We start from the raw sequence: 288358 nt of genomic DNA, 5'->3' as shown, positions 1-288358 counted from the left end.
TTGCCCACAGCCATATTTGGTTTCACTGGAACTCAGACTTGAGGTCAGGCCTCTCTGACTCTAAAGCCCAGACTTCACAGGCTTTAGCATCTTGAGGCAATTATTCCAGCTTCGTTCAGCCCAAACCACCTGCCTGAAGCCACGTCTACGCCTTCCCCATGTTCTCTGGCTTCCTAGTGATTTTCTCAGAAGGTGAAGCCAGTACCGTGATGGGTGTATATAGGTGTGAGTGACTGAGTAGGAACTTATGAAACTTGGAGTGACTGCCATAAGATCTACTTGGGTACCATGCCAAGGCTTTATTTTAAAAACCAACAACAACTCTTTCGAAGGATTTTAACTTTTTATTTTTAATGGTGTGTATGCATGGTGGGGTGAGGTGGGTGCACAAGAGAATGAGTGAGTGCCGGTGGAGACCAGAACAGGGTGTTGGATCCCCTGGGGCTAAAGTTACAGGCCATGGTGAGCTGCCCAACATGGGTTCTGGAAGTTGAACTCGGGTCTTCTGCTGAGCCATCTCTCCAGCAGGAAAGATTTAAGAAGAAATAGAAGGAAAGCTAAAGAGAGCCATGAGACACCATGCCTCACGGAAAGGTACATAGGAAATATCCAGGAAGTAACCCAGTCAGGCTGGCTAGCAAGCAGTTCTTGGGCACATGCTGGCCATGAGAGAACTTCTGCTCACAGTGGTCATGGGAAACTCGGGGCCAGCTCTTAAACTCCAGGCCTTTGATCAACTCCAGCACAGCCAGCTCTTCTAACCACAACCATCTGATGGGAAAATGCCCTCTTTTCTCTGAAGAAGGCTATGAGCACCACCCCCCACCCAGTAGGATTTAGAGCCCCTGTTCTTTTTTCCTGCTATTGTTCTCCAGGGCATGGGCCAGTGTCTGGCAGAGCATCAGGAATACACCTAATGAGTTCCTCAGAGCCTAATGGGGAAACTGGATGACTAAGGTTGTCCAGGTATTGGGATGTTCAAAGAACAAGTGTACACATAATAAACCACTACACAGCTGGGCAAGTAGGGAATGACCTAACAGACTTGAAGTGCTTCTAACCCTTCAAAATAGGACCCAAATTCTTGTCTCTTATCCTCTCCCTTCCTTTCTAGTCTTCCCCTTTCGGGTCCCACAAGATGAAGGACATATGCCACTTTGGTGCAACTAGTTACCACTGGGTAGTAATGGGGAGCCCCTGGTCTGGCAGGAAATGTGCCATTTTAGTGAGGGTATTGGTGGTGGGGAGAAGACTCAACATGGTAACAGGTAGATGGACTAGTGGATGTGTTGGCATTTAAGTGGCAGGAGTCATGTGGGATCTATCACAAGACAGGTGGGGGAGCCCCAGAACTGGTTTGGCCTCTGCACAGTCTACGGGTACCCAGTGTGCATGGAGCTACTTCCTTCCAGCCTTTCTTTCCAGACAAAATTACTTGGTACAAAACGTATAGGGTGAAGGTAAGTGGTGATTTCTAATTTAAAGGCCCCTATAGGGATAGAGTTCTTTCACTTCCCGTTTTTCTTCTTGTCTGACAATGGGCTGAGGGTGGAGCTAGGGATGTAGTTCAGTCAGGACAGACTTGCCTAGGACACCCAAGGCCCTTGGTTTGATTTCTAGCACTACATAAACTTGGTGTGCTGGCATACACCTGTCATCTCAGCACTCAGGAAGCAGGGAGATCAGAAGTTCAAATACCAAGTTCAAGGCTAGCCTCAGCTACATGAGTCTCTGACTAGGAATAGAAAAAAAACAAATACTGAGGGTTAAGATTACCACCTATCAGGGACATAGAAAGGCTAATACCCTTTGCCCCCACCTGACTCCCCCACACACACACATACACACACTCATGAGGTCAGCTTCAATGAAGACTATTTAAGTTTTTGGTGGGTTTTTGTTTGTTTGTTTGTTTTTGGTTTTGTTTTTTGTTTTGTTTTGTTTTGTGATGTATTTTTCCTGGGCCACCCTTTCTGATGAATAATGGAACCTGGACTTGGGATCCCAAAGTTTCCAGTCAGCAGCTCCTTTGAAGTCTATGCTGGGGGCTCTATACCGAGAGGTACAAGCTCAGCTCTCAGCCTCTAGCAAATGTAGAAGGTGCCTCTGTATCACATTCCCCACAGACAGCCTTTTTCTGTGCCGGGGACACGGTCTCCAGTCTGAGGGCTGTTGACTTCATCTAACATGTGCTCATGTCATCTGTCAATACACCCAAGGAAACCATGAATTCTAACTACTGTAAGGTCGGGGCTGTGGCACACATGTAATCCCAGTACTGGAGAAGCTCACACAGATGAAATGTGATTTCAAGGCCCACCTGGGCTACCTAGCTGTCTCAAATAAGCAAACAAAAACTTGCACTCTCCTGGATGAATAGCATGTATTTTCAACACTTCTATATGTTACTAGTATGGTCAGAGCAATTGAGTTCTGGCCAAGAAGAGACATTTTCCAGTAGAAATCACTCTTGTTGTTGTTGTTGTTGATGATGATTATTTTTGGTGTGGATGTGTGAGGACAGAGGTGCAGAGTTCAGAGGATGACTTTTGGAAATCCATTCTCTCTTTCCATCATGGGTTAAAGAATCAAACCTATGCTGTCAGGCTTGAGAAGCAAGGGCTGTAACCCACTGAGTCATCTCTCCTGGCCTTTATTTTTATAGTAGACACTCCCTGTGTAGCCCAGGCTAGTCTCAAGCTTAAGTTCCTCCTTCAGCCTCCTGAGCGCTATGATTACAGATGTGCACAAACACCTGGCTTAGAAAGAGCTCTTTCTACATAATAAACACACTTTAACCTGAAACTCTAGAGATGATGATGATTCGGAAAGTACCAGAGCATCTGTACATGCTCAGGTGTAGCCATGTGCGAAGGTCCCCTTAACTTTCTTTTCAAGTTAATGAATTTTTTTCTAATATTCAGAAAATTTTCAAACTAAGCATTCAATCTTTTCATTGTTGTTGTTTCTTTGTTTGTTTTTTGAGACAGGGTCTCACTATGTTGTCTTGGCTGTCCTGGAACTCCCTATATAGACCAGGTTGTCTTCAAACTCACGCAGATCAACCAGCCTGTGCCTCCCCAGTGCTGGGATTAAAAGTGTGAGCCACTCACTATGCCTAGCAGCATGCAATCCTAAAAGGCATAGTTTTCTTTTTTTTTCCCTTGATTTCTTTGAGACAGGGTCTCATGTATGTAGTTCAAGCTAGCCTTGAGCTTACTATATAGTCAAGAATGACTCCTGATCCTTTTAGTGCACCTCCTGCATGCTGGGATTGCAGGTGCACATCACTATGCCCAGCAATTAAAAGGACATTTTTTTTTTTGGTAACTATAATTTTAGTTTTTGACATCTTGAAATTATTGGGGGGCTTTGTGGCAAATGATAGTCAAGTAAGACATTCATCTTACTTTAGTGAGAGGATGGCATCTGAGTCTTTGGGGTATTTAGAAGAAAGAATGAGTAGGGATGGCATTCCTAGGGAAGGCAGAGGGCCCTCTATGCACAGCCAAGTGCAATGGCAACTTCAGCCCAGCCATGCAGGATGACATTTCTCATAATGTCCAGAAGAGGCAGACAGGAAAGTCTGTACTTATGTCAAAAGGAAGGGGAGAGAAGAATAAAAATAAAAAGGGAAGAAAGAAAAGAAGGGAAGGAATGGATAAGAGAAAGAAGATGACCGTGAACTTCACAATGCTGAGGGTCCTAGCCACTTCCTGGATGAACAACCCTTCAGCAAGGTACCACAAACTGGGAACAGTAAGAGTCTTTTGTGAGAATTGAATAATTCCTCATATTATTACCTTGGCCCAGTACATGGCACACAGTAAGTGCTCAATAAATGTGAGCTAGCACAGAAAGATGTAGAGGGCAAAGCACAGCTCCCAGAGATGACAGATCAGGAGCTGATTCCACTGTCATGAGGAACCTGAGCCAAGCACGGTGAGCAGTAGTCTAATGATTTAAAATTATGATGAGTGCCAAAGATTAGCTAGATCTATTCATTAGTATATTGTTATCAATGTGCTTTGGTCCAAATTCTCAATGACCTAGAACCATAACTAGCTCATTTTGGCTTTTAAAAGTTAACATTGTTTTCATTTTGTTGGGTTGTTTTTGAGGCAGAGTCTCACTCTGCAGCCCAGGCTGGCCTTGAACATGAAGTGATCCTCCTACCTCAGCTTCCTGAGTTCTTTATACTGTGTCTCAAATTCTCATTCACATCTTTGAGTGTTTTACACAATCATCAAGTACAAAGTTTCCAACTAAGCTTTGGACTCCTGTCTAGCCTCAGCCTGCCTCCCCTCTGCAGGCACCTCTCTTTGAGCCAGCAGAATCCAGCTCAGTCTTATACCTCAGCAGTCTTGCGCTATGGCCTCATGCCAATGTTGACCAATAGTAAAGACATCAGTGCCTTTTCCAGAGATAGGTGACATGACCAGACTCTGGGCTCACCAATCATAACAGGAAGAACACGCAGAGTTTGCAGTAAGTCCATTCTCTGTACATTCACAGAGCAGATATCACAAGTCTACATCTTATGCACTGCCTGTACTTACCAGAGGCACAGTATGTAATGTTTTGGATTCAGTGTTCCATTTAACCCTTGGATCAACGTAATCAATCCCAATCATCATCCCCATATAAAAAAATTAGTAGGCTGGCAGAGGGGTGCTAAAAAATAAAAAAAAAATTAAGAAAAAAAGATCCCAGGTCCCACATGCAAAAATTGGCAGCCAAAGACCCGAGTCACAAAAACACTGTGAGCTTATTTGTTCACATGGGATTGTGAACTCAGAAGCCTTCCGTAGATAATGATGAAAATGGATGCTGCACTTGCAGCCTAAGGTGATAGATAGCTCCTTATTTCTTTCCTGTTCATGCTCCTGATGAGAGTCAATAATGAGTTCAGTACTGACTCCTCTCCTTAGCAATTGTTCAATTGTAAAAAACGTAATAAACTTCCCCAAGATGGCTATTGCATTCTCTGTAGAAACACACAGCATAGCAATTCTTTTAAGGGCTGCTTTGTGATAGTTAAATGAAGTAGTCTGGGAATTGCTTGGCACTTGAAGGGAGCCATTAAGGTCATTATGGTTTCTTACACTGAATGGTCAGGATTCTTTCTACATACACAGGCTCATATCCCAGACAGGCTGCCACCACCACTTAAGCCACTAAGAATGTGGTGAGGAGATAGTTCATTTGGTAAAGTGATAGGCTTGCAAGCTTGAGGACCTGAGTTCAATCCCAGAACACATGTTAAAAAACAAACAAAAAACAGACAAGCTTGTCAGCACTGGGGAGACAGACACAGGAAGACCCCTGGGAGCTCTCTGGCCAGATGGCATAGCCTACTTGAAAAAGTGAGGCCTAGGGAAATGGCTCAGAGGGTACCTGTCACCAATCCTGATGAGCTGAGTTCAATACCTGGGGTTCACATGGTAGAAAGAGAAAACCAACTCCCAAATGTTGTCCTCTGACCTCAATATACATGCATATCATGTGTATCCCTCCTCCACCACACACACATACAATGAGTAAAGTGTAACTAAAGTTACAAAACATAAGATGGACAGCTCCTGAGGAATAACACCCAAGTTTGACACACAGACTTAGAGTCCTCCAATTATATACCTGGTCAAATCATTGTTTTTTACCATAGGCCCTGTCCACACACTGGTCCCACTGACTCCATCATCACTCTACCATCAAAGTGTAGTGTCCCACTCTAAGAGAAACCCTTCCTATCCATGCTCACTCTTCCAGTACACAAAGAGGCAGGCTGGCCTGTAGTTGAAGAGCCTATAACCAAAACACAGAACAAAGGACATAAGAACTGAAAGATAAGCCAGGCGGTGGTGGCACACACCTTTAAACCCAGCACTCGGGAGGCAGAGACAGGCAGATCTCTGTGAGTTCGAGGCCAGCCTTTTCTACAGAGCAAGATCCAGGACAGGCACCAAAACTACACAGAGAAACCTTGTCTTGCAAAACCAAAACAAAACCCAGAATTTGAAGATATATCAGGCTGATTTAATTCTGGCCTTGTCTCAGACAAGAGCAAACAATACAGCCATTCACTTCAAAAAATCAAGTCTGCTCTTCAGATGGGTTTAGGTGTTCTCAGGATACATGGGCTCACAAAATAATAAATATAACCTAACTTCTAGAGCATTAATTTTACCTATGGATATAGGAATATATTGAATGAATGAACTACTAATATAAAATTTATCCACAAACCCATATATTTACATATATTAAAATAAATAAGTTATGGGATAAAATGAAGAATCCACACTAAAATATAAAACTTCAAAAAAAGTCATGTTATGGAAGGCTAATTTTGGCCAGTCCTAGACCAAAGAATCTAGAATTGCTGTACCTTTAAGAAAAGCCATGGAAGGGGATTGAGAGATGGCTCCAAGGTTAAGACTCCACAGAGTACCCAAGCTCAGTTCCCAGCACCCACATAAGACAGCTCTGTGTGTGTGTGTGTGTGTGTGTGTGTGTGTGTGTGTACACATATATATAAAGAAAAGCCAATAGAAATGTTAACGTCCTTAATGATCTTCTAAAGAAATCAAACCTATTTCTACAAAGTCCTATACAAGACCTTAAAATCACATAGACTCAAATCTCTGAAAACCATAATTATACCCCTGAAGGTCCCTGTCCATCAAAGAGAAAGTGTTTAAAAGGTATCCACTCTTAGATGGGCAACTGACCTGTTTGAATATTTGGAAATTACATTCTCATTTACAGTTGACCAATTTCAACTCTGCATTGCAGGATCTTATCAACAGCATCATTTCAACTGTGTTCCTTGGAGTAGTTGCCATACTAACATTGCAAGAAAAAGAAAGAAGGCACTGGTCCTATGTTGGAGGGGTAAGTAGAGGCCTCTATGAATCTATTTAAGAACAGTGGTCTGGGGTCAGTGAGATAGACGGCTCAGAGGTTAAAGACATCTACCACCCAGTCTAACAATCTACAATATATCCCCAAGTCCCACACAAGTGCATATACATACACAGACAAATACAGTCATACAAACATTTTAAATTGAAAATAATATACCCAGTAGTGGTGGCGAACACCTTTAATTTTAGCACCAAGGAGGCAGAGGTAGGAGGATCTCTGTGAGTTTGAGGCCAGTATGGTCTACAGAGTGAGTTCCAGGAGAGCAAATGTTGCAAAGAGAAACCCTGTCTTGAAAAATAAAACAAATATAAATAGACTGTATCAGGACCCTGGAAAAGGAAGGCCATCATGGTGTTATTAACAGGATAGAGAAGACTTATTATTAATTTCATGGGGGGGGGCTGTATGTAGGTATGTGTACACACATTCAAGTAAGAGTGGAGATCAAGAAAGGACTTTGGATCTGAAACTAGAGTTAAAGACAGCTGTGAGCCTCCAAATGGGGCCTGGGAACCAAACCTGGGTCCTCTACAAGGGTAGCAAGAGCTCTTAACCACTGAGCCATCTCTCCAGACCCCCTTCTCTTTCTTGTAATGACATCTTCAAATGATGTCAAGTTGCTAAAACCTAAATCTCACAAAACATATTCTCCAAATAAGTTTTTGAGTCTACAGAATAACTTTTGCAAATCATATACACTACATATAAAATACTGAAAGAAAAAAATCTTATAATTAGGAGTCTTGGTTATCATTCTATTGCTGTGAAGAGAGACTCCATGACCAAGGAAACTTATAAAAGAAAGCATTTAATTGGGGTCTGGCTTACAGTTTCAGAGGATGAGTCCATGACTATCATGGTTTGGAGCATGGCGGTAGATAGAACCATTGTGCTGGAGCAGTAGCTGAGAGATCACATCTGATCCACAGGCAGCAGGAAAAGAATAAGATTAGGCCTGACTTGGACTCTTGAAACCTCAAAGCCCACCCATAAGGACACACCTCTTCAAGCAAGGAAATGCCTCCTAATCCTTTTTAAACAGTTCACCAACTGGGAACCAAACATTCAAATACATGACCCTGTAGAGGCCCTTCTTATGCAAACCACCACACTATCAGGTTGTTTTTTCTTGGCTACAGAATTATATTAAACACAGATATAAAGTGGGGGCCTTTAGAATTGGGTAACTCTGCTTGTCCAAGGAGGAAGGGATCCTGCCTATGGTAAAGTACCTAGTGTGTGCCCAGCACAGTCTAGGCACTTCCTTAGTCTTAGACCTTTGTAAATAAGGTCTCCAATCCAGGTCAGTCTCTAACTTGCTCTGTGGTTGAGGATAAACTTGAACTTCTGATTATCCTGCTTCTACACAGACCCTATTCCCCTGAAGGATTATAGGTGTGCACCACCATGCTTGGTTTATGCAGTGCTGGGGATCAAACCCAGGGCCTTGTGCATGCCAGGCCAACACTATGCCAACAGCGCCACTTCCCTGACCCCTGACTTCTTTAAATTTTCAGGTTTACAGACACCTGGGTATGTCCTTAGACTGAGGTTAAATACTTTGTCCTGGGACACAAAGCTTAGATAAACTGAGCCTAAATCCATATCAAATGGAAGAATGCAAGAAATAGCTAATCAAATGTTTAAAAAACAGGAAGAGTAAGGAAATGGAACTGGGACTAGGTTCAATAATGTGGACAGAAATTAACCAAGAAAAGAAAACAGTTTAGGACAGAGTGGTGTCTCAGTGGTACGTGCCACTAAGCATGATGAACCCAGTTGAAGTCCTGGAATCCACACAATGGAAGGAGAAAGCTGACTCCTACCTGTTATCTCTAACCTCCAAACACATGCTGTGACATGTACAGGCCTACACACACACACACACACACACACACACACACACACACACACACACACACCAAAGAAAGAAAGGTAGAAACTTTTAAAAAGGATTTAAATTCTTTAAGTTCATTTCATAAATTGGAGAACATTTGTTAAAGCCACTGCATTGTGCCAAGCTAGAATTGGGCACTGGAAACAAAGCCCTCACCCTGAGAAACTCACACAGGGCTGCAACAAGGCCTAATAAGAATCTGTCATCAGGTAGCCCACAAAGAGAAACATCCAGGGCTGGAATACCTGGTGCTACCATCCCTGGTACCAATCTGGCAACTCATCAATTGAGCTGTGTACTGCCATAGTCCCCCACACCCCCTCCTTCATTTCTTCTTGCCTGTACTGGCATCAGCCCACCTCCATGTCTTCCTGCCTTATCCAGGTTCACTCTCCCTTCATCTCATAGTAACTGCAGGTGCATTTTCTGAATCTCAAACCTGTCCCCTCCTCAGAGAGCTCCAGACCGTTTACCACTCAGGCTCAACTCTGCCACGCACTCAACTCAGAACCTCGAAGGTCATTATCTAATGCACTGGCTTTCAACCTACTTAGTGCTGCAACTCTTTAACACAGTTCCTCATGTTGTGCTGACACCAACCCTACAATCATTTCCAATGCTACCTTATAACTGTAATTTAGCTATTGCTAGGATCATATGTAAATATCTGTGTTTTCCACTCATCTTAGGCGACCCCTGTGAAAGGGTCACTAAGTCCAAGGGGTCACAACCCACATGTTGGGAACCACTGTCATAGTAGCAAGTCATAGGATCAGGCCACTGTGGGCAGCAAACTCCAATGTTTCCCGGACCTACAGTAGCCAGGAGGGACTGTTGCAGCTCTTGACCTCCTCAGATAGGAACAGGAATGAGAGATGGACGCTGTGCTAGTTGTAAAGTAATCTGACCATTACTTCCCACCTGTCTTATATCTGACAGATCCTGTGCCTCTCAGCAGCAATCTTGTGTTTCATCGATGCGTTATTGGTCATCAAGAACATGAATAACATGGAAAAAAGTCCTGGGAATGTAAACTAAGCCTCCACCGCCCCACTGAGGCAGAAGCTATGCTGAAGTCACCCAGCCCTTCCCAGCATTTAGCAGGGACTCCACATATAATCACTCCCTCCAGGCCATCATGAGCTCCCAAGCCCACGTGTGTGTGAGATCATAAAGACAGGGCTGTTAAGTCGGCAACACTTCTGCTTCCTCGTGTGGCCTTGTCTAAAAGTCGCGTTACCCCTCCCACTCCTCCACAAGGTTGTCCCAGGAGGTCAGGAGGGCCAGGACCCCAGGGAGCAACAGCCACACACCTGGGACTTCTTTTCACGGAAGGCCTCACTAAAGCCAGTGGGGCTTAGCGCAAGTTGCTGCATGGAGGGTGGGAATTTCTGGCCTCTGCCAGGGTCGAGGCAATCCTGCTGGTCCGCGAGATGAGGTGCTCGCGCTGACCAACCATAAGCGTTAGAATTCTGCAGTCCCAGCGGTCAGTTGAGCGCCGCCCTTGAACAGGTCTGAAGACACCAGGCTCTCTCTTGAGCTGGGCCTGTTCAAGGACTGCAGGCAAGTCAGAGCCCCGAGAAATTGAGAACTACTGCTAACCATGGCAACACCTACGCCCAAGGATGATGTGGGCACAAAAAAGGGGTTTGATCGCTACAAGTGGGAATTCAAAGACAGCAATAAAGACTTCTGGCTGGGGGGACACGCCGTGGTCAAGACCCTGAGTATCGTAAGCTGGATTGGAATTCTAGGGGTGTCTGTGGAGGGGAGGGCATCAGAAGTTTTGGAGAGACCTTGCAGCAGCTCAGGTGTATGTATTTTTCTACCCAGGTCTTCATGATCGCTGGACTCAACCGCTTTGAATCAATTGCCGCACATCCCCTCCTGATCCTGATCCTCTCTATGGAACTGTCCTTTTTTGCTTTCTTCATGTTCCTTTACACCTTCGCCATCAGCAGATATACTACTTTCATCTACTGGCCTATGACTGTAAGTAAAGACTGTAGGAGAGGGGGTGCCAATCACATTCTAGCACCTGGAAAAAGACAACCTTGCCTCCTCTACTGGTGCTCAGGCTACGAAGCTGGGTTGTAGAGGAGAAGCCAGGCTGAAAATCATCCCCAAACCTGCCTGTGTTGGGTCAAAGAAATAGGCCCGAGGCTTTGCTAGCCTCACAAATGGGGAAGGCTGTAACAACCAGCCATTTCTGCTAATGCTTTTGCTGGCATACATCTCATTGGAATATCATTCCAGGATTCAAAAGAGAAAATCAAACTCTGCATAAACCAGTAAGGTAAAGCGAAGCAAATTTCAAGCATGACTAAAACAATATCAGGTCTCTGATGAAAATAAAGAATGTTTCAGAAGCATGGTCAACCTGAAATAGTCATCCAATGGGGTGAGGCTGAGCTTAGTAAGTCACTCAAGCATCCATTCCTCTAGTCCCTGATCTGTACCTCAGCATCTGTAACAATCTGTAGGGAGATTGAACTCATGTAAACTTCTTGCCATTGTGTCTTAGGGCTCATGACTCAAATTCCCTCACCTCACTCAATGGAATCACCAAGTGTACCCACCTAACTTCCTCATAGCCAATTAACACCTCAGCTTCCAGCTCCCTTTGTTCATTACCCACCTCTAGAGACCTCTGTTTCCCCATTTCATTACCCTTACAAACCAGCAAGTGAATTGCCAAAAGTCAAATAACCTGCCCTTCAACTCAACTCAACTAGTAAATTGCAAGAAAGAAAAAAAAAAAGATCAAAACTTAATGCTTCTGATAGCTGTGATCACCTACCTATCTGCCCTTTTGTTAAAAGCTGTTAGTGTCCAGGGATCCATCAGTCCTCATGAAGACCTCCAGTACAGGAGAGAAGGAGATGGAACCTAAATGAAAACAGAATGCACAGAAGACAAAAAGATGGAGACTATGTGTCCAGTGAAGGGACTGAAAAGATCCAGTAAAATAACGTCCACCAAACCATGAAAGTCAATCCTCCTCTACTTAACCTAAACATAGTGATGGAAATGTAACCAATGTTGCTTTTACTAAATAGCCTAGCTAGAAAGAAGGAAGGAAGAGAAATGAGGGAAGAAAGTAGGGAGTGAGGGAGAGAGGAAGGAATGGAGGGAGGAGAAGGAGGAAGAAGAGGGAAGGAATAGAGATAGGATCCAAAGGTTCTCGAGATGGAAAACAGGAGTAATGACAATACAAGCTGTAGATTATTGGGAGTGACTCATGAGGTACCATTTTAGGAACTTGAGATATGGATTTTCAAATAATCTCAAGACAAGAGATAAGGCCTGTCTTAGTTTAAGTTTTTATTGCTGAGACAAAACATCATGACCAAAGCTACTTGGGGAGGAAAGAGTTTATTCAGTTTATACTTTTACATCACAGTTCATCATCAAGGGAAGTCAGGATAAGAACTTAAGCAGGACAGGGACCTGCATGTAGGACATGATGCAGATGCCATGGAGGAATGCTGCTTCTGTCTTGCTCCTCATGCTTTGCTCAGCCTGCTTTCTTATAGAACCCAGGACCACCAGCCCAGGGATGGCATCACCCATAATGGGCTGGACCCTCTCCCATCAATCACTAATTAAGAAAATGCCCCCCAGCTGGATCTTTGGAGACATTTTCTCAATTGAGGCTCTCTCCTCTCTGTTGAATCTAGTTCATGTCAAGTGAATGTAAAACTAGCCAGCACAAGGCCTTAAGCCAAAGCCAAGCAGAGGACTAAGAAATCAAGCCAGCATTATTTCTGGGATTACCATTTCATAATTGCTTACTACAGCTAGCACAGTGGAAACCCTGGCAACAAAAGTAGCTACCACAGTTAGTTAATCTTTCATTGTATTGGGAATGATAAATTTAATTCAGTAGTTATATACATCTCGATTGGCTTTGAAAATTATAAATTTATAAACTCAAGTTCCAGTTGCTTTTGGGATACTATCTTACAAGAACTCCAATGTACAGTATGGCTCGATAAGGAAGGGAATGGCTCAGTTGCCTTTAGCCTACTGGCTATGGGTGAGATAGGACCTCTGTTGGTCTTTTCTGTATCGAACACACAGATAGCAAGCCCAGTGCCACTTTGAGATCTTTGGCAGCAATTAACCATGCAGCTCACACATGATTGAGCCGGAATGATAATGAGTATTCAGAGACAGGTAATGCCTGGGGGCACTTACCAACCTAAGACCGAGCACCTGTGAGGCCTGGGCAGGCATCTCCATGACAGGTAAGGTGACCTGCTGATGTCCCACGCAACCCAAGTCAGAAGCTCATTTTTTTAATAAAAGGGGGACCTGCAGGGCCCTGGCCCCCGTTTTGGGTAAATGTTGCCTTGCTTGCGGACCTTGACCTTGTTGTCCTCCCAATGCTAATTCCCTGCCAGGTTCCACCCTCCTGAATGCTTAAGGGAAGTTCCTTGTCTGTGTATCCTGAATAATGGACATTTACAGCTGAGATGCAAGATTGTAAAACATCCGTAGCAAACTTCTGCCCTCCGGGGTCCTCCCATTGTGCTGTAAGCCTGTATTTAAGACCACCTACCCCCTTCAAGAAATGATATTCGACATTAAAATTATATATATATTTGAATGAAACTTTGAATGTAATCTATGAATACCACAAATGTGATTAATATCATGAGTGTAATTTAAAAAAAAAAAACAAGCTGGCTTTGGTGATGGAATTGGCTCACTTCTTCTCTAAACCCAAGCATATTGCTAAAAGAAAATGTTGAGAGATTCTTCAGTCCCATATCAGAACAGCCCTCTGGTGTGGGACAGAAGGAAACCAATAACAAAGAACCATTGTCTTCAAGATTCTAATTCTCTCCATGCTTACTCTTCATCTCTCGGAATCCTTTCTAACATGTTATGTCCTCTTTAAATCCAAACTTTGCATTTTGATAAAAAAAATAAGTTTTTCAGCCGGGCAGTGGTGGCCCATGCCTTTAATCCCAGCACCCAGGAGGCAGAGGCAGGCGGATCTCTGTGAGTTCGAGGCCAGCCTGGTCTAGAGAGCGAGATCCAGGAAAGGTGCAAAGCTACACAGAGAAACCCTGTCTGGGGAAAAAAAAAAGGTTTTTCCAATAGCAACCTCTGAAGTCTCCAGAAGGAAGATGGGGCCCCAACAACAACAACTCTACCCAATCCAGAATGATGCCATGGTAATCATCATCATACTACACTTCTTGCCAGAATTTCAGACAATCTCACCCATTACTCTAAAACTTGCTGTGGAACCTACAGTTAGTCTAACTGAGATTTAACTATCTGAGCTTTCTCACAGTACCCAACAGAGATACCATCACCCCCCAAACAGCAGGAAGCAATTCTAAGAAAATGACACCCCTTCTCCCTAAGGTTTCATATTTCTCAGGGTTATAGATGATGGTTATAGGGTTGGGGGTGGAAGAAAATATTAAACTCAGTATTCTTCTTAAGAAAAGAAAATGTCTCAAAAAAAGAGAAAAGAAGAAATGGAATGGATAGGAATAAGATATTATGGTAGATTACTGTATATACTAGTAAACAAATTTAGTAAAATAGCAGCCTTAGATAATTTGCACTGTTATGGATTCTTATATGTTGATACAAATGTAAACTATCTTTATATTCCTGTTTAAGATAATTTGTATATTGATAAAAATACAGAACTATATTTGTTATAATGTACATATATTTCTACTCTTATTTGAAATATTTGTATATTGATGCAAATGTAAATTTAAATCTGTCATACTTTATGTATGTTCTACTTCTATGTAGGATATTCTGTATATTGATATATATTTAAGACTATTGTCATATTGCAATTGCACTATATATTCCTACCTCTGTTATAAATATCTTGTGTATTGTCACAAAAAAAAAAAAATCAAGCCAGCATCTGGAGAATACTGCATCCATAGAGGAAAGAAAAGATGGAAGAATATACACATGTTGCCAACACAAAGAAGCAGGAAATATTGATCTGTACTTGACTTGTGGGAATGGGGATAAGAGGCCTGGGTTTTCTTTGAGAATGGGAAAGCTAAGAGCTTTCCCTTGCATAGATTTGGAATCTGAATTTTTTGCTGCCCAGAGTCTAGAAAACACATGCCTTGGGCTGATGATGTTCTAATTACATCCTATGAACTCATAACAGAAATAAATGCAGAACCACAGCCAAAGCATGTGAATTGTGTGTGATACACTTGGTCTTTTAAAAATTCTCCAAACTTGGCCGGGCGGTGGTGGCGCACGCCTTTAATCCCAGCACTTGGGAGGCAGAGCCAGGTGGATCTCTGTGAGTTCAAGGCCAGCCTGGGCTACCAAGTGAGCTCCAGGAAAGGCGCAAAGCTACGCAGAGAAACCCTGTCTCGAAAAACAAAAACAAAAAAAAAAAATCTCCAAACTAAGAATCAAAAATTGGCACACATGGTCCGTGTTTCCATAGGATATGTCAATAATCTTAACACTCAAAAGCCAAAACAGGAAAACTGATTTCAAGGCCATCCTGAACTCATAGCAAAAATTTGGTATCAAAAGTTAAATATATGAAACAAGTTGGAAGAATGGAATCCTGAGACTCAGAGACCATAGATGAGCTATGATGTGAGAACATAATCAATGCTGTTTAAATGATTGCAGATAAAAATAAGACTATAACACTGGGCAGTGGTGGCACAGACCTTTGATCCCAGCACTTGGGAGGCAGAGGCAGGCAGATGTCTGAGTTAGAGGCCAGCATAGACTACAGAGCCAGTTCCAGGACAGCCAAGGCTGCATAGAGAAACTTTGTATTGAAAAACAAACAGCAACAAAAAGACTATAGGGACAGAATAAACAATTTTTAAAGTGCATAGTTTAATGTCTATAATAGAAAATATAATTCTTGAAGTAAAAATGTGAACAGATGAGTTAAAAACAGATCAGGGTCCAGTGTGGTAGCAAAATCTGTCATCCCAGCACTCAGGAGGCTGAAGAAGGAGGCTCAAGAGTTCAAGGCCAGCCTGGTCTACAGAGCGAGTTTGAGGCCAGCCTGAGACAAAGCAAGACCTTGTCTAAACGAAAAGTTGTTGAGAGAGTTGGAATGTCTCTAGAGAATTTGTTCAGTAGTTAAGAATACTTGTTGCTCTTACAGAAGACCTGGGTTCAGTTCCCAGCAGCCATATCATTTGGCTTTTGGCCTCCTGTGACTTGACTTTCAGAGGATCTGACCCTCCTCTGGCCTCCACTCACCTACACACATGTGATACACATATACACATGCAGGCAAAACACTCATGCATATAAAATAAATACAAAGGAATACATATACAGAACGAGTGAGCAGATCTGACACAACTAAAGAGAAAATGAAGGAGTTCACAGGTACAGGAGAATTAGCTAGAACGAGCCCTGAAAGATAAACAGAAGGAATATGAAGGAGAAGATGAGGCACAAAATCAGAGTTCCATACAAGAGACTGGAGAAGAAACATTTAAAGTGATCAAAACCAAGAACTTTCTACATTTAATGAAACTGACATCATCTAAATATGGCATGATATAGAACCCCAAAACTTTGTCCCTCCACAGTAGCACTGGTTAAACTGGGGAAAAACTGGCAACAAACTTTTCAGATATTACTTGTAACCTAGAGCAACCAAGAGAATGTTTGGTTGTTGTTTTGTTTGTCTTTTTGTTGGGTTTTTATTTTTGGTTTTCAAGACAGGGTTTCATGGTGTAGTCTTGGCTGTCCTGGAACTCACTCTGTAGACCAGGCTGGCCTTGAACTCAAGAAATCTGCCTGCCTCTGCCTTCTGAGTGCTGAGATTAAAGATATGAGCCACCATCACTGGCCATGAGAATGTTTAATAAAGAAACTGCTGAATAATAGTAAGAGGGCATTGGACATTTTAACTTATCAGACAGCTAAAGAATTCAGGTTCAAATCCATATGCTAAGATATGACTGAAAATAAATGAAGCATCTACCACCAGATGTGGTCACATACACCTCTGTTCTAACACTTGGAAGGTTGAGGCAAGAGATCAGAAGTTCAAAACCAGCCTCAGCTACATAGCAAGTTTGAGGCCAGGTTAGGCTATACTGGTACTGGGGGTGGAGTTCTGGCAAGGTGTTTTTGGCTTCTTAGCCTCCTATTCAAGCCCACAGAGACTGCAAAGTAAGCAGTAATCTCTGTTCAAAGTGCAGCCATTGAACAGGCAGATACACAGTCAAAACTGACAGCAGCTACCCAAGTGAAGGTAATCAAGGGCCCCAGTTACTGCTTGGGGCCTCCTTTAGTTGTTGTTTGCTGACTTCCTTTATGGGGTTCAAGTGGGGGAGGAGTTTGTTTACAAAGGGTGTAATTTGGGTGGTTCTCTCTTAAGACTAATGGGCTTGGACTATATAAGCCCTTGCTCATATCCTTCCCATAATGCATCTGATTTTAATCATATGCAACTCCAAATATGCATAGTCATAAGATGGTAAATAGGGGATTCTTCCTAAAAGTTTTCCTGAAAACACAGTTTTAGCTTATTGCACATGCACCCAAAAACAGTTTAGGCCAGATCAGCACTCCTACCTTCCACATCCCCCTCCCTCCACAGTACTGAATAAATTGGGGTAGAAATTGTCCAAGTCATTAAGGGAAGGAGAAACTTACTCCACTAGGAGTTTGATGCAGGTGGGGGTCCCAGGTTGCTTACAGGTTGTTAGGTGCATTGTTCAGAGAGGAATATGTATACATAGTACATGCAACGGAGTGTCCTAGGATGCCAAATGCATTGTAACAAGAGGAAGGAGGTGGGGTTAGTTGGAAAGAAGTTGAGTAGCCAAAGTGGGAGGACAGACAAAGAGAAGGTGACAGGGAGAGGGAGGTAATGTGGTTGATTACTTTATATACATGTATAAAAATATAATGGGGAAGCTGGAGAGATGGCTCAGTGGTTGAGAGCACTGACTGTTCTTCCAGAGGACCTAGGTTCAACTCCCAACACCTACGTGGCAGTTATCAACTGTCTGTAACTCCAAGATCTGAAAACCTCACACAGACATACATGTAGGAAAAACACCAATACAAATAAATTATAAATAAATAGATTACTAAATAAAATATAATGAGTCCATCATTGTGTATAACTAATATGAGCTGGTAAAAAACATAAATAATATCTTTGGAAAAATGAAAAGAACTACAAGAATGGATTTTCCCAACCAGATGCCAGATTTACCCTAAGATGTGGTCTCTAGATCGTGGATTAACTATTGGAATTGTTACAAATGGAATGTTTGTGTCCTCCCTGGATTTATATTCTGATATGGGGCCTTTGAGGAAGCAACTAAAAATAAACAGAAAACTTAAGGTTGGGACCCTGATCCAAAACGATGAGTATCATTCCAGGAAGAGACAGGTCATATGAAAGGTCATATGAAGGTAGAGAGGGAAGGGCCGTTGTCTCCAGCCAGGGAGAGTGCTCTAGGACCTTGCTCTTGGTCCTTCCAGACCCAGAACTTGAGAGGATAAACATCTGTTGTTTAAGCCACCCAGCCTATTGTATTTTATAATAGTGTACTAACATGGGAATAGATCAGAGAATTCAGACTTATACACATACTGCAACTTGTGTATGACAGAGGTAGCATTAAAACAGCAGCTGGTGAGTTGGCTAAGCAGTTAAGAGCACTGGCTGCTCCCGCAGAGGATCCAGGTTGGGTTCCCAGCACCCAAGCAGCTCACAAGCTGCTGTAACTCCAGGGAATTCAATGCCCTCTCTGGCTTCTCAGGCACTATGCTCATTTGGTATGACTACATGCATGCAGACAACACACTCATACACATAAAATAAAAATAAGCAAACCTTTTTGTAAAAGAAAGTTGGACAGAACATTCAATGAGAGTACCTAGGAATATTGGCAGGAAAGATTGTACATCCCACTAAAATTAAAAACAGTTTAAAATTTGGACACTCTAAGATAAAACACAACTAATAGAAAATGGGACAGGGGGCACAAATACATAGAATTTTGGTTGGTTTTATTCTGTGTTGGGAGAAGAAAGCTTGTATATGGTAAAGGAAGACCAAATCCCCGAGGAATGAAAAGAAAAAAAATGATGAAGGAGGAAGCAATCAAGGAAGGTGGTCCAGGGGGTAGGGCAGGGCTGGGTGTAGAGGGAGCAGCAAGGCTCCCAGAGTTAAGTCAGAGAGCAAGGACCTCCTGGCAGCAGCAATACTGCTCACGGAAGCTCCGGAGAGGAGAGTACAGAAATGATGAGGGGAAGTACCGAACAGAGATACCATCAAGTAGCCTATGCATGTATTTACATGACTACTGATAGGTGTTTTAGGCAAGATGGTATCTGTGGCTCACCTGGGCAGACAGCAGTTAAGTTTGGACTGTGTGCTCCACTCACAGAGGCCAGCAGGGAGCCACTGGTTGATCTGCTTGGCCAGAAACATATTTGCCTTTGTATATTTTAAATTATCGGGGTGGGGGGACATTTGAACATGGTTACATGGAGGATACTGTGCTGTTTCTGGGGTGCATGGGTCACAGCTATCTAAGACGAGCTTATCTCTCTCACTTTCAGGACCTCTTGAACGACCTCTGCACCTGTGTGTTCCTCATTGGCGGCGTAGTCTTTGCTGTGAAGTCTAAAAGTGAATATACAATGACCTACATTTACGCTGTGGTGAGGTGTTTCTTCTAAGCTATGGGTTTCCTAAATCACTGTCACAAAAATCCTGGGATCGTGGGCTAGGTTGCTGCTGAGTCTATAGAGTGCTGGTCTAGCCTGATCTATGACACTGCAAAAACTTACTGTAGTACCTCATGCCTAACTACAATGTTGGCACTCAGGAAGTAGAGGCAGAGGATCCAAAGTCCAAAGCCATCCTTGGCACAGTAGTAAGTTCAAGGCCAGCCTGGGTTTCATGAGACCCTGTCTCAAACAAACAAAGCTTAGGTCAATGCAGATTTAAGAAGTTGGTAAATGTTTCTAATGCGGAAGACACCTTTTTAAACGTGTTGTCTAAGAAGGCAGCCAAGTCACTTTGTGACTTGACTCTCGTGTATGTGAAAAGAAAGGGAAAAGAAAGATGATGGGGACACTGGGCATGAAACCAGGGAGGGCTACTGAAGGAGGGTCTAGGATTGAGATGTTTTGGGGTACACTGTGCATCATCTCTGATGAGAGACCAAGATGGAATCTGTGCCTGCCTTCTAGGTGGATAGTTAAAATAATGAAGATCCACTTGTTTCCCTAGGTTCTTATGGGAATTGCTGCATTTTTTGCTCTCGTCGACCTCTGTCTTCAAAGGAAACACTTCAAAGCCAAGAAGCTCCGAAAGCTCCATCTGCTTGCTCCGGACAAGTTCGGCAAGATGCCAGACCCGAACCTCAAATTACTGCTGGAGCAGAAAGAAGAAGAGGAGCAAAAGCAGAAGGAGAAGGAGGAGAAGGAGAGGAAGGAGCGGGAGGCAAAGCTCAAAGCAAAGCAGAAGAAGAAGCAGGCGAAGGCAAAAAAGGGCAAGAAAAAGAAGTGACTGGAGGGATACACCCGCGGTCAGAAATGGCAGCCAGCTTTGCGGCCAGGCCTTTCTACACCCTCCCCTTCTCGGCTTTCTAGCCTACTTTTCTTTTCCATCAATAAACACCTCTTGGAAAGAAATTTTCTCTTTAAATGGACTTTGTACTAAAAGTTGGACAACATTTGTCCAGTGCTCTTCATCCCACAGAAACTCCTGGAAATTTCGGTGCTAAGGGAAAGGCCTCAGAGGGGTCACGACCCACAGGTTGAGAACCACTGCACTAGAGGTTCTACCCACCCTGAAAGGGTTTCATCCTCCTGAGGGAAGAGGGAAGACTCCAGCAGACATCCAAGGAAGGAGATGTGTAAGTAGAAGCCTGGAGTCCTAAGAGTGAAACAGAGAAAGGAGCTAATGGTGTTCTTGGGAGTGCACAGCAGACTTCCTCACACTTCCTCATCTCAGGCGTGCACAACACAGGAGTTAGTTCCAGGTCCTTGTCTCAGGAACTCAAAAATGGAAATCCACAGGCCAAGGCTGAGTTTTGAAGAGGCGTTTTCTTTGTAGAAAGAAAGCTCGGGGACGGGAGAGATGGCTCTTGATTAAAGCATCCTTTACTTAGAAAAGACCCCAAGAAAGTTGGCTGACAACTGTAACAACCTGTAACCCCAGCTCCACAATCCAACTGCCTCTTCAGGCCTCCACAAGCAACTATTCTCACATGCACATACCCCACACAGGAATATTTTCACACACACCGTAAGCCTTTAACAAAACAGTAGCAGCTTTTTATAGGACTTACAGCAGAAAGTAGCCAAAGACAGAAGTTTCTATTGTGATTGGTAGCATATTCAGCACATCACAAGAGGGCCCTCACTATGCAAGTAGCCATGGATCAACCATGCAGGTAATCACATGCCATATATGCACTGCTTGCCAGCTAGGAAAGTCATATCACATGAAGCTTGTGCGTTATGTGATATTTTGATGGCATTCTGACAATAAAGCTTGCTTTGAGTCAGAGGGCAGAGCTAGCTAACCAAAATAAACCATAGAGGCTTGGAGGACAGATAGGAAACAGGAAGTAGTAAGGAAGGGCTGAGAGAGGATCTCAGCCCTTTTGGATGGAAGAATGGAAAAGATAGGTGGTCACTGGTGGCTTCTCTGAAGCTTCTCTGATCATTCAGGTTCTTACCCCAATATATGACTCCCAATTTTTTATTGTTAAAATAATTAGATAAACACATCACCTGGCATCCAACTTGGGGCACAAAATCAGGAGATAGCTGCTGGCCCCTGGCTTTGCGGCCAACAGGAGCTGCATCAGCTAGAACCACAACTGTGCCTCCGACTGGCTCCTTTTTCCTTGTCCCAAGCCCTCTGAATGAGCCTGGGATTTTCCTGTTGCAGTCTCTCTACAACAGCCTCCAGCTGCTGCCCAAACTCCACAGCACCCAAACTCCAGAGGTGCCTGGGCTCCAGAGTTAGCTTCCCACATGTGCTTCTTCCACAAGTCATCCTATGTCTGCTTTTCAGACAGCTGGCTCCTTCTCCCTGTGGGTTGCAGACGTCCCCTGTTGCCCTCCTCGGGTTGCTGCCACAACAGGATAGTGTCCTTAACACGAGCTCAGGCTTCTATTGTTGCAACCGGGACACACACTCAGCTCACAGCTACAGGTGAGCAGTTGCAGCAGCCCTCAGCAAGGCTCTGCAACATCCGTGTTCTCAGCTCAACTGTGCTATGCAGTGACAGTCAGCCTCAAACTTCACTATCGTCGTCAGCAGATCTGGTGAGACAACTGGGAATTCTTAAAGAGGGGAATTAGATTTAAAAGAAAAAAAAGAGAATAAAAAAAAAAAAAGGCCAGGCAGTGGTGGTGCATGCCTTTAATCCCAGCACTTGGGAGGCAGAGGCAGGCAGATCTCTGTGAGTTTGAGGCCAGCCTGGGCTACAGAGTGAGTTCCAGGAAAGGTACCAAAGCTACAGAGAAACTCTGTCTTGAAAAACCAAAAACCAAAACAAACAAAAAAAAAGGGGGGGGGTTCTCATATGAAAAAAAAAATGGGAAATAATTTTATGATGCATGGAGTTAGGTCTCTGTATAGTTCCACAATAGATGTTTTGAAATAAAACAATTAAATGTAGGGATAATCAACTTAGCTGGGATTGAGGTAATGTCAATTATAATCATTATCATTTTGGTAACTCTTGTTTTATCCCTTAAAAACTTGTTTGATATGGGTGCCAAATATGAAAAATGAACTGATAAGATAAAATCCTTAGAAAAGCAGACTGATGAAACTAAGAAAAATATTCACAGACAGAGAAGTTTAAAGCAGAAGTTACCACACCATTGCATTATGAAACTGAAGAGGAGAGGCCCAATGTCATTAGAAAACCAACCTTATTTTATCCAATTACCACTCAAGAATGACCACCAGATGACAGACATCTCCAAGGCTATTCAGAAGATAACTAGGATCCTATAGAAATGTTAGATTTGAAGAGATTTAGGGAAGCAACAGTTTAATATGGTATGCATTCACTTTTTGTGAAGCAGATGTTAAATTCATGGGCTACTCTGAACAGAATTATTCCACAAGACTGGAAAGATTTAGTTAGAGCCATATTAGAAGCTAGTCCTCAGTTACAGTGGAGAACCTGTTGGAAAGATGAAGCTAGAGTCATCAAACGAGGTAGGGATAGAGATTATGAGATTTCCCAAAATCAAATCTTCAGTGAGGACCATCATGATGATGTGTAAAGACAGATTACATTTGATGATCACACCTTGGCCCTATGCCATACAGCAGCTTTAAATGCTTGAGACAAGACTGAAGAATCAAGAAAGAGGACTTAGCCATTTACTAATGTTACACAAGGCCCAAAGAAGCCTTCACTGACTTTTTACAAAGATTGACTTCAGCTGTAAATAGAATAATATCAGATTATTAGACAAATATTAATTGAATCTTTGGTTTTTGAAAATGCTAATGTAAAAGGGTGACTAGGCCTTTAAAGGCAACATCTGCACCCATAGACAAATGGATTAAAAATACAGCTGATATTAGATCTCATCCTTATGATGATACTTGGATAGGAGTAGTGACTTCTAAAAATTTTAAGAAAAGTCAAAAGGTTGGATGTTTTAATTGTGGTAAACCAGGTCAACTGAAAAGCAATTGTAGACAAGGCATTCCTAGGAACTTTTTTTTTTTTTTAAGAGAGAATCCAAACAGAAGGCCCCAGCTTTCTGGAATATGCAGAAGGTATGGCAAAGGCCAACACTGGCCTAATGAATACAGATCAACATGGAATAGGCAAGGTAACCCTTTGCTGTTGGGAAACACCATGGGCGGGGGGCCTCTTGCAGGCCCCCATGTCAAATTTGGTTCAATCATTCCCTGTCAGCATCAGGGAAACTCCTCCACAGTGTAATTAAAAGACTTAATACCTGTTATGAAAAACCATACTGCTCTGAATGAAAGAACAGCTTTAGAAGATAAAACAAAAATTTCAGGAGAAACCATAAAGCAAATATTTTGGCAAACTTCCATAAATGGTCAAAGACCAAAGTTAAAAATACAAATGTAATTGAGAGAATGGTAGACATGGGGGCAGATATAACAATAATTGCACCAAAATCTTGCCATCAATATTGGCCTTTTCAGGAGGTAAATGTTTAGCTTTTAGGGATTGGAACTTTATTTCAGGCAAAACAAACTGCAAGATGGGGCAAATGTATAAGGCTAGAAGGACAGAGAGGAAAATGAAAGCCATGTGTGACTAACATAGAAATGAATTTATGGGAACATGATTTGTTACAACAATGGAATACCCAGATTCCAATGTTCCAATTATATTCCTCCAATCTCAAAAACAAACCATAAGCTAATTTATGCTTCTGAGAAAAATATTAAAAGGTATCATAAAGAATAGTCACTGACCATTCAAGTTGTACATAAAGAGGGCACAAGAGTTGCTGATCCTTCAAAGGTACCAACAACCCTACCTTTAAAATGGTTAACTGACAAAACTGTCTGGATGAAACAATGGTCTTTGATATCAGAAAAATTACAGGGATTAGAGCAGCTGGTACAGGAGCAGCTAAATGCTCAACATATTAAAGAATCAACCAGTCCTTGGAATTCTCCTACTGAAGTCAAGCTCTGACCTGCTGAAGGTTTCTTGGGGAAGGAGAGAAGAATGAGGAAGTATTAAATAGAAATATAGGTAGAGACAACAAGAAAGACAGAGACACAAAATAGCTTCCAGAGAGCCCTGGGTCAATACTCAACCACCCAGAGTTTTATTTTAATGGGCTTTTTATACACTACCAAGGGGAGAGGCAAAAGACCTCCCCCTTTCAAGGTCAAAGCACAATGTACAGCCAAGTATAGACTCTTCAAAACACCTGGTAATCACTTCCCTGGCCAAATTATCCCATTATGCAGCCATGCTGGGTAAAGCAAGTTTAGATCCTCTGACCTTGAGTAAGGCCTTACTAGGGAGCCTCTGTGGGCCCCCATATTCTTCAGTATTTGTCATCAAAAATAAATCCTTTTAATGGAAATGGAGAATGGTAAAATACCTAAGAGATATTAATATGGTGATTCAGCCAATGAGCTCTTTACAGTCTGGAATTCCCTTGTCTTCTCTATTACCTAAAGGATAGTCTATTATACTGATTGATTTAGAAGACTGCTTTATTACTATACCTTTGGGAAAACAGAATAGAGAAAATTTTGCCTTCACAGTGCCTACTTGTAATCAATCCCAGCCTCTTCAAATGTATCAGTGGAAAGTTCATCCACAAGGGATGTTAAATAGCAATACCTTGTGTTACTATTTTGTATAACAGTCATTGGAAATAATTTGTAATCAGTTCCCTCTATCTAAAATTTACCATTACATGGATGATATCTTACTAGCTGATTCAGATGCAGATACCTTAGAGAAAATGTTTAAAGAAATAAAGAAAATTTTGCCTTGTTGGGGATTACAAATTATTCCTGAAAAAATATAAAGAGGAGAGTCTATTAATTACCTAGGATATAAGATAGGTTTACAAAAAAATTCAACCACAGAAAGTACAAATCAGGAGAGATCAATTACAAATGCTTAATGATTTTCAAAAATTGCTGAGAGATAGTAACTGGCTATGACCCACTATTGGATTAACAACTCAATAAGTCATTTATTTCAAACATTACAAGATAATAATGACTTAAATAGTGTAAGAAAATTATCAGCTGAGGCTGAGAGAGAATTGGCTTTGGTAGAAAAGAAATCATAGGATGCACATGTGGATTGTCTGAAACCCTAGCTTGTATTCTGATTATTTTACCTTCAACACATTCTCCTACTGGAATTCTAATGCAGAGAGAAGATAATATCATGTAATGGATATTTTTTACCACAGAGAGTGAAAAGGTAAAGACCTATGTAGAAAAGGTGTCTGAACTGATTCTGAAGGGAAAATGAAGACCTCATCAATTAGCAAGCATAGACCCAGCAGAAATTGTGGTTCCTTTTTACTAATGCTGAAATTTCCTCCAAAAATGAACATTGGCAAAGAGTTTTCAGTAATTTGGGGGGAGATATTAGCAACAAATATCCCAAAAGCAAAAGACTTCAGTTTATAAAGAGAACTGATTGGATCCTTTCTCACACTGTATGAGGAACACCAATGTTTGGAGCTCCTACATTCTATGCTGATGCAAACAAATCAGGAAAGGCAGGTTATCAGTCAGGAAATTTAAAACGACTCAAAGCCCTTATAATTCTGTTCAAAAGTCAAAATTATATGCTATTCTCATGTATTATTAGATTTTACAGAAACTCTTAACATAGTTTCTGACTCTCAGTATGCAAAAAGAGTTTTTTTACACATTGATACTGCTGAACTTATTCCAGATGATTCAGAATTAACTTTGGTATTTATTCAATTACAAGAAATAATCAAAAATAGAAATCATCACTTGTATATAACACCTATCTGATCCCATAGGGTTCCACCAGGCCCTCAACCACAAGGAAATGATTAAATAGATCAACTATTGGTTAGAAATGTGCTAGAAGCCTCAGAATTTCATAAGAAACTCCATGATAATAACCAAGGTTTGAAGAACGATTCTTCTATCACTTGGCAACAAGCCAAGCAAATTATAAGGAAATGTCCTACTTGTTCTCTGTATAACCAAACTCTATTACCTGCAAGAAGTAACCCAAAAGGTACTCAAAGAAATGAAATTTGGCAAATGGATGTGTTTCATTTTGCAGAGTTTGGAAAATTAAAATATGTACTCCATACCATAGATACATATTCATGATTTTCAATGGACAACTGCTTTGAGTTCTGAGAAGGTTTATTCTGTAATTACACATTTATTAGAAGTTAAGGTCATCATGGGGATACCTGTACAGATTAAGACTGACAATGTTCCAGCATGTGTCTCTAGCATATTGCAACATAAAGCACATTGCAGGTATACCACAAAATCCTACAGGGCAAGCAGATATAGAAAGAAATATAATCTAATTTACACTCTAAAAGATCTAATCACACTCTAAAAGATATCCTTAAAAGAGAGCCCACCAGCACCAGCTGGACTAAGAGGTGTCTTTGTCCTCATAGCTAAATACCCCAGCCTCTAGGCTTTGGGCCCAGGGACACAACCCTGACCCCCACACCACCACCCATTGCAGTCCCAGTTTCAGGCCCATAGACAGGCCTCCTGAAGACAGGTCTGACTACCACTATCTCTCACCAGACCGTGTAACTCACAAGCCCCACCCCTCCCAAATTCACACACCCTCCAAGATTGCAGCAACTCTCTGAGACAGAGCCCACCAGCACTGATTGGACTGAGAGCTGCTTCCTGAGACAAAGAGCCCATCAGCACCAATTAGACCAAGAGCCCTGATTAGACCAAGAGCTCCCATTGGAACAAGAGTATCGATTGGACCAAGAAAGGCTCCCTCAGACACAGAAACCACTTGCACCGAGTGGAGAAAGAGATGAGTAGATGCCAGTGCAAAAATGCAGTCAACAACATAAAGACTAATATTGTTCCATCAGAATCTAGTGGTTCTACATCAGCAAGACCTGAACATCCCAATGCAGAAGAAACAAAAGAAATAGACCTTAAAATTACTTTAAGAAGATGATAGAGGCCTTTAAGGAGGAAATGAAAAATTCCCTTGAAGAAATTGAGAAAAAGACAAACAAAAAATTGGAAGAAATCAATAAATCCCTTAAAGAAAGCCAAGCAAAAGCAATTAAACAGGTGAAGGAAACAGTTCAAGATTTGAAAACTGAAATTGAGACAATAAGAAAGACACAAACTGAGGGAATGCTGGAAGTAAAAAATCTGAGTAAAGAAACAGCAACTACAGATGCAACCATAACCAACAGAATGCAAGAGATGGACGAGAGAATCTCTGACATTGAAGATATGATAGAGGAAATAGATTCATCAGTCAAAGAAAATAGTAAAGCCAACAAAACATCCAGGAAATTTGGAACACCATGAAAAGACCAAATCTAAGAATAATAGGAATAGAAGAAGGAGAAGAATACGAACTCAAAGGCACAGAAAATATATTCAACAAAATCATAGAAGAAAACTTTCCCAACCTAAAGAAGGAAATGCCTATGAAGGTACAAGAAACTTACAGAACACCAAATAGACTGGATAAAAAAAAAATCCCCTTACCACATAATAATTAAATTACTAAACATACAGAATAAAAAAAATATTTAGAGCTGCAAAGGAAAAAGGCCAAGTAACATATAAAGGCAGACCCATAAGAATAACATCTGACTTCTCAATGGAGACTTTAAAAGCCAGAAGGTCTTGGACAGACATTATGCAGACACTAAGAGACCATGGATGCCAACCCAGACTATTATACCCAGCAAAACTCTCAGTCACCATAATTGGAGTAAACAAAATATTCCATGATAAAACCAGATTTAAACAATATCTTTCCACAAACCCAGCCCTACAGAAAGCACTAGAAGGAAAAATCCAACCTAAGGAAGTTAGATACACTCATGCAAACACAGGCAAAAGAGAATCCCACACCAACAAATACCAAAGAAGGGAAACACACAACACTACCACCAAAAAAATAACAGGAATTAACAATCACTGGTCTATTAATGTTAATGGTCTCAATTTACCTATAAAAAGACACAGGCTAACAGAATGGATACAAAAACTAGATCTATCCTGCTGCATACAAGAAATTTCAACTTCAAAGACAGACACTATCTCAGAATAAAAGGCTGGGAAAAAACTTTTCAATCAAATGGACTTAAGAAGCAAACTGGAAGCCGGGCGGTGGTGGCGCACGCCTTTAATCCCAGCACTCGGGAGGCAGAGACAGGCGGATCTCTGTGAGTTCGAGGCCAGCCTGGGCTACCAAGTGAACTCCAGGAAAGGCGCAAAGCTACACAGAGAAACCCTGTCTCGAAAAACCAAAAAAAAAAAAAAAAAAAAAGAAGCAAACTGGAGTAGCTATCCTAATATCTAATAAAATAGACTTCAAACTAAAATCAATTGAAAGAAATCAGAAAGAACATTGCATGCTTATGACAGGGGAAATCCATCAAGATGAAGTCTCAATTCTGAACATTTATGCCCCAAATACAGGAGCACCCACATATGTAAAAGAAACATTACTAAAGCTTAAATTACACATCAAACCTGATACACTAGTAGTGGGAGACTTCAATACTCCATTCTCACCAATGGACAGGTCTGCCTGACAGAAACTTAACAGAAAAATAAGGGAAATAAGAGACATTATGACTCAAATGGACTTAATAGACATCTACAGAATATTCCACCCTAACACAAAAGAATATACCTTCTCTTCAACACCCCATGGAACCTTCTCTAAAATCGACCACATGCTCAGTCACAAAGCAAATCTCAACAGACACAAAAAAATTGGAATAATCTCCTGTATCTTATCGGACCACCGTGGCTTAACATTAGATTTCAACAACAACAAAAATTACAGAAAGCCTACAATATCATGGAAACTGAATAATGCCCAACTGAATCACCAATAAGTCAAAGAAGCAAAAAAGAATTTAAAGATTTCCTAGAATTCAATGAAAATGAATGTACAACATACTCAAACTTATGAGACACTAAGAAAGCCATGCTAGAGGAAAATTCATAGCACTAAATGTCCACATAAAGATGGAGAAATCTCACACTAGTGGCTTAACATCACAACTGAAAGCTCCAGAACAAAAAGAAGTAAACTCATCCAGGAGGAATATATGACAAGAAATAATAAAATTGAGGGCTGAAATCAATAAAATCGAAACAAAGAGAACAATACAAAGAATCAATAAAACAAAGAATTGGTTCTTTGGGAAAATCAACAAGATAGACAAGCCCTTATCCAAACTAACCAAAAGACAGAGAGAGAGAGAGAGAGAGAGAGAGAGAGAGAGAGAGAGAGAGAGAGAGAGAGAGAGAGAATCCAAATTAACAAAATCAGAAATGAAAAGGGAGACATAACAACAGACAATGAGGAAATCCAGAGAATCATCAGGTCACTGTAGTGGGTAGCTGTTCCAGCTTTGACCAGGAAGTACTACCCCAGTGAGGTTTCTGGTAACTGTCACACCTACCTATGGCCTGCCCCTGTGGCGGGGCCAAGATGGGAGCCCTTAAGACCTGAGGTTTGGAAGTGCCAGCTCTCTTGGTTCCTGGTAATCCTGGATGTTGGATGGCAGACTGAATAGAGTTCTCCAGAGAACACCACTGGACTGTACTTCACCTCTCCTGGACCCTATAACCTATCCCTTTACTTGTTGTAAGTAAAACCCCCAAATAAACCTCCCTTTTAACTGCATGGAGTTGCCTTAATATTTCCACCAATATCTGGTGCTCATGTGAGGCAAACTTCAAAGGCCTGGGTAGCTTCCACCCTCAGCCTCCTCTGTAGCTGCTGTGGCATACTTTCCACACTTACCACACTTCCCTGTCTCTTCTTCCCTATCTCTTTTAAAATTCCTGCTCTTCTTCAAGAGGTAGCTATCCAATTTCTGGGGATTGGAACCCTGTCTCAGATAAAATAGAGTTTGAAATGAGTTGGATGCATAGGGCCAGAAGGACAGAGAGGAAGGTTAAAGCCAAATGTAGCAAATATAGCAGTAAATCTTTGGGGCCAAGATCTGTTACAACAGTGGAAAACCCATATTAAAATTCCCACACTCACAAAAAAGGAATACAGGCCAATGCATATATCTAGGAACAATATAACACTCTATAAAAAACAGTCACCAACCATTCAGGCTGTACATAAACAGAGTACAACTGCTGTTGTACTCAGAAGTACCAACTGCCTTACCTTTAAAATGGCTAACTAATAAACAATGGCCTTTGACAAAAGAGAAGCTATAAGCTTTAGAACAGCTGGTTCAAGAGCAGTTAAATGCTCAACACATCTACCAGCCCTTAGGATTCTCCTGTATTTGTTATTTTTAAAAAGTCTGGTAATTGTAGAATGCTGTCAGATCTGAGAGCTATTAATAAAGTAATTCAGCTGATGGGATCCCTACAAACTGTGATGCCCTTGCCCTCTCTGCTACCCAAAGAATGGCCTATAATAGTTATTGACTTAAAAGACTGTTTCTTTACCATACCCCTGCAAGAAAATGATAGAGAAAAATTTGCCTTCACAGTACTTAATTATAACAATTCCCAGCCAGTCAAGAGATCAATGGAAAGTCCTCCTACAGGAAATGTTAAACAGCCCTACATTGTGCCAATACTTTGTACAAATACCATTGGAGAATTGTTCAATTCATGTGAAGTTTCCACAATCCATAATTTATCCTATTAGATGATCCAAAGTTAGACACATTAGAAAGCATTTTTAAAGAAGTAAAAAAGTTTTGCCTCATTGGGGACAGCAAATTGCTCCTGAAAAAAAAAATACAAAGAGGAGATTCTATTAATTACTTAGGATATAAGTTAGAGCTACAAAAAATTGGACCCCAAAAGGTACAACTAAGGAGAGATCAATTGAAGACTCTTAATGATTTTCAAAAGTTGTTAGAAGCATTTCCATCTTATTGCATATCGTGGGAATACCCAAAGATGCACTACAAAAATTGGCTAATATTCTAAAAGAGGGCAAAGAATTAAATAGTCCAAGAAAGTTATCAGCTGAAGCTGAGAAGGAATTGGCTCTAGTAGAAAAGACAATTCGAGAAGCACATGTGGATCATGAGTTTCCAAATGTTTGGAGAATAGGAAGAGTAAGGAAATGGGACTTGGTTAAATAATGTGGACAGAAATTAACCAAGAAAAGAAAACAGTTTAGAATGGGGTGATGTCTCAGGGGTACTTACTGCTAAGCATGATGACCCCAGTTCAAGGATTGGAATCCACACAATGGAAAAACAGAGCTGACTCCTACCTGTTTGTTATCTCTAACCTCCAAACACATGCTGTGGCATTGTACAGCTTACACACACACATACACACACACACACACACACACACACACACACACACACACACACACAGAGACAAAATAGAAAGGAATATAGAAACTTTTTTAAAAAATTTGTTTATTTATAATATATATGGTGTTGTGTCTGTATGTATAAATGCACACCAAAAAAGGACACCAGATCTCATTACGGTGGGTTTTCAGCCACCATGTGGATGTTGGGATTTGAACTTGAAACCTCTGGAAGAACAGCCAGTGCTCTCAATCCCTGAGCCACCTATCCAGTCCCTGAAGAAACTTTTAAAAAGAATTTAAATTCTTTAAATTCATGCATAATTGGAGAACATTTGTTAAAGCCACTGCATTGTGCCAAGCTAGAATTGGGCACTGGAAACAAAGCCCTCACCCTGAGAAACTCACACAGGGCTGCAACAAGGCCTACTAAGAATCTGTCATCAGGTAGCCCACAAAGAGAAACATCCAGGGCTGGAATACCTGGTGCTACCATCCCTGGAATCAATCTGGCAACTCATCAATTGAGCTGTGTACTGCCATGGTCCCCCACACCCCCTCCTTCATTTCTTCTTGCCTGTACTGGCATCAGCCCACCTCCATGTCTTCCTGCCTTATCCAGCTTCACTCTCCCTTCATCTCATAGTAACTGCAGGTGCATTTTCTGAATCTCAAACCTGTCCCCTCCTCAGAGAGATCCAGACCATTCACCACTCAGGCTCAACTCTGCCACGCACTCAACTCAGAACGGCGAAGGTCATTATCTAATGCACTGGCTTTCAACCTACTTAGTGCTGCAACTCTTTAACACAGTTCCTCATGTTGTGCTGACACCAACCCTACAATCATTTCCAATGCTACCTTATAACTGTAATTTAGCTATTGCTAGGATCATATGTAAATATCTGTGTTTTCCACTTGTCTTAGGCGACCCCTGTGAAAGGGTCACTAAGTCCAAGGGGTCACAACCCACATGTTGGGAACCACTGTCATAGTAGCAAGTCATAGGATCAGGCCACTGTGGGCAGCAAACTCCAATGTTTCCCTTTCTCTTGGAAAGACAAACCGGACCTACAGTAGCCAGGAGGGACTGTTGCAGCTCTTGACCTCCTCAGATAGGAACAGGAATGAGAGATGGACGCTGTGCTAGTTGTAAAGTAATCTGACCATTACTTCCCACCTGTCTTATATCTGACAGATCCTGTGCCTCTCAGCAGCAATCTTGTGTTTCATCGATGCGTTATTGGTCATCAAGAACATGAGGAATATCATGACAAAAAAAGCTCTGGGAATGTAAACTAAGCCTCCACCGCCCCACTGAGGCAGAAGCTATGCTGAAGTCACCCAGCCCTTCCCAACATTTAGCAGGGACTCCACGTATAATCACTCCCTCCAGGCCATCATGAGCTCCCAAGCCCACGTGTGTGTGAGATCATAAAGACAGGGCTGTTAAGTCGGCAACACTTCTGCTTCCTCGTGTGGCCTTGTCTAAAAGTCGCGTTACCCCTCCCACTCCTCCACAAGGTTGTCCCAGGAGGTCAGGAGGGCCAGGACCCCAGGGAGCAACAGCCACACACCTGGGACTTCTTTTCACGGAAGGCCTCACTAGAGCCAGTGGGGCTTAGCGCAAGTTGCTGCATGGAGGGTGGGAATTTCTGGCCTCTGCCAGGGTCGAGGCAATCCTGCTGGTCCGCGAGAGGAGGTGCTCGCGCTGACCAACCATAAGCGTTAGAATTCTGCAGTCCCAGCGGTCAGTTGAGCGCCGCCCTTGAACAGGTCTGAAGACACCAGGCTCTCTCTTGAGCTGGGCCTGTTCAAGGACTGCAGGCAAGTCAGAGCCCCGAGAAATTGAGAACTACTGCTTATCATGGCAGTGCCTGGCCAGCCCAAAGCACAGTCCAAGGATGAGAAGGGCACAAGAAAGGGGTTTAAACGCTACAAGTGGGAATTCAAAGACAGCAATAAAGAGTTCTGGCTGGGGGGACACGCCGTGGTCAAGATCGTGAGTGTGGTAAGCTAGATTGGAATTCTAGGGGTGTCTGTGGAGGAGAGGGCATCAGAAGTCGGGGAGAGTCCTTGCAGCAGCTCAGATGTATGTATTTTTCCACCTAGGCCTGCCTGATTGCTGGGCTACAGTTCTTTGAAAAAGTGGCCACAAACCCCATCCTGATCCTGGTCCTAACTATGGAAATATCCATCTTCGCTTTCTTCATGTTCCTTTACACCTTCGCCATCAACAGATACATGCCCTTCATCTTCTGGCCTGTCGCTGTACGTAAAGACTGTAGGAAAGTTGGTGCCAGTCACATTCTAGCACCTGGAAAAAGACAAACTTGCCTCCTCTACCGGTGCTCAGGCTGGGAAGCTGGGTTGTAGAGGGGAAGCCAGGCAGAAAAATGTTCCCCAAACCTGTGTTGGGTGCTAGCCTCACAAATAGTGAAGGCTGTAACAACCAGCCATTTCTGCTAATGCTTTTGCTGGCATACATCTCATTGGAATATCATTCCAGGATTCAAAAGAGAAAATCAAACTCTGCATAAACCAGTAAGGTAAAGTGAAGCAAATTTCAAGCATGACTAAAACAATATCAGGTCTCTGATGAAAATAAAGAATGTTTCAGAAGCATGGTCAACCTGAAATAGTCATCCAATGGGGTGAGGCTGAGCTTGGTAAGTCACTCAAGCATCCATTCCTCTAGTCCCTGATCTGTACCTCAGCATCTGTAACAATCTGTAGGGAGATTGAACTCATGTAAACTTCTTGCCATTGTGTCTTAGGGCTCATGACTCAAATTCCCTCACCTCACTCAATGGAATCACCAAGTGTACCCACCTAACTTCCTCATAGCCAATTAACACCTCAGCTTCCAGCTCCCTTTGTTCATTACCCACCTCTAGAGACCTCTGTTTCCCCATTTCATTACCCTTACAAACCAGCAAGTGAATTGCCAAAAGTCAAATAACCTGCCCTTCAACTCAACTCAACTAGTAAATTGCAAGAAAGAAAAAAAAAAAAGATCAAAACTTAATGAAATATGCTTCTGATAGCTGTGATCACCTACCTATCTGCCCTTTTGTTAAAAGCTGTTAGTGTCCAGGGATCCATCAGTCCTCATGAAGACCTCCAGTACAGGAGAGAAGGAGATGGAACCTAAATGAAAACAGAATGCACAGAAGACAAAAAGATGGAGACTATGTGTCCAGTGAAGGGACTGAAAAGATCCAGTAAAATAACATTCACCAAACCATGAAAGTCAATCCTCCTCAGTGGTTGTGAGCACTGACTGTTCTTCCAGAGGACCCAGGTTCAACTCCCAACACCTACGTGGCAGTTATCAACTGTCTGTAACTCCAAGATCTGAAAACCTCACACAGACATACATGTAGGAAAAACACCAATACAAATAAATTATAAATAAATAGATTACTAAATAAAATATAATGAGTCCATCATTGTGTATAACTAATATGAGCTAGTAAAAAACATAAATAATATCTTTGGAAAAATGAAAAGAACTACAAGAATGGATTTTCCCAACCAGATGCCAGATTTACCCTAAGATGTGATCTCTAGATCGTGGATTAACTATTGGAATTGTTACAAATGGAATGTTTGTGTCCTCCCTGGATTTATATTCTGAGATGGGGCCTTTGAGGAAGCAACTAAAAATAAACAGAAAACTTAAGGTTGGGACCCTGATCCAAAACGATGAGTATCATTCCAGGAAGAGACAGGTCATATGAAAGGTCATATGAAGGTAGAGAGGGAAGGGCCGTTGTCTCCAGCCAGGGAGAGTGCTCTAGGACCTTGCTCTTGGTCCTTCCAGACCCAGAACTTGAGAGGATAAACATCTGTTGTTTAAGCCACCCAGCCTATTGTATTTTATAATAGTGTACTAACGTGGGAATAAATCAGAGGATTCAGACTTATACACATACTGCAACTTGTGTATGACAGAGGTAGCATTAAAACAGCAGCTGGTGAGTTGGCTAAGCAGTTAAGAGCACTGGCTGCTCCCGCAGAGGATCCAGGTTGGGTTCCCAGCACCCAAGCAGCTCACAAGCTGCTGTAACTCCAGGGAATTCAATGCCCTCTCTGGCTTCTCAGGCACTACGCTCATTTGGTATGACTACATGCATGCAGACAACACACTCATACACATAAAATAAAAATAAGCAAACCTTTTTTGTAAAAGAAAGTTGGACAGAACATTCAATGAGAGTACCTAGGAATATTGGCAGGAGAGATTGTACATCCCACTAAAATTAAAAACAGTTTAAAATTTGGACACTCTAAGATAAAACACAACTAATAGAAAATGGGACAGGGGGCACAAATACATAGAATTTTGGTTGGTTTTATTCTGTGTTGGGAGAAGAAAGCTTGTATATGGTAAAGGAAGACCAAATCCCCGAGGAATGAAAAGAAAAAAATGATGAAGGAGGAAGCAATCAAGGAAGGTGGTCCAGGGGGTAGGGCAGGGCTGGGTGTAGAGGGAGCAGCAAGGCTCCCAGAGTTAAGTCAGAGAGCAAGGACCTCCTGGCAGCAGCAATACTGCTCACGGAAGCTCCGGAGAGGAGAGTACAGAAATGATGAGGGGAAGTACCGAACAGAGATACCATCAAGTAGCCTATGCATGTATTTACATGACTACTGATAGGTGTTTTAGGCAAGATGGTATCTGTGGCTCACCTGGGCAGACAGCAGTTAAGTTTGGACTGTGTGCTCCACTCACAGAGGCCAGCAGGGAGCCACTGGTTGATCTGCTTGGCCAGAAACATATTTGCCTTTGTATATTTTAAATTATCGGGGTGGGGGGACATTTGAACATGGTTACATGGAGGATAGTCTGTTGTTTCTGGGGTGCATGGGGCACAGCTGTCTAAGACCAGCTTATCTCTCCCACTTTCAGGAAATCTTCAACAACCTCTTCTCCTGCGTGTTCCTCGGAGGTGGCATTGCTTTTTCTTTGAAGACTAAACGAGTGTTCCAAGAGCCCTATATAACTGCTATGGTAAGGTGTTTCTGCTGAGCTTGGGTTTCCTAAATCACTGTCACAAAAATCCTGGGATCATGGGCTAGGTTGCTGCTGAGTCTATAGAGTACTGGTCTAGCCTGGTCTATGGCATTGCAAAAACCTACTGTAGTACCTCATGCCTACCTACAATGTTGGCACTCAGGAGGTAGAGGCAGAGGATCCAAGTCCAAAGCTATCCTTGGCACAATAGTAAGTTCAAGGCCAGCCTGGGGTACATGAGACCCTTTCTCAAACAAAGAAAGCTTGGGGTCAAAGCAAATTTAAGAAGTTGGTAAATGTTTCTAATGCAGAAGACACATTTTTAAACATGGTGTCTAAGAAGGCAGCCAAGTCACTTTGTGACTTGACTCTCGTGTATGTGAAAAGAAAGGGAAAAGAAAGATGATGGGGACACTGGGCATGAAACCAGGGAGGGCTACTGAAGGAGGGTCTAGGATCGAGGTGTTTAGGGGTACCCTGTGCATCATCTCTGATGAGAGACCAAGATGGAATCTGTGCCTGCCTTCTAGGTGGATAGTCAAAATAATGAAGATCCACTTGTTTCCCTAGGCTCTTATGGGAATTGCCGCATTTTTTGCTTTTATCGACATATGTCTTCAATTTAAATACTTCAGAAGCAGTAAGTGACCAACTGACCTCTGGAGACGACTATCATAGAGGAGAGTAGGCAAAGCAAAGAGAGAGGGAGAAGAAGGAGAGGGATGAAATGGAGGACAACAGGACCAGAAGATGTGACTGGAGGGAGACACCCGCGGTCAGGAATGGCAGCCAGCTTTGCGGCCAGGCCTTTCCACACCCTCCCCTTCTCGGCTTTCTAGCCTACTTCTCTTTTCCATCAATAAACACCTCTTGGAAAGAAAATTTCTCTTTAAATGGATTTTGTACTAAAAATTGGACAACATTTGTCCAGTGCTCTTCATCCCACAGAAACTCCTGGAAATTTCGGTGCTAAGGGAAAGGCCCCAGAGGGGTCACGACCCACAGGTTGAGAACCACTGCACTAGAGGTTCTACCCACCCTGAAAGGGTTTCATCCTCCTGAGGGAAGAGGGAAGACTCCAGCAGACATCCAAGGAAGGAGATGTGTAAGTAGAAGCCTGGAGTCCTAAGAGTGAAACAGAGAAAGGAGCTAATGGTGTTCTTGGGAGTGCACAGCAGACTTCCTCACACTTCCTCATCTCAGGCGTGCACAACACAGGAGTTAGTTCCAGGTCCTTGTCTCAGAAACTCAAAAAGGAAAATCCACAGGCCAAGGCTGAGTTTTGAAGAGGCGTTTTCTTTATAGAAAGAAAGCTTGGGGACAAGAGAGATGGCTCTTGGTTAAAGCCATCAACAGTTGCCCATACTGTTTTTCTGGGCAACCATGAATGCTTCTCCTGAGTATCCAGCCAAGAGTAATAGTATCCTAGAATATTCCAAACAGACAAAAACCTAGAAAGATGCCAATGTTCCAAAAGACTATGCTTCCTTCACAAAAGTGGGGTATAAAGAAGTACCAGCTGAGAGAATAACGTGAGTGACCCTCACAGATTAAGCAAAAGAAGCCAGGTATAAAAGAAGGACATACCCTGATGTAGGAACTCTCAGGGGAAAGGCCCATGGTGAAAACTGCAAGTTGTTCACATATGTTACAGTGAAAACCAAAGCCTGGGGTCAATGGAAAGTCAGGGCTAAAATAGCAGAGCCTGGGACACAGGGGAGGATGAATAAGAGAGCTTAAGACTAGATGTGAGATCACCAAACTAGCCAGATATGAGGGAGTGCCATCGGGCCAACTGCCCTTGAGGACCACGCCTAAGGTCCTATTGTCTTTTCACACATGCTCATTTATATTTCATTGTAGCTGACTAAGTGGAGGTTGCTTCAATGGAAGCCTCCACCTATTTCAGAAAGAGAACAAAAGTTAACTAGGGGCAATTGCACTGCAGTGACCATGAGGAACAAAGAGAACTCAGTATAGAGTTAACAGGGAGTCAGACACCAAGATCAAAGGGATGTAGCAGATGCAAGGTGAAGGGACACTAGGCCACACGAGCCTGTGGCTCTGGCCAGCCTTGCCCTTCTCTCCCATTCCCTCTGCCTGGCTAAAAACTGTTAGATAACATTCTTAAAGCTAGCCACCAAGGTCTATTCCCTCATTTGGCCACTTCCTCCTCCTAAGGCTGGCTGCCAAGGTCTAGCTATCAAAATACTGAAGTTCAGAAATCAAAAGCTTCCTTTGGTTCTTGTAATTAACATGCCCAATCAGAATACACTACCGCATCCTAGCCCATTCTAACATAGACCTCCCCTTATTCTCCTCTGAAAAATTACACCTGCAAGTTCATTTGCTGCTGTTTTTCTGCCTGAGTCAGAAAGCAGGCACTTTAACTTCTCTCTTCCCTGCCTAATAAAGGAGCTCTTTGTGAAAACAAGTGTCTCCGTGTGGAAGGGGTCTCCTTCACAGGAGACAGCCAGACTTCCAGGTAGTTTGAATGAGAATGGACCCCATGGGCTCACACATTTGAATACTTAGTCCCCTGTTAGTGGAACTGTTTGGGAAGGATGAGGAGGTGTGCCACCAAGGTGGGTTTTGAGGTTTCCAAAGACTCATTCCATCTCCAGGGCACTCTCTGCCTCCTCCTTGTGGTTCCAGATGTGAGCTCTCACCTGCTGCCCTTGCTGCCTGTCACTGGCTACCTCCACTCCACCATCACAAATTCTAACCCTCTGTGGAGGTTTGAATGAAAATAGCCCTCCATAGGCTCCTGTGTCTGAACACTAAGTCCCTAGTGAGTGGAATTCTTTGGGAAGGATGAAGTGTCACTGGGGGTGAGCTTTTTTGAGGTCTCAAAAGTCCACAGCAGAGACAGTCTCCCACCCAACCACCCCTCACCTCTCTCTGCTTGCCTGTAGATCAAGGATGTAAATTCTCAGCCCCATGTCTGCCTGCCTGCTGCCATACTGATCATGGGCTCACCCTCTGAACTCTAAGCAAGCCCCCAATTAAATAAGAGTTACCTTGGTCGCCTTGTCTCTTCACAGCAATAGAACACTGACTAGGACACTGTCTGAAACCACAAGCCCCAAATCAACTCTTCTATAAGGTGCCTTGGTCACAGTGTCTTATCACAGTAGTAGAAAAGAACTCCTACCGAGTTCAAGTAAGAGACCCTGCCTCAGTGGATAAGGTGAATAACTAAGGAAAGCTCTTGATGTCGTGAGATGAATGTACACACATGTACCCACATCCATGCATGCATATCACATATACATACACATACAAATTTTTAAAAAGAAAAAAAAAGAAAGAAAAAGAAACTCTGATGGATGTCTCTCTCCTCTTTGGTACAATTCCAGTTGCTCCCCATGTTCTTCTGTACTTGGTAGTGTCGCCCCCCACACCCCCCTTTAGGCCATTTCAGCAAGCAGTTTTAGTGTCTCGTTGCATACCTTTATGCTTAATCACATTTTTACATCCCTGCAACCAAAATACTTGACAAAACCAACTTAAAGGAGGGAAAGTTTGTTTGGTTCAGGTTTCAGAGAGGTTTCATTCCATCACAGCGAAGCCATGGCAGCAGGAGCTCACGGCATTTAAAATCAGAGGGTTATGCACAACTTTCAAAGAACTGCCCCTAGTGATCTACTTCCAACCATGCCCCAGGCTCTTAAAGGCTTCACAGTCTTCAAAATAGTGTCACAAGCTAGGGACTCATTGCTCAAAATATGAGCCCATGGGAGACATTTTTGATTCAGATGTTGAGTTTGAGCTGCTTATTTTCTATTTTTCTGTATCCATACCTATATGTATGTGTGAGTGTGGCACACGTATTGAAGGGGTTAAGCTCTCCAAGTCTCACAGCTGAGTTTAGGTTTCAGTTCTCTGAAAAGGAAAAAATAGGTGTCTCTCCAACAAAGGGCCATTTATCCACAAGGCCCTTACATTCAAAGACAAGGCCTGAGCCAGCCTTACAGTGTCTCAAGGACAAATCCAGCAGCCCCCTTGTAAATCATGTCTGAACTTGCCCAAGCTTATACAAATATGTCCAAAAATGATAAGACTAAATCTCAGCCAATTAAAAATATACTAACGTAATGGTGCTTGCTTAACCAATTATGTATGAGATGACCTAACTGTCCCTAAAACTCCCCTTAGCTGTGCTTCAAAAGAGCTTACACGCTCCTCTCGGGGTCATCGCCATTTTGTACAAGTGAACAACCCCATATGTTTGCTAGAATACTAATAAAACACTTTTTGCTTTTATATACTATTTGAGTCTGGGGTCTTCCTTCAGCATTTCCTTGGACCTTCGCAGTATGTGTGCAGGTGTGTGTGCCTCTGCATGGAGGCCAGAAGGGGGCCTCAAGTGTTCTCCTATATCACTCCCTGCCTATTCTTTGAGATAGAGTCTCTCCCTGAATGTAGGGATATCAGTTTCTTCCCTAGGCTGGAACCCAATAAGGCCTAGTGACCTCCCTGTTTCTATCCACCTCAGATGTGGAGTTAAAAATACCAGGAGAGCCGGGCGTTGGTGGCGCACGCCTTTAATCCCAGCACTCGGGAGGCAGAGCCAGGCGGATCTCTGTGAGTTCGAGGCCAGCCTGGGCTACCAAGTGAGCTCCAGGAAAGGCGCAAAGCTACACTGAGAAACCCTGTCTCGAAAAACCAAAAAAAAAAAAAAAAAAAAAAAAAAAAAAAAAATACCAGGAGAAATGCCTGGCTTGTCCCATGGCTACTGGAATTGGAATTCTAGTTATCAATATTGAGCAGCAATCACTCCTAACAGCTGAACTAACTCTCCAGCCCCCACCCATTCCCTTTCCAATATGCTAATTTATTCAACATTCTCCTCTGGTAAGTTACCTGTCGAATCTCTGGTCCATTTCCTTATTACTGAGTTTCAATTTACAGCCAGCCATGTTTTTCCCAATACAGATCAGAAGTGGGTCTCTTAGAACCCTGCCATGTCCTCCTTGGGTACTGTGAGTGAAAACTGGGTACCAGGGTCTCATCCTCCCAAGTCCTGCGCCAGTCTCTGATCAATGTCCTCTTTTCTTTTTAATGCCACTTGGCTAATCTCTAAACCGGCCAGCAAGTCCCAGGACTCCTTTTTTATTTTTAGCTATTTAATTTTTGGGTTATGAGTCTAGCCTTTAACTACTGAGCCCTATTTTTATTTTCATGTATGTTTTGTCTGCATGGTTATGAGGGTACCATGTTATGAGGCATCCAAAGAGGCCAGAAGGAGGTACTGTGCCACTTCTTGACCTGGAGCTGATACAGATAGTTGTGAGCTACCATGTGGGTGCTGGGAACTGAGCCTTTGAAGAGCCGCAAGTCCTCTTAACAGCTGAGCCATCTCTCCAGCGCTGCCAGGATTCATCCTGTTCAGGGCTACCTGGTGCAGCCTGCCCCCTACCCTAGGCACTGGGGCTTCCTCACATCCTGCCTTTCTTGCACTGCTTCTGAATGGACAAGGGAATGTAGAAATGTCTTCCTGAAGAAATCACACTGCCTTACCATCGGTGTGGAGAAAACCTTCACCAGGTAAGACGGTAGAAGTGGAAGCCGGAAAGACGATCATACAATAATGAGCTTCCTGCATGAGGACCTCAGCTGCATCTGAGTTGGCTCCCACATAAAGTGGTAATACAAGTTCTGGGAGGGCAGAAACAGAACATCTGGGGCTCATTGGCCAGGTAAGGTAAGTCTTGTGGAAATCCCATGCGCTCCAAGTTCAGTGAGAGATTGTCTCAAAAAATAAGAGACTACCCCTGGTCTCTACCAGCACCTAAGCACAAGAGTATGAAGGTGCACACACACCCCCATCGTCAGAAGGGACAGATGTACAAAGGGCCCTGTGGAAGAGGGAGCATCAGTTTGCTTGAGGGGGCCTTGGAAGGGAGCGTGATTAGCGATTTAAGCATGTCCGGCTGACAAGGAAGAAAGCAGAGACCTCTTAAAGAGCCCCACAACAATTCAGGGATCTGGAGTGTGGGACTTAGTGGTGGCAAGATAGCCTTGGTGGTGGGCTAACATTGAGGGAGGACCAGGACAATTCCCAGATCTCCGGTTAGTCCAGCGCAGGAAGAACCCAAGCCCGGAAGGAGGAGAGGCTGAGAACCTGAGTGTGGCCAAGGAAACGGCTGGGGCGGGGAAACTCCGAGCCCTCAGAGAAGAAGGAAGATGGGCTAGCCAAGGACCAGCGGGAGGGTGGCTGGGGAATTACCGGAGAAACTCCGAGAGGAGCTGAGAGTGGGGTAGGACTCTGCAAGAGCTGACAGCTTGGTTAAAGCCGAGCCAGGAGAGGACCAGGTAGAGGGTCCCTACCCTAGAGATGTCTAGGCTCCTGGAAGGTGTAGGGCAGAAAGCTTAGGACAGAGAGCAGAGGCGCCCAGGTAGTCGCGCTCCAGAGCGCTCAAGGGAGGTAATGAGTGGGTCTGTGTCCGCCGGATGGGGTGAGGAGACAAACAATACTAGAAGACTCCAGGCCAGCAGGCAGCACAAAGCAGACCCAGCTGTTGGGGTCCGAGAGAACTGGCAGGACCTGGGTACAGACTCCAAGGGGGCAGGGCGGAGTGGGGGAGATGGGGAGGTAGGCCCTAGAAGGCAGCGTAGAAAGGGGTGGGAGAATGGAGCAGGAGATAGGTGGGGCCGGGTAAAGGAGGATGTGGGAGACAGGGAGAAGGACGGGAATGGGGTGGGGGAGTAGGGAGGAGGAGAATGTGGGGGTGATTGGAGGATAAAGGGCCATGGATGGTAGGAGAGGCAGTGTGGTGCGGGGGTAGGGAGTGTCAACGGATGGGGAAGTGGGCGCGGCAGAGTCCGAGGGAGAACTGAGAATGGAAGGACCGGACGGGGGGAGGATCCTAGGGGTAGTGAGGGGCAGAGGGTGGAAGTGAAAGGATGGAAGGCGGGGAGAAACAGACTGGACTAGGTCTAAAGGGGGAGGATTGGGGGCGGGTTATGGGCCGGGTAGAGTCAGAGGGGCAGTGGGGGAGGCAGGGATGGGAATGGGGAGATGGGGGAGGAGGGATGGGTAGGACAGCGTCCCAGCGACTTTGTAGGGGTGGTTGGAGAATGGAGGGCGGGGGGACGGGCGGGGCAGGGTCCGAGGGGCAGTTGTGGGTGGAGATGAGTTGGGGGAGGATTGAAAGTGGTGGAGGCGGGGCAGCGGAGGATGAATCCCAGCCTAGTTTAACTCCACTTTTTCTCCTTCCGCACAGCGGGTTTCCGCTTCCCTCCAGGACATTGGGTGAGGCAGTGAGGCCGGAGCTCGACAAAGAGCGCCGCTATGTGGCCCCCCGACGCAGATCCGGAGCCCGATCCGGAGTCCGCGGACCGCCCCCGAAGTGGCAGGACAGTGCCCGGGCTCCGCGCCCTGCTGCCCGCGCGCGCCTTCCTCTGCTCGCTCAAAGGCCGCCTCCTGCTGGCCGAGTCGGTGAGTGCGCGGGCTCCCCGGGTGCCCGAAGCCGGGTCTCCGCACCCCCAGCCCAGAAGAGGCGCGCAAAGTTGGGCCACCGCCCCCAAACTTGCGACGGCTTCTCTCTAGCTGAGTGCAAATCAAAGTCAGGCCGGAGCCGCGGTCTTCCCGGCTTCTCCAGCCTGAGAGGCCCTCGAAAGGGACCAGAGGACGCGGGTTTGGACCTGGTCGCTGCTGCCGCCGTGGCCTGGCCGCTGTGTGACCTCGAGCGCTTCCGCCCTGCGCTCCCATGGCTCCTTCAAGCCTTGACCTCCCGTTCTGCACACCCTCCCACCTCCCTGGGTGAGACCCGGCCACCCGTGGGGTGCGGATCCTGCCGAGTGGGACGAGCCCCCTGGGAGTGGGTGAGGCCGGGGATTCGTAGTGAAGGTGCAGGCAGATTGCTGTCCCAGGGTGGAGAGCCAGCGGGGTGACTTCATCCCCTTCTTCCTCCCTCTCCAACCACGCTCCTTCCTCCTTCCCCCTCGTCCCCACCCGACTAGGAAAGTCTCCTTTGTCCTCCCAGCACTCCTGCATCATCGCGTGTGGGGCGGGAACTGGCATGGGGCCTATGGAGATGGTGAGAGGGGCGGGAGGAAGGACAATGGAAGGAGGAAACAACCCATGGCGACAGCCACTTGTTGCTTAGATCCCTAGCAACTTGATATCTGATCTTCCCTAGCAACTTGATATCTGATCTGTCCCACTTAAGGGGGGGTGGGGGGATGAGAGAGACCGAAAGTGCCTTTAACTGCATCTAGGAAATTTGACAGATGACTCAATTGAGGGGTCCTGAGAATAAATGGGAGGGTTTCCGCCGTAGGACTTTTCCCTTGTACCCCAGGACACATGGAGGAGGCATCAACCTGAGGTCACTAGTAGAATCCAATACTTTGTTTCTAAGTGAGGTATCAAGCAGTCCTAGAGCCCACTCTTAGACTGACCATCTCTGGAAGCCGCGAGGGGTGGGGGTGTCTTTGAATCACAGGGCATTGAGGAGGCTTCAGTCCTATTCTACCCAGTACCCCTTCATGGAGAAGGGGTGAGTGCCAGCCAGAATTCACAAGATGTCCTTGGCCTAGCTACGTGCCAGAAATCCAGGCCTAGGGAAATAAGAAGGGTAAGGAGTGAGCTCACAGGGTACAGAGGCCACTCCCAGTCCTTCCTCCCTCGGTCCCATTCAAGTAGGAAGTCTGACATGGATAAGAACCTAGGGGAAGTGGCCACCAAGAATGGGGGAATGAGAAACCAGGACTCGAGGTGTGTTATGTGTGTGGGGTGGGAGTGTCACCAGTCAGACTTAATTGAAGGGAGGAATGAAAACAGAAAGAGGAGAGACATAAGAGCAACCTTTGGGAAGGAAATACAGTGGGGGTTGATGACCTGACAATCTCAAAAAGCCTTTCTCTAAGCCTTGTTTCCTGTTTGCCCAAGGGAAGCTCAGCTTCCCCCATGGCATGTTCAGGGAAAGGGGTAGGAGTGGGGTCCCTGAGATCAGTTTGTTTGTCTGAAGCAGCCATAGTACTTCCTATGGGACATCCGAGTTTTCCCTCTCGGCCCCTTAAAACTACTGAGCCATGGACAGGCTCAAACCCAGCCGTAGTGGTAGATATACACCAAGGAAGATGAAGACCTTTACTGCCCTAAGTACGGATTGTGATACCCTCCTATTAGCTGGGTGACACCAAGTCTGCTCCTTTTAAAGACAGGCTGAGTGGCACATGAGCGGTGTTGAGGAGCAGAGAAGTCTAGAAGTCTTAGGAAGAATGAGCAAGAATCGAGCTTCAAAAGCCTCTGATCTAGATCTAGCACCTTTATCTTGTTCCCCTGCCGTGCACAAAGACTGCAGGACTAGCCAGCGACCTTAGCATCTTCCACACTACAGCTTCGTGGGCCAGGCTTCTGTAGACAGAGTACAGCTAGCCCCGCCTTTCATACACACTAGCTGAATGGTACAGCAGGGACCCAGTGTCAATGCTGTCTCCCAGGGAGTTAGAATTTTGTTGAGATGGGGTTTTATGGACCCCAGGCTGCTTAAAACTTTATATATATAAAGCTGAGGATGACTTTGAACCTCTGATCTTCCTGCCTACACCCCCCAAGTTCAAGGATCTTAGGCAGGTACCAAGCCTGGTTTATGCAGTGCTTGGGATCGAACCCAGAGCTTTGTGTGTACTAGGCAAGAAATTTTCCAGCAGAGCTACATTGTATCTCTAGCCTCATACATAGTTTTTTTTTTTTAATGAAGATTTGCAGATGCACAAGAGTGTCAAAAGATCTACATTAACACCCCTGCACCCACCACCTGAATGTACAGTGGCTAACACTGCTCTGCCTGCTTTATCACCTGCCTCCATCAACCTCCCTTGTGTTTTTACACATTCACACTCAATTGCAGATATCAGTACATTTCAACTTCAACCACTTCAGCATGCGTGTCCTCATTAAAGGAAGTTAGGGTTCTCGTGAAAAGTACACGTCTTCGGTTTTAGGTGTGACTTTCTGAAAGCAGTAGCTTTTAGCTCCAGCCTGCCCCCTTGTGGACACAGCCTTGTTGGGTGTGTTGGATTGTAGAGCCTGGAAAGGAGTTGAGAAGCTCCACAAGGTGGCCTGTGTGGTGAGTCGGGGGAGGTGGAGGGTTTCAAGATGAGGTACTAGCAGGGGTCTGTCCTGGACTGGAGGGTGGCAAGAGGGTTCGACTCTCTTTGCTCTTCCACAGGGTCTTTCATTCATTACCTTCGTCTGCTATGTGGTGGCCTCGGCATCTGCCTTCCTTACGGTACCTCTGCTGGAGTTTCTGTTGGCTGTTTACTTCCTCTTTGCTGATGCCATGCAGCTGAATGACAAATGGCAGGGCCTGTGCTGGCCCATGATGGTAAGGATCGGGGATCACCTGAAGAATCTGGGTTCTACAATTCAGCCCTGCTGTCTTCAACAGTAGTGGGCAGTTTTAAATCAGGACCCTCACACTTCCACCCCTGCCCACCCAGCAGCACTGGGATGGTGGGACTTGATGCAAGTGGTTAAGACCTCCTGAGCTGGTTGGTCTGTGAAGCTGGGCAACCAAAGAAGGCTTCTGACCACCAGGTGGAGCTGTTGTTCTGATCTTGGAGGAGGAATGTGCCTCAGCCACAGGCATTCAAGCCATTTGCGCCAGGGTGGGGTAACTGAGGACTTGTGGGACTTCCTAGATTCTAGTCATCTGGCACCTGGACTTGTTTGATCACCAGAGGGTCTAACAGTCCCCTTGTTTGATCACCTGAGGCCTGACAGTCCCGAGAGAGTGCCCTTTAATGGATAAAATGCATCATAGAAAATAGGCAGCAGAGGCTAGGCTTGAACTCTGCTCTCGAGAATTTATCTCCAGCATCCAACTACCTGGTGATAGTTGCCCTCATTGCAGCCCCACCTTGAGGACTAAGCAGAGACTATGATCATAAATGGATCTCACTGTGGCAAAGCCAAGCCTCTTGGAAAGCTAGACTTTCTCCACTTCCCATTTTTGCCAAGCTGCAGAGCCAGCTGTAACATAGTATACACCCTATTTGCTACCCACAGGGCAGAGAAAATCCAGCGGGACCAGGAAGGGGGCAGTATAAGCTACTGGAGGCCTGCAGAACAAGACACACGAGGAATAGATCAGGGCCAGAGCATGCAGGTGGAGCCAGGACAGGGACTCCACGGGTGCTAGGGCTGAGTGTGTTGGGTCCCCATGCTCTGCCACATTGTGGGAGGTCAGAACAGTGTGGACATGTCCCTCTCTCCTCAGGACTTCCTGCGCTGTGTCACTGCTGCCCTCATCTACTTCGTCATCTCCATCACTGCTGTCGCCAAATACTCAGACGGGGCTTACAAAGCAGCTGGAGTGAGTGGCTGCCCTACCCCTATGTCCTGGGGGACATACCCAGCAGTGCCCCTTCCCTGATGCTCCAGGTCATCCCTCTTGGCACCCACTTCTACAGTGGGGCCTGGGCATGTCCTGCCCCTGCTTAGGCTCTGGGTCCCTATGTGGGTCTCTGCCATTTCCAGTCTAATTCAAAATTTAGTCTGTCCCGAGTTGAGAGGCTGTGTCTACCAGGCTCACAGCCCATCTCCTCGATCTGCCATAACTGAGAAAGGCTGTGCCGGCCCATCAGTCCTGGTGGGGCCATTTTGTCAGTGTTGCTTGCATATGCGCAGTCTCCTGGTCCATGAACCCAGAGTCCTCATGTTTCCATCCATCCTGTCCATGGTCCCTGCCATATGCCATGTATGTATCCCACAGGTTTTTGGCTTTTTTGCCACCATTGTGTTTGCAATTGACTTCTACCTGATCTTTAATGAAGTGGCCAAATTCCTCAAGCAAGGAGACTCTGTGAACGAGCCCACAGCCCACAGGACAGAAGGAGGTGAGTGGCATGGTTTCTGAAGAACCTCGATGATCACTTTTAGGATAGATCTGTCCTTCCTTGGGGATACTTGGTTAGTCTGAGGCTGAAGGAAGTAGGAAATGTTTTACAAACTAGCAGGAAGGTAAAGTGAGTGTATGTCTGGACCTCTGGCCCTGTAGGACACCCTAATGTCCCCAGGGCAGCTAGTCAGGATGTCAATCCATCTGGGACCAACCCACTAGACCCTCCTTCCCCTTTCTTCTTTCCTGTTTGGAAGCCCACAGTACCTAGGCAAACACAGACACAGTGTGGCTTGGTTTTTGTTTGGATGTTTTGTTTTTGAAACAGGACCTGTGTAACTCAAACTGGCATAGAACTAACTCACTTCATAGCCCAGGCAGGTCTCAAACTCATGGCAACCCTTACCTGGCTTGTTTGGATCTTTTTTCCAAAGAAAGTGCCAGGTACTTCTCTGGGGCTGGCCAGCAGTGCTGTGACTAGCCAGACAGTTGCTCTCAGGGCTGGTCTTGGCTGTAGGATCCTCCCCATTGAGTACCAAATGTATGAAGTAGAACCTCATTGGTTAGGTTTAGGGGCCACCAGCTTCCCATTGGGATTCCCAGACACTGTCCCTCTGCTAAAAATGTATGCCACTCCAAACTCATCCCTGGTCTGTGGCAAACAGGTTAAAATGCTCCTGGATGTTGTCTTCTAGTCTTTGGGACCTACAGCAAATGCTGGTCAGCCAGCTCAGGGATCAGAGCATAAATGTCCATGGAGACATGCATTTTGAATATTTTGTGTTGTTCTAATATAAAACAATTGTTTTTGCAGCAAAAGTATTCTTGGCCTTTATGTTAGATATGACTACAGCAAACTTGTCCTACTTATACAACCCTGGCTAATGGATGAGGGGGAAGAACCAGGGCTTGGAGAGGGAGGTGACGAGCATCAAAACACAGCCACCAGTGCTAGGGTCAGTCACTAGTGAATTGCCTTATGAGGCATGAGGTTCTAGGAGGTTCTACAGAATAATCTTTAACAGTAAGATTCCAGGAGCCTTTAAAATTACATCACTAATTGACTTTACACGATAAAATGCTTTATATTCATTTCACAATATAGAATAATATATAAAGAACTAAACCCATAAAATAGCTTTATAAACAAACAAAAAGATTGCCCATTTTCTGATGTATTTTAGTTCAGGGACAAATTAGTTGCTGAATGAGGGTAGAGAAAGAGGTGCAGGTATACAATTCTAGCATCCTCAGGTGAGAGTGGACAGCTTGGGCATGCCTGGACCCCCTGGGGAGGAAGCATCTGAGCTTTGGGCTGAGCAGAAGTGCCTGCTCTGTATGCCCTTGTGCTCCAGGGCCCAGCCTGCCGCTAAGATGGGAGAGGTTGGGCCCAGAGCTCCTGCTGGCAGTCTGCTGGCGCCGCCTCCTATCCCATGCTCCAGGCACCATTGCCAGCATCCTCTACTTTCCTTCCAGAAGATGATTCCAACTCGGACTCGGACTCTGACTGAAGGCCTGTCTGCGCCTGGCAACTGGAGCACTTAGGCCTCCCACCCATACCGTCCTGATGCGGCTACAGAAGCATGGCAGTGGATGCCCATGGGAGAGCAGACCAGGGAGCCAGTCTCTCGAGATGGCGCTCCTGAGCCTCACACTCCAAACTGGCTGTGCTGGCTTCGTCTGCTGAGCTAGCACATGAGGGCACTTTGAATAGCCTACGTTCTCCTGTTTCGGTCCTAAAGACCTTGAGCCTTTTCACCTCAGTGCCCCACAGAAGCAGATGTGTCACATGGAGCCAGTCACTGCAGTTCATGTGGCAGCACAGGGTGGGGCAGGGCTGTCCTTCACTTACAGGGACAGACAGAAACCACAGCAGGCTGACCCACCCAGCCCCAGTGGGCTCTGCATGGAGTGCTCCTGTTCACACCTGCACTTTGTTGAGATGACTTTCAGGAATCTTTGTTCAAGGAGTCTCCCTCCTCACTGTGAAGCAGGGAGAAGTCTTGCATGGTGGGTCTGAGACCTTTCCAGAAAAGAGCCCAAAGACCTGCTTTCCAGGGCCAGCGGACAGGGAGCCAACTGCAGAGGCAGTGACAAAGTCACAGTGGCTGGGCGGGCCCAGTCAAGCCCTCTCCTCCTGGGGTTGCTAAGACAACGTGCTTCCTTTGGACACCTGGGCAGGTCCACTGGTGACATGGGCCTTCTCTGTGTTCACTTGGGGGCTGATCCTGTGTATGTCTTTGATGTTTTCTAACTTTTTTGTAATTCTTTTTTATTCAAAAGTGAAGTAACAAATGGCATTTTCTGTGACCCAAGAGGCCCCATGAATGAGCCAGAGTTCTGGGCCCATGTCTTGGGCATTTGTAACCTTCCTACCTTGCATGTGAATCCCCTCCCTAAAAGAATGCCACAATGGATTAAAACAAACTGACTACCTGTTCAGAGTGTGCCTGACTGAGAAACCCACGCGCTGCCCACAGTAACTGCCCATTTCAACACAAGCAGGCACTGTGAGTCCTGAGGGCTGACGTCAGTGGCCAGGCAGTACTTCTCTCTGCTGGACATCGGGCTAGCATCTTTTACCCAATCCTACAGTCAAGGCAGTAAAGGGTAAGCAGACACCCTGGTTAGGATGGTGTCCTGACAGTCAAAACCTGGGGCTTCATGAGCAAGGGACCTCAGAGCAGCTGCTACGAGGACCCGGGTCAGTGCTCAGGCCCAAGCACATGGAAAGCAGCAAAGCATTCTGCTCACTGTCACTGAACACACACTGAAACGCGTGGGTAGTCAGAGGCAGAGAGGCTGTGCAATGCCCTGAAGCCTGGCAAACTGGTACTTGTTGTACAGTCTGGTTACAGCCTGTTGACTGTGGCACCGTGGCACCTCCACAGAGCAAGCTTGTTGCAGAAGTGGGGTCTAAAGCCTTTGGGGAGAAAGAAGAGACTAAAACATTTTTTATATGTCCATTTATTAAACAAGAACTCCTTCATGACAATACAGTATTCATTAGTGATTAGTGTTGAGAAAATTATTTCCCTCTACATACAAAAATACAGATTTGAACACTATGAAAACAATCACGACAAGTACCATGAAAAGTTGGTCCTTCAAAGGAGAAAGTGGGGAGGCTGAGGACAGTGTGAGGCTTTGTCTGCCATCTGGGGCAAATCAATGGGAGCAAATGCCACAGGGCCCCCGCACCCCTCATTTCAAGCACAGGAGTCAGACCTGGAGTGAGGGAGGCCTACCCATGGTAGCCATGTCAGATGAGCCAGGAGGCAAAGCTCACTACTGCAAACCACACAAATCAGTCTACTCAACAGCCTTCACCTTGGAATGCCCACAGCCATGTCTATAAACCGCCAAAAGGAAAAACTTTAGCTGGGCATGGCAGCACACTCCTGTGTCCCAGCATTGAGGAGAAAGGGGCAGGGCGATTGCTACAAGTTCAAGGCCAGCCAAGACTACCAGACTACAGAAACAAAACGTGGTAACTATTAACATTGTGCCATTAGTTAAATGAAGTGTCAGTGGCCCATCCTGGCAGAAAGCTGTCATTCGGCCACCTGATGACTTTTTTTTTTTTCACAGAATTACATGTTTTGACTTTTGACAAGAGGACAAAGACAAAGAGCTACAAGTTAATGTCTCAGAGAATCCATACCAGACAACTCCAAAGTGCAGGGCCAGGAAAGCAGAATGAGTGGCTGGGTCACCGTGCCCTGGCTTTATCCAGCCCCGCCACAGCAGGGAATCTACTGCATTCCAGCTACCCATAATGCAGGCTACCCACCAGGGGCATCTACAACCCTACCTGGAATCCAAATGGGGTGAGTCCCAGAGCAAGTCTGAGGTGCTGCTGGGAAGCAGTGGCACTTTGCCTATCCTAGGAGACAGCCAGAGAACAGTTGGAGACTGGCTAGGGTAGGAGGGCAAGGAGCCAAATGCAAGCTCTTCCTGTCAGACTCAGTGAGCAGGAAGGCAGGGGCACAGACAGAACTTGAAGAAATGAGACCACTTTCTTCTTCCTGTTGGTGAGCAGCAGCTCCCCCAGTCCTAACCAACAGTTGAGTGATGTCAAATAGAATTACAGGGACATAACTTTTTCTAGAAATGTCCTCTGCCTCTCAGACCCAACAAGCAGAACACAGTGCAATGGGTGGGAGTTTGACTTTGAAAAATACATAGGAAGTTTAAGAGGAAAATAGCCCAAATTTCAAGACCAATATTGTGGAAAGCAATATTGAGAGGACATAATCATGCTACAAAAATAGTGTATCTGTTTTAACTAAATGTATCCCCCCCCCCGATTCCATGATTGACAAGAGTGCTTATGTGACACATGGAAGGCACCAAAGGTGAAGTGATTATTTATCATAAAATATACAAAGACAGAATTGCCTACTTTAAAAAAAACCACACAGACTGTAATAAATAGCTTAGTGTTTCTGCCATGGGTTCCTAAACTCCTATAAACTTCAACATACACAGACAGCTTCACTCCCTTGTGGTGGTATTGTGTTCCCCAAAATATTGTGCACCCTAATAAACTTATCTGGGGTTAGAGAACAAGACAGCCACTAGATACAGAGGCTAGGAAATGGTGGCACTCACACCTTTAATCCTAGCACTCCAGAGGCAGAAATCCCGTCTGATCTCTGTGAGTTCAAGGTCACATTGGAAAGTGCCAGGCATGGTGACTCAAGCCTTTAATCCCAGGGAGTGATGGCAGAAACAGAAAGGTATACAAGGTATGAGGACCAGAAACTAGAAGCATTTGGCTGGTTAAGCTTTTAGGCTTTGAGCAGTACAGTTCAACTGAGAGGCATCCAGTCTGAGGAACCAGGATCACCTGAGGAATTGGCAAGGTGAGGTGGCTGTTTTAATTTTTTTATCTTTATTTATTTATTTATTTATTTATTTATTTTGGTTTTTCGAGGCAGGGTTTCCCTGTGTAGCTTTGCGCCTTTTCTGGAACTCACTTGGTAGCCCAGGCTGGCCCTCAAACTCAGAGATACACTTGCCTCTGCCTCCTGAATGTTGGGTTAAAGGTGTGTACCACGACCACCTAGCATTGTTATTGTTTTGTTTTTGAGCAGACTGTACAGATTTATTAAGGAAAAACAAGAAGAGCTGAGTGAGGAGCTTCAAAGAGAAATACCCCTGCTGCCCTTTGTTTTGGGACATGTCATGAAGCCTAGCTAGCCTAAACTCTTCATCCTTCTCTCCAGCTCTCTAGTGCTGTGGTCCAGCAAGCCTTACTCATGAATTATATTTCTGAATTACTGAAGTCTTACCAAACTGGGCAATAGTGGCACACACCTTTAATCCTAGAATTTGGGAGGCAGAGGCAGGCGGATCTCTCTGAGTTCCAGGCCAGCCTGGGCTATAGAATGAGTTCCAAGATAGATTCCAAAGCTACACAGAGGTGGCTGTTTTTAAACAATATCCTATTTGCTTGTTACCAAAAGGTGTAATCTGCAAATATATAAAAAAAAAGTCTGTAGGCATCCCATCAGAAACACCGGCTCATCCTGTTACTTAAGGAATGCTTTGTAGAGCAACAGTGAATGGCTTGTCTCACACTCCTTTTCTAAACAAAATATGAGGTCCCTGAGGTTGACCCGCATGATTCTTTTCCGTGTGAACTGTCTGGGGGTTCCCACGCCGGAGCCTCCTGGGACCGCTGCGCCTGGGCCTGAGCCTTCTGCTCCCGATCCTGGCCCAGCACAGTCCACTTTCCTCTTTTTCCTGGGCCTGATGACTGCCAATGCTGTGAGGTTGGCATCTTGCTGTCCTGCATCTATGCCAGCTCCTGCTGCTGCATCTCTTTTGCCTTCTGCTTCGACCTTAATAGCTCTGGGTCTTCATGTCTGGACCCAGACTTTGCTGCCTGCATCAAGATCTCCCTCTCCTGCTCATCTTTCCTCTGCTTTTCAATCTGATTAAGCTGTTCAAAGAATTTGAAGTGAGCCCGGACATCACTCGCTTGCTTGTATCTGTCCTCATCCTTATAAGAGAAGTTTTTCTGCTGAGCTGTTTCAGATATTTTTTTCTACAAGATTCTGCATGTAGCCTTTGCTGTGTGGCATGAGACACGTAACTTACTACATCTAAATGCAGTTCCGTGATGCCATGCTTTTTACCTATTTCCAGTAATATAATTATTAGATAGCTTTTCTTGTATTAGTTATAAGCTTTTTTTAATTTTAGACAAAAAAGGGGAAATGTGGTGGTATTGTGTTCCCCAAAAACTTGTCTGGGGTCAGAGAACAGAAAAGCCACTAGATACTTAGGCTAGAAAATGGTGGCACTCACATCTTTAATACTAGCATTCCAGAGGCAGAAATTCCTCTAGTTCTCTGTGAGTTCAAGGCCACATGGAAACAGCCAGGCATGGTGACTCACACCTTTAATCCCAGGGAGTGATGGCAGAAGCAGAAAGATATATAAGGCGTGAAGACCAGAAACTAAAAGCATTTGCATTTGGCTGGTTAAGCTTTTAGGCTTTGAGCAGCACAGTTCAGCTGAGATTCATTCTGGATGAGGACTCAGAGGCTTCCAGTCTAAGGAAACAGGATCAGCTGAGGAACTGGAGAGGCGAGGTAGCTGTGGCTTGTTCTGCTTCTCTGATCTTCCAAGCATTCACCCCAATAACATGGTGGGGGGGCCGCTGCCAGTGGTCTGCGCCCGGGACCCCCGCGGGGCTGGCAAAGGGCGAGGCCGCGGCAACCCCCAGTCTGCCTCTGACGGCACCACCGGTGCCATCCAGACCACGCTGACACACCTTACTGGCCCTGTGTGCCTGCCGCAGCCGCCGCAGAACCCAACAAGCCATTCACTGTTGCTCTACAAAGCATTTCTTAAGTAACAGGATGAGCCGTATTTCTGATGGGATGCCTGCAGACTTTTTTATATATTTGCAGATTACGCCTTTTTGTAACAAGCAAACGGGATACTGTTTAAAAACAGCCACCTCGCCTTGCCAATTCCTCAGGTAATCCTGTTTTCTCAGACTGGATACCTCTCAGCTAAACTGTGCTGCTCAAAGCCTAAAAGCTTAAGCAGCCAAATGCTTCTAGTTTCTGGTCCTCCTGCCTTATATACCTTTCTGTTTCTGACATCACTTCTTGGGATTAAAGGCGTGAGTGCCACCATTTTCTAGCCTAAGTATCTAGTAGCTTTTCTGTTCTCTCACCCCAGATAAGTTTATTAGGGTACATGATATTTTGGGGAACACAATAACACCAACACTCCCTAACATTCTTCCAGACGGAACCATGTCAAACAAAATCAAGTTATTAAAAAGCAATGATTTTAGGCAAATGGGTTAATTTCATCATGATTTGAATTAATTTTTAAATGGGTTAGGAATGAGAGTTGGGAACAAGTAGGCCAGGACCACAGCATGTCCCTGCTCTTGCTCTCTAGCCCTTGACCTGGCCAATTTAAGCCCTGGATGGTTGTCCTCTTCACTGCCACGAAAAAGGGAACAGAGTTGTGAAACTTGCTAAATCGGTTCTGAAAAAACAGGGAAGCAGAGCAGGTTAGTGGAAGGAAGTGGCGTCAGTCAGGCCTGGCCCTGCCTTGGGTTGGAGTGGGCACAAATCTTCCTCCACTGTCTTCTCTCTTAGCCATTCCTTGGGTAGCTTTTCTGATCAAAAGGGAGGGGGGCGAGGTAATTCCTGCGGGGGTATTAGCATCTATCTCTCTTTTCAGAAACAATTATGAAAGACAAACAAACCTCTCGGCCCTGCCCTACACCCCATTAACAAAGCTGACTGAAGGGCTCCATACACGTTCTTACCATAACTATAACCAAACAAGTTCCACTAACTCGCCACAATCCAAGTGGCATTAACCCTTAACCAAAGCTCACCTGAATTAAAAGTATCAGAATAAAAAGGGCAACAAGGTACATAAATGGCACAAATACACTGTTCAAGGACCTATAATCTAAATTTGATTCTAGGCAAAAGGCTAGTATTTTGAGCTCAATGGACTTGGGCCCCCTCAACCCACATATCCCTTTCCTCTTAGGTTTTGTTTTGTTTTGTTTTGAATAGGAGAAACTAGAAAGGGAAAAAAATTCCCAAAGCCTGAGAACTTACATCCAATGCTATATTGACTATTATGAAATCCAAGAGAACATTCCCTTTTAGAAGAAAATTCTAGATCTAACATTGATGGTATTTTCTTTCAGAGATAATGGCTAAATAAACATAGACAGGTCAAATATTTCAAATTACTTTCTCAACCAGACAGGTCTGATTTCTTTTAAAGATGTCTGCTAAGAAGAGAGAAACAATAGACTAAGGAGTTGGGACTAACAAAGCCAAGAAAACAGACCTGTTAGGTCTGCATCCTGCCTGGAATGCAGCTTAGGCAGATGTCACCTGCTCAGACCCAGACTAGATGTCAGCACTGAGGGATGCTGGTCTCCAACAACATCCAGCTCTTGACCTCAAGTCCATTCAGGGTGCACAAGACCTCACTCTTCTGAAGAGGAGGAAGTTAAGGGAATGCTTCCAGGGCAGCAGGGGTTCTGAACACATCAAGTACCATCTATATTGTCACGCTGCTCCCGCTGCAGCCTCCTCCTGCTGCCACCAAACTCCCTGCCTAGCTGGCCCCTATGGGGGCAAGTGCTGATAAAACCAGACTCTGAGAGAAACCCTAGACTGTGCAACTTTACGAGGAACAAGAAGGTACCTGGAGACTTCACACACTAGAAGCAGCTTTTTTTTCCTGCTTGAGAACAGTCAACAATTCTCTAACCAGGAAGTGCATACCCCATCCCTTCTGCTACATGCTTAATGTCACTATTGCTATGTAGATGACATCTTGACAAGAAGGCAGTCAGGCAGGAGCACACTAACCATGTGTGTTCTGAACACAGATGGCCGAGTAGGAACCGCCTACATGGTCATTAGATACAAAGTCTCCATGCTCCTAAGACTGACCCACAGGGAATGTGACATGGGCAGGGATGAATCTCAGGCCACCTCATAGATAGGCAAAGGGTTTCCTCCAAATAGTACAATTTGTGTCATGCACAGAGCTAGCCAAGACTCCTTCCAGGCAAGCAAGAATTCACATACATGCAGGGACAAGAGTTAGACCTTCATTTCATCGAAGAATGCCCGAACCACTAGAAAAACTTCAAAGAAAATAGAAGAAATTTGAAAAGAGAAGAAATGTTTTCAGCTGAGCTATAAAACTCCCCTCAAGTATCCAGCACAGGGTGGAAGCCAGGTGTACCAGGCCCATGAGTGTGAGCCTTCCAGCCAAGGGCTATAAAAAGACCCCAAGGCCAAGTGCTCACTGCACAAAGACCATGGCTGTTCTTGCTGGTTCCCTGTACCCAGGTCTGCCCACTCTGGTATTTTAGCATACTGCTAAGAGAGATGTGGGCACTGGGTGTGGGCAGCTTATTGAATTCTTGCTTTCTTTTGTAGACAAAAGCAATCTGCCCTGCATGGCTATCTACTTTAAATGGAACTTCTCTGAAGAGAATTCATCCCATCACCTTGTTCACCCTTTCTAGGAGCCAATAAGTATCTTTATGTTTCCTTGTCTCTCCATTCAAAGGAAAAAGGGCTTACCCTCTGTGCCTTTGGCAGGGAGGGTAGAGGAGAGTAGTGGTGGATGACACTCAGTCAACAGACAGCACCCAAATACACCTTCTCTGAGGATGTCAGTGTTTACATCCATCAAAACTACCAACGAGGGAGGGCTTCAACCCCCTGGCTCCATGACCACCCCAGGTGTTCCCAACAACTGCATTTCCCTTCAAGTTTTGCTCAAACTGGGAAAGCCAGATCATTCCCTAGGGAAATGGAAAAAGCTAAGGTTGACTTAAAATGCCCAAAACCTACGTGACACTGGTCTGTAGTAGACTTAAAACACAAAAATATGTTTTTTTCAATTTGCAAGGGTTATTTAAAAACCCCAAATCTATATTATCTTCTGTTTGCACAGAGGCACAAGAAAAATACAAGTGTCTTTGCATTCACTGTAGGCAACCATATTCCCTTCATGGCTTTTCCTCATCACACTGGTTTATAGACTGGGACTGTGCATCATGCTGTTAGAACGTGTACAAGCCACTTCTGGCTCTGTGGGAGCTAGTTAAATAGTACAAGGAAATACATATACAAAAGCCACAGGGATGCTTCATAGCACAAAGGATATTAAATAGTTACTGGGATATAAATAATCACAAAGATGATAATTCTGACACCAAGATGCAACTAGCTCTCAAGTCTTTCAGGCCCTAAGACACCACCACTTTCATCTTATCTCAGTATTCACGGTCTCAATGGGCCTCAGGATTATTTCTTTCAGCTGATGACACTCTCAGAAGGCCTCCTTTCAGCACATGATAAAATGGTTTTATTGAGTGACTTGGGAAATGAGCAGCAATCCAGTCTGAATGCTTCTTTCTTCTGGCTCACTTCAAAGGTGTCCTTTTCCCGAGGCCCAGTAACATGATAAAGCTCAGGGTGGTCCTTCCAAGTAGGCCCCATCTGATGCAGGCCAAGTCTTTGTGACTCTATTTTAAAGAGAATTCTTGGAGGGAAAGAAGCCCGATTTTGATTGTGTAGACACTCAACAAATGCAAAATAACCATGTCAAACTAACAGATAAAAATCCAGATGCCATCCGCTCTCCCATATCATCACATGCAACAGGTTCAAAGCTGGTAAAACACAAAGTGTACTGACTGACTCATGACATCCAAGGACAGAAATCTCTATCAGGAGCTGGGCAAGGGCCAGACCCAGGCTGCCCTCTGAAGAAGAAGAGAAGCAGGGAGGGGAGTTAGACCAGATTAGCTTAGCTCTCCTTTGAACATGTGACCTGGACTACTGCCAATAGAAAACGACAGCAGAACTGGATTACAATGGATGTTGGGTTTAGGGAGCCAGTCCCTAGTACTCCCTCAATCAGATAGCCTGATCCTATTTCCTATGGATGCCTGAGCCCTGCAGTGGTATCTGACAGTAGCCCCTTTTGCTATTCAACCATATAACACTGCTCTTCCCTGAATGATGCAGAGCCATGGCACACAGGGGCACCTCCTCAGACTTTCCTCTCCCCAGCCTTGCCACCCGCTTCTGGGTTATAAACTACAAAGGACACTGCTCAGGTTGTGAACAGTCTCAGTAGGAGATAGTGGGGGCTCTCTACTATTGCAATATCTTCCCGCCAGCCATGTCTTCTCCTTGGTGAGGCTACACACAAAATATCAGAGCTACAACAAGGTCTGTAAACATCAACAGTTCAGAGTGAGAACCTGACATGTTAAAACAATTTTCCAAAAAGTCATAATTAGTCTCTAATAACAACAACAACAACAAAAAATTACAGCATCATAGGGGCCAGCTCAACTCATTCACCACAAAAATAATCTTCAGTTTATCAAGAACCAACCCAAAAGCCGGATGTAACTAGGATTCCTAACATGTTCCAGGACTGGTGTTCATAGTGAGGACACTCAGGTACCCAAAATGACAACAGTGCCTCGTGTATCTGTGGAAAGATGTGTCCTGGTGCAGATTCAAGTATTTTCAAATCCTAGATAAACTGACTCTGAATCACTTTAGAGCTTGTCTTGGATATTCAGAGAATTAGACATGTCCATACAACAGAAGTGTGAGTTGGCGTGTGCCACTTTGTAACACACACACACATACACATACTCTGCCAGCCTCCACATACACACATGTGATCCATGGGGCCAGCAAGTGGGCAAGTGCCTCAGCTGGTGGAAGGACTGTATCTTCTGCAGCTCTCACATGAGAAGGTAAAAGTGCTGAAACTGCAATCCAGCCTCAAGGTATGGAAGGTAGGCAGGGGACAGGCAAAGAGGATGGTCCCCTGTCCCGGGAAGTGAATACGGACCACAGGAAGGGGACTCATGTGAGGCAGGATCAAGTGCTTTCTCAGCAGGGTAGGACACAACTGGTCACTGTTCTGAGTCAGTGGTCCCACAGGACACTAGATTTTCCTGTCCCTGTATTCTAAAGACCTGGCAAGGAGGATACAGGAGCACATCCATTCGCCAAGCCCCTCAAAGTCATGGAAGACAAGGAGGGTGGATCTAACCAGCCAGACTCAACACCCACCCACGGCTCACTAGGGGGCTGTCCAAGAACCTCACTGGCTGTTCCAGCCCTGTGCCTCTATCTTGTGACATGTAGTGCCCTTCTCAATGCCATTTCATAAAGTTTTGACTCATCACAAATACACATGACAGGGTGGCTCAGAGTCAGATGAGACCGTGTGTTCTGAGACAGTTAAGAGCTAGAGCAGTCAAATGAAGTTGGCTGCTCCCACAGGCACCCGATGCTGGAGAACCTGGGCTCTTCAGGCCACCACAGATCAGTCACTGGGCCCTTCTAGGCACCCTTTCCCAAAGTGAATTTTTACCAAACAGGACAAAATTCAACTGGATCACACAAAAATCTGACGTGCTGAGAGAAAGAAAACTTGATTAGAAGAATAGGTGTGAGGGCAGTGGGAAAATGACTCCAGAAGGTTTTCATGTGTCCAGGCGCTGGATCTCAGGGCGACTGTCCACATCTCGGGATTCAGTGCGAGCTCGGATGTAGTCGTTAGTGCTCTGCTGGCGGAGGCTGACTCTCCATTTCTGCACGGCCAGGAATGTGCTCACTGCATAGGCTGCTGTTGCCAAGAAGCCAAATATCTAAAATACACAGTCACAGTTTACCCTTGCGCATGTGCCCTGAAGCTGAGGCTGGGTGTTGTCATAGGGACCTAGGCTGTGTGCAGCCCCTACCAGCAATACCAGATCCCCAGCCCTACCCAGTGTGTAGTGTTATCTGGCTGAAGCCACATGACCTACAGAAAATCGAGGCTGGCATGAAGACAACTACGAGGTCTTTTGAATCTTTTAAATCTATTTATTTTTCTTTCTTTCTTTTTCTTTTTCTTTTCTTTTTTTTTTTTTTTTGAGACAGGGTTTTTCTGTGTAGCCCTGGCTGTCCTGGATCTTACTCTGTAGACCAGGCTGGCCTCAAACCCAGAGATCCATCTGCCTCTGCCTCCCGAGTGCTGGGATTAAAGGCGTGCGCCACCACCTCATGGTTTATTTAATCTTCCCCCCTCCCTTTCTGTGGGGGGAGGGGTGTCATGCATTTGGAGGTCAGAAAGCCACTTTGGGTGTCAATCTTTTCTTGTTAAGACAAGGTTTCTTGCCTTGGGCCATGCTGGCTGTCTAGATGCCCTGGGCATGGAAGACTCAACACCTACCCTCGGCTCACTAGGGGGCTGTCCAAGAACCTCACTGGCTGTTCCAGCCCTGTGCCTCTGTCATGTGACATTTAGTGCCCTCTCAATGCTAGCTGACCCCATGAGCTTCTGGGGATTTCCTTCTCCCCGTCTTGCTCAGGACTGTTGGGATTATGAATGTACCTGTTACATATCCAGCTTTACATGGGTTCTGGTAACTGAAACAAACTCAGGTTCTCATGCCTACATGGCAAGCACTTTACCCAGTAAGCCAGCCCTCCAGCCCATTATCTTTTTAAAGTATTAATTAATAGTATTGTTATTACTATATTATTTTGAGGACCTCACTACGTAGCCCTGGCTGACCTGGAACTTTCTATGTCAAATTTAGGGCAATCCTGAGTATTGGGATTACAAGTGTGCACCATCAAATTTGGCTTTGAACTTTTTTTATTTTTAAATCACAAAAGTACCTCTTTTACCGCATACAATTCATGGTCACTGGTCCCACAAGTAAAAAGATAGTGTAGACCAAGTGTGATATAGAAAGGTTAGAATGTCACATGAGAACCCCACAGTAAGCCACCAGTCCCTTGTTCTCTACCACCACACCCCACTACTGCCTCTGACCTGGGCAGCACCAGGCAAAATGAAGTAGAGTTTTAACTATTTAGTCAAGCTTGATGGATCTCCTGATCATGTTGGAAGAGCAGTCAGTTTCATAGTTTTCAAATAATTGCTTATTATATTTATTTATTCATAATTTGTGTGTTGGGGGTGTGTGTACCATGGTACATAGGTAGATATAAAAGGATGGTTTGTAGGAGTCAGTCCTCTCTGCCCATGTGGGACCTGGGGATAGGACTTAGGTCATCAGGCTTGGCAGCAAATGCCTTTTACCTGTTGAACCATCTTGCTGGCCCATTTCAGTGGTTCTTAAAGCCCCTTACCCACCCTCACCCATCCCAAAAGTGATATGTGCTTTTTATAAATCAACAGCAAGGCAGAAACAGAGCGTGGAGAGTGGACCCTTTCTATTACCTGACCACCACCCCTTATCTCTTGGTCCTCCCAAGGCCAGGACAAGGAAACACTTGGAGGTGCAAACTCAGCCTATTTAAACCGATCCAGTCTGCTTACCACGGCAGCAATTTCCGCTCCGGTTTTGTGGTTTAAAGCAGCCAGTACAATTGAGGCAATAAAGAAAAAGAAAGTGCTGAGTCCAGTGTTGACCAAATCCTAAAGAAAAAGGAAAAAGGAGAATCATTTGCAAAGCACCTGAGAAACTCTCCAGTGAAGCTCATTTCTCTTGCGCCTCCAGACCTGCGTCAGTCTCAGTGTCGCAGGGATATGACTCACTAGAAGAGAGCAGTAATGGTCCACAAAACACATTTACTAACTCGTGTGTTACCAAGTCTTGACTTAAAGAGCAACAAAAACTGGGAACACTGCTTACCATTCAGAGTATGGGTTAATTTATCTGTTTGCAGTGCCGGGCATCAAACCCAGGTCTTTTACATATACAAGCCAACAGCCTACCACTGAGCGACCCACAGTCTTCTAGTGTCATCTTTTTATTTTATTTTTTTGACACAGGGTCTCTTTGTGTATCCTTGGCTGCCTTGGAGCTTGCTCTGTAGACCAGGCTGGCCTTGAACTAGGAGATCCACCTGCCTCTGCCTACCAAGTGCTGGGATTAAAAGTGTGCATGGCTTAGTGTCACCTTTTTAAAAAGGTTCTCATACCATTTAGATTAGACCAAGCTTCCCAGGAATACAAATGTACTGAAACTGGGGCATCTCCCAGTATTCTCTTTCCCAGATGACATCTAAAACACAGCATTCATACATTGAAAACATACTTTCTCAACAGACTTTCAAGCTTCCATGTCACCAAAGTCTGGAGGATTTCCAACAAGGTTTTTACAAAGTGAGCGAGGTTACTAACCTGGTGCTACACAGATGGAGTTGCTGCCTTCCTTGTGGAAAGGATGGTGGCACAGTGACTAAGAGTCACAGTCCCACGGGACCTAACCAATGGAGAACTTCAGACAAACCGTTTTGTCTCTCTGTGTTTTAGAATGGTAACAGCAATCCCTTCCTCCTGGAGCTGTTCTGGAGTAAATGGATGAGCCAAGCAGTGTCTGGCCGACAGCAAGGGTCCTCCTTGACGCATTCACCAGCACTTCTGTTATTCCTGTTCTAACCTCAGGTCCTTAGTATCCTGGGTTATACCTCATAGCCTCTGTGAGCTTCACTGGAGGAGAAACTTCAGGGAAAACCTAGTCTCTTTAAGTGGCTGCTTGGCTACATCATCAACACTGGCAAGTCTAGCCTGACTCCCAGAGGTTGATTTTTTTCCTTTTCTTTTATTCTATTTTTCTTTCTTTTCACTTTTTAGTATCGTATTTTTGAGACACAGTCTCATTATGTAGCCTTGGCTTGCCTAGAATTCATTACGTAGACCAGGCTCAAACTCATTGAGACCCGCCTGTCTCTGCCTCCCAAGTGCTAGGATTAAAAGTGTGTGCCACCACCCCTAGCCAACTCTCTGTCTTGATAGTACCACTCCTGTGCGACAGAAACCCAGAAGCCGGGGCTCCTCCTGAGCCTCTGCACGGCTCGGTCCGGAGCTGACTGCCCGCTATCGTGTTATTTAGCACAGCGGCAACTGTGGCCCAGGCACAGTCCGCCTGGATCCACCAAATCAACGCATGACCAGGAGCACGTGCCTCAACGGGGACCTCAAGAAGCTGATGCTCGCCTATAATCTCAGCACCTGAGAGGTAGCGGCGGGAAAACCAGGAGTTCGAGAGCATCCTTGGCCACACAGTGAATAAGAGGCCAACCTGGAATACATAAGATCCTGTCTCAAAAATAAAATAAAACCTAGCACATAATTTTCCTCCAAGTCCAAGGCTACAACAAAACCAGCTGAGTCTAAAACTGACATTAACTTTTCTAATCAGTAGCTCCTTTAGAAAATCCCTACCCTCAGCCAGGCGGTGGTGACACACGCCTTTAATCCCAGCACTTGGGAGGCAGAGCCAGGCGGATCTCTGTGAGTTCGAGGCCAGCCTGGGCTACCAAGTGAGTTCCAGGAAAAGCACAAAGCTACACAGAGAAACCCTGTCTCAGAAAAAAAAAAAGAAAGAAAGAAAGAAAGGAAGGAAGGAAGGAAGGAAGGAAGGAAGGAAGGAAGGAAGGAAGGAAGGAAGGAAGGAAGGAAGGAAGGAAGAAAGAAAAAAGGAAAGAAAGAAGGAAAGAAGGAAAGAAAGAAAGAAAGAAAGAAAGAGAGAGAGAGAGAGAGAGAGAGAGAGAAAGAAAGAAAGAAAGAAAGAAAGAAAGAAAGAAAGAAAGAAAGAAAGAAAGAAAGAAAGAAAGAAAGAAAGAAAGAAAAGAAAATCCCTACCCTCACCCCACCCCTTCTGTGTTTTGTCCACTGGGACAACACAGGGGCAATTTGATAAAGAAGACCTTCCCTGCTTTGTGTCCCAGGACATACCACAACAAGAGTGCCACTACACCCACAGACAGCTCCCATTTCTTCCCACATGGTCACCTTTTCCCAAGGCGCCTGTAAGAACCATGCACCAGCAATAGAGTCAGAGCCAAGCTGGGCTTTTCCCATGGCCCTAGACACTAGAGTGAGGGTGTATGGGCTGCATCCCTGAGTGAGGGCAGGGGACCTACAGCTAGGCCTCTTCACTCTCCCAAAGCCGTGATGCCTATGTGTTCCCTCACAAGTAGAGAGAGCAAGGCACTCTTATGCTATGGAGGACCTCCCTCAATGACTCCCTCTGACCTTGTACATGCTCATCTACAAAGCAAGGGCAAGAAACCATGATATAAAAATTGTTTTTCATTCAAGGACAAATAAAAACAACAAAGTTCAGGCCAATTGGCAAGAGGATCCTAAGGAAGCTTAGAACCCAAAGCACTGAGAGAGGACCTACTCCCTCTGCAGACCTTCCAGTCAGACTCACAGCCCTCGGTGGCTCCGCATGACAGCACTCTGGGGTTTGCAAGTTACTGGCATCTTTATTCATATTGTTAATTCTTTCAGAATCAACATTTTGCTGTTTTTTTGAGACAAGGTCTTGTTATAGAACCCAGGGAATCTAGATCCTTATGTATACCATGAAGGCCTTGAACTTGCAGTGATCCTCCCGTCTCTGCCTCCAAAGTGCTAGGACTACAGGTATGAACCATTACACCCACCAGAATTAATATTTTTATAAATGGCTCTTGGGTCTAGTCTGAAAAATATGCAAATGTATTGTTTTCTTTCCTACATTCTACAAATAGCAACATAACCAATCCTCCAGATAAGTGTAAATACAAATAACATCTTTGAAAGGATCAATACAGTTTTGTTATGATGTTTTCCCATTAAGTTAGGATTCACTTTACTTGTGTGATTTTACTCAACCCAGTAAGGAAACTTAAAATGTCACAGCTGAGTTATGAGGGAATGTTTAAGTACCAAAATGAGCTAGAGTTAACATGTCAGCAGATTCCCCTATCCAGGAGAGCCAAGCAGCATACTCACTGTCAGATTCCAGTTGATCTGGGGGATCCTCATATGAAGGTTGAGACTGAAGAGAATCAGCAAGACCCCAGTCACCACAAATGCACTGCAGCTTACGAACTCAAAAAAGTAGAGGCCTTCGCACGGGGAACACTCCATGATGGTCTCGATGCAAATGAATGCAATCAGGGCCAAAATCTAACAAGAAAATAAATGTACGTATATATTTATTACCTACCTATGGACATATATGCCTGCTGTGTTTAAATACAATTGAACAGTATACAGCAGCAGGGTTCTCCTCTGCAGAGAGCAGTGTGACTGATAGAAACACAACCAGCTTCAACTTGTAGGCAGAACAGGTAAAGGAATTGGAAAGGGAGGTCAAGTTCATAAGGAAAACAGTGAAGGCCCTTCCACTGCTATACCGAAACCAGCCAGGCATGGTGTGGCCCTTCCAGGTCCTTTGGTCCTCTGGAAAAAGGAAGAAAGGAAGTATCTCTGCAATGTGTTAGCTACCCCTTTAAAGTCCCTAAAAAAAAGCTGTCTAGCTTCTCTTCACCCTTCACATGCTAAAGACAAAGAGCTCATCTTCATTAACTCACATACTTTTGGAAAGTGGGCCACTGGATTTCATCAACAGGTAGGCTGGTAGTTTACTTAAAAATAAATAAATAAATATTTTAAATCTTTGAATAGAATCAATTTCTTCTGAAAAGCCCAAGTAACATCCTAGCATTATATCCCAAAAATTCAGCAATCATAAAACTAAAGAGATACCAGGAGACACAACCATATGAACATCTAGAGTCCAGGAGAAGAAGTGGGTCCCAGGCTATGTTAATGGCCCTCCTAGCAAGGGTGCTCTTAATACCTAGTGTCTGATCAGTCTTTGGTTCCGAGCCTCTACTCACATAGTTACCCATGTCAATCCTTTACCAGATCCAGCCCCACTCCACTGAGATACAGGCCAATGAAGCAGACACAAGCTGTTCCAAGGCCCTCCAGAGCCAGCAATGCAGCATTCCCTTGGGATGGTTCAAAATGGTGCAAGTTGTGCTGGGAATTGAATCCGCATCCTCTGGAAGAGTGGCTAGTACTCCTTACCACTGAGCCATCCCTCCAGTCCAACACATAAATCTTTGAATGTTAAAATCTATACACAAATAATTTCTGACTCAGAAAATGTATTATAAATCTTATTTTTTAGCCTACTTTTTCTTCTTAATAGTATCCACAGGTATTTCTAAATAAAGGGAAACATAATTTTTAATTATTACATAGTATTTGCATGTAACAATAAATCTATACATAGCGTAATTTAAACTATCCCTAAAATAGCTACTCAGATGTTTTTTAAAACTGTCATTATCAGAGTACATTTTGGGAGTAGGGAGAAGATGGGAATAGGCACAGAAAACTCCAAAATGTCTTCCAGCACAGTGAAATCTAAGAATCCCCTGTGAAGTAAAGTCACCTATTAACCAACAAGAAGAAAGAAAAGATTCCGCCAGTTGTGTTGGGAGCCTCCAATGTCAAGGCAACCAACGAATTAAACCACTGGACTGGCAGCAACCTTACAAGACACATATGTAAGAACCTTGACAGGTCTGAAGAGTAAATGCGGAAAGCTACAGCTTTTACTCATCAGGAGGATCTGGCTGCCCTTCCCATGTAGGATCTACCTGATGACAGATTATGAATTTTCCAAGTTGATTGTAAGTTGATGTCGACAAGATTGTCAGGTTTCCACTACCTGCAGCTGTGACTGTCAACATCAAAATAGAGGAAAGGAAAGGAAGGAGAGGCCTGCCTGCCTGGTCAAGTTATTATATTAATAATACTTTAAATTGTTAAATTTTATTACATTCATTGTGTGTCTGTGTGTGTGCGCGCGCGCGCATGCACACACACACACACACACACACACATGGAACATGTGGGGGAAGTCAGAGGACAACTTGTGGGAGTAGGTCATCTTCCTCCACTATGTGAGGCCTGGGAACCGAACTCAGGTCATCAGGTTAGCAGCAAGCACCTTTACCCACAGAGCAATATATTGCTAGCTCTACCCATGCTTTTTAAATAATGAGAAAGGCCTATATTACCAGGAATCTGAATGTAAACTGTTAAGGCCTTCCTAGATTAGTACTCTTCCCAGGACTACCGCTCTCTTCTGTGCCAGCCCATGGTGGAGCTGAAGATCCATGCTGTGTGACTTTCTAAAGGCAGGCTTATTCTAGAAGATGAAGCTAATGCTTCAGGGCTCCTCTATTGCTTCTGCCCTTGCAAAGTCCTGGAAGGGATACCTGTAATATGTGCACATGGCTGTGCTTTCACAAAGCCTATGAAATCGAGCTATTTTAACTGCAATCTGCTCAAACTGCTACCTCCTTCCACTCCAAATTCTGCTCCTTGTGGCAAATGATAAGAGAACAGCAACAAGGGGTTCAACTAACTGGAAGCTGAGTGAAGGATGAATTAAATTTAGGGCTAGCTGTCTTTTCCACAAATGGTTAAGTTCCTGTAGCCTTACCAGTGTAGGAACAGCTTCTGACACACCTCCCATTCACTACACTGACTGAACTGACTCTGTGACAGAGGGACAGGCTCTCAAATTTGCAAGATAAATGTGTCCTACATGCCAACTAGAAGCATATGAGTAGTGGAGGAGAAATGGGGTGTGAGCCCCATGGAGCCATCAAGTTGTCTTGGAAAGTCTTCCTCCGGTCATCCCACACATTAGGCTGTGATCGGAACCTGAAAACTGGCGTCTCTTGTCTTGGGGATGGACTCAACATTGCACTTTACGTAGCCATGAGCCTGCTCTACAGCTGCTCTCACTTTAGGTAGAAATCACTTTAGAGAACTTACTCCAGGGTTTGAGGGACATAACCCTATAGCAGTATCACAAACTGTAAGCATGCATGTGGGAGCATACAGACCTGTGTCTCTACCTGTCAGATAGCACCTTGAGATTTCCACAATTTTTGTTTGTTTTTCGAGACAAGGTTTCATTGTTTAGCTCTGTCTATCCTGGAACTCTCTCTGTAGAGCTGGCCAGCCTCAAACTCAGAGGATCTGCCTGCCTCTGCCTCCTGAGTGCTGGGATTAAAAGCATGTTCAGTTTCCACAAATTCTGAACTGGCAGTCTGACATCCCCAATAAGATGGTACATAAGGCTACCTCCAACTCTCAAACATCCTGAAGAAATCAATGTCCTGGTGACGCCTCATCTATTCATCAGGAGTCAATACCCTCTACTCAAAGCACACAGTGCAGCCTCGAAGCAGTAAGGAATCGAGGCAAAGTGGATGTGATGCACGTGTTGATGGTAGAAGACATCCAGAGATACCTATCAAAGCAACAGAGCTGAGTGAGGTGGTGCATTTAGGAGGGATGAGGCAGGAGGATTAGGAGTTCAAGGTCATCCTCAGAAACACAGTTAGTCTGAGACCAGCCTAGGTTACAAACCAAAAAAGCTAGGTGTAGTGGCACACCAGGAAGATATGAGAAATAGGTAGAGGCAAGAGGATCTCAAAGTAGAAGCCAGCCTGGGCTATACCTGATTTTAAAGGTCAGTAAGGCAAAAATGCTTGCCTTGCAATCCTAATGACCTGAATTTGATTCCAGGATCTCATGGGGGAAGGACAGAACAGACTCCTCAAAGCTGTCCTCTGACCTCCACATCCACACCCTGTTACTTATGTGACCACACTCATACACATAACACATATTCATATACACAACAGTAAATACAATTTAACATATAACATTGAGCAAATAAGACACACACAAAAATGATGGTGTTTGTATTCACAAACATTCTTACATATACTGAAGCATTTATATTAAACAGTGAAAAATACACTTCTGTGGAGTAGGACTGACAGAGGGAGAGGGGAATCAAAGATTTTTCTCTTTTTGTATTTTAAACATTTCTGTGGTATATGAATCTATGGGAAAGATACACACTTAGAATTCACTTCTATATTTATAATATATGCGTGTCAGAGACCTAATTATATCTAACTATACACCTATACAATAAGCAGATCACATGTACCTAAGTTTAAGAAAGACCCACAGTAAAATAATAAAATATTGATTCTTAAAGGTCAATAACATTTAACCCATAAGTCAATGGCTATTTTTCAAAACTATGTGCGGAGTTGAGAATGTAGTTCAGTTGATGGACTGCTTGCTTAGCATGCATGAAGGGCTGGGTTCGGTCTCCCATACCCCACAAAACAGAGCATGGTGGCACATGCCTCTAAGGCCAGTGATCAGGAGGTGTGATGAATAAACAATTCATTTACATGGTAGAAGGTGGAGGTGAATGATTGCTATTGCTTTTGTTGTTAGGGTGTTAGGTCATTTGGAGACAGTCATTCCAGGCTGGCCTCTGAACTCAAGATCTTCCAGATTTGGCTTTTCAAATGTTGGGATTACAGGAATGTGACACCTTCCCCTGCTTTCCATTGCTTTAGACTTTTATTTTCCAAACAGTGTTTTGTTGTTGTTGTTTGGGGTTTTTGCTGTTTGGGTTTTTTTGTTTTGTTTTGTTTTTGTTTGTTTTGTTTTGTCAAGACAGGGTTTCTCTGTGTACTAGTCCTGGCTGTCCTGGAATTTGCTTTGCAGATCAGGCTGGCCTCAAACTCACAGAGATCCACCTGCCTGTGCCTCCCAAGTGCTGGGATTAAAGGTGTACACCACCACCACCTGGCCAAACAGTGCATTTTTAATGGGAAAGAAATGTTCATACATAGATCATTCATAGAGACAGGGTCTCATGTAGCCCCGGCTAGCCTTGAACTCACCACACAGCCAAAGATGGCCTTGAATTTCGAATCCTCCTGCTTCTACCACCTAAGCGCTGGGATTATAAGCATGTGCCAGCATGCTACTGGGGATGAAACTAGGCAAGCACTCTACCAACTAAGCGCCATTCTCAGCCCTAGTACTTTTTAAAAATAGCCAGTTTTATTTATGAGTTAAATGTTAATGGCCTCTAAAAACCAATCCTTATTTACTTTGAAACCATTCTTGAATATGTTTAAATGAAACAAAAAGCTTTAATGGAAAATGAAAGCCACTCTGTACACATCTATGTTGATTCCATTTATCAGAAGAGTTCATCCTCTCCAGAGCCTGCTTGGTGACCACACAAATGCTAATGTACCTCAAGCTAACCAAGTGGGTCCACAGCAAGAGGCTAACCCCATTTCCTCTCAAGCCCAAAAGCAAAGAACCCCAGGGAAGACATTGGCCCTGACACCTTCAGAGGTACCTGAGAATCAATCTAAATCCTAATGTCAGATAAGCTTTTCAAAGGATCTGAGAGATCACAGTGTGAAAGATACAAGCCCACAAAAATCGTACACTTACAACATTTTTAAACATTTCCTGCTCTATGCAAGAAGCCCAGATTCTAAAATGACCCCCGTAAGAAGCTGGTTTGTATGCTGCGAACACTGCTGCTGGGCTCATTGGGCAGTACAGCCAGACTCTAGCTGTGAAGGAGCAGCCAAATCTCACACTGTGGCCACACAGCTCTGGGGTTTTTCAGGCTAAGCACCCATGGCCATGTCCACTTTAACTACAACCCTGGTCCTGAGGTGTTTTCCTCTATTTGATACAGAGGTTGTGATTCCCCTTCCAAGCATCTTAAGACAACATAGAGGTGTACATGCATACTTTACCGAGTGAAGCACAGAAACTTACTGATCCAGCAGGGTGGCGATGACGAAGGCTGTCGGGAACTGAGAGAACACATATCCACAGCAGCCTCTGCATGACTTCAGAAGCAGGTGGAACTAACTCTAGCGTGCTCCAAATTTAATGTCACCAGTCAAGGCAGCACGCACCTATAATCTCAACACCCAGGAGGTAAAGGATCAGGAGTTCAAGGCTGCAGTAGAATTCTCCTAAAGAGAGCCCTCTGAGAGTGAAACATGGCCTGTATTCAACAACACAGGCAATTATCAGCTCACAGTCTTCGCTTTTCTCTTTGCTATGACAAAATTCTCATAAAAGCAACTTAAGGGTTTGTTTTGGCTTACAGTCCATCAAGGCAGGAACTCGAGGCAGCTGGTCACACTGCATCCAGTCAGGAAGCAGAGAGAGATGGCTGCTCCTGCCCACATTTAGGGTGACCCACTTCAATTAACCTTATCTAGAAACTCCCCAAAGACACAGTCAGGTTTGTCTCTCAAGACCCTGTCAAGTCGGCAATTGCTATGGGCCATCCTAGCTTCTGTCAGAGGACCCAGGGTCAGTCCCTGCCGAAGAGGAAAGGTAGGGAAGGCAGTGCAGAAGCCAGGCTCTGTTTGCAGGTCATAGAGGTGGGAGCCTGGAAACAGAAGAGGCACCAGGCCTTCCCACCTTCTTCTGAGTCAAGAGCAGAGACATGAAGTTGCTCTGTATGTGCACATGCTTTTAAATGGCAGATCTTAAAACCTCAACTACGGGTTAGAGAGATGGCTCAGAGGTTAAGAACACTGGCTGCTCTTCCAGAGGTCCTGAGTTCAATTCCCAGCAACCACATGGTGGCTCACAACCATTTGCAATGAGATCTGGTGCCCTCTTCCGGCATTCAGGCATATATGTAGGCAGAACACCGCATATTGAATGAATGAATGAATGAATGAATGAATGAATGAGAAATCTCAACCACACCATACGGTCTACAGAGGGATTCAAAACTGTGCCTTAGGAAGTACCCCAGAATGTCAATAGCTCACACTGAGTGTACATCTACATGTAAGGAAACTATCCAGCTCTGAGACATATACCTTCTAGCATCCTTTTACCTACTCAGGAAGCAGGTAGCAGCTCCACTATATGGTCCAGGCCTGTCCATAGTCTCCTACATGAGATGCCTAACAGAACTTATCTGGGGTCTTTCTACATCTTGGGCATGGGAAGCCCCATCAGTACATAGTTTTTCTTCAAGGACACAGCATGAAAGCTCGGTGGCTAGCACCACGAGAGTATCTGACACAGTGCATGCATGATGGCCGTTTCCAAAGGAGCTTGCTATAGGAACACCTTAATTTTCCTAAGAAAGAAAATCTCTCTTACAGGACCATCTCCTGAAGAAGGCAGGTCTCTAAGAACAGTACCCTTTCCACCACAGACAACAGCATGGCCAGAGAGTATTTGTCTGGTTCCAAAACAAAGGAGCTCATAGCAAGTGTAAATTATTTAACCAAAATCAAAATTTCAAGTTAACTTTGGGTTCTCCATTTTTCTCCAGATAAATAAACAGTGCCAAATTTATGGATTTAAGAGTTAGAAAGGAGGTGTGGTGTTGCACACCTTTAATCCTAGTACTCGGAAGACAGAGGCAGGCGGATCTCTGCGTTCCAGGCCAGCCTGGTCTACAGATCGAGTTCCAGGACAGCCAGGGCTACACAAAGAAAGCCTGTCTCAAAAAACAAACAAACAAAAAAGATGTGCAAAGGATGCTGGTCATTGTGGTACACATCTGTACTAACAGCACTTGGTAGGCTGAGCCAGGAGAATTTCAAGTTCCGGGTTAGCCTAACCTACATAGTGAGTTTCAAGCCGGTTTGAGATACTATGAGACCCCATCTCAAAAAGGAACAAACAACAACAACAGAAAGAAAGAGAAGAAGGAGCAAGAGAAAAAGAAAAAGAGAAAGAGAAGAAAGCAGGCAGGCAGGCGGCATGACAAGCCAAGCACCTGCTCTTTAAGGGTGGAGATGGAGACGGCTGGCCCCAGAGGCCTTAGTCCCTCCTCCCCCCAACACACACACACTGAGAGAAGCAATTAATCAGTAGCAAAAGAGCCGATCGGCAGAGACAACTAAGTTGAGTATTAAGATGGGGATGAGGACAAAAGAGAAGCTGCCAAGGGCTCAGTGCAGCCAAGTGCATTAGAAGAGGGTGCAGGCTGCTGCTGGTGCCCTAGGAAGCTGTTGCTTGTCACTAAAGCCTACTCAACCAAGGCAGGTTCCACTGTATAAACAATTTTGTTGTTGATCTCCTAAAGCCATAAAAGTGGAGCTTTAAAATATGCATCACTTTTTTAATGTAGCTGTTTATACTTACAGCATGAGCAAGCACTGGTGTACACATTCAACCTGTGAACTGCTTGTCAATGAAGGCCGGCCACAGAGGACCGCAGCCTCAGCAAATTACAATACGCTTATTTTGGGATATCTAACTCCTTGGAGAACACAAAGTGTGTTATGCAAAATATTCTCTTTCTTGTTTTTTAAAGGAAACCTGGAAGATTGTCTGTGGTATGATGATATACTTACACATGACTTCAGAGAGCCACAGGGTGGTCAGTATCTTTCTTGCCAAGAGAATACCCACAAAGTTTTACAGCAAATGCCACTCTGCCCCAAAAGCTCCATTTCCAGACTGTTTAGATTAGTAATGGAGCAAAACAACAATGCACTTGCAGAGGACACAGGAAGCAAAAGACCTTCAAACCAGTCCCAGCTGAGGATGTTCAAAGATATTGCTGGCCCTGGAGTCCTTCCCACCTCCTTCTCATGGTCCCAGCTTCATGGGTGAGGCTGAAAACCCAGAGGGTGGTATCCATCCCCATAATATCCAAAAAAAAAGTCTCCCCTCTTTCTTTCTTTTCTTTTTTGGTTTTTTGAGACAGGGTTTCTCTGTTTAGTTTTTTGATGCCTGTCCTGGATCTTGCTTTGTAAACCAAGCTGGCCTCGAACTCACAGAGATCCGCCTGGTTCTGCCTCCCAAGTGCTGGGAGTAAAGGTGTGCGCTACCACCGCCCAGCCCCCTCTTTCTTTTTGCTTTAATCTCAAGTAACCAGTACCTCCCCAACGGCTCTGGCATCCCCCGTAACCAGGTGAGAACAGGGAACTGCTCTGCTTGTTGACCAAGAAGTCAGCAGGCTGTGGCTCATTCTGAAGACTGTGTGTTGGGGAGAAACTCAGTTTACTGTGCCCCATTGTCTTGAGGCCCCAGAATCTCTGCCCAATCCATTGAGGAAGGGAGCTAGCAGCCCACTGAGCATGAAGTCTATGTCCAAAACTTCAACTCCTTGCCTACTATAAAGCGCAGTGTTTACAAATGGGGACATTGCAGCCTTAGTAAATGAAGTCCAGCTTCTGCAGGGGCCATCCACAGAGCTAAAATGGATTCAGAAGTATTCTCTCTCTAATTTACTCTTTATCCAGCCTCTGAAAAATCAGGATCAGTCTACTGGTTTTTAACTGAGGTCTAATTCACAGTCCATAAAATTCCTAGTTGAGTGTGCAACCATTTGCCTCTTCCAAAGAGAAGTTCAGTGTTGTTGGTGTTTTGTGTGTTATTGTTTTCTTTTTTTTTCTTTTTTTCTTTCTTTTTTTTTTTTTTTTTTTCAATACTGGGGTCTAACCTCAGGGCCTCACACATGCTGAGCTTGCATTTTGCCATTGAGTTACACTCCCAAAATCATGACTTTTTGTTGTGTGTGTTTGTGCACATGTGGGTTGTACACGTGTTCAATGCCTTGAAGAATGTCAGGTGCTCTCCGTCAACTGCCACCTTATTCCCTAGAGACAGGGTCTCTCACTAACTTGGAGCTCATGTTTTATTTAGCTAAGCTAGTGACCAGCAAGTCTCAGTGAGGATTATAGTGGTTTTAATTTTTTTAAACCCTTTTATTTAGTGTGTGTGTGTGTGTGTGTGGTGGCGGCGGCAGCGGCGGCAATGCAGGGGTGGGGGTATCAATGGGCAAGCCATAGCAGTCAGGTCATTAGGATTGGTGGCAACTGTCTTTACCCACTAAGCCATCTTGCCAGCCAATCAGTTTTTAAGTTCCATCTTATTATAAGGAAAATGAGGCCAAGATGTCTAGCAACCTGCCCTAGACCTCCCTGTCTCATTAACAGCAGAGCTGAAGTCAAACCCAGGCGCCAGAACCCTTTACAGCAAGAATGAGCACCCAGACTGACATCCTACCAGAGAGAACAAAGGTTTCTTAGTGAAACTGATCTGAAGCAGAAAGAAGGAGGGAGGCTGGCAGGGAGGAAGAACTAAGGGAGGGGAGCGAGCCAGGCATAGTGTTGTGTGGGGCGTATCCAAACCTTCCTTTCTAAATACTATCTTTTTTATTTAAAGGAACCAGGGCTTCTTGACCAGTTCAGGGCTGTGGTGGGAGAGTCAAATGTCCTGCACATCTTGTGCTCAGAGAAGGAAGGGCATATGTTCCATGCACATGGGAACTCACACTGGCCAAATCTGAGACAATTTGGGCTTCAAAATACATACTGGGGGCTGGGAGTTCAGCTCAGTGGTACAGTCCCCAGCACCAGACAAACAGAGTGTTAAGTTTTATGAGTTTATGTGGATATAAGAAAAGGCACAGGGAAACTGGCATCGTAGCACATGCCTGTAAGCCCAACATTTGAGAAACTGGTGTGGAGGATCCATGTTCCAAGTTCTTCCTTATAGTCAAAATTCAATTCATATAGAAGAAAGGGCAGATTAAAATCACCTTTTGGCAGCCATCATAAAAATACTTGATTGGAGTAAGAATGATCATGCACCATTAAAAGTAATGCATGAAAATGTGAGAAAGACTTACACTGTCTAAGAGTATCCTGCATAAAAAATAGCATTAAGAACATAAGAAAAGGGCAACTTGGTAGTGGAGAGGCCTGGCACCAGTTACTTTCAGTAGGCTGGGATCACTAAAAGGAATGCGTCATCATTTCTGTGGTCTTCCTGACAGTACCACAAAGTGACCAGAATCCAAACAGCAGAAAACGTCAACAAACCCAAATTGAGGGCCATTCTACAAAATAACTGGCCTGTATCCTTCCAAAATGTCAACGGCATGAAACACAAGAGCTGACAAACTATTCCAGAAGCAAGGGGATTAAAGAGACATGACGCTAAACTTGACGTCCAAGTCAAGATTCCCTTTTAAGAAGGAGCTTTGAGACACTAAGGGAAACAGGAACAAAGTCTACAGAATCACTAATACTAACACATCAGTGTCAGCTTCCTGATTTGGGCAATTATACCATGATTATGTCAGAAAATGTTCTTGTCTTTAGGACACTAAAGTATGTATGTTTTGTTTGTTTGAAGACAGGGTCTCAGTATATAGCCCTGGCTAGCCACCAACTCAGAAATCCACCTGCCTCTGCCTTCTGGCTTCATTTCCCATAGCCCTTGCTCTATGCTCAGAGTTCATGTACTTGGTCACTAGGAATCCTTCCAAATTCCTGAGATAGCATATGCTATACTCCAGAACAAGGTTTCCCAAATCTGGTCCTACTGACACTTTGGACTGGATCATTTTCTGTTGGGAGGGGCATCCTGATTACAGTATGGTGCTTACCAGCAACCCTGGCCTGCCCCTGCAGCAGGTGCCAGCATCCATGTCCTTCCCAGTAATAACAAACATATCTCCAGATAATGTCAAAACCTCCTCATGCCAGGTGTGGTGGTGAAAGCCTTTAATCCCAGCACTTGGGAGGCAGAGGTAGGAGATCTCTTTGCGTTAAGTCCTGTGTAAATGGCGGGGGCACAGGGTTGGGGGAGCAGATTCTAAACAAATGTATCAGTTATCCAACAGTCAACATTATTCTCACTAAACATCAGTTACTGCTGCCTGTTCACATGGCTGCAGTGGGACACACACACAGTTCATGGACACAGCTTTCTGTGTCCTAGCATTTACCAGTTCAGAGACGATGAGTCAAGAACAGGGTAAAATCATGCAGGAAGGGGACTCCAACTAACAGTGACATGCAGGACATACACCTGAGGAATGGCCTCATTTCTTTAATGAAGAAATAGCACAAAAGTGGCTGGGGATATGGTTCAGTGGGCACAGTACTTGCTGTGCAAGAGTGGAGACCCGAGTTTGAAGCCACAGAAGTCATGTGCAGTGGGACATCTGTAATTAAAGTGCTCCTACAACAAGATGAGAGGTGGAGAATCCCCAGAAACTCAAGCCCCTTAGCTTGGTGTACACAGCAGCGAACAGGCCACCCTGTCTCAGGAACACAGAAGTCAGAATCAGCCCAAGGCTGTCTTCTAACTGCCCATAGGCTGCCCCTCCCCCCATGCAATGCCAAAGAAGATGGGAGCTGCTACAGACTGAGACTGAGAAATGGGGGCTGGAGAGGTGGCTAAGTAGTCAAGAGCACTCACTGCTCTTACACAGGACTCAAGTTCAATCTCTAGTACCACACCAGGTAGCTCAAAACCACCTCTAAATCCAGATCCAGGGAATCCGTTGCCTCTGGCCTCTGTGGGCACTTGCACTCACAGATACATACCTATATATAGATACACAGAGTACACATTTATTTTTTAAAACAAGATTTTTTTGGGTTTTGGATGTTCTGGGTTTTTTTTGTAGCAGGGACTCACTATGTAGACCAGGCTGGCCTCAAACTCACAGAGATCTATCTGCCTGCCTCTGCCTCCCCAAATGCTGGTGTTAAGGGCAAGTGCCACCACACCCAGTCAAAATAAATCTTTTGTTTGTTTGTTTTGTTTTGTTTTTCATGATAGGGTTTCTTCAAGTAACAGCCCTGGCTGTCTGTCCTAGAACTCACTTTGTAGACCAAGCTGGCCTCGAACTCAGAGATCTGCCTGTGTCTGCCTCCCGAGTGCTGGGATTAAAGGCATGTGCCACCACATGAAGCCAAATAAATCTTTTTTAAAAACAGAAATCTATTAGGCAAATACAATGAGTGGGTCTTGTTTAGTTCCTACTTCAAACAAAGCAAAACGGTACTTGTGAGGTTATCGGCACAAAGTGAGCACATGTCAGTTATAGATGACATCAAGGAATTCTTAAATGTGCTACAGATCTTGCAGCTGTTGAAAAAGTTATCGACCTGTACAGATGTTCACTTAGTATTTATAGCTGAGTGTTACAATATCTGAGATCTGCTTTAAAATATGACAAGATGGCTCAGTGGTTAAGGGCACCCAGGATAAGAGCACCCAGCTTCAGTTCCCAGCACACACATGTGGTTTAGAACCATTCCATCGGTAACTCCAGTTCCAGCCCTCTTCTGACTTCTGCAGGCATCAGGAGCACATGTAGTGCACATGCATGCATGCAGATCAAACACTTATAAAATACATTTTAAAAAGCCAAAATACATTTTTTAATAAAATATTAAAATTTTTAAAAAAAGGAGAGAAGGGCTAGGACAGAGTGTGGAGTAAAGCTAACTGTGAAAGCAAGGTGAAGACGTCTAGGGATTTGTTTCACTATTCTCTCTATTAGTGTGTGTTAGAAGGCTCTGTTTCAAAAAGCTAAATTTAAAAAAAATTGTTGAGGGTTGGCAAGGCGACTCAAGTACGGGTGATTGCCACCAAGCCTGATGACTTAAGTTTGATTCCTGGGACCCACACAGTAGAAGACGACTCTCACAAGCTATCTTCTGACCTCCACTCATACGCAGAGGTACATGTCCCTACTCCAAATGTATGAACAGACACTTCATGAAAGATGCAGATGACAAACAGGCACATCATTATCATCACTAGCCACGAGGGGAATGCAAGTTCAAACCACTGACACACCTCTCCACACCTCCTAACTACAATGACTCCAACTTTGAAAATGCCAAGTGATGGCCAGGATTCCACGTAACTGTGACTTCACATAATACCACTGGTAAGGAGGCAAAAGGTGCAGCCTCCGAGAATGGTTTGTTAGTTTCTTATAAAGTTAAACATATTCACACCATACAGCCTGGCAATCTCACTCCTTGATATTACCCTCAGAGAAACAAAAATTACAGTCACATAAATACCTGTTATTCAAGTACTCATGCTGACTCAATTCATAACCCAAATCTATAAACAACTCAAATGTACTTCAGTAAATAGATAAGCAAGCAACGGTAAATCCATCAAATGTATACTCAACAGAAAGAGGAATAGATTACCAACACTTGTAACAAGGATTAATCTCAAGAGATCCATGCTAAGTCGATAAGGCCAGATTCAAAAGGCTCCATGGGATGTGATTATATTCAGCTGATGCTCTGGGGAAAGCAAAGCTCTGTGGAAGCAGAGTTAATGATTGAAAGGGATCAGTTGAAACTGAGAGAGATGGGTGGGAACAGACAGCTCGGTGGTAAAGTGCACATTTAGCACAGACTGAGGCTCAGGGTTCCATGCCCAGCACACCCAAACACATAAGCAGACAAAAGATCAGGCACATGGTAAACAACTGCTCATCTCAGATTAGTAATACTCCAGGGAATCTTCTTTTCTTTTCTTTTTCTTTTTTGGCTTACTGGGAAGATTTCCTTAACAAGTAATGATAAAACAAAGAGATACAAAGTTGAGGGCTCCTTTGAGGGCTGTCCCCAATTCCCTTCTATTGCTCCAGGCTTCTCTGAGACTCCTCAAAACACATCGCCCTGGGACTTGGCTCCTCTCCAGTCACCTGCTACCTACCGACGGGAGCCTCCACCTGTGCCCTGTTCCTGGAATTATGTCCAGCTGCTTCCCTGCTCCACCCCTGAATATTCAGGAAGACGGCTGAGCAATGACTGACCCAGCAACTCGAACAGCATCTATGAGCCAACCACTAGACCATGTCCACAGGTAACTGGACATCTCTAATGAGTTATAATTAATGCCTCGTGTCAGCCCAAAGCACAGGCTCAGGTGAGGCCACATACATTTCTAAAAACCATTAGAGAAAACCTGTAGACTGACCCTTCCCCTTTATGAATTAGAGATTTGAAACAGCACCAACCACGAGAGCTGCAATCACCCCAAGGGTAGCTTCCTGAGAGCAAGTGAACTCTAACCTGCATGGGCTGAAGGTTCAAAGATTCAGTAGCAAGAATGTGTGACAGGGAAGAGCAGAGCAGCCAGGTGAAAACAGGTCTGATGGTTATAGGGACGTGTGTCCCAGGGAACTTAAAGCAGAAGCAAGCTTTTTTTTGGTGGGGAGACTAAGAGGTCACCAAGCTTTTCTAGAAAGCTTGATTTTCACATCCACCTTGGAAACCCACTCATTAATATGTAGATACTAACATTAAGCTCAAGCCTTATTAAGATGGATTCTTTTCCACGATTCTAACATAAGCCACACCCATCCAAGAATGATTTGTAAAACATTTGCTTACTATAAAAACAAAACAAAAAAATCATAACACTACAGAGTAAAGCAAGCCAACAGCATGTCAGCTACACACAATAAAAACAAATTAGACAGCATCCAAATATCACAACGTTGACATTCCATTTCAGTCATGAAACAGGTCCAACTTCAGTTGCTCCACACTGACTGCTGCCTGGTCAGCACTGCCTGGGACAGGTTTTCAGAGCAGGACTCTGAAAGCAAGAAAGAGTGTGGAGAAGACCTAGCCCAAGCCAGCAGTCAGGGACAGACAGAATAGAAGGAGACCATGGAGTGCTGGCCACGCAGAGCACCTAGAACTGTCACACACTGCTAGGAAGAATACAAATGATATTCTGGACAGTAGGGTTCAGGCCTTTAATGCCAGCATTTGGGAGGCAGAAGCAGGTGGATCTCTGTGAGTTCGGGGCCAGCCTGGTCTACAAAGCAAATGCCAGGACAGCCAGGATTGTTATACAGGGAAACCCTGTTGTGAAAAAAAACACCATTTATATGTATATATATACACACATACACACACACACACACACACACACACACACACACACACACACACACAAAAATGATATAGCCACTCTAGAAAACTGTTTACCCAATTCTTAAATGACTAAAACAGGGAGCTGAAAAGGCAACTCAGTGGTTTAAGAGCACAGATTCCTCTTCCAGAGGACCCAGGTTCAATTCCCAGGATCCACATGGTAGCTTGCAACCATCTGCTACTACAATTCCAGGGATCAAACACCTTCTGGCCTCCTTGGGCACCATGCATGGACATACATGCAGGCAATACACCCATACATATAAAATAAAACATTTAAAGACAATAATAACTAAAACATACATTTACCCTATGGTCCAGAAATCACAGTCTTAGGAAACTGTGTGTGTGTGTGTGTGTGTGTGTGTGTGTGTGTGTGTGTACACACGCGCGTGCGCATGCGTGTTTGTGTGTGTGTGTGTGTGTGTGTGTGTGCGCGTGCGCGTGTGTGTGAAGTGAACCAGGGACTAAGTAGTCTATTATTCAGCCATCCCCCTAAGTCCTTTTAAATTTTCTGTGTCTGTGTGTATACACACACACACACACACACACACACACACACACACACACACATATGTATACATGTATATACATGCACTTGAGCACACCTGGGATGGAACCCAGGGCTTCGCACACGCTAGGCAAGTGCTCTACACTGAGCTGCATCTCTAGCTCAACCTCACTCCTAGTTATTAACCCAATAACACAAACAGAAAAGTATATATCCATTTATAGAAGCTTTATCCATAACTGTCACAATTACATACAGCCCAAATGGCTTCCAAAAATTGAAAGAATAATGGAACTTAAGCCAGGCTGGGTACTTACGGTCCTAGGTACATACGGCTGAGGCACTGAGACCTTATCTCTTAATGGAAGGAAAGGAAGAGATGGGGGAAGGAGGGAGGGACGGAGAGAGGAAGAATTATAGTTTCCATAATGGAGCACTATGTAACAACAAAAAGAAATTAACTACTGACAAAAGACACAAATGGAATGAGTCTCAATACATTATACCAGTGAAAGATGATCTCAAAATCCATCCCTACAATCCCATTTTGTCTTCTGGAAAAGTCAAAGGTATAGTCATGAGGGATAAGTGAGAGGTAGGAAAGGCTGGGTTAGACTACACAGGGAGGAGGTGCTGTAGGGCACTGGCTGCTCTGAGTCCTAACTGTGGAGCTAAACGAGCAGTGTACGCACAGTCAGAACTACACACAAGTCTGCGTGCCAACACAGCACAGTGCAGACCACCAGCGTCCCTGGCATGTGTCCAACCCCCAGCGTCAATGCTGCTCGAGTTATGTTTTCAGGAAGAAAATGGTGGGCATCTCCTAAATTAACATTTTAATGCAAATTAGCTCTGGTTATGTATCTAGGTTAATAGAGGAAAAAATTCTTCAATATTGACACTCAATCATGAAACGAAAGTTCCATTTCCAAAATGGTACCTACAGCCAAACAAAGAGTTCATTAGCGTGGGCTACCAGAGGCTGCAGACACACAGCTGGGTCATTTCTGTATATACTCTGAATTTCAATAGAAAATCGTGTGTGTGTGTGTGTGTGTGTGTGTGTGTGTGTGTGTGTGTGTGTATGTGTGTGTGTGTGTGTGTGTGTGTGTGTGTGTGTGTGTGTGTGTTGTTTTTGTTGTTGCTGTATAGATGTGTTTGTGTGGGTGCATGCATGAGTGCATGTATGAGTACATGTGTGGTAAGTCCATGTGGAGGTCAGGGATCTGCATCTGGTGTCTTTCCTCGATCATCCTTCACCTGTAGTTTTTGCGAAAGGGTCTCTCATCAATTCAGCTCGACTGGATGGCCAATGAGCTCTAGTAATTCACCTGCCTCTGCCCCACTCCCCTAGGACCAGAGTTCCAGAGTGTGCTGCTGCCCCTGGCAGCTGAAGAGCTTCACTTGGGTCTCACTCTTTCACCGCAGGCACAGTACCCACAGAGCCATCTCCCCAGCCATCTTCATGGAAAGTTCTTAAGAGAAATAATGTGGATCTATGTTCAGACTGTGTCATATCCAAGGATAAGTTATGAAACAGCATCCATAGTCTCCCATCCCAGTAAGCTGCACTCTGGAATAAGGCTAACACAACATACACCCAATTATCTGAGGAGGACATCCTTGAGAGCTGAGAAAGCTGGCAATTTTTTTAAATTTATTTTCCTACAATAGCCCGATTTTTTTCAGGTATAAATATTATAAGAGGTTGTTTTCTTATTCTGTAGTTTATAGACGAGTTACAAGTGTGCTACTCCTAATACAGACATGTTTGATTCTGAGGTCCCTGACATAAAGGAGCTTTGTAAGGCCTGTGCAGCCCCAGATTCCCCAAAACACTCCACCAGATGTGAAGCTGGAGCAACAGGAGGAACTGGATCGGCTTCAAACATAGCCCGGGGAGTCTCGAACACAGAGACAAGCAATCAGGAAAGCAGCAAAGGTGGCCAGAGGGGAGGCAGGTGGCCAGCAAGAACCAGGAAGCAGGAAACCAGAGCTGTGTGGGAAGACAGCAGCAGCAAGGCAGTGATGGAGAGAGCAATGCAGCTTCAGCAGACACCCCCCACACACACTCACCCCCTCTGGAGCTGGTCATTTATCCCATCACCCCCAAAAGAAGTGACTACAGAGTGCTCTTCACATACTGAGTCATGCTCGGGACCCTGAGCCCCAAGGACTTACACACAACGGGGTAGGCCCACACCCCAGGCACCTCTAACTTGACCCAGCCAAGTCTAAAACAGAGACAGTCTCATGCTTGTTGGGATTTAACCACCAAGAGCAGGTTAGCATGGGGTCTGGCAGACAGCCAGAGACAAACATTTAAAATGCATCACCTACCACAATACATTACTGATACAGGTCAAAAAATGGAATGCTTAAACTCTTCTTAACCATTCCTTTATGACTCCTCTGACCCTTCAGAGTTGTTTGAGTTGTGCTACTATAAAATGGGAAACACACATGAGAGCAGGACACATTCTGAACACTGCCCTGAACTGAGTACCAAAACCTCATGCGGCAAATGTGCTTGGCTCCATGGGCCTCTTAATACAGCATTCAAGCAAGACTGGGCTCCTTCTGCAAATAAGCCAAGGCAGCAAGGTTTCCCAGACTCCCCCGCTGCAGTTCATTCCGCTCACTGAAAATATAGCATGGGCTGAAGAGATGGTTCAGTGGTTAAGAGCACTGACTGCTCTTCCAGGGGACCTGGGTTTAATTCCAGCACCCACATGGCAGCTCATAACTGTCTGTAATTCCAGGATCCAACACTCTCACACAGTCATACATACAAGCAAAACACCAATAAAATAAAATAAAATACCAACCCTAGTATTCTCCCCTGCTGGGTTTCTTGGCTTGAGAGAATGCACAGGAACTGGCACCTTCCTGAGAATAGTACCTTCCTTCCTCTGCAGTGGTCTGCACCTTCCCTCAATCCTGTCACTCTCTCATGAGATGCTTTCAGGCTGATGGTAGCCAGCCCCGAGCTATCTTCAGTAGTCAGTACCACCACAGTGGCACAAGCCCTTATCCCCACATCAGTATTGCCCCTAAATTCTCAGTCCAAGCCTCTACCAGACAAGCCTGACGGACGAATGCCTTCCATAAACTGGCCAGATTGGCAGAGAATGAAGTCTCTGGCCGGCCTCAGGCAAAAGTGGAGCCAGAACGAAGTTGGGCAGAGCTGAGACTTCCATCAAACGTACTGTTTGATGTGCTGAATAGAGATAGGGGCCACTGGGGCTCAGGGGTCACATGCTGCTCTTGACCAGGCAGTCAGAGAGAAAAACAGTCCTATAGAAAGAATGAAGCAGATTCAAGAGACCCTTCAAATGTATCCTCCAGAGCCTATTTATCAGTGAAGCCTGCAGCCAACAAGCATGTACCTGGACAACACAGGTCAGCTCCACACAGTGTAACCTCAAAGCCTCCTGGCAACCCACAAAGGTATGAGCAGTGGTGAAACAGTGACCCTAGCTAAGTGGGAGACTGAAAGGGAAGGAGTGCTTGAGTCCAGGTGTTTGAGGCCAGCCTAGGAAACAGCAATAGAAGAGTACAGGGCAGGAAGGGAGGGAGGAAGGGGCCCCTCAGACACACTCCAGAGGAAATTCTATCATTTGTCTATACCCATCTCTACTTCCTATCACACATCATTGACTGTTCAATGGATGTTCTGATAACTTAAGAGATTTTTTTGAGAACAGCAGGCACTGAACCCAGTGCATGCTAGTCAAGAGCTCTACCACTGAGCTACACCTCACCTCACAACTTCGGTTTTAAGAGGAACTGAGAGCATACCTTAATCCCAGCACCTGAGAGAAAGAGGCAGAGAGAGGCAGAAAGACAGGGAGGCAGAGGCAGAAGGATCTCTATGAGTTCAAGGCCAGCCTGGTCTACATAGCAAGTTCCAGGATTATATAGAGCAGTGCTTCTCAACATGGGGGTCCAATGACCCTTTTCACAGGGATCACCTAAGACCATCAGAAAATACAGATACTTGCCTTACAATTCATAGCAAAATTACAGTCATGAAGTTAACAACAAAAATAATTTTATGGTTAGAGGTCACCACAACATGAGGAGCTAATAAGGGTAGTAGCATTAGGGAGATAGAGAACCACTAATATAGAGAGAGACCCTGCCTCAAAAGGGGGTGGGTGTTACTGAAAGTTTTTCATTTCAACAAACAGGAGCACTTGTTAAAATAAGTCAGCAAGTCAGTTACTTGTTTGCTTGTATGCATTTAGTCAATCATGTGGTACCGAACACACTATTCCCTGCATACAGCAAAGACAATGCTGCACGGTGCTACATGTTTATTAATTCAAAATAAATCTGTCTTAAATAGTTGTCTGGAAGATACACACAGTTTAGATCTTTGCTTAGTTGAGAACTTACTTTCCAATCTGACTTAACGTCATGCCCGAGCTGTGTCAGTAAAATTAATTTCCCTATTAGATAAGTAAAACAGAGCTACTGAAAGAAAAAGAAACAAGCTGTTGGTAGAATGCTTGATGAGTCAATCCCCAGCTCTAAAGACAGGAGGGGGGAGGGCAGACATCAGTGCTCCCCACAGAAGCCCTAAGCCAATGGCAAACAGATGGGGAAGGCAGGATGGTGGGGCACGACTGTAATCCCAACACTCAAGATGCTGAGGCAGGGAGTACTGAGAATTTGGGGCCAGCCTGAGCTATACAGGGAAACTGTTTCAGAAGAAATAAACAAATAAAAACATATCCCTTCTGGACAACACGCTGCCTTTCCTCCCAGCAGATGCTGCTAGTGCCAGGCCTGTGGCTGGGCAACCAGAGCACGCCAACTGTACTTCAGCCTCCCTTCATCCTCAGGCAAACCAACCATGTAGTACACAACCTGCCCATCGTAAGCAATAGCTGATGTTGAGAACAAGACAACTGAACCAGTCTGGCTAAGTTCTGTCTTTGTCAGGTCTAGATGCTCTACTAAGACAGTAACTGTAAACAGCTAGCTTTTCTTTTCTTTCTTTTTTAAAAAACTCTTCAGCTATGATGATCTGGTCATTTTAAAACAAAACAAACACCCGGCAAGCTACCTACAGAACTCAGAATGGAACACAGATGTTTTGACAAACCCCTGGTCCTGTGGACTCCCCAGGGACTTCCTGGCAATCAGTCGTCCTTCCCACCACCCCATGGGCGGGGGGTGGGGAGGGCGCTCCTAGCTTGGCAGCTCTTGGGCCTCCAAAGTCCAGACCAACAGCGGAGGCTTTCTCAGACATGCAGTGAAGGTGGTGAGAGCAACACATGGGACACGTGTAGGACCTGCCTAGCTATGTGTTCCCAAAACCTCCTCACCAGCCCACCATGCCACACTTCAGGACTCACACACTGCCAGGGGCAACAATTCATCCATTTCCCTAGCTTCAATTCCACAGCCATGTTCTATGAAGACTATAGGTGTTTTGTGCCTCACTAGTATGTTTTTGCTTTACTAGCATAGAAGTAAAACTAAAAGGCAAAATTCTACCTACCAACCCCAAGGAGTTACTATAGGCCTCCCAGCTGCCTGTTCTAAGACATTCATTCAGGCAGTCAGCCTGGGATGGTTCAACACCAGCCCTTTAAACAACATCACACGTAAAACTTGACTTCTCATATACGGTGCTTCCTAAGCTACTACGTTAAAAATGCCCAAGGCTCTTCATAATCCATCAGTCTTCCCCGAGCATTTAATGGATAATAAAGACAAGAAGGAGGCTGGGAGGTATAGCACATGGTGGTCCAGCACAGGTCTTGCACATGCAAGGCCCCTACCAAAATTCACCCAGCTTTCTCATATCTGGGAAGAGGAAAGAATGTGGTTTTTCCAAAAGCCAGATTCCTCACCTGTAAACACACACAGGAAGGCACACACACACAAGCTGCTCCTGTGACTGAGATTCTAACTGTAGAGTCACCTGGAACCTATATTACCAGTGCTCTCATGGTCAACATGGATCAGATAAATCTTTTCTTTCTGGAATTGGGACTTTTCCAAACTTCAGCAACCCAGAAGACTGAACTTGGTTGAGCTGGTGACACTTGCCTAGCAGTCAGGAGTTCTCCAATATGGACAACGAACAGGAAAAAAAAAAAGTACCTCTGCCATGGAGATGTGTGTAACTTATCAACAAACTATAGGTACACATAATTATCCAAGCACATTCAGAAAGCCCAGACCAGCGAGAAAGAGAAACACAGTTCAGGCAGTGCTTTATCACAGGACGTCACAAGACACAGGTAGGTCATCAGTCAAGCAAAGAAAAACCAGGGAGGGAGGGCTAGGCCAGGACAGCTGCCAGAAATGAGGACACAGGTCCCTGCCTCGCCCCAGTCCGTTCAGTTGCAGGCTGGGGCTGGGGGCCATGCAGCAGCAGTGTGTTACTGAAGCTTCTGAAGTGGAACGAGGGCCTTCCAGCCAGGCTGAGGTGGAGTTCTATGGAGGAACTTGAAAGGAAAAGAAGCTGGGTCAGAACTGGGTCAGATGAGGCAGGACCCATGGTGTTCACAATAATGGCTAATATTTACCAAGTACTGCCCACAGCTAAGTGCCAGGCTCCTCATCTTCTGTTCGGCCTTTGGTGGCAGGTAACCCTCTCACCTGGACTGTTCAGATCTCACTCAGGTCACTCAGGCCCAACAAGGCCAGGCTCTAAGGGCATAGTCCTGAGTACAGGCAGTAAGAATCTAACGTTTCTGAACTAAAGGGACCAGGGATAAACAGGAAATCTACAGTGGGGAGCTTGAGACCATGAAGGATGCTTGTCCAGCACTCAGGCTATGTAGGGACAATGCTTCAGGCTGGAGGAAAGGGGCAAGGGATAGATGGAGTCAGGAGGGCCTATGGGTAACAATCTAGCCCCCTTCGGAGTAGTCATCCCAGGATAAACTGAACAATTCTGAAATGGAGTGAAAAGGTTACTAAGTAGTTTCAATGGGAAACTTGTCAGAATTGAGTTTCTAAACTCAATTACCTGATTCTATGGAACTTGCATATTTCATGTCTCTGAGCTACTTTACAACTGGTTAAATTGTCCATAACTAATCTGTTTAGCTGAAAAGAATTTCTGTCTGGGGGACAAAAAGCCAGAGTGGTTATCTGCTGTTGTGGAATAATCCTTTTGTACACTGTGAAGACGTGTTGCTCTCACTGTTAAAGAGCTGACCATTTGAAATTCAGGAAGGAGGAACGGGAAGTAATGATCTTTGAATTCTCCCTTGAACAATTTCTAACATTTTATTGGTTTCATCACTCATAAAACTGCTTATACTTTGTAATAATCATCTTTTTAAAAAAATCCTTTAAAACTAACAATCTTTAATTCCAGAACTCAGGAGGCCGAGCCAGGCACAGGCACCAAAACTACACACACAACCCTATCTCAACACACACACCCCCAAAAAAAGAAGGCACAGATACTGGGAGATGGACCTCAACAGTAAAGCATTTACCCAGCATGCATGAGGCCCGAGTTTGGCCCCAGTACCCACAAGAGCAGATGTGTCATAATTCTTTTAAGTTATTTTCTTTATTGTTACTTTCTCTGTGTGTATATATGTGTATGTGTTATATGTAAGGGATGCTTGCATCTGCCACGGCTCTCATGCTGGAAGACATAGGATGGCTTTCAGAATTTGAGCCTCTCCTTTCACAGTGGGGCCCTAAGACTGAACTCAGGCCACCAAGCTTGTGTGACAAGCACATTTACTGAGCTGCCCCTGCCAGCACACACAGCTACTTACTGATTTTGACCTGCTCTGAAGTTAGGCAGACAGGTCTGAATCTCAAGTTATCCATACTCACAAACCCCTGGGCGTGCACAGCTGAAGGAGTTTCTGTAAGAAGAGCTCAGGTTTGGCTTCCCTTCTTCCTTTCCCACTGGCACTGAAATCTTTGAGCCTTACACTGTTTTTCATAGCTACACTGCAATCAATGGGAAACCACAAAAATGAAGGCTTCCATTGCGCTCCATCATCAAACTGCAGTGGCAGCAAAGAAATCGCCCAGAACTAGTGGGTCTGATGAAACTCTGACAACCTTAGGTGTTTGTTAACTCCCAAACTCAGCAATTCTTTCCAATCTGTGAAGGACACGTGCCTGCCTGTGTTTGTGCCTCTTTATGTGTTGTCGAGGATGGATGGAGCCAGGGTCCTGCTCAGGGTAGGCAAGCACTCTACCACCGAGCCACACCTCCAGCCCCCAGAGACAAATTCTGGACTACATCACTGCCTGTGGCCCTCCCCAGGCTCCTGGAGCTGCTCTTCTTTGCTTTTAATCAAGTTTTCTAAGAGCCACCATGACTTTAGCCTAACTCTTGGCTGCAGGCATCCACTCGACCCTGAGGGGTACCAGAGGACCCCAGCTCGGCAGATAGGAGCAACTCCCTTTCTAAACACAGTTATCAGAAAGCAAAGAAGCCCAATAATAATTACAGGATCCCTGGTTTTCATTTTACACTTCTCTAAGCGAACAGCTTGGCAAAGTTTCCTATGGTTTCCCCAACTTTTACAAAAATCTGTCTTCTAAGCAAAAGCTTCTGTTTCTCAGGAGCAGTAGACGCTCTTTATAAAAAAGTTTAAGAAAGAAAAAATCATCACAATGCCATTTTATTTCCATACTTTCTCCCCAACATTTTCCACTCAAAGCAGAGCCTGGCAGTTTATTTATAAATACACATTAATTTCCCCTTATAAGTTCCTTGTTTTTAAATACCTTGACCTTATAAACTATGCTGAGTAATAATCCATATTTTTTCTCTTCCATCACACAGATATGTATATTCATCTGCTTATTCAGTGTCTCATGATGTGCCAGGCACCAGGGATACAGCAAAAAAAAATTAAAAAATTACTCTCTTGAGGCTGACAAAGATTTAAGCAGGGTGAGGGGGCAAAGTGGGGCTGTTCTCCAGGGACTGGGAGGTCAGAGAAGGCTCTCAAGCAATAACCTGAAGAACAGAGCCAAGAGGGCATTTTCCCAAAGGGAGTAAGGGCAGAGTAATAGACCCAAGTGCCAAGGCTACGGCAGGAGAAAGCTCTTCAACATGGTGGTGAAGGACAGGAATATAGCCCAGTGGTACAGTGCCTGTCCAGCTCACTTGAGGCTCTCTACTCCACCCCCAGCACCTCCACGTCAACAACAAAAAGGTAACCAAGGCTCCAGATCAACACAAAATAATCAGTTGTAGAAAACTCCAGTCAAAGGAAAGAATTGTACCTTATTATGCTTTGGTTTATATTATACTAGACTTGAAATATAATTACTGATCATTCCCCTCCCACTTCTGACTTCAATCCCTCATTGGTGAGAACCTTATGCTACAGTCCTAGTAGGAAGAAGAGGGGTAAGCAGGCTTGTGTAGGAGAGAGAACATGCCGGAGGGGGCGGGTGGCAACCTGTCTTTGTAACAACCCATTCTTACAGAAACTAATCCAGTCCTTGAGCAGAGTACAGGAAAGAAGCAATCATCCATTCATGGTGTTCTACATCCAGGATCCAAACCCTTCCCACCAGACTCCACCTCCCCACACTCTGGCACTGAATGAAAGCCACAACATGAACCTGGGGGACACACTCCAACCATATAACAGCAGTCGTCTGAGAAGGGAGAAGCACCTGGGATTCAGGAAGGTACACACAAACCCCACCCTTGTTTCTCCTCCTGGGACTCTGAGAATTGTCAATGAGTCCCAATTTCTATTTAGAAAAACAGTTCCCACAACCATTAATAAATGGGACCTCTCAAAACTGAGAAGCTTTTGCAGGGCAAAAGACACAGTCAATAAGACAAAAAGACAGCCAACAGATTGGGAAAAGATCTTCACCAACCCCACATCTGACAGAGGATTGATCTCCACAATATATAAAGAACTCAAGAAACTAGACATCAAAGCACTGAACAGTCCAATTAAAAAATGGGCTAAAGAGCTAAACAGAGAATTCACAAAACAAGAACTACAAATGGCTGAAAGACATTTAAAGAAATGCTCAACATCCTTAATCATCAGAGAAATGCAAATCAAAACGACTCTGAGATACCACCTTACAGCTGTTAGAATGGCTAAGATCAAAAACACCAATGACAACCAATGTTGGAGAGGATGTGGAGCAAAGGGAACACTCCTCCACTGTTGGTGGGAATGTAAACTTGTACAACCACTATGGAAATCAGTATGGCGGTTTCTCAGAAAATTAGGAATCAAACTACCTCAAGACCCAGCCATCCCACTCTTGGGCATATACCCAAAGAATGCTGATACATACCATAAAGATACATGCTCAGCTATGTTCATAGCAGCACTATTTGTAATAGCCAGAACCTGGAAACAACCTAGATGCCCATCAACGGAAGAATGGATGAAAAAAATGTGGTACATATACACAATGGAGTACTACTCAGCAGAGAAAAACAATGAAAGCATGAAATTTGCAGGCAAATGGATGGAACTAGAAAATATCATCCTGAGTGAGGTAACCCAAACCCAGAAAGACAGTTATGGTATGTACTCACTCATTGGTGGATTCTAGATATAAAATGAACAATCAGACCACAACCCATAGAACCATAGAGGCTATATATATATAGCATGGAGGTCCGTAGGACGACTGTGGCATATAATAAATTTCAGTTTTACTCAATTATTGAAAAAAAAATAGCCAAATGAATGGAAACACATGAACTATGAACCAAAGACTGAGGGGCTCCCAGCTGGATCAGGCCCTCTGAATAGGTGAGACAGTTGATTGGCTTGATCAGTTTGGGAGGCATTTAGGCAGTGGGACCAAGTCCTGTGCTCATTCCATGAGTTGGCTGTTTGAAACCAGGAACTTATGCAGGGACACTTGGCTCAGTCTGGGAGGAAGGGACTGGACCTCCCTGGACTGAGTCTACCAAGTCGATCACAGTCCTCGGGGGAGGACTTGTCCTGGAGGAGATGGGAATGGAGGGTGGGCTGGGGGTAAGGGGAGGGCGTGGGAGGGGGGAGAATAGGGGAACCCATGGCTGATATGTAGAACTGAATGGTATTGTAAAATAAAAAATATATATCACAAAAAAAAAAAAAAAAACATAAAAAAAAAAAAAAAGAAAAAGAAAAACAGTTCCTCCAGGGCTGTCAGAAAGAATTGACTGGGCCTGATAACCCAAGGAATGGGTGCCCTAAGGACTTAGAGAGCTCACAGCTGCCAGTCTCTGTAGTGTGGATAAGCACAGTGGAGAGAGACCAGGGGCACACAGAGACCTCGAATATGGGGCAAGTTAAACAAGTCTGTTTTCTGTGATGTTTCCAGTGAGAGGGCGGCGAGGGAAGGCCAGAGCTTGACAGGGAGAGGATCAAGGATTGGGGATAGAGGCTCACTCAGTCCCAGCTTGCTGGTGTGAAGGGCTCATTTGCTACAGGAAGTAAGCAGGCATGGACCCTGGAAGCCAGCACTGTGCCAAGCTGGGAAACCTGCGCTAGAGGTAGGAGCAGGGCAGCCCAGCCTTGAGGATCCCAGCCAATTCAGAATGAACACCAAGGTAAGGCCACAGAGAGAGGCTCAGAGCTGGCCACCCTGGCCTGAGCCTCCTGCTCAGAGGGAAACCATGGACTATGGACCAGGGCAGGGTTAACAGTTAAAGCCTTCCAGAGCTGTGAGCTAGGCTTATCACCCCTCGGGAAGTAGAGGCAGGAGGCTCAGCAGCTCAAGGCTAGCCTTAGCCACATAGTAAATTCAAGGACAGCTAGAGTTAGATGGGATTAAAAAAATAATAAAATAAAAATAAAAGGCCCTATGGGGGAAAAAAAGGAAATGTGAGAAGACTGCCCTTCGAAGTACTAACTGAACCCCTGGAAATTTAACAATAACAAAAACCAGTAACGACTCAAAAGAAGCACCCAAGCTACTCATGAGGACATTTACTGATGTGGCCATACTAACAAGCAAACAACAACAACAAAAAACTAGACCCCAGTACTATGGCCTTTGTACAGAAGTATTTACACAACCTTTCAAAAACATAAATTCCAGAACGGGGAAGTTGGTTCAGTGGGTAAAACACTGGCCACACAAGTGTGAGGACTAGATTTTGGCTCCTGAACATGTAAATGCCAGTTAGAGCAGTGGTGTGGCTCCAGGATAGAGTTCTTACCTACCATGTAATGCCAGGTGGGCAGGGCAATCCCCTGTAATCCCTGCATTAAGAAAGGAAAAAGAGGGGATCGCAGAGCAAACTCTCTAACTAGACTAGTCATACTGGCGAGTCTAGGTTCAATGAGAGACCTTGCCTCAATATATATAAAATGGTTAGTGATCGAATAAGTCACAACCTCTAGCCTCTACATGCATGCACACACGCGCGCACACACACACACACACACACACACACACACACACACACCCTCTCACGAACTCAAAATTTTCAAGATTCTGTCCATTTGAGTCTGTCACACTAAGATGATTTTTTTCCCCTAATTTCCCTTAAAGTTACAGCATTTGCTGGGCATGGTAGTGAATACCTTTAGTCCCAGCACCAAAAAAGAACAAATCACTAAAATAAAATAAAGTTACAAAGTTAACAGAGTTTAATAAATAAAATTTATTGAAGATAAGATTCCTTTCAAATAAAAGTTTTCCATTAGCTTGAGTTGTATCAGCTATAAAAATAAGATGCTTGTTTTTTGTTTTTTTTTTTAATAGGAAAATGTATTTTGTTGTGGTAGCCCTGGCCAGCCTAGAACTCAATATGTAGACCAGGCTGGCCTCAAACTCAGAGATCTGACTGCCTCTGCCTCCTGAGTGCTAGGAGTAAAGGCATGCTACACCATGCCTTGCAAGAAAATGAATTAAATATATATATATATGCTTCAAGTTTGTTCAAATGTTCACTGAAGTCATTTTCGGCAAGGGCCTCCAAATTGCAAAGGACAGTAAAGGGAGAATTACAGATTATGTGGCTGATATGTTAGCTTTAAAATTAATCTGCACTAAGGTAGAGCTGTTATTTTAAGATATTTTAAAAATATTTATGTGCAGGTATATGCAGACAGTTGCATGTATATGTGCAGAAGTGCGTACACATGTGTGCATTTGTGTGTGGTGGCCAGAAGTCAACTTGAGGTGTCATTCCTCCACGGATTTTCTGAGACAGGGTCTCTCTCACTGGCCTGAAACTTGCAGATTAGGCTGGCTAGTCAGGGAGCCCCACGAATGAGACACCTAAGTACCTAAGTGCTGGGATTATCAGTGTGTACCACCACACCCAGGTTTCTGTTTTGCTTTTTTAAGTGGTTTCTGAGGAACCTCTCCCAGCCACTAAAGGACTCAGCCACCCATTTCTCTAACTCAGAGAAAGAAAGGTCAGAGATATAGCTGTCTTGGTCTAACCATACTACTATAACAAAGTACCCCAGACTGGCTAAGATATAAATAATAAAATGTATTGCTTACTGCTCTGGAAGCAGCAAAATCCAAGATCAATGTATTAGCAGATTTTGTTTCCAGAGAGAGCCTTTTTCTTACAGTTGGCACCTTCTGTGTACACATATATAATGGAGGAAGCAACCTTGATCTTTCTTACAATGGTATAACACTAAGGACTAAGCTCTCAGGATTTCCCAAACCATAATTTTTTGTTTGTTTGTTTGTTTTTTAAGCCCAGGCTATCCTCAAGTTCCTTACCCTCTTGCCTCAGCCTCTCCAGTGCTGAGATTGAGTGAGTACCACCTCACCCTGCTAAGGCTCTGTCTCTTATCAATCTCGTTGGGTACTGGATTCCAGTATGAACTAGAGCTGGGGGAGCAGCGTTCAGTGGTTTGGAACAGGAGTGACAATGAGCCCAGGGCTTCGCAGATCTAAAGTGGTCAGACATGAAAAGCAACTTTTAAGATTCTCATGCATGATAAGGGACACAAAGTCCATTCCCTAAGGAAACTTCCTCCCACCCTACCCAGCAAACACCTCTCCCATCACCATCCTGGAGCCACCTTGACTTTCCACACTAATTTTAGATTCAGCTTTTCCCCAAACAAAAATCTTGCTGAGCTGGGAGGTGGTGGTGGTGGTGCACTCCTTTAATCTCAGCGCTCAGGAGGCAGAGGCAGAGACAAGCAGATCTTTGATTTCCAGGCCAGCCTGGTCTACAGAGTAAGTTCTAGGATAGCCAGGGCTATACAGGGAAATTCTGTCTCAAAAAAAAAAAAAAAAACAAAACCTCTTGCTGGCTTTTTGGGATGCATGACGACAACAGCTTTGCAGTCCACGATACAGCATGTCTGTCTGTTTATTTAGGTCACCTGTGATTTCTTTTTCTAGTGATTTGTAGTTGTAAGAGTGGAGATCTACGTATTTTGGTAGCTTTCCTTCTTATCAGAGCTAGCAGCTGTTTGGTTATTTTTCTTTTCTCTTTTGAGACAGCTTCACTCTTCAGCACAGGCTAGCATCAAACTCATGGTAACCTTCCCGCCTCAGCCTCCAAATCCTGGGATTACTTACAGGTATGAGCCACCACACCAGGCTTCTTAAAATTTCAATTTCTAACAAATTATTGCTAAAATACAGAAATATGGTTTATTTTTACATGTTGATCTTACATCTGATAACCCTGCTAATTTACTTATTAATTCTAGCTTTTCTACATAGTGCAAGATAATTATCCATCCATCCATCCATCTACCCAGTCATCCATCCACATCCTCTCACCTATCCATCCACCGACTCACCTACCCCATCAACCATCCATCTACCATCCATCTACCATCCATCCACCCATCCACCTTTGTACCAGTTAGAGCTTTCAATGTGATGCTGGATAGGAATGAAGCACAGGTATCACTGCCCAGCCCCCGTCTTGGGAAAAGCATTTGTTCCTTCCCATTAAGTGGGAAGTTGGCTACAGAGTTTTCATAGTTCATCTTTTCCAGGTTGAAGTTCCCTTTTCGTTTACGTTTGTTGACAACATTTATCAGAAAGGGTGAATTCCGGAGTCGGTGAGATGGGTCAGTGGGTAAAAGTGCTTGTCACCTGAATATGTAAGCCTGATGATCTTCATTCCATCCCTGGAGCCCACAGTCATCCTCTTACCTCTGACCTCCTCATGAATGTTCACTGAGAGCCGGGGCTTGCCAATTAAACTAAGCTGACTGACCAGCAGGCTCCAGAGATTTGCCTGTCTCTGCCTTCCCAGTGCTCAGTTTACAAGCACAAGCCACCATACTCAGCTTTTTTCATGGGCTTGAAGGATTAAACACAGGTCCTCCGGCCTGTGAGGCCAGCACTTTACTGACAGGTATCTCCCGACCCTGCAGCCTGGTCTTTAGACCAGCTCTCCAAAAGAGAGGGCACCCAAGTCTGTCCCAGTTAAACCTCAATTGGCCCAGACTTTCTACATATGGTAACTGTGGGATCTGGGACTGATAAGCTTGCACAGTAGCTACAGCCAGTGTTGATGGGAGTTGAAGCTACGTCAATGTAGCTGCTCTATGCTACATACAGTTTCTTTATGTTCCCACTGGGCTTCAGTGAAAATCCAGGTTTGGTTTTGTCTGTTTTACCATCACATCCCACACATCTCAAGAGTACAATAAAACAATCACTGACTGTGTTGACTGGCTTGGGGTTACATACTGACAAGGCTGCCCGTCAAGTAAAAGATTTTACAATACCCAACCCTGAAATGCAAATACTCAGATTTGCCTCTGAGTCAGCTAAGAAAGCACCTTAGGTTACTTTAACTCCTTAATTCTTACAATTCCTAAAATGCTCAATTAGTCATTTTCCCCTCACATTCTCTTACTGAAGAAAGGGGTGGAGCAGGGCTTAGAGATTTAAGGGAAGTTCTCTTCTGGTCACGACAGAGACACAACGGCTAGCACCCGTCTAAAGGTTTTCTACATTTTTTGAAAGTATTTGAAAATTTGTATTTATGTGTATGACTGTCTGTCTGAGTATACGCCACCTATGTGGCACTGAGGCCAGATGGCATCAGATCCCCCAGAGCTAGAGTTACAAGCAGCTGTGAGCCACCAGACCTGAGTGCTGGGAACTGAACCCAAGTCCTCTAGAAGAATGGCAATGGCTCTTAATTAACAAGCCACCTCTCCAGCTTCCTGGGTGAGGTTTCTAACACTGCAATACAGATCATCACCTGGGGAATCCTGTTAAAAATTAAGTTTCAGAAGGTCTGAATTGGCTGATTCTGCAGAGGCCTACGGTGGTAGTAATGCTGGATCCAGTGTGGGAAAAGCAAGGATCCACAGGTTTCCTCAGGCCTCACATCACAATGTTTATAAATACTAAGACTTTTTTTTTTTTTTTTTTTTTTTTTGGTTTTTCAAGACAATGTTTCTCTTAGTAACAGCCCTGGCTTTTCTGGAATTCACTTTGTAGACCAGGCTGGCCTCTAACTCACAGAGATCTGCCTGCAGCTGCCTCTGCTGGGATCTGCTGGGATTAAGGGGTGTGCCACCATACCCGGCAATATACTAAGACTTTTAAAAACCAAATTTTACTGAATTAAAGGAATTAGTATTTTCTTGTTTATTTTCCCAGTTTAAATTTAAAGTCTAATTTCTTGGAGTTTTTTGTTTTGGTTTGGTTTGTTTTTTGTTTTGTTTTCATTTATTTTGAGGGAAGGTGGATCACCCAGGAAGCCCTAACATTTAGCAAGGCTCAGAAGCCAAGGGCACAAGACCATCAAACTGCCACATCATTCAAGTGGTCTTTCTTTCACTTGCCAGGGCAGAATCTTCCGAGTAGACACACGGCAGTTAAGAGAGATGTTAATCCTTCCACGTGAAAAGCAAATTCTACCGTGCAACCACACCTTTCCAGAGGGGTAAACACCACTGGCTCCAGCTCCTGCTCCAGCTCAGGGAGGCGGCAAAGTCCAGCAGTGGACGGATAACCACCGTTCAGTACAACCACTCCATCTCAGTTCTGAGGGGCAAGATAAGAGTTCACCAGAGGCAATTTCTATTTACTTTCAAAGGCCTAGTGAGTAAACTAAGCAAGGTCCTTAACTAGGCCTTGCAGTCCACCTGGCTCCAAGTTCAGCCCTGCCCTTTTTTTTTTTAATCACTTCTGATTATGTGTACTGTATTCCACCATTAGCTAGTTAGCGGCCTCTTTTAAAACAGGATTACATACACCCTCACACCTATATTCTCTTTGCCAACAGCAATATCCAACACAGAAGCAAAACATCCTTGAGAACATTCCAGATTACTGGATTAAGACTGATTTAAAATTTAAAGATAGATAACTTTCTCCACTTATTTCTCATTAAAGCCCTTCAAAACTATGAATCAGAAGACCAAGCCGGGCTGGAGAGATGACTCAGAGGTTAAGAGCACTGGCTGCTCTTCCAGAGGTCCTGAGTTCAGTTCTTCCCAACTACATGGTGGCTCACAACCATCTATAATGAGATCTGGTATGCAGACATACATGCAGGCAGAAAACTGTATATATAATAAGTAAACAAATCTTTAAAAAAAAATAGAAGACCAAGCCTTCCACACAGAAGAGAGAAAACCCTCTATGATTCTGCAACCTACAAACACTGGGACCTTTATTTAAAGGGTGTCCACATACACGATATTTCTCCCCAAAAAGGCTAATGCATGCACTCAGCTACGAACAGGGCCAATCCTCCCTAAAAGAAAATGCACGTATTTTATAGTTCTGTGCAAATGGCTTCTCTGTCTGGCTGAGAAGTCTATAAAGTTTTGAGGCCTCAGTGGAAGGCTACCAGTGACAGTGAGTAGGAGGGATACAGAGGTTTTTCTAAACTGGACCATACCTTGGTCACAACAGAGATAAACCAAAACCCAGACAGTCCTGCTACAAAACCACAAAACAGAAACAGAACCCACAAGCCCCTGAACCAAACACTCTGGAGGCTAAAAAAAAACTAAATTAAATAAAAATAAGAGGACTCTAAGAAATGTGGTCTAGTATGCCTGAGTCCAACAGAAAGTTCCTCGTACTTGTCACCTCCCATACTGGCCGCCCTACCAGAGTGACTTAACTCTGGGTACCAATTGGGCAGTCCCAACCAGTGCTGAGTGGAGGACTATGGGATGCTAAGGAGGGATCAAACGTCCGCTGTAAAGACTGGAGGCTTTATGGGAAGATCTGGACTCCCCCACTGACGGTAGGTTACATGCCTCCATTCAACAAATATTTATTGAGCGTCCACCATCTGCTGGGCACCCTGCTAGGCGCCAGGGAGGTAACCGTGCCACAGCCCCCGGCCCCTCTGTTAGCACAGAGCCGTCTGGGGTTACACGAACCGGAAAACCTGCCACAAGTTGCTAAGCACAGTAGTAGCCAGGCGGTGGCACGGCCCTCACAAGCAGCTCGGCGCACCAAGCTCGTCGATGAAGCAGGGAGGGCACAGGTAGGCCCCGGTGCAGGTGTGCAGATACCAGGAACCCCCGAAGCTTCGGAGCTGCAGAAGACAGGCTCCTGCCGAGGGCGCGGTCCCCAGAGGGGCAGGGACCGCAGCCCGAAGACCTTGGAGTATGGGGTGCGCGGGGCCGGGGCCGCGCAGCCCGGACCTGGCTCTGGCCCACCGGGCCTGCCCCCCGCGGCGGGGTGCGGGGGGGGGGGAAGTGGGGGGGAAAGGAAGGCGCGGGCTAGGCCGCCGACCCTCCCGCCCGTACCTGGAGCCTCGCCCGACACCTACCACTTGGGCGACCTTGAGGCGGCCGAGCGCGCCGCGCAGGTAGTCGGGGTCGCAGCGCAGGCCGGCCAGCCCGCGGCGCTGGCTCACCGGTTCGGTGGTGGGCTGGTACGGGCTGCTGGCGCCCGAGATCATGGAGGTGCTCGAGGCCTCGCCCTCGAAGCCGTCCAGCTCCTCGCCGCCCCGCATGCTGCCGTCCGCGCGGCCGGTTCCCCCAGCGCCAGGAGCGGGCGGGCTCAGCGCGGCCGCCGCATCGCCGTCGCCTGACCACCCCGCCGCCGCCGCCGCCTCTGCGCCCGCCGCCCGCTGCGGTCGCGGCTCGGTCCGCTGGGGCTCGGCTCCCGCCGCCTCGGCAGCGGAAAGGGAGGGAGGCGGGAGCGGGCGCCGAGGGAAGGAGGCGGGAGCCGCGCGCCGGCCCGGAGTGGGCGGAGACTGCGGCCGGCGCGGGGAGGGGCGGGGCACTGAGGGCTGGGGGCGGGGGTCGTCCAGGAGAGGAGGGGCGTTGCAGGCTGGGGCGGGGCCGGTGGGCCTTGGTCACGCCCCCACCACGCCCTCACCTGCTGGGCATCCGGCCTGGACTCCCCTGGTCGTCCGCTGCTGGGAAGGGATCGGTCGAGCAAAAGAGGGAAAAATGGTGGAGAGGATGGAGTTTGACCAAGGAATTGCGGAGCTGCTTTCTCCGTCCGGAGCCTCAGAGTCTGCTTTAAAGAAAGTAGGGTCTTATGCAGGTGTTCTGGGGGACTTCCCGGTGAAAACTATGCTTGGGACTGGAAAGGTGGCTAGGTTAAGAGTGTTCCTGTGGCTCACAGAGTGTCTGACACCCTCTTCTGGCCTCGACAGGCACCTGCATTCACATATCCATACACACACACACACACACCCCTTAAAAAGAGAGAGAGGCTATGCTGGATGGTGAGATGGGTAAAAGAACTGGCCGCCAAGCTTAATGACCTAAGTCTGATCCTGGGGACCCACATGGTGAGAGCAAAGAACCTAGTCTCTCAAGTTGGCCCCTGACCTCCATATGCACACCCCCTACACACACTGAATAAGTAAATATAGTAAAGATCAGCTATGTCTCCACCCAGTACCAGTGCCTGGTCCAAGCTGGACTTGACTGCATCTGTGTAACACACAGCAAAGTGTAAGTGCATGAGTACCCACAGAGGGCACCCTGAAACAAGTTAATTCTATGCCAGAGGTACAGCATGCAGGAGTAAGAAGCCAGAGCTAATGGAACCTGCAAAATACACACAACCTGTGTCAATTTAGGATCTGGTAGCTTGGCATTGAAGGGGTATGAGCACACAGTAGGCCCTTAGCAACTAATATTAGTTTCCTTTCTTGGCTGAGAAAGGTTTTACTACTTCTAAGCATCAAGCTAGGTGAACTCGAATTTTGCCCTGGAGGCATTAATTATAGACCAATTTGTCATTCAGGTGTGAAGACTAATTTTAAGCTTAAGTAAAACACTGACTTTCTAAGAATTGTCACTTTGACATTGAACCTTTCAGCACTCTGAACACAGAGCTTCCTCTGCTCTGGGCCCTGGGGAAGGCACTTGGGTGAGGTGTTATAATCATTACTATTTTACACGAGCAGAGACAGAAGCACCAGGGTGGAGGTGGCTTGTCCAAGAGCACACAAATAACCAGGATAGAACACGGGTTCTAACTTTTTCCAAAGATGAAAGGATAACAGCTTCAATACTTCAATTACTTGACTTGCCAAATATTTTTTGGGGGAAGGGAATATGCTAAGAATTGAGGACAGGGATATTGAGGAGAATCAGTGAGTGAAGGTGCTTGCTACCAAACCTGACCACTTTTGTTTAGTTCCTGTGACCCACATGGTGAAGGATAGAACCAATTCTTGCAAGTTGTCCTCTGACCTCCAAAAGCATGCACCAGAGTCCTGCCACCCTAAGAATACATGTAATAGCTTTTTTTAAATTGAAGACAAACTCTAATCCCTCTTAAAAATCCTACTGAAATGACTGTTCTAGGGTCTCCTTTTCAAAGGGCATAAAACCACAGAGATATTGACAACAAAATACTGGAAGGTAGAAGAATGTGCATGCAGTAACTGATCCAGCACATCTAAGAGAACAACGCTCCAAGCTGGCAGTGGGAAATGCTGAAATGCAACCCAGATTAGATACCAGAACAAAAGGCTCAGGAGCACCAAAAAATGTCTAGAAGTAGGGGTGACCACAAGAAAAAACAAGAGGATCTATTGAAAGCTTTGAAGAAGTACAAAAGGATCCCTGGGTCCCCTCCCATACCCCAGGCCTCAAGATGAGTTGTAGTGTGTGTGTGTGTGTGTGTGTGTGTGTGTGTGTGTGTGTGTGTGTGTGCACATGCCTGCTCATATACATGTTCGAGCATACCTGTGCTATCCTTAGGTTTATTGAAGATATTACAACACAACAGAAAAAGACTCAGATGCTCCATATGGTATTTTCAAATTCATCCCCATTGCAAGATGAATGGACTGCAGGTTGGAGGGACTGCCAAGGTCTTCCCCTTCCCCTAGTGTCAGGGTCTACCTCCATGATGTGGGGCTGAGGCCTCAGGAACAGAATTCTCTCCATTCTCTCCTGCTCCTGCAGCTCGATGGAGGAACCTCTACAGGGCCTCCCTGAATCTGCTTATGAGTGGCACAGCTGCTAGCCTCTTGTGCAGCTTCTTTCAGGGAATGGTGGTGATCTGTGCACACACACTTGGTGTGGAAATCCCTGCTGGCATGTGGAGCACTTCTCAATAAGCACTACAACTTTCATCACAGTTTTGGTAGGAATGTGGCCATGATGGTGGGTCCAGGTAAAAGAGGTCCAAGAGGGTCTCTTTAAAAAAAAAAAAAGCCGGGCGGTGGTGGCGCACGCCTTTAATCCCAGCACTCGGGAGGCAGAGCCAGGTGGATCTCTGTGAGTTCGAGGCCAGCCTGGGCTACCAAGTGAGTTCCAGGAAAGGTGCAAAGCTACACAGAGAAACCCTGTCTCGGAAAAAAAAAAAAAAAAAAAAGCTGGCCAGTACCTTTAATCCCCTGTACTTTGAGGCAGAGGCAGGCAGATCTCTGAGTTCAAGACTAGCCTGGTCTACAGAGTGAGGGCTGCACAGAGAAACCCTGTCTCAAAAAACAACAACAACAAAAAATCCGTTTAGAAGGTGTGTGAGAGTGCAGGCACACAGTCCACAACACATGCGCTGGTCAGCCTCGGGGGTTGGGCCTCACTTTCCACCTTGCTTGAAACAGAATTTCTCTCATTGCTCACTGAAGTGAATACTAGGCTAGCTGGTCCAACAGCTCCCGGCAGTTCTCTCTGCACCTCACATTTCCCAGGACAAGGTATTAGTGGCATGCTAGAATTACAGGCATTTCAGCCACTATCATGTCTGGATTTGTTTGTGGATTCTGGGGATCCAGACTCAAACTTGGCTCATCAGACTAGCACAGCAAGCACTGCCCACTGCACTGTCTCTGGGGTTGGGGGTAGGAATCTCTTAAACCAAGTTAACTAGGCACAGCAAAGGGCGAGGCAGGGCACCTTACTGAAAACTGGAATGAATTAAGTGAAAGTTTGCTTATTAAATGTAGAGACTCCTGGGTTTCTTTTCCAAAAGATCGTGAAAGCCAAGACCTCAGCTCATCTCTAGACAGCTTAGGTAGCTAGGAAGAAAGGCCTAAAGAGACTGATAAGGTTCCTTCAGGTCCAGCTGGCCAGTTCTCCCCATCACTGAGTCAACAGCTGAGAAATACTACCTAAGCCACAGACCTTCAAATGAGCTCGGTAGGGCCAATCAGCTTTGAAATATGATGCGTTAAGGCCATTGAACATTTAAGGAACACCAATCATGTAATATAAGTCAAAGCAAGGAAAATCCCCTGGAAAGTAATAAGCTAGAAGACATGTAAGGCATGTCATTACCTGCTTACATGTGTTTGGATTAAGCAATGAACTGATGTCTGCAAAAAAAAGTTATTAAAGTGTATATCATTTTATGAATATATCATTATATTTGTATATATGCAAATATATGTATTATAAGTATTTTCAAAAAACGTATATAATCATAAAAGATTTAGGCACTGATGTGGTGGTGCATGTCTATAATTCCTCATTAGGATGCATAGGCAGGATGATTGCTTCAGTTTAAGCCTTAAACCAATGGTTCTCAACCTTTCTGATACTGTAACCCTTTAATACAGTTCCTCATGCTGTGGTGACCCCCAACCATAAGATTATTCTGTTGCTACACCACAACTGTAATTTGCTACTATGATGAACTGTAATGCAAATATTTAATATGCAGGATATCTGATATGCAACCTCCAAGAGGGTCACTACCCACAGGTTGAGAATTCTTGGTTTAAGTCCAGCCTGGTCTTGATAGCTAGATTTAGGGCTGTCAGGTCTACAGACTAGGGCCTATCACAAAAACAAAAACAAAAGAATTTGGGTGTGGTAGTGGCTTACACCTGTTATCCCTACACTCAGGAGGTCACTTCTTTGCAGCCAGTCTGGATACTTAGTGAGCTCTGGGCCAGAGGAGACTACAGTAAAATTTAAATGAAGACAGTGGTAAGCAGGGAATGATGACAAATGTTTATAGTCCCAAGCACTAAGGAGGCTGGGGAAGGAGAAAGGTGAAAGGAAGGAAGGAAGATAGACTATAAAAGAGAATTTTAAGAGAAAAAACCCTCTTGGACAAACACATGGAAAGATGTTCAGTGTCATTACTTATGAAGAAAATACAAATCAAAACCATTTCACACTTGCTAGGATAGCAATACAAGAAGAAAATAAGCAGCGCTGGGCAAAGCTCATATCCATATATAATCCAAGCCTCCAGGCTGGATCGTGGCCATGAGGTCCTAAGCTAGCCTCAGCTAGTCAGTTCTACAGAAAAAGACCCTGTCCAAAAAAAAAAAAAAAACACCTTCAAAATGTTAGTGAGCTTATGGAAAAACTGGAATCCCACATACTACTGGCAGGAATATAAAACGGTACAGCTACTGTACTGAACTGATAAGCAACTCTCAAAAAAATTACATGGAATTTCCATATGGGATCCAGGGACATGCTGATAGGCCAAGCTATTTGGGAAGCTGAGACATGAGGATCTCTTGAGACCATGAATTCAAGACAAGCCTAGGGAAATAGTGAGATCTTGTTTCAAAAACACACAAAATGGTGCTGGAGAGATGGCTCAGCAGCCAAGAATAGATACTGTTCCTGAAGAGGACCCAAGTTCAATTCCTACCACCCAGTAGGGGGGGGTGCTCACAAATACCTATCACCCCAGTCCCAGGGGATCTGGTGCCCTCTTCTGGCCTCCATGGGGCAATGCACTTATGTGCACAAACCCACATATATTCATAACCTCCCCCCAAAAAATACAGGGGCTGGAGAGATAGTTCCACAATTAAGAACACTTACTGTTCTTCCAGAGGACCCAAGTTCGATTCCCAGCACCCACAGAGTAGCTTCCAACCATCTATAACTCCAGTTCCAAGAAATCTGATAACCTCTCCAATCATTGCAGTCACCAGAGATGTGCGTGGTGAACCTACATACATGCAGGAAAAACACTAGCACGTATAAAAAAAAAAAGTAAAATAACAAATCTAAAGGTTTAAAAAAGCAAATTCCAGGACAGCCAGGCCTATGGAGAGAGACACTATCTCAAAAAACAAAAACAAATAAACACAAACAACCCCCCCAAAAACAAAAACAGGGTCAATATGATGGCTCAGCCCATAAAAGCACCTGCTGCCAAGCCTGAGTTTGATCTCAGAGTTCCACAAAGTAAAAGTAGAGAAACAACCCCTGAAAGCTCCATACATGTGTCATGGCATGTGCATATATATACATCATCACCATCAACAACAACAACAACAACAACAACACACACACACACACACACACACACACACACACACACACACACACACACACACTGTGTAGCAAGTCCTCTCTTGAGTATACACTTCAACAGTAGGTGCTGAAGCAAAACTTAAGAGCATCCATGGCAGTACTATCTATAGGAGCTAGCAGGTAAACACAACCCAAATGTCCATTAGCAGATCAACTGATGAACAAAATATGACACAGCTACATGATGGAGAACTACCCATAAAAAAAGGAAGGCATGGTGGTATACATCTTTAATCCCACTTGGGAGGCAGAGGCAGGCAGATCTCTGTGAATTCAAGACTAGCCTGGTCTACAAAGCAAGTTCCAGGGCAGCTAGGACTGTTACACAGAGAAACCTTGGGGGGGGGCATGCTAAGTGAAAGAAGGCGACCCAAAAGACCACATACTGCATTATTTTATTTATATAAAATATTCAGAATAGCCAAGTCCATAAGAAGAAAGAGCAGATTAATATTTTCAAGGGACTGAAGTAAGGACAACAGGGAATAATTATTTATTAAGCATGGAGTTTCCAGTTGAGTGATGAGAAAGTTCTAGAACTAGATAATGGTGATGGTCATACGTGGTCAAACATGTCAAAGTCCTTAGTGTCACTGAGTGACACACTTCAAAGGGACAAGAAGATAAATTATATTTGTGTGTGTTATATTTGTTTTAATATGGATCACATACATATATACATACTCTTGAATATTAAGTAATATGACATAGAGACATAGTCCAAGAGAAAACCTTCTATGAATTTAGAACAGAGGAAATGGAGACGAAAAAACAAAACAAAACATATAATGGTCATTCAGTTACTTTTTCTTTTTCTTTTTCTTTTTTTTAAGATTGTAATGATCTGACTTCATTTTACACTAGGTAGAGGGCACAATGCAGGTGTTTTATCTGAAGGACCCTCCTTCCCCCAACGCCCAGAAGAGTGAATGGACCACTCCCAGCCCTTTGGACAAAGAAACATAAAGATAAATCAGTTACAATTTAATGAGTGGTGTCTCCAGGGAGCAGGAAATGTCACTGGTTGACAGGTCTTGTATTAATAGAGCTATTTCATACTCTCTACCATGTGCACATATAACTTTGAATTAAAAGCAATTGTTTAAAAGGATCTCAGGGGCTAGGCGGTAGTGGTGCATGCCTCAAATCTCAGCACTCAGGAGGCAGAGCCAGGCGGATCTCTGTGAGTTCAAGGCTAGCCTGATCTACAAAGCGAGTTCCAGGACAGGCTCCAAATCTACCCTGTCTCGGGGTGGGGGTGGGGGTGGGGGACTCAGGGGCTGGGGTACAGCTCCGTGGTATAGTGTTCACCTAGCATGTCCAAGGCCCCAGGTTCCATTCACAGCACTGCAGAAGAGTAAAATAAAATCTTGGGGATTGGTGGTAAACAAAGCAATGTCTTTGCCAACAGGGACAGGGAGAGCATCGATTGTGGCTAATGAGTACTTTGCTGAATGCATGTGGGTAGAAGATGATGCTCACAAGGCTATGTGCATCCTCACAAAAGGATTTCATGTCCTGGTCCTAATTTCACCTGAGATCTGAAATATGAACACCAAGGTGGTGAGAGTTGGTGGAAAGGCATTTGGCAGAGAGAACAATGCATACAAAGGCTGAGAAATGAGCGGAAACGAAGTACTCTGAAGATGGTCTGGAGTGTGGCTGGGTGTTGGGGAGCACACCTGTAATTCCAATACTTGGGAGGCAGAACCAGTTCAAGACCTTGTCGCAAAAAGGGGTGGGGGGTGCATGGTGATACACACCTTTAACCCTAGAACTTATGAGCAAGAAAGTTCATGTGAACCTGTGAGTTCACGGCCAGAATGGTCTACATAGCAAGTTCCAGTCCAGCCAGGGCTACATAGTGAGATCCTGTCTAAAAAACAAGCACACAAAAACCAGAGAGGGCTGGCAAGATGGGTGCTTGCTGCCAAACATGACGACCCTGGGACTCACATGGTGGAAGGAGAACCAACTCCTGCAAGTTGTCCTTTGACCAACACACATAAGCAAACAAACCAACCAACAAATAAATAAGCGAGAGAGAAAAGCTCAGCTGTTAAGAGAGCATTGTCTGCTCTTGCAGAGAAACCCAGAGTGATTCCCAGCATCCACATGGTGGCTCACAACCATCTGTACCTCTAATTCTAAGGGATCCAAGATCCTCTTTAAGCACCAGCCATGCGCATGATACACATGCACACATGCAGATAAAACACTCATACATACAAAACAAATCTCTAAAAAATAAAATTAAATGTAATTTAGAGAGAAAAAGGAGGAGCAAGTGCAGAATTCAAGTGGAGGACGGTCAGATGAGGGCAGAAGCTGAACCTTGTGGACCTTGAGAAGCATTTCAGAGGGTGGGCTCCAAGCGGAAGACTGTTTGGCACTAGAGCAGCCCAGTGGCCTGCCTCTTGGGACGCTCTCTGGCTTCTATGCAGGAGATGGATGGAGCAGAAGCAAGATTGGAGGCTTCTTTCCAGTACTTATTAACTGTTCTCTGCTCCTGGACACTCGCCTAAGTTTATTTTTAGTTCCAGAGAGACTCAAATTTTTCTCTTCTGATTTTTAACAGAAGTTCACAGACTTCCAAGGGTTGTTGTTGGGAATCCCACACAGATCCTTAAATAGTTGACAAAACCTGGTATTATGATGCTGTCTTCAGTGGTGGATTGTAATATATCAGGAGTCCCTAGCAATAGCTGTGCCTGTTAGTGCTCGAGGCAAAACAACTGAAAAGTAACTGAACTGGCAGCACTTGGATAGGACCCTGTTGCAGGGACCAATCCACAAATCCGGGGCTGACTCAGTGCAAACAGATTCAGACAAGGCTGATGAAGAAGCCAGATGCTACTTTATTCCAGGCTGCAGGAGGGAGGGGAGAGCCTACCAGAAGGCAGGCTCTTATCTTAGTCTATCAGTGGATCCAGAATGAACTGCTCGGAATAGCCAGGATGGAAGAGTGAGTTCACACCTGCAGACATGCTTGGGCCTCACAAGTGCCAGGGGCCAAGTCTTCCTCCATCTAGGCAGTGAGAGCCCAAACAAGCTCTTAGTCACTCACCTTTTCTTCTTCACTCAGCTGACTGCAGACCTTACTCACCCTGTAGCATCCTTATAATACAGCAGTACTTAAGTTCTCCTGGATCAAGTCTGGCATCTTCTCAAGTCCCTTGGCTTCTTGTTTAGATCTGGACTTGGTTCCTTTCAAAGGCAGCTACCTCCAAATTAGGAAGTTCTTCGCTGTACCCTACACACACACACACACACACACACACACACACACAGAGACACACACACAAACACACACACACACACACACACACACACACACACACACACAAGCACACACACACACTTTCCTGATCATCAGAATTCATAGTCTCCTCTGCCTCAGATGACCAAACCTACAAGTTTAGATTCCAAATTCCATGACACAAAATACTTGCCCAGATTCTGTCCCCGGTGTATCCTGTCAATGTGGGGAGTGAGGTGAGAGAAGCTCCCACTTTATTTCTTACCCAGGCCATGCCCAATTGCATCCTGTGAGTGTTGGCGGTAGGAAAGGTTTTTCTATGGATTCAATGAGCTAGCTAGTGTCACCTTCCATGTTTAACATACATACTCCACAACCAGCAGGAGCCCCGGAGAGACCTCAGTCTCTGAAGAAAAACACAGACTAGTGGCAAGTAGGTTTCAAGCATAAAGTATAAGATGAGAAGACTAAGATTACCATTAAAGGCCTGGAGAAACAGCTCAGCAGTTAAGAGCACTGGCTGCTCCTGCAGAGGACTCAGGTTCAGTTCCCACCACCCACATGGCAGCTCACAACTGTCTGTAATTCCAGTTCCAGGGGATCCGATGCCTCTTCTAACCTTCGAGGACACCAGGCACAAATATGGTTCACAGGCACACATGCAGGCAGGCAAAACATAAAATAAAAATAAATCTTTTTTTTTTTCCCTTAAAGGTTATCATTAAAGCTGGCATGGTGAGGCACAGCTATAATCCTAGTTCTTGTGAGGCTAAGGCCAGAGGATTACTGTGGGTTTGAAACCAGCCTGGAACATATAATAAGATTCTGTCTCATTAAAAAAAAAAAAAAAGTTTGGGCTGGAGAGATGGCTCATCAGTTAAGAGTACATACCGCTCTTGCAGAAGACCCAGGTTTGATTCTTACTACCCTTATCAGGTGGCTCACAACTATCTGTACCTCCAGCTCTAAAGGGCTCCAAAAGCATATACTCCCACATAGGCACACACACACATATAATTTAAAAAATAAATCTTAAAAAAAAAAAATCATCGGGGCTGGAGAGATGGCTCAGAGGTTAAGAGCACTGACTGCTCTTCCAGAGGTCCTGAGTTCAATTCCCAGCAACTACATGGTGGCTCACAACCATCTGTAATGAGATGTGGTGCCCTCTTCTGGCCTACAGTCATACATGCTGTATACATAATAAACAAATAAATATTTAAAAAAAAAAAAAAAAAATCATCATTAAGCCGGGTGGTGGTGGTGTACACTTTTAATCCCAGCACTCAGGACAGAGGCAGGCAGATCTCTGTGAGTTTGAGGCCAGCCTGGTCTACAGAGCGAGCTCCAGAACAACCAGAGATACACAGAGAAGCCCTGTCTCCTGTGGGTGGGGTGGGGACTACCTAAGTAAATCATTACACTGTCAGTGGCATAGGTCTGTAATCTTAGAAGGCCAAGACAGTAAGATGACATGCTTGGGGCATGCCTAGGCTACAGAGTGAGTTCAAAGCCAGCCTGGGTAACTAAGACCTTGTCTCAAAATGAAAAATAAAGGGAGCTGAAGATATATTTTTCTTTCGTTTTTCTTTTTCTTTCTTTCTTTTTTTTTAATGTGCATTGGTGTTTTGCCATGAGTGTCAGGTCCCCTAGAAACTGGAATTACAGACAGTTGTGAGCTGCAATGTGGGTGCTAGGAATTGAACCTGGGTCCTCTGGAAGAACAGTCAGTGCTCTCAACCACTGAGCCATCTCTCCAACCTCTGAAGATATATTTCAATGGTAGAATGCTTACCTAGCATGCATAAAGCTATGGGTTAGATTACACCAGAAGAAAAAATAATAACCCCAAAGCACAATTTCCAGCATTAAACATGAACCAAACAGATGAGAAAAAATTCTATTTGATGTTTCAAGATTAATTACTTTATTTGAAATGATTCTGCTTTCCAAAGGCCTTTGAAAGGAGGGTACCAGAATAACATCCTTGCATCTGAAAGATTAGAGTCTCCTTCCTCTGTGGCAGCACCACATTCCTCCAGCAACATTCCCACATGACAGGGGAGGGGCCAGGGTCTGGAGAATTCCAGGGTCTGGAGTGGTTGGTTTAAGGGTTAGAGTTAACTGCTGTTTCTGTAAAAAACTTGTCCCTTTGGCCAAAAAAAAAAAAAAAAGCTTTCTGAGTCTTCTCTAAAAATAGTGCCTGCTGGGATTTTCCAGTTTGACATTTCTTCTGTGACCAAAGACAACATAAAACAAACCATTGTGCACCCCTCATTAGTCTCCAGTAGCATCCTACCTTTGGGAGACCCCACTCTGTGTTGCCAGGCACCTCCATACCCTGCGGGCATGTAGTGCTGGCAGGGGATTCACCTGGTTGTCTTCCCCCTTCTCCTCCTTCTGGGCAAAGGCCAGAAGTGTGGCCACAAGGAAAAGTGTAAACTGACTTCACTTATCCCCAAGACTTGAGTCCTGCTGGGCCAAATGATAACTAATCTAGCCATGTGAACCTCAGGAAGCCATTGAGGCAACCAGCAGGCGACACCCACAACCCAGTATCTACTGATGGCTCACTCCATGTGCCAGGCATTGGGCTATGTGCTGGGACCACTAGGCTCTTGCATGAGAACCAGGTTTGGGGAATACACGTGCAATCATAGTGATTTTGCTTAGCATCCAACCCTGTTGCTAATGGTAGTGCTCACCATGTTCCTGAACAAGGAGGCTGTGGTGGTTCGAAAGAAATTAACCCCCAAAGAGTGTGACACTACTAGGTATGGCCTTGTTGGAAGAAGTGTGTCACTGTGGGGGCAGGCTTTGAGGTCTCTTTTGCTCAAGCTTCCCTCTGTGTGACTGCCAGTCAACGTCCTGTTGCCTGCAAGATGTAGGACACTGGCTATTTCTCCAGCACCATGCCTGTCTGCATGCTGCCATACTCCCCGTCATAATGGACTGAACCTCTGAAACTGTAACGAGCCACCACAATTAAATGTTTCCTTTTTAAGAGTGGTCATGGTGTCTCTTCATAGCAACAGTAACCCTAAGACAGAGGCCCACCCAGGAAGAGTGCAACAAAAAGACCCTTCCACCCCAATGACTGGCTTGGGTTGAGTACAGGACTTGAGATGAGCTGATGAGAATCCTACCGGAGTTCTCTCTCTAGAATGCAGGGGTTTGCAAACTGTCATGTACATGGGACTCATTGTAGGGGCAGATTCTGAGCCCCTCCCCCAGAGCATATGATGCTGGAGGCAAAGGTGGCAAAAGAAGTCAGTTGCCTCAAAACTCTGTAGAAACCCAAGGCCACTACAACTGCCCCCTTTGAGTGGGGGAAAAGTTAGACTTTCCTTCCTTCCTCTTTTGTCCTCCCACTTCCTCCATGTGTTGGGATTGAACCCAGGGCCTTGTGTATGGTGAGACTGCTGCCTTGCTGGGTATATACAGGCTCTGATGCTCCTTTTAGGCCTTTCAGTGCAGGATACTAAGGTAGATCCACATATTTACTTATTATTATTTAATATTAATTGCCTTTCCGCTTGACTCTTCAAAACTGAGCTCACACTGGCTCTTCCTATTCCCATCCAACAGCACAGGGTTCATTATAGTTTGCCTTCTTTTGACTATCCATCCCACCCACTGTCCCTTCTCTGGCACTGAGAGAAATGGCTACTCATTCTTCATGAATTTACAGGCTCGACGTCCCTTTATACCATGCTCTCCCATCCTCACTGCCACCCTCATCTCACTTACATTAGTATCTATAGGTATCCTGTCACATGGCTGGGTCACCCCTCTCTGGTTCACACACCCATACCTGGGTGCAATACATCCATAAGGATACCCTGACAAAAACAACTTAAGGGGAGAGGGTTTATTTCAACTCACATTTAAGGGTAGATAGTCCATCATGTATCATCTATCATGGTGAGGAATGTCTAGCAGTAGGAGCTTGAGGCAGCTCATCATGTTTCCACAGTCAAGATGCAAAGAAAGATGATTGGGAGTGGTCAGCTTTCGTCCGTGTTTTTTTTTTTTTAATTTTTATCATCATGTGTATGGGTGTTTTGGCTTCATGTACGCAAGCAAGCAAACCACATGCATGCCTTGTGCCCATAGAAGCCAGAAGAGGGTGTTGGATATCCTGAAACTAGAGTTGCAGATGGTTGTAAGCTGCCACGTGGGTGCTGGGAATCAAACCAGGCCCTCTAGAAATGCAGCTAGTAGTCTTAACTGCTGAGCCATCTCTCCACCCACACTCCATGCCCTGTTTTAAGAGTCCTGGCTGGCCTGGAACTTGTTTTGCAGACCAGATTGACCTCAAATTTAAGAGATTTCCTTGCCTCTGCCTCCTGAGTGCTATAATTAAAGGCGTGTGCCAGCAAGCCTGACAGCTTTCTCTTTCCTATGCAATCCAGAACTTCAGCTCAGGGAACAGGGCTGCACACATTTCAGATGGGACATCCCATCTCAACTAACCTAATTAAGATAATTCCTTACAAGCATGCCCAGAGGCTTGTCTCCTTAGTGATACTAGATCAAATCCTGAGTCAGGTCAAACCTCTATGGCTTTGCACTTCTCACCCCATTTCAGCTCTGATGCCTGCAGGAGTGCTTTCTTCCTATGGCAGTGGCTAGCCCTCCATGCCAGGCTCCTCCACTCCCATACATAAGAAATATCTCTTCACCTGCTGTCCAAATGCCTGCTCCAGGCCTCCGCAGCTCCCCTTTATATCCACAAGTAGATATCTCCCATGCTTAGCATCAAACTGTTGTGGGGAAAGAGGCCTATAAAGAAAAGAGTCTGGCATTTGAATGTGGAGTTAAAGGGAAATCACGGAGTTTACCTGTAGCCCCAGTTACACTAGCCCTGTCTGGACTGGGTGGGCTCCATATTCAACTCTCCATTACTAGCATCTTAAGCATCAGCAACTCATGTCCATGGGTCCTTGGAAGGTGACAATAGCTACCCAGAGAGACAGAGAGGAGGCCCAGCGCTACATATATATCTACACATCCAAATGCCCACGCATGCAGATGGCAGAGAGTTGCCTTGCCCATGAGAGCAGGCAGTTGCCCAGGTGATGGAATTTATGATTTGCTGAGAGCCTGTCTGCCCTAAAATAGCTATCTTGCTCAGTATGAACTAGCAATTTATTTCTTGAGTTTTAAGACCTGGTGTTTGACACTGTCTAGCCTGGGGAAGAAAGCATGCAGCCTGAGAAGGCCACACCAAGAAAACTGGAATTCATTCACACCCCCAGCCTGCTCCTTTCAGTGTGACCTTGTCAGCAACTTCCTTCCTGGCTCTTTGTCCCTATCTCTAAGCCCTTTCAAAGTTCTAAGCTCTGCCCTTGCCACACAATTCAGGGCTGGTTGTTTCAGGACACTGCATTGCTAGGCACAGGCCTCTGAGTTCTTGGGTCTCCCTGAGAGGCAGGTGAGATTCTCTTTTCTTTGGAGAACGACACTGAGATGTGTGTGGGGAGGCTGAAGGACTTCCCCACACCCCACTCAACTGTCGAGTTCTGGGGCCAGGACTCACACTCAAGTCTGGGTCCCCAGCTAAGGCAGTCCAGGTGTCAAGGCTGCAGCTGTGGGCTAGTTTCCCAGTCTGGCTGAATACCATGAGGGCTCTGAGTGCAGTGGGAACCATCTGGCAAAGCAGCTGAATGGACACTGTGTTGGGTGGTGTTTCCCACGAGGCCTGCCGCCACCTGCAGGGGAACTTTTACTTGACTTTTCTCTGTGCTTAGGACAGAGCTACTGGTGGGCACCACAGTGAAGAAAATGAGAAAGAAGAAAGCAGGGCAGGAAAGAATAGAGACAGAGAAGGTGCTATTCCCAGTCCAAATTCCAAACATCACAGGGACACAGGCCTAGCTGGAGCCTTAGCACTCTGCACACAAATGTTCTAGGAGCACATTTAGCTCATTCTGTGGAAACTGGGGGATGGGAGGGAACACAGCACTTAGGCTGTTCTGAACAGTCATGCTACTTAGTCACCCACAAACCAAATCTAAATAAAAACCTGTTCAATGAAGTTAAACCTGCTCGATGCCCTCCAGAACACACTTCCGGAAGAGTAGGCTTCAGTCTTTGAAATAGGGAAAGTGATTGTCCAGGCAAAGTCAGTACTTAGGGGTAGAGCCTGCACCAGAACTGAAGGCTTTTTTTCCTGGGCTTGTCCTAAGCTCAGGGTTTGTTAATCCCCTTTGGGTCTGTTGGGAGAGAGATGTTCTCTCAGGACACCTTTAAAATACCTAAACAACACGCACACATTTTCTGCGTCCAGGATTTAAAGTATTACAGTTATTTGTTGCTATTTCTAATTTCCTATAAATGCCCAATAATTAAAATGTCAGGTTAGTGTTTGTCACATGAGTCTGAATAGGTCAGGAATGGGCTCACATTGGAACTGTGACAAGTGTTTAAAATATCAAGGACATGGTAACGTCACACGGGAGCCCTCAGATACACCGAGGCACCCCCAATCTTTAACATAGATTACGGCCTTAAAAAGGAATGAAGTTTTATTTTATTATTATTATTATTATTATTATTATTATTATTATTTGGTTTTTCAAGACAGGGTTTCTCTGTGTAGCTTTGCACCTTTCCTGGAACTCACTTGGTAGCCCAGGCTGGCCTCGAACTCACAGAGATCCACCTGCCTCAGCCTCCCGAGTGCTGGGATTAAGGCATGCACCACCACCAACACCCGGCAGGAATGAAGTTTTAAACTGTTGAATTCTTCACAAAAGTTTCAACATGTTTGCCTTTCTACAACTCTGGTCTTTTAAGAATGGGAATTCCGCCAGGCGGTGGTGGCACACGCCTTTAATCCCAGCACTCGGGAGGCAGAGCCAGGCGGATCTCTGTGAGTTCGAGGCCAGCCTGGGCTACCAAGTGAGTTCCAGGAAAAGCGCAAAACTACACAGAGAAACCCTGTCTTGAAAAACCAAAAAAAAAAAAAAAAAAAAAAAAAAAAAAAAAAAAGAATGGGAATTCCATTCTATACAAGAAATGGGTTCTATTAGATGTTACAGGAAAAAAGCTAGACAAACTCTCACCACTGTATTATACCCCCATGACTAATGTATTTATTTTTTATGTGCACTAGTGTTGTACCTGCATGTATGTGTGTGTGAGGGTGCCAGGTCCCATGGAACAGGAGTTACAGACAGGTGTGAGCTGCTATGTGGGGGCTGGGAATTGAACTTGGATCCTATGGATAAGTAGCCAGTGCTCTTAATCACTGGACCATCTCTCCAGCCCCCTGATTAACACATTTTTAAGATTTATTTTATGTGAATGTTCTGCATACATGTATATGTACTGTGTATACCTGGTGTCCCTGGAGATTAAAGATAGTGTCCAATCCCATCAAACGAGTTACAGAGGACTGTATCATATGGATGTTGGAACTGAACTCAAGTCCTTTGCAAGAGCAACAAGTATGTTTAACCATTTAGCTCTGCCCCCCCCCCACACCTCCTTTTAATTTTTGAGACAGGGTCTTAGTAAATTGCCCATGTTGGCCTTGAACTCCCTCTATACCTCAGGCAAGATTTGAACTTATAGCTCTCCTGTTTCAGTCTCAGAGCTGGCCACAAAGGAACTACTAAGTTAGTTTTGTTGTTTTGTTTTCAGATAAGGTCTCACATAGCCATGGGTGGTCTCAAATGTACTGTATAGCTGAGTAAGCCCTCCTGATCTGCCTGCCTATACCTCCCAAGTACCAGGATTATAGGCATCTACATCTTGATAGGACATAACATTTTAGTTTTTAAAATTTTTATTTTAAAGGTTTGTGTGCAAATGCACATGCAGATGTGCAGTCATGTGCAAGGGGAGGTCAGTAGAGGGCATGAGACTCTCAGAACTGGAGCTATAGGCATTTGTGGGCATTTAGCTTGTTAATAGTGCTAGAATCCAAACACGAGGCCTCATGGTTGTACAGTCTTAACCACTGAACCATTTTTCCAGCTCACTTAGGTTTCTTTTATTTTTGCAATTATAATTACATCATTTCCCCCTTCCCTTTCCTCCCTACAAGCCCTTCCACACATTATTTTTTGTTGTTATTTTGTTTTTTGAGACAAGAATTCTCTGTGTAGACCCGGCTGTCATAGAACTCACTTAGTAGACCAGGCTGGCTTTGAACACAGAGATGCACTTGCCTCTGCCTCCCAAGTGCTGGGATTAAAGGCATGTGCCACTACCACAGGCCACATACTAATTCTTGCTCTTTCAAATGTATGGCCTCCTTTTCATTGTTATTGTATGTATATATGTATAAACATATATATTCTTAAATATAACCTGATCAGTCTGTACGTAACTTGTGTGTATGTTTCCAAGGCTGACCATTTGGTGTTGGATAATAAATTGTTCTCTTCCCTGGAGAAGACTGTTTCTCCTGTTCTCAGCATTCCTTAGTTGTCTGTAGTTCTTTATGTAGGGTTGACGACTCATGGTGTCATGTCATTCTCTCTCCCCAAGCACTCTGGCTTGTCTATCATTATTGTCCTTGTTCAGTTTATGATTGGACAGTCATGTTGGTAAGACTTTCAAGGTAGTAGCTTCTGACATTAACAGGAGACACAATTTCACAGCAAACTGCCAGATCTCCTGGCTCTTAAAATCTTTTTGCTTCCTCTTCTGAAAAGGTTCCCTGAGCCTTAAGTACAGGATTTGTTCTGTAGATGTGTCCATTGGGATTAGGATCCATTAACAATGCATTTTGATTGGTTGTAGTTTTCTTTCATGATCTGTGTCTGCCGCAAAGACAAGTTTCCTTGATGAGGATGCTATTTAGTTTTTTGCTTTTTTTTTTTTTTTTTTTTAAATACAGGGTCTCAAATAGCTTAGGCTGGGGCTGGAAAGTTGGCTGAGCAGTTAAGAGCACCTGTTGCTCTTATGGAAGAGCCCAGGTTTGATTCCCAGCATCCACATGGAGGCTCACAACTATCTGTAACTCTAGTCCGAGTGGGCCCAAGTCCTCTTCTGACTTTTGTGGGCACAAGATACACACATGGTGCACATACACACAAGCAGACAAAGTACTCATACACAAAAAATAGGCAGGGGCCACTAGTGAGAACACAAAAGAATTTAACAAGGTTAAAAACATTTAGTAGGTCAGGCTACTATCTAAAATATGACTAAGTGGTTAAAAGACTTCTTGTCCCACATAGCATGTAATCCCTTCAGCTCTGGGGTCCCATCCCCACAGAACTGGGGCTTTGCAAACCTTTGCTACTTTGCAAAGCTTGTTTTCCCTTCTGACCTTGAGATTCTCTCACTGGTCCAGGCCAAGCTAACTACAAACCACCTGGGTGCAGCCTTCTTTCCTGGGGTCTAAACTGTACCTTCCACTGTTACTGTCTGTCACTCATCTCCCAGCTACCATCCCTGACTCACTAAAAGAGACAGACCATCAGAAGAGAGACTTTGTGTCCTGCTGTCTGTCTATAGGCCTTGTAGGGAAGGGGAAGGAGACAAGGAACAGGGAGGGATACAATGTGACTCATGGGGAAAGGCTGAGGCATATCCCTCCCTCTAACCTCTACTTCCTTAAACTATAAACCAAAATGCCATAAATGGAAGGAGTGGGGTTAAGGAAGAGGTTGCTACAACCATGTTAATGAGGAGTTGCTTTCAGGATCATCACAGTGAAACCCTATCATAAGGCAGACATACATGAACCTCCTCTACTGTTCATGACTGGAAAGACATTTTACCCCTTTATGAAGACAAGAAAATGGACTGAAGTGTGAAGTTCTCCAATTTTGGTTAAAAAAAAAAAAAAAGCACATTATCTCAGTAATATGCAAATTGCCTTTACATGTAATAAATGAGAAATTATAAAGACACCATGTTTTTGTTTGAGAAGGGGTTCTTATAACCTGGCTTATGAACTTGCTGTGTAGCCAAGGATGACCATAAACTACTGATCTCTGTATCACAAGTGATAGAACTACAGGCACATATCACAACTTGGACCAAAGAATTTTTTTAAAAATTCAAGCACAAAGTGGTCAAGAGTGGAAAGTTTAAACCACCTTGGTCTGGAACTAGCCTGGATCAATCTATTCAAGGGTGAAATACTCTGAATTTTGTCTCTGTGCAGTATGGAGGCTGAGCCAAGGGCTTGTATATGGTGGCAAGCCCTCTACAAGTAAACTACACCACTAGCCTTAAAACCTATGTGACCAGATGTAAAAAAGTAGATCAAGAGGAGAGCTGGAGGAAGGAGGATGAAGCGAGTGGATTTATGACAGTTAAATAAATACAGGTAAAGCAAGGGCATCATGACTCATGCCAATAATCCCAGAATTTGGGAAGCAGAGCAAGAGTCAGCCTAGGCTACAGAATGAGATCGTATCTTGTAAGAAGAGCAGAAGTGTGAATCTCTAGAAAAGAGTATGTGATCCAGGTGGTGGTGCGTGCCTTTAATCCCAGCACTCGAGGCAGAGGCAGGCAGATCCGAGTTTGAGGCCAGCCTGGGCTACAGATTGAGTTCCATGACAGCCAAAGATACACAGAGAAATTTTGTCTCGAAAACAAAACAAACAAACAAAAGTGTATTTCCATATATTTCTTTTCAATATTTTCTTTTCTTTGGTTTGTAATGTTTTTCTTTTTCAAGACAAGGTTTCTCTGTGTAGCCCAGACTGGTCTCAAACTCACAGAGATCCGCCTGCCTCTGCCTCCTGAGTGCTGGGATCAAAAGCGTTTGCCGCTGCCGCCACCACCATACTTGGCAGGTTTGTAATTTTTAAAATAAAACTTGAGGAGCAAAGATGGTAAGACTTCTTTTTCTTTCTTTTTTTCTTTTCTTCGAGACAGGATTTCTCTGTGTAGCTTTGGAATCTGTCTTGGAACTCATTCTATAGCCCAGGCTGGCCTGGAACTCAGAGAGATCCGCCTGCCTCTGCCTCCCAAGTGCTGGGATTAAAGGCACGTGCAACCACCGCTCAGCTTGGTAAGACTTCAATAATCAGAAATATAATTCATGAGTAAGGCTTGCTGGACCACAGCACTAGAGAGCTGGAGAGAAGGATGAAGAGTTTAGGTTAGCTAGGCTTCATGACATGTCCCAAAACAAAGGGCAGCAGGGGTATTTCTCTTTGAAGCTCCTCACTCAGCTCTTCTTGTTTTTCCTAAATAAATCTGTACAGTCTGCTCAAAATCAAAACAATAACAATGCCAGATGGTGGTGGTGCATGCCTTTAACCCAGTATTCTGGACACAGAGGCAGGTGGATCTATGAGTTCAAGGCCAATCTAGTCTACAGAACTAGTTTCAGGACAGTCAGGGCTACAAAAAAAAAAAAAAAAAAAAAAAAAAGTCTTGAAAAACCAAAACCAAAATCCAACAAATAACAAAAACATTCCACAATTCATGCATTTCAATATAAAGAACCCAACTTTCTCTTTTATTGTTTGTTTGTTTATTTATTTATTTATTGACAGGTGGTGAGTGCATGAGACAGGATTTCTCTGTGTAACTGCCCTGGCTGTCCCAGAACTCAAGAGATCTGCCTGCCTCTGACTCCCGAATACTGGGATTAAAAGTGCTCACCACCACTGCCAACAGGTCTAATGTTTATTTCTCATTATGTGAATGTGTGTGCATATGTGAATGTGAGTACAGGTATCCATGGGGGCGAGAGGTGTTAGATTCCCCTGGAGCTAAAGTCACAGGCGGTTATAAGCCCTTGAGATGGATATTGGGAGTCAAACTCCAATCCTCTCCAAGTCAGTGTGTGTTCTTAACAGGTGAGCTACTGCTCCAGCCCAAACCCAACTTCCTTCGACACATATTACTGTGTTCTGCTGAAAAAACTGAAAGGAACCAGGGGTGGTGGTGCACACCTATGATCCCAGCATTCAGGGAGGCTAAGACAGAGTTTCTGAGTTTCAGACTACACAGGGCTGTTTTAAAAAGGTAAATAGAGGCTGGAGACTGCTCAACAGTGAGTACTTGCTGCTCTTGCAGAGAACCAGGATTTGGTTCACACTAACATGGTAACTCACAACTAGCTGTAACTCCAATCCTAGGGGATCCAATACCCTTTTTCTGGCCTCTGTTGGCACCAAGACACAGGTGGTTCAGAAATACACATGCAAGCAATACGCAAAAACAAAACAAAACTAAATCTTTTCTTAAAATGTGGTGGGTCCAGGCACAGTGGGGCACGCCTTTAATCCCAACACTCAGGAGGCAGGGGCAAGCAATCTCTGTGAGCTCCAGGGCAGCCAGGGATATAGTCTGAGGCCATCTCAAAGGAGAAGTAACAGGGACCAGAGACACAGCGCAGCAGTTAAGAGCACTTGCTGCTCTTCCAGAAAACCTAGGCTTGATTCCCAGAACTGGCATGGCAGCACACAACTGTAACTCCAGTCCTGGGGTCTCACACTTTCTTCTGGCCTCTTCAGGAACCATGAACACACATGGACACAGATATACACATAGGCAAAACACCCATACACATAAAAGGAAATCTTTTTTTTTTTCTTTCTTTCTTTTTTCTTTCCTTTTTGGTTTTTTGAGACAGGGTTTCTCTGTGTAGCCCTGGCTGTCCTGGAACTACCTCTGTAGACCAGGTTGGCCTTGAACTCAGAGATTGGCTTACCTCTGCCTCCCGAGTATGAGTGCTGGGATTAAACGTGTGTGCCACAAGTGCCTGGCAAAAAGAAATAAATCTTTAAAAGCCTGAAAAAATAAACCAAAGAAAAGCTTATAACATTGCTTTAAAGTTTCTCTATGAATTCTCAACACTCCTAAATCAACCACATGAAAAATCATTCACTGCACTTCAGAACAGGAAAGCAACACATGGCAACCCACAAAGCCTCTGCATGGGCAACCATTGAAGTATAGCTTTAAATATTCTATCAGAATTTCTGATTATTGGCTAGGCATTCTATAAACTCAATACTTAGGAAGCAGAGGTAGGAGGACTGCCATAAATTTGAGGTCAGCCTGGTGGATATAAAACTCCAGGCCAGCCAGAGCTAGATGGCAGACTCCATATCAAAAAAAAAAAAAAAAAAAAAAAATCTGGTTCTGTGTATGTGTATGGGATACCTGTCAGATCCCCCACAGCTGGAGTTACAAGCAGTTGTGAGCTGCCTGATGAAGTTCTAGGAACTGAACTCAGATCTCTGGAGGCTGGACAAGCAGTAAGTGTGCTTAACCACTGAGCCATTTCTTCAGCTCCCATTTCTGATTATTTTAAGCAAGAGAGGTACATTTATCTTACTGTGTATGTTCTTGTGTTGGTCAATCCTCTCCTTCCACCAAGTAGGTCCTGGGGATTGAACTCAGGTTGTCAAGCTTCATGGCAGCTTCATGGCACTGAGCCATCTTACCAGCCCAAGGTACATATTTTTAGCTACATTGCCACATACCCATATACCCCCATATGATCAGTGGTTAACAGATACCTAGTGAAATGATTTATCAAAAACAAAGTCACCAAAACCTGTAAGCAGTCTGGATTCATGTTTATTGAAGCCAGTAATTAGACATCTTCCCCAGCACTAGAAAGCAAGGTTCCACATGACTGCATACTGCACCCAGATAGAGCCACGCCCTGGACTAAGGCCAGTGGGAGATCATCTGCACTCCGGATTTAAGTTAAAAACACCAATGAACTTAGCAGAGAGACAACAGTGAACTTTCACTTACAGCATCAGCATTGTTAAGGTCATGATGTACAGAGCAGTCACTTTTAACTTCATCAAGTTAAAAAAACAGTTTCTTCAGTTTAAATACTGTTTTTTAAATGCCAATTTAAAAAAACAAAACAAAACAAAACAAAACAAAGGTACAGCTGGGCATTGTAGCACACACTTCTAATCCCAGCATTAGGGAGGCAAAGTCAGGTGCATTTCTGAGCTGGAGGCCAGCCTGGTCTACAGAGCAAGTTCCAGGACAGCCAGGACTATATAGAGAAACCCTGTCTTTAAAAAAAAGAAAGAAAGAAAAAAAAAGTGCAAATTAAATAATCTAGCAGCATATCTGTTGGATTTTTAGGAAAGACCAATTCATAGCCCTCATCTGGGCTGTAACTTTTAGGTTGGGCTTATTTAAAATTATCCATTTAAAGACAAACAGAGGTAATCACTATAATGTGTATAAATAGTCATAAAATTGTCTTTTACAGTCTACCATACAAGTGTATTCTGCAAATAAAATTAATTTTACTTTAAAAAGTGAAGGCTGTTTATTATCTGGCCTTTGGTTCCAATGCTTGAGAATGCTAAAATAATAAAAATTACCTCATTTCCCCAAACCCCATAAGAACCCTGAAGCTCCCCAAAGCTGGTAGACTTTGGCAACCACTGAGCATGTGGTAACATACGTCAGTTTCTTCTGAAACTAGAAGCATCCAAGTGTCAAAGGAGTAACAGTGCTTTCCCAGAAACCTTCACAAGACCAGGCCTCAGCATTTCATTGGTTGGTTTTAGCACGTTTTACATCAACACAAAAAGTGCTTAACTATTCAAATGATACATTTTAAATTTTGCATCAAAATTAAAAACAAAAACAAAAACAAAAACACACAATTAGGCATGTTGTCTTTCCTTCCTTGTTTCTGAGGTCACTCGTTTTTCCCTGGCTGCTGTAGAGATTAAGCAACCCTACCTTTATGTGCCCATATGGCATCTGTAGGTCACTACATCACAACTTTCACTCTATCAGTTTACTGTCATCACTTAAGACAACCTGGTCATTTGAAGCAACAATGCATGTTTTCAGAAACAAAAACAAAATAAAAACCCCAAAATAACAACAACAAAAAAACAGAATTAAAAATGAAAAAAATAATATATTTCAACAGTAAAACCGGCACAAAAAACATCTTTTTGTTGTTAGAGGCAAGTAAGCACTCAGCTTTCTCCTTAACAGTGTTCAGACCTTTACAAAATGACTCCAGACAGTCGAGGAGCCTTGTCATAAAACTAGATGTTAACTTCCGCCCAGCACTACATTAGTGGTTAGTCAAGTCTGGTATGCATATAAAGTAATGACATTAGGGACATTATGCCAAGACACACTATAACAAACATTCAAATAAAAAAGTAAACTCCACGGAAGTGAACTGTGGTTTTCCCCTTGGTTTGGACAACAAATGTCTTATACATTAAAGTCATGGTAGTGTTTGCATTTACATGTGCTGTGTCACACAGAAAACTCAAAGTGCTATTTCATATCCACAGAAGTCATTCTCAGAATGGTGGTGTGACATGATGATGTGCATGAATATGCCCCTAAATGGAAGACACATAAAACTCTCACTTCCATAAGAAAAGAAGTGCTACATTTATGACAAACACAAACCTGTCACTTCCATTTTCAATGTAAAGCACTCACTTGTTGGTCTGGTAACAGTGATCAGACCAGGGAGCTACAGAAAGAACCTTTTGTATCAGTGAAGGTTACCACAGACTCTAAGGCAGGAATTGGTACAAGCTAATTAACCAGAATGCAATGATGTTAAATACTTCCCCCAAACTTTATATAGCACACTGCCATTATGGTAAAATGAGAGATCAATCACCCATTTTCTGTTAGTTGGCCAGCCTGTGGTAGTTAAAAATAATAATTAAAAAAACAAAGCAGGAGCTATTTAAAATATATAAATCAAAGTAAACTAATTTTGTATCTGCTGACTTCGAACACAACCCACAGCAACTGCCTGTCCCAGGTTATAGACGCAGAGTCAGCATTTCTCCAAGGACAAAAGGACAAGGCCTGGGCCAAGCATGTGGGTTCTGGGCAGGTGCCATCTCCACCACCCGTGTCAGATCCACCTTTCTCAGGTATCCCCACACAAAACACATTTCTCATAAATTAAAGATGCACTCAGAACAGCCCAATTCCCATCTGTTTCGTGTTTAGTTTGGAAATGCTTCTAATTGGTTAAGTCTTAAACGATGCTATCTGCCTTCTACTGTGCATGACTTCATGCCGCTCACTTCCTTCTTCCACCTCCCGAACGTTCAGCTTCCCCCCAGCACTTCTCTCATCCCTCCTGAACTCTTCTCTTTCCTGGACTTTCTGCTCCTTAATCTGCTTCCCAAGAACAAGGGACTTTGCTAACACGCAACTGGTCAAACTAACGACCATCTGATCAATGACTTCCTAGTCTCATTTGCTCCACCCTGATAGCAAGTGGGCTTCCTTTCTCCACTCTAAAAGAAGCCCAGCTGTGCTTGCTTCCCACAAGAGAACCGTAGCCCAAGAGTCCACGGGACATCCCTAACAAGGAGCCTGACGTGTAACCTTCCTAAATGTGCATTTCACACTCGGACAAGCCAATGAAGTATATATTTTTTTAAAAGTTCATCTCCCCTACCCCAAAAAACTGATAGCATGTGCCATATCAGAAAAATCCTGGTCTTATCAGATAAATATACATAGTTATTTGGTCATTTGACATATGCACTTTTAAAGGAGGATCAGGCTTCATTTTCTGTTGTAGAGTTTGTTACCATGGAGTCTGGCTTTCGAGTCATTCTATCCAGTTCTTCTTGAACGTTTGACAACACAGTCTTTTGTCCTTAAAAAAAAAAAAAAAAAAAAAAAAAGGAAATGGAACGAGAGAGAGAAAGGAAAAGAAAGAGAAAGAAATAGCAGTGTGAGAAAAAATTTTTCCCCCACAAGGCAGTTTCTCTGTGTAGCCCTGGCTGTCTTGAAACTCATTCTGTAGACCAGGCTAACCTTACTTTTGCCTCCCAAGTGCTGGAATTAAAGGTGTGTACCGCCACTGCCTGGCTCTGATGGAGAAAAAAAAATTTTAAAAGAAGCATTTAAAATCATACAGATAGCCTTTAACTCCAGTACTTGGGAGGCTGAGTCTGGTGGATCTCTGAGTTCAAGGCCAGCCTGATCTATAGAGCTAGTTCCAGGACAGCCAGAGAGACAGAGAAACTCTGTCTTGAAAAACTAAAAACAAATAAAACCACACAGACTTCTGCCATCATTTGTAGTGACAATATCCTCAAACATGAGAAAAGCCTTTTTGCCAAGGACAATGAGACAGATCCTAACTTTGTTAATGCCAGTGTCACAGGTCTGTGTTCCTCCAATTATGCAGCTGCCTTCTTAGCAGGGGGTAGGGAAGCCTCTGTGCCAAACTCAAGGGGCCTTTCTAAAAACCCTTACCCCATCCCTATGCCCTGTGTACTTTCTCCACCATCTCCCTGGAGGTCATCACTGAATTTGAGGCATGCAGTAAACTACTTTCTTTCCCAGACAGGCACTCACTCAGCTTTTATTTCTAACTGCAACACTTCAGACTGACTAATGGTAGCTTTGGCAAAGTATTTGCATTAACACACAGGGTTCAATTCCTGAAAAATAAAATAAAATGAACCCATAAAGTAATTTAGCTTAAACTGACTCACATGGAAAGACCATGTTTTATGATGAGATTGAGGCTGAGCAGTTCAATCCTGCACAAAACTGGTACTCCTATTTTCTGTTGTCAAAACAATGTCTGGGGCCTGGACAATGACCTCTATTTCTGGTAAGGGACAAATACCAGGTCAAGGCTGAGGCACAGATCAGATTCTTTTTTTTTTTTTTTTTTTGGTTTTTCGAGACAGGGTTTCTCTTGTGTAGCTTTGCGCTTTTCCTGGAACTCACTTGGTAGCCCAGGCTGGCCTCGAACTCACAGAGATCCGCCTGGCTCTGCCTCCCGAGTGCTGGGATTAAAGGCGTGTGCCACCACCGCCCTGCCAGATCAGATTCTTGAGTCTCTAAGAAGTCCTAAGTTGCTGGAGGCCCAGACTGCCCCAAGGACAAAATTATCTTTTAATGTTCTATTTTGGAAAAATAGATTAGAGAAAATACCACATTAACATATGCTTAACATGCCCTTTATATGTGGGGTACTTTGGTGCACACTTACAGTCCTAGTAAGAGGATCAATGGTTCGAGGCCAGCATAGGTTCATCTCTAAATATACAAAGGCAAGCCTAAAATATACTCTATGGCTTGTCTTAGTATTCACCAACTCCTGGGTTTGATCCCTGGCCTCACAAAAAGGAAATAAGCCGGGCGGTGGTGGCGCACGCCTTTAATCCCAGCACTCGGGAGGCAGAGCCAGGCGGATCTCTGTGAGTTCGAGGCCAGCCTGGGCTACCAAGTGAGCTCCAGGAAAGGCGCAAAGCTACGCAGAGAAACCCTGTCTCGAAAAACCAAAAAAAAAAAAAAAAAAAAAAAAAAAAAAAAAAAAAAACAAAAAGGAAATAAATGTTCTCTAGACTAAGAAAGTATGTGATTCCCAAGGACTTCACCATTTTGTTTCAGAAACCCCTTATCTTACCAACCTAAACGGAAGGCTAGATGGCTGGGTCACCACAGAGAGATCCTGCAGCCAGAGTGCAGGTTCACAGGCTCTAACTCCCTGGAAGATTAGGGGCAGCAAAGCAAATGAAACTTTTTCTTTTCTTTCTTTTTCTCCTTTTTTTTTTCCCACCACTTGCATGCCTGATGCCCAAGGAGGTCAGAAGAGGGTATCAGATCCTCCGGAACCCGAGTTAAGGATGGTCGTGAACCACTGTGTGAATTCTGAGAAACCCAGGTCCTGTGCAAGAATATCAAGTGATCTTAATCGCTGAGCCATCTCTTCAGCTCAAGCAAATAAAAACTCTTGAAGTATCATATAAAATGAAATAAATATCAATAGCATATTTCACGATGACCTCCAGTGGAGTTTCCAGATCAAGGGCACAGTCACAACTTAAACCTTATGCTGCTTTACTCCACAGCCTGAATGTACATCAAATCACACTTTAAATGTGATGTGCCAAGTAGGCCAGCACAAGGCTTAGTTCTGTTCCCAGCTAGTCAGAACACTGGAGGTCTGCAGGCTGGTGAAGGCAATCACTGTGTCTAAATCACCATCCTGCCAGCACTGTTCAGACAGGGGATCTAAAGCTCTGAGGCCCTACCTGACTTCTTGGCTGTGTTCTGCACTCCACCAGCACTAGGACTTCCAGGAGAGCCTGTTTTTTTACTCAACAGACTATTGAAGAAGCTGGCCAATACCCCTTCACTTGCTGCATTATCTAAGGAAACACAAAAGAAAAACATAACAAAACATCACACTGATGACTTGACAGAAAAGTGGTTCTTAGACTGGAATTAAGCAGCAGTGGCTGTCACTTTCTTAGCTCACTGACCACATTCACTGTGGTCACTGTTAGCTGAGGCTAACTGGGCAGTGATGAGATTACCAGTGGAAACATGTTTACATTTTCCACCTTTGAAGGTCACAGAAAAATCTTTGTTTTTGTCATCTCTGTGTCCTTAGTGCAGTGCTTTTCAGTTTTATAAGCCCATAAAACTCAGCCTATTGTGAAACACTCATATCCTATATAAAAGATGCTAGCTGAACATGAAAGAATTTATAGAATTTTGTTCTAATGGTTTACTGTAGCCAGTACTTTTGGGTATCAGTAAGTACTGGGATAACACCTTGGTCTAGCTTGGTAAGAACAAAAGGAAAATAAAATAGCCAATTCATAAATAGTATTAATACAAGCCCAAGAAATAAAACTACAGATTCAAGATACATATTGAACAGTGACTTCCTAAGTTGTATTCTTTTCTGACGGCACCTGCAGGGTCTGAGGTTTTGCACAATGCCAGGTACACATGGTTCATCCTTGCTGGGAAGTAACTTTTGTTGGAAAGACAAGAGCCCAGCTTTACTAGATTTCCACCTGAGAGCCTCAGCTACTGTTATGGCATGTCCTGTGGGTCCAGGACTACAATCTTTCCCCAAAGACAGCATACATACTTTTGATGTTTGGATCTGGTTTCTTTACTGATGTTCCTGGGGAGGCGCTTGGCACACTAGCTGGTCCACCCCGACCCTGGGTCCTTGGAGAGCCAGAAGGTCCTCTAGCAGGAGATTCCTAAGTCCAAAACCAGCCCACATCACACATAGGTATAAAAATAACAAAAAATACAAATTTCAAATCAACACATTTTTGCATGTCTAAAGTATAACAGTGGTGGTTTGCTCCCAGCTCGGTCCCTTTCTATGCTTCAGCCTCCTGAGAAAAGAGCTAAAAGCTACCAATTCTCAGTTGTAGTACTTCATCAAACATTTCTAAGACTCTACTGTATTTCTGGCTGTGGGCCTTTAGGGAGACCAATTCACTTTAGAATATAAAAGCCCACATAAACATAAACTGTTACAAATAATGGTGGAAAGTTAGAAGGCACCCACGACACTGGGCCATGACCCCCTGTTTGGTTTAAGGTACTCACGGAGGTTCTTGTGGGCGTGGCAGGCTGCTTGGCAAGAAGTGACTGCAAAGAGAGGGACAAACTGGCCATTAAACAAGGCCTGCAGCATGAAGTGAGGACTGGAGAAAGGGTTGACTCCTATGACTCTACTACAGGGCGCCAGTAACCAGTGTTCAAGCTAAGGGAATATCAGGCTATAGAAAAGGGAAAGAGTTGGGAAAAAACTGCCAAAAACTAACAGGACCTGGACAGACTGTTAGGAGAGGGTGACAGGTCTAACAATTTGTGTCAAAGAGAAATGTTAAGATTGGGTTTGTGGGGACTGGAGAGATGGCTCAGCAGTTAAGAGTAGTGGTTCCTCTTCCACTGGACTTGAGTTCAATTCCCAGCACCCACATGGCAGCTCACAACTGACTGTAACTCCAGTTCCAGGGGATCCAACACCCTCACATAGATATACACGCAGGCAAAACACCAATGTACATAAAATTAAAATAAATAAATAAATAAACTGGTAAGATTTAAAAAAAATACTGGGTTTGTGTTCAAAATTGTCATCTTAGGTAGAATCAGAGTGACTGGAAGAAGTTGAGGGTGAATGTCATAAAATCACACTGTATATATGCTTAAAGTCCTTTTTTTAAAAAAAATATTATTTATTTATTTATTATGTATACAGTGCTCTGCCTGAATGTATCCCTAAAGGCCAGAAGAGGGCACCAGATCTCATTACAGATGGTTGTGAGCCACCATGTGGTTGCTGGGAATTGAACCCAGGACTTCTGGAAGAACAGCCAGTGCTACTGAGCCATCTTTCTAGCCCACATAAAGTTCTTTTAAAAATAAAATACTATGGGAAGAGAGATGGCTCAGCAGTTAAGAGCACTGACTGATGTTCCAGAAGACCCCGGGTTCAATTCCCAGGCCGTCAGGTGTCTGACCACGCCAGGACTTATAAATAAATAAATAAATAAATAAAATATTATATTAAAACCGTCAGTTTGGGGCCGACAGGTGTCTGACCACGCCAGGACTTAATAAATAAATAAATAAAATAAATAAATAAATAAATAAAATATTATATTAAAACCGTCAGTTTGGGGCCGAGGATGTAACTCAGTTGGTGGAATACGTGCCTAGCACGCACAAAGCTGAGTTAGATTCCCAGCACTGCATAAAACCAAGTGTTGGGCCACATTCCTGTAATCCCAGCAGGGTTCAGTGCCATCCTTAGCTACATATTGGCTCAAGGCCAACCTGGAAAATATGAGAACTTGCCTTTAAAAAAAAAAAAAAATTAGAACAAAAAAGCTAACAGCTTGGGGAAATTACTCTTCTTACCTACAAAATGTGTATTATCTGCTTTTATATACTGTAAGAAAAACGGAAGTGAAGCCAGGCCACTTGATAAATTGTCAATTCAAGAAGCCAGCCAGCCAGTTTTCCCAGGGCACATAGGGCACATAAGCACACTAAGCCCATCCCTGCAGGATAATGTCCAATGCAGGCAGGCATCATGAGGCAAGCGCTCCAATCCCCATCCCGTAGAGAAAGGAGGAAACAAGGAAACCTCATCTTAACCTCCATGCCTCTGTAAACTCTCCAACACATACAGCCCCCATTCCCCTCCGGAAAGGGAACTCCCTGGAAGAGAGGGCCTCTTACCTGTTGTTTCATTAGGAACACTTGCTCATCCTCTGCTGCCAACTCTTTGTCATGGACCAGCTGTGAAACAATACATGTTTGTGGCCACAAGCAATGAAAATTCTCAAATGACTCTCAAAATTTATGCTACAAAAATCTTGATCCAGGCCTCCACATAGATTTGGGGGATCTTACTTCAAAGTGTAGTTACATTTTTCTAACCGGGTACAGACTCTCTCCCAGAACTAGCCATGGCATATAGCCAATTTTTAAGTCTGGCAGGTCCTAAACAGTACCTCCCAGATCATAGTCTTCAGAAGACTCCAAAGGGAGGGGATTTAGCAAAAATAATCCAGAAGTGATAGGAGCACCATTGGAACTTGACAGAAAATGAGACCACAATTGACACGGACATATCATCACTCACACTTCATATCGAAAGCCATTCCTGTAATATCAGCTCTCATTTTCATGACTTACAACCACCTAAAAAAGGCCTTCAAGGGACTAAGGTACCTTTCTCACAGGAGGCTTTACAATAAAATCTTCATATGCATCTTCTGGCTTCACGGTTGTAAAATTTTCATGTAAAATAGCTATTTTCTTTTCATTATCCCAGCCTGCAGGTCTAAAGACAAGGAGGCACAGATTAGCTTGCTTTGCCTGGAATTGCCTTCCCACATGTATCTGAAAGACATTTCAGGCTGTAAGAAACTCCTGGGTAAAGTCCTTTTCCACATCTCTAAGTCTGGAGGTGTTGTCAGTGTCTAGTAGCTTTGGGTACATAAGCCAAAATATACAACAGGCCTATCTCATCAAATTGATGTGACACATCCTGCTCCAGGGATTCCTGCTTCAGGGACTCAAGGACACTAGGCCTAAGGAGCCCGTGTGAGACACTGCCCCAGTGGAAGGCTTCAGGAATCCTGTTTAGACCAACAATGCACAAGGGTTAGAGGTCCAGAGAGGACTGTTATTCCTGGGTGTTGGCTCTCCTCTTGCATTCCGTCCCTCTGAGGACACTTCTTTATAACAATCATCTTACGGACAGTTCATTAATTTTGCTGGCATGGAAGATATGCCTTGAAGCCAAAGAGGGAAGGCCTGTATCTATCCTGAGCCCCACAAAAGAGACACAAGGAGACCTTAGATTCCTATGTGGGTGTTGTAATAGCTTAACATCACAAGCAAGAAAGAACAAGGTTTGATCAGGGTTCTCACTTTACTCTCTTAAAGGTAGCAATGCCCTATATGACACATTTCTGAGCTCAAGAAGCTCTAGATTTAAAAAAAAAAAAAAAAAGACAACTGACTGTTCTCACAACCCTCTCACTGGCCTAACTCCTAGTCCATAGCTATACCAAGAGGATGCCCATCCAGGATGCTTCTCCCAAATGGCCTTGCTGACTTACTAATTCCTACATAGGCAACTACCCACAGACACAACAGTAAAAAGGGGCTGGACACTGGACACAGCTGAGATACATCATGACCCATGCAGCCTCTAGAACCACAAGATGCTTCTCCATTATACACTAGCCCTAAATCCAACCAGAATCCCTGCTACTCAGGATCATGTAATTAGAAATGAAGTAATTACAAAAGCACACCATTCAGTAAGTTTCTGCTTTAGTGCCTGTCTGACTGTTCTGGGTGATTCTTCAGAGTTAGGGTATGAACAGTCTGAGCGAGACTCTCTTCAAACACACAGGAGATAACCTGTTCAGTTTCCCTGAAGCACCTGGCTCTTGTACTTTCGGCCTTTCATGGATCCCTTGGCCCCTTCCTTCTGGTCTGCCTGAGATAGTCCACTCATCTACCAACACACCCTTCTGGCCCTCTACACTAGCCCACCACTACCCTCCTCTTCAGTATATGTCTGTCTCGATGTGATAACAGGAACGTATCTCATTCATTTCTGTGTCCTCAGCAGAGAACCTGGGTACCTAGGAGGTACTGTGTAAAGCTTGCTGAATAGACAAATGTACTTGTCAATCAAGTCCAGAAGGTATCAAATTGTAACATCAATCTGCTAATCTAAGACCACAGCACTGTCACGGACAAACATGGCAACTTGATTCTCTAATTAGAAAAGACGCCAACTCCAGCAAACAGGCTAGCTAAGTCTCTGGCACAATGGCCCATCCTAGAGGCTTGCAAAAATACAAATGCCAGAAAGTACTAACAGCAGAGTTTAACCCACACCGACAGGGATACGGAGAAGAGGCTTGCAATCACCCTGTAAACAGCAGTCACCAGGTGCTTTTACACAGCCCAGTTTGGAACCCCAAACTGAAATCTTGAAATCTCTATCCTTTTGAATCTCTCCACAGCCAGTGCTTTACCAGAACTGACAGTAAGTATACAAAATGGCTGGCTTACATTCTGACTACCTTCTTTCACTGATGGAATGCAGCACCTCTGACCACACCACCCACTCCCCTTAAACCAAATGAGTCAATCCAGAAGGAGCAGGGAGGAAAGGCCGCATCTATCTGTCACCTGTCAGGTTCAGCCCAAGTACTTTCTTAGACAGAAGTGCTGAAAAGCACAACATAAGCAGCAAATGTACTATAAAGAGAAGAGCTTAGACGCCATCACCTCCAAAGAACTCACATAAAAACTGCGTCCTTTTCCACAACTAAGGCGGGTATGGTAAAGTGGAAGCCATATGTCTTATGAACAATGTACTTATACAGCAAGTCAAGGTTTTTCTCTTCCTTCACTGAGGTGTAAATCAAGGCAGCTCCATCTATTCAATCTGCTTAAGGAAAACCAATTCATTGTGAGACAAAAACCAATCACACATAAATATATCACACCTTACAGAGCTAGGTGATCTGTTGTTATCCACATGCGAACAACAAAGCATGCAAAATTTAAAACTAAAAAGGAACAGGAGCAGAGGAACCATGAGAAATAGTCCACACAGGTGGAGGCTGTATAGGAAGCAGCTGCTTTTCTTTTTCAACATTTAGACTGCTGTCAATTCTCAAGGCTGCTTCCTAAGCAGCAAAATCAGTGGACAACACCTCAGCATACAGAGGCACACAGATTACTCACAAAGGTGCTCACAAAGGAACGAGTTTACCATCAAGTACTCCGTCAGAGATAGGTGTCAACCAAGGGCTCAAAGGAAGCACTTGTCACCCCTACTCCAGGGTGTGGAACTAAGATACCAACTGCTGTTGGCTTTATACAAAAGACTCAAAAAGCTGCTGACATGGTATCTTTCTCCTGGGTAGCACAAACACGGAAAAAACCTGCAGCATCTAACCTAGTCCACATTAGTGACTGTATCTCTCTGAGTAAAAGCAAAGTCTAACAAGATGGCTAAGTACAATCAATGTAATTTGTCATAAAATGGTCATGCATCAGTTTCTTCATAGGAAAGCCAATCAAAAGTACAGCCTCAGAAACAAAGCAACTAAACTGGGCATGGCAGCACGTGTCTAATTCCAGCATTCAGTAAGCTTGGGCAGAAGAGCATAAGCTTCAGGCCAGCCTGGGTGACACTGTAAGACTCCGTCCAAAAGTAAAAATAATAATACTTAACAAAGTGACCGAAGACATGCCTAAGTTAGTATACATAAAATGCCAACATAGCAAAAATATAAAACTAACCAAAAGATGACAATTTTTTCCCCCATGGCAAAAAAGTACCCTGTGAGACAGGTGAGATGGCTCAGTGACTGAAAGCCTGATAACCTAAATTTGACCTGGAACCTGCATGATGGAAGGAGATAACTGACTCCCCAAGTTTTCCTCTAACCTCCACACTCATGTGCCCCACCCCCAATAATTAAGTATAATAAAAAAGAAAAAAAGGACTACTCTCTGTTCAGGGGGAGCTTTGAAGACACCCCCTTTGGAGGAAAGCCTGTGTTCTGGGGCCCGCTACAGCATCCCAAGGATACACTGGAGGCAGAATCTCCGTAGGTGTGACTGGATGAAGTCCAAGTGCTCATCCCTGTAATCATGTTCCTTCTCCAATATGCTCACTGCATCACACTGCAGGAGAGACAAAACCAAGAGGAATATTAGCATTCTGCTTGTCTGGCTGCTGAAGATAGGAACAGGGATTTCTTCAGAAATAAAGAATTTCTAAAGAAATAACTCCACAGGGGTCCAGGTACTAATTAGAGAAGAATAAAAAGAACAAGAGAGTTCTTGTTCATCCTGGCCTCAGTTTACACACAAAGTACAGATGTAATAGGCCTGATCATCTCCTAATTGTTTTCAACATCCAATGAGGTCATATTGGGAGGGGACCTTTCACACCGCTGTGCACTGCACTTCACACCACTGTGCACCGCACAAGGTAGCTTTTACTAGGAATAAAGCACTTTTGAAATCCAAAATGTTTTTAAAGCTACTTTCCCCCTCTTATATGAGACATACCTTCTATTTCTACTTTATCATTCTATTTTCACTGTCAGTCTGGACCAGATGAACCGGCTTACAGACCCTTAAGAAAACTGCTTTTGTTTAAGTTTGCCCATGAAGTCAACAGGGCTTTCTGAACTAAGTGATGTCAAGGTTGCCACAGCATTAAATGACAGTATGTTCTACCCTGACAGTCAATGTACCTTACTTAATGAATCCTGAATAAGCCCAATTCTCCCTTGAGAAAAAACTTCATCAAAGGTTCTGAAACTCTCTTTCAGATGGTGATTGTTCACTGGCCAAACCCAGCCAAGCTTACAATTCCCTGGACGCACCTTTGTGCACACCACCAACACTGGGATCCCCAGGTTATGAGTCAGCACATTGTCACCCAGAGGGAGGGCAACACTGTCTTCATCTGAGCCTGAGGTCAGAGGCCCTCTTCTCTGTGGGGAACCCTGACAACCTTCTTCAGGCTCGATATAATCTTGAAAATCTTTCATAACTACAGAGGAAAAAGAGAAAAATTACATAGACACAAATAAAAATACACCGCAGGTTTAGAAAATTAAGGAAAAAAAAGTAGTAGCAAATACAAAAACAAAAGCATTTATGCATGGCAGAGGCCTCAGCTCTAGAGTTTAGGGACGGTGATGCAAAGTACCAGATCTGCATCTGGTACCTCACATCTACTGAGCTCTGAGCGACAACAGCAGCAGACGTTCCTAACAGCTTCAATTTCATGCGATTCCTAAACAGGCTTTAAAATTTTGTTTTTAAGAATAGTACTGTGGCTCAAACTTGGAGATTTTCCATGTACTAGTTCTTAAGCTTGTACTAGTTACTATGATTAAAAACCACCAAAAATAAAACAAAACAAAGAACACCAATAATTCCCTCACATACACTTCTCTCATATAGCCTACATTTTTCAAAGTATGGACAGCCCAACTATTACTTCATCATAGGTGACCATTAGAAATCACAGTAACACAACTAGTCAGGATCCTCATTAGGAAAGCTTATAAACGCCTACATGCTGAACTACAGAAGAGCATGCCATTTCCATGTAGCAGAGGCAAGCACAGACCATGTGACTGCCCAGCACCAGCCACATTTCCTCCTGTCTCTACTCTTATGAACTTAGTCTTCAGGGGATCTTGAGTTACACATGTAATGTGCATGGCATATCTGTACCTAACACAACTGTGCAGTGGTATCTGCTCCGACCACGACCTTGGGCTATATGGCCTGAAAGAGGCAGTGCTTCTTGCCTTCACATGTAACCTCTTAAAAAGAGAGGAGAGAGGGATCATGTGGCGACTTTTTTTTTTTTTTGGTGGGTGGGTGGGGCGTGATCGGACACCGGACCGCCAGGTACATTCATGTGGGTGCTTGTTCAGCTATTAAGAGCACTGACTAATGTTCCAGAGGACCCGGGTTCAATTCCCAGCATCCACACAAACTGGTCATCCCATATCCTATCACGTCCCCCTCCAAAGCCACCACGTGACCCCTCTCTCTTAAGAGGCAATTCACGTAGGAAGGCAAGAAGCACCGCCTCTTTCAGGTGGTACAGCCCAAGGTCATGGGCAGAGCAAACACCGCTGCACAACTTCACCAACATGTCTGCTTCTTGGCACCACATTTGTTGTCTTGGTTAAAGGGGCCCTGAGGGAGCTGAGCTCAGAGGACTGACTGAGCAGAGGACTCAGCTTCAGTTCCCAGCACCCATGTGGAAGCTCACAACCATCTGTAGCTCCAGTTTCAGGGTACCCTCTTCTGGCCTCCATGAACACTAGGCATGGAGTACACATACATATGTATAAGTTGAGCACTCATAAGACAAATAAGTCTTTGCAAAAAGAAAAAGGAGCTGGGCAGTGGTGGTGCAGGCCTTTAATCCCAGCACTCGGGAGGCAGAGCCAGGCGGGTCTCTGTGAGTTTGAGGCCAGCCTGGTCTACAGAGCAAGATCCAGGACAGGCACCAAAACTACAGAGAAACCCTGTCTCTGGGGAAAAAAAGGGATTCTTAGATGGAGTAGCCAATGGCTATAGTTAAGCCAACTTAACACAAAGACTGAAAACCTGAACCTATATGTGAGCACTTCAAAGTTCAAATGATGGGTTTTATCTTGTTTTGTTTTGTATTTGAACAAAGTCTCACTATGTATCCCTGGCTGGCCTGGAACTCACCATGTAGACCATACTGGCCTTGAACTTGCAACGATTGCCCTGTCCCTCCCTCTGACTCCTGAGTGTTAGGATTATAACTGTGAGTCACCAAATCTAAATCTTCATATAATAGTAAAAACCCCTCGAGGCTTAGGATCCAATAGGCAGCTCTATTTTTCTAATATACCACAGGACTGAAAAAGGCCTTTTATATTTTCACCAAAACCATATAAAGGAAATGTAACTAAAAGCATTGGAAGAGGAGGGTGGGGGACTGGAGATAATGGGTTATTGGTAAAGAGCACTTACTACTCTTCTAGAGTACCCAGGTTTAATTCCCAGCCTCCACAAAACAACTAACAACCACCTATAACTCCAGTTCCAAAGGATCTGACGCCCTCTTCTGGTTTCCATGAGCACTGCACACACATGATGCACAGATACCCATACACACAAAAAATAGAGAAATAAAGCACTATGGAAGACCAAGAAATTATTTTTGTTGCTACTTGCTAACTGTAATTTTGTTACTATTATGAACTATAACATAAATACCTGATATGCAGCACACCTGCTATTTGATCCCTGTGAAAGAGTTGTTCAAAGGGGTTGCAACCCACAGGTCGAGAACTGCTATTCTAAATGATCGAAAAACTGGGCTATTTGTCGGGCATGGTTGCACATATCTTTAATCCCAGCACTCCCGGGGCAGAGGCAGGCAGATCTCTGTAAGTTCCAGGCCAGCCTGGTCTACACACCAAATCCCAGGCCAGCTGGAGCTACAAAGTGAGATCCATATCTCAAAACAAAACAAAACAAAAAAACAAAGCCTGGCTGTTTAACAAGAGTAGGACATTCACATATTTTTAAAAGAACATTGTAGAAAACAGATCAGAAGACAAAAAATAATGCATAACACATGGGAAAATAAAAAAAAAAAAGGTAGTTTACAAAAAATGAGAACTATAATCCTGAAAGTAAAATGTAGCTCACTGTCACACTTTCTAGGTGGTGAAGTGCCAACATGTCACAGGAGAAACATCAAGCTCCAGGGCTGAAGGAGGTCCCCACTACTCCAGCTTCACTGCTACTGTGGCTCCTCCTTCTTCCTACCTCACCAACACTGGACGCAGTTTTGAGAGACTCCTTCTATGAAAAAGCCTGACATGCAGCAGGGAGTACACCAACTGTTAGGGTTTAAAGCAGGGGGTTCGGATAGTGACTCGACAAGGAGTAGTCCTGTGATAGCTCATTTGTCATCATGACAAGGTTTAAAATCATTTAGGAAAAAGCATAGTGGTGCACACCTTCAATCTAGTGCTTGAGAGGCAGAGGAAGATGTCTCAGTTTGAGGCCACCCTGGTCAACAGAGAGTTCCAGGACACCTAGAACTACACAGAGAGACCCTACATTTAATAAATAAATAGGAGACACACCTCTGGGTGTGCCTGTAAGAGTGTTTCCAGACTTATCTATGGTTTATTCACGGTTTATGGATACAGAGACTCAGAGCATCTATGCCTATCTGCCCTTTCACAAAGGTAGTAAAGTTTTCACCATGTCTCCACACCATAGTCCCTGCTCTTAGACTAGATTTAAAAAATGAAAAAACAAGCTGAGCACTAGTACTCATTTCTGCTCACTGACTGCAGATGTATTATTGGGACCAACAATAACCTTATATTCCTGACACCATGCTTTCCCTTCTCGTCATGATGGACTGTATTCCCTCAAACAGCCAAAAAAAGAAAGGAAGGAAGAGAGGAACAACAAAAATCCTTCTTTACATTGTCTTGTCCTGTTGTTGCAGCAACAAGAATTAGCACAGCATGCTACAAACAAGCGCCACCTTCTGGCAGCTCTAGGAGTTGCTTTCATTTTGCCAGCTCTGGATCACAGTGGCTGATCACAAAGCAGTTCCAAATCAGACAGGCTAGAATGGAAACTTGATTGTAAAGTAGTGTTCACTTATTGAAAATAATACTACAGGGAGCTGGAGAGATGCTCAGGAGTTAAGAGCATGTCTTACTCTCGAAAAGGACTGCCTAGCAACCTCCTCTAACTCCAGCTGCAGGAGGATCCAACACAACACCTGCATTCACATGCATAAATACTGTGTCCCCCATAATTGAAAATACAATAAATCTTAATAAGAAAACTAATCAATCTGGAAGGTAGTAATCCTCTGAGCAAGAATACAAACAACTAACTACCGTCCTAAAAGGTAAGCTAAAACCATCATGAACAAAAACACTCCTTCAACATGCAGCACATAGACATGGCTACCATTCCAAACATCACAGACCAGGGACAGTAAAAGCAGAGACCCTCAGCACAGACATGTTCAGCAATTGCTAGAAACCCTCCAGTATTCTCTCCTCTCCTCTCCAACCCGACAGAGCCCTGGTACTCAAAACACACAGCCACACAGAATTAAGATTTTTTTCTGTACTGGCAACAAGGTCAGCAGACAAAGTGCTCACTGTGAAACACTGAGCTCAACCCCTGGTACCTGTAGTGGAAGGAGAGAACCTTCTGAAAGTCAACCTGCACGTGCACGTGCACACACCCTTTAGAAAAACAAAAAGACTCCATTCTCAGCCTCTTTAAAAGATAGCAGGCACGTGCACCTCAGCATTGCCTTCCTGGAACACAGGCACACTGCTCAAGTTCTAGCTGTCAAGAGGAAAAGAACCACACCCTCAAAATGACGATCGGAAAGCACAAACTGAGCCAGGGCTCTGGAGCTCTCTTCCCAGGCTGCTCCTTAGTTGCAAACTGCCTTCCTCTAGACCTCATTTTCAGGAGAAATAAATCTCTTTCTTGTTTAAGGCATCCTCCTCTCCAGTTTCCTGTCATATGTCGCTAAATCTAATCTTCTGTGACACAGACACCAATGACTAAGATCATTAAATAAATTCAGTGTCTCACTTCACAAGCTCCCCAAGAATAGGTATCCTGTCTGCTGTATCCCCAGCACCTAGAACAACACCTGGTACCTCACACTTTCCTTATCTGAGAAAGAGTGGTACATTGGCCAATGTGGATCTTTTTCTATTTTAGTAAATCTTCATAAGGTTATCAATCTAAGAAAATGCATTCACAGAACTGAAGTCTGTAGCACATTAGTTTACTAGTCTGGGTATGAAGCTGTGTGCAATGGTCTAGAAACAGCTTCTCTGCCCTAGAGCTACTCTGCTGAGATGTTTTTAGCATCTCTGTTCTGCAAGAAAAAGAGGCATTATCTAAAGAGGTCAGTGGTTGGAGACAGATGAGATGAACTGCATGACAATCACTATACCCACATGTGGATGAGCCGGGAAGCACACACGAACAAAGGAAAGATAAGGTGTTAAGTGCCTGTTTTAGTTAATGACAGACGGGCGAGATGATGGGAGGGACAGGAAGACATACAGTAGGAAATTGAAAAGCACCATCAACTGCTTCTCTAGTAGTAGATTAAGGCGCAGCCACTGTCTCGAAGATAAAACAACAGTTAATGACTTCCATAATGAAGTATACTACTTAAAAAGGGAACAGACATGCTATTTGTGGGAAAGAAAATGAAAGATTAAAAAAAGAACAAAAAAAGAAAAAAAGAAAAGCACCATCAAAACTTTAGAACTCTCTTGCCAATGTGCAGATACTATGTGCCATGCTCCAGAGCCCTCATCCATCCACCAAGGGGAGTGATGTCACCCTGTGGCACTAAGCCAGAGGCAGCCAAGCTTGCACTGGCCAAGACGCAGCGGCTGCCGGTTCCACTGCCTGCCCCTCCCGTTTCCCTGGCAGAGGGACAGAAGCTGATGTAACTATACAGAAGCAAAGGAAGGAAAAACAAGCTTCTGAACCACATTTGAAAACCCACTAAACTTCCTTTAATTTGAAAGTTCTTTGTTCTCAGAAGGATTCATCTGTCTTTAACCCTAAAATAGCTTTTTTTTTTTTTTTTTTTTGGTTTGGTTTTTCAAGGCAGGGTTTCTCTGTGTCACAGCCCTGGCTGTCCTGGAACTCACTCTATAGACCAGGCTGGCCTCAAACTCACAGAGATCCACTTGCCTCTGCCTCCCGAGTGCTAGGATTAAAGGCGTGTATCACCACCTCCTGGCTAACTTTTATTGTATTTTAATGACCCCTCCCACAAACAAACTAACAAACAAAAAAAAAAAAACAACCTTCCTATTCCTGAATGTAATCATATTTGCTAGATTTCAAAATGAAGTAGTTGGAAATGAAAGATTTCTCTTCTTTAGGATTTTTATTAAACCTGCCAACAAGGAGACATGGGATCTCCACAGGATTCCAGAAACATGGGCTTAGGGTTTGGAAGAAAAATGTTCCCAAAGACTGTCCCTAGCTGGTGGCATTACTAAGTTATGGGATGGAATGGGCACTAAGCTCTCAGTAGATTTCCACTCATGTGCACTCAGCTGAATGGCTACTAGAAGGGGGGCCAAGCTGAAGGAAGGAGGCATGGTGGTATGCCTTTGATACCTTTCCCCTTCTCCCTACCCTTCTTTGCCTCCTTTCTGCAAGGACAGACAGACTCATCTCAGGTCCAGAGGAAACTGGACTGGAACCTCTGAAGCCATAAGCCAAAACAAAGCAAACCTTCCTAAGTTTTTTTTTGTTTTTTTGTTTTTTTTTGTTTTTTTTTAAATACTGGGTTTCTTTATGTAGTTGTGGCTGGCCTGGAACTTGCTATGTAGATCAGGCTGGTCTTGAACTCAGAGATCTGCCTGCCTCTGCCTCTCAAGTACTGGGATTAAAGGCATGCACCACCAAATCAGGCCAAAGTATTCTTTTTCATCTGTCTGTCTGTCTGTGTTTGCATGCACTTGAGTGCCTGACTGTATGTACACTATATGCATGATAGTGACCACATGCCCTGAAAATGGGACTTACAGGAGGTTGTGAGCTGCCTAATAAAGATGCTGGGAACTGAACTTGGGTCCTCTGCAAGAGCAGCAAGTACTATTAATCACTGAATCGCCTCTCCAGCCCTTCAAATTATTTTTTGAAAACTGAATTCAATAACTAAAAGAAGTATTTCAAAACAAAAGCAGATTCTATGTGAAGTAAACCTACTTAGCTGAAAAAGAAGGTGGCCATAGTAATTCAGAGACCAGTAAATTTTACTCACATTTCCGTTCCAGATCCCTCATTTCCTCTGGTGGAATTTTCATCTTGTCAATGTGCTCACGTAAAACACTAGCCCACTTCTGTAGAGATTCCATTACAGTCCAAGGTCTAGACATGTCTGCAACAAAAATGACCAGGGTCTCCGGCAAAGATTCAGCTGAAACTGCAAATTTCAGCAGGCCTTTGTGGTAGAGGTCTCCATCTAAAATCCACACATTGCAGCGTGTGTGGTCTGGGAAGAGAAATGAAACGTCATTATCACCTAACAGTGACTGTCTGCACAGATAATGAGAACAGCAGCATTAGGAGGGAATGAATCCACACAGAAATCCCAGCCTTGTGCCAAATACCTATTATCCAACAAATCAGCCTAGTACAGAATGAACTGCCCAGGCTACTAAAAGTTTAGATTATCACATATAGGTCACCCTAAGATTTCAACAAACTCTAAGGAGTGGAGTGAAAGTAATTAGCTTTCAATAACAACTGAAGAACACTAACGTTTAGTGATGAACCGTCCCTCGGTCTAAATAATCTACTGTCTTAAAACACTAGCAATCTGTGACGTGGTGAACCAGCTGACTAAACAAATCCTTCTGTGTGTCACACTAAGCAACTATAGTCATTCTGTTAGAATAGTAAGTTACATACTCCAAGCACCTTTATCTTTTAGATACACATAAGGAAGTATTTACAGATGAAATGGGAGTAATGTCTGAAACTGGATAGAGAATAATCCAATGTGGACTACAGGGAGATCTTAAGATACAGCTGAAATAAAATGTATCAAGAACTAGTAACTAGTATAGTTGTGATAATTCAACTATAGAAAAAAATTCTCTAAATTAATAGGGTATTTTTAGAAAATTTCAAGCATATTCCTTAAGGGTATTTTTTTTTTCTATAACAGTACCTTGAGAGAGGGAACTCCTAACATCAAAATGTCATTTCATTAACTTCTTTTCCAACATATACTTGTAAAATCTACCTTTCTTTAGCTTCCTTGTTGGTATAAACAAGTTATTAATATCTATAAAAATGCATTTTGATGAGTTTGAACATTAAAGTATCTACATCTAGCTGCATTTCTAACCTCTAAATTATGTTAAATTTTTTTTTTTTTTTTTTTTTTGGTTTTCCGAGACAGGGTTTCTCTTGTGTAGCTTTGCGCCTTTCCTGGATCTCACTTGGTAGCCCAGGCTGGCCTCGAACTCACAGAGATCCGCCTGGCTCTGCCTCCCGAGTGCTGGGATTAAAGGCGTGCGCCACCACCGCCCGGCAATTTATGTTAAATTTTTTATATTTATTTTTATTATTTTTAATTATACATAGGTGTGTGTGTGCCTACATGTGGTTATGTGCGTAATAGAGTGCAGGTGCTCTCAGGCCAGAGGCCTTGGATCCCCTGAAGCTGGAGTTATAAACCACTGTAAGCCACCTGACATGGTGCTGAAGAGCAGCAAGTGACCCATCTCTCCAGCTCTTATTTAAACAACTTTATAACATGTATTTAGAGTAAGGTATGCTCTTTAGAGAATAGGTGAGGATATGTATAGGTGCACGAATTCCACAGTGAAGTCAGAGGACAACCTGTGGAGAGTCAGTTCTTTCCATCATGTGGGTCTCAGGGATCAAACTCAGGCTCTCTTGGCAGCAAGTGATTTTATCTGCTGAGCTACCTCACTGGTCCTGAAACTCCAGTTTATTTTAGTTTGGGTCTATGAATCAACTCCAAACATACTTTGTACTCAAAATCTGAGGTTTATATGCCTACCCATCAGAAGCATGGTTCCTTTTTTTCAGCTTTTCTTGCCAGTGTCAACTATACATAACTCACCCATGCATGGGAATCACATATCCCATGCAGCATTAGACAGATATCTGAGAGGCAGTGGTCCTTTGACATGTAATGTCCTACCACAACCCAGATACAACCAGAGACTATTTTCTTTAGCGGGTGATTATCTGTGAAATGTGTACTTACAACCCAGTCATACCACACAATTAAAAAGACTAGGGCTGAAAGGTATATAATTAACCTACGGTAAGGGCAACTCTTCCATCAGACAAGGACTCCCAAGTAAGTAGCCAAAAGAAAAAGTCCTATAAACAAATGCAGCAAGGAAAAAGGTCTCACAATAAGCTGAAAGGAATCTGACATAATGTTAGCATAAACTCCAACTCAAAGACAAGCAAATGCAGTTCCTGGGACACTCTGTCCCGAGATGTGCCTCAGTCTTGGAAACGGAAGATGCAGCAATTCTGAGCATCTCTGCCAGTCTGCCCTTTCCCCGTGTCTCCAGTGCTCCTCTCACACTCCCACACTCTGTCCATGTGCACATGTACCCTCCTCCTCCTCCTCCTCCAAGGAAACGGAAGTGAAGGGTGGTTAAGTCAGTGATCAGAGGCCACATAACCGCTGAACACACGAGTGGCATTCTGAACCAGTTCTGTCTGGCCCAGGGCTTCCCACAAAAACCATGGTGCCCTACAAAGGCAGGAGGCAAACGACACAAACATTCAAGGTCCCCTCAGCTTGGTTTAGTGGCCTCAGTCATCTAAGCACAGACTGCAGTTGAGTCTAGACAGACACTCAATGTCTGTTTTTCGGACAGAAGACAGAGGCCCTGACACCAGGTCTACTTTCTGCATTCCTTTCAAGACCATTAAGGAATGTTCAAAAAAACAAAGTCAAGGGACTAGGGCTAATATCCCTGAAGGTGTCAATCAGCACATAAAGGTGCCCAAGCTCTAGGAAGAGCCCTGATCCATGTCCTCTACTAAACAGCTTAGAGAGAGCAGGACTGTAGTGCGGAGAGGCTTGTGGTCTATCTTCTTCAATTTAACAATAAGAAAGTAGGGGAGCTTCATAAAAACCACCCTAACATCATGATCACTAGTATTTAAACAGATAAAGGCAAATATAAAGAATGAAATTAATCACTACACTTCATCTTTAGACATAGGGAAAAAAGACCGGCTGGGGGGGTGGGGGAGCGGCGGCGGCGGCGGCGGCAGCGCATGCCTTTAATCCCAGCACTTGGGAGGCAGAGCCAGGTGGATCTCTGTGAGTTCGAGGCCAGCCTGGGCTACCAAGTGAGTTCCAGAAAAAGGCGCAAAGCTACACAGAGAAACCCTGTCTCAACCACCACCACCACCACCACCCCCCCCCACACCCCACCCCCGCCGCAAAAAAAAAAAAAAAAAAAAAAAAGACCTAGGCATTGGTAACTATTCCACAATCACTAAAAAAGCTGAACATGAAATCTGAAAAATTATAAAGGAGTCATTACAGAATAGCATCTCTGAGAGTTCCAGGCTAGCCTGGTCTATATAGTGAGTTCCAGGCCAGCCAGAGCCACAAAGTAAGACCTTGTCTCAAAAAACCAAAACCAAACAAAAAGCAAATGACATACATTTCACTTATTCTCTTCAGTTCTAACAGAAAGCTGGGAATGCCTGGACATGGAAGAGTCAAGAATCCTGCATGTTACCTTTACAATAGAGTCACTCACCATCTCGATCCTCATCATGAACGCTGAGGTAAAGATACTCCAAGCCTCTTCCTTTTTTGCCATGCTCTGCTCCTTGTAGTTTGGTCATGAGAGTTGTTTTACCAGAACCATCTTCTCCTACAAACGACATTCGCAAGAAGACAAAGTGTACTTACTATGTGTCATGCTAGTCAAAAATGGCAAGCCCTAACAGCAACACAATAAGGAACAGCTAAGACTCTCAAGCAAGCCTGCTGCTAAGGTCTCAGCTCTCATGAACAAAGTAAACCTGCTCTGGGTAGAGGCAAAGACAGCCAACCCCAAGAGCCCAAATAACCCTCTACTGTAGTTCTCTTTACTTCACAAGGGAAGGAATAAGGCAAATGCACTAACTCTACCTACAATTTCTAAGACAGACATCCAGAGAAGGGAACGTTAAAGGAGAGGGCTAGTTTCTCACAAAATAAATCTTGACCACAGTAAAAGAAAGAACTCTTCAAAACACAACTAACCTCAAAAGTCTAGGAACACTGAACTAAAATTCTGTTTCTGAGCTGGGTGTGGTGGTGCACTTGGGAGACAGGCAGGCAAATCTCTTAAGTTCGAGGCCATCCTGGTCTACAGAGTGAATTCCAAAACAACCAGAGCCACATAGAGAAACTGTCTTGAAAAACAAACAAATCTGATTCTGCCTCATAATCATGAAGTTTATAAATATTATTTACATGCATTTGATTTTAAAAACATCTTCACAAGTACCCTAAAGGCTTGGAAACTGGAAAGAAAGTAATTACTGACCTATGCAAAACTCCTTAGTCTCAGTACCAAGTGCTTTCTCATCTCCCTCTGACTACCCATATCCAATACCATCCCCCACATAATGCCCCCTTAAACATAAACTAGAACCACTGTTACCAAACATCCTCAGATTCAACAATATGGAATTAGAGAACATGAGAAATGAAAAGCAGTCCACAATGATCCTCCCTCCTCAGTGCCTCACCGTTTTCATGCGGGTCACAATCCACCTAGACCACGGTGAATGCTTGTCAGCCTGACTTCAGCACCTGCTCATTCTGATCTACCTGGTACTCTGCAGCCTGAGTTATTTCCCTAAAGCACGTATCTGGCTATAACCTACCACAGTGGCCATTACCTGGATGAGAGAAACATGGGGAAACCACCAGGCAGTTATTTCCATAAGGCTCAGAGGAAGATAAAATCTGTGAAAATCAGGAGCCTCAGGAAAAAGGATTAATCCTTCAGTCTTTCATGATCTGACCTCAACTCATCTTACCATTTACTGCAAGAAACTTCTAACAGTGCTCAAACTCTTCACCCTCTTGTTATCTCTATGCGCGTGCACCTAAACAATAACCCTTCAAAACACTTGACTCCACAAGCTCTGTTTCAACACATCAAGCAGTGTGATGCGCCCACAACGGTCTGCTCTTGACAGGAAAGATACAGTGCAACCACGCACACATCTGCCTCGGCTAGACTGGGATTCTTGCAGAGTGTCTAAGATGGTCTGTGCTCTGTCCCATTGCTCACACCAACAGCTCCACAAACAGCTCTGCATGTGAATGCGCCTGATCCCTTTCATTTGTATGAGATAACTGAAGACAGGGAGATTAAACGACTGACTTGGCAACCTAGCAGTGAGAGCAGGAATAGTGCAAGAAAGTTCCTGGGGCTGACTCGCAGCGTGTGCCGCCTTTGGGGAGTACCTTATGCCTCTGCTCACGAGGACTGAAGAAAGGCTTCTAGACATCTCCTCAGTTCCCAGCCCAGGTCACCTAGTTCCCTCATTTTCTCCATCTAGCCTGCACATCCTCTTTTCCCTTTCTTCACACCCTCAACTTGGTGAGCACCAGACCGAGCGATGAAGAGAGTCAAGGCTGAAGGCTCAGCCAGTGATTGAAGGAATGTGCCCCAAGCCCACGCCACACATCACTGGACTCCAAACCGAGCTGCATTCTGGGGTCAGGAGAGGTGTGGGCTTGGAGACTCTCCGGCTGCCCTGCTAGAATCCAGTCTACCGGCCGGCGGCAAGCAGGCAGTAAGGGTGGAGAAGGCTGGAACCTGTGGGAGGGACACCGCCTGGCCCACCCCGCCGCCCCAGGGCAGTACCCAGTTGCTCACCGAACACCAGAATGTTCTTGCCGGAGGGCAGCTTAGACCTGGCGCGGGTGGACACTTCGCTCAAGATCGAAGACCTGTGGCGACAATGTCAAGAGCGGTCAGCGCGGGACCGCCCAGGACCGCTCGCCCCGCCACTGCCGGTCAATGTCTGCCCACGGTACCGCCCGTCCCGGCCCACTCTCTGCCCGGCCACGCCACCCGTGGCTCTGTACGTCCCTCACCAAAGACTCTGGCCTTCCTCCTCTTCACTGGTTAGGTCGCCGGCGGCCGCCACCGCTGGCCCATTGGGGCCCAGCAGCAGCTTCTTCTCCACCCCCACCGGCGCCATCTTGCCAACTGCAGCCACAAAGAGGGCCCTCCCCCGGGCCGGCCGAGGACCCGCAAGGACCCCGGCCGGGCCGCGCCGCCCGCCCGCCCAGTCGCAGAAGCTTCGCTAGCCAGCGCGGCCCGACGGACTGGCGATGTCCGCGTGCGTCAGCGGTCGCGGGATCGCCGCAGCGAGGGAGGGTTGCCCGGTCAGGCAGCGAGCCGGACAGCCTTACGTGGAGGTGGAGCCGCGGGCGCTGCCATACCGAGGGCGCGCTGGCGACTCCTGCAGGCCTAGACGCTGCAAGCCCAAGCTTAGGAAGAGAGCCCCATTTATGCCTCACCTTGTGTGTCACAAGCTATCTCGTTGACTCTTGCTTAACTCTTAATAAGTGAGGAAACTATAGCTCAGAAATGTAAAAGAAACCGGGCTGAGTCGTGGCCTACCATGAAGACTCTACAAAAACTGACTGAGCATAAGTTTGCATGCCTGTCATCCTAGCGACGGGAAGCTGGCAGAACGGGAACCAGAAGTTCAAGGTCTTAGATTACATAGCAAGTTTAAGCTGAGAATGAGCTACATGAGACCCTGCTTCAAAAATAAAATAAAAAATAAAAAGAGCTTGGCATGGTGGCATACGTCTTTAATCCCAGCACTTGGGAGACAGAGGCAGGTGGATCTCTGTAAATTTGAAGCCAGCCTGGTTTACATACTAAGTTCCAAACTAGACAAGGCTAGATAGTAAGACCTCATCTCAAAACACAGCCTTAAATCCCAGTGATAGAGGTAACATCCCAGTCATGATCATTATTCTTAAATTCTTATTTAGCAAACTTGGCATAATTCTCAAGATGTCTATTGAAAGATTATCGCCGGGCGGTGGTGGCGCATGCCTTTAATCCCAGCTCTCGGGAGGCAGAGCCAGGCGGATCTCTGTGAGTTCGAGGCCAGCCTGGGCTACCAAGCGAGCTCCAGGAAAGGCGCAAAGCTACACAGAGAAACCCTGTCTCGAAAAACCAAAAATAAATAAATAAATAAATAAATAAATAAATAAATAAATAAATAAATAAATAAATAAATAAATAAATAAATAAATAGGAAAAGAAAGATTATCACAAATCTTCAATGTTATCTTTCATCTCCTCTGTAGACTCTATTAACTGTGAATAATTTTTTACCACAGATAACAATATTCTTGGCTTTTCTTTACCAAGTTTTTTAAAAATGCTGTTTTTAGGAAGCCAACATTTTACAGCAAAACAAGAGGCTGTAAATGCTTTTCTTCAGTGGAGAATGTAATGGGGAAGAGACTGGATGCAAAAGGGTAAAGAACACAAAAGGAGAAGTAATGGAGAAGAGAGAAATGTTTGTGCTTATCAGAGGTAACTGTAGGTATGGTCTCTACCTGAGGGCTCTTGCTGTTCTCTATCGAAGCAGGCTAATGTTACAAGACACTGATACATATCATAAGGAAATGTGATATGGCAGGAAAAGCAATCACCTAACTGGGTTTCAGGTGAAAAGGAGAGTGATTCTGGCTCTGCCAAAAAAAATTAGCATCATAAATTACAGGATCCAACAATAGGCATATAATCTGTCAATTTGAATGTAAATTAGCAAAAGGAAAATGGGAGGAAAGAGCAGGCAATATTGGAAGTCATACAAGGACAAGCAGTATATGAGTTTTCACAGGACAGTAGAGTTGAAAACTGGGTCTGCGAGCTTTAATCCCCACTACATTAATTAATTAATTCTAATATGACCACTTGCAAAAGGAGAAGATAGCACCAGATGCAAATGCATATAATAGCTTTCTCTTCTTGCACGAATATCAGGTGGGAGGATGCTGGAAAGATAGGGGATGCAAATTTCAACAGAACTGGACAATTCACAACAAAAGAGAATAAAAAATTAGGCTGGATGATAACATTGAAGCTTGTTAAAGACCAGGGCAGCCTCTTGTGGTGGCATATGTCTATAACCCTAGCACCGAGGAGGCTAAGAGAGGAAGAGCTTGAATTCAGGGCCAATCTGGTCTGCACAAGACTGTCTGAAAAATAAAAAGGAGGCTGGTCTGGTGTGTAGAAAAGGGGCTACCAGAGATGCTAGGGCCTGCCAATAGCCAATTCGGGGTACCATCTGAGACTTAGAGGAGAATGCAGCAGCACACTCACATAAGCAGAAACAGAAGTGTTTCCAAAAATACTGGATGACAAACAGCACAGACTAAATCTAACAAAATGAGAAATTTAATAGGAGCTCTTACAGTCTTATAGTAAGGTTTAACAAAAACATAACCATGAGCTGGAGATACCACTCAGTTAACAGTGCTGGTGTAGGGATGCATTCCTAGCATCCCACAAACTGGGCTTGGTGGCAGAAACCTATGATCCCAATACTTGGGAAGCTAAGGCAGGGGGATAATGAGTTCAAAACCAGCCTGGGCTGCATAGTGAGATACTGTCTCAAAAACAAAACTAGGGCTGGGGCTGTAACTCAGTGGGAGAACACTTGACCAGCAAACACAATGTTCTAGGTTCAAGCCCCAGATCTCTGAAACAAAAACAAAGGCAGCCATTCTAGGATATATAGTGAGTATAAAGCCAGTCTGGGTTACAAAAAAATCATATCACAAACAAACCCAACAGGATAGAGTTATTTGAAAATAACGTAAAAGGTATAACTATATTAGCTATTATTGGAAAACTGGTCACACAGAACGTAAAAAGACATCAAAATCAGGTTCATAAAACTGGGTATATGAGAGAAGTTGAGCCCCTTCTAAGGCCATACATTACAAATAGATAATAATATGTCCAGCAGCGATTAAGCTCTTGAGAGCTACAGCATGAAGTAACTGAGGCTCATTAACATGAGGGAAAAAAGATGTGGAAGGACAGGAAGAGGAAATGAAAGACACTGTAAAACAACTAAAGCAACCAGTAAGATAGGTTGGTGGGTAAAGGCACTTGCTGCCTTGCCTGACAAACTGAGTTTGACCCCTATGATGCACATGGTGGAAGGAAAAAACTAACTTCTGCAAGTGGTTTTCTCTGGCCTTCACATGTGCCCTGTGGCACTCATGCACATAGACACAATACATCAATACAATGTAATGAATAAACAAAGCAAATAAACATATAGCAAAACAAGAATTTGATCACAGAATATGAGAGTGCTAATACAACTTCGTAATTAATCTTTAGAAGAATCATTTCAATTAACAAATGTCAAATATTTGTTGAGTGAGAGCCTTAGCTGAACAGCTTGAGAAATTTTCTGAGTTCTAGAGTGGACATTGGCACTAGGCAAAAATAGTGAAATGCAAATGTCTCATACACTATTTGTGGCAATATAATGTTAATTGATGTTTAAAGGTTGCTAATTTTTTTCTTCTGATTTGTGTTCTTTGACTATAAGGAAAAGTAAAGGCACAACATATTTGGCCTCATGGAGAAATTCTATCTAATTTTCACATTGAAAATGAATTTGCTTATAAATTATTGTAATGTTTTAAAGAGTTTGTAACACAAAAATCATTTAAACTCTCATCATTTCTTGTCTCTTAAGAGTTTAGAATATTTAGCATTTTGTATCTCCTAAAAATTCTAAATTAAGAGTCAAAACAAAAAACTGAATCTCCTCTAGTCATATGGCTGCACAGTTGGGGCTTCTGATCAGCTTGTGGTATTTGTGAGCAAGATCTACAGCCTTTCGTCCTTGTTGAAAGGGGAAAGACCACAAAATTGAATTCCAATGATTTCCCATTTTTTTAACTCCATGGAAAAGATAATTTACTTCTTCTTTGGTAAAGTTTTTACGAATTCTTCTTTTTTCTGTAATGAATGGAAATTGTAGAAGATATTAATACTTGATGAAATAAGAAATCTTCTTAAGACTCAAATAAATGGGTAACTTATTCCATAGAGATAAACTACAGAATGAGAGTTTGATGCCAGAGAAACTTTTCAAATAGAAATTTACTTCAGTTTAAAAGATCATTTAGTGAGGTGCAATCACTGTGACTTCTTTAATGTTACAACTTAATCCATTGAAATAATATCCACATCTATCAATCAAAAAGCAAGTTTATAAACATTAGATTTTAATGCAGCATTGCTGTGAGGGTGGTTAACAAACAGCTTCCTAGCTTACAGATACAGTCTTCTCAAAGGCTCCATAACTTTACAGGATAGAGAATATTCACATTTGTTATTTTGAATACCAGTTTTGAATAATAAGAGTCTTTTGAAGTTCACTTAAAAATAAAGCACATGTACTATCTATAGGGGTGCTCAGCTTATCAAAATGTAAAAGCAGAATAGGTCACATAATAGAAAAAGAAGTTTGTAGGTTATCTTTTCTTTTCTCTCTTTTTCTTTTTTTTGAGACAGGCTTTTCCTATGTAGCATGGGCTTGCCTCAAACTCACTATGTAGTCCATGCTGGCCTGGAACTTGGAATCTTCTTGCCTTAGCCTCTGGAATGTTGGTATTACAGGCATGTTCCTCCAAATCTGGAAGTTTTTGACTGTCTGGTTTTTGATGAGTAGGTTCTATAACAGAAAGAATACACAGCTGGTAAACCGTTATTTCAGTTATCTCTTGGTGACTATTATGAGGAAATAGTTTTACTATTACTGTGTGTGTGTGATATGTATGGACACACTCATGCCACGGCATGCATGTGGAGATCAGAGAACAACTTTGTGGAGTCAGTTCTTTTCTTCCACTTTGATATGGGTTCTGAGGATCAAACTCATGTCATCAGGCTTAGTTGTAAGCACTTCTACTGCTGGTCTCTCTCTCAAGCCCGAGGAAATAGGTTTCCTCCAACTTTGGAGTTCATTGATAACTTGTGTGGCACTGTAGCCAGATGCCAGAGAGACATGCTTTAGCATTTCTACCTGAGGCTGCTACTTACTGTAGAAGGAATGGATGTATAAAATTTGACCCTTACAAGCCAACACTGCTGGCCATTTGTGTACCTTCCTAAGTTAAATGTGATGGTTTAAAACAAAAGAGAGCATCTTCCTAGCAGATGCTGAGAAGTCGGTTATTACTTAGTATTTAAAATGCAAGCTCCACGAAGGGCAAGACTTCTGAATAGCTTAGTTACCACTGTATTCTCCAGGCTCAGAACAGTATCTCAGACATAATAGACAATCATTTATGAAGAGAAATTTCTATTTATTTATTTATTTTTTTATGAGAAAAAATGTTATTGATAAAACTTCCTCAAAACTTGTACATGAAGTTGCTCCTTAGCTTGGGGAATGCTGGAAAACTGTTGTTACCCAAGTTTCTTTGAAGCTTCACTTGATAAATGACTTATCTCCTTGTATTCAGGACTGGGTAGGTCATAACTTTTAGGATAGAGGCCTTAAAGTTGTTCACATAAAGCCCCCCATTTCCACTGAGGCTGCCATTTCCCTGACTTACAAATTCTATAGACTCTGTACTTCAAGGTTTCACTCCATGGCCTTTTGAGTGAAATTTTAAAACATTATTATTTCTTTAATTGGGCTTCTAGAAAAATCTTGCTATATAGCTCACACTTGCCTCAAACTTGTGAGCCTTCTGCCTTAGTTGTGGGATCAGGGACAAGAGTCACACACCCAGCCTCAGTGCTATTCTTAATATCCACTGTGTGTTAGAGAAGAAAAGGAGCAAGAGGGCTTAATTCCAGAAAATCTTACTTGTCAAATTCTCTCAACATAGCAAGCTATCCTAAAAAGAGCTTTGGAGGAGTCTTCAATACTTACATGGTACATTGCCCTTCCTCAAAATGATAAGCTCAAATCTGAGTATAAACTACAGTTAAATGAATGGTAGTGAGACACCTAATATGAAAGGCAAATTAATCAAGAGGAAAGAAAATGGTCACATACTAAACATTCTAGGCTTGATCTCTTAATTTAGGATCACTCTGTATAATTAGTGTATAATCATAATTATGTCCATTTGCATGGGGCTTGCTGATTATTTTTCAATGTAAATTAATTATAGACTAATTTTTAGTTGTTATTTATTTACTTTTAAGACATTACTGAAAAAAATCTATTAATAATTTGATCTCAAGTTCTTGCCAAGAACAATTTTTTTTTTGTTTTTGTTTTTGTTTTCTGGGACATAGTTTCCCTGTGTAACAGCCCTAGCTGTCCTGAAACTCACAGAGGTCCTGCCTCTGCCTCCCAAGTGCTGAGATAAAAGGCATGTACCACCATGCCAGAATAAGAACAAAATTTCTAAGGGCAACATGTCTCTATGGGACAAAATTCCCATTTTGTAATAGCTACTAATGAAACTATTACTTGGAAAACATAGGCATTTCATGCCAAGAACAGTACTTCGTACCTGTTATCCCAGCACTTGGAAGATTGATCTATGCAGTATCTAATAGAGTGGCACTATATTTAATTTTAACTTACATAAATAACCTTTTTGTTGATTTTATATTTTTTGCGACAGGCTCTTGGTGTGTGTACTCTGGCTGGCCTAGAATTTGCTATGTAGACCACGCTGGCCTTGAATTCCAGCAATTCTCAAGCCTTTGCCTCCTGGGGGCTTGGATTATGGGAACACACTACCACACCTGGTTCTATATGAAAATATTCTTTCGGTTTTTTGAGAAAGGGTTTCCCTGTTTAACCACCCTGGCTGTCCTGGAACTCTCTGTAGACCAGGCTGCCCTCAAACTCACAAAAAATCTGCCTGCCTCTGCCTCCTGAGTGTTGGGATTAAAGGTGTGCACAATCACTGCCTAGCTATGAAGAATTTTTTTAAAAAAAGTTATTTATTTTATGTATATGTATGAGCCTAATAAGTTCATGTGAATCACAGGAATGCAGGCATGCTTGGAGGGTAGAGGGCATCAGATCCCCTGGAAATTGAGTTACAGGTGGTTATGAACCACCTGATATGAGTACTGGAAATAAAACCCATGTCCTGTACAAGAACAGTAAGCACTCTCAACTGCTGAGCTACTTCTCCAGCTCCATGAATAACTTTTAATGTAGAAAAAGACTCAAGATGCATGAAGTAAATTTTAAGTAGCTTTCAAGGTTTGGCTGTGAAAATAACCAAATAAATGTTAAGTGAGACAAAAGACTTGTTGGATATACCAAGTCCAAAAGTCTGTAATAAACAACAGGGTAGCTCTACTAATATTACTAATCTCCAGATAACACTAACAAGTAATGGACCCCACTTCATGTTCTTAACCTGAAAGTATTATCTTCCTAGGATTAGAAGAAAATGATAATGCTCTTGAAATCTCTTTGATAAATTTGGAATGATGAAAAGCCAGAGACATTAACCTTATGGTTAATTTAAAATTGCGTAATCAATCAGTGTGTATGGGAGCCAGAGAGGTCAGTTTTGGGTTTCTTCCTCTTACTGCTTGCCACCTTAATTATTTAGACACGGGCTCTAGCTAAACCTGGAACTCACCCACTGGCAGGACTGGGTGGCCTGCCGGTTCAGGGTCTGCCTGTCTCTGCCCGCCCAGCATGAGGATTACGGATGTGCCACCAGGTCCAGCAGTTATGTGGGAGCTAGAGACCCAAAGTCAGGTCCTCGTGCTCGGACAGCAAGCATTCCAGGTGACTCCTCACTCCCTAAAGTTTCTATAAGCTAACTTAACAAGGATTTTTTTAAAAAGAGAAACTTAATTTATCCCATTTGTCGCTTCAATTTTTAGTGTTTAAAATACTATAGTTATGAACAGAAGTCTTCTGAAAAGTCTCTCTGAAGTACTTGACCAGAGTTTCTAGATGTCCAGGAGATCTGATGACTTCTTTGGCCTCCATGGGCACTGCATGCACATGGTACACATATATACATGCAGGCAAGTATTCATACACATAAAAGAAAAATTTATAAAATCTACAAAACTAGTTAAAAATAAATAAATAAAAAGGAATGTCTGTTTCCTAGAGCTCCTTCCTCAGGTGGCAGGCAGCAAGCAAACAAACACCATAAAGGAGGAAGAGGGTGTCTCTTTTCAGTAGGTATAATCTCATACAAGCCAAGGGTTATCATTTTACGTAATTAATGAGAACAGTCATTCAGCTGTTCTCTTCTTTTTAGGAATATGTAGAATTTAAGCTTATTTAAAAATTAAATATATTCACTTAGTCCTTCAGGGGCAGTAGATTCTTTACTAAGTTGTCTTCTTCTACGGGGGGTCAGCAAAATTTCTGAAAAATATAGAAAACATTTAGTATACTTAGAATATCAATCTCAATAGTTACATATCAATTCTATTATACTATGATACTGCTTACCCTCTTCTAGTGGAAATCCTTAAGTGAACTAGAAATAATTGTTTATTTATTATATTTCTTACTGTGTATGAGTGTTTTGCTTGCATGTGTGCATGTATACTACATTTGTGCCTAAAAAGGGTGCTGGATTCCCTGGAACTGGAATTACAGATGGTTGTGAGCCACATGTGAGTGCTGGAACTGAATGAACCTGGGTCATCTGTCAGAGCAGCCAAGTGCTCTTAACTGCTGAGCCATCCCCCCAGACCCACCTTTTTTTTGTTCTTGGTTTTGAAATAGGCTTCTCAGTGTTGCCCTGGCTATCCTAGAACTAGCTATGTAAACCAGGCTGGCCTTGAACTCAGGGATCTGCCTAACTCTGCTTCCAAAGTACTGAAATAAAAGACATGTGCCACCATACCTGGATCTTTTTGTTTGTTTTTTGAGACAGGGCATCAGATAGATCAGGCTGACCCCAAACTCTGTATAGCCTTGAGTTCCTGATTCTCTTGCTTCTACTTCCCAAAGGTTGAGAATATCAGTGTGTGCCCAATTTAAGGAGAATTTTTAGGCCATTATAGACTAAATCTACTCTAGTTTATCTTAAGCTACTGGTAACCTAGAGATAGGGTTTTTCTTCCAGCAGTATTTTACACTCTAATCAGTATACTTAATACTTTAGCTGATAGTTCAGAATGTATAGCCGTAATTACAGTTAAAGTTGCTGAATTAATTACCTTTGTCACAGATAAGTCCTTTCCTTAGTTCACTTTTATATTTATCTTCAGCTTCCATAATGACTTTATGATGATCACATTGGTATGCACAAGAGTGCAAAAGCTTGCTAAAATTTCGGCTGTTGAGTTTTCTTACCACTATGCAACCTGAAAGAAAACAAATTAAGTTGATGTACAGATGTTACAAAATTATATACTAATAACTCTGTGAAAGCAGATAACCTCTAAGATGATACTAAAGTGAATTAAGAATTTATAAGTATTTCAAGAAACCTCAACTCATCTCAGAGAGTAAAGAAAATAAATACAAAGAAATAAGGGTTGGGGTAGAGGTGTGAACAGTTACAGCCACACAAAAAAGAAGCATCCAACCCACCGTGGCAACACATGCCTACAATCCTAAGTACTTAGGAGGCCAGGGCAGGAGAGCAGGAGGTTTCCAAGTTCAAGGCTAGCCTGGGCAATTTTGTGAAACCTGATCTCAAACAAAATAAAACAAAAAAGTAAAGGGCTACTACAGGTCAATGTACAGTGCTTGTCTAGCATGTGCAAAACCCTAGGTTCAGTTCTCAGTACTGAAAAAGAAAAAGGGCTAAGGATTAGTTCAGTTGGTACAGCATTTGCCTAACACTCACAAAGCTCTGGATTAAATTCCTAGCACAGCATAAAATTGGGCACACACTTGTAATTCCAGCATTTAGGAGGCAGAGGCAGGAAAATCAGAAGTTCCTGGCTATCCTTGCTTACATAGTGAACTGGAGGCCAGTCTGGGATATATGAGACCATCTCCAATAGACAAACAGAAAAAAAAAAGAAACAAGAAGTATCTACGTTGGTTTGGTTTTGAGCTATTAAAGGAAGGTACCTAAAGAAGTTGTGATGGTTTGAAGTGTCGCCCATAGTCTCAGGCATTTGAATACTTGGTCCTTAGCTGGTGGTGCTGTTTAAGAAGGTTCAGGAAGTGTGTCACTACAATGGGCTTTGAGAGTTTAAAGATTGGTGCCATTCCAGTTCACTCTCCTTGCTTCATTGTTGTGATTCAAGATGTAAGCTCTTAGCTCACATGGTGGTCACGGTGATGGACTCCTATCTCTCTGGAACCTTCCTTCTCTAAGTTGCTTTGGTTAAGGTATTTTATCATAGCAACAGAAAAGTAGTACAGAAGTGTTCTTTATGTGCAGTCAATTTTCTTTTTGCTTTAAACATTAATATTATGGAACATTTTAAACACCTAAGAGTAAAGTGCAGAGCATAACAAACATTTGTGTTTACTTCACCTAGTTTCATAATTATTAAATCATAGAAAGTCATTTTTTTTTTAAGGTAGGGTTTCTCTGTGTAGCCCTGGCTGTCCTGATACTCACTCTGTAGACCAGGCTGTTCTCAAACTCAGAGATCTGCCTGCCTCTGCCTCCTGAGTGCTGGGATTAAAAGCGTGTGCTGCCACCACCTGTAGAAAGTCAAATTGTATTGTCCTCTCTCCCATTACAATATACCCATGAGGGCAATGAAATCTGCATTAAATATCATGCATCTATGAATACTTATGTATCTCTAACATAAGAATTCTGCTTTTCAAATATACACAACTATTACCTAAGAAAATAATGATTACTATAATCTAATATACAGTACTTGTCTTAGTTAGGGTTTCTATTGCTGTGAAGAGACATCGTGACCACAGTAACTCTTATAATGGGAAGGAAGGAAGAAAAGAAGGGAGGGAGGGACGGAGGGATAGAAGAAAGGAAGGAAGAAAGGAAGGGAGGGAGGGAAGGAGGGAGAGAGAGAGAAAGAGAGAAAAAAAGAAGAAAGAAAGGAAGGAAGAGAGAGAGAGGGAGAGAGGGAGGGAGGGAGGAAGGAAGGAAGGAAGGAAGGAAGGAAGGAAGGAAGGAAGGAAGGAAGGAAGGAAGGAAGGAAGGAAGGAAGGAAGGAAGGAAGGAAGGAAGGAAGGAATTGTTACCAGGCAAGACACAGTTTTACACACTTATAGTCCCAACATCTTGGGAAGCTGAGCTGAACCAGGAGGATCACTTAAGTCCATGAATTCCAAGCCAGTCTAGGTATTATATAAATAACTCACTCATCTTTCCAAAAATTTTATCAAGTGGCATTAATATTTTGAATGTGGTATACAGCCGGGCGGCGGTGGTGGCGGTGGTGGCGGCGGCGGCGGCGGCGGCGGCGGCGGCGGCGCACACCTTTAATCCCAGCACTTGGGAGGCAGAGGCAGGCAGATCTCTGTGAGTTCAAGGCCAGACTGGACTACAGAGCTAGTTCTAAGACAGGTTCTAATGCTACTCAGAGAAACCCGGTCTTGGGGGAAAAAAAAGAATAACAAGTGCTCTTGACCACTCAGCAATATTTCCAGCCCCTGGCTGTCCTGGGACTTGCTTTGTAGACCAGGCTGGCCTCAAACTCACTGAGATCCACCTGCCTCTGCTTCCCAAGTGCTGGGATTAAAGGTATGCACCACTACTACCTGGCTGCACTTGCTATTCTTGCAGAGGAGATTGGTTTGATTCCCAACACCCATATAGTGGCTAACAACTTCCTGCAACTCCACTTCCAGGGGATCCAGTGCCCTCTGGACTCCCAAAGACTGCTGTACACATGATGTACGTGAACTCACATAACAACACACATATACATGAAAATAACTTTTTTTTACAAAGAATTTTGTTTGTTTGTTTGTTTTCAGACAGTATTTCTCTATGTAGTCCTGAACATACTGGAAATCTCTCTGTAGACCAGACTGACTTCGAACTCAGAGATCTGCCTGCCTCTGCCTCCTGAGTGTTAGGATTAAAGGCATGTACTGCCACCACCTGGCTGCAAAGAATTTTCTTAAGCTACTGGTTTTAGCTGGGTGTGGTAATGCACATCTGCAATTCCAGTACTCTAAAGGCAGAGGAAAGAGGATCACAAGTTTGAGGCCAGTTTGGGCTATATGGAAAGATTCAAAATAAATAAAAGACTCAAAAAATTAACAAGCCTGGGCATGGTGATGCATGCCTGTAATCTTAGCACTCTGGAGGCAGAAACAAGAGGATCATCACATGTTTGAGGCCCAACAGACCTGAGGCAGGCAATCACAGAGACAAGTTTAGTAATCTGAGACTTACGTAGTTGGGTTATGAACAATCTTTTCTTCTAATAATGCACTTGGCAGCTGTGGTGGTTTGAATGAGAAATGTCGCCATAGGCTCAGGTATTTGAATAATTGTTTCCTAGTTGATGGTGCCGTTTGGAGAGGTGGAAGTGGTGCAGCATTGCTGGAGAAATACCTTGATAGGAGTGAGCCTTATCCTACTTTCAATCCATTTGTTTTGTTTCATGTTTGTGGTTGACGATATGATCTCTTAGCTTTCTGCTTCTGCTACCATGCCTGCTGCCATAATGGACTCTTCTCCCTCTGGAACCATAAGCCAAACTAAACTCTCCCTTCTATAAGTTGTCTTGGTTATGGTGCTTAATCACAGCAACAGAAAAGCAATACAGCAGACTAGTTCCATTGCCTAGATATATTATGTACAAACAACCCTTTCTGAACAATGCACTAAATAATCTTGGACATTATACTCCCATGTACATATCTGCATCAGACTATACATATACCTTTCTCTGAACAATGAAATAAGTTTCTTCTTCCTTGACAACAATCAAACTTACAGGTTATATTATTATCATTATTATTATAGTATTTTTAATATGTATATAGGTGCTTTGCCTACATGTATATCTGTGTACCAAATACATGCAGTGCCCAAGGAGGTCAGAAGAGGGTGTTGGATCCTCTGGAATTGTAGTTATAGATGGTTTGGAGCAGCTATGTGGGTACTAGGAATTGAACATGGGTCCTATGAAAAAGTAGCCAGTGATCTTAACTGCTGAGCCATCTCTCCAGCCCCTTATTTTTTTATTTTTAATTGTGTGTGTGTGTGTGTGTGTGTGCGCGCGCGCGCGCATGCATGTGTGACTACACGACTCCCATAGGCTTATATATTTAAATGTTTTCCAATTGTTGGACTATTTAGGAAGAATTAGGAGGTTCAGCCTTGTTGGAGGTGTGTCAACGCAGGGTTGGCTTTGGAGGTTTCAAAAGCCCATGCCAGGCCCAGTCTTGCTCTCTTTCTACCTGTCTTCATCTTGCAGATAAGATGTAAGCTCTTAGCTATTGCTCTAGCACCAGGCCTGCCTGCTCCCATGATGATCACAGACTAACCCTTTGAAACTTTAAGCAAAGCCCTAATTAAATGCTTTCTTTTCTAGTTGCTTTGGTTATGTTGTCTCATCACAGCAATAGGACAGTAACTAATATAGTCACAGAAGACAGACTAGAGTGCCAGATCCCCGGGAGCTAGATTTAGAGGTGGTTGTGAGCAGTGGATGTCGGAACCTTAATTCAGGTCCCCTCCAAAAGCAGTATGGCTCTTAACCACTGCCCTAAGTGTAGACAATTTCTATTCAAATATATATTCCCAGTGTATTTGTATATGAGGAATAGAAAGGCCAATCCAGCCTGAACTTGTTTTGGGGTTCATATACAATAAGACAGTGTTCTCAAGTAAACGCTTGGGAAGATATCCCTATTTACCATCCTACGCCTATGTATAACTGAATGGGCGCATGATTAAAATCAGATGCATTATGGGGAGGGACATGCACAGTAGGATGATTATATAACCTAATTTATCAATCAAACCAGAGAATGCTCATGCTATACCTTTTAACAACTAAACTTCTTTTCTTAAGGCCCAAACAATAATTGGAGTCCTGAAGTACTCTAACTAATAGAGCCCACTGTCAATCTTGACAGTATATCCCTCTCTAATCTGTATTACTGATTGACTCTTAATAAAGTTACCTTGTTACTTTTGTACATCCACATGAGCCCTTATTTCCAATGCTTTGGATTGCTGTGGAATAATCCTTCTGTACACTGTGAAAATGTGTTCCTCGCATTGTTAATAAAAAGCTGATTGGCCAAAATAGGCAGGATTTTCAGGGCAGAGAGAACACTGGGAAGGAGGGCAGAGTCAGAGGACTCACAAGTCAGACATGGAAGAAGCAACATGAGAAGTTCATAGATGAGGTAAATGAGCCTTGGGGCAGCACATAGATTAATAGAAATGGGTTAATTTAAGTTGTAAAAGGTGGCCAGAGACAAGTCTAAGCTATGGGCCAAGAATTTAAAAGTAATAAGTCTCTGTGTGGTTATTTGGAAGCTGGCTGGCAAGACAGAAAAACTCCACCTACAAATGGGGCCCAAATGTCTGGCACCTACATCCACATAATAACTAAGTAAGCTTTAAAAAGTTACTAAATACATAAAAACAGATCTGAATGTGGCTTCCTCGTCTCATGTCTCTCATGCTGGCCACAATACAGAGACACATCTCCCAGCAGCTGCCTGTGGGATGAAGCCAGCTGTCAACTACCATGGGATAGCACCATTCACTAAGCTGAGCAGTGCTGGGGCCAACACAGCAATTTAAGATTCATCTCATGCAATCAAAGACTACTACAGATGCTCAGTAAAGACAGATCCAGACGGAAAAAACCCTCTAAACGAGTTTCAGTGTGTTTAAAAATATACACAGGCTTGGGAGAGAGAAGAGAAAAAGGTATATATAGTCATAGATTTTTTTTTTTAAAGTTTAAAAATTAAGTCCTTAAAAAATAAGAAAAGTAAAAAAAAAAAAAAGCCACATAAAAATGGGAAATACAGAGTCTGGATTCTGTATGGTATTGTGCTGTCTTTAGATTTTCTTATTGCTAATGAAGGAATGACAGCTGCTAAGACACATTGGATTATGAAAATTGCTGGATTAGCCGGGCGGTGGTGGCGCACGCCTTTAATCCCAGCACTTGGGAGGCAGAGCCAGGCGGATCTCTGTGAGTTCGAGGCCAGCCTGGGCTACCAAGTGAGTTCCAGGAAAGGCGCAAAGCTACACAGAGAAACCCTGTCTCGAAAAAAACCAAAAAAAAAAAAAAATTGCTGGATTAAATCAACCTATATTATTTTTTAAAAATGTCTTGACTTCAAAATGGTTGTCAAAAGATATTACTTTGGGGAAGAAGTTATGCTTTTATTTCCACAGGAAATGAGAGGATGTGGATTCATTCCAGATTGATATGGGTCAGGTTTGATCGGGAAAGACCCCCTGAAAATCTTGGCTATAGACATAAAGAAATAAACCTAAAAAGACTACAAAACACATGTATATTTTACCTGCTCAAACATAAAACAAAAAATCATCTTTGGCTAACTTGTGTACAACATACAGTCCATACTTGTATTAATACAGACATGTATGTTACCTTTAAAAGTTTATGTATTTTCAGAACAAGGGGACCAGACACCAATGAAAACAGATGGCCCAGGTGATCTAGCATCTCAAAATGCCTCTGTTACAGTCTCCTCAGAGTCTTGCATCCAAAATAGTTTCAAAGCTGCTGGATGAGATGTTCCAACCTTACAAACTACTCCAGTCAAGACTTAACAATTATTCTAATTTTCTCAATGTTCCCCTAAAGATATCAGCACCACAAACAACAGGAAGTAGTCTAGAGAACAACGCCAACATTCCCAAACGATAGGTTATGGATGTTTGTTATCATTTAAGGGGGGGTTGATTACAAGATTTTATTGGTCATAGGAAAAAAGCTAAACAAAAGAGTTAAACTCAAAGATTTCGTTCTAAAAGAAAAAAAGGGGATTATGATATAGAAATGATAGGAAAAAAGGGCAGATTATTGAATCTACTTTAATCCTAAAAATAACTATTAATCATAAAATATTTTACATTGGTATAGATTTTGGTTTATTGGTATAGACTTAAAATTAACTTTGTTATACTGTATGTATGTTTCTACTCTTGTTTGGGGTATTGTGCTTATGCAGCTCATTTAAAAATATCATGTATAGGGGTTAGGTCCTGCCTCAACTTGGTATGGCAGACTTTGTTGACTACCCAAGGGAGGCCTTACCCACTCTGAGGAGTAGATGGGGGGTGGAATGGGAGGGGGCAGGAGAAGAGGAGAGATGGGGAACTGTGGTCGGTATGTAAAAATGAAAAAAATTTTAAATAAAAAATTATAATGTATAATTATAAAATACAGGTTAGTAGTTAGTCATCTATAGTAATCAAACTTGTAGTTCTATTAAGTATATTTTCAAGGTTAAACAGATATATTTAGATTGTCTTCAAACACTTCAAAGACCTATAGAATTTGGCATTTAATATGTTTAATAACCTAAGGCTTTTCATGACAGTGAGACACATCTGCACCTGGCAATGCCAATCTACGTTAGATAAAATGATGGGTACCAAAGAACCTCCATATGGAGTTTGCTTTCTTTGTGGCAAAAGTTAGCCATTGGGCAAGAAACTGCCTTTGTGTCAATTGCTGACAGTATGTTGTCCAAACAGGACCAGCAGGACACGAAAGTACTGCTAAATATTTGCCAGTACAAGGTAGGACAGTCCCTCAAAATTCCCTGCTCAAAAATGTCTGTCAAATATACTAGGCCTGTAGGCCAAAGTTGGATGCTCCAATGTTACAAAAGAACTTTGGGTGACTGTCCAGGCAGCCAGATGTCCCTGTTGTTAAGCAACATTATAGCCTTCTGAAGTCTTTGATGGAATTAAAGGCTAAATAATTAGATTTAATTAGTTATGACTAAAGGTAAACTAGATGTAAAACTTTGGACTCAGAAAGATAAGATAAATAGCAGAGTATTTTCTCTAAATTTGCCAAATACAAATGGACTGGCTATTGTAACTATAATTCTTACATGATAACTGTTTTGGTTGTATATAACTTTACTATGGTAAAGTTAAAAACCTTCCTTTTTATTTAGACAAAAAGGGGGAAATGCTGTGGAATAATTCTCTTGTACACTGTGAAAATGTGTTGCTTGCATTGTTAATAAAAACCTGACTGGCCAATAGACAGGCAGGATTTGGGGGCAGAGAGAATGCTGGGAAACAAAAGGGTGGAGTCAGATGTGGAAGAAGCAACATGGAAAGTTCAGAGATGAGGTAAACAAGCCTCAGAGCAGCATATAGATGAATAGAAATGGATTAATTTAGGTTGTTAAGAGATGGCTGGAGGGCTGGAGAGATGGCTCAGTGGTTAAGAGCACTGGCTGCTCTTCCAGAGGACCCAGGTTCAATTCCCAGCACCCACATGGCAGCTCACAACTGTCTGTTACTTCAGTTCTAGGAGATGTGACACCTTCACACCAATGTACATAAAATAAAGTTAAATAAAATTATTTTTTAAAAAAGAAAGAAAGAAATGGCTGGAGACAAACCTAACCTATTGGCTGAGTATTTATAATTAAGAATAAGTCTCTGTGTGGTTATTTGGGATTAGTCTGGTGGGACAAAAAACTCCACCTACATCGGATATGAGGTCAAAAACCTGAAAACACATGATCCTAACCATGGCCATTAGTAACAAAGCTATAAAATAAAACCCAATGTCAATAACATAAAAAAAAATCAATAATGAATAAGTCACTAGTTTTAGTGGGAAAATGCTCCAGGTAAACATTTAAAGTTCAATAAAATAACTAAATTAATCAATTAACTGGTTTTAGAGGGAAAGTGAGGCTTTAGGTAGCTTTAACATATAAAATTAAGAATGGTAAGAAAGAGAGGAGGGACATGACAAAGTAGTAGTAGAGCGCATGTCTAATATGTGTGAGGCCCCTAGGTTCATTCCTCAGTGATGGAAAAAGTATGTGTGATAGTGGACAAGAGAGCAAGTGCATGTTTGAGGGAATTAAGGGAATGAGTGTATAGAGAGAAGGAATCAAGAAGAATCAGCAATAAAAGTAGAATAATATACTGGCACAGTCATATGTGCTGATAATCCCAGCACTTGGAGGGCAAAGGCATGAGGATCACTGAAAGTTCAGGACAAGTCTAGTCTACACAGCAAATTTAAGGCCAGCTAGGGCTACACAATCAAACTTCATCTCAAAAGATCCCTCTCAGGGCTGGGGAGATGGCTTAGTGGTTGAGAACACTGACTGCTCTTTCAGAGGACCAGGGTTCAATTCCCAGTACCCACATGACAGCTCACAACAGTCTGTAACTTAAATTCTGGGGTGCCTGACACTCTGTTCTGGCCTGCTTGGGCATCATGCACAACTGATACATAGGCATAGATGTAAGCAAAACACCCCCCCATACATAATTCCTCTTCTCTCTTTAAAAAAAAAGAGAGAGACTGTAGAGTAGATGAACATTTAAAGGGAAAGAAAACTGTACCAAATACTTGGATTTTTAATATAAGGAAAAATAAGCCTGGTTCAGGTAGGACAAATGGATGTATGTAATAACCCAACCTATCTGCCTAGGTATTCTGTAATCAGAGGGTACTATAAATGCTGTGAAATTCATAAGGAAAGTACAACAATAATCAGCATCTATTAGTCATGAACTACCTAGATCAATGAGCCCAGAGTTTCAGCACTGAAACATTAGGTTAATCTGGGAGTGATGGCTCACAGCTCAAAATCAGGCTAGCCTAGGCTACACAGTTGGTTCCAAGTCAGCCTGGATTACAGTGTGATACCTTGTCTCAAAAGCAGTATAAAGAAACTTGAGATTAAACCACATTTCTCATATTAATGTTGTCTGTGGTGGTTTGAATAAAAATGGTCCCACTGGCTCACATATTTGAAAGATTCATCATCAGGGAGTGGCACTACTTGAGAAGAATTAGGAAGTGTGGCCTTGTTGGAGGAAGTGTGTTACTAGAGGTGGGCTCTGAGGATTCAAAAACCCAGAATCTCCCTCTCTTTGCCTACAAGTCATAATGCAGCTCTCAGCGATTGCTCCAGCACCTGCCTGCCTGCCATCATGCTCCCCACCATGATGATAAATGGACTAAATCTCTAAAACAGTAAGCAAGTCCCCAATTAAATTTTCTTTCATAAGAGTTGCCTTGGTCATGGTGTCTCTTCATAGCAATATAAATGTGACTTTGTTTGCATGTGTGTTTGAGAGATGAAGTGGTATTACACTGCTTAAGCTAGCCTAGAATTCCTAGGTGCTAATGATCCTTCCTACCTCAATCTCCTCAAAATCAATCAATCAATCAATCTCTCTCTCTCTCTCTCTCTCTCTCTCTCTCTCTCTCTCTCTCTCTCTCTCTCCCTCCCTCCCTCCCTCCCTCCCTCTCTCTCTTTCTCTCTCTCTCTCTCTCTCTATCTCTCTATCTCTCTCTCTCCCTCCCTCCCTCCCTCCCTCCCTCCCTCCCTCCCTCCCCCCCCCCCCCGCCATCCCTCTCTTTTCCTGGTTTTTCAAGATAAGTTTCTCTGTGCAGCCCTGGCTGTCCTGGAACTCACTCTGTAGACCAGGCTGGCCTTGAACTCACTGAGATCTGCCTGCCTCTGCCTCTTGAGTGCTGGGATTAAAGGCATGTGCCACCACTGCCCAGAGTGCCTCAATTTCTTAAGTAGCTGAAATACAGGTGTGCTAATTTAAGGGAAGGGACTGCAGAAAAGATTTTACAATTATATTAGACAGAAGAGAGAATATGGGATTCATATTATGGTTATACATCAACTTCAGAGTAACAGAGATGAAAGTCTTTATTCAAAATAGAATAGTGATGTGCTGAACTGAACATGGAGCTACCTCAGTTTTCTCTATAGAACAGTGAGTATGAAAAAACAAGAAATGGTAGGGTATGAAGAAGAGAAAGGTTTGGATAAGTGCAATGAGATCTTATAGAAAAAAATTAGGAGTGGGCCATGGGACACTAGGAACTTTAATAAACTTATGAGAAATATAAAACTATATATATAGAATACTTAATACCTGTTTAGAGTGTAATATAGAATAAATATCTATTTCTCTGCTCTCTGAAAACATATTTATCTTGCTCATTTAAAGTTACACAGAGTTGTGACAAAAACAAAAATAGACATATTAATTGCATTTACTCATGTGGGCATGGCCTAATGCAAAACAGACAATATTGACTTGAATGCTTTCAAAATTCAAAGGAGATTAAATTAAATTATAAGGCATAAGTATTATAAATTCTAGTTAACCAATAGCAGATATAGATTCAATTATGAATTTATTATAATTAAAAAATACTCACCTGAGCACCTATAATTCAACATTTTGTCAGTTGCTTGAAAACCAACTTCTTTATCTATTATGTCTAAACACAATGTAAATGGATCTGAAAGAAAATGCAAAACATAAGCTTTTTTGTTTAATAAAATGTTCTGAAATTTATAATATTTATTAAGCCTCAATTTTTCATACATTTTCTCTTACTACTATATATCCAGTCTCTTAGTGGATAAAGAGAAAGATTCTGGATATGAGTAAATAGTAATAAAGGCAGGTGTGCCAGAGTCAAAAGTATGGCTTACATAGGGCAAATAACCAATTTACATTTGAATTTCAGCCATCCAAATACCTATTTTTTTGTAAAAACAAAGAAGAAACATTTTAAATCATACCTGTTACTGGTACCTGCTGCTTTCTATTTTTGACAGTGTGAGTCGGATGTTTGAAAACATCGTCACTTAAAAAAAAAAAAAAAGGATACTACATTACTAGAGGTAAAGAGTCTATGGTATGGGGTAAATTTTGAACAGTATGGTGGTTCTGAATGTCCATCAAACAGATAGAGCTGTTTCCAAAATCTAGTACTATAATCTGAATGTTAAATGTGCCCCAAAGTCCATTATTCAAGCCCTGGCCCTTAGTTCGGCACTATTGGGAGATTTTGAGATGTTCAGGAGGTGGGGCCTTGTACAAGGTCTTAAGGTCACCAGGTATACACCCTTGAAGGGGACTTGTGCAACTCTGGCTTGTCCTAGTTTGTTTCTTGGCTCATGAGGTGAGTGGTTTGCTCCAAAAGATTGACACCCCATGCAGCCCTTGCTAGAGACCTCAAAGCAAAGGGCACTCAGCTTACCATAAGTTACTCAGACTGTAACTTCCCAAACCATAAGTCAAACCTTTTCTCTATAAAGGTTAATTGCCTCAGGTATTATGTTATAATGACAGAAAGCTGACTATCACATCAACAAATTTGGTCAAAGTAGGATCTGCAATAGTCATAGCCTTGTTTGTAGATGTAAACAAGACTCCAGAGAGTAATAACATTGATAAAAATGACAAAAGCAAATATTATTAAAACAAAACAACAAACAAACAAACCACTAACACAGGGCTGAGGATGTAACTCCCTTTTTAAAAACAAAAACAAAAATCTCCTTTATCCTAGACTGGCCTTATACTCACTCTGTATTAGAGGGTGACTTTGAATTTTTTATCCTGCTGCCTCTACCTCCTGAGTGCTGGGATTAAGGTATGTGTTACCATACCCAGTTTATGTGGTACTGGAGCCTTGAGTTTGATTCCTAGCATATGACAAAGTGTGTGTGTGTGGGGGGGGGAATAGATGAATGGATTATAGTCTGAGTTATTTAAAAAAATACAGGAGAAAACATTTAAAAGAAGAAAAGATGGGCTAGGGATGTAGATGGTAAAGGGTCTGCCTAGCATTTGTGAAGCCCTGGTTCAATCCCCAGTACTACACAAACTGGGTATGGTAATTCATAACTTAATCTCAGCACTCAGGAGGTAGAAGCAGAAGGATTAAAAAAATTCAAAGTCACCCTCTAATACAGAGTAAGTTTAAGGCCAGTCTGGGACACAGGAGACTTGGTTTCAAGAAGAAAAAAAGAAGACGAGGAAGAGAAGAAAAAAGGAAGAAATGAAGGCCAAAAGAGAAAGAATAAAATCAGTGAGAGAACATGGAGGACAGTATAGCAAACAATAATCTAACAATAATCATTGTTAATATCTGTGATAGTTTGAATGTAATTGGCCCCCAAAAACTCATAGGGAGTGGTACTATTAGGAGGCATGGCTTTGTTGGAGTAGGTGTGGCCTTATTGGAGGAAGTGTGTCATTGTGGGGTGGACTTTGAGGTCTCCTTCTCTCAGCTCTTTCTCCAGCACCATATCTGCCTGCATGCTGCCATGTCCCACCATAATGATAATGGACTAAACCTCTGAACTGTAAGCCAGCCCCAGTTAAATGTTTTCCTTCATAAGAGTTGCCGTGGTCATGGTGTCTCTTCACAGCAATAGAAACCCTAACTAAGACAATAGCATTTTGTAAACTTGGCATAGGACATACAACAGTAATCCCAGGATTTGGAAGACTGAAATAGGAATATCATGAGTTGTAGGCCAATCTGACCCAATCTCAGAAAAAAAAAATTCCATATATGGAACCACACTTTTGTGTCTGGTAAATAAATGACTGATGAGGGTTGGAAAGATAGCTCAGTGATTAAGTGGTCTGCTTCCAGAGGACCCAGGTTGAATTCCCAGCACCCACAGGGTAGCTCACAGTCATCTGTAACTCAAATCTTAGGGGATGTGACACATTTTTCTGGCCTCTCTGCAGGCCCCAGGCATGCACATAGTATACAGACACACATGCAGGCAAATACCCATACAGAAAAAATAAAATGAAAAGAAATAAATATAATATTTAAAAGAGAAAAAAGATATGGCAAGATATATGTTTATTTTGTATTTTGAGACAGAGTCTCACACAGCCCAGGCTGACCCTCAACTTGCTTTGTAGTTGAAGGTGACTCTGAGCTCCTGATCTTCCTGCCTTTACTTTCTGAGTGCTGGTATTATGGGCATGTGACACTATGCCCACTTGATGCAGTACTGGGAATCAAACCCAGAGCCTTGTGCATACTAGGCATGCATCCTACCAACTGAACTAACTCTTTCATCGTAACTAACCCTTTTATGGGGGCCAATTTCAAACTACCACAGACACTAACAATGATTATTGTTCATTTCTAGCCCTGTGTAAATCTATTTGTAGGAGGTACAACACAGAAGAGAAAAATATATAAAATGCAAGTATGAGTAACTCAAACTGACACTAAAATAACATTAATAATAGCTAAGAGAGAAACATGGCCAATCTTAGAGTCAGAGAGCTGGCTCTGCAGTTAAGAGCAGTGGCTAGTTAAGAGCTCTTCTGGAGGACAGAGATTTGATTCCCAGCACCCACATGTAGGCTCACAACTGTGTATAACCAGTCCCCAGGGATCCAGTGCCCTCTCTTCTGGCCTGTGTAGACACCAGGCATACACAGTGCATAGACACACATGTGAAAACCATTCATAACATAAGAAATAAAAACAGGATCAATTGGAAAAGAGAAAAAAAGAGTATGGGTGAAAGCCTTGGAATAGAAGGCAAGAAGGCTGGCCCAAAACCATATCTCAGCATTCTGCAATTTCCTATCCCTGAGAAGTGAGGTTAAAATTACCACTGAGAATGGACTTTACAGAACTTCCATGCAGCACTACTAACCTGCTCAATTTTCTCAGTTCGGACAAAAGTGTAAATTTTCCTTTGGCTTGTTTCTACTTTTCTTTTGGACACTGGTCAAAAGCCTAAGCATGTTTTCCTTGACACTCTGGACTATTTCTCTTTCTTTGAAACCCTCTTCCTCTTCCACCAAAAAGCTCCTAATTGACCCACATTGCTCAGCATGCCAGCTTTTGCAACTCCTAACTTAAAAACTCACAGCTTTCTCTCTTCCTCTTCTCTATTTCTTTCATGCTAGCAGATGCTGAGATTAACAGCTTGCTTGCCTTGTTTTTCTTTCAAACTCTAATAAAATTGTCCTTGAGCTAAATAATTTTTTTTTAAAAAAAGACCTTGCAGAGGAAGGAGTAATAATATAATCCACCTTCCTGATACTTCGTTTGCCCTGCAATCTGACCAGAGCATAGTCTCCTCTTCATTTTCCTTAAGTACAACAGCCATCAGACAAACACAAGAAAGGGTTTAAGAAAAGCTACATGCCTACATCCAATCTTACATGCTACCTGTGAGGGGAAAAGAGCAGTACTGAAAAAATTTTTTGGATTTTCATCAAACTCAACTCTCTTTACCACAGTAAACTTGAAAACTGATTTTTGTCACATTGCTCACAGGTTCAATGCTTTCATTATTGCTTCAAATATAGGAACTTAGTTTAAGTTTTTCTTTTGTGAGCATAGCTTCTAAAATTCAAATTTGATTGTCTTAGGGTTCCTACTGATGTGATGAAACACCATAATCAAAAAGCAAGTTGAGGAGAAAAGAGATTGTTTGGCTTACACTTCCATGTCATAGCCCATCATTGAAGGAAGTCTGGACAGGAATTCAAACAGGGCAGGTACCTAGAAGCAGGAGCTGAGGCAGAGGCCATGAACGAGTACTGCTTACTAGCCTGCTCTCTACATGGCTTGCACAGTCTTATAGAAGCCTGGACCACCAGCCCAGGAATAGCAACACTCACAATGGGTTGGGCTCCGTCCCATAAACCACTAATTAAAAAAAAAAATGCCCTACAGGCTTCCCTACAGCCCCAGTCTTATGGAGCTATTTCCTTAATCGACGTTCCCTCCTCTTAGATGACTTTAGCTTGTATCAAGTTGACATAAAACTATCTAACACAAGTATTTCACTCAATTTAAAGTCTTCAGGAGCTTAGGACATACTTCAGTTGGTAGAATGCTTGCCTAACATGCATGAAGCCCTGGCTTTGATCACTAGCATCAAATAATCTGGGGATAGTAGTACACATAAGGGTAACTTCAAGGTCATCACTGGCTACAGAGGTAGTTGAAGGCTTTCTTGTTATTCGTGAGACCCTGTTTCAAAACAGAAAATAAAGCAAAAATGTCTTCAATGGCTCCCCACATCCTGAGAACAACATGCAAAGCCTTTGATAAACTACAATCCATACCTCCTCATCTACATTCATTGGTCAATTAAAAAAAAAAAAACCTTTAGAGCTGGGGCTGTAGTTCAGTTGGTAGAGTACTTATTTAGCATCAGTAGGCCAATCCCCAGTAGGTTCAATCCCCAGCACTGTAAAACCTGGGTGTGGTTATACATGCCTGTAATATCAGCTCTTGGGAGGTAGAGGTAGGAAGATCAGGATTTCAAGGTCATCTTCAGCTACATACAACCTTGGAATATAAGAGATCCTGTCTCAATTTTTTTCCCTCTCCCATTCATGCTCATGGCAAGCAACCTTAATGAAGGGCAGTGAGGCACACAAGCACATATACTAAAAGGCATGGGAATAGGAAGGAGACATACTAGGAAGAAAAAAGGGATTGGCAGGAGGAGGAGGGAATAAGAGTATTCTGAAAGGGAAATAAGATAAAGTACGTTTTATATGTATGGAATTGTAAAAGGATAAATACACTTGGGGAAAAAAAGGAAACAAAAAGAATTCTTACTTTAGGCTCCTCCCAAGACCAGGTTTAATCATTCCTATATCCACAGTGCTTAACAACATGGCACACAATAAGTACTTATTGAGTAAGCAAGCGCTATAGTCATTAAACTATACCTTGATTGAGAAACAGAATCCTTTTGGTTAAAGGTCATTTTTTCATTTAAGATTTGAGTGCAGCTTGAAGTGGCTTTATGTAAACTCTTACTCTGCCCTCTCTCCCTATAGCAAGGATTAAGGGGATTTGTGTTCTTTTTCAGAGTCTTCAGTTGGTTTTCATTTGCACAAGCTTTAGATATGATTCCACTGGACTTATAAGTAGGATGCTGTCTAGACTGGTTTGTATCCTTATTTTCTGCTTTGGTACCTCCAATACTATCTGCACAGAGATGTTTCAAAGTGTTCTGTATTTTTATTTTCATAGATGAGGTATTATCCTTATATTGTCCACTTTGTAATTTCTCCTACAATATAAAAAATAGCAAGTAAATAATTTTAATACAATCATTTCTTTATAATATGCCTCAAATTTCCTTTATTATATAAAAACTGTATACGTTTTAACATAACATTTATAATAAAATGTAATGGGTAGCTGTTCCAGTTTTGACCTGGAAGTACTACCCCCCTGAGGCTTCTAGTAACTGTCAGGCCTACCTATGGCCTGCCCCTGAGGTTGGGCCAAAACGGGAGCCCTTAAGACCCAAGATCTGGATGTGCCAGCTCTCTTGCTTCCTGGTGATCCTGGATGCTGGATGGCAGACCAAGCAGAGTTCTCTGGAGAACACCACTAGACTGCACTTCACCTTTCCCAGACCCTGTCACCTATCCCTTTATTTGTTGTAAGTAAAACCCCCTAATAAACCTCCCTTTTAACTATGTGGAGTTGCCTTAATAAATCCCCCAATAATAAAAGGAATAAATTACATTAGGAAGAGAAAAAGAATTTACTTAATAAATGATATTAGGTTACTTGAGAAGCTATGGGGGGGGGAATATAGCTATATGAATATAAATGTAGCTATTTCACAACAATAAGGTAAAAGTGAACCAAATATTTTTAAAATGTTAAATGAAATTACACAGGCCCAGGGAGATGGCTAGGTAGGTAAAGGTGCTTGCTGCCAAGCTTGACGACCTAAGTGTGATCCCCAGGACCCACATGGTAGAAGGAGAAGACTAGCTTCAACAAGTTGTCTTCAGGCTTGAGCACACACACACACACACACACACACACACACACACACACACACATAAATAAATAAACAAACAAACAAACATTTAAAAAAAAGTACAGAGTGGGAGGGAAGAATGGGGGAGAAGAACTGAGAGGGGAGGATGTGAGGGGAGGCTGTGGCTGGGATGTAGAATAAATCAATGAATTAAAAAGTATAGCCATTGTAATAGAAACTGTTCTCAAGGGGTAGAAGACCTTTCTAAATAGTATGCAATAGCTACATCATAAAAAAAAAACCAATATGCTTGATCATATAAAATATCTTTGAAAACTCCCCTAAAGACTAAGGACAATGAAAGGAGAATGGACTTAGAGGAGGAAAAGGGCAAGAAGCAAAACCAATGGGAACCAAGACATAGAAAAATCATACATAAAGCATGTACTAGACCACGGGATAATTCTTTTTTCCCCCCAAGATAGGGTTTCTTTGTGTAGCTTTGGCTGTCCTGGAACATGTTCTGTAGACTAGTCTGGCCTCAAACTCACAGAGATCTGCCTGTGATCTCTGGAGTCAAAGGTGTGTGCCACCACATCTGGCTAACTCTTAAATAACACCAATAAAAAGATCAACAACCATATGGTAGGGTAAGCAAAGGAGATAAACAGTTCACTGGACAGGAAACAAGTAGTTCTTTTTTTTTTTTTTTTTTTTTTTTTTTTTTTTTTTTTTTGGTTTTTCGAGACAGGGTTTCTCTGTGTAGCTTTGCGCCTTTCCTGGAGCTCACTTGGTAGCCCAGGCTGGCCTCGAACTCACAGAGATCCGCCTGGCTCTGCCTCCCGAGTGCTGGGATTAAAGGCGTGCGCCACCAACGCCCGGCTTTTTTTTTTTTTTTTTTTTGGTGTAGTTCTTAAACATATGAAAAATCCCTCCATCTCACTGTAATAAAAGAAATAGCTACTGAAACTACACTGCAACAGCTTCCTTCTCTACCAAGACAAATTCAAAGCATGTGGAGAAACAGACAGTGTGAACATTACTGGCTAGAGTGTATACATGTATCCATGACTAAATAACTTGACAGTTAACTTTTTTCTTTCAGACAGGATGTCATTATGTAGCCCTGGCTGGTCTAGAACTTGCTATATCGACCAAGTTGGCCTCAAACTCTGCCTCCAGAGAGGGACTAAAGGCAAAAACTCTATGCCCAGTCTTTAAATTTTTGTTTTACTTCTGTTTTGACAACTTTTATAATAAAACCAGTATGTATAAGAAAAACCCTATGGATAACTTCTATGTTGTGCAATATTAGTTGAAGATGTGTTACATTTGTTTATGCTGTGGAACATTTGTTTAACGATGTGAAGATGTGTTGTATTTTTTAATACTGTGTTTGTTTAACTCTGTGAAGCTGTGTTACTTTGCTTGTCTAAAACACCTGATTGGTCTAATAAAGAGCTGAATGGCCAATAGCTAGCAGGAGAAAGGATAGGCAGGTCTGGTAGGCAAAGAGAATTAATTGGTGGAGAAATCTGGGAAGAGAAGGTCTAAGAATGAGAAAAAAAAAAAGGAGAGAAGACACTAGGTGCCAGCCACCCAGCTACACAACAAGCCATAAAGTAAGAAGTAAAGAAAGGTATATAGAATAAAGATAAAAGCTCAGAGGCAAAAGGTAGACAGGATAATTTAAGTTCTGAAAAGCTGGCTAGAAACAAGCCAAGCTAAGGTCAAGCAGGTGGTGGTCTCCAGAGAACCAAACAAAGCAGCAGTTTCACATTGGCTTGGACTTCACCACATACACCAGGATAGCTGGCTTGAAAGCTTCCAGGGATCTGTTTGTCTGCTACCTGGATTACAGGTGTGCACCACTAATCCCTAGATTTTTATATGGTTTCTGGGAATCTGAATTCCAATCCTCATGCTTTCAAAGGCAAGTACTTTACTGAGCCATCGACAGCTTGAGATGTAATTTTCATTCTATTCACTTCCTACCTAATTCAGTGGTTTTTAGTTAATCACACTATTTGTTCTTTTAAATTGTGATAAAATATATAACAATATTTCATTTAAACCTTCCTTACTTTTTTTGAGACTAGGTCTTATTTTGTAGCCCTTGCTGGCCTAGAACTTGAGTGGCAGTTCCTCAAAAAACTAAACATAGAATTACACTAGACTATAACTCAGCAATTCTACTTCATAAGAAGTGCAAGCAAGGCTCAAACAAATATATGAGGTATGTGTGTGCGTGCGTGTGTGTGTGTGTGTGTGTGTGTGTGTGTGTGTGTGTGTGTTTTGAAAGCTGGGAATGTAGCTCAGCTGTAGAATAGCATTGGCATGCAAAGCCCTGGATTTGATCATCAAAATTTCAAAAAGAAAAATACATAATATACACATATATATTATATACATGAAATCACTGTAGAAACAGAAAGTTTCAGCAATGTGAAAAGCACCTAAGGACTAACACCTAAGGGTGTCCTCTGACATCTACAGGCTTACCATATACATGTGCACCCTCCCCCAACAATGTGTGTGGAGAGAGGTCAGGAAGTCCAGAGTGAATATGTATTGTTGACATGGACACAGCTGTCAAGGATCCTAATGCCTTAGACTCATGGGAGTGGCAAAGCCATCCCTGGTTGAGGCTCAGAGGAATTGGCAAAACCCAAATAATGACACAGAGACTTACATTATGAAAGCTCAGCCTTTAGCTTAGGCTTGTCTCAACTAGCTCTTACAACCCATTTATATTAGTTTACGTTCTATCACATGGTGTGACTTCTCTTCCATCTTGAACCTCTTGTTTCCTCTCTCTGTCTCCTGGCTTCTCCTGCATGCCTAGATTCCTCTTCCTTTCTTTCCCCACAAATCCCACTATACCTCCTACATCACTATTGGTCATTCAGCTTTTATTATACCAATCACAACAATATACCTTCACACAGTGTACAAATATCCCAACAATTTACTATGTTATATTTTTATCATTATTTTAGTGTATTCTGTTTACTATAAAACACTATACTGTTTTAGTCAACAGCAGTCTCATATGCACCCCCCATTTCATAAAGATTGATTTATTTTTAATTTAGGTGTATGAGTGTTTTGCCTGCATGTGTGTATGTTCACTACGTGCATATCTGGCACCCACATAGGCCAGAAGAGAGTGTAGGATTCCCTGGAACTGTGGTTACAGATAGTTGTGAACCACTGCATGTGTGCTAAGAACTGAACCCAGGTCTTCTCCATGAGCTGCTGCTCTTAACCACTAAGCCATTGTCCAGGTCCTCATACTTCTTAAATTTATTGCATCTCTTGACGTTTACCATCTTAGTTTGTGTAATTACTCTGTGATGCTTGTACAATGATGGAATTATCTACTGATGCATTTATCAGACCATACTCCTGCAGTTTAGACACAAGACCATGTATATGTCTGTGGGGAAGAGGGATCAAAATTAGATTGTTTCTTCTGCAAGTTTGTTGAACTATTATTCAGATGTTAGACTTATTTTTATCTTTTATGTAACTACTCTTTGTTACCATTTCTACTTTCTAAAAAATTATTTAGGGGCTAGAAAGATGACTCGGTGCATAAGAAAGCTTGTTGCTCTTCCAGAGAACCTGAGTTCAGTTGCCAGCACCCACATTGGGAAGTTCACAATCATCTGTAATTCTAGTTCCAGGGGATCTGACACCCAATTCTGGCCTCTACAGGCATCCATGTGTGCAGATACTCATACACACATACACACACACACCTTTAAAAATCATTTGGGAGAGCTGGAGAAATGGCTCAAGAGTTAAGAGCAGTAACTGCTCTATCAGATGACCCAGGTTTGATTCCCAGATGGCTCACAACTGTAACTCCAGTTCTAGGAGATCTGATGCCCTCTTCTGGCCTTCTGGGCACCAGGTATGCATATGGTGCACAGATATAAATGCAGGTAAAACACCCATGCACATTAAATTAAAACTAAAAAAAATATTTAGGAGCTGAAGAGATAGCTCAGGGGTTAAGAGAACATACTACTCTTGCAGAGGACCTGGGTTCAGTTCCTATTACCCATATCAAGTGACTCATAACTACCTGTAAGCCTAACTCAAGGGGATCTGATGCCCTCTTCTGTTTTCTTAGGGCTCCCTAAAATACATGGTGTGCATATACATATAAATAAAAGTAAAAAATAAATAAATAGGACATAAAGAGATGGCTTAATAGTTAGGAATTATTGCTGCTCTTCCAGAGGCTATGAGTTAAAAATACCAGCAGCCAGCCCAGCAGTGGTGGTGCACGCCTTTAATCCCAGCACTCGGGAGGCAGGGGCAGGCAAATCTCTGTGAGTTCGAGGCCAGCCTGGTCTCCAAAGCGAGTCCCAGGAAAGGTGCAAAGCTACACAGAGAAACCCTGTCTCGGAAAAAAAAAAAAACCAACAGCCATGTAAGGCAGCTCACAACCACCTATAACTCCAGCTCCAGGGGATCCTGTGTCCTCTTCTGGCCACTGGCCACTTTCCTTCAGGCATTTAGAGACAGACAGAGACAGACAGACACACACACACACACACACACACACACAAATAGAATCTTTTTTAAAAAAGATTTATTTATTTATTATGTATACAGGAGAGGGCATCAGATCTCATTACAGATGGTTGTGAGCCACCATGTGGGTGCTGGGAATTGAACTCAGGACCTCTGGAAGAGCAGTAGAATAGAATCTTTTTTTAATGATAAAGAAAAAATAAATGTAAAAAATTTGTTCTATACCTATGTCCTTTAAATATTACTATTAAAATTTACATTAAACATTTTAAAAAATAACTGGAGAAAAACATTTTTACTGCCAACCTCTATTGTTTTAAATTTGCACATATTCTAGTATTTGCATGGAGTTCTGTATTCTGTGAAATGAAAAAAAAAAACAAACCAACCTCTTTTCCTTCTCTTTCAAATTGTTTTATTCTGCATATAATTTCTTTTGCTGCTTTCCAGTGCTCTTCAAGATTCTCTTTTTCATTTATGTCCTTTAGTTGGTCCGCTTCATTTTCATCAAAAGAATTCTCTCCTAGACTTAGAGATAATTTCTCAGCTTTGTAATATAGGATGCATGGGGGGGTGGGAGGAGAGACAGGGGAAGGGGATAGTAAGTTTATCATTACTAGAAATGTTATTATTACACTTTAAGGACAACTACATATTCCACCCCATCCCATCTTTAAACTGTATGTTCTTATACAATAACTGGTACTGAAAATAAGTGGAAAGAAGGCAAAGCATGGGCCTGGGACTTAGTCAAATAGTAGATTCTACTTTTCATAGTTTTGGAAAATAACACATGAAAATGTTATTTCAGATACAAGGTTACTAGCTTTAAAGTAGTTTGTTTAGAATGCAAAAATTAAAGACAAGGTCAGTCATATGCTAAGTATATACTCTATCACTGAGCTACCTCTCTAGTCCAAAAGTAGATTGTTTTGGTTTGGTCAAGTTCATTTACTTGATATAAGTTAGAGTCACCTGGGAAGAGGGAACCTCAACTGAGAAAATGCCTCTATCAGATTGCCTGTAGACAAGTCTATGGAGGCATTTTCTTGGTTAATGATTGATATAGAAAGGCCTAGATCACTGGAGGAGGTTCTATTCCTGGGCAGGTGGTCGTGGGTTATATACAAAAGCAAGCGGATCAAGCGATGTAAGCAGTATTCCTCCATGGTCTCTGATTCAGTTCCTGTCTCCAGGGTTCCTGACTTGAGTTCCTGTCCTTACTTCCCTTAACAAGGGGAAGGTACTGTAAGGTGTAAGCTGAAATAAACCCTTTCTTCCTCAAGTTGCTTTTGGTCATAATGCTTATTACAACAATAGGAAGTAAACTAGGGGACATAGATATGCTTAAAACACAGTCTTTTTAAAAATTTATTATGTCCATAGTTTTTCATTCACAAAGAATTCTCATAGCTACCACCAGCTCTCTGGGCTCCAGCTAGACTGCCCATCAATTCTTTGAATACACCAGTCCCCTTCCTAAGCTAGGATCTGTTGCTTAGGCCTGAGCCATTTATAGCCCATTTCCTCTTTTCACACAATTAACTCTAGACATTTAGATTTCTGTTCAAGAATTACTTTCTTCCTATAATTTTGGGTCCTTTCTCCCAAAACCTTTACTGCTTTAAATCTGGGTCAGATCACTGTAGCTGAAGTTTTCCTGCATCCCGGCCTGCTGGCAGTCGGGACAAATCTCTCCCACTTGTGTCCCCCAAGTAAACATAAAAGACTCATATTACTTATAAACTCTATGGCTGTGGCAGGATGCTTGCTATCTGTTCTTATATCTTAAATTAACCCATTTCTATAAATCTATACCTTGCCATGTAGCTTGTAGCTTACCAGTATCTTACATCATGCTTCTCCTCATGATGGCTAGCAGTGTCTCTCTGCCTCAGCCTTCCACCTCCCAGAATTCTCCTCTCCTTGTCCCGCCTACACTATCCTTCCTGTCTGGCTACTGGCAAATCAGCGTTTTATTTATCAATCAATTATAGCAACAGATCACTTTGCTATAGTGTATTGCTAAGTATTCAGAATATTCTCCCTCACAATCTTTATATCAATTTATAATAATATCTAATTTTAGTTTTTAGAATTATTATTTCTTTACTCAGACTAAACTTACAGACCCACAGTTTACTTATAACTCTACCCTCAATCTCAATGCCTTTCATGGTACTTAGCATATAACAGAAATTCTAATATTTAGACTAATGAACAAATGTACTTTATATTATGATTTAGAAACAAAACACGAGGCATAAAATAAGTGAATTTCCTCAGCTTCTGCTATTTGGATGTTCTCTTTTACATAGGCTTGAGCACATTGAAAATACTCTAATTGTCATTTCCAAATTATATATGCTCCTTTCAAGCCCAAAAAAAATAATTTGGAATCTAAATCATTAGAGTACATACAAATTCCTCTTTAGCAACTTCCTTTCCTTCCTTTCTTTTCCTTTGGAACAGAGTCTTACTATGTAACTCAGGTTGGCTTTGAATACACAAAAACCTGCCTGCTTCTGGTCCTGAAATTAAAAGTTGTTTGTCACTATACCTGGCCGTTGATATTTCAATTTTTGTTTGTTTGAGATAAGAGTCTTACTATGTATCCTTGGCTGGCCTGGAACATCCAGTATAGATACTGGCCTTGATCCCTAAGGAATCTGCCTGTTTCTGCTTCCCAGGGCTAGGATAAAGGTGTGCATTACCATGCCCAGCTAGTTGATATTTTCCTAAAGTAACAGTAAACTTACTAATTGTTTTGCAGTTTTGAAGCACATAAGTGGCAGCTTTGTTTAGTTCTTCATTATTAAATTCAGTTAAGGCTTGTATCATTAGTGGCAGCCCATTGCTTTTTAAAAGTTCATATTGATTTTCCTCTGTAAAAATATCAAAAATTAAAATGGTAATTATTTTTCATAAAGTTTATAAAGCTTTGTATGAGGCCATGATTTATCACTGTGATAATTATGAACAAAATTCAAACTTTAAAATAAAGAATATAATTTCAAAGCTATTTTCCATTTATTAATCTGTTTACAAAAGGTACCAAATTCTCATAAATGATGATTTCTAAAATGTTGCCACAGTGTACCACACCTCATAAGAGATAACACATAGCTCTCATTTGGTTTTAAAAAAAATGAAGTGTAGGGACTGAAAGATGACTCAGTGGTTAAGAGCACTTGCTGCTCTTGCAGAGGACCCAAATTTGGTTTCCAATACCCACATCAAGTGGTTCATAACCACCTGTAACTCTAGCCCTCCTCTTCTGGCCTCTGTGGGTACCCAGAGACACACATATACATATGCATAAACAAAAACATTCTTAAAAGGTTAAGAGAAAGAATAGAGAAATTGATAAAGGAAACAAAAACTAAGGAAAGATTAGATGAAACAAGAGAGAGAAAAGAGAGGAGAAAAAAGTGGGAAAGTGCGAGGAAGGAGGGAAATGGTTAGAAGAGAGGAAAGTGAAGATTGTTGGAAAGATGGATTAGAGCAAGACTGGGATGGAAATAGAGTAAACACAACCTTTGAGAGTTTTCACTGAAGGTTAGAAGAACTGGCCTTTCAAGGTTTTCAGTGAGGGAAAACAGGATCAGATTTGTATACTGACTCAGCAAGAAGACTGAAAATCGAGAGAGTCAAGGAGGAGCAGATGAGGTAGCTGTTACAGTCGTACTGGTGAAAGGCAATAATGGGCTGGGGGCAATGGGAAGAAACATGGAGTGAGAAAGAAGTACAACCAGAGGCCTTCGTGATTAATTGAACATAGTATGAAAAAGAAAATAAGGAGCTTTAATGACTGGGACAAAAGCTGGATTTTAAGCCTTTCATACAATAAGAGGAGAAAGAAGCAAAAGCATGTTTCCACCCCACTGTTTTAGTACACACACTGAATTAAATGAATACTTACCACAATCCTCTGTGCAGTGACCAATGGCAAGTATGATGCTAAATTTTTCTCCTGAATCAAGACTTTCATGAAGCAGTAATGCCAGAAGTTTTGAAACAATGTGGTATTTGGATAACACCACTGAAAAGGTAGCTACTAGTTTAATACAGGGGAAAAAAAGGTACAAATTTAAGATTTCTAAGTATACAAGTACTATATGTTTTAGAGCTTACTCAGGGAGAATATCATATGCCTATATATTACCTAATATATACATGTCATGTAGTATCCAATATATGTGTATACATGTCAATTTAAACAAACACATTATAATAAGAAAATGGTTTATGGTCCTCATTATTTACTCTCTGTTTTTGTTTTGAGACAGCATTTCTCTATGTATTCCTGACTAACCTGGAACTCTCTATGTAAACCAGTCTGGCCTCAAACTCACAGAAATCCACCTGCCTCTGTCTCCCTAGATTAAAGGTATGCATCATGACTAGTCTTTTAGTTTTGTTTTGGTTTGGGGTTTTGGGTTCGTTCTTTTCTTTCTTTCTTTCTTTCTTTCTTTCTTTCTTTCTTTCTTTCTTTCTTTCTTTCTTTCTTTCTTTCTTTCTTTCCTTCCTCTCTCTCTCTCTCTCTCTCTCTCTCTCTCTCTCTCTCTCTCTCTCTCTTTCTTTCTTTCTTTTTTTAAAGGGATTTTCTTTGTAGCCCTGGCTGTCCTGGAACTACTTCTGTAGACCAAATTGGCCTCAAATTCACCTGCCTCTGCCTCCTGAGTGCTGGGATTAAAGGTATGCACCACCAGTGCCCAGCTTATGTTCTTCTTCTTTAATAGTTTCTTCTTAGTTTCTTTCCATGATGCTGTAAATATGAACTAATAATATATTCCTAAAAGCTGAATATACCTACTCTTATCTTACATATCTCCTTACAGCTACACTAGACAGTAATGACATTACTAGATAAATCCTGCTTGATATTGAAATATGACTCTATGACACTATTAATGTTAATGATGCAATGAAGGTTATATAAATCTATGACGAAGTGTGATGAGATTGAAGAAGTCTACTATTAAGCTATACTTCTCCTTATGAGGTATTTATTTTATTTTTGATTGTTTGAGACAGGGTCTTACACAGCCCAGGATGACTTTAAACTTATTATTAACCAGAGGCTAACCCTGAACTGATCCTTTTGCCTCTATTTCCTAAATGCTGGGATTATAGGTATGCACTACCCTGCATGGCCTCCATAGGGTTTTTAACAGAGTTCATCCAGAGTCTAATAATACTGGTATGAACAATAAAGTTGTGAATTCCTGAAGGAACTGTATCATTTAAATTTTTTTTTACATTTACTTTTTGTGTTTATGTGCATGGTGCACACACAGAGGTCAAATGACAACTTTATTCAGGAGTCAGTTTTCTCCTTCTACCACGTGGGTCCCAGGATTGAACACAGGTTATCAGGCTTGGCACCATGAACCTCTACCTGCCGATACATCTCATGGTTCAAGGGACTATATCTCAATTACTTTTATGTCTTTGGGACTTAGCACACAGCAGATATTCATTAACTGCTTATTAAATAGCCATCTAAGGGCTCAGTAGTTAAGAGAACTTGCTGGTCTTACAGAAGAAGATTCAGATTCGGTTCCTAGTACTGACATGGTGGCTCACAACCAGTTCCAGGGGATCCAATGTCCTCTTCTGGTCTCTATGAGCACTAGGAACACACATGGTATATATATATATAAACATTAAGGCAAAACACTCATACACATAAATCTTTAAAAACTCAGCCACCTACTTTTTGGGTTGTTTGTGAATGTAAAGGGGTCCTCACTACAAGAATTTACACACTATCATTCTAAGTGTTTGTACAATGAGAAACGTATGTCCTTAGTTCTGACTCTGCTGCTCACTCATGCACTAGGTGTATCAGATATTACCCTCATCACAAAGGCATGTTTTAATTTTAATGTATATGTATTTGTCTCTATATAAGTATATGCCACATGTGTGCAGGTGCCTGCAGAGGCCAGAAGGTGTTGGATCCCCTGAAGCTCTAGTTACAAGTGGTTGTGAGCTGCCCAACTTGGGTGCTGGGAACTAAATTAAGGTCCTCTGGAAAAGTAGCAAGAGCTCTTAACTGCTGAACCACCTCTCCAGCCCAAGTTTAATTATTTACATAATTCCTAAAATTTTGTACATTGGGTTTTCCAATATCTCAATGTCTTTTGATTTGTCATTTAAATTTTTTTAATTAAAGTTGTTTTTCTTTTTAGACAAGGTCTCACTGTGTTACCATGACTGGCCTAGAATTCAAGAGATCTATCTGCCTCTGCCTCTGCCTCCCAAAAGCACCACATCTAGCTAAAACAGTTTTTTAAGTGAAATAATGACTTAAAGAATTATAGGACCTTACTTTGATTCTCTTATTAGACCTAAAGTCAAAAGACTTAGATGTGCATCCCAAGGGAAGTTATAACTTCTGATGGGAAAATAAGGAACTAGAATAGATAATTTCTAAGATTCCTCTCCATTTGTAAGAAGGTGGAAATTTTGCCATTTTAATACAATTTTGCCATATTAAATATAATAGTATTTAATGTATTTATAAATGTATTAACATATTTGTTCACCAAAATTCAATTAGGAAAATTGATTAAGCATTTTCACTCACAATTATTAGTAATACATGCATCCACGGTCTTTGTCACTACCACTGCAAGCTTAGCACTGGAAAAAGTATTGTGTGAATCAGACTCCAGTTGCACAAGAACTTGAGACAAAACATCCAGTCCACCCGAAGATACAAAGCAGTTCTGAACATGTGCTTAAGGAATAAAGTAGCAAAACTATTAATATCTCAAAAAAGGCAGGTATATGAGTTCATTCAATTATTTTATAATAAATACTTTTAATTTGGTTTTTCAAATACTGTAACTCCCCAAAATTACAGAATTAAAAGTTCAGCTTTCATCCATTTATGTGCACACACACACACACACATTCATACATATAAACTTAGTAACACTTCCCCTTGACACAGTACAATTATATGTATAGTAGGATAGTGCTTCATTTTGTGTAGGAGATCTTTTATTTCATTTCTGAGAACTGGTGTTTCTGTGATATTATTAAACAATACTTCATAATTATTAAACAAGTATTTCAATAGCACTATATAGAATAGATTCAGTAAGGGCAAGGAATGGAAAAGTGGTCTAGGCCTATCATCTTAGCACTATGGAAGCAGAGGCAAAAGGTAATGAGTTGTAGTCTGGGCTTACAGCAGGACCCTAACAACATGATAACAATGAAAGAACAGATTCATTTGTTTATCTTGGTATTATAACCAGCAATTACTTCCTAAATTCCAATGTAACTGATATCTCAGATCACTTTACTCTAGAAATGACAATGTGTTCCATTGTTTCAAAAACACATGTAAATTTTTTTTTTTTTGAGAAACATGGTTTCCCTATATAGTCTTAGCTGTCCTGGAACTCACTATATAGACTGGACCTTGAACTCACAAACATCCTCCTGCCTCTACCTCTGAAGTGCTAGAATTAAAGGTGTATACCACTACACCTGGCCACATACGCCTTTTATTTATACCTAATTCTTTTTTCTTCTTGGAGCACATAATTCTAATATATTGTTGAGCAAAGACTGAGTGACAGATACATACATATATGCACAAAATGTGTCTTTATACATATTATGCATATATAAGTATATTTTTGAGACAAGGTCTCACTATTTACCCCAGGCTGGCTTAACTCTTAAGATTCTCTTGCTGCTTATTCCCAAGTGATATTATAGTCATGTGCAACCACACCCTCATTTGAAAGTAATGTTGATGAAAAAGTATCCCCTGCGGCTCCAAGTCAGTATCTCTATAGCTCCTATCCTAGAAACAGGCTTATGACCAATGGTGATGAGGCTAGTAGTTAAGATCCTGTCACAATTTTTTTCCTAGTTTAGCCTCATTCCAAGGATGATGATTTAAAAGCCAAGATGATTAAAAACAAAAATTGACTTTTGTATTGTGAATAAAAGGGATATTAACATAAAATAATATCACATCCAGAATTTAACACTATTCACTTATTTGGTACTAGTGACTGAAATCAGAAACATCTACACAGAACATAAGCACTCTACCACTGAGCTACATCTCCTACCACCCCTTTCCAAAAACATATTTTGTATTTATTTGACTAATTAACTTCTTTTTGGAGATAGTAGTAGTAGTTTCTCAATTAGTCCAGGGTGGCACTGAACTCCTAATGTTGCCAAGACTGACCTTTAACTCCTGATTTCCCTGCTTCCACCACTGCTGGGATTACAAAGTTTATGCTGCTGTCTTAGAAAGAAAAATGAAACATTTTACAATGTAAAAAAAAAATTCTAGTTTTTATTTATATGGAATGTATTTTTATTTAAATTTATTTATATGGGAAGTGTGGAAACTGCATATGTCATGGAGGGCATAAGGAAGTCAGAGAACAACTTGTGAAGTTGGTTCTCACTTTCTACCATGTGGGACCTTGGGAATGAACTCAGTGTCAGGTTTGGCAGCAAGCACCTTTCCCCACTAATTTCATTGGCCTTAAAACAAACAAAAAAACCTTCACTTAAAAAATTTTATGTTATTTTTACATTTATTTATTCATGTGCATATGTACACATGTACCACAACACACACGTGGAGGTCAGATGACAACTTTCAGAACATGGTTTTCAACTTACATGATATGAATCCTGGGAATCAAACTCAGATAGTCAGACTTAATGAATGGTAAGAGTCTTTACCCAGTGAGCCATCTTGTCATCTTGGTTTTTTTCTTTAGAGTCGGGGCTGGTGGCATGGTTTTTTTGAGACAAGGCTTCTCTGTGTAGCCCTGGCTGTCCTGGAACTCACCCTGTAGAACAGGATCTCACAGAGATCCACCTACCTCTGCTTCTCGAGTACTGGGATTAAAAGCATGTACCACCTGGCTTGCTATCGTGGTTTTAAGGACAAGCACATGTTTTCAATATTATAATGACTACAAGACAGCTTCTTTACTACACAGTATTTTTAATTAATTTTTTTCAAAAAGTGAGGTTTTTTTTCCTTGTTTGTGGTTTTCAAAGTCTAGCTTTTATTTTTCCTTTTTGAGATGAGGTCTCATGTAGCCTAACACATTCTGGACTCTGCAGGTGCCTGCATAGATGTAGTGCATATAGACAAGCAAGCACCCTACACATGAACATTATAAATCTCCTCACAATTTATATATTTCTCCAACATTTTGCTGTGTTAGTCAACTTTATTGCAGTGACAACATACTTAAATTAACTTATAAGGAAAACATTTTACTTTGGGCCATCATTTTAGAGATTACAGTCTATGATTTGTGGCTCTGGAGCCTATGGCAAGGCAGTACACATCATAGTAAGACATAAATAGGTTATAAAGGAAACTGATCACCTGTTGGAGCCAGGGAGGCAAAAACAGAGAGGAGCAAGGGTTTTTACATTCTCTTCAATGGTGCATCTCAATGACTTATTTCCATTAGGACCTACATCCTAAAGATTCCATGAATTTCCCATGAGCTATTTCCAAATAGCACTATAAACTGAGGACAAAACCTTCTATACATGGGTCTTTGGGAGACACTTATTAAAATAATTGCACAGGCATTGCATATATTTCATTAAATTTACAGTTAAGTATTTAGTCAAGTATTTTCATTTTTTGAGATGTAGTATCTATCTTTAGCTCAGGCTAGTCTCTAATTCACTATTCATTATGGTCTCAAAATCCTCCTGCCTCAGCCTCTCAAGTGCTGGGATGACTGTGTGTCATACTGTCTTGTTTTTTACTCCCAGATTTATTGCTGGGATGATTGTGTGTCATACTATCTGTCTTGTTTTTTACCCCCAGATTTATCTACTTTTATTTCATGTATATGCATGCCTGTCTGTCTGTATGTGTACCATGTGCATTTCTGGTGCCCATGGAGGCCAAAAAAGAGGGCATTGAATCCTCTAGATCTAGAGTTACAGTTGTGAACTGCCATGTGGGTTATGAGAATTGAATCTGGGTCTTCTGTAAGAGTAGCCAGTACTCTTAACTTTTGATCCATTTCTTTAGTCCCAGGCTAGATTTTTTTTTAAAGCATACTATTATAAATGATGGGGGTTGGGGAAATGGCACAATGGGTAAAGCACTTGCCAGCAAGCATGAGGATCTAAGTTCGGATCACCAATAACTACATCAAAGCTGCTCAAGGCACTGTGTACCTAGAGCCCCATTGTAGATGTAACCAATCGTCTTATTAAAATAAGAAACACAGAGCCAATGTAAAAGAGAAAGCCGAGATGTCAGAGCTCAGAGCTAAAATCTTACCTCCTGCAGTGCTCCTAGCTTCCCTGAGAGAGCTTCTTCCTGTTTGTCTGTCTTTAAATAGTCTTTCTGTTCTGCCTTCTCATTGGTTGTAAACCCAACCACATGAATGCCTCGTCACTGCCTGTAAGTACCGCCCTCCAGGTCTTAAAGGCATATGTCTCCAATACTGGCTGTATCCCTGAACACACAGAAATCTACCTAGCTCTTCTAACCACCACGCTCTTGCTATGGCTCTAATAGCTCTGACCCCAGGGCAACTTTATTTATTAATATACAATTAAAATCACATTTCAGTACAAATAAAATATCACCATACCCCAGTGCTGGGGAAGCAAAGATAGGCAGGTTCCAGGGGCTTGCTGGTCAGTAGTAAGTCTAGCTGAAACAAAAAGCTCCAATTTCACTGAAAGACCTTGTCTCAAAAAGTATGGTAAAGAGTGACAGAGGAAGATACCCAAAGTTATTCCTTGACCTCCTTGAAATACACAAAGAAGTGTACCTGTAGCCACATAATTAATATAAGCATACCCCCTCAACAGACACAAATGACAGTTTGAGGTTCCAATAATTTGTTGGGACATATAGAAATACAATTGATTTTGTATGTCCTTATATCCTGCAATCTACCTAAAATCACAATTAGCTATAGTTGTGTGTCTGGATATGATACTATCACATCATTTATGGGAAAATTCCTTCATTTTAATCTCTATGAATTTTATTTCACTTTCTTGCCTTATTTCAATGGCTAGGAATATCCAATAAAATATTAAATAAAAATAATGAGAATAGCAGTTACATGTAGCATTATATATAGCCCTTTATCACATTAAGTATGTTCCCTTCCATTCCTAGTTTACCAAGAGTTCTTATTATGAAGACATATATTATGTATAATACTTTTCTTCTAATTATTAAGATTATCATATAGTTTTTTTCTAACCTGTGATTTATGGTTTTATAATGTTAAACCAATCTTGCATTTCTTTGAGATAGACCACTTAGTCATAATGTATTATCTTTTTTCCATATAGTTAGATTTTTAGAAAATACTTTTTGAATTCATACTAGCCTGGAACTCCTTATGTAGATCAGGATAGACTCAACTGATGGCAATCATCCTGACTTGATTTTTAAATATTATTAATATTAATATTTATTATTAGATATTTTTATATCTAAGGCTGGGAATGTAACTCGGAATTGGTTAGAATGCTTGTCAAGCATCCACAGATCAGTGGGTTAAACTTCTAGCAGCACATAAACCAAGAATGATGGTGCACATTTGTAATTCCAGTATTTGGGTGGTAGAGGCAGAAGTTCAGGAGTTCAACATTATCCTTGACTACATAGAGAATTTGAAGCCAAGAAGATTATATGAGGCTTTATCTCATATAAGTAAACAGTATTTTTATTTCTATGTGCATAATAGATGTTGACCTATAAATTTGTTGTAATGGCTTCTTTCAGCTTGGGTGTAATGCTAGCCTTATAGAATGTATTTGGAAGTGTTTCTTCCACTTCTTATTCTAGGAATAATTTATGTAGAATTTTTTTGGGGGTGGGGGTGGGTTCCAAAAAGTAGAATTCACCATAAAATTATCAGGCTTTGAAATTCTCCTATATTTACTACAACTTTAATTTATGAATTCTGTCTCTTTGATATAAAACTATGGAGTCAGGTGTGATAGCACACACCTGTAATCTTAGCACTTAAGAGGTGGAAGGGGAAAACCAGTTCAAGGCCAGTCTCAGCTACACAGCAAGTTCAAAGCTAGTCTGAGCTACATAAAACCCTGTCTTGAAAAAAATAACAAACATGGGGCTGGAGAGATGGCTCATTGGTTACGAGAACTCTCTTCTCTTGAAGGGAGGAGATGTTGATTCAGTTCCCAGCACCCACATGGCAGCTCACAACTGAACTCCAATTGCAGGGGCATTTACACCCTCTACTGGTCTCCAAAGGCGTAGCACATATGAGCATACAAGCAAAGACTCATACTCATCAAAATTAAGAAAGAAAAAAAAACTTCAGAAACAAAAAATAAAAAAAGAACAAACAAAACCAATAGAGGAATATTCAAGTTATCTATTTCTTTGGAGTAAGTTCTAGTAATTTCTATATTTTTAAAGAATTTGCCCAATTCATTAGAATTGTCTAATTGCAAGGTGTAAAACTGTTTCTATATTATTTTGTTAAATTCTGATAGTTCTTGAGGGAGGGATGGAGAGCTGGCTCAGCAGTTAAGAGAACTGTCTGCCCTTCTAGCAGACACAGGTTTGATTCCTAGCACTTAAGAGGTAGCTCTGTATAACTGTATCTCCAATCCCATGGAATCTAACTACCTCTGCTGGCCTCCAATGGCACCAGGCATACATGTAGAACACAGGCATACATGCAGACACACACTCATACACATCAAATAAAAACAAGGAAACATAATATAGAGAGAGTGATGTCACTTTTCATGGTAATTTAGATTGATAATTTAGATCTTTTGTAGGGGGGTAGGTTGGGGAGGTTGAATATAGTGCATCATACTGTAGCCTAGTCTGGCCAGAAACTCACTATATATGTAACCCAGACGAGCATGAACTTTCAGCCATCCTTATCCCTCAGCTTTCCACAACCTCCAGAAATCCAAGTCTTTAATAACCACATATTTGGCTATCAGTCATCTTTTCTAGGTTTTTTTCTTTTGTTCATTTATTTTTAAAAATTATATTTATGCTCTGACCAGGGAAGCAGATCAGTATCTTGCTTAGCTATCAGTAGAAAAGCTTCCTCCTGCAGAGACCCATAGCCAGACATTATGCAGAGAGAGAGAGAGAGAGAGAGAGAGAGAGAGAGACACACACACACACACACACACACACACACACACACACACACACACACACACACACACACTTTGGAATACTCAGCCCTAAACAGGATCTCTCTACCAAATCCCTCCCCCTCAGGGCTCTAGAAACCCCTAGGAAGAAGAAGTAGAAAAAGTATAAGATCCAAAGGATAGAGGACACCAAGAAAACAAGGCCCTCTGAATTAACATGAACAAAGCTCATATGTACTCACAGAAACTGAGGCAGCATGCACAGGTCTGAACTAGGTCCTCTGAATATATACTATGGCTTTAGCATTTTTATGGGATTCCTGAGTAAGAAACCAAGTGGGTCTCTGATTCTTGTGTCTTATCTTGGATTCATTTCTTCTTGTTTCTTTGTCTTGCCCAACTCTGATGTTATAGTTTTTAACCTTATATATTTTTATTTTGGTATATTTTAAATTTTTTTAAAAGGATAAGTATTAAATATAAAAATTTGTATTTATTATAATGGAGTTGTGTGTGTATAAACACACACATACATGCACATGCACTATAGGGGTCATAGAACAATTTTGTGGAGTCATTTCTCTCTTTGCACCTTAATGTAGGTTCTGAGGATCATCAGACTTGCATCATATTGAAGGAGAAGAGCCTTTACAGACTGAGCCATCTCAATAACCCCATAATTTTTTTTCATTTCTAATTTAATTCCATTTTGGTTAAATTGTACATCCTGTGGGGTTTTAGTTTCATTATTTCATTGCACTGTTTTATGAGGGTATTTAGAAAGGTTAAAACAAAAACAAACTATATTGCAGGATAGGGATAGTGGTTCATATTTATATTTCCAGAACTTAGGAAGTATGGAAGAAGGATCATGAACTCAAGGTCATCTTTCGTTATACAGAGAGATCTATAAGCCAGTCTGGGCTACAGGAGACCATCTCAAACCCCACCTCCCAAGAAACAAAAATGCTGCTGTAAGCATCTTTCCAATGTCCTCCCAGTAATATCTACTTCCAAGATTGTCTTATCTTCAAAAGTCTAGCCAAGAACTCAAGGCAGAGGAAGATCAGAATCTGTTTGAAGCCAGCCTAGTCTATATAGTGAGTTCCAGGCCAGCCAGGGCTATACAGTAAGACCTTTTCTCAAACAAAACAAGTCTAAATACATCCAAAATGGTACAATTAGAAGCATCAAACTCATTAATTGAGTTTAATAGTTTTTGTTATGCTTTGAAATACAGTTCTTAATGTACAACCTGGAAAATAATAAATACTTACTATTATTTGCAAGAGTAAGTCCAATAAATGAGCATATAGGGCGAATTATCTCAGGTTTCATACAATTCATTAGCCATTCATTAGCATATGGGAAAAGTGAACAACAAAGTATTTGATTCTCATCTGAAAGGAGGAAAGCCAACCATGTTTTAATTAGACTTTTGCAGAATATCAGTCACCATTTGTTTTCATATTTGTATGTAAGTAGTTGAAATAATTACCATTTTGAGGATTGTTGACACAGACACACAGAGTACTACACACTGAAGACCACAACAGATAACTCTGGAAAACATTATTATCTGACAAATTCAACTCATAATTTGAAAGAACTGTCCTATTGAATTAAAAAGAAAAGGTAGTAAATTATTATAAATGCACTAATGTCCTAAACAATGAATAATAAGATATTTTTTTACTTACCTGAACAACTGTGACAGAACTTCAATACAACCTGTTTCTCTTACAAGCGTTTGTCCATTCCCTTTAAAAATAGCCATATATTACATGAGTATAACTTTTATTTAAAAATAATTTTGTAAAAATTAAGACATTTAAAATATTTTAATTAGCTTGTAAGCTACTTTAAAGTATTACAAAGTATACAGAATTACAGTAGGAAAAAAAGAAAACCTACAATCAAGGGGCTGGAGAGATGGCTCAGCACTTAAGAGAACTTTCTATTCTTCCAGAGTACCTGGGATCAATTCCCAGCACCCACATGGTGACTTACAACTCCAATTCCAAGGGATCTGATGTCCTCTTATGGTCTTTGTGGGTACCAGGCATGCACATAGTTAGTATACAGATATACACATAGGCAAAACATCCATACACATAAAATTTTGATTTTTTAAAAAAACTCTACAACCAGTTTTATTATGGAAAATATACTATGCTTAGCAATTTATAGCTTTGTTTTTCCTCTAAAAATTATAAAATGCTTTAGTTATAGTTCTGTTACTATATGAAAAGAATCTCCAAAGTAGAAAAAAATACAAATCTTTTTCAGGTTTTCCAAAGTAGAAAAAACAACCTCGAAGCAATTCAAGTACTTAACAATTTCAAGAATTATATGAAGGAAGTTTTTAAAAAATGAAGAGGTTGGGTAGATTGATCAGTCAGTAAAGTGGCAGCATAAGGAACTGAGTTTGATCCTCAGCACTCATGTAAAAAAAAAAATAAAAAGCCAGGCACAGTACATTGTGTTTGATCCCTGGGGCTTGCTGGGCAGTCAGTCTAGTCAGATTCAGTGAGAGACCCTGTCTCAAAAACAAGAGGTGGAAACTGATTGAGGGAGATATCCCATATCAATCTCCAGCTTCTGCACCAAGCACACTCTACATGCATATGTACAAACATACACACGCAAAGTCCTAACAGGTACACATGGACACTTATACTACATTTTCAGCTTTTCAATAAATCTAAAGTTATCTCAAGATAAATGCCATTGGGGTATAGTACAGTAAATCTTATAACAAAATGATCAGTTCAGTGAAAAGTCAAACAATTAATTAAATATATGTTTTCTTTTTAAAGATTAAGTAGTACAAATCACTTTACTATTTCTTAAAACTAATAAATATCAAGTGATTACCATATACTATTAATTCCTTCCTTAGTATCTCTTGCATATTAATGAGATTAGAAAGTCACTAATACATTTGGGAAGCAGAGGCAGGTGGATCTCCATAGTCTACATAGTGAAACTGTCTAAAAAAAATAAAGGCACCTATATAACAATGGCTAGAATAAAAGTATTAGTGACTATTCCATAAAATTTAATAAAATATTTTAAACATTCATTAGAGAACATACTTACTATTATTTGAAACCAGAACCAAAAGAACATAGATGGACATTCTTTTCAAATTTGTGTTTGAATCATCATTAGATAAGAGCAAAATTAAATCTTGAAATAATTCTGAAGTACACAAAGTTTGCTGACAGTAAACTGAAACATAAAATACAATTTTCATTTTAATATATTAGCACCAAAATACAAAGTTGTTGAAATAGGGATGCTTCTTAACTAGATGTAATTTAACTGTCATATATTAGAAACAATAAAATTTATGAAAACATGATATGTGCTTAACAAACCAAATGAGCAATTTTAAAAAATTTTTTATTTATTCTATATGCATTGGTGTTTTGCCGTGGGTGTTGGGTCCTCTGCAACTGTAGTCACAGACAGTTGCTGCCATACGGTTGCTGGGAGTAGAACACCGGTCCTCTGAAAGAGTAGTCAGTGCTCTTAACCACTGAGCCATCTCTCCAGCACCCCTTAAAAATTTTTTTAAATTACATTTATTTATTTACTTGTGTGCATGCACACATGCATGAGCGTATGTGCCCACCCACAGGTGCAGACATGCCACAATGCTCTTATGGGTCAAAGCACAACTAACTTATGGGAGTTAGTTCTCTCTTTCCTTCATATGAGTTCCATACATCAAACTTAGACAAGCACCTTTAACTACTGAGCCAGGCAGCCAGTCGCAAATCAACACTATCTTAATCAAAATGACTTGGTCTAAGCTCCAAAGCAAACATTAAAATACTCTAGAATTGCCAATAAAATCCTAACCAAATAAAAAAAAATGCAAATCAGACCAAGTAAAGTAAAAAATGAGACCAAGTGAGAAAACTAGCAAAAAACAAAGCAAGAAAAAAACTTTAAAAAATTCAGATATCTACTTTGGAAAACAGAGGGTCAGGCAATATCTATGATATTTATGAAGACTTTTAGAGGTGCAAAATCTTCCGAGCTCAAAAGTAACAATAAGCATGTTGCAATCCCAATACTTAGGAAGCAAAACAGGAGAACTTTGCATTCAAGGCCAGCCTGTGCTTTATAGTAACCCTGACTCAAAAAAGAAAAAAGAACTCCACTGGAAACAAACAAAATAACCCTAAAAAATAAGAGTCAAGCCAGGTGTGGTGGCATTCACCTTTAAGTAAAGAGAAAACATTTTAAATATTTTAAATTAAGGACATAAAAATAAAATTTTATATTTTACCATTTTCTTCTGCAATAGATCCTAATGTGTATAAGGCTGCTTCTTTTACCAAGCTATGCTCACTTGATTTTGCAAGATTTTTTATAAACATCAAACCACCAATTTCCCGGAAATAAACACCTGCATCACCTGTAGGATTTGCAGATAAAACAAGATAGACATTAAAATTACTTTGATTATTCTGTTAAGGATAAGAAAATCAAATGGATAAAGTAATATAACATACATTAAGTAGAGAGACACAGCCATGCATATTAGTATATTACAGTAGTACAAAACTGGAATCAGAGTAGGCCATGGGTTGTGGTGGTACATTCGTGCAGTCCCAATGCTGGGGAGACTGACAGGAGGATCAAGAATTAGAGACCAGCCTGTGTAGTTACTTCAGGAAATGAGATGAAAGAAAGAGAGGAAGAAGAGAGGGAGAGGGAGGCATAGACAGAAAGAGAGAGATGGAGAGAGGGAAGGAGAAAAAGAGAAAGGAAAAGAAAAAAGAAAAATAATAGAATTATGAATAAAGTTCATTATTATGTCTTACTGTTTTGTTGACAAACTGAATGAATAGTGATCAAAACTTCCTTTTGTGACAAAGGGTTGCCCATGTGATACTTCAGACATTCTAACAGTAAATTCAGGTCAGTCTTCATTTCTACCGGAGAAAAATTATTTTAAAACCAGTTTTCTTTCAAAGATCAATAATTCAAATTCTATTTTATAATTACACACCTTTGAAATGTTTTTAAAATAAGCATATATTTGCTTTATAATCTAAGAAATATACTTAAGATATTTTAAGTGAACTGATTTTTTTTTTTTTTTTTTTTTGGTTTTTCGAGACAGGGTTTCTCTGTGTAGCTTTGCACCTTTCCTGGAACTCGCTTTGGAGACCAGGCTGGACTCGAACTCACAGAGATCCGCCTGCCTCTGCCTCACGAGTGCTGGGATTAAAGGCATGCGCCACCACCGCCCGGCGTGAACTGATATTTTAAATGAAAATACAACATATTAGAATTTATAGGATGCTAATGAAGCATATTTATGAGGAAATGTCTAGTACTAAATGCCTATGTTAGAAAAGAAAATGGTTGCTAATCAATGACCTTAGCCTCCATCTTAAGAAACTAGAAAAAGAGCAAACTCAGCCCAAAGTAAGCAAGGAAAAAAAAAAAAACCTATACAGACAAAAGCTGAAGTCAGTGAAACAGAAAAATGAAAGAGAGTGAGACCAAAGAGATGGCTCAGTGGTTAAGAGCACTGGTTGCCCTCCAGAGGATCAGGGTTCAATTCCCAAGATCCACATGACAGATCACAATTGTCTGTAATCTAGTCTCAGGGGATCCAATGCTGTCTTCTGACTTCACTCAGGCATCAGGCATGGACAAATATACATGCAAGCAAAACATCTATACACATAAAAATAAATTTAAAAATAAAAAAGAGAAGGTTCTTTAAAAAAATGATAAAACTGATAATTCTCTAGCCAGACTAATTTGATAACGGAATACAGACACAAATTACCAATATTAAATGAGAGAAGAGCCAGGTATGTTGGCTCACACCTATAATCCCAGCATTTAGGAGACCGAGGCAGAAGGATTTCCACAAATTCAAGGGCTATATAGTGAGTTCCAGTCGAGCCTAAGCTACAGAGAGAGATATTATAAATAAATAACCATTACGGAGTCTGAAGATATTCAAAAGGAAATATGCACAATTTCATAGAGATTCAATGACTTAGATGAAATAGAAAAAAAATTGCTTTCAAAGATGTAAATCATGCACACACATCCAAGAACAGATTATCTGAATAATATTATATTTAAGAAAGAAGCTGAAATCATAGTTACAAAGCTTCCCACAATGAAAATTCCAGTTTCAGATGATTTCATTTGAAAACCCCACCAAACATTTAAAGAAGAAATAGTATCTAAAAGGTTAAATAGTGCCGGGCGGTGGTAGCACACGCCTTTAATCCCAGCACTTGGGAGGCAGAGCCAGGCGGATCTCTGTGAGTTAGGATCTCTGTGAGTTCGAGGCCAGCCTGGGCTACCAAGTGAGTTCCAGGAAAAGGCACAAAGCTACACAGAGAAACCCTGTCTCAAAAAAAAAAAAAAAAAAAAAAAAGGTTAAATAGTACCTAAAATGTTACTTCCTAATTAAAAAGTAGGTTTTACTATACTCTACACTGATCTCAAACTTAAGATCCTCATGCTTTAGCCTCTTCAGTAACCAGGGGCACACCACTATGCCTGGCTTCCCAACTTATTTTGAGGTTGGCATTACCTTTGTATCAAAACCAAAACCATTAGAGAGAGAAAACTATAAACCAATATCCCTCATGAACATACATGTAAAAAAAATCTATTTTAGTAAGTTGACAATATATTAATAATGGTATATTAACAATATTTCATTGCACAAGTTGGTTTATCCAAGGAATACAGCATGGATTTCTTATTTGAAAGACATGTTATATTGAAAATCAGTCAATATAACATATCAAACTAAACTCAAATCTTTTTACTAGGTAAATTAAATGATTTATAGGTGTTGTTTTGTTTTTTTAAGTTTTTATTTCTTTTATTTTGGCTTTAAAAATATTTTATTACATTAAATTATTCATTCATTTATTTATTTGTAAGGAGGTACATGCAGAAGTCAGACGATAATGTAGGAATCTGTTCCCTTCCTCTACCATGTGGGTCCCAGGGATCAAACTCAGGTTGTCAGACGTGGCAAGTGCCTTTACCAGCTGAGCCATCTTGCCTTCTTTGACATAAGTCTTGAACTAACATTTACAAGGGGTAGACTTAAAAATAGAAAGGCACATATTACAAAAATCTATGATATATAATACAAAGGTTATTACTGATTTGACTATGGACAAAAGCCAACATTTATTCATGATTATTGTATACATTAACAAATCAACAAGATAATAAGTTTGTATGGATATTAATGTCACATTAACAACACGCCAAAAAACTTGCAAATAGGGTATGGTGCTTTTCAGTTCTGGGCATTATGTAGGACTTCATTCCCTTCAGCACTTCTTCCTCAGACTTTAAGATTTCCTATCATGGGGCTGGAGAGATGGCTCAGAGGTTAAGAGCACTGGCTGCTCTTCCAGAGGACCCAGGTTCAATTCCCAGCACCCACATGGCAGCTCACACTGTCTATAGTTCTGGTTACAGAGGATCCAGTACCCTCATACAGATATACTTGTAGGCAAAACACCAATGCACATAAAATACAAATAAATTATTTTTAAAAAAAGATTTCCTATCATATGCTCTTTCCCTTTTTAGCCAAAGTACCTTCTTTCATATACAATTATCACATTTCATCTTGATTTAACCTTTTTTGGGGCTGAGCAACCTAGTTTCTTCAATTCTCAAAGAAAAAAACAAAAACTGAAGTGCACACAATACCAAAAGCAACAAGCAATAAAAGAAAACATGACAGAATAGACCTAAAATTTTAAATTTTTATTTTTTTGTTTTGTTTTGTTTTGTTTCCAAGACAGGGTTTCTGTGTAGCCCTGGTTGTCCTGGAATTTGCTCTGTAAACCAGGCTGGCCTCGAACTCATAGAGATCCACCTGCCTCTGTCTCCTTGCCTCCTGAGTGCTGGTATTAAGGGTATGCACTACCACCATCTGGCTGTTTTGTTGTTGTTGTTTGTTTGTTTGTTTTAGACAGGGTCTCACTATATAGACCAGGCTGGACTTGAACATGCAGAGATCTGCCTGCCTCTACCTCTCCAGGGCTGGGATTAAAGGCATATTCATCATCATACCTGGCTTAAAATTTAAAACTGCTATGTAGATTTATGTAGAATGCAAAAGCAGCTCAATGTAGAAGGAAATATTTTCAAACCAGATATTCAATAGGAGTTTGTGTTCATCCTCTGAGATTGATCCCAGGATTTGCATGGCTGCTCACAGCTGTCTGTAACTCTAGTTTCAGGGGATCTAATACAGCCTTCTAACTTCTGTGGGCACGAGGTATACAAGTGGTGGGAATATACATGTAAACAAAATACCCATATACATAAAATTGTTAAAATTAGTATATATGGGATGGGTAGAGGTCAGAAGATAACTGTGGGAGTTGGTTCTTTCCTTCTACTATGTGGATCCTGGAGAACAAACTCATGTTGTCAGGTTTAATGATCTTTACCCACTGAGCCATCTCACCACTTCTGAATACCTTTAGCCTGCTACCTATCTACCTACCTACCTACCTACCTATCTAGCTACCTACCTTGTCTTAATATGGCCCAGGCTGCTTTAATCTTGCTATGTAGCTAAAGATGAAATCTTGTGGGGGCTGGAGAGATAGCTCAGCAGTTAAGAGCACTAGCTGCTCTTCCAGAGGTCCTTAGTTCAATTCCCAGCAACCACATGGTGGCTCACAACCATCTGTAATGAGATCTGGTGCCCTCTTCTGGACTGCAGGGACACATGTAGACAGAACACTATATACATAATAAATAAAGATGAACTCTTGCACCTTCTGCCTCCACCTCTTCACTTCTATAGTTCCTCTCAAACCTGTACTTGGGAGAGACCTGACTCTACAGCAGCAAGGTCTACAGCAGACCTCGAGCCACATTCATTATCTTTGCATCCCTATATAGCTTCCCAGCTTCTACTCCTCAGCCCTCTTTAAAACTTCTTGAAGCCTGGTGTAGTGGTGCATGACTTTAATCCCAGCACTAGGAGGAGGCAGATCTCTGAGTTTAGGGTCAGCCTGCTCTACAAAGTAGGTTCCAGGACAGCCAGGGCTACACAGAGAAACCCTGCCTTGAAAAATAAAGAATTAAAAATAAAAACAAACAAAAGCCCCAAAACAGAACTTCCTGAACTCTGCTGAGGCCTCTTTAACCTTTTGTAGTCAGATAGATAAACAGGTTCACTATGTGATGTGCAATGTGTGACCTGAGAGTTAATATTAGTAGTTGAAACTGGAACAATACAACCTGGTTTTACCTGGGCAGGCTATTAATTAAGGTGGCACTATGTGGCAAATCAATGCCAATGAAGCCATTATACCTTGTGAACTTGCTGATAGTCAATAAATTCTGGGTTGGAGATATAGTTTAGTTGGTAAAACGCGTGCCTAATTTCAATTTCAAAAGCTCCAGTTTCAATCTCCAATACTACACAAAACAGTCATTACAGCAAATACCTATAATCCCAGCACTTGAGGCTTGGGAGCAGGTAGATCAGAAGTTTAAGGTCATCCTATGCCACATAATGAGCTTGAGGCCAGCTTGGACCACATGAAAGCCTGACTCAAAAAGCCAATTATGACATTGTGGACAGTCACAAACATATCCATCTATATTGCTGACAGCACCCTCACAACAATGAGCTACCATGTCTAGGGACCATTGTTCTTTCATATTCTGCCAAATAAATCAACTATCTATGTCCCCCTCCCCCAACAGTCTCACTATATAGTCCTGGCTGGCCTAAAACTATGTAAACCAAGTGGCCTTGAACTCAGAGATCTGCCTATCTCTGCTCCTGAGTGCTGGGATTAAAAGCAATGATCCACCATGCCTGGCTCATATGGCACTCTAAGTATCAGCATGATATTTCCCATGTCTGCTTCCTTATGCCAGGAATTATATGACAGGCACAAAGTAGGTGTCAATATGTATGCTATGACATAGTAATTTCCTTCATGTTAATATATCATCTTGCAAGAAAGCTCATTAAGATACAGGGTGGAAGCAGGGCAGTGGTGGTGCACACCTTTAATCTCAGCACTTGGGATGCAGAGGCAGGCCTCTGTGAGTTCAAGGCCAGCCTGGTCTACATTGTGAGTTGCTAGACAGTGAGAACTACAGAGAAATCCTATCTCAAAAAAGTGGGGGGAGGGGCAGGCATGGTGGTGCACCTTTAATCAGTCTCAGCACGTGAGAGGCAGAGACAGGTGGATCTCTGAGTTCGAGGCCAGTCTGGTCTACAGATCTAGGTCTACAGTTGCAGGTCAGCTAGGACTATTACACGGAGAAACCTGTTTCCAAAAAAAAAAAAACCAGACTCAGGTTGAGGCTCCTTAGAAGTTAGGAAATAAACAACTTAGAAGATTCAGGAAGCCCCTGATATTAACCTCATATGCTAGGCCCCTCTTTTCCCAAGGTTATATAAAGGATAAGGACTTCTGAGAAACATCAGACCAAGAGTTGCTTCAAAGAAGCTTAGACCAACTAAACAACTTGGAAGAGAGAGATCAACTGAGCTGCCTGAAAGAGATACTTTACAACCTGTCAAGCTGCCTGCAGTTTTCACGAGCTGTCACTCATGCTGGGGTGGACTTTTGATGATGTAACTCCCTTTGAGTCATTTCTGCTTCTGTAAATAACTCCACACAATATGCCTATAAGTAACTCCAGTAAACTCACTGGCAAGTTGGATCTGGTGATATCCTTACTTTGGTCTATTGGCAATTCCCTATCTGGGGTAAGGAGATGTTTGTTCATGTCTCCCAGAGAGAGTGTCATATATGTAAATTGATGAATGATTCTTTCATTTTCTAGAGGCTGTTAGATATGATACACACACACACACACACAAATACTCACAATTACACAACTATAAAATATATAAAACTAATCCAATTGCATGATTCACGGATTCCTCACCTTGTATTTTCTTTGTGTTCTCACTTTCCATGCTTGTCTTTTCTTATATTTCATCTAGAAGATAGGGTATTTTTAGTAAGATCAGCTTCTAAGAAATATTCTAGGCAGTATGCTTGCTTAAGTAGCACATATACTAAAACTGGAAAGATACAGAGAAGATTAGCACAGCTCCTTCACAAGGATGAGACACAAATTCATGAAGTCCATGTTAAAAAAATTTGCAAGCGTTACTTTTCAGCTTTTTTGCTCTGCCTACTCAGCAAGGACCTTCTGTTCAGCTCCCCCCTTGCTCAATCCACTTGAGCCATCTCAACAAGGTTCTTTTGTTCAGCTCCTCCTTGCTCAATCCACTATGGGATATCTCAGCAAGGATCTTCTATTCAGCTCCACCTTGTTCAATCCAACTTGGGACATCCCAATAAAGTTCTTCTGTGCACCAGTGAATGCAGGTCTTCACACCCAAAACACTTTTAGATTGATTGGGAAGGAGGAGTCCACGAGAGTAGCTGCTTCTACCAGGGTGGAGACGACAACTTTCAATTGACGAGGTAGGGCAGTTTATACAAGATGTTTTGGAGATGGAATAACACTTTTCTCCTGAGCCAGAGGAAATTGCTACATTTTTGTAATTTCTTTGGCCAGAAAATCAGGGCTCTATTAGAAAGCCCCCTTAAATGGGTGCTGAGCAAAGCTTAGCTGTAGTGGCTCTCTGGGAGAGGAGCAGGATTGCTATATCCTACAGGGAGACCATGTCCCATCACACCAGGTATAGCCTGAAGAGTCAGGATATTTTCGGAAGAGTCAGGATACCCTCCCCTGCTGAAGCATTCCCAGGCCTGTCTTCGCTAAGAAGTCAGAAAATATTCCCTCCAGGGTTGGACTAAACAGCTCCAGGTGTCCAAGACACCTTCAGGGCAGAGTTGTTGTTTTGAGCAGCTTGAGGTGTCTGGGATACCTTGCCCTCTAGGACTGAACTGTCTTATTGCAGTTGCAGCTATCAGAGCTGTGCTAAGCAGCTCAAGGTGTTTTCTGACTCTCAGGTAGTCAGCACGCCTTTCCTCAGATTTGCAAAACTCATATTTTGGTGCCAAAATCCGGGACCAAACTCAGAGTTGTTGCAACCTATTTACTTACAAAAACATTTTAATGATGTTAATTTTAAAATACTTAATAGAGAATATGCAAATCATTAAATACTTCATGTATGTATCCAAAGAAACACTTTCATCTATGTGGAAGAGATGTAATAATTTAAGTGAATCAGTAATCAACTGTATATTTCACAATAAAATTAATGTGCTATGAATATGTATACATTAAAAAAAATTTGCAAGCATGAAATATTCTAGGAATGATGGTGCATGTCTGTAATCTTCAGGCAGGAAAGCGGGTGGCAGAAGGATCATGAGTTTGAAGCCACACTGTGTTGTAGAATATTATTTTAAGATGTGTTACATTTGTTTACACTGTGGGACATTTGTTTAATGATGCAAAGATGTGTTCCACTCTTTTATGTTGCATTTGTTTAACTCTGTGAAGCTGTTTTACTGTCTAAAACACCTGATGGTCTAATAAAGAGCTGAATGGCCAATAATGAGGCAGGAGAAAGGATAGGCAGGGCTGGCACGCAGAGAGAATAAATAGGAGAAATCTTGGAGGAAAAGAAGAGCAAGAAAACAAGAAAAGGAGATTGCTAGGGACCAGCCACCACAGAGTAAGAGTGAAAGTAAGATATACAGAAGTAAGAAAAGGAGCCAGCGGTGGTGGCACATGCCTATAATCCCAGCACTCAGGAGGCAGAGGCAGGTGGATCTCTGTGAGTTTGAGGCCAGCCTGGTCTACAGAGCGAGAGCCAGGACAGGCTCCAAAGCTACGGAGAAACCCTGTCTTGAAAAACCAAAAAAAAAAAAAAGCCCAGAGGCAAAAGGTAGACAATTTAAGAAAAGCTGGCAAGAAACAAGCCAAGCTAAGGGCCCATCATTTATAAGAAAATAAGCCTCCATGTGTGATTTATTTGGGAGCTAAGTGGCGGCTCCCCGCCCCCAAAAGAGTAAAAGAGCCAAAAGAGTAAAAACAACCGACAACATTTTGGTGTCCCAACATGGAGACAGAGTAAAAGAAAATCCAACAACAACTGTGAGCTACATATATAAGGTTCCAGGCCAGCCAGGAACTTCAGAAAGGGAGGGTGGTGTGCAGAATAAAAGATTGTCTCCAAACAAAAAACAAAATATCCTCACAAAGGATGGGTGATCCCTGGGACTTACAAAGCAGGAAAAAAAAAGACTCTCACTGGTTACCTTCTAACCATTACACATGTGCTAACTCATACATATGGAAACAGATATAATTAAAAATAAATATTTACAGTAAAAAAGATGATTTTAAAATTATAAATAGCTCATTTTCCAAGCCAAAAGTATGTGCCAAATAAAGTAATTATAAAATGCTTTTAGCAATTTTGTGAATAGATATAAATTATCACCAATGATGAGTGATAATTTGTGTTCTCATAGGGGAAAAAAAAACAAAAACGTTTTCACATAACAGAAAGCACAAACCTTACCGGTTTTATTCAATTTACTCTCCAAAACAGTGTTTTTCAACCTTGCTAATGCTGCAGCCCTTTAATACAGTTCCTCATGTTGTGGTAACCCCAACCACAAAATTATCTCGTTGCTACTTCATAACTAATTTTTGCTACTGTTATGAATCCTAATATAAGTAATTATCTGATATGCAATCCAAGAGGGTCACGACCCACATGTTGAGAACCACTGCTCCAAACCCCTAATGGTCAAGTGCAAACTTTACTAGGAAAACTAGTAGAGAAAATAAAAAAAAAAAAAAAAAAAAAAAAAAAAAACTGGCTGAGTATCGTTCTCCACCCTCTTCGATCCTAGGGATAGAACTCAAGGTAAAAATCTATCATTAAGCAAAATACCTAACTCCTGAAATTAGCTACTCTAGAAAATATTCATATCAAAAGCTTTGTGTAAAAAAAAAAAAAAAAAAGAAAGAAAAGCAGAACAAAAAACAAAAACCTATGTATCTGTCCTTCCCTATGAGAGACTGAACATCTTTCTGGGAGGGGCTGGCAGAGCTGAAAATCCTAGCATGAACTGTTTGGTTTGCAAGCTGTTCAAGGTGGACGTCTGCCTCGGAACCATAGATTGTGGAAAGCATCTCTAATGGGAGCAAAAAGGCAAATGTGTACCTTGCACTGTCAATTTTCTGCTCCAAAAGTTTTAAGGGATCCGTCATTCCATTCGGGTCCCAGTAAATACCCTGAGGGTAACAGGAACCAGTTCAGGACGGATAGGAGGTGGGGACCCAAACCTGCACCCTCGCCCAGGTTCTCCTGCCCGTCCATCATCTTTCCAAGCGTTAAGGCTGCCTCGCCGCCAGCTCCCTGCCTCTCGCTCGAGGCTGCGGCGGCCTGGCTCACCTAAGAGCAGCCTTCCAACACGGCCGGCCGGTCCCACGGGCGTTTCTGCACAGTTCTCCGCGGGGCACCGGGCACTGCCCCAAGCCCGGCTCTGGCAGGCCTCACGGGAGCAACCCCCCGGTTCCCAAGGCTGGCGCCCCGGTGGAGGTTCCCGGGACACGTGGTGCTATCGTGGTTCTCACAGACGAAATCCCCCGCGGACCGCCGCAGTCACCTGGGGCGGCCCCGGCGGACCCAGACGAATCAGGGCGTGGCGCTCTTGCCTCCCACAGGTTGGGGCAACTGCGGCCTGGCCGGGCCCGGCGCCAGCTCAGGAAAGCACCGGCCCTTGGCTCACTCCGTCCCCTGAGCTGAGCCCGTTAGGCAGGGCCACGCCAGCACCGTAGCTCTGAGGGCAGGAGCCCCCCTCCCTGCCCCAGAAGGCAACAGGCAAGCTTGGGCTGAGCTGAGGCAACCCCCGAAACCGGGAAGCAGAGGCTGTGGCCCTCAGCCTGGCGCCGCGAAGCTGGTCGGCCCCGCAGCAGCTCTTCCCCGAGGAAACCCGCACTACCACGCCGGACTGGGTTTCCCACCCAACGCGAGCCAGGTTGACGTCCGCTGGGCGGGACTTCCGGCCGGGCCCCTGCGGGCACCCAGAGCCTGGGCTCATTCATAGCAGCAGCTGGCCGCTCATGTGCTGAGGATGGAAGGGGGCCAGTGTGTGGTGCCGGGTTTTAGAGTGGAGGAAGTTACACTTTGAGGGTAGTGTAGCCTTACCACATTAGGACTTAGGACTCCCTTCTCAGAAAGGAACCTTTGCTCCCCTCCGACCTTGCCTGACGCCAGGCGTTCCTCAATTACACTGGGCATTCATTCCATGGACAGACACTCGCACTACACTAAAGCAGTCACTGGGTGAATTCCTAAACCACAATTTTTGGTTCTGGCCAAGCTAACTTCTCACTGTGTAGACCCAAGAACCACAGCCCCTGAGTCTTAAATGTGGTCTAGGTGTTATGTTTCCTAACAGAATCCATCCAATAGGACTGTGTTGGGAGATGAAGTGAAGTACTGTCAGAGCAGTCCATCCTGTGAGCAAGTCACTTAACAGGCAGCCAAGCAAAAACGACACACCAGTATCCAAGAAAATAAAAGCCTATCAGCTGTCCCCACTCTTGTCAAATATAACAGGTTCTCACACCGGAGACTGCCTTTGATGATTATTATACAGCAGGCAGTTTAAGGGCCTTAAGATACTGACAGTCACATTAATACGGTCAGCCAGCTACACATAAGTCAGAAACTGAGCCCTGCTTGCATTTCTGTATTTCTAGTTTGCTGCTAATCCTCATTTTATGGAATTTTCTTTCCCATCTAACATGATGGTAAATGCTATTATTCCAATCTGATTAATTAAAATGGAATTTATGAATGGGACAACCCTATGCAATTTCAAAAAGTATAGTGGTAAAATATTTAGTTATATATAATGAATGACACTATGAGGAAATGGTTTTGTTCTCTGATAAAATTACACATCCTGAAATGCTTCTTTTAAAATTCTATTTTAACAAATAATGATCTTAAAATGTCCACAGCTAAAATTCATATCTTCAATTGGTTAAGATGGTTAAATTTTTTTTACTCTAATGAAACAGATATGTCTATGATATGTAACTACAAAATAGCAAGCCAGTATTAATGAACTAAGTTATAAAGAGATAGCTTTTATTCTTCGAGAAAATGACTGCTTTCTCCCCACCACCCCAAATGACAAGAATATATTACAAATGAGAAAAATGTTTATTAAGGAAACAATTACTGCTCTCCTTTAACAGATTTTTACAACTAAAGCACAATATAAAGACAATTACAGTTTCAACCATTAACATATTACAGGTGGGACTTATTCAATTATTAACATATTACACGTGGGGCTTATTCTACAACTGGAAAGTTGCAGAAGTTTGTGACATGCCACTATAGATGTAAGTATTATTAAAAATTACAAATTGTTTGGTGATTATTTTGATAACTTCTTGAGCAGCAGCTCCTGTAGGAAAAAGGAGAAAAGTAAATCTTTGAAAATAGTAAAATTTAAGAGTTAGATAATATAAGCCAGGATGGGCCTGGTGGTGCATGCTTTTAATCCTAGCACTCAGGAAGCAGAGACAGGTGGATCTCTGAGTTCAAAGCCAGCCTGCTAAATATAATGTGTTCTAAGCCTGCCAAGGCTATACAGTGAGACCCTGTCTCAAAAAAACAAACAAAAGAACCAGGTGTGGTTAGTGCATGACTATATTCATCACACTTGGGAAGTAGAGGCAGAATGATCATGAGTTCATGGCTAGTTTCAGTTACAAAACGAGCTGGAGGCCAGTCTGGGGTACATGAGACCTATGGTATACAGAATACACCATAGATACAGCAGAACACAAAAGAGAAAAAACAAAAGTAAGTCCAAAAAGAAAGCAAAGCTGTTTAAAAGTAATCCAAAACAAACATAGCTTACTGAGTCATAACAAAATAAAAGACTATAATTATTTTTGTTTGTTTTTTTTGAGACAGGGTCTCTCTATACAGCTCTGACAGTCCTAGAACTCACAATATAGATCAAGCTGGCATCAAACTCAAGAGATCCTCCTGCTTCTGGCTCCTAAGTGCTGGGATTAAAGGTCTACACCATCATGCCCTGCAAAATACTATAATTCTTTATAACTATGTTATTAAAGGAAATAGAAGGCTCATTTTAGGAATTACCCAATGAAATAATGAGCAACAAATTTTAAAAATAAGGTATTTTTAATTATGGTGATTTAGAAAGCTGGCAGGATACAGTGAATGGACAAAGTTTAGATAGTAGTTTGATTGAAGGAACTTTTTGAAAGGATATAAAGAGGCATAAAGATCCTCTTCAGCCAGGAGATAATGGTGCACACCTTTAATCCCTGCACTTGGGAAGCAGAGGCAGGCAGATCTCAAGAGTTCAAGGCCAGCTTGGTCTAAAGAGAGTGAGTTCTAAGACAGCCAGGGCTACACAGAGAAACCCTGTTTCAAAAAAACCAAAAACACACAAAAAAAGATCCTCTTCAAAGAAAGCCCTTCTGTTGCATCCAAGGGTTGTGTGTGTGTGCTTTATTAATATTTCTATTAACATACAAAGAAATGGGTTTCATTGGGATGTATTCATACATACCTATTAATATATTTTGTTCTTGTATGTCCCCACCCTGCCCTTCCCCATCTCCCTATTTCCTCCTCTGGTTGGTCTTCCTCTCACCACTGCATTGGAATTCTACCTTTATCTATTCTACCTTTATAGCAAAAAAAGATAAAAGCATATTTGCTCTAAGTCAATCAATCAATCAATCAATCAATCAATCGCTCTGTCTCTCTCACATTCTGTCTCTCTTTGTCTCTCTGTCTCTCTCTGCGTGTGCACGCAGCATGTGTGTGTGTGTGTGTGTGTGTGTGTGTGTGTGTGTGTATTGAGGAGCAAACCCAGGGACTTAATGCTAGGTAAGCACTCTGCCATTGAGCTATATCCACAGCTTTGAAATTCATTTGTAATTTAAAAAGTCTCTACACTAAATACCACAGAGCTCCTATAAAGCACTCAAAACACAAAATAAACAGCAAAATCCCACCAAGAAAAAAACCCCTCTTAACTGAAGCAGCTTCTTTCTAAAATGCTGAGGCTGTGAGACTTAAGACTCTACTACACACCAAATCCTCTTTAGGCACCACAGACAAAGCAGAGCACAATAGACAAAAGTATCTGCTGTTTACTCACTTGGGTCTTTCTCTTTAACAGAAGAGAAAAGATAGCTTAAAAATGAACAAAGTGGCCGGGCGGTGGTGACGCACGCCTTTAATCCCAGCACTCGGGAGGCAGAGCCAGGCAGATCTCTGTGAGTTCGAGGCCATCCTGGTCTCCAAAGCGAGTTCCAGGAAAGGCGCAAAGCTACACAGAGAAACCCTGTCTTGAAAAATCAAAAAAAAAAAAAAAAATGAACAAAGTGTGCAGTATGTAAAACGACTAAGTGCTAAGGTGAAAAAGAAAAGAGGACGAGCACAGGAGAAGTGGCTCAAGTTTATGTGGGGAAAGCCTCGGAGACGAAGGTTCAAAATCATTACAGAACATAAAATAAAGTCCTGCCTCTATTTACACTTGTTAGACCTCTCTGACTGTGTCTCCCAGAATCTGGCCTAGATCTGAATAAATAATAATTTGCACTTTTCTATGAATTTTCAGATTACTTTACTATTTAGACATAAAAGAATGATTTTATTTAAATAAATTATCAGGAATCAGGCTTTAATTTATGTTTGCTTAAAATATCGTTTTCTTAGATCTGCATTATTAGCATTCTGAACACTATTAATCAAACTGGATCTGCCTTCAAAACAATCATCTAGAAAGGAAAATGTCATAAGCAAATAGCTCAAGCTATTGGAAGTAACAGGCAGGAGAAGAATTTTTTAAGGTATTACTCACTTACTGTGTGTGCTCCCCCTCTCTGTCGCCACCCCCCCCCCCCCACACACACCATTAATATGTTGAAAACTCTCAATGCAATGGTATTAGAAGGTAGGGCTTCTGGAAAGTGATTAGGCCACGAGGGCGGAGCTCTCATACATGGGTTTATGCCCTTATAAAAGAGATCCTGCAGATTTCCTTTGACATTTTTAAAAGAATAATGTGTGAGAACACAGTAAGAAAAAAACACCACATATGATTCTGGCAGTGAGACCTCAACAGACCCTAATATGTTGGCATCCTCATTTGAATCTTTGAAAACTGTAAGAAATAAATTTCGGATGTTTATAAGGTACCCATATAGTAACTCACTTAACCGACTCAAAGAAGAAATGGTGGGAACAAACAAATAAAGGAGCTTTTATGACAGAAATGTCAATTTTGAACTGGGCCCTTAGGTACAAAGGTCTAGGGCACGTCTCAGGGAAGTTAGTCTCTGTTTCTGAGAACTGTTGGGGCAGGAAGACAAGACAAGACAGAAGAGGAAGGAAGGTCTCTGTGTGTACTTGTGCTCAGAAGGTTAAGTGAGGTTCATGATCAAAAGCATCCTTCCATTAGACTCTTCAGGAGTTTAATATGGATGGTCATGGGAAAGCCAGAGAGTAAGAAGAACAGTGTGGAGGGCTAATGATTAACCTAAATTTAACAACCTGTTTCATTGACCTCTTAATTAAAAAAGCTAAGAAAACAAAAAGCTAATACAAATAGTAACTGTATTCTATAACAACAAATAAGTCATCTCATCTATAAAACTCACCTCCCAGGAATGCAGCAATGGTGTGCGGCTCAGCAGCTCCATATCGGCAACTACAGGAAAAGAGGTAGGTATGAATTTTTAATAGTCTAACCACAAACAGGGAGAGTATTATTCCTATATGATCTAAAGAATACTCACAATTCATGGACATAATCATCTTTCACCATAACAGATAACCCATATTCCTGAAGAAAGCCAGTAAGACAGGACTTCAACTTCCCTATATCTTCTTCAACTTGATAGTTAGATACTCCTAAAAAATTACATAGATTATATATACATATATACATTTTCATTAAAATAAATATGTGGGCTGGGTATAATAGCACATGCCTTTAATCCCAGCACTCGGGAGGCAGAGGCAGAGAGATCTCTCTGAGTTTGTGAATACCCTGGTTTACATAGTGAGTGACAGGAAAGCCAAGGCTGCATAGAAACCCTGTCTCTGGGGAAAAAAAAAAGTGATTCAAATTAACAGCTATCTCCTTTACTTAATCCAATTCCAGGTGGTCTAACAAACACAGTAAGGTATGAACCTAAAGAACAAAGTAATAAAACATGAAACCAACATCTGAAAATATCAGAAATCTATAGGCAAATCCATCACAAATTGAAGCTCAGTTAGTCTTTGTCAGGTCCCGGGGTACGGCTTAGTTGGTAAAGTGTGGACTCAGCACACACAAAGCTTTGGGTTTGATCCCGACACCACCTGAACCCGGCATGATGACACAGCATTCCAGTGTGTTTTTTGTTTGTTTTTAAGTCTTTGTTAATTATTGTTCTATAATTATTTGTTAATTTTGTACTATCAGAGTAACACATAATACTCAATAATTATTTGATCAAAGAACTAAAGAAAAAATACCTAACTTATATCCTTCAATTAAAATTTTTATTTTCTTTCTTTCTGGAAACAAAGAGTCTTATGTATCCCTGCTGGTCTTAAACTTGCTCTGTAGCCAGGGGTGACAGAACTTCTGATTCTTCTGCCTCTAGCTCCTGGGTGAGAGGGATAACAGGCATGTGCTTTTTCAGTGAGCACTGTGGATCTTTAAGATGTGGATCTTTAAGTTTTCCAATTACTGCCTTTCAAGGCAACAACAACAGAAAATACTGACCAAGGAAATCCTTGTATCTTTACAGAGTTCAAAATTCAGAAGTCACTGATTCACCACTAGTGGGTTTCCTATTCCTTCAGGTCAAACTCAGTGTGAGTTACAGGAGTAAACTATGAGCTGGGAATGGTGGTTAATATATACTCCTCTGAAGGATAAAGCAAGATCAAGAGTTCAAGGCTAGCCTATGATATGCAGCACCTTCCAGGCCAGACTTTAAAAACTAAAAGATTTAATAACTAAAGGAGCTGATTGTGATTGCTCATGTCTGTAATCCTAACACTGGGAGATGGAGGTAGGAAGACTGCTACAAGGCTGAAGCTAGTGTAGGCTATATAATAAATTCAAGGGCAACCTTAGAATGAAACCCTCTCAAACACACACACTTTAAAAAGACGAGAGAGAGAGAGAGAGAGAGAGAGAGAGAGAGAGAGAGAGAGAGAGACAGAGAGACAGAGAGACAGAGAGACAGAGAGACAGAGAGAGACAGGAGACTTTTTAGTGACTTAAAAGACTATTACAGAAAACAGAAGCCAACTATGACAACTAGCAGAAAAAATTTTTTCTTCCATACGCATTCAACCAATATTCCTCTAATTGTTTTGAGTCATGGCCTTAAAAATCAAATAGTAGTTCCTCTAAATACCTACAGAATACTAAAATTCAGGTCAAGTGTGAGTTGTTTTGTTTTGTCTTGAGACAGGGTTTCTCTGTATAGTCCTGGCTGTGCTGGAATTTACTCTATACAGCAGGCTGGCCTCGAACTTAGAGATCCTCCAGCCTCAGCCTCCCAAGTACTGGAATTATAGGTGAGTGCCGCCACCACCACCAATTTGCTTTTTGTTTTTGTTTTTGTTTTGTTTTGTTTTAAGACAGGTTCTCTCCACATGATCCTGGCAATCCTGAAACTCATATGTAGACCAGGCTGGCCTCAAATATTCAAGATCCACCTGCCTCTGACTCCCTCCCTTGTGCTGGAATTAAAGGTGAGGGCACAATACCTGGCATCAGGTCAAGTATTTATTCAAGATTTTATTGAGCCAGCTATGATGGTTTATGCCTATAAATCCAGTACTTAAGAGTCTGATAAAGGAAGATCACAAGTTCAAGACCCGCCTGAGCTAAGTAAGATCCTGTCTCAAAACAACAAACAAACAAACAAACAAACAAAAAACCCCAAACAAACGAAAAACAACAACAAAAAGCCAAAAGATTTTCTTTTCTTTCTTTTTGTTTTTCTTGAGACAGGGTTTCTCTGTGTAGCCCAGGCTGTATTGGAACTTGCTCTGTAGACCAGGGTGGCCTCGAACTCAAGAGATATGCCTGTTTCTGCCTCCCAAGTACTGGGATTAAAGATGTGAGCCACTACCACCTGTTGGGGAATATTATTTTAAGGTGTGTTACTTTTGCTTATGTTGCATTGTTTAACTCTGTGAAGCTGTGTTACTGTGCCTGTGTAAAACACCTGATGGTCTAATAATGAACTGGCCAATAGCAAGGCAGGAGAAGAGATAGGCGGGGTTGGCAGGCAGAGAGAATATAGAGAGAGAAATCTGGGAAGAGAGATGGAAGAACTAGCCAGAGAAGGAAGAGGACTCCAGGGGCCAGCCACCCAGCTACACAGCAAGCTATGGAGTAAGAGTAAGATTTACAGAAGTAAGAGAACAGGAAAAGCCCAGAGGCAAAAGGTATCTGGGATAATTTAAGTTAAGAAAAGCTGGCAAGGAACTAGCCAAGCTAAGGCCAAGCATTCATAAGTAAGAATAAGCCTCAGAGTGTGTGTGTGTATGATTATTTCAGAGCTGGGTGGCAGGCCCCCCTGAAAAAGAAGCAAAAAACAAACAACACCCAGCTATTTTCTTTGTATCTGATAAGTCAATTGCTGTTCTTACCTGGGTATCTGCCATGCTGTTTATGAAATCGATCAACAGCTCGCAACATTAGGTATAGGACTATCTCATTATCTGGATTGTCCATGCTAGAAACTGAAAGAAAAAAAGAAAAAAAAATCAGTAGAACTGGGCAACTTACAGCATACAAACAACAAAGGCTGAATTCATGCTTAAGTTTCAGGATATGAGACAATATTAGCAAAAAATTTAAATATTTTATGAAAAGAAAAGAATAACATTATAAATAAGAAATACATTTAAGATGTAACCCAGGAGTCTTATGGACTACTAGCTAGAGTCTCTACCAAAGTAGAAGCACAGCCGAGCAGCAGTGGTGCATGCCTTTAATCTGAGTACTCAGGAGGCAGAGGCAGGAGGATCTCTGTGAGTTTGAGGCCAACCTGGTCTACAAAGGGAGTTCCAAAACAATCAGTACTGCTACTCAGAGAACCCTATCTGGAAAAAACAAATCAAAACCAAAAAAAACACCAAAAAAAGTAGGAACATGATGGTGTTAGTTCTTATATATAGCACACAATGCACTTAGTAATCTAAATACAGTGTTATGTATTTATTTTTGTATAGCATATGTAAATTAAAATTATTCAGATAAATCTATAAAATAGAATATAAAATATATGCTTTATAACACCATTTATTCAACACTATTATACACATTTTATTACTAACTTTTAACGTAGCATCTAGTTGTTATACTCACTAATCTCATCTTTGTTGACTGTATCCAAACCATACTCTTCAGCTAAGGATCGACATCTCACCACTCGAAGGAATGCAGAATTGCTGCCTGCAAACAGTAAAGACTTCAGGATGGTTATAACAGGTGAATATACTGAATTATGGGTCACTCTAAGAACAAGAAATTGGGGCTACAGGATAGCTCAGCAGTTAAGAGTGCCTGCTATTGATGGAGAGGAACTGAGTCAGTTCCCAGCATCCACATCAGGTATCTCGTGACTACCTGTAACTCCAGTGCCAAGGGGATTTGACACCTCTGACCTTTGCAGGTGCACATATCCATATACAGACATACACATGATTTAAAAATAATAAAAAATTTAAATATTCATTAAAAATTGTATTACGTGGCCACAGTACAGCAGATTATGTTAAATATTGAATTTCAATGGTATGAACTAGTTCCTAACTTGGTTATATTCTCAGTTTTGTGTGTAAGAAAGGCTTAAAACATGTACATGTCCCTGTGTATGTTCTTTGGGGCTTCCTTTGTTTAACTGATAAGTCATCTTTCTAGCCCTACAAGTAACTTTTTGAAGGTTTTACTTGTGTGTGTCTGTTATATGCATGGATGTGGTTACCCACATGTGTACATGTGGTGGATAGAGACTGATTCTGAGTATCTTTTTTTTTTAAAGGGGAATTTTTTTTTAAAGATTTATTTATTTATTATGTATACAGCATTCTGTCTGCATGTATGCCTGCAGGACAGAAGAAGGCGCCAGATCTCATTACAGGTGGTTGTGAGATACCATGTGGTTGCTGGGAATTAAACTCAGGACCTCTGGAAGAACAGCCAGTGCTCTTTAACTACTGAGCCATCTCTCCAGCCCAATTCTGAGTATCTTCTATTAATCTCCACCCTATCGTTTTTTCTTTTTGTTTTCCACCTATTTTTTGAGACAGGGGCTTGTACAAATGCAGAACTCACCATTTCAGATCAAGTGGGCTCAGCTCCTCATGTGTGCATGGCCAGCACTTAACTTACTGAGCTATCCCTCAACCTGCAACTGACTCAAAGAAAATGCCTTTATCCACTGAGGAGTTAGGAGAAAACTCCAGAAGTACAGCCATGAACTATGTAGCAAATTCTTAATTCCATTACAGTAATTTAACACAGATAAAATGAGTACCTATGGCCCGGTCTAACAATTTCCTTTTTATTACAAGTTAATAAAATAAAATTTACCTAAGGACACATAGACACCTCACTTAGAGAATTTCAACCATTTAAAATTCCCAAGAACATTCTCTGTAGCATATTTTTACCAAGCAAAATAAGGAAATTAAAAGGACTTACAAAGCAATTTTAATTCTTTCTCTGAAATGGACTCTGGTGCCTATAAAGAGATAAATGCAGATTTTTCTCCAGCACATACACACACACACACACAACAGTGGGCACAGCACAAAGTCAATGGCTGTGAAATGAGAAGCTCTCTCCAAGAGCTGGGAGAACATTTCGCACACACCTGTTTTCTTGCAACAGGGGTTCTCATTAGAGAGGCAAATAGGCCCTGCTGCTGACAAAACAAGAAGCCAGGTCTCTAACCCCTCCCTGGCTGAGTTCCACACTTCTCCGTGGGGAGAAGTACTTATTGTCACTGTGCAATGTACCCAGCAACTTACCTGACCAACAGACTGAAGCAATTTGGCAACATGATTACCCACAGCAGCAGCATCTTTCTTTGCTTTCTCACGGTAACTAAAAAAGAACAACAACAAAAACCCCACAATTAACAGCGTCTAAAATTAGCAATACTTAAATCATCTTTAAGTGAACAAATTTATTTTTAATAACAAAATACTGATTTAGGAACATATGAAATGTGAAAAATGCTACAGAAATGCCACCAGCAGTACCTCTTACTAGTTAGGGGTCTTTTAAGAGCTGGCAGTAAGACTTCTGAAGTCCTCTAAAACCAAGGCTCCCATTATATTCTACAGCATCAACTTAAATCCACGAAGGCAACATCCATGGAGTCTTTATTATTCATTCATTCATTCATTCATTCATTCATTCATTCATTCATTCATTTATTTATTTATTTATTTAATGTATGAGTGCTCTATACATATGAGTGCTCTATCTGCATGTACAACTTTATGCCAGAAGAGAGGATCAGATCCCACTAGAGATGATTGTGAGCCACCATGTGGTTGCTGGGAATTGAACTCAGGACCTCTGGAAGAGCTGCCACTGCTCTTAACAGCTAAGCCTTCTCTCCAGCCCTGAGTCTTTATTTTTAATCATTTTCTTTTAGTCATTAACCTTTCATAATTTAAGGAGTCAATGACTGAAAATAAATACCTATTATCCTGGTAACCCTACCCTGACACACACAGACTTGTAAGGTTGGGTCTCCATGGATGTTACCTTTTTCTAACTGGGGTATGGTTCTGACGAATCCAAGGGTACTGACTTGGCTTCTTCCAGGGCCAAATATTACCATACAGACAAGATCTTGGCCAGTGTCTAGCAAATCTTAATTTGTTGTCCTAGTCTAAGAGTTGAAATAATGAAAATTTGGGAAAGGACAATTGAAGATAGAAACTAGTATGACTTTAGGGACATTGCTCAGTAGTAGACTTCTTGCTTAGCATGTATATGAGGACCTAGGTTCAATAACCAATAGTACTACCTTCACCCGAAAGAGAAGTATGACCTTACCTGGGAGAGACCCAGTTTTAATACTGATTATTTTTACAGAGTAAAATATAACATTTAAAGTGTGTGTGTGTGTGTGTGTGTGTGTGTGTGTGTGTGTGTGTGTGTATGTGTGGTTTTAAAAATATCACTTTAAAAAGTTTTGCATGACTTATAGTATTGGGCAGGTTTAAAGTATGTGATTTTCCTTGGACTTGACTTCCAGGAGATAAGTTGTTAGTAAAGTATTCTCTTGGGTCAGAAACCAGGGTCCTGAGTCCCTCTAGCAGGGAAGATTTAAGCAGTCTCTTATATAGTTTAAAAACAGTCAGCAGAGTATGGTGGTACACTCCCTTACTCAGGAGGCAGAGGCAGGTGGATCTCTGTGAGTTCAAGGCCAGCTCGGTCTACAAATCTAATTCCAGGACATTCAGGGCTACAGAGAAACCCTGTCTTGAAAAATAAACCAAACAACAACAAAAACAGTCACTTACACATTCTGCAGTTTTATGTACTTGCTTGAATCTGCAATCATATCAGGAATTGTGCCTCGAACAGGTAAATTTCCTTGGCCCTCTTTGGCTACAAATTCCTTTAAGGCACGGGCTAGTATCCAAAAAGGTGGGGTCTAAACAAGAAAAAATACAAGTGAAAGGTGTTTATTTTGAGCTGGTATAAGGCAGCAGCATCTTTACTTCTTGTTGTTACCTGTTTGGTGATATTTATGCAGCGATCATCATTAAATATATCTTCAATACTGCTTGGGACCTAACAAAGGAACATAAAACATTTCTTACATTATGAATTCTGTCCACCTTTACTTTCAATGTTATTTCTTCAAATAAGTTCTTTGTATTTTCAAAGTGCAGTAAAATATTAACTTCTGATGTATTTAGTTTTATTTAGAATCAGAATTTGATGGAGATCTGATGGGGAAAGAGAATGGAAGTACATCCTCTCCTGCCCACTAATAGCATTCCAGACAAGCCTATTCTCCTCCATCACACATGGAGGAAAGAACAATCCAAATAAGTCATTTATGTAGTTACATCTCAAGACAACAAAGATTTGGTTATTACTACAAGTTAGATTTAAAGTTGTTCATGAAAATTTAGCTTATGAAAATCCTGAAATCCATGCACCCTAATTCAAGGCTGTTGAAAGAGACAACCACTCTAACAAAAACAAGAAATAATGCAATTTTATTGCTAGCAAGATCACCAGACTAATAAAAATTTTACAAACTGTAGGCTTTGATTCTACTATTGTGGAGATAAAAGAGAGTTCTTCGTGGTTCCAGTCCTTGACTGGTCTCTCGGCTTCCAACCCCACACCCTCTATTATACTCACAAGAGTCCAAACAGTCTTTTGGATGGCCCAGTGTAGTGGCATACACCTTTAATCCCTGCACAAGCAGGCAGAAGTAGGTCAATCTCTGTGAGCTCAGGGCCAACCTGGTCTACAGAGTTCCAGTCAGTCAGGGCTACATATAAGAGCCTGTCTCAACAGCAAGCAGATCTTTCTCCTTCCCTACTCAAAACGCTTCAGTGGTCTGCAGGATTCTGTTAGGATACGGCCCTTTCCACCTCTCCAAACTCAAATCCTTCCAACCACGTTCTTTCTTCTTTAATCACACTTACTTTCCTACTGATCCTTTAACAAATGTGAAACTTCATCTCATTTCATGACCTTTGTATGTGTCCTCTGCTTGAAAAGCTCTCCATCAGACCTCTGGATGTCACTTCACGAGGCATTTTCCTGGCCCTCTATCGAGTACTGCCCCGAAACCCAGACCTCCTTCTGCCTTCTCATATTCTAATTGATTAATATCTGGTTTATTGTTCCTCAACTCCTAGAACCATTTTTATGTTTTATTTTTGAGACAAGGTCTCTTGTGGCACAGGCTAGAATTGAACTCACTATGCAGCCAATGTGATCTTGACCTGCTTCCTCCACCTCCCCAGTGCTGGGATTACAGGCATTTGCTACCATGCCTGGCTTTAGAATAATTAGTTTGTCAATTTTTAAAACTGATTTTTTTTTTAGTAAAAATGCACAAATCTAACCTGTACAATCTGATGTTATACATATACATTTTCAACATTCTCTCCAATTAAGATAAAAGGTGTTCCTCAGCTACACTGACTTACAAGGCATACACTCAGCAATACTGTTTCACTGTCTTCAAAATGTCCACAGTGACTTAAGTGCTTTCCTAATATGAAAGGCAGTACTCTGGCTATAAATTGTAAAAAAAAAAAAAAAAATTCTGAAAATCTTCCAGAATTATTCCACAGCTCCCCAAATTAAAAACAAAACTGACCAAGCAGCAAAATAGTAATATGATAGTAAGTTGTTTTTTTACTATGTAGCTCAAGCTGGGCTTAAACTCACTATGTAGCCCAAGCTGGCATCGGGCCTCAGATTCATAATTCACCTGCCTCAACCTCCAAAGTGCCAAGATTACATATAGGGATAAGCCACCATACCCGGCCTGTAACTTCTGAAGTGTACAAGTCATGCAGAACATCCCCAATCTAAGCAGCAGCTGTCAGACGAAAATGCAGGATAACAAAATTCAAGTTTTTGAGTACGCTTTTTTTTAGATTTTTCGAGACAGGATTTCTCTGTGAAGACCCAGCTGTCCTGGAACTCACTCTTTAAACCAAGCAGGTCTCCAACTCACAGAGATCTGCCTGCCTCTGCCTCCCAAATGCTGGGATTAAAAGTCTGAGCCAGTACTGCCTGGCTGAGTAACACTTCTTTTGACTAGCAAAATATTATTTATAATTCTTATCTCCAAATTCTCAACTATTCATAAACCATATACTTAAAATAATTTATATATTTCTCTAAATGAAAAAGAACAAAAATAATTTACTTTATTGCTATTATATGCTGAAGCACTAACATCATTTTAATGAGAATAATAGAAAACTTTTTAAAAATTTTTTTGAGAAACCCAGCTGGTTTTGAACTTGCTATGTGGCCAAGGATGACTACTGCTCTCCTTGCCCCCCTACCCAAATGGAGTTATAGGCATTCACCACCATGCACAGCTCGAGACCATACTAAAAGAAAACTCAAGTTTTGGGCTAGGCATGGCACACACCTATAATCTCAACACTTGAGAGGCAGAGAGGCAGGAGAAGTATCACAACAAGGTCAAGACTAGCCTGGTCTATACAACAAATCTGAATGTAGCCTAGGCTACATAGAAAGACTTTATCTTTAAAAAAAAAAAAAAAGAATTAAAAAAAAAATCAAGCTAAGTTATAGGTACTTATTTTTAACTTACTATACATTTAGGCAATATTAGGATAAATTATTACATTAACTTTCATATCAGAAAACATATTGGTTATGGCTTCAGCAATTCCTTTAATACCTTAGTTATATTTAGTGCTGTGTTCACATTTTTAATAGCTTCTTCAAAATTTTCTTCATCTTCTGGAGCTCCATTCTCATTCCTTAAAATCCCTATTAAAGTAAGAAACAGTAAACAAACACGGCTCTTTCCACTGTGTCTTCCCAACATAGGAAACCCTGTGAGGCTCGGAACAGAGGATCAGAACGCTGAGCCTCAACAGGTCATACAACTATGATTGTTCTTCTTAAACTATTAAGAAAACGGCTCCTTTATTCCCAAGGGAAGAGTAATTTTAAAAATCATGATGGCATCATCTGATAAAGTAAAATCCAATAAATAATGGCTTCAAGTAATTCTTTTTTCAAAATCTATATAATACTTAGTTATAATGCAGAAAATTACCTTGTCTAATCAAATCTCTGAAGTCCTCTTTTTCTTTATAGCTTTTAGGAATTCGTCCATTTGTCTAAATTGATTAAAAATTTTAAAGATCTAGTTATCAAAACTCAAAATATGAAAATTGAGTGTCTAAAGTTTTCCTCATTCTCCACAATAAGATTTTATCAAAAAATATATTTCAGTGACATCAGAGGCTCTCTTAATTTGGAAAGAGTAACTATAGGCCATTTCTTTCCATTCATTCCTCACAGTAGTTTCAGGATGAAATTTACTGAAATTCCAATTTGTTAATTAAAGATCAGTATTGAAAGAGTGGTAGTTAGATTAACCTTAAAAGCTCCCACTTGCAATACACCTTCACACAGGAAAACGTTAACCTCCCACAACCCTCAAAAAAGCTTGAAAATACAGTCACATATAATTTAATTTTTAAAAAAGGACGTACTTCACTATACCACTGTGCTAAATATTTAGCTATGATCACAATCCATGGAGTATGGCTATGGTCCTAAAAATAAAGACACAAATTGAAGAAAGTATCAGTATTAGTTAATATTAATTCTACACTTACATCATCTTGTTTTCAATATTTACAATTATCTTCTACTACAAATAAAGTAATAAACAGAGACAAATGAGCTGGTTTAATAAAAACGGTTTTAGAAATGACTTCTGAGTGGCTATGGAATAGCTCAGTGAGTAAAATGCTTGGAGGCATGGCTATAAGCTGAAATGTCAGTCATGGCAGGCAGATCCTGGAGCTCTCACTGCCCTCAACCTAAATGAATAGCTAGCTCCAGGCTCAGTGACGAGACACTGTCTCAAAACACAAAGTGAAAGCAACTGAGAGAACCCAAGGTTGACCTCTAGCCTCTACAGGTACATGCATAGCTTTCTGTAAACACACACACACACACACACACACACACACACACACACACAGAGTGAGACAGACAGACAGACAGAGACAGACTGAGGTTGATTTTAGCGGCAGCGTCTACTTTAATCCTGATATGTCAGGTATACAATCGTCCCTTTTGTTTTTTGAGCAACAAAATAGTCTCAGACACAACACCCAAAGGTAGCTCAAATCTCTTCATTTCAGGTATCAATACTAGGCTGAAAAATGAGAACTTGTTTTCTGATAACCAAATGAATACTTGCTTTTAATTAGCTGTAGGTTGAAAAGGAATATATGCTCATTATAGAATCTGCTACAAATATGACTACTTCTGTAATGAAATATAGTTGGCACGGTAATTTTCAAACTCTAGAAATTAAGTTTTTTAAGATATTTTCAATAAACATACACTTCAAATTTAAACTACTCGTGTATGTGTGCTTTGTTTTGAAAGAAAGATTGGCTTCCAACTTTCAATTCTCTTGTCTCATCCTCTTGAGTGCTAGGATCACAGATGTGTGCCACCATTCCTGGCATATTAAAACCATCTTTTAAAGTATGTGTACCTATGTAGAAACAGGGTCATGGAGAGAACTTTTAGGATAAGTTTATGCCCAGTTTCTTGTCTTGGATAGTGACTATACAACAAACTTCAGGTTTTCTCCTTTTTTCAATTAAAAAGTATTTTAACCAGATGTGGTGGAGCATGCTGTTTTTCTCAGTACCTAGAATCTCTGTGAGTTCGATCCTACTCTGGTCTACTGGTAAATTCTAATCCAGCCAGGGCTACACGAGACCCTGTCTCAAATTTTTCTTTTTTTTAACTTTAAGGGAAATAAATTTATTGAAACAAAATAAAATACTACTGTGTGATCTGGTGATGGGAATATGGAAGTTTACAATACTTTTTCGCATTGATTATATATATATTTACCCACGAAAAACTTTAGGTTAAAAAAAAAATTAAAGCCAGGCACAGTAGCACATACTCTTAATTCAGCACTCTGGAGGAGGCAGAGACAGGAGGATTGTCACAAACTGAGGGTCAGACTGATCTATATAGCATGTTCCAGGCCAACCAGGGTTATTCCTTGAGACTCTTTCAAAATAGCCAAAATAAAGAAATAAGTTTAACTCCAAACTTAAGGTCTCACACACATACACATACACACGCACGCACACACATTCTACCAACCTTTTTCTCCATATGCTCCAAATCATAAGACTGAAAGTGTTCTCTCAGTTCAGGAAACGGCTTATCTAGTCGTAGATCCTCCAAAGCACTATCTGGATGAGATTCTATTACTGTCAAATAATCCCAAAAGATATATTTAATTCTTTAGTAATATACTACATTATAGGAACTTAACATACACACACTTTGTTTGTGTGATTGGTTGGTTGGAAATGGGGGGGGGGGGTCTTATTCTATAGCCCAGGCTAGCCTTGAACTCATGGCAATCCTCCTACCTCATCATCCTGGTTGTTATTATAGGTAGGTATAAGCCACCAACAACTAACTAGAAACCTGTAATTTTTTTTTTTTTTTTTTTTGAGACAGAGTCTCATTTTAGCCTTGATTAACCTGGAACTCAGTATGTAGACCAGGCTGATCTCAAATTCACAGAGATCTGCCTCCTAAGTACTGGAATTAAAGATGTGCTACCATGGCTGGTTGGAAATCTATAATCTTGATGGTCATAGTGCCTACAGAGCTTTTCACTGTGTTACTGAAGTACAACTTTTGTATAGTAAATACACAAATCTTAAGTGGGTTGTATGGGTCTGTTTTCTTTCTTTTTTTAATGTTAGTAGTGGTTATTTTATTTGTTTGTTTGTTGTTTGTTTGTTTGTTTCAACACAGGGTTTCTCTTTTTCAAGACAGAGACATTCCTGGAACTCACTCTGTAGACCAAGCTGTCCTTGAACCAACAGAGATCTGTCTGCCTCTGCTTTCCCAGTGCTGGGATTAAAGGCAGGAGCCAGCACCACCACCACCACCACCACCACCACCACCCCACACACTTTTAACTCTTAAATGGCCCAACGTTGCTTATCAAAAGCTTACTCTAACTGCACAAATGACACTACTCCTTGTGATGTTGTCAGTGTTAAGAGCTTCACCAACCGAGTGTGTGGCTTGTATCACATCTGGCATAGAATGAAAACACTTAATTCAGGAGAAGCATTTTTTAGAGTACTGAAGGAAAATTTTATAAAATTCTAAGATCAAGATTCTAGCCGGGCGGTGGTGGTGGTGGTGGTGGTGGTGGTGGTGGTGGTGGTGGTGGTGGTGGTGGTGGTGGTGGTGCACGCCTTTAATCCCAGCACTCGGGAGGCAGAGCCAGGTGGATCTCTGTGAGTTCGAGGCCAGCCTGGGCTACCAAGTGAGCTCCAGGAAAGGCGCAAAGCTACACAGAGAAACCCTGTCTCAAAAAAACCAAAAAAAAAAAAAAAAAAAAAAAAAAAAACAACTATTGAATTTGATTGCCTCTTTGAACCTGTAGCCAAAGATGTACTGCTATACATTTATTTAGTAATTTAAAACTGACATTCTAAATTACCAAGTTTCTAAAATTACAGCTCACACAACCAATAGCAAGTCCCATATGCTTAACAATTTTACCTGGGTGTTCTTTTATAATAATCCTCATATAACCAACTAGTCCATATGTCCTACAGATCAAAAGAGGGATCTGGGAATTCCAGAGGACATCTGCTAAGCGCAGTAATGTACTGTAAAGGAAGGCAAAATAAGAACATAAGCAAGTGAATATAAGCCAGACATGGAACTGTCTAACATAAACAGGCAAGAGTATAGTAGAAAGCAAGCAATTTTACCTGGCTGTAATCTCAAAAGTACTGGATTAGAGGGATGTAAGACCTTAGTCTGGTTTATTAGAAAGAATGCTGGTTAAACACTAAACCTTTTTTTTTTTTTTTTTTTTTGAAACAGGGTTTCTATGTGTACTAGTCCTAGTGGTCCTGGAACTCATTCTATAGACCAGGCTGGCCTCAAACTCACAGAGATCCACCTGCCTCTATCTCCTGAGTGCTGGGATTAAAGGTGTACACTACCATGCCTAGCTCTATCTAAACATTTCTATGACAGTGAAACACATTTATAAAACCCATATATATACCTATAAATCTTCCTGTAATTAGTAACAATTTAACTAATTTGTTTTTAGTTTTCTGAGCTTTGGTATTTCTGAAACACCGGATCCAAATATCTCATTTTTAATTCCCTATCCTTTCAAAGCTACAATACATACAAGAGCATCAAATTAAACATTTAAGAATTTTAGAAACCAGGCAAAATGTGTACACAGAAGAATGTACATGGGGAAAATTATACAAATCAAGTAAGACTAAGAAGGATGTTAACAGCTAAAATTTACCTTTCAAGAAGCTGAGTTGCAACCACAACAGTAAACCTACAGAAAAATGAAGGATCATTGTCTAGAAGGTTTTCTGGACTCTAAATAAGACAAGGGGAGGAAAAATTCAACAATTTCACATATTAAACATGGCAGAAACAGTTAAGCTATTTTAAAATAAATGAATTGACAAATTAAATTCCAACTAAATATAAATGACATAATGACCCAAAGTTCTAAGTTCTGGGACTTTGAATTATTTTTAAAACATACTGTAGCACAGAAATAACAATGTGTATATATATGTATGTATTATACCTCTTCCACAAAACTTCCAGAGACATCGCTATTTAGTTCTTGTAAGAATTCCATGGCAGCTTGAGCTCGGTTCTTTTAAAAAACAAAGCATTTGACTTGCATTAGAAAGTACTTAGCTACAATATGATCCCCAAGCTTACAGATCAAGAAAAACTCACTGTGAAAATTTCCAAATTCCATGCATAGATGGGACAATTCTACTCCACAGTACTTAGCTGACACTCAAATAGAATGTTATACAGGGTTGAACCAGACTGTCACTACCAGAGTTCTTAAATGATCACATCATTTGCTCTCACTTTTCTGACTAGGTAAATGGCAAAGATAGGTGGCAGGCAGCATTATACTGGATCAAGTTCATACCCACTTTAACCACCCACATCTATAATGCCATCAAAGAGTGGCCAATCACTAAATAAGTGCAACTTCTATTCAGAATATCAACATGAATTCCTAAGATTTTTACTCTGGCTAACTCTACTTACTAATTTCTTAACTGTAATACTCCATCCACTGAATATCAATGTTACTCAAGACTTTAATAAAGGGCAGTGTAAAATCACAGGTGGTACTCTAAATTCTTCAACTGCCAAAAGAGATTTGCCAGATTAAAAATGAGCTAGAATAAGGTCTTTTAAAGTCATAACTTTTCCAGCAGCCAAGATATAGTGGCATTATTATTAGATGCTCACACACAACCATACTTTGTAACAATGACTACTTACCTTGCCAATACTGCTTTTCTGAAGGAAAAAACTAAAGAGGATAAAAAAAGTGAAGATTTTTATAGCAGTAAAGCAAAAGCTGTTTACCATTTATAATAGTGTGTGTATCTCATTCAAAAGATAAATCAAGACGGGCGGTGGTGGTGCACAACTTTAATCCCAGCACTCGGGAGGCAGAGCCAGGCAGATCTCTGTGAGTTCGAGGCCAGCCTGGGCTACCAAGTGAGTTCCAGGAAAGGCGCAAAGCTACACAGAGAAACCCTGTCTTGAAAAACCAAAAAAAAAAAAAAAGATAAATTAAGTATGTGTGTGTGTGTGTGTGTGTGTGTGTGTGTGTGTGTGTGTGTGTGTGTGTTTTATTGTCCTTTACCACTGAGCTATGCCCTCAACCTGCAAACATTAATTTCATAATGGACTATACCAGTCTTCTTGGAGGAAGAAAAGTAGATAGGCTAGTAAATCAGTGTTCCTTCCCCAAGGCACATATTGCACAAGATACTCTGAGAGAAAAGAGTTCCAAGAATGAAAAAGAGGAAACACCATATGGTATACCCTCCTTCTTGGAAAGTCATAATGTACTTGATAACAAAGTTTTATAGTAAAGAAATTTTAACCTTTGAACCATTCCCCAAACTCATTTGACCATGAAATCCACTGTCCCAGTTAAGAGCCATTAGCATTTCCTATAATCAATGTTCTGCAGACACCTGGGAAATACTGTGGTGAACTATTTGCTTTTGCAGGAAATTACAAAAGATTCATTCAGGCTTCCTCCTACACATATGCTGGTCACATCACAAAGGCCCAAACTGAAGCTGCTGATGAGAGTCAGGGCACAATTTTGTGGCAAAGGCACATGGTTCCATAAGAAAAAGAAACCTTATACTTAACACATGCTGCATAATCAGCCAGATAAGCAACAATAACATAACTTTTATTATTTTACAGACACCAGTAAAAGAATTGTGCTGTAGATAGCAGAAACATACTATGACCCAAAGAAAAAAAGCATCAAAGTAAATATGAACTAAATTCTGTTTTTTCTTGAATTAATGTTTACTTGTTTAGGGACAAATATGAGAGATTTGTAGACTCTAAACCCCTGAAAAGAATAAATATGAAATCAAATTGGGAAATGCTCTCAAAATCTAAATGACTATCTATAAAGAACAAAACATAGATCACCTTTTAAAGAAGCATTTGCATATATAGCATACATACACACACACACACACACACACACACACACACACACACACATATATATACCATATATAATATAGTACAAAGAGATATACACCAGATTAAGTTTAAAAGATACAAATGAGAAGTATTGTTCTTATTCCTTTTTTTTTTTTTAAGACAGAGTCTTACTGTTTAGCAGACAGGGTCTGAATTGTTTAGCTCTGGCTGTTCTGGAACTCACTCTGTAGACCAGGCTGAACTCACAGAGATCTACCTGCCTCTGTGCTGGGATTAAATGCATGTGCCACCATGTTCAGCTTATATTTGATGTCCCAAATTAAATCATTACTCTGCACTAACACTAAGGAATTAATGCAAGGACTTAGAAAGTACTCAGATTTCACAGGTAAGAGAAGAGTGACTACTGCTTTGTAATATAAGCAGTAAAGACAGTAACAGTGAGTCCCGTTTGTTAATGGCGTCCTTGCCAGACACTGCCCCAGCACTTCACCTTTACTCACTCACTACTTCTTCACCATAACCTAAACATACGGTCATGAGGCTAAATCAGTACTCAGTCCTCACCCTGAGTAGACTACCTTTTCTAACAGGTTCATATTTTAAAAGAACAGGACATACTTGTTCCCAGCATCTTCTCCGCTGACCTGGTTTCCATCAATAATTGTAAATGATCCAATACCTGGAGAGACACAAGACAGTCAAAAGGTTTTGGTTTGTTTTTTCACACTTATTGATTTGAATGTCAGTGCACATGTGCCATTGCATACATGTGGAGTTCAGAGGCCAACCCGTACAGCTGGTTCTCTCCTTCCACCTTATGGGCTCCAGGGATCAAACCCAAGTTGTCAGGCATGACAGCAAGTAACTTCCCACTAAGCCATCCTGTTGGCCCAAGAATATGTAACTTTTTATCAGAACCTTAAAGAAGTTACCTAGAATGTAATCACCAATATTATATTACCTGGTAATACCAAGTTTTTAAGGATTTCAGTTCCTGTAGCTGTTGCGTTTATTAGGCAAACATGAGCAGATTCCAAAGCTTCTTGCCCATGATCACCCCACAACCTATAAAACAAAACACAAACTGAACATTAGAAAGTTCTCAAAAATATAACTTCCTTATTTGAATGGTGATATTTAAAGTAGTCTTCCATAAAATAACATATCACATACCATAGCAAACATGTGAGACATGAACTGATATTGTTGCATGGGTCATTTGACAATGTAATTGAAAACTATGATAAATCATCTTTTGCATGATATAATCAGGACTATTAAGCTTTGTCTTTTGTCTTTCTAGTATTTCTAGTATTTTGTCTTTCTAGTATTTCTAGTATTTACTCCTTTGAAACCAGGTGATTTACAGAACAGAAAGCCTAGGAATACAACATTAAAGAAAGGTCGTAGCCAAGTGAGGCTGCATGAACCTGTTGTCTCAGCTTTTCAGGGAGCTGAAGCAGAAGACTCCCTTGCAGCAAGTTCAGGGTCCGCCTGAACAACACAGTGAAGCTCTATCTCCTTAACAATAAATAAGGAAGAAAGAAAGCATCTTGCACCTAAAAGCTAGTCTATTCTCAGTTTCATTTCTTCAAGTGATGTAGATCCAGTACATTTAAGATCTTGACTTAAGACGTTTCCTCATGACATCTACAAAAATAAGCAAAAGCTTTATCAAGGAAACTTTATCATCTGAAAAAGCCTTGCACTGGATTCTGCAGAAGTGCTTTAAAATGTAATAGTCAATATTACTGTAGCCCTTGGTTGCCTTCTAGACGTTAAAGCTAAATCCCTATTGCTGAAGACACCATGCACTTCAGACACAAGACCTGGAGGAACTGAGCAGGATTTGACTTGGAAGCCTTCTGCCTGAGGACTAGCTTTTATGGTATACAAACTTGCAAGGGAGGGAAGCCACTGATAATTCTATCAGCTGTAATGCCTATGAATCACACAGGTGATGGCCAGCATGGCATGATAACCATGAGGGTGCAATAGTGGCACTCTTATATTGGTGGTGACCAACAGCTCTCCAATTAGACTTACGGCCCACTCAGCAGGACAGAAATCATACCTGTTACTGGAAACTTAGCCAACTACCGAGGACTAGAGAGGTCATGGATGTTAGAGAAGAACCTATTGCCACTCTTTGCTAAGCTAGCATAATTCCTAACTGCATTCTAATATTTATTCTTATAACACAGGTAAGTGTAGTTCTCACCACTCAACAAAGGAACTTCTCCTTGCAATAGATGGAAATCATTACAGAAAACCACAACCGGTCAAAAAGCAGAGAACAAGTGATCTTGGGTGCTCAGATCCAAGGATGTATCTACAATACAACTTTTGTACCTGAGCAGAGGCAGAGACTGTAAAAGTCAGAGGGCCAAGAAATCTGCTGTGACACTGTGTTTCCTGGAAATGACAGGAAAGGTACATCCATGATACCACAACAATGTGGCTGCCCAAATAAGACTTGAAGAACTACACCAGCATACATGCCAACATGGAAGGGGAAATCTCAGGAGGCCCCACCCATAGACAAAGAACTACAGGCTGATTAAATGGTCTTTCTCACAGATGAGGCCCCAATTGGTCATGGAATATCAAGTGATCAGCTTTGAGATCATATACATATAGGTAATACTACATGGACTAAGCAGGTTATATTTATATATTAGGGGTGTGTGTGTGTGTGTGTGTGTGTGTGTGTGTGCATAACAGTAATAGAGAAAAAGAGGCCATGATTTCAAGGAGCAAGGCAGTACATGGGAGAGATTAAAGAAAGAAAAGAAAGGAAGAAAATTACATGTTTAATTGAAAAAATATATATGAATAAAAGCTATAAAATATAATAGTCAATGAATATTCTAATAGATGATTAAAAGATGCATACATTAACAAACATTAACAAACACAGAGGTATAATAAAAATTAGAAATGTGTTATGACCTGATTGATACTGGTATATCATTAACAAGTTCATGATCACAGACATACTATGGTTTTGGGGCCAATCTGGTCACTCTACTCCCCCATTCCTCAACACAAATACACACCCCAAAAAATCCTAACCAACCAACAATGTACTATTTTCTTTTTCTTTTTTTTTAAATGATTTATTTATTTTTAATTTGAGTGCATTGGTGTTTTGCCTGCATGTATGTCTGTGTAAGGGTGTTGGATCCTGGAGTTACAGACAGTTGTGAGCTGCCATGTGGGTGCTGGGAATTGAACCTGGTTCCTCTTGGAAGAGCAGTCAGTGCTTTTAACCACTGAGCCATCTCTCCAGCCCCCAATCTACTATTTTCTCTTCAGAAGTATGGGGAAGTCCAAATTATTTGAAAATGCCTTTGCCAGCTGAGTACTACTAGATGCCCAGAGGACTAAGACTCTGACATTCCTTCCCTGTCACCAATACAAACTGCACCATCTGAGCTTTCATTTACTGAGCATCTATCTCTTCACTTCAAAGGGTCCTGTGCTGCTGGCACAGGGCTTGGCCCAGCAGGAAGAGCTGATCACAGAATAGCTGTCAAATAGAGGAATAGCCTGCGAAAACCACACAGGCCAGAAACAGACTTTTTCTTTTCTACGGAAATGGGGCACAAGGTCTTATCTGGCTAATAAATGGTTGCATAGTTGGAGAATGAGTCTTAGAGTACTGGTGCATCCATTTTCTTGCTGGCCTGAGAACCAGCCCTTGATCTTGGCTGCTACTTGCCCATCCAACTTTGTTTCTGTTTCCTTCTGACCCTTCTAAAGCCAGAAGCAATTCTTATTATGACAGATAAAAGTTAGTACTTCAAGGAATGGACTCAATAAAAATCCTCTTCCGGTATCTAGTAACCTTAAAGATTCTTAGTTTTGTTGCCTATGGTTCTGCCTACACCCAAAACACAAGAACTACAAGAGTATATTAAGACCTCATAACAGTTATAGTCATGTTACCGTCTTTGTCTCTCTAGAAACTTGGGAGAAAGAATGAGTGTGAAAAAGTTAGATGGCCCCAAGTTGAAAACATGCATAAATCTGGGCCAGTTACCTTTTACAAGTCTTAGTTTCCCTGTCTGTATTGAAGAACCTCTGCCTTCAAGGATAGTCTCAGAACAAAGTGCCTGAATCCCTGATACAGTACTAACTAGGCTGTCTGTACAAAGGGAAATTCCCATCCTTAGGGACGGACTGCATCGTGGGAGCTCCTGAGAGGAGAGGTGGTGGCTAGCACTTTTTTAACTTTCATTGACTCAACACACAGAAGATAATAAATAAGGAATGGGGGGGGGGGGAGCAAGGATGGGAAGTAGTTGAAGGATCCACCTGATGGTTTAGATATGCCTTGTCCGTTAAGGTATTTACAGATGGCTACTGAGTCCTAGAAACGCAGCTAGCATGAATTAAGACATTCTTTATGTGTGAAATAACTGATTTTTAAGACAGTGTGGACAAAAAAAAACTGCTTAGTAACTTTTTACGATGATACCATTGAAATGCTAGTATTTTAGACATACTACGTTAAAAACATTATAAAAATTGTTTCGGGGGCGGGGAGAAGGGATGTAGCTCAGTTTGGTAGCTTGCCAACCATGCATGATGCCCATTGTTTCATCCTCAGCACCTAATAAAATGGATGTGGCAGTCCACAGCGGTAATCTCAGCTCTTGGGACAAAGAGGCAGGAGGATTGCTGCAAGTTTGAGGCCAGTCAGGTCTACACAGCAAGTTCCAGGACACTCAAGGCTGAAAGACAGAAAAAAAGGTGGAAGAGCAAAAACTTATTTTATATGAGCCTGGCCTGGCAGAGAACATCTGCAATCTCAGCACTTGGGAGATAGATGCTTGAGTGCAAGGCCAACCTGGGCTACTTAAGACCGTTTCTCAAAATAAACGGGGGTGGGGGAGCTACTAGTAGTAGCAAAAATTACTTCCCTGTCTCTTTTTACTTTTTACTTTTACTCTTTTTACATAGGTTCGTCCTATGTAGCCCAAGCTGGCTCCCCATTTCCAATCCACCTGCCTCTGCCTCTCAAGTGCTGGGATTACCAACGAGCTCCGGCCACCACGTCTGGCTTCTTTTAACTCATTTTAAAGGTGCCTACTGTAAAACTTAAAATTACGAACACAGATCGCTCACACGAAACTAGCATCGTGCATTTCTACTGGACAGCGCTGGCGTAGAACAATACCAAGCACTCGGGGCAGCACACTGCGGTCGGGATGGGGTACTCCCGACCCCCTTAGTCCGTGAACGAAGTGGGCCGGCCGCGACCGTGCAGCCCAGGTTCGCGGAGACACGGAGCACAGCCTGGCTCGGCCCTGCGGGAAGGGGCGTCCGGGCCTCCGCCGAGCACTCTGGCCCGTGGCCGGAGCCCAGTGCGCCGGCTCCCCACGTCCCGCACCGCCGGGCGCAGCGTCAGGCCTGAGGGAGGCCCGCCCACGCCGCCTGGGCACTTAGGCCCCGCAGGCCTCAGCAGAGCCCGCAGACCCGCCGGCTCGCTCACTCGGAAACCCTGGCTCACCTCAGCTGCCGGTCGTACTTCTGCTCCTTGAGTAGTTTCCCCTGCTGCGCCATTGCCCGCCCGCCCAGCGACCAGCAAAGCCGAGGTAGTAGGCCGCCACCCACTCACTTGTGCGCAGGCGCACTAGGCGCCCTTCGGCGACCACCGCCTTCAGCGCGCCGCCAGTAGGGGGCGCTCCCGCTGCCCTGCGCACGCGTCACCGGGAGGTTGGGGCTAGCGTAGTTAATGTTTCTCAGTACCTGCAGTAATTGCGGAGAACTCTCTTTTAAATCAAGCAGACTTGCATTTAAATCGCTTACTAACTGTGAAGATGGCTCTTTCCCGTTCAAACCGTCAGTGTGTTCACCTGCGCAATGGAAATACATGGCTCTCACATTTTTTTTTTTTTTTTTGGGGGGGGGGTTGTTTGTTTTTTTCAAGACAGGGTTTCTCTGGGTAGCTTTGCGCCTTTCCTGGGACTGACTTGGTAGCCCAGGCTGGCCTCGAACTCTCACATTTTTAAAATAAGATTTTGCTTGTTTGAAGCCGGGCGGTGGTGGCGCATGCCTTTAATCCCAGCACTCAGGAGGCAGAGCCAGGCAGATCTCTGTGAGTTGAAGGCCAGCCTGGGCTACCAAGTGAGTTCCAGGAAAGGGACAAAGCTACACAGAGAAACCCTGTCTTGAAAAACAAAAAAAAAAAAAAAAAAAAAAAAAAAAAAAAAAAAAAAAAAAAAATTTTTTTTTTTTTTTTTTTTTGCTTGTTTGAGACATAGTCTCACTATGTAGCCCTGGCTGGCCTGGAACTCACTACAAACCAGACTGGCCTGAACTCACATAGAAGACCTGCATCCCGAGTGTTGGAATTAAATACGTGTGCCACCATGTGGGGCTTGAATTGAGATTTTAAATAAATACAGAGAGGGTCAGACTCAAAAAAGGTCTTGTACGGACAACTTTCTTTATGATTCCTCAAGTTCACCCATTTCTTCTCTCCTGTCACTAGGCAGGCCCACACCTTGAGAACCTGTTTCGAACTACAAAGCCAGTGGCTCCTATCAGTGAGGTAAACGGTAAACCTCAGTTCTCTTCTGGGTGAGTTCACAATTCCTGAGGACCGGCTAATAGAGATAGTACTCCGGCACACTTACCAAGGTGGCTCTCCTATGTAGAGAAGCGGCCCTGATGGGTAGACAGGGGAGCCCCACCCCACTGCTTCCCTCCAAGAATGTTCCCTGTGGTGAAGGGATGGATGATGTTTTGAACAGGAAGGAACAGTATCATCTCGTAACAGTTTTCTTATAGCCAGGTGGTGGTGGCACATGCCTTTAATCCTAGCACTCTGGAGGCAGAGGCAGGTTGATCTCTGAGTTCAAGCCCAGCCTAGTATACCAAGAGTCCCAGAACAGCCAGGGCTACACAGAGAAACCCTGTCCCTAAGGTAACAAATGAGAAGAGGATTGATTGGGAGGTTTACTTCTTGCTGGGGCTGGCTATGAAGACCATGAACAAGGAAAAATGTAAAGCTGCAATTGCTCTGTGGCACAGGATGACTGTCCTGTGGTGGCCAATGCTAAGGAAGGAGTTTATGAGCAAGTTGAAGACAAGATCAAGAGGCTTGGCGACAAGTGGGGACAGAAATAAGGGTTCCCTTCTGCTGTATTCCCGTCTCTCCTGGGGTTTCCAGGTTAATGATTGCTAGATCCTCTTGCACATCCTGAGATTACCATCCCAGCACCATAAAGAGTGTATGTACATCTTCACACACAATCCCTCCAGCCACGGGCTTGGGGGAAGGGACAGAAGAGGTGGCTCAGTTTGACAGTAATGTTGCAGTACTGATAAATGCACTTCCCCTGGGCATGGCGTCAGGACTGAAGGGAGGGCACACCCTGCCATGACTTCCCTCCCAGCCCCTATGGACCCCAACTGATGGGAGAGAAAGGCATGAGGATTTCCCAGCTCATTATGTGCGTCTGCTGTCACATTTCCTTTTCCAGTTAGACAGGTGAGACATGAGAGATAATAAAATACACCCAGGGGATGTGAGAAGGTCAAAAGTGACAGGGGAAAGTTCACTCCATAGCTTCTCATGCACAATGGCACCAGGAAAGGGAAGCACACAAATGTGATTGGAAATGAACTACATGGGATGGGGGGGGGGTGCAGCCTGTGAATGCATGATTGTGAGAAGGACTGTGTTGTTGGTATCTGTAAAAAGATTCCTCAGAGCATGCATTTCTTACAATCTTTTCATATTTATTTACATCGGTGTGTGCAAGAATGTCATGGTGCACCCGTGGAGGACAGAGGACAACTTACAGAGGTCACTTCCCTTCTTCTTCCATGCAGGTTCCAGGGATAAACCCAAGTCCTCCAGTTTGGCAGGAGCCTTTACCTCCTGAGCTATCCTGATGCCTCTCCTTTAAGAAAAAATTATTATTTAATGTGTATATGTGTGTGTATTCACATGTGAGTTCATGAAATATGGGCCAGAAATATGGGATTCCCCTGGAGTTGGAGTTACAGGTGGTTATAAAACATCCAATGTGGGTGCTGGGAACTGAACTCAGGTCCTCTGCAGAGCAACATGGTCTTAACCGCTGAGCCTTCTCTCCAACCCTTGAGATATGCCAGTTTTAAAGGAATTGGTGAAGAGGAAATGAAAGAAATCAGGAAGAGGTCTGAAACTTTAGTAACTTAAAATAAAAGATTGAAGCAGGCCTTTGTAGAAGCAAGCTTTACCCTGTGTGTGAGGGGGATGGGGTTAAAACATTTGCATAGAGGTTTCACAATGTGGAGGTGATAAAAAGATTTTAATTATTTTTTGTAAACAAAAGTTTTATAGTTTTGACAGAAAAGACTAACATTTAATGGTTTTTACATGTGCAACCTGCTTTACACAGAGAGAATAGGCTTGGAATGGGAGAGGGAAATAGCCCAACTTCAGAACTAGAAACAAATACTCTGACATTTCTGGCCAGACCCAGTTCAAGTCTGCTGTTATTTCATCCACCCTTGTTGATCTCTACCCAGAGACACTGGGTCTATAGTTTTAGGAGAAGTTGAAGATAGCCTATGATCTGTGAGAGACCAGCCAAGAAAGAAGAAAGTAGCATACCTTGTGGTGCTTGACCACTAGCCCTCCCTGTCTGCCTTTGTCCACCTTTGCCCTTCTCCACCAGATGCTCATTGTCTGATTCTTGCCTCTCTCTGTAACCTCAGAAGCAGCCTGAGGCAACAGTGGACCTATAACGTTCACAGTCATATCTGTCACAACTGGCCCCCACTTAACATTTGCAAAGTGTTTCATAAATGCTCACTGAATGAAAGGATAGAGGAAAATACTTATACATTTCTTTATTTACTTTTATTTATGTGTGTGAGCCTGAGTGAGTTTATGTGCACCACATGAGTGCAGGAACTGCTGGAAGCTAGAAAAGGGCATCAGATCCCCTAGGACTGCAGTTACAGAAGCTTGTGAGCCCTGTGTAGGTGCTAGAAATCGAACCCGGATCCTCTGGAAGAACAGCTAAGTGCTCTTAACCACTTAGCCATCTCTCCAGACCCCACTATATTTTCTACACTTTAAAATATGTTATTTGGGAGCTGGATGTGGTATTGTATGCCTTTAATTCAAGCACTTGGGAGGCAAAGGTAAGCAGATCTTTGTGAGTTCAAGGCTAGCCTGGTCTACATAACAAGTGCCAGTGCTACATAGTGAGACTGTGTCTCAAACAAACAAACATACACATCATAAATAATGGGGTTAGTAAGATGACTTAGCATGTAAAGACACTTAAAGCTGAACCTGACAGCTTGAATTTGATAACTAGGACCCACATGGCAGAAAAAAAGAACTGAGTCCTGAAAGCTGTCTTCTGACCTATACACATACGCATGGCATCTGGACGGGAACACACACACACACACACACACACACACACACACACACACATGCTTGCATACACACATACATAAAAAAACAGAATAAATAAATATACATAAAATACTTACTTTCATTGGCAAGATGGCTCAGCAGGTAAAAGTGCTTTCCAAGCCTTGTGACCTGAAGCAGATCCCCAGAACCAACAGTAGAAGGAGAGAACTGACTCCCAAAAGTTGTCCTCTGACCTCCACATACATGCCATGGCACATGCCCAAAAGCATTCTCACACACATAGCACACACACAATAATAACTCATTTAAAAGGATACTTGGTAATATGTCTATCATTTAACCTGGTAATTTTATTTCTCAACATTTATCCTAAGGAGTCATCACACACACACACACACACACACACACACACACACACACACACACACACACAAGATGAATGAGTAAGGATGTTCAGTGCAATATTATTTGCAGTTTTGAAAACTGGAAGGTATACCAGATCAATGTATGAAGAGTCAGCATGAAGTTCTCCAAGGCTAATCGAGCAGGCACATGCTTACTTAGGGCAGTAAGTGAAAAGGCTGGTGATAAGGATATATATATATATATATATATATATATATATATATATATATGTATGTATATATATATATATGTATATATATATATATAAAATCTTGATTGTTTATGCATAATAGAAAAGCCTGGCCTGAGAGTCACTACAGTCTTAGCTGTGGTGATGCTTGGGGAGAGACAGCACAGCGATTTCAATTTTCTTACATGTGTTTTACTGAGTCTAACAAAGTTTCTGCAGTGGAGATGTGTCTCTGTGATTTGAAAAAAAATGTTTGGGGTTTTACATTTTCCAACAAACTACGCAAAAGGGGAAAGGGTAGAAATCCTAGGAACAGAGAATTGCATCCTGGGTACCAGAAGTCACAGTTAATATCTCATCTGACCATCTTTTGGCCTACTAGGCGCTCTATTCCTGTATTATAAAATAATAAATAAAGCAAATGTAAATTCAGACTCAAAGAGGTGACGCTATTTGCTCCAGGTCACAAAGCCTGTGCTCCTGGGAGCATAAACAACATCTACATGGTTTATCTGTGCCTACAATCCAAGCCCATTACTTCGCACCATATATATATACATACATACATACACTCATACTTGATGTGGGACTGTATGTGGTGTGTGTGTGTGTGTGTGTGTGTGTGTGTGTGTGTGTGTGTGTGTGTGTGTTGCTATGGATCAAATCCAAGAAATTCTTTTTAGTACTAAAAGTAAAGACTCAAGACTGGCCCACAAGCCCTGTAAAGCAAAGAGTGAGATGGAGGCATTATTCTGCATCTTGGCGCTGCATTGGGCATCTGTTGTTTCAATGTATGTCCACAGAGATCCCTGGAAGATGGGGGAGGCCAGGGCAACCCTGTCACTCTCTTCTAGAGTAAAAACACTGTACTTTGGAGAAGGAAAGTGAGATCTGGTGTGTGATAAGTGAGGCATGGCTTTTCAAGATGCCCACACTCTCTTAATTCAGCCCTTTCTCATATTCCCACATCCTTTATCCCCTGCACCATAGTGAAAACCAGAAGCCATTGCTGTCTTTGAGACCAAAGAGTAAACTCTCAAACAGGGAAACCAATTCGGCTTTAAAGAGAGCATGTAAATGAAACTGGAGGCGTCTGAATGGGGCACAGTCTCCCCCAGGCTGACCTGAGTGGGCTGCAGGGGCCACTGGGCCTTCACTTGGAAAGGCAGGTGTCACTGGATCTTTGTATTTGTCTAAATTCCCAGAACTAGGGGGAAATTCCTGAGAATGACTTGCAGGAGAGAAAGCATTTGGATCTTTCACTTGGTGTAGTATGCTGTGTGTACTCTAATCCTTGTAAGTGCAAAGGACTAGTTAGTAAAGTGACTTTCCACCTGCATTTTGTATCCTCTCCACCCTTCCATCTCCAGTCTCCTCCCTCGAATCTATACAACATTCTCCCTTGCTTTCCTTAACCCCTTGCATATGTCTATACAAATGAGAAACAAATGTAGAATCCACTTCCTCTCCTTGCTGTGATTTTAAGGGCTTGAATGAGGAACCCAACAGCCTGATTTTCATCTTTGCTCTGTCATTCACTGTGAACTTTTGGCCCATCACTCAACCTCTCTGAGTTTTGCTATGCTCATCTGTAAAATGGAGCAAAAAGTCTCCCCTGAGTTACTATCTGGGTGATGCTGGAAACATATCAATGTGAAGCATCCCAGTTTTATTCATTTTTTTAGCATTTATTTTATTTATGTGTATGAGTGTTTTGCCTGCACGTATGTTTGTGTACCACTTGCACGCCTGGTGCCTGAGGAAGGGAGAAGAGGGCATCAGATCCCCTTGGAACTGGAGTTGCAGACTGTTGTGAGCTGCCGTGTGAGTGCGAGGAATCAAACCCGGGTTCTTTGCAAGAGCCACAAAGTGCTCTTAACCACTGACTTATTTCTCTAGCCCCGCCCCCCATTTTATTCTTTCTAAAGACTATTTTATCTCATTTCCTATTATGTGTATGAATAGTTTACCTTCAAATATGTGGTGTGTATACACTTGCATGACTGGTGCCTGTAAGAGTCAGAAGAGGGAGTTGGATCACCTGGAATGTGAGTTAGAGACAGTTGTGGGTTCTGGGAACTTGTCCTCTGCAAGCACAGCAAGTGCTCTTAACCACTGAGCCATCCAGCCACCCAACTTCATTCTTTAAGTATTATAAATACATATAGAAAAAGCCTCAACTGCTGTGAAGTGGAGGGGTCAATAGAGTCTGTACCATCCATAGATCCTGAAGGGCATTGTAAGTCTTTCAGGGGAAGGGTATCTGGTCACGTTAGGAGACAGGATGCTATACCTCCCGTGAAAGCCACTGTCTTGCCAATCTGTAGGTGGTGTTAGAAGCTAGAGCTTCAATAATGTTGAAATTGCCAGGTGTGGTGGTGCACACCTTTAACCCTAGCACTCAGGAGGCAGAGGCAGGCAGATCTTTAAGTTCAAGTCTACAGAGCCAGTTCTAGGACAGCCGGGGCTACACAGAGAAACCCTGTCTCAAACAAACAAACAAATATTAATGGACTCTCTGTGGTTGCTGATCTTGGAGACATGCCCCTCCCACCTTCATCTGGAACATGAGTCTTCGACCCCTACCCTGAGGTCAGATCTGTACTGAGAGCCCCTTCCTGCTCTTGGGTTAAAGCAGGGCAACTTTACAGGATTAGCAAATCACTGAAGTCAGCCCGGTTGACTAGCTATCCATCAATGAAACATCTTTATCTGGGGAACTGGAAGAAGGAATTGAGGCAGTGTAAGACATGTGTGGGGGGGGGGTGTAGATAGATGAGTTCTCAGGCAACATACTTCCCAAGGTCAACCAAGAGCAGAAACTAGAGTAGTATCCCCTGGTCAACATCTGACCAGCAGAGAGATTCTACAGATGGTTCATCAGTTCCTCTTGGGCATAGGACCCTGGGTACGACTATGTCTGTCCTTCCATCCACCCATCTGTTTCTCTTCCCCACACTGCCTGCTGAGGCCTAGCCAGAAACAAGTCCTATCTTTGGCACAAGGCCACACGCTAAGATGAATCAGATTGGACCTACTGGAGTCCGTGGGTGGAAGACAGAAGTCATACCAGGAGGAGGGCACAGCCAGGACCAGGGCTGGAGGGTGGGGAAATGTTGGGCCAAGGCAGGTATTCTGGTACCTTGACAACAAAGGGGAGGGCCTAAATGCCCAACAGGTGCATGGATGGCTATGGAGAGGCAAAGACAGGAGGGACAAACGGCAGACTTTAGAAACATAGGCAGAAAGTCCACGAAGGAAGGAAGCCTCAGAGACTAAGAGGGAGCCTGGGAGGCAGGACTTCATACTTGATTCTACCATAATGTCTTCAGTGGGTCTAGCTTCCTCCCAGGCCACTGGTTGATGCCTTCCTACTTCTACTTCAGGGCTCTAATTGCCCTTGGGCCAAGGGTTTGAGGACTGGCAACCCTGTGCCTATCCCTCACATCTACTCCAAGATGCCTAGACCTTCATAGCCTCAGCATCCCCTTGTCCTCATAGGATCTGAAATGAGACACGCTGAGAATAAATCCCTGGTGCTCTAGCTAGATGACCTTGGGTGAGTCATCCCACCTATGCTGACCTCAGTCCCCTACTGTTATACAGCAGCAGTGTAAGCACTGTGGCTTGTCGAGGTGTCTGTAGCACAGGAAGGACCTAAAGCTTGACACAGACCCCCCCATAGCATCTGGAAAACAGGTCCAAGCTTCAGTTCTGGACACTTGCTGGTCAGTGCAATGTTCTTTTCCACTCCAGGGGCTTTGGGGGGCCAAACCCCAGGTGCTGACTGCTCAGGGACAAGCCTGGGGTGGAGGATGCAGCGTGAAGTCCTGTCGTCCTCAGCATGGATGGTATCTCCTTTCCCAGAGTTCATACACGTGCTGGCAGTAAGGAAAGAGGGTGGTGGGGACTCGGCCGATAAGAAATGAGGAATAGGCTTATCTCTTCTTGACCTCCTACCTCGACTTGGGACTTCACCGGCCAGCGGGCGGGTGGGGGCAGGGCAGGACCAGCCTCTCCTGCATTGTTGGGGGGTGGGGGGCGGGTCCCTGGGGAACCGCTCCTCCCGCCTGCCGCCACTTTAAGAGGCTGCTCCACCGCAGCAAGCGGGGCCGGAGCCACAGAGGGAGCGAGCGGACGGAGCGGATCCGGCAGGTACACCGCCGCGGGGACAGCAGCGGCATGACCGGCCACCACTGTTGGGGCTACGGCCAGGACGACGGTAGGCGCAGACCCCTGGTTCTCACCCAGCTGGGCTCGCTGCAACCCGCGCTTCCGACCAGGTTTTCGGAACCCTCAAACCCCACGCTTCAGAACCCACCCGGACCTCTCTCTTGTACAGTCCCCAGAACCCGACCCCCGCCTTGCTTCCTCTGACCTGGCGCAAAGTCCGCGCTGCGCCCCGGGCCCGCCAGCGAACCACTGGATTGCTGAGCGCGCCCTGCCGCCGCCTCCGCGCAGCGCGGGACTGCAGCGCCGGCTCCCACCCGACCCCACACTCTCTCTCTCCCCCGGCGTGCGCAGCGTTTGCAGGTGGCTCCGGGCGACGGGAGCGGGGGTGGTGGTGGCCGCGTCGCAGCGCTATGCGCGGGTGTCATTGCGGGGAGCGCGCACAGCGGGTATGCAGGGACCTCCCGGGAACTGGGTTCTATGTCCCCGCGAGAGAGTTTCCGCTGGAGTGTCCGAGCTGCGGTGCAGGCTGGTACGCGAGGAAAGAGGGAGGGCACTTGGGGACACACGGGAACGTCTGGGTGTCTATACCGGGTAGAATGTTTCAGCGCGTCTTCAATGAGTGAGGCCATGGGTACCGGGTCTAGCCAGGAGGACTGCTCCTCCATTCTGCCTCAGTTTCCTTAGCGTGAAGAGGGAGGATGGAAGAGGCTAGTGAGCCAGACAGCTTGAGTGTGGGTCTGGGGCAGGTCAGCTCCCTTTGGGTGTGTTTCTTGCCAAAAAGAGATAGGGTGTGGGACAAGCAAAGGCTTCTCCATTTCTCAGAGAAGGCTGATCACCCAGGATCGTGGCTGTCAGGAGGGGAACCCAGGCAGGGCAAGTGGAGCTGGGAGCAAGTGCTGGAGGGGGTACTGTTCCTCCGGTTCCACTTTTTCCGGGGATAGTCACTTTGTGAGAGAGAGTGAACGTCCTGGACTATTGTCTGGGTTAGGAAGTTGCAATTAACCAGAGGGGATCCCGTAGTTGTTGCCGTTCTGTCCTCTTTGGGACCCCCCAAAAACAAAGGATCATGTTTTGGCAGGGGAACCTCAGATTTGGACATACTAGACTGGACAGAGACATTCAGGGTAAAAGAAGGTGACAGAGACAGGCAGAGATGGAGAGAGAGGCGGAGAAAAGCCAGGTTGATAAAAGACCATCTTCTCCCCTGCATGCATTGGATCTGCTTTTAAGTGCCCTCCCCCCACCACCACCCCCATAGTCCCAGTGCCCTGTTCCTAACCTTCCTGCTAGCCCTGTCCTCTAGCTCTGTGCCTCGAGCACCCTGGACAGCTTGTCATCTTCACGTACCTACCCCTCACCCAGTCAGACCTGGGCGGTCCAGCTCAGGGAAGGGAAGGACAGAGGACAGAGGTGCCCAAATGCGGCAGCGCTCACAGGGCTTCAAAAATAACCCAGTAGGGCTGGGCTACCATTCTGAGTCATCCATTGGGGACACAGCTCTGTCGGCACCTGCTGCTGTTTTCTCGGGAAAACTTAAGAAGCCAAAAAGGGGGAGAAGCACCAGCCGGCAGTAGCTCTAAAAATAGGCTGCATCTCAGGATGTTCCCCAGGGAGATGCTGAGCCTCCCCACTGCAGATGGAGCCTCTGGGAGGCAGGTGGTGGGTGCCTGTGGGTGTGCATGCAGGTGTATGTGTGTGTGTGTGTGTGTGTGTGTGTGTGTGTGTGTGTGTGTGTGCACTCTTGGGTGTATGTGTGCATGGGTATGTGTTCTGCTGTGGTCCTTTCATTGGGATTCCAATAGGAGGTGTTTATGTATGAGGATGCATATGTGTATGTGTCAGATGTAATCAGCAGGGCTGGTGGGCAGGGAGAGCTCGGACCTTCTTGACCTGGTGAGTTCAGGTCACTGCATATTTCATGCATACATGCATGTACATAGGAGGACCTACATGGACCTGTCAGCACATGTTTGGGGAAGGCAGGAAGAGGCAGTCCATGCATATACTACGTGTTTCTACTAGTGCATGTGTGCATGTGTGAGCATGCATGACTGACCCTCAATTTCTCATCTATGGCATGAGCATCATGCTGGTTTCTACCTCATAAAGTTGTGGTTGTAAGGAGAAAACATGTCACCTCCAGAAAGCCAGGTTGATCTGAGTTTTTCTTCCAAGTGCCAAGTTTGCACTAAGTTCCTCAGGGTATAGGAAGAGGCTAAATTCCTGGTCGGGTCAGGTAGAGTAGAGTGGCTTCAGATCCCCAAGGGCCTCCCTGAGTGTTTGCTGGGGTTGGGCGTATTTACTATCTGGAACCACCTCTGGGTTGTGACTGGGTTATGCTCCCTGCCCTCCAGTGCTTCTCTGGGCTCCTATCAGTGCCAGGGAAAGAAATGGGAGGGATTTGGAGGCTGATTCCCAGCCAAGGAAAAGGAAAGTGAATCAAGAAGTGGCAGAGGCGGGATTAGAACTCAGGGCTTGTGTCCCTCCCCACCCCCAGAGCAACCCTCAGCCCACAGCTTGGCTGGCCCGAGTCCATGACCCTTCCCTACCTACCTATAGGCCCTTCAAACTGGCACAAGCTGTATCCCATTGCCCAGGGAGATCGCCAGTCACCCATCAACATCATATCCAGCCAGGCTGTATATTCGCCCAGCCTGCAGCCACTGGAGCTTTTCTATGAGGCCTGCATGTCCCTCAGCATCACCAACAATGGCCACTCTGTCCAGGTGGACTTCAATGACAGCGATGACAAAACTGGTAAGTGGCCTTGTCCCCTTCATGCCCTCACCATGGGTGGGGCAATCTTAGGAGGGGCAGTTTGCTATGGTAGGGAATCTAAACTCTACCTCTTACCTGCTGTGGTGAAGCCTAGAGCTCAGTCCCCGACTCTTGTTGCATAAAATGGAGCAATAGTATTCTCTAGGGTCATAGAGGGGGCAGTGAAAAAACCCCGATGTGATGATTGTAGTTCTGCATAAAACAGATGCTCAAGAAATGTTAACTCCCTTCCTCTCAGAGCTCCAAATCATGTTTGTTTTCACTCCCAGCCTCTCACTGACCTGCTTGTGGCCTAGGGCCAAGCCCTCTTCCTTGTGATCAGGCCAGGCTCCCAAAGGAAGAGGAGGAGATTGAGGTGTTCTGTGTGCCAGGCTAGCCTCAGACCGGTGGTGGTGGTGCACGCCTTTAATCTCAGCCCTTGGGAGACAGAGGCAGGCAGATCTCTGAGTTTGAGACCAGCTTGGTCCACTTCAGAGTGAGTTTCAGGACAGCCAGGGCTACATGGAGAAACCCCATCTCAAATAAAAACAAAAAAAGAAAAAAGAATGAATTCAGGTCACTTCTCATTATTTAGTCTTACCAAGAACCCATTGCCATAGCTCAGTGGTAAGAGCACTTACCCAGCATGCACAAGTCCTTGGCTCAACACATCTGGGGCTGGGGATACAGCTCAGTTGGTACAGTGCTTGCCTAGAATGCACAAGGCCCTGGGTTTGAATCCCTGCATCTCAGTGCTACACACTTGTCATACTAGAACTCTGGAGCTGGAGGCAGGAGGATAGAAGTTCAAGGTTATCCTTGGCTACATAGTGAGTTCAAGGCCAGCCTGAGCTAGTGACCCAGTCTAAACCCCCCCCCCCCATCAGATGTGTTATCGAATGCTTAGTAAGCCTCTGTCCTTGATTCAGAAGGGAGAAAGCCTAGGAGACCTCCAGGAGCAGAAGGCAAAGAACCCCTTCATATCAACCCTCAGAAACAGCCTCACACAGAGCCCCTGGCACAGGACAAGGGGTCAAGATGACCGTTTATGGAGGAGCAGTTTGTAGTCCAGATCATACCTGCTCCAGCTTTATAGGTCTGTCCAACTCATCCATGACCCTCAAGGTCCTCACCATCATGGACCAGAGTGAGGCCTGCAGGAAATTGTGCCAGTGCCTTCCTAGGCCTCTTTGCCTTAGGACTAGAGTCCAATATTTCAAGATAAGTTCCCTGACAGAGGCCTTAAGAATATTCTATAGTGAAGAAATTTTGTTCTCATCCCAAGGTCTCTGAGGGAGAGAGTGGGGTAAGAAGAGAACCTGTTAGGTTTTTTTTTTTTTTTAATATAAGGAAATATTGGTTGTTTTGCTTTACTTCTTCCTACCCCCTGCTCAATGAAAGCACTCAAGAGACTTTATCTGTCAACAAGAAAATCAAGAGAAAAGAAAGCCCCACCTTTCATAGAAAGAGAGAGATTAATTGCTTAGCTCTAAGTTCCTTGGGAGGATAGTTAAAAGAAAGAAAAAAAGAGAAATAGATTCAGCTATAGTTTTTCCTGCAGAAATAAGCCTAGCAGAGCCTTAGAAAAGAGAGGCAACATATTACCTTGTTTTGAATTCTAAGGAAAGTCTTTTATCCAGAACCTTAGAAAGGCAACATGGGACTTAGATGACCTGGGTGACAGTTTATAGAGGAGCAGTCTTCATGGCTGTCCCTTTGAACAGCCTTCAAAGGTTCAACTCCAACTGCCTCTTTGCCTTAGGACCAGAGTCCAGGCTTCAGAGATAAATTCCTAGGTAGAGACCGTAGGCAACAATCTTTAGTGAGTATCTGTATAACTGGTCTGAAGGCTCTCATGAGAGGCCTAGCTGGGGCTCCACTTCCCTGTCAGGCCTAAGGAGCCAGGGAGCCAGTGGAAAGAGGAAGACAGATGGGACTCGCCACCACCCATTGTAGGTTACTCTGGAGGTCAAGTGGGCTGATATCCACAGAGCACCAAAGTGCATAGAGAGTTCAGAGTGAACAGGGTATCTGCAACTAGATAGAGTGAGGAGAAGATGCCCCCCTGGCACCATCCTGTAGGGTGCTAGGAGAGGAACACTGCAGATGGACCCAGAAGTCTCCCAACTGCAGACAGCCTAGGATTCTGTGGAGAGCCACCCAGCCCTGACTCTTTTTTATTCAACCTGTACTACGGCCCTAGACGGCCTGTTTCTGAAACAAGGCAGGGCAGCAGAGATGGGCCCCTGGATTTTGTCCTGATCACCCATCAGGAAGGGGCCTGGTAGAACTCTGAACTTAGAGCTGTCACTTGATCTAGGAGCTCACATTCAGGCCTAGCTAGGGCCTCTCCACCAACAGATCTCTTTTCAGCTGGAAATTCTATCGGTCTCAAGAGGCCTTCTGGGTAGCCCTAGATCACCAGCTACCAAGGTGAGAACATCACAAAATCAGCATGGCTGGGGCCCTCCAAAGAGGCCATTTGTACAGGGGATGGCCCTGGGAGGCCCTGAGACTGTCTCAGGGGCTGGCCTCCTGTTCCAAGGCAACACCATGATCTGGCAAGGGGCCAGCTTGTGGGGAAGCCATGCGACCTGGTTTGCGGTCAGGACTTTAGGACACAGAAGCTATGGGCTTGCACAATAGCTCAGCGCCTCGCCTTGTAATCTTGCCCCATTTTCCTTCTTTATAAAATAGGACCCACCAGGCACAGTGACATTCTCCTGGAAAGCCAGTACTCAGAGGCAGAGGCAAGCTGATTTCTGTGAGTTCAAAGCCAGTCTACTCTACACAGTGAGTTATAGGCCAGCCAGAGCTACACAGTGAGACCTTGTCTCCAAAAAAAAAAACCAAAACAACAACAAAAACAAAAAACAAAAAAAAAAAAACCCACAATAAATAAATAATAAAAGTAAGATAAAATTCATCCAAAAATAAATAAATTCTGTCCCTCCTGAGCTACTAAGATAACAGACAAAATAATTGTTCCAACTCAGCCTTGGGTCTGGACATGGGAGGCCTATTGTTAGTGGGAACAAAGAATCTGAGAGGCAGGAGCCTAGGCTACAGGAAATCTGGCAGGAGCTGGGAGGAACGACCAGTGCAAATCCCCCTTCTATCAGAACAGCTACCCAGTAGGTTGTCATGCCTTCTGCCTTGACCCAGATTGGGGGTCAGACTGTAGGAATTGTTGGGACAGATCCGTGTCCTATCCAGCAGGTTTTCCACATGAAAACTATAGCCCCTAACCAGGCTTGGTGGTATAGGCCTGTAACCTTAGCTACTCTGGAGGCTGAGGCAGGACAATAATAAGTTCAAATTGAGCCTAGAAACTTAGCAAGACTCTACGTAAAACAAAAATGTCCAAAAAGGGTCAGAGATAGAGCTCAGTGGTAGAGTGTTTGCCTAGCATATTTGAGGCCCTAGGTTCAATCTCCAACATGGTCAAAATAGATAAAGTATGGAGCCCTTGGTTGGAGATGTAGCTCATCCATAAAGTGCTTCTCTAACATGCATAAAGTTCTGAGTTTGATCCTCAATGTCACACACACACACACACACACACACACACACACACACACACACACACACACACAAAATCCCTAGTGGACTGCCTGGGTCCTGGCACTACCACTCACCAAGTTGAGTGTTCTCCCATATGGACTGCCACATCCCACTTCTACCCACAGTGGTGACTGGGGGACCCCTGGAAGGGCCCTATCGTCTCAAGCAGCTCCACTTCCACTGGGGCAAGAAGCATGATGTGGGCTCAGAGCACACGGTGGATGGCAAGTCCTTCCCCAGTGAGGTGAGGTCTTTTTTGCTGCATCTCTCTGCTACTTGAGGGAGGGGTGTGTGTGTATGGGACAGTGTGGGGCTCAAGGATGCCTGGGGCAAGGGCTCTGGAGAGCATGTGTAAGTGCACCTATGGCTTTTGGGAGAGACCCCTTCCCATCTGCATGCTGTCCACACTCCTGAACACATCTTGGAGTTTTAGGAAGGACCCAGACAGGGATGGATGCTACCTTTGTTCTCTGGGGCCCCCTAGGATCCTGAGATTAGGAGGCTTGCAGCCCCCACCTCTTTCAGAGGGAGCAAGGGGAAACTGATTTCATGCCTCTGCTGCTTCTGGAGGCACTCAGCCCTGGCCTGGCCTGGCTTGTTTTTGCCTCTCCAGCTACATCTGGTTCACTGGAATGCCAAGAAGTACAGCACTTTCGGGGAGGCAGCTGCAGCCCCTGATGGCCTGGCTGTAGTTGGTGTCTTCCTGGAGGTAGGTGGAGGATTCCCAGGGCAGGGAAGGGTATGCAAGCAAGGCTCATGTACCCTTAGTTTTAGAACGAAGGCATTGGAGGCTCATACTGTCCTCTCCCTGACAGACAGGAGATGAGCACCCCAGCATGAACCGCCTGACAGATGCACTCTACATGGTTCGGTTTAAGGTGAGACCAGGGGTTGCTGTTCCTTTCTAGAGCGGCCAGCTGGGGAGAGAGGATGGGTAAGACTGGCTCATGGAGTGGCCCATTCACTTTTGCATTCTGGCAGCACCTCTGGCTGAGACCCAGGATGAGGGTCCTCTTCACCACCCATGGGTGCCTAGCATACAACCTGGTAGGGTATGTATAAAGTACTGGTCATATGGATGGTGGTCTGCTGCATAGCCCCAGCGAGGGCATCCAAAGGCATGGGTATGAAAATGATGACTCGAGAGCCCCCAGAGCCACAGCTTTTACATGTAAGCAAACAAGAGGGCCTGGCCCTGGCTGGGAGGTGGCATTTGGGGTCACAGATATTTGCCCACAATTTGCATCATCATGTCAAAGGACGGGCCCAAATCCTGCCGACAGCATCAAGCAAGGAAGCTGCTGGGTTGATCTCGGTAGGAGCTCTGTGTTAATTCCTGGGTTCCCATCCTGCACAGGATACCAAGGCTCAGTTCAACTACTTCAACCCCAAGTGCCTCCTGCCCACCAGCCGGCACTACTGGACCTATCCTGGCTCTCTGACCACACCCCCGCTCAGTGAGAGTGTTACTTGGATTGTGCTCCGGGAGCCCATCAGAATTTCTGAGAGGCAGGTGAGTTCTCCCAGAGTTCCAGGAGTAAGAACAATCAGATTTCAACCATGGCAGGGTAACTTCCAACCAGCAGGATGTGGTCTGGGCCCTGCCATTTGACTCCCATCTTTGACGACCAAACCAAAGATTCTTTGATTGATGTAAGCTTGGTTGCTAGTCCTGAGGTCCCAGCCATGGCGAGAAGGGAAGAGGCCTGATCCTGGGATCACTCTTAGTGTGTTGCAGTCAGGAAGTTGCAATTGCCCAAATGCCTCAGCTAGACAGGACTGGACCTAGCCTTCTAGTTCCATGTTCAGGGGCCCAGTGGAAACAGACAACTGAGGGTAGGGAGAGTGAAGCCACACAGGAGAAACAGAAGGGTAGAGCTCCCTGAGCAGCATCTGGGACTAGAGAGGAAAAGAGCACCCATCCCTGCCCTGACCATCCTTTTTGTCTTAAGATGGAGAAATTTCGGAGCTTGCTTTTCACCTCAGAGGATGATGAGAGGATCCACATGGTGAACAACTTCCGGCCACCACAGCCGCTGAAGGGCCGAGTGGTCAAAGCATCCTTCCAGGCCTGAGCTTCCCACCTGCCCAGCCAGCCACTGGGGCACCATCTTCCCAAGGGCTTCCATGTCAGCGGACACCAAACCATCTGAGGCTCGCTCCCTGAGGGTGCTCTGGGCCCTCCTTCAGCTGGCTCGCTCCTTAGCCACATTGGAGGGTTCTTGATGAGACTCTTGAGTTGGGGGTACCCTTCTGCTGCTCTGGGGGGCCAAAAGAACAGGAACTGAGCAGGGGTCCAAGCCTGGGTCGCCTCTGCTCCCCAAGACCCAAAGACCCCTGGGAACATCCTCTTGTCTTCCCTGCTGGCTGTGTCGGCAGCCCCAACTGGAGCTCACACTGTGATGGCCAAGACACTGCTCCCTGGGGTAGGCAGCTGTCTCTGCCATAAAGACTCAAGCAATAATTAGAGGTGGGCAGAGCTGCCCACTCTGCATTACCTCTTTTGCAGGCCTCTGCCATACATGCACCTCACTGCCAGGCCATTGAAACAGCACCCAGATGCTGGAGGTGATGTGGCCTCCTCCAGCCACCTGCTGCCACGGGCAGGCCCTGGCTATAGCTTATATACTTTCTCCCTTTGTCCTTACCCAGCCACCAAAGCCACCTACATAACAACCCATTCATGTACTAACAAATAAATTCATTTATTCATGGAACAAAGTCCACCTGAGTATCTATGTTCTGTCCAGTGCTGCTCTGGGCTGTGGGAAGCCAATGGTAGCGAGTCAAGGAGGGACTGGCCCTGAGCAGTCGCTGTGGGGGCAGAAGGAAGGAGAGGCTCTCTCTTTGGGTGAAGAAATGTAATTCTAGCCAGTGTGCCAAGGCAGAAAGGAGGGACAGCATGGTTGAGGTAGAGGACAGAGCAGGTGTGAAGTTCCCAGGTAAGAGCCTAATGTGACTGTAGGGCTGACCCATAGGGCAAGGGTTTGCGGGGAGGGAGGGCCTGGATTACGGAGGAGCCATCAGCAGTGACAGGTGTACAAACGGAACAGATTCCCATAGTGTGAGAGGAAGAAGTAGTGGCCAGTAGCAAGGAGAAAGAGAACAGCAGAGGACAGGTGAGAAAGAAGAGATCAGAGAATGCCCCCCAGAGAATGCCTCAGAGGGTGGGACAGAATCCTAAGAGAAATTGATTGTGTTAGCTGCCCATATTTGCCAGGCCTGGAAGGAAAATGCAAAGTGGCACAAAATCTAGGCCTAAACTTTGTATTTTCCAAAACCTGAAAATGAGTGTCCCCTTAAATTTACACCAGAAGTATTTCCTTCTCTTCCAGTCCCAGACCAGGGAGTTCCGGTGACTGCTCACATTGGGGTTTAGCATCTCGGTGAGCATTGTGACCCACTGAGGCAGCTGGACAGCAGCAGACAGTGGAAGGACTGAGGAATAAAGGGCTGGGGACACGGGATAGTGACCTGTGCGGCAAAAGTGCGTGTTTGGTCACAGGTGGGGAGGGACAGCTGGGGAGGCCCTGGGGGGAAGGATACTGCCTGAGAGCAGAGCTGATGATAGGGCACCTGTTCTCAACATCCCTCGCTCCCGTCACTTTCATTATACTAGACAGGCGCTTCTGGTCCCAGGGTACCTCTGGGCCTGGGGCCTCTAACTTTGAGTTCTGGAAGGCTAGAAGGGAGCTTGCCAGGCCTGGTGGGGGTAGGCGAGGAGTCCCAGCAACTTTGGAGGCTGAAGCAGAACAGTGAGTTCAAGATCTGCCTGGACGGCAGAGTCAGAGGCAGTCTGGCAACCCAGGAGACTGTCTCAAAACAGAAAGCAAAAGGAGGAGAGAGGGCCCCCAGGTTCCATCCCTCTCTGAGGAGCTATAGGCAGCTGTTGGCTGGTGAGAGAGGGAGTCACTTTTCTTTGGGGGATGTGGTTACTGATAGGTTGCTTATGATCCAGTCATGGCTCTACATCCAGTCTCACGCGGTCAACATTAATGGGACCTGGTGGGCTATTAATGAAAGTGACATGGAGTTGGGAGTGAGATGGTCTGGTGGGTCTCAGGGGGAACTGGAGGGAGGTAGTAGGATGTGGATAAGATCAAAATACATTGTATACGTGTATGACATTTCCAGAGAATAAATAAAAAATAAAAGTAAAAACAGGGCTGGAGGTGTAGCTTAGATCTAGTACTTACCTAGCATGCAGGAGGCCCTAGGGTCAGTCCACAATACTATTAAAAGAAACAGAGAAGGAGAGAGGGGAAGAAGAAAGAGAGAAAGGGAGGGACAGAGAGCAGAAAGAAAAAGAAGAGTGGAGTTTACTCTGTTGCACCTCCTCTTCCCAAGCTCAGGGCACATCCGCCTCCGGCAGGGGTGTGGGGTTGGGAGGACAGGAAAGGGGGGGCCCTCAGTAGTCGCTGCCTGACACAGGGCCAGGCACAGCTGTGCCCCCGACTTCAGGCTGGCTTCTTTCTCTGGGTTTCAGGAGCAAAGGGTGTGTATGTGGGTGCCTGGAGGCACCTTTTCCCCAGTTAGGTGCAGGTGGCTTTGGCAAAAGGGAAGTAAGCTAATAATATGAACTGTGAGAAAAGGCCCGGAGCACAGGTCCAGCCACCTCCCTACTGTCTGAGAATTCCCATTACCCGCATTTTATAGACGAGGTTATGAAGACAGTGGCAGAGCAAGGGTTGGAATGGATCTGTCTGACCTCTCTCTTGCGATACACCAGGGCACCTGGATGTAAGGAGGCATGCTGGTGGCCTTCTGGAGGTGGCAGGATGGCTGAATTCTGATGGGTGTGCCTGAGACCTTGTCCAGCCCTTCTGGGGATTGTGGCACCTCAGGCCTGGCACTCTGAAGAACCTGGAAAATTGGAGCTGGTTTTGTAATTATCCTAAGGCTGCCAAGAATTCTCACTCCACGAGTCCTTTCTCTTAATTCATTTTTCAAATTTAAAACTATTAAAAAACCCAATGTGGCCTCCTTATGTTATAATCACAGCCTAAAATCTGACCCTTTTATATCCAAATGGGATGGCCCAGCTGGATTCCAAATGCCTCCAGCAAACCTGGCCTCCAGGGACCTATTACTAGGTCTTGACTCTTCATCCAGAACAAGATCCTTGGTGCATTTCAAGGATACAAGATAGGTTCTGCTTGCTCACAAGAGCCAGAGAAGCCTTTCCTGGATGGTCAGGGTGGGCTTCAGAGACCCAGGCCCATGTAGGGCACAGGCATAATTGAATCTGTGTCCATACTAGGGCCACAGGCTTCCCTCCCTAATATCTCATAGAGGAACCAAGTCCAGGATCCCAAAGCAGGTATAGGGACATGAAGCTAACATCTCCTAGAGCTCTTGTTACAAAGAACTTTCTCCCAATGTCATGGTTGCTACTACAACTACTGCTGCAGAAACCTGGGAATATCCCCTATGGACCAAGCTGGCCGTGGATCCACACCCCCTAGGATGTTCCTGTCAGGTGAGGTGGCAAGGAACCTGGAAGGGACCAGACAGAGCTGGTTGCCAGGTTGGTAGGGGCTGAAGTAGCAGAGGCCCTTCAGTTGTAGCTGGAGTTGGCCAAGGACAGAGAGGAAGGTCAGACAACAAAACCTGGACATCTTGGGGACCTTGTAACACCCATGGGTCTCAGCACCAACTCCGAGGCTGCCCTCAAACACAGAATGTACTACTGATTGTTACAAGTCAGGGGAAGGGGAGCAAGGTGACTCTGAACATGAGACATTCTGGCACAGCAGGGCTTGGGGAGGGCATTTGTCGTTTTGGGGCACAAACCCTAGGGCAGACATTGTAGAACATGTCTCTCAAGCTCTCTGAAGCTTGTTTCCTCCTCTGTAAAATTGAAATGACATAATGTGAGCCACATCTGTAGTTTCAAATTTTCCTATAACTACATAAAAAATGTAACCGGAAATGGTCTTTTGTTTCAGTGCAGGATATTGAACCTAGTAATTCAAGCATGCTAGTCACATGTCAAACAAGTCATTTTAATAATAAAGTTTGGAGTTGGAGGTGCAGGTCAGTAGTAGAACAATTGCCCAGTTAACTACAGCCCTGGGTTTCATTCTCCCCACTGCAACGAGAATACAAATACAGTTTATTTTAACTTAAACTCAATCCCAAACAGACCCATTTTTATGTATCATCAACATAAACTATTATTGAGATGCCTTACGTTATTTTCTGTACTAACCTTTGGAATCTGGTGTGTTTTACATTTCTGGACTTTCTCTATTCGAAGGAGCTGTATTTCAAGCGCTCAAGAGACACATGTGGCCGCCAGTGGGGATTGTATTAGATGATGCAGTCCTAAACATGTCACTCATCACAGGCACAGTTTCTGGGAAGACTCTCTAGGCCTGCAACCAGACAAAGTGATAGCAGGCAGGACTCAGACCTGCTCTGGGGTTTTGTCCTCTTCCCAAGAGCAGCCTTTTGTCATTTAGTGTCAAGTTGTCCCCCGTGCCAGGCCTGCCTCATCTAGGAAACATCTCCATCCCCCTGTTTTGCTCCAGCCTTGCTGGCCCTGCCTCAGGACCTGGCAGAAAGTTTGCTTGTTCCCCAGTAGAAAGATCAAGACTTGGCAAGGAGATGACTACAGATGGCTGCTGGGGATTGGTGGGGTGGCAGTGTCCCCAAGAAAGATCCTGCCTGGGCTGAGAAAACTTGATCAGCCTGGGAAGATTTCCTGGAGCAGGGGCCAAGAGCAAAGCAGCTAGCGTCATTGTAAAGGGATGGAAGCCTCGGCGGTGGGGAACCTGCAGCTGCTGGAGCTCTTGCCCACAGCATGGGTTCACTAAGAGGAGGTCTGGGGTTGGGGGAAGGAAGGCTCAGAGACTAGCAGGCTTTGGGGACCACTAATGCCAAGTAGAGGTTCTCCTTTCGGGCTGAGGATCATAGGAGCCCCAGGAGTCTAAGAATGGTCAAAGACTGCTTGCTGGCTTGAAAGAAAAGAGCCCTTCCCTAGGTTCGGTAAGTACTGGTCATCACCTGGCACATAATTCACTATCTAAACAAGCAACTTGGGGGCAATCATATCAGGTACCATCACTGACCCTTTACAGACACCCTTCAACCGGTGGGATGGACTTTGAGCCTGGGCCTGGCAGCAAATGAGTCTAAATCTCCCTAGCTGTACCTCAGGTGTTTTTGGCTTGAGGGCTGTGGGTGGGTAAGCGGGTGGCTACATTTTTCCTCCTAACTTCACTCTTGTGACAGGCATTGTGAGAACCACCTAGGGCCAGTGAGCTCCGGGGTCTCTCAGGTTTTCATGGAGGACTTAGGGTTCTTCCCCTCTTCTCCCTCAGTTTCTGTTCCAAACTACAAGTTCTTGGTGGTGCTGGGCATGTGTGGCCCTGGAGGGCATCCTACCTTGTCTCTACTTACCAAGGCCCCTGGCCAAATGGGGAGTGAGACCTTGCTACCACTGCTGCCGAAGTCCAGGAGTGAAGTTTGGGGGTATAACTCCTTTAGCCAGAAGAAGCCGTGAGCATCCAAGTTGACACCATTAGACAGGCATAACAATGAAGGCCCTGAAGGAACGAAATCTGGAGTGAACAGGTGGGAGAGCTGGGATTTAGGAATCCTAGGCTAATTCTCTTCACTCTATCAGGAGGGTCTTCTGTTTCAGAAAGACTCACTTCCCCACACAACTTCCTGCTTGCTTGCCATGGTACCCAAAATCCTTTTATTTGAGTTTCTTGATTCACAGTGAAGACATGGACTTTGGATGGATTTAAGTCCCCCAAGGAACACACAGTAAGGGATGATTTTATCATCATCATTCCTGTCCATTGTATGACCTGTTCTCTGGGCCTCTCAGTCTCCCAACTTTTCATTTTATTTTAGGACAGGATCTTACTGTGGAGCCTTGGCTGGTTTGGAACTTGCTTGCTATGAAGACATAGTTAGCCTCAGTTTACCTCTGCCTCCCGAGAGCTGGGATTAAAGACCCTGCCAGGCCCACTTTCCCCGCTTGTAAAAGGGTTGGAGGGATCTTGAAAAGCGGGACTTGTAGGAGGAGAGAAAACATTTCCTAGAGCTAGAGGTAGATATTTGGCTGAGCTTGGGGGCAAACAGCCTTGGATCTCAGCTGTGATCACCCCTATGGCACCCCCAAACTGAAAGGAGCCATGGTCCCGGGTAAACCAGCAGGCTGTCAGTAACTCGAGAGCAGCTGCCACGACCTCCAGACCTTTGCCCATCACTGAAGAGAACGCAGGGGCTGAATTTCCCACCAGCTTCCTGCAACATCAGCTCAGAGCTAAATCTAATTCATTTACGGAAAACAAAGACATCGTTCTGTTTTTCACATATCCAAGTTTGTGAACTCTGACCCACACAACAGTGAGGTCTGTACTTTCAGAGAAGCTAATGCCTGGAAATGATTTCTCCCCTGGAGAGCAAAGCTGTAATGGTATTATTTTGGGCAGGGGCAGGTAAGCTTAAAAAACATTTTGGGGGTGGCCAAGCCTTTGGAGGTCTGGCCCCAGCACTAAATCCAGAAGCTTGTGGTTTCTGGGGATTATTCAAAGGACCTTGAGGGGAGCTTCTCACCCCCATTTTGTTCTGATTCTGGGGAGCAGAGTTACTTACATGTGTCCTTTGCCCCGGAGTGGGGGGTGGTGCTGCTGGAGACCTCAGCTCCAAACTGGCCACTTGAGATTAGCACCAACTGGCAGTTCCAGTAACTCGTGGGGGTCCAGGTCAGGGCATTGGCATCCAGTTTTTCAGGCTTAACAGCCTTCAAGGTGCCTGTCCAGAGCCTGGTACCCCTGAGGTCAGAGTTCATGCTAGGGAGATCTGGAGAAGTGCTAGAAAAGAAGCTAAACCAGAGGAAGCCTGGAGCAGAGATGGAAAAAAGTCAGGTGTCTGTTCACAAGCAAGAGCTCTAGCAGGTTTCCACTTTGCTAAGTCCTTGTGTGAGGGAAGCAGCCTAGAGATGGGCCCTCAGCATCCTGCCATTGTTAAGACATGACCATGCCAGGCCAGACAATGTGGGTTCTTCTCTTTACATTGATAATCAGGAGAACTGACATCACAGTTGTGGAGATGGAAAGAAGAGTGACCAGCACTTTGAGCTCTGCAATCAGGCCTGGTGCTCCCTGACAAAACTTTGAAAAGATTTAAAAAAAAACTTTTAAATATAATTTTGGACTTACAGTAAAGTCAAAAGAATAATACAACAAATACTTATAGTCTAGGCTTGTCTTAAACCTTCTTTTTTGGTTTTTCAAGACAGGGTTTCTCTGTGTAGCTTTGTGTCTTTCCTGGAACTCTCTCTGTAGTCCAGGCTGGCCTCGAACTCAGAGATCCGCCTGCCTCTGCCTCCCGAGTGCTGGGATTAAAGGCATGCGCCACCACCGCCCGGCTCCAACACTTCTTTATATTAATAAATGCATTGTCTCCCAGTAAGAGCCTCAAATGAAATAAAAAAATATAATTTAACTATACATACCATTTCAAAAAATCAATTTAATGTTTTATTTGTAATAGCAAGAATAGTAACTTGTGATATATAATAAGATATCGTTGCATTGCTTTTTCTGGGGAGAGAAACACATGTCTAGTGATGCTAGCTAGGGTACAACAACATACCAGAAAAAAGCTTCCATTCAGCTGAGCTTGGTGGGCCAATGGGTCTAATTGTATGAGCTAATTACTGGTGGCCACACCGCTAGAGAAAATCTGTCTTCCCCAGGAATGAGGCCTTACACAGGCTGTCTCTTACTGGGTCTCACTTTGTGAGTCCTCCCTCTTCCCACAAGCAAAGGCTCCTTTTCCTAAAGGTCTCCCATGGGCAGTAATGGCTGCTCTGATTTCAAGAGGACAAAGGTCACGTCATACCTGGAGAACAGTGTTCCACAACATAGATATTCAATTTTGCAGCCATAATCAAAACTGTATTTAAATATGTAAATTATACAATTTTAATATGGTGTGCATGGATATGTAAATGTGATGCGATGAAGTCATCTAATGTTTATATTCATATTCAAGACTTCCATAACACAGCAGTCAACAAATAAAGGAGTTTGAGTGTTCCCTGGGGTGCTTTTCTTAGGTGGTGAATAACTCAGTAAAATTCCCAAACACTGGTTTTCATTGCTATAAAAATATATAATATTTCATAAAAATATATAAGATATACATAATAAATTTCCCAAGGCTGAGGAGTTCATAAAAATGAAATGTTTACTTTGGATGACAATTCTGACATCTGAAAAAAAACAAAGATTCAAAGCTGGTATCTACCCAACTTCTGGTGTGGGCCTTGTGTTGCTTCTATTCATAGTAGAAATTGGAAAGATAGGCATTTTAAGAAGGCAAAATTGGAGCTAGAAAGATGGCTCAGTGGTGAAGAGCACATATTTCTCTTGCAGAGAACCGAAGTTCAATTCCTAGCACCCACGACACTTACAATTGCCTGTAATCACAACTCCAGGGGGTCTAGTGTCTTCTTCTGAACTCCAAGGACATCTGCACTCACAGGTGCACAAACTCACATGTGGCTGCACGCGCGCGCGCGCGCGCGCGCGCGCGCACACACACACACACACACACATCTTTAATTCCAGAACTCAAGAGGCAGAGGCAGACAGATTTCTGTGAGTTCAAGGCCAGCCTGGTCTACACAGTGAGTTCCAAGACATCCAGAGCTACATAGTGAGACCCTGTCTCAAAACAAAGCAAAAAGTGTCAAAGAGAAAGGCTTGCTTTTTAAATAGCCTGTTCTGAGGTATAGCTAGGTCCATCTCCATGGTACTATGACAATCTTTCATTAAAGATGCATACCCATACCCTATTTTTTTTTTTTTTGAGAAGCTCTCATACAACCCAGGCTGGCCTTGAACTCCTCGGTGTGTAGTCAAAAATTATCTTAAATTTTGAATCCTGCTACTACCTCCAGGGGGCTTAGAATCACAGGTGTATGCCATCCTGTCTGTTCAGTTTGTGCAGTGCTGGGAATCAAATCCAGGACTTAATGTGCACCAGGAAAGCACTGTACCAGTGGAGCTACATCACTAGCCCCTTACTTACATCTTAAAACCTTATCACCTTTCAAGCGGTATGGTGGCACATTCCTTTGCCCTCAGAATTTGGTGGCAGAAACAGGTGCCTGGGAGGTTGAAACTTGCCTGATCTATATTGTAAGTTTCAGGCCAGCCAGGACTACATCATGAGCCCTGTCTCAAAAAGAAAAAAAAAAAGTTTCATCACAGGTCAACATCTTATCATGTGGGTTTTGACAGGACAAATCTCATTCAAAGCCTAGGAACATAGTACAGTCTCCTCTCACTGTACATGATCATATTCTTGTAAGTTTTGCTATCTGTGAAAAGTGTGGAATATTGTTTGTGTTTCTAAATTTCGTGGCATAAGTGTGTTGGCTTCAGTGCTTACAGACAGATAGATCACCCAGCAGAACTTTCAGATGGGTCCTTTGAACATCAGGTAGCACCCACACATACTCAGGGGATTCCAGCACCCCTGACAGAGGTCTCTCCAACTAGTACCAACCCCCCCTAGATTCTCCTAACACTCTAGGATGAAGCATGGGTCTAGTGAGTACAGGGAGGCCTGGGCCTGGCCTGAAGCAGAGGAGTAGCTGAAAGCACTGAGGATGTCGCCTCCCTAGGGAGGTCCTGAGGAGCAGGTTATTTTGGAGGCAGATAGCTCAAAACCCTAGGTGGACTTTGCTGCCCATCACACAGAATATTCCACAGAATGTCTTTCAGGACCGGAGCTCTTTGGGGCTCTGTATACGCAGCTCTTACTCATCTCTTCCAGGGCATACAGGAAATGTACCCTCAATGGTCAGTGGGGTCCCATTATCTGTGACCTCTGTGGAACCCTTTATGTAAAACCCTTACCTAAATAACACACCAAGAGGACTCAGGAGCCCTAACAAGTATAACTAAATATAACATAATATAAATATAAATTATCTAAAATAATATAAAGTGCCTCTGATGTCCCTCATGCTACATTTACTTTAAAATGTGAGGCACAAATTATTTTATTTTTTGGGACAAATTATTGTATTTATTTGTATTTTATGTATGAGTGCTCTGCACATATACCAGCAGGCCAGAAGAGGGCATCAGATCCTACATGGTCATGAGCCACCATGTGTTTGCTCAGAATTGAACTCAGGACCTCTGGAAGAGCAGCCAGTGCTCTTAACCCCTGAGCCCTCTCTCCAGCCCCAGGGACAAATTGTTTTTAAGTATCTTCCTCTGGTGCCCCTGAAGACCTGTTCTTTGTGGTATACCAGTGACACACCAGTGATCATGGAGCCAGTCATTAATCAGATTCAAACCATTTTGAGATCAAGTGTTTTTTGTTTGTTTGTTTGTTTTGTTTTTAAAGATGGGGTCTCATGTAGCTGAAGCTGGCCTCAAACTTGCTATGTGGACAATCCTTGAATGTCCTCCTGTCTCCAAGGATTTGGATTACAGGTGTGTGCCATGATGCCCAGTTTGGTTTTTTTTTTTTTTTTTGAAACAGGATTTCACTATGTGGCCCAGGCCAGCCTGGAATTTAGGACCCTTTTCTGCCTTGCTCTCAAGATTAATAGTCTATACCATCAGACCTGGAGAGGGAGGTACTGTTCTCGTTTGCAGATTCAACACTGAAGATTAGACTGGTTAGGATCCTTGCTTTAGCTGGGAGCAGGATTGGCTGATTTCAAAGCCAGGTCCGAGTCCAGGTCATCACTTAGTGTCCTTAATAGGAATTAGGCAACCCTTCATCACTTGCTATGTTATTCCAGGACAGCGTCATTTCCTAGTGCTAAGCTAGCTTGGGTAGCAGCGGGCAAAATAACACACACACACACACACACACACACACACACACACACACACACACACACACACTCACATGCACACATGCCTGCTCTGTGAAGGGAGATGTCTGGTGCTTCTTTCCACATTTATGCCCCCTGGTGGCCACATATAGAGCTGTTATTTGGTCTCTGGTTCATCCTAGCCAGTGATGCACCACTAGGGGCCTCTGCTATGTGGGAAAAGAGGCAGCAGGTTACTAGTTAACACAGTATTTCTGCTGTTGGTTGTGCTCTTGCCTTTCTGGAACTCTTAGCTCTTGCTTCCTCTGCTGGCCAAGGTACAATGGATAAGTGGACAGCTGGCCAGTGCCACTGACTGAAAGAACAGACATGGAGGACTATTCCCCCAAAGGCATGGAAGATGTACTATTCCCCAAAAGCATGGAAGATGGAGGACATTCTGGGCAGAGGAACAGGAAGGGGGAAACTCGGGAGGCAGTCCTGTGAAACTGGAGGTTAATGTGAGGAAAAAGAATTAAATTTGACCCAGTCTCCAGCATAGCCTGGAGATGGGGGTGCCCTGATTACAGTCACAGGTCCTAGTTCTTCAGACAGAAATAACTCTGGAGCCAAGAAAAGGAGGCCAGCTCCACCCCCACACCCCACATACATCCCCCGCCCTCATTCGGCAATCACCCCACAGTTGGAGGTGAAGTGTCTGCCCAACATCAGGAAAATTCAGAAAAAGGGACACTAAATTCAACAGCGGCCCCTTGCCCAGGTCACACAAGTAGTCAATGACAATGCTGCTCTACTCATGTCCACTTGACATGAGGCCCCATCCTGTAAGCCACTACAGCACACACACTATCCTATGGCAGAGCTCCCAAACGCTTGGAGAAACAAGTGTAAAGTACAGCTAAGGGTCTGTCAGTCCATTCATGAGCCTCAAGGGTAATGGAGCCACCCTAGTCCACAGGGGAGAAATAAATGCCCAGTGTGGGCTCTCAGTCTTCTATGAAGGCTTGATCAGGTGGAAGCTTATAGGCTTTGAATGTTGCCTTTGGTTGATGAAAGAACGCTTGGCCTTCCAACATTATGCTTACAACACACTAGCCATGCATCTCCCACAGTGGGGACCAGGCTCAGAAAAGCACCCACAACGCTGTTAGTGGCCTGGAGGTGACAGTCCTATTTGACTCATAGCCTTTACCTAAGGAAAGCAGATAAAGCCTCAGCAGAGGTGGGGGTGTTTGGAGTGCCCTCTTGGCTCTGAAATACTCAGACTTGCTCCTCAGACAACTGATTGTAGATAGATAAACTTCCAGGAGACTTGAAGTCTGGAGAGCAAGGCTAAATTATGTGATCCATCAACTTACAGTTATTACCCAGAGGAATCTAGCAAAGTCAGTTCAAATCTCTGAGTCTTTTCATACTTCTTCATACACAGGTGTATTAAGTCAGGCTTTTATGTTGCTGAGGTCAAAGATCCAAGAAAAGCAACTTAAAGAGGGAAGATTTACTTCATCTTCTGGTTTTAGAAGATCTAGTCATGATGGCAGAGAAAGGCAGTTCACTCCATGGCACCCAGGAAGCAGAGAAAATGGCAATAGGAAGGAGCAAAGACAAAATGCAGGACACCAAGAAAGTCCTTAGCGATCTGCTTCTTCTATTTAGGTCCCAGCTTCTAACTTTCCCCACCTCTCAATAATGCCAACTTATTACAAACCGTCCATTCATCTGGTCATCATGCTCTAATTGTTGTTGAAAAAATGTTACAAACACATTGTGGTGGTTTGAATAGGAATGGCCCCCATAGACTCATGTGTTTGAATACTTGGCCCATAGAGAGTGGTACTATAGGGGGTGTGGCCTTGTTGGAGTGGGTGTGGCCTTGCTGGAGGAAGTGTGTCACTGCGGGGGTGGGCTTGAGGTCTCAGAAGCTCAAATTAGTTCACTCCCTGCTGTCTGCGGATCAAGATGTAGAACTCTCCACTCTTTTCCAGCACCACGATCCCTGCATTCTGCCATGCCCCGCCATGATGATAGTGGACTAAACCTCTGAACCTGTAAGCCAGCCACAATTAAATGTTTTGCTTTGTAAGAGCTGCCATGGTCATGGTGTCTCTTCACAGCAATAGAAACCCTGACTAAGACACACACTCATAGGTGTATTCCACTAATCTCCTAGGCTTTTGTTAATCCAATCAAACTGACAATCATAAACAACCATCACTCCAGGCATAATGGCATAGGCCTATAACCTATATACTTAGTGGAGGCATGATCTGGAGGCTAGCCTGGACTACACAGCCAAGCATGGACAATGAGATGCATTTAACAACAACAACAAATTGCAACAGGTATCTTATCAAGCATAAAGTATGTGGGCTCTGTCAGATGTTAGACGCTTCCACCACAAAGGTATTCCATTATGAAACATTTGTATTTGCTGCAAAGTAGGATGAAATCATTCTCCTGAAGGATTCCACAGAACTTGAACTAGGCCATTGTGTGATTGGGAATGACAACCAGAAAAATCCATCTAACTGTCCTTTATCTCAGGGCATTTTGTGGGGTCAAGTCTCATAGGGAGCACAACTCGGGAAGCACAGAGGAGTTGTGCTCTTCAGTCCTATCCAGCCCTGGCCCAACGGCCTGGAAAAAGGGCAGGCAGGTCTGGCCATAGCATCTAAGTCAAGGACCTTTACCCCTGCTGTTTGCTCTGTATGTTTTTCCTCTCTCTTTTTTTTTTTTTTTTTTAAATTTTGAGACAGGGTTTCTCTGTGTAGCTTTGTGCCTTTCCTGGAACTTACTTGCTAGCCAAGGCTGGCCTCGAACTCACAGAGATCTGCCTGGCTCTGCCTCCCAAGACCTGGGATTTTTTTTTTTTTTTTTTTTTTTTTTTTTTTTTGGTTTTTCGAGACAGGGTTTCCTCTGTGTAGCTTTGTGCCTTTCCTGGAACTCGAGTGCTGGGATTAAAGGCGTGTGCCACCACCGCCCGGCCTGTTTTTCCTCTCTTACTTCAGATCTTCTGCCAAAGCCTTACCAGAGAGAACCTTCCTTGATTTCCTGGAGGAAAACAGCTGTACAGGCCGCTAGAGGGCTCAGCTAGTAAAGACTCTTACCTCCAAACCTGCCGACCTGAGTTCCACCCAGGTGTTGGAAGGAGGGAATTCCTGCAAATTGTCTTCCGACCTCCAAGTGCATACTGTAGCTCAGGCATGCCCAGCTGACCTCCTCTATGAAGTAAATAGCTGGAAGGAAGGCTGGAAGGGAGGGAGGGAGGGAGGGAGGAAGGAAGGAGGAAGGGAGGGAGGAAGGAGGGAGGAAGGAGGGAGGGAGGAAGGAGGGAGGGAGGGAGGGAAGCAGGGAAGCAAGGAAGGAGAGACACAGAGAGAAAAAGGGAGAGTCCCCACCCCCAGGGCCAGGGGCTAGCCCTGCCCACTCCCCAGCCATTTCTTCTGCGCGCGCACAGGAAAGTGGGCTATGTTCTACCCTGTCCAACAACTGCAAGGTAGTCAACGAAATCAAAAAGTAAAGAATGTGAAAGTTCCTACAGTTTCATTCCTCAGAACCGAGTGTAACAAACTCCCTGCCTCATTAAACTTTTCTTTCCAGAGAAATAGGCTAGCACAATGAGGGACGGAGGGTGGGGGGAAAGCACAGACCGTTGCTGTAATTATCAGCATGCCCTCCCTCTCTTCTTGGTCACGGCCTTTTCAACTTCACGTTCTGTCCTGGCCAATTCCAACCCCACACTTTATCTACTGATAAATACAGGGTGTGGCTGCTTAGACCAACGAAGGGTCACTCAGCTAGGGGAGACCCTGACGTTAACACCGTGCACTTCTCTATTCTCATGCACATCACTGGCTACCTGCTGGTCCCTCGCTTCGCTTGGAGTTGCCCACGGGCTTGCTCTAGTCAGGGCCTCTCTAGGAGTGGAAGGGAGTTTCCTGGAGAGTTACTGTTTCATTAAGTAGCACAAACTGGGATTCCTGGCCATTACTTGCTGACCTAGAAGACACTCCGGTTTCCCTGAGCTGGAACCTTTCGACGAGCGATCTTGAGGCGCCCCCTGCTGGCAGCCTCTGCTTGGTTGTCGCTGCAAGAGAAAGCACAGCCAGAGCATACTTCAACCTGTCTCAGAAGTGCCTCTCCTGCTTCCGTTCTGCGCCTCTTCCCACGCCAAATTTCCAAGGCTTTCCTTCACTCTTCTCCAAACTTACTTTCACGAAAGGATATGAGTCATTTGCAATTTGGATTGCAAACTATAACCACAAGGCCCATCCAACTACATCACTTCCAAGTAATTCGTTTTAAAAGTTTTTAGATTAAATAGTTTTATTGAGGATTTGTTTGTTTTGTTTTTTCATTGGGCTAAAGATGGCTTGGCAGCTAAGAGCACTTGCTGCTCTTGGAGAGGGCTCGGATTCAATTCTCAGCTCCTTCATGATGGCTTACAACCAACCATCTGTAACTACAATTCCAGGGGAATCCATGTTAATCGAGAATAAGACCACTACCACAGTTTAACTCTAAATTTGAAGCAAGCTTTAATTAAATACTAGCCAGGTGAATGGGCTCTGATCAGGTCCACACCCAGATTCCTGGGAAATGGCCTAGAATCACAGTTTGCAGCAGCTTAAGAAGCAAAGTCCATAATTCATTGCATTTCCCATCAGGTCTAATCAGGGGCAAGCATACATCTTGACATACCTCCAGCCTGTGAACCTCCCGCCCACATGTGATCAAGCACATCCAGTGCAGATAGGTCAAATAAACTTGCTTAGGGGAATAAAAAACCTTGTGACTTGTTATCTCCCATGAACAATAGCCTCCAGCATTTCAGGAACTATCTGTCCTTGGGCAAAGGGCTTGCAGATCAGAGGTACTTTTGTTTCAGGGATCTCTTAGGCATTGTAATTAAAACTTAAAATGTAACTTTAGTTCTCACATCTGATGCCCTCTTCTGACTTTTTTTTTTAAATATTTTTTATTTATTATGTATACAGAGGAGGGTGCCAGATCTCATTACAGATGGTTGTGAGCCACCATGTGGTTGCTGGGAATTGAACTCAGGACCTCTGGAAGAGCAGTCGGTGCTCTTAACCTCTGAGCCATCTTTCCAGCCCCCCTTCTTCTGACTTCTGAAGCTACCAGGCACACACCTCATGCACATATATACATGCAGGCAAACACTCATACACAGAAAAGAAAATAAATAAATCTTTAAAACTTTTTTAGAAATTGTGGGGGGGGGCAGGTATGTGCACGTGAGCGTAGGTGCCCACTGAGTCCAGAAGAGGGTATTGGATCCTCTGGTGGCATACGAAAAGAAAGGACTGAGCCCTTGCTTCCCTTGGCCCCTCACCTAACCTATACCCTAGCTTCCCCTCAGAAGACCAAAAGGCAACTTGGTTGGTGTCTTAGTTTCTGTGAAGAGACACCATGACCAAAGCGACTCTCAGAAAAGAAAGCATTTAACTGGGGTCTTGCTTGAATTTTTAGAGACTTAGTCCATGATCATTATGGCTGGAAAGCTGACAGGCATGGTGCTGGAGCAGTAACTGAGGGCTTTACATCCTGACCAAAGGCAGCGCACACGCACGCGCACACACACACACACACACACACACACACACACACACAGAGAGAGAGAGAGAGAGAGAGAGAGAGAGAGAGAGAGAGAGAGAGAGAGAGAGGACTAGGACGGCATGGGCTTTTGAAACTTCAAAGTCCAGCACCAGTGACTCATTTGCTTTAACAATACATCTACTCCAATGAGGCCACACCTCCTAATCTTTGCCAAACAGTTCCGTTAACTGGGGACCAAACATTCAGATATATTAGCCTATGGGGGCCATTCTCATTCAAAATACCACAGTTTCCTAGGCAGAAAATGCCTCACACTGAGTATGGTATTGTACCCATGTAGTCTCAGCACACAAGGAAGAAGGCTGAGGCAAAAGAATCAAGAGCTCAGAGTTAGCTCGGGCTATCCAGCAAGTTCAAGTACAACCTGAGCTACATAGTGAGACTGATAGGTTACCTCAGTTGTAAAAACCACATTTCCGTGAGGTTCCAGCTGGCCATGCTCAAACCATTACCAGGGCCCTCAGAAAGGAAGTGTTTTGCTGAAACAGCCTGTCTACAAAGACAATCTGACTTGACTGACCAGACAAGACCAGGAAGGACAAACTACAGACTCACTAGTGGCCTTCTGAAACTACATTTAACTTCCTCATCCCCAAGCCTCTACATAAACTCCAAATATTCCCTCTCCTCCCTGCAGACCCCTCCACTCCAGAGCAGTTGAAATAAACAGTCTACAGGGCTCAAGTCAGACTATGGCCTCTTTATATTGTGTCAGAAATCTAACAGAGATCTTATCTGGAAGGAAGGAAGGAAGGAAGGAAGGAAGGAAGGAAGGAAGGAAGGAAGGAAGGAAGGAAGGAGGGAAGGAGGGAGGGAGGGAGGGAGAGAAGGAAGGAAGGAAGGAAGAAAGAAAGAAAGGGAAATACCTCCCAAATAAAACAGTACCCCCAAAGCAGGATGGGACACTGAACAAAAGGTATGCTATTTACCACAAGCACTAAGCTACCCTGTCTAACTAAATTGACATGGTCGTCTCACTCTCTACGCAGGGATCTGAGCTTGGGCAGAAGTCTATGGCGGCTGATTTTCTCCAGCCACCATTTCTAATTGGCAGAGTGGGAATAGCTAATCAGCTGTTGAAGAGATATAAAGATGACAGAGGGGGCTGGAGATATGACTCAGCTGTTAAGAGCACTGGCTGCTCTTCCAGAGGACCTGGGTTCTATTCCAGGAACCACATGGTGGCTCACAGCCGTCTGTAACTCCAGTTCCAGGGGTCTCACATGTTCTGGCCTCTGAGGGCACCAGGCATGTAAGTTGATGCACAGATTATACACCTAAGCAAAACACCCATATGTATAAATAAAATGTATTTTAAAAAAAGATGAGGGAGGTGTTAATCTCAACAGTGAAAATAAGACCACTACCACAATTTGGACCAAATTTGAAACAAGCTTGATTTTTATTGGGGTGTGGGGTGCACTCAAGAGCTGGCCAGCAACTGCCTCCTAAGTCGGGTTAAAGAAAGCAGCCCCAAATCTATCTCTTGGGCCTCTTTTAAGGAGTAAAATCATGAGTAGTTTTACAGAAGGGAGACAATGGGGCGATAAGGAATACAAAAAAACTTAAAAGAACATCATATGGAGCCTGGTGGTGGTGGTGCATGCCTTTAATCCCAGTATTTTGAGGGAGAAGCAGGTGGATCTCTGTGAGTTTGAGGCCTGCCTGGCCTACAGAGTGAGTTCCAAGACAGCCAGGACTACATAGAGAAACTCTGTCTCAAAAAAATTAAATAAAAATAAAAATCATATGGTCACCCACCGTGTGATTAGGGAGGGGTCAGGGAGGGTCAAGGAGAGTAAGGGTATTCTCAAAAACAAATCAAGGTCATGGGTTGGGGAAAGTCAGGTTCTAGCAAACAAGAGAGCAACTCAATTCTCACAGTAAATAGAAACTTATTCTTAAAAATACAGCATAATGGTTCCTGCCTTCAAAATGGAGTCAGGCAGGTTCCTCAGGAGGACGCATGGTAACCAGTATACTGGAGCTCATGTTGCCTGGCAACACACCTGCCAGTGAGCAGTGACAGGAGTCGAATCTTTAAATTGTATTTTCTTCTGAGTCAGTGATCAGAGAAAGCTATGTGTTAGTGCCCTAAACCTACTTGTCCTCTTACCTTCAGCTAGCATGTGCTTTATAGGCAGGGGACACAAAGACAGTCATTCAGGCCTCAGCCTTGCCTGCTGTCCAGTGGTCAGCCACATGTCTGAGACCTGTGATGTCTGTGTCTCTCTCATTACCACCTCCTGCACTCTTCCCTCTGCTGTAGAATATAATTTTAAGATGTGTTACATTTGTTTATGCTGTGGAACATTTGTTTAATGATGCAAAGATGTGTTGCATTCTTTTCTGTTGCATTTGTTTAACTCTGTGAGGCGGTGTTACTTTCGTTGCCTTTCTAAAACACCTAATGGTCTCATAAAGAGCTGAATGGCCAATAGCAAGGTAGGAGAAAGGATAGGCAGGGGCTGGCAGGCAGAGAGAATAAATGGGAAGAGAAATCTGGGAGAAAAAGCAAGAAATCAAGGAGTGAGAAAGGAAGGGGCCAGCCACACAGTCAGACACAGAATAAAAAGGAAAGAAAAAAAAATACAGAAATAGAGAAAGGTAAAAGTCCAGAGGCAAAAGGTAGATGGGATAATTTAAGGAAAGCTGGCAAGAGACAAGCCAAGCTAAGTCTGGGCAGTTATATAATTAAGAATAAGCCTCTGTGTGATTTATTTGGGAGCTGGGTGGTGGGCCCCCCAAAAGAGAAAAGAATAAAAATAACCAACAACATCTCTCACTCTCCAGACATGTGGGCTCAGGTACTACTTGAGATGCTCTTTTGTTAGTTTCTGATTAACAACCCATATTTCTCTGGGGCCATCTGGGCTGGAAGGTTAACTCAGAACATGCAAGGCACTGGCAGTGTATACTCTCTAAACTTATTTACCATGTGTACATGTTGGTTCCTTTCTGTAATATGAAATACAAAAGTGGTCCCACCCCCTCCAAAAAAAATGCCCCTATCCATCCCCCGTCCTCTATTGAAATCACACCAAAGAGTCAATGCAGTGGGACCTCATTGCTTCAATCCAGCGGCCTCTCTGATAGGTCTGATGTCGATTGTTCTATGATGTTTCATGCTGGCCTCCGTCATTGCTCTAGTTCTACCTCAGCTTGAAGTTCTCTTTGCAATTTACAAACATCACTTCTCCTTGCTCCTTCCGGGTCTCCTCACACTCACCCTTCAGGTTTAATATCAGATGGAGATCTTTATGGTGCACTTTGTTCTTTCTGCTCAGTGCTCTAAGTAAGAGGGGACAGGCAGATGACTCAGGGTAAAAGTATTCGTTGAAAAAGCCTGAATACCTACATTTGATCCCCAGGACTCAAAAAAAAAAAAAGGCCAGATGTGGTACAGGCATCTTCTAAAGAACCATGGGAGTGTGGGAGCTCACAGAGGTTTCCTAGTGAGATCTGAGCTTGCTTTACCCAGCAGGGCTGCATAGGGGAATGCTTTGACCACAGGCATGGTTACCAGGTGTTTGGAAGGGTCTGCACTTGGCTGTGAGGTGTGCTTTGATCTAGCACAAGGGGAGGTCTTTTGCCCCGCCCCTTGGCATTGTTATAAAAAGTCCTTTTGAAGAGACAAAAGGGGCCTTTGGGTATCGACCCAAGTACTCCTGAGGCTATCCTGTGTTTCTGTCTGTCTCCTTTCCACTGTCTTTCTATCTACAAATTCCTTATTTCTTTCTCCTCCTCATAGGAACCCTAGAAAAGGTGGGAGCAGGTCTCCCACAAGGGACACAGAGTCAAGACAGCCAGTAAGAAATTCACAGACTACCTGGTCAGGGGCAAATCTCACAGCTTACCTGTCTCAGTATGGTAGGAGGCAAGAACAAACTCCTGAAAAGCTGTCCTCTGACCTCTGTACTCAGGCCATCACACATGCACACATACACCAAATAAATCAATAAATAAAACTTTTATTTAAAAATATTTATTATTATTATATGTATGGGTGTTTTGCTTGCATGTATGTGTATGTATCATGTATATGCCTACTGCCTGCAGAGGCCAGAAGAAGGGGTAGGATCTTCTGGAACTGGCATTACAGACAATTGTTAGCTGCCCTGTAGGTGCTGGGACTTGAACTGGGGTCCTCTAGAAGAGCAACCAGTGCTCTTAACTTCTAAGCCCTAAAAAAACACTTCAGCTCCCTAAATAAAACAATTTAAATTGTAAGAATAGTTAAAAAATAACTATAAAACTGCGGAACTAGGTATGCGCTATAAGTTTTTAGGAAAAAGCAACATAGCTTTACAATGTTTGGATGAGCTTGCAAAACAGAAAGACCAAGTTGAGTGCGCTGGATAGTAAGGATGCCACTGCAAAGCTAAATTCTTCTGCTAATTGGCAAAGAGTAAAAACACCTAAGGCTTTTACAAACTCTTGGTCTCAGGCTTGATGTTGTAATTTTGGTAGAAACAAACTACCACCACCTCGGGTCCTTCGGGTATGAGAGTGTCCTCAAATATAGTTTTCCTATATAGAAAATCTTTACTGGATGGCTAAGGAAGCAGGACACTTTGCTGGAATTATCCAGTTATCCCATGTCCCTACTTGACTAACTACTCTAGGTCAAACTGTTTGTTTTTGAAGTGGTATCTCAGACTGGCCTTCAATTCTCTCTGTAGCCAAGGATGCCCCTGAACGCTGGATCCTTCTGCCTCTACTTTTCTTCTGGGCTTCATCCCAGGATCTCTTGCATGCTGGGAAAGCACTCTACTAAAGAGCTATATGTGCAGCTCCATCCTCTGTTTTTAAAATACTGTTTTTAGCCAGGCAGTGGTGGCACATGCCTTTGATCCCAGCACTCAACAGGCAGAGGCAGGAGGATCTCTGTGAGTTTGAGGCCAGCTTTGTTTGGTCTACAAAGCAGATTCCAGGACAGCCAGAATTGTTACACAGAGAAATCCTGTCTTGAAAAAACAAAAAAGAAAAAAAAAATACCATTTTTCTTTTTTGATTATACAAGTTATGCCAAATGGAGAAACAAAAAAATGTATATATTTGTTTGCTGATTGAATAAGGTTTCATATAGTCAAGGATAACCTTGAAATCTGATCCTCCTGCATCTCTCTCACAAATGCTGGGATTACAAGCATGTGCCACTGTCCTTGGCTCTGGCAATGCATATTTAAGGTAGAAAATGTGTAATTTGGGAAGACAGCAGGTATACAGGTGGCACCAGGGGTAAGGGGGTTGCTTCTGGCAGCTGTGCTTTAGGGGCAGGCCACAGGGGCTGAGGTGACACAGAGAACAAGAAGGAGATTAGTGAGCTGCCGGAGAACCAGCGAATGGAGGGGATTTCATGGACATGGTCCTAGGTGTATGTGTCGATACCCTTCCTCAGCACACATGTCTAATTACAGTGACTGTACATTTCTAGAAGACATATTTCGTCCAATGAACATGTCTGTGAAACCTTCATTCTGTGAAACCGTGGGGTAATAGAAATACAAGAAAAGCTGCCCCCCCCCCCCCCCCAGGACCTGTGAGGAGATGGATCAATCCTAATGCATCTGGAAGAATGAGTGCATTGTCAGAGGAACCCACTGGCTGATAAAATTGTGGGGCCCTCAGGGAGGGAGAAGTGACTCCTGGGGCTGGCCAGTTATCTGTTTCATGACTGGTACTTTTCAGTTTGAAAGTCTTATTTATTTATTTATTTATTTATTTTTAAAGACAAGGTTTCTTGCCGGGCGGCGGCGGCGGCGGCGGCGGCGGCGGCGGCGCACGCGTTTAATCCCAGCACTCGGGAGGCAGAGGCAGGCAGATCTTTGTGAGTTCAAGGCCAGCCTGGGCTACAGAGTGAGTTCCAGGAAAGGCACAAAGCTACACAGAGAAACCCTGTCTGGAAAAACAAAAACAAAAACAAACAAACAAAAAAAGACAAGGTTTCTCTGTATAGCTTTGGAGTCTATCCTGGAACTTGCTCTGTAGACCAGGCTGGCCTCGAACTCACATCAACTCTGGAAAAAACAAAAACAAAACAAAACAAAAACCAAGGTAACTGGCACAGAGATCTGATTGCCTCTGCCTCCCAAGTGCTGAGATTTAAGACTTGCACCACCATACCTGACCCTGAGAATAAGGCTCTTCCTTATTCATAGGCTAGACTCAAAACACTGTTGCATTTTGGCACTGTTCTATTAAGAGTTAACTAATGAGAGAAGTCCATGGAGTCTATTTAATGAGCAAAGGAATTTATTTGGGGATTAACTCACTACCATGGAAGATTTATTTTAGGGTCCAGGAAAGCTGAGCTATGTCCCACGTTGATTTGCCTGGTCCAAAATTTCAGCATCTGAAACCATTTGGAGGCTAAGAGAGAGCTGTGTACATTCATCCCAAGTCTTAAGGGTGTGTACTTCAAGGTCATAGGCAGGTATAACAGTTACCTGCTACCTCACTAGGGATGGTGCTTCAAGGTCAAAGCTGGATACCCACTACATCTTCCCCTTTTGTCTAAATAGGAAAATTCTAACCTAAGATAAAACTATATACAATAGTAATGATCATTAAGTATTCTCCAGGAGAAATAAAGAGTAATGACCTAAACAAAATGGAACTACAATCAACAAGAACAACATCAAACAAGAGACACATACTAAAATCCAAAGATGTCCAGAACTTAGGTAAACAGCATGGTACAGAGATTATTCCAAAAGCTGTCCTATCCTGAAAAACCTGAATCTACTACTTAATATGTTCTAGCTAAGATATGAGAAGATTGTAACTGTAACTATTAACCTTCAACCCTATCAAAGACCTGAGAAGGAATATATGAAATGGGAGATGCATTCAAGCAATTTTCGAAAATCTTTAGAGAATAGACAGAGACATCTGGCAGCCTGGACAGTTACCTAAAATTTCTTAACACGATTGGGGTATCCAATTTGGCTATAGGCCTAGAATATCCGACAGACCATTTTCAGAAGCAGGAATTTTGAAAGACCATCTTACCCTGTCTTGGCAGAGTCCAGAAGTTGCTTTTCCTTGTGTCTCCCTCGTCCAGAAAGGACAGCATTCGTACTGCCAGCAGTTGAGACAAGGGCAGTTCTTTGCCCAGCAGGCCATTTTGTGCCAAGAAGACAAACTTCCAAACAAAGTGTCTAGAAGCCCAATATTCTCTCAGGATCAGATTGGTGCTGCCTCACATCAACAGAATTCTAAGTTATTTAAACGCCATATTCTCTAGGTCTATGCAGTGTTTGAAGATTACCCTTCAATCTGACCTATGTATCTGTAAATCTGGAGAACCTAACTAACATAACTATAGAAATGACAAGCATGGGTGACTATAGTTCTGTAAGTCTTGTCTACCTAAATAACCTAAGGACTAAGGCTTCACAAAAACAAGGTAAACAGTCTGTAAACAAATGTACAGTAAAAGCACAATGACCTCAAAACTGTGACAATACATAAAATGTCTTAAACAGAGGTAGAAATGTACAGTGCAATATGTAATATGACAATAATCTTAAATATGCATCAATATACAAAATATCTTACACAGAGGTAGAACATACATACAGTATGACAAATATGATTTTATATTTGTAACAATATATATTTCAAATAGGAGTAGAAATATATGTAAATACAACAAATATAGTTTTGTATTTGTATCAACATACAAATTATCTTAAATAGGAATATAAAAATAGTTTACATTTGTATCAATATATAAGTATGGTGATATTTGTGCTGAAATGTGATTTTATTTGTATGTTAATAAATAAAGTTGCCTGGGAGTCAGAGCTAATAGCATGCCATAGCAGAAGCCGGGTGGTGGTGGCCCATACCTTTAATCCCGATCACATGACAGGCAGATCTCTGTGTGTTCAAGGATGGAGACACACACCTTTAATCTCAATACCAACCATAGAGACCTAAAGGTCTGTATAGACAGGCAGTGACAAGGAGGTCATGTGGTTGGGTTTACAACCAATGAGAAGGCAGAACAGAAAGTCAATAAAAGGATAGACACACAGGAAATAGGTCTCCTTCTGAGGGGAAGGATGGCAGTGGCAGCAAAGGGTAAGAAAGGGTTTTTAGTATCAGCTCTTAGCTACTGCTCTGACCTCTTGGGCTTTTAACTCTGCATTTGGCTCTGTGTTTCTTATTTAATAAGACTGTTACATCTACATACAAGAATCCATAACTGTGCAAGGCTGATATTTTACTAAATTAGTTTACTAGTATATACAATAATCTACCTTAATATGCTATACCTATCCACTCCCCTTTCTCTTTTCTTTCTTTCTTCCTTTCTTTTTTTTTTTTTTTTTTTTTTTTTGAGACAGGGTTTCTCCTTGTAGTTTTGGTGCCTGTCCTGGATCTCGCTCTGTAAACCAGGCTGGCCTTGAACTCACAGAGATCTGCCTGTCTCTGCCTCCTGAGTGCTGGGATTAAAGGCATACGCCACTACCACCCAGCCCCTTTTTCTTTTCTTAAGGAGAATACTGAGTCTGATTTTTATTGTTCCACCCCCAACCTTATAATCATTATCCATAACCTGGAGAAAATGAAACCTTTGGGAGAAAGGCATTGTTTTCTTAGAATTGCTTCCTGCTGTTTAGAGGGCAACAGCAACTCCTTGGGGTCCTGTAAGAAAGCTCAGATAGTTAGTTCTCAATAGAGCTAGCTGTAGATTCTGCAACCAGTCTCAGAGTAATGGGTAAGGTGTCTGAGATTCTGGCTAGAAGTGTAGTATGATGGACCATTTCATCTTGGAACTGTCATGGAGAGTTTTCAGTCCAAAGTTGATCATTGAGTAATGTTCATGGATACCATGGCATCAATCTGGACTGATAGAGTCAGTATTGTGGATCCCCATCTTCCTCCTGGAGCCTTCAGAGATTGCTATTGGAAAGGCTTATTGTGGAACACATGAACGTTATTAATATCAAAATGGAAAGTTTAGATTTATTCTGGATAGAGAAAGGATCCTCTGAAAGTGGAGACAAGCATGGGAAGAAATAGAATCTTGATGACAATGGACCCCTTTTTATTGGTTTTCTGCTGTCCCACAGAACACATGGCGAGACAAATAGAAATGGGTTAATTTAAGATGAAAGAGCTTTCTGCTATAGGTAACTCTTTTTTTTTTTTTTAAATAAGAAATTAGGGGGGGGGGGGCTGGAGAGATGGCTCAGAGGTTAAGAGCACTGGCTGTTCTTCCAGAGGTCCTGAGTTCAATTCCCAGCAACCACATGGTGGCTCACAACCATCTAGAATGAGATCTGGTGCCCTCTTCTGGTCTGAAGGGATATGTGCAAGCAGAAGCAGAACATTGTATACATAATAAATAAATCTTAAAAAAATATATATTAAAAAAAAAAAAAGAAATTAGGAACTCTGGCCAGGAAAGCAGGTAAGCTAATTGCAGATCTTCATCTCTCCCTCCTCTCATCCAAATCCAGTTCCCCAGTTTCACCCCCAGCTCTACAGCAGATCACCTGCTGGGACCTCTCTTCCATCCCTGGCCCCATCTCCAGTGGATCACACAGATCTTCCTCTCTGACCTTCCTCCTCATCCCTTTATCCCAGCACCCAATACCAGCAGGCATTCCCTGAATAATCTGCCATCCAAGCCTGCCAGGAAAGCAAGTAGGCAGATGAGGTTCAGATCTTCATTCTCCCTCGTCTCCTCTACATGCAATATCAGGTCTAATTCCCAGCTCTGGAGCAGACTACTTGTTATGGACTCTCCTCACTCTCTGCTTCTATTCCCAGGAGGTTGAGCAGATCCTTGTGAAACCCTGCTTTCCTCCTCCCTGTGTACCCCCTCCTAGCTCCCCTTTCTAGCCCATCCCATTCCTAAGTATCAGCTCTGAATACCTAGGAACATATTTTACCAGGAACTCCCAGTAGCCACACTTAGCAGGACCCTAGAAGAATTCTTTACCAGGCAACACACAGTGACCACACTCTCCTAAGAACCAGAGAGGGCAACAGAAACCAAGGAACAAAACACCCACCAACGAAGACAAGACAAGACACCAGCACCTAGAATTACAACCATCGCAAACCCAGATGTCTAGATGCCAGAGTGAAAACACAACAATCAGGACAGTATGTCTCCACTAGAGCCCAGCAACCCCACTGCAGCAGGCCCTAGAATTGCAACAGAGCTGAAGCACAGCTAAAAACCTTAAGACAGTCTTTATGAATACGATAGAGGTATTTTAAAAGGTAGTGAATACATCCCTTAAAGAAATCTATGAAAACACAAACCGTGGAATGAAATGATGAAGATAGTTCAAGACTGGAAAGTGGAAATAGAGTCAATGAAGAAAACCCAAACTGAGGGAAATCTAGAAATGAAAAATTTATGAGCTCACACAGGAATCTCAGAGGCAAGCATCACCAACAGAATACAAGAGATGGAAGAGAGAATCTCAGGCATTAAAGGCATGATAGAAGAAATGGATGCCTTGGTCAAATTAAATGTTAAATCTAAAATAATCCTGGGGCAAAATATCCAGGAACCCTGAGACCCTATGAAAAGACCAAATCTAAGAATAATAGGAATAGAGGAAGGAGAAGAATCCCAGGTTAAAGGCAAAGAAAATATTTTCTTATTGATTGATTTATTTATTTTATGTGCATTGGTGTTTTGCCTGCATGTATGTCTGTGTGAGGATGTCAGATCTGAAACTGGAGTTACAGACAGTTGTGAGCCACCATTGGGGTGCTGGGAATTGAACCTGGGTCCTCTGGAAGAGCAGCCAGTGTTCCCAACCACTGAGCCATCCCTCCAGCCCCAAAGAAAATGCTTACAACAAAATCATAGAAAAAAATTTTTCTAACCTGAAGAAGGAGATGTCTATCAAGGTCCAAGAAGCATACAGAACACCAAATAGATTGGAACAGAAAAGAAAGTCCCCTTGGCACATAATAAACAAAGCACCAGCATATATAACAAAGAAAGAATATTAAAAGCTGAAAGAGGAAAAGACCAAGTAACATATAACTGTAGACTTATTAGAATAACAGCTGGCTTCTTAATAGAGACTCTAAAAGTCAAAAGGGCCTGGACAGATGCTCTACAGGCTCTAAAAGACCACAGATGTCAGCCCAAAGTATTATACCCAGCAAAAATTTCAATCATAATAGATGGAGGACATTAAAGATATTTCATGATAAGAGCAAATTTAATCAATATTTATCTACAGATACAGCCCTAGAGAAGGTGCTAGGAGGAAAACTACAACTTAAAGAGGTTAACAATGATCAAGAAAACACAAGGAACTGAGTGATGGTGGCACATGCCTTTGATCCCAGCATTTGAGAGGCAGAGGCAGGCAGATCTCTGAGTTTGAGGCCAGCTTGATATACAGAGCTATCTCCAGGACAGCCAGGCCTACTCAGAGAAACCCTGTTTCTAAAAACAACACAAAACACACAAGGAATAAATAATTCCAGACCAGAACATCAAGAGAGAGGAAACACACACGCATGTGTGAGCATACCACACACATCCACACAAATGAACACACACTACTACCACAAAAAATAGCAGGAATCATCAAACACTCCTCATTGATATCTCTTAACAGCCAAGGTTTCAATTCCCCAATAAAAAGACATAGACTAACAGAATGGATGTGAAAACAGGTTCTATTATTCTGCATCCAAGAAATCTTAACATCAAGGATAGACATCACCTCAGGGTAAAAGGATGGCAAAAGATATTCCAAACAAATAGACCTAAGAAGCAAGCTGGTGTAGCCATTTTAATGACAAAATAGACTTCAAACCAAAACAAATTATCAAGAGAGAGGGAAGGACACTACACACTTATCAAAAGAAAGATCCACCAAAAGGACATGGAAATTCTTAACATCTGTGCACCAAGCACAAAGGCACCCAAGTTCATAAAAGAAATAAAACTACAGCTTAAATCACATATTGACCCTCACACACTGACAGTAGGACACTTCAAGACCCCACCCTTGACAAGTCATCCAGACAAAAACTAAACAAAGAAATGATGGAGCTAACTGATAATATAAACCAAATGGACCAAACATATTTACATAACATTTTACCCAAACAAAAGAGTATACCTTCTTCCCAGTGCACCTTTGAGCTTTCTTTGAAATTGACTATGTACTTGAATACAAAGCAAGCCTCAGCAAGTACAAGAAAATCTTCATAACACCCTGCATCCTATCAGACCACCACAGCTGGATTTCAACAACAGAATCTTTATAAACTCATGGAAACTGAACAACTCACTACTGAATGAAAAATGGATCAAGACAGAAATTAAAGAAAGAAATTGAAGAAAGACCTTCTAGAATTGGATGAAAATGAACACATAATACATGTGAAAATGTACACATAATACATGATGAAGATACACAACATAACTAAACTTAGGGGACAAAATGAAGGCAGACCTAATAGGCAAGTTCACAGAACTAAGTGCATACTTAAAAAAGTATTGGAGCAATCTCATAGTAACTTATTGGCATACAAGAAAGCTCTAGAACAAAAAGAGGAAATCACACCCACAAGGAGTAAATGGCCAGATATAATCAGACTTGGGGCTGAAATCAATAAAATAGAGACAAACAAACAAAATCAATATGAAGAATCAGTGAAACAAAGAGCTGGTTCTTTGAAAAAAATCAATAAGATTGAGAAATTTTTTTTTTTAAAGATTTATTTATTATGTATACAGTGTTCTGTCTGCACATATCCCTGCAGGCCAGAAGAGGGAGCCAGATCTCATTACAGATGGTTGTGAGCCACCATGTGGGTGCTGGGAATTGAACTCAGGACCTCTGGAAGAACAGCCAGTGCTCTTAACCTCTGAGCCATCTCTCCAGCCCGACAAATCTTTTTTTAAGATTTACTTATTTATTATGTACACAGAAGAGGGCGCCAGATCTCATTACAGATGGTTGTGAGCCACCCAGTGGGTGCTAGGAATTGAACTCAGGACCTCTGGAAGAGCAGTCGGTGCTCTTAACCTCTGAGCCATCTCTCCAGCCCAAGATTGACAAATCTTTATTCAAATTAAGTAAAGGTGGAAAGGAAATATCCAAATTAACAAAATTAGAAATAAAAAGGGGGCCATAATGGATACTGAGAAAATTCAGAGAATTATAAGGATGTCCTTTAGAAACCTGTACTCTACTAAATTGGAAAATCTAAAAGGGATGAATAATTTTCTCAGCACATGACATCTATCAAGTTAAATCAAGGTCTAATAAACAATGTAAGCAGATCTATAACACCTAGTAAAATAGAAGCAGTAATCAAAAATCTCCCAACCAAGCCGGGCGGTGGTGGCGCACGCCTTTAATCCCAGCACTCGGGAGGCAGAGCCAGGCAGATCTCTGTGAGTTCGAGGCCAGCCTGGGCTACCAAGTGAGCTCCAGGAAAGGCGCAAAGCTACACAGAGAAACCCTGTCTCGAAAAAACCAAAAAAAAAAAAAAAAAAAAAAAAAAAAAAAAAAATCTCCCAACCAAAAGAAGGTCAGGGCCAGATAGTTTTAGTGCAGAATTTTATCATAATTTCAAAGAAGAGTTAATGTCAATAATCCTCAAATTATCCCAAAAATGGAAACAGAAGGAACATTGCCCATTTCATTTCATGAGGCCATAGCTACTCTAACACTCAAACCACATAAAGACACAACAAAGAAAGAATTACAGACCAAATTTTTCTCATGAACATAGATGCAAAATTTCTCAATAAAATACTTTAAACCAAATCCAAGAGCACATGAAAAAGATCATCCACCATGATCAAGTAGGCTTCATCCTAGAGATGCAGGGATGGTTCAACATATGAAAACTGATTAATGTAATTCACCATGTAAACTGAAAGAAAAAAAAAAACCACACGATCATCTCATTAGATGCAGAAAAGGTCTTTGATAGAATCTAACACCCCTTCCTGATAAAAGTCCTGGAAAGGCTGGGGATACAAGAGATAAGCCTAAACATAATAAAAGCAATTTACAGCAAGCTCACAGCCAACATTAACTTAAATGGAGAAAAACCCAAATTAGTTCCACTAAAATCAGGAAGAAAACAAGGTTGAACACTCTCTCCATACCTAATCAATATAGTTCTTGAAGTCTTAGCTAGAGCAATAAGACAACTGAATGAGATCAAGGGATACACACTGGAAAGGAAGAAGTCAAAGTATCATTATTCATAGATGATATGGTAGTATACATAAGTGACACCAAAAACCCTATCAGGGAATTCCTACAACTGATAAACACTTTCAGCAAAGTAGCTGGATACAAAACTGAAAAATCAGTAGCCCTCCTATATATAAATGACAAATGTACTGAGAAAGAAATCAGGAAAACAACTCTGTCTTAATTAGAGTTTTTATTTCTGTGAAAAGACACCATGATCATGGCAACTCTTACAAAGAAAACATTTAATGGAGGGTGGCTCACTTACAGTTTCAGAGGTTCAGTCCATTAGGATCATGAAGGGGGGCATGGCAGCGTGCAGGCAGATGTGGTGCTGGAGCTGAGAGTCCTACTTATCTTCACTTAGAGTCAACAGGAAGTCAACTGACTGTCACATTGAGGGAAGTTTGAGAAAAAGACCTCAAAGCCCACCCCTACAGTGACAACCTTCCTCCAACAAGACCACACCTCCTAATAGTGCCACTTTTTTTGGGGGGGGGCATTTTCTTTCAAACCACCACAAACATCTTTCACAATAGCCTCAAATAATATAAAATATCTTGAGGTAACTTGAACCAAGCACGTGAAAGGCTTGTATGTTAAGAATTTTAAGAAATTGAAGAGGGTATCAAAAAATAGAAAGATCTCCCATGATCATGGATCGGTAGGATTGAATTAATAGTGAAAATGGCCATTCTACCAAAAGCAATCTACAGATTCAATGCAATCCCTATCAAAATTCCAGCACAATTGTTCACAGATCTTTAAAGGACAAATTTCAACTTCATATGGAAACGCATACACATAAAACAAGATAATTAAAATAATTTTGAAAAATAAAATTATATATATATATATATATATATATATATATATATATATATTCTCTCTTTTTACTCCACAGATCCTTTGAGTATATATTATGGATTCCAGTTTAGTGTTTTTGTAGGATCCCTGAGTGTACCACACTTTTTCTTTCAGCTCACCAACCAGCTCCCAATCATGACACAGAGACTTAATTTTAGATTTGAATGCTTGGCCTAGCTTAGGCTTGTTTCTGGCTTGCTCTTTTTAACTTAAATTAACCTGTTTCTCTTTATCTACCTTTTGCCTTGGGGCTTATTACCTTTCTTACTTTCTTTTTGTGTGTCTTACTCTGTCTGCTGAGGGATGGTCTGTATGTCAAATCTGTTGCTCTGATTGGTCAATAAATAAAACACTGATTGGCCAGTGGCCAGGCAGGAAGTATAGGTGGGACTAACAGAGAGAAAAAAGAAAGAACAGGAAGGCTGAAGGGGTCACTGCCAGCCGCCGCCATGACAAGCAGCATGTGAAGATGCCGGTAAGCCACAAGCCACATGGCAAGGTATAGATTTATAGAAATGGATTAATTTAAGATATAAGAACAGTTAGCAAGAAGCCTGCCACAGCCATACAGTTTGTAAGCAATATAAGTCTCTGTGTTTACTTGGTTGGGTCTGAGCGGCTGTGGGACTGGCGGGTGACAGAGATTTGTCCTGACTGTGGGCAAGGCAGGAAAACTCTAGTTACAGCTGTCTGGCAGTGGCTGCCTGGCTTCTGGCCCTGGGTATCTCCCTTATTATCTTCTCCTCCTTCTTCTCTCATCTCTCCTCCTCTTGAGCCTAGAGTTCTCCTCCTATTTATTCTATCTGCATGCCAGCCCCACCTATCCCTCTCCTGCCTAGCTATTGGCCGTTCAGCTTTTTATTAGACTAATCAGCTGCCCTAGGCAGGCAAGGTGAAACAAATGCAATGCATCTTTACATAATTAAGCATATAACCTTACATCATTAAACAAATGCATAAACAAAGGAACACACCTTTACACAGTAAAAGTAATATTCTGCAGCATAAACAAATGTAACACATCTTTGCTTAGTTTAAATATTATTCCACAACACCTGAGTGTTCAAGTGAGTGGGTCTCTCTGTATATATCTGTTTCTTATGCCTTTTCTTGGGCTTTTCTTCTTCTGCTTGTTTTTTTTTTTTTTTTTCCTATTCTGGTTTGTTAGTTTTTGTTTGAACTTATTTTATTGCTATCCCTTGGAAGTATGTTTATTTTCTAATGAGAGACAGAAAGGGGGTGGAATGGATGGAAAAGGAGGTGGGAAGAAATTGGGAGAAGAAAGCATAGTCAGGATATATTATGAAGAAAAGAAACCTATTTCCAATAAGAGGAAAGAAAGAAAGAAAAACCTAAAAATAAATTTTCCATATGACCCAACTATACCACTTCTCAGCGTCTGCCCAAAGGACCCAACATCTTACTCCATGGTTACTTACTTAGTTGTATTCACTGTTGCTCTAGTCACAGCAGCTAGGAAATAGAAACAAACTGTCTTTCAGCTGATTAATGGATGAGGAAAATGTGTACACACATTATGGAATACTATTCAGCTTTATAAAAATTAAAAAATTTGAAATTTGCAGATAAATAGGTGAAACTAGAAATGATCATATTGAGCAAGGTAACCCAGACCCAGAAAGACAAAGGTCACAGGTTCTCTCTCATCCACGGCTCCTACTTTCAAATCTTCATATATAAGTGTAGACCTCACCTCTTATCAAAGAAACGTCTCTTTGCAAGAGAGACCAGAAAACTACAACCTACCAAAATGCAGAGAATGAGTTATCATGTGGTGCACAGCCCCAACTGGTACATCTACAACACAACTCCTGCACCTAAGGCTCTGGAATCTCTACAGTAGAAGGGCAGAAAGACTGTAGGAGGCCAGAGAACAGGAAGTTTGCTGTTTCATCTCCTAGAAATGTCAGAAGCTACCCTCATGAAGTTTCAACATGGCTGCCTAAAAAAGATCTGAACAAGGAGGACACGATGAACATGTTATCATGAAAGGGGGAAATCTTATGGCGCCCCAACCCTTGAAAGAGAACTATAGGCAACTAAGGAATGCTAAGAGCAGGAGAAACAGGCTTCCCCAGGGAAGAAGCCCCCAGTTGCCTATCCAGTACCAAGTGGTCAGCCCTCTATAACAAGAAAGAAAATTAGGTGTAAACTACACATGGCATGTGTATGTTCATATCCTACTTAGGGCCGGGCAGTGGTGGCACATGCCTATAATCCCAGCACTTGGGAGGCAGAGACAGGTGGATCTCTGTGAGTTCAAGGCCAGCCTGGTCTACAGAGCTAGTCCAGGACAGGCTCCAAAGCTACAGAGAAACCATGTCTCAAAAAACAAAACAAAACAAAACCCAAAACCATATCCTACTTAGGTGAGGCTCACAACCCAAATAGTAGGTTTTCTGCCCCACCCTCACCCCCCAGGTAATAAGTGTCTCCACCAATGAAGTAAGCCAGATCAAGCCAAATTGAAAAAGTGTAACAGATTGATTGAGCAAAGCAACTCCTGGGCAAGTTCACAGGTCTCAGAAATTGAGGCCAGAGAATTGCGTGCCCAGGCCAGGGCAGGAAAGTTTTATAGACTGTAGGCGAAGGGTGGTGACGTGTCTGCCACAAACTGGCTTTGTGCCCAAGTCTGGTCAAAAGCTGAGCACTTAGGTGGGGACTTGGGTGGCTGGTGGCATCAGGTGAGGAAGTTGCAATAGGCACCAAGAATGTGGAACTTGGCTTTTGACGCTTTTCCTTTGTTCAGAGACTCTTTGAGCAGGCAGGGTTTGGAAAGAGAGAGACAGGAATGGGCTTCCCCAGACTGCAGGGCGAGCTGGAGGTTCCAACTGAACACCAAAGAAGTTCATTAGCCATAACCCTAGCTGCTCTCTAGCCCTACCCTCTGCTGTCTCTGCCTTAGGTTTCACCATCCAGGGGCCATGCTCTCCACTTAAAGTCAAATAAATTCACGTTAATCTTATTAAGTATGAAAAGGTTCCCCAGAAATGTAGGACTGGATGTCAAATGATAATAAATTATTATCAAAAAGGGGAAACAAGCACTGCAATGTTCACTTTGTCTCTTTACTACAGATTGAAAGTGCAACAGAGAACAGATTGCTCTAAATCAATAGCTCATTTTAATTCTTATTAGACTTTTAGTGAGGCTCAACGTTGTTTTTTTTTCTAAGAGTTCCAGTTGATCTGTACTCTCCCTTTCTCACAGGAAGATGTGTCCTTTTCCTTTGTTTCTTACATTTGGAACAAGGAACCCTGGAGCTCACATAGGGATCTTCATATATAATATGAAGGATGTACTTATAGCTTCTTTTAAACTTTTATTTATTTGTGAGAAGGGGGCTCACACATAGCATAGTTTGCTTGAGGAGGTTAGAGAGCTACTTAAAGGACTCGGTTCTCTCCTTCCCCACTGTGGATCCCAGGGATCAGACTCTGGGTGTCAGAATTGGTGGCAAGCCACTTTACCCACTGAGCCCTCTCACTGGCCCTTATTTTATCCTCATGGATGCATTTTTCACTTTGGAAGGAGGAGTTTCTGGTCATTTAGAAAAACTGTTGT

General features: G+C 42.9%; 10 protein-coding genes and 1 non-coding gene across 24 annotated transcripts in view; 6 read left to right on the top strand and 5 right to left on the bottom strand.

Annotated features, from left to right (window-relative positions):
• Window positions 1–10023, top strand: part of LOC102928599 (chemokine-like factor) — a 16040-nt gene extending 6017 nt beyond the window's left edge. Inside the window, exons 3-4 of the mRNA XM_006978514.4 lie at window positions 6796–6894; window positions 9764–10023. Coding sequence (XP_006978576.2) covers window positions 6796–6894; window positions 9764–9862 — 198 coding nt within the window. The 3' untranslated portion in view covers window positions 9863–10023. The remainder of the gene's footprint in view (window positions 1–6795; window positions 6895–9763) is intronic.
• LOC102920815 (CKLF-like MARVEL transmembrane domain-containing protein 2B) lies at window positions 10010–20485 on the top strand. Its single transcript, XM_006978489.4, has 4 exons — window positions 10010–10556; window positions 10658–10816; window positions 19406–19507; window positions 20082–20485. Exons 1-4 carry the CDS (start codon window positions 10428–10430, stop codon window positions 20358–20360), a joined length of 669 nt encoding a protein of 222 aa, XP_006978551.3. The 5' UTR covers window positions 10010–10427; the 3' UTR covers window positions 20361–20485.
• Window positions 20486–33315: 12830 nt separating this feature from the next.
• On the top strand, window positions 33316–37744 carry LOC143266745 (CKLF-like MARVEL transmembrane domain-containing protein 2A). Its single transcript, XM_042277233.2, has 4 exons — window positions 33316–33856; window positions 33958–34116; window positions 36758–36859; window positions 37433–37744. The coding sequence occupies exons 1-4, from the start codon at window positions 33713–33715 to the stop codon at window positions 37508–37510; spliced, it is 483 nt and encodes a 160-aa protein (XP_042133167.2). The 5' UTR covers window positions 33316–33712; the 3' UTR covers window positions 37511–37744.
• Window positions 37745–43037: 5293 nt separating this feature from the next.
• Window positions 43038–51153, top strand: Cmtm3 (CKLF like MARVEL transmembrane domain containing 3). Of its 4 annotated transcripts, none has more exons than XM_042277231.2 (6): window positions 43038–43180; window positions 44092–44306; window positions 47047–47202; window positions 48097–48192; window positions 48592–48715; window positions 50197–51153. In XM_042277231.2, exons 2-6 carry the CDS (start codon window positions 44160–44162, stop codon window positions 50226–50228), a joined length of 555 nt encoding a protein of 184 aa, XP_042133165.1. In that variant the 5' UTR covers window positions 43038–43180; window positions 44092–44159; the 3' UTR covers window positions 50229–51153. The 4 variants fall into 4 exon arrangements, with proteins under 4 accessions (XP_042133165.1, XP_015852711.1, XP_076427724.1 ...); XM_015997225.3 differs by having other exon boundaries at window positions 43041–43180; window positions 50194–51153; XM_076571609.1 differs by lacking the exon at window positions 43038–43180 and adding an exon at window positions 43743–43802 and having other exon boundaries at window positions 50194–51153.
• Window positions 51154–59089: 7936 nt separating this feature from the next.
• Cmtm4 (CKLF like MARVEL transmembrane domain containing 4) lies at window positions 59090–101732 on the bottom strand. The gene is made up of 4 exons (XM_006978491.4): window positions 101363–101732; window positions 66526–66702; window positions 63115–63213; window positions 59090–61429 (listed from the first exon to the last, which is right to left on the bottom strand). Exons 1-4 carry the CDS (start codon window positions 101546–101548, stop codon window positions 61265–61267), a joined length of 627 nt encoding a protein of 208 aa, XP_006978553.1. The 5' UTR covers window positions 101549–101732; the 3' UTR covers window positions 59090–61264.
• Window positions 101733–124051: 22319 nt separating this feature from the next.
• On the bottom strand, window positions 124052–150318 carry Dync1li2 (dynein cytoplasmic 1 light intermediate chain 2). 2 transcript variants are annotated; one of them, XM_006978492.4, is made up of 13 exons: window positions 150044–150318; window positions 149823–149896; window positions 147699–147815; window positions 144185–144415; window positions 137202–137371; window positions 136398–136491; window positions 135097–135232; window positions 132997–133108; window positions 132502–132561; window positions 130858–130899; window positions 130382–130499; window positions 129531–129647; window positions 124052–127132 (listed from the first exon to the last, which is right to left on the bottom strand). In XM_006978492.4, exons 1-13 carry the CDS (start codon window positions 150148–150150, stop codon window positions 127032–127034), a joined length of 1479 nt encoding a protein of 492 aa, XP_006978554.1. In that variant the 5' UTR covers window positions 150151–150318; the 3' UTR covers window positions 124052–127031. The 2 variants fall into 2 exon arrangements, with proteins under 2 accessions (XP_006978554.1, XP_042133163.1); XM_042277229.2 differs by lacking the exon at window positions 130858–130899 and having other exon boundaries at window positions 150044–150199.
• A 2038-nt stretch (window positions 150319–152356) lies between these two features.
• On the bottom strand, window positions 152357–209325 carry Terb1 (telomere repeat binding bouquet formation protein 1). Of its 8 annotated transcripts, none has more exons than XM_006978495.4 (19): window positions 208742–209325; window positions 205294–205347; window positions 199176–199286; window positions 198638–198766; window positions 197437–197568; window positions 196035–196095; window positions 195833–195948; window positions 195612–195734; window positions 187775–187927; window positions 185102–185233; window positions 183939–184064; window positions 181569–181726; window positions 175577–175923; window positions 170635–170699; window positions 170265–170348; window positions 159132–159278; window positions 158263–158328; window positions 154561–154683; window positions 152357–153965 (listed from the first exon to the last, which is right to left on the bottom strand). In XM_006978495.4, the coding sequence occupies exons 2-19, from the start codon at window positions 205322–205324 to the stop codon at window positions 153778–153780; spliced, it is 2292 nt and encodes a 763-aa protein (XP_006978557.3). In that variant the 5' UTR covers window positions 205325–205347; window positions 208742–209325; the 3' UTR covers window positions 152357–153777. The 8 variants fall into 8 exon arrangements, with proteins under 8 accessions (XP_006978557.3, XP_076427720.1, XP_042133159.2 ...); XM_076571605.1 differs by having other exon boundaries at window positions 185102–185236; window positions 208511–209324; XM_042277225.2 differs by having other exon boundaries at window positions 185102–185236; window positions 208742–209304.
• LOC121829866 (U6 spliceosomal RNA) lies at window positions 205407–205513 on the top strand. The gene has a single exon (XR_006072934.1). It is a non-coding gene; the product is annotated as a U6 spliceosomal RNA (small nuclear RNA).
• A 1179-nt stretch (window positions 209326–210504) lies between the features above and the next one.
• On the bottom strand, window positions 210505–236438 carry Nae1 (NEDD8 activating enzyme E1 subunit 1). 2 transcript variants are annotated; one of them, XM_076571604.1, is made up of 21 exons: window positions 236248–236367; window positions 235348–235468; window positions 231691–231794; window positions 231348–231408; window positions 229524–229554; window positions 228799–228870; window positions 228502–228581; window positions 227727–227836; window positions 226296–226405; window positions 224645–224707; window positions 224203–224266; window positions 223819–223910; window positions 221139–221198; window positions 220925–221058; window positions 219413–219488; window positions 219084–219123; window positions 217746–217832; window positions 217025–217117; window positions 214156–214270; window positions 214018–214067; window positions 210505–210773 (listed from the first exon to the last, which is right to left on the bottom strand). In XM_076571604.1, the coding sequence occupies exons 6-21, from the start codon at window positions 228850–228852 to the stop codon at window positions 210664–210666; spliced, it is 1338 nt and encodes a 445-aa protein (XP_076427719.1). In that variant the 5' UTR covers window positions 228853–228870; window positions 229524–229554; window positions 231348–231408; window positions 231691–231794; window positions 235348–235468; window positions 236248–236367; the 3' UTR covers window positions 210505–210663. The 2 variants fall into 2 exon arrangements, with proteins under 2 accessions (XP_076427719.1, XP_006978558.1); XM_006978496.4 differs by lacking the exon at window positions 235348–235468 and having other exon boundaries at window positions 236248–236438.
• Window positions 236439–244815: 8377 nt separating this feature from the next.
• Window positions 244816–253931, top strand: Ca7 (carbonic anhydrase 7). Of its 2 annotated transcripts, XR_013051121.1 has the most exons (8): window positions 244816–244943; window positions 247454–247651; window positions 251341–251459; window positions 251829–251924; window positions 252031–252093; window positions 252197–252267; window positions 252573–252728; window positions 253168–253931. XR_013051121.1 is itself a non-coding variant. In XM_006978498.4 (7 exons), the coding sequence occupies exons 1-7, from the start codon at window positions 244904–244906 to the stop codon at window positions 253288–253290; spliced, it is 795 nt and encodes a 264-aa protein (XP_006978560.2). In that variant the 5' UTR covers window positions 244816–244903; the 3' UTR covers window positions 253291–253931. The 2 variants fall into 2 exon arrangements, 1 of the variants encoding a protein (XP_006978560.2); XM_006978498.4 differs by lacking the exon at window positions 252197–252267.
• Window positions 253932–257199: 3268 nt separating this feature from the next.
• Window positions 257200–267285, bottom strand: LOC143273232 (uncharacterized). The gene is made up of 5 exons (XM_076571603.1): window positions 267152–267285; window positions 259829–260074; window positions 258620–258765; window positions 257427–257592; window positions 257200–257306 (listed from the first exon to the last, which is right to left on the bottom strand). The coding sequence occupies exons 1-4, from the start codon at window positions 267231–267233 to the stop codon at window positions 257587–257589; spliced, it is 480 nt and encodes a 159-aa protein (XP_076427718.1). The 5' UTR covers window positions 267234–267285; the 3' UTR covers window positions 257200–257306; window positions 257427–257586.
• Window positions 267286–288358: the final 21073 nt, after the last annotated feature.

This window comes from Peromyscus maniculatus, chromosome 5, assembly GCF_049852395.1.
Source record: "Peromyscus maniculatus bairdii isolate BWxNUB_F1_BW_parent chromosome 5, HU_Pman_BW_mat_3.1, whole genome shotgun sequence".
Classification (NCBI taxonomy): Eukaryota; Metazoa; Chordata; class Mammalia; order Rodentia; family Cricetidae; genus Peromyscus; species Peromyscus maniculatus.
The sequence above is the reverse complement of the archived record's forward strand: the minus strand, read 5'-3'. Positions and strand labels throughout refer to the sequence as shown.

Coding starts and splice junctions, on each gene's coding strand:
- LOC102920815 (XM_006978489.4), top strand. CDS start 10,428: ATGGCAACACCTACGCCCAAGGATGATGTGGGCACAAAAAAGGGGTTT. Junction 10,557..10,657: donor TGGTCAAGACCCTGAGTATC/GTAAGCTGGATT, acceptor TTTTCTACCCAG/GTCTTCATGATCGCTGGACT. Junction 10,817..19,405: donor TCATCTACTGGCCTATGACT/GTAAGTAAAGAC, acceptor TCTCACTTTCAG/GACCTCTTGAACGACCTCTG.
- LOC143266745 (XM_042277233.2), top strand. CDS start 33,713: ATGGCAGTGCCTGGCCAGCCCAAAGCACAGTCCAAGGATGAGAAGGGC. Junction 34,117..36,757: donor TCATCTTCTGGCCTGTCGCT/GTACGTAAAGAC, acceptor TCCCACTTTCAG/GAAATCTTCAACAACCTCTT. Junction 36,860..37,432: donor AGCCCTATATAACTGCTATG/GTAAGGTGTTTC, acceptor TTGTTTCCCTAG/GCTCTTATGGGAATTGCCGC.
- Cmtm3 (XM_015997225.3), top strand. CDS start 44,160: ATGTGGCCCCCCGACGCAGATCCGGAGCCCGATCCGGAGTCCGCGGAC. Junction 44,307..47,046: donor GCCTCCTGCTGGCCGAGTCG/GTGAGTGCGCGG, acceptor GCTCTTCCACAG/GGTCTTTCATTCATTACCTT. Junction 47,203..48,096: donor GCCTGTGCTGGCCCATGATG/GTAAGGATCGGG, acceptor CTCTCTCCTCAG/GACTTCCTGCGCTGTGTCAC.
- Cmtm4 (XM_006978491.4), bottom strand. CDS start 101,548: ATGCGGGGCGGCGAGGAGCTGGACGGCTTCGAGGGCGAGGCCTCGAGC. Junction 66,703..101,362: donor GCCTCAAGGTCGCCCAAGTG/GTAGGTGTCGGG, acceptor TTTTCTTGTTAG/ATTTTGGCCCTGATTGCATT. Junction 61,430..63,114: donor GAGCGGAAATTGCTGCCGTG/GTAAGCAGACTG, acceptor TGTGTATTTTAG/ATATTTGGCTTCTTGGCAAC.
- Dync1li2 (XM_006978492.4), bottom strand. CDS start 150,150: ATGGCGCCGGTGGGGGTGGAGAAGAAGCTGCTGCTGGGCCCCAATGGG. Junction 147,816..149,822: donor CAAGAACATTCTGGTGTTCG/GTGAGCAACTGG, acceptor TGTCGTTTGTAG/GAGAAGATGGTTCTGGTAAA. Junction 144,416..147,698: donor TCATGATGAGGATCGAGATG/GTGAGTGACTCT, acceptor TTCTCTTCCCAG/ACCACACACGCTGCAATGTG.
- Terb1 (XM_076571605.1), bottom strand. CDS start 205,324: ATGGAAAGTGAGAACACAAAGAAAATACAAG. Junction 195,949..196,034: donor GTTCTGTCACAGTTGTTCAG/GTAAGTAAAAAA, acceptor TTAATTCAATAG/GACAGTTCTTTCAAATTATG. Junction 195,735..195,832: donor TGTCAACAATCCTCAAAATG/GTAATTATTTCA, acceptor TCCTCCTTTCAG/ATGAGAATCAAATACTTTGT.
- Nae1 (XM_006978496.4), bottom strand. CDS start 236,300: ATGGCGCAGCAGGGGAAACTACTCAAGGAGCAGAAGTACGACCGGCAG. Junction 221,059..221,138: donor GCATAAATATCACCAAACAG/GTAACAACAAGA, acceptor TTTCTTGTTTAG/ACCCCACCTTTTTGGATACT. Junction 219,124..219,412: donor TGCTTCAGTCTGTTGGTCAG/GTAAGTTGCTGG, acceptor ATCTCTTTATAG/GCACCAGAGTCCATTTCAGA.
- Ca7 (XM_006978498.4), top strand. CDS start 244,904: ATGACCGGCCACCACTGTTGGGGCTACGGCCAGGACGACG. Junction 244,944..247,453: donor GGGCTACGGCCAGGACGACG/GTAGGCGCAGAC, acceptor ACCTACCTATAG/GCCCTTCAAACTGGCACAAG. Junction 252,729..253,167: donor TCAGAATTTCTGAGAGGCAG/GTGAGTTCTCCC, acceptor TTTTGTCTTAAG/ATGGAGAAATTTCGGAGCTT.
- LOC143273232 (XM_076571603.1), bottom strand. CDS start 267,233: ATGCACTTGGAGGTCGGAAGACAATTTGCAGGAATTCCCTCCTTCCAA. Junction 260,075..267,151: donor TCAGGTCGGCAGGTTTGGAG/GTAAGAGTCTTT, acceptor TCTCTGCTCCAG/GCTTCCTCTGGTTTAGCTTC. Junction 258,766..259,828: donor CTCCGGGGCAAAGGACACAT/GTAAGTAACTCT, acceptor TCGTTCCTTCAG/GGCCTTCATTGTTATGCCTG.